The sequence below is a fragment of the Malaclemys terrapin genome, chromosome 6 (genome assembly GCF_027887155.1).
Source record: "Malaclemys terrapin pileata isolate rMalTer1 chromosome 6, rMalTer1.hap1, whole genome shotgun sequence".
Taxonomy (NCBI): Eukaryota; Metazoa; Chordata; order Testudines; family Emydidae; genus Malaclemys; species Malaclemys terrapin.
In genome coordinates, this window is record NC_071510.1 from 97,603,444 (window position 1) to 97,891,801 (window position 288,358).

Consider the following 288,358-nt stretch of genomic DNA (forward strand, 5'->3'; position numbering starts at 1 on the left):
CCACTCACCCACTTCTTTCCCCTGTGGTGTGGGAGCTACTAGCCTATTCCCTTCAGTCATCACTATTCTGTGCCTCCCCTTCAGTCTCCTCTGGCAAGTCTTCAGTTTCCCTCCTGTTCTTCATATTCCCCATTTTAACATAGTCTCCACCTGTACATTTCCCTGAACATCTTCAGTCTCTCCCCTGTACACCACATTCCCTGACCCCTCCTCCCCATTCCTCTGCTTCTCTGTCTCTGCTCTTCATTTCCCTGTACCCACTGTCTCCTCCATTCTCCCACCCTGTATCCTGTCGCTTTGTACTATCCTTCAGTTATCTTCTACCTTCCACATTGCCATACACCTTATCAGTCTCTCCTGTCCCTCAAAGTGCTCTGCCCCCACTTCCCCTTGTCGCTCCAGTCTTCTGCTGCAGCCCCCATTCCTACACATCCTAAATCGACTCCTTGAGTCCCACACTTCCCTGAGGAGCCCCTGTACCTGTTCAGCCTCTATTCTGTTCCTCACAATCCCCGGTCTATGCATAGTGTGCAGTCTAGCTCCCTGACCACAGAATGGCATCCATGCTCATGAGGGCAGCTTGTCTTATTGAAAACAGGCCAGGCCATTGCTGCCAGGCATCTTTTTGGAGGTAGCCTCATTTCCACATGCAGAGATGTGTATGGAAATGGTGGCCCCATTAAAAGTAATAGGAGATGGTGGCTATTTTATAAGGAGAAATTTCACAAGATAGAAGGTTTTTTTTACAGGAAGATCACGAGAGCAAAACCTAAAATACTGCAGACTGGTAAAATTGAGAGAGGTGGCAACATTGCTTTGGGTTTAAATCCTGAGGACCCCATTCCTGACTCCTAAGCATAAAAACGTGACCCAAATGCACCCCAAGGGCTCATACCAGAATACAGACAAAATGACCCTGAAATGTATTTATTTTTTAAATCTCATGGTTGATCTCAGCAATACTGTTACTTCTTGTCAGCCTTCAATACCAAACTTCACTTCTCATTCAGTACCTGCTCCAAAATGTGCAAAGCTATCAATGGGAGTTGTGATGGGTAAAAGTAGGATCATATACCAGGGGCTGAATGGTTTCAGCCAAGAGACTATGAGAGAAGCACACAAGGTATGAATACAAGACAGAGGTACAGGAACTCCTGCGTGGTAACACTGTTTTAATCACCCAGTCCCTCTGTGGCTTTCTGAAAGTTATTTACCCTCTCTGCCGCAGTTTTCCTCATCTGTGAATAACCAAACAGTAGGAGTTTGTACCTGCCATCACTAGATCATAAGAAGCTTTAAAAACAAAACAAAAACCCTACCATCAGATGTCTCAGATCAGTGTTGACAACTTTGACAGTGTCTTTTAAGACTTCTTTAATGAAGTCTACACCATCGCAGAGTAGTGCTTGTTTCCCTAAAAGCAGGATACACCAGCCCCCCAAACACTTTCTCCTTTATTTTCTTCTTGCCTCTGGCCTTTTTCTAATCCAGCTACACATAAACCAGCTACTGGGAAGAGGGAAAGCCCAAATCTAATCCTTAGAGGCAGAGGCTTGTATTGTTGCCAACACTTGCAACTTTATCTCGACTTGCACAGTTTAATATTTTCCCCTAAAGCTCCAGCTAGCACAAGCAAGAGATTGCATGGGTTTATTTTTTAATATAGATTTTTAGCCTTCAAGCTTGTGGAGAAAAGTTTCAGGAACCAGAAATAAAATTAATAGAACCCAAAATGTATTATTTAAAAAAAAGGTTATGGTTTTTAAAGCCAATCTCATGATTTTGATAGGCTGGACTCATGATTTTTGAATGCTTGGGCTTGGCAATACTGTGTTTTATTAGATGAATAATCCAACACATGAATGAATATTAGAGAGGAGTTTAATACTCCTAATGTTTTTGGGTCTATAGGACTACAACACATGGAAATAAAAATTTGTGCCAAACCTGTGCCTCTTAATACATTAAGTATTCTCAAACTAGGATGAGGACAACCTGTTAAGATTGGATTTGTCTACATACTTGTTGTGGTTTCACAATAGCCAAAAAAGTAATTCAAACAGTAGTGTGACCAGTTAGACCCCAAAGGTATGCCAGCAGCAGATCGTTTTTATTTTAAGGCAGTTGTTATGATAGTCGGGTGGTTTCCTCCCCCGCCCCCCCCAAAAAACCCCCACCAAAACCACCAAATGGGTCTTGGAGGTCTGATGCATGAGGTGAATGTTATCATCACAGTTGTCAGATACATTTTCTGGCAAGCCCATTCTTGCCAGATGCTGTTGCTGGGGCAAAGTCTCACCGTTGCATTGCACATTGCATGTCTGAATACAGCTATTGTTTGGCTTTCTTTTGATTATGCACATGGCAAAATAAATCTTTGAGTAAGACACAAATGTTTCTCAGGGACCTGGAACAGAAATGCTGAAACCTCTGGTGCAGGAAAGAAACATTGCAGACTTACTTCAGGTTTCTAGGGAAGCAGCATTTAGTGTGCTGGGCGCTGAGAGCCTGAGGGCAGGTCTACACTTAAAACGCTGCCGCACTTCAGTGAAGACACGACCTACACCCTCTGTCAATTTAGGACTGTCAACAGTAGGGAAATTAGGTTGGCTTAACTGCATTGCTCAGGGGAATGTGGATTTGTCACACCCCTGAGTGACATTGTTATACCAACCTCATTGTCTAGTGTAGACCTGGCCTAAGACATGGGGAAGATGTTACATCTATTCCAGAGAATGAGACAGAAATCACGTACAAAATGTGCAAAGTGTAAAAACTGTGTATGTTGAGAACATATCACCTATGTGTTCAAAGCAATAGGCCATTTGCTACCACTTTGCTTTGTTTGTGTCCTTTATATTGTTGCTGTTTATCTATTTTCAGTTTCTAAACATGGGATCAGTTAGACCAGGGGTTCTCAACCTTTTTCTTTGAGCCTTCCCGCCCCCCCAACATGCTATACAAGCTTCATGGCCCACCCATGCCTCAGCAATGCTTTTTCAGCATATCCAGTAGATTAAAAGCCAGGCCTGCATTAGGGGGTAGCAAGCAGGGCAATTGCCTGGGGCCCCACACCACAGGGCCCCCTCAAAGCTAAGTTGCTCAGGCTTCAGCTACAGCCCCGGGTGGTGGGTCTTGGCACCTCAGGCAAGTCTAATGCTGACACTGCTTGGTGGACCTGCTGAAACCTGCTCATGGCCCTCCCAAGGGGCCCTGGACCCTTGCTTGAGAACTTATATGTAGCTTTTTTTTTTTTTTTTTTAAATATTTGATCACGGTGTCAGTTAGACCCAGCACAAGTATTGTGTAGCGTGCATCTGAATCTAGGAAAGTTTTTTTTTTTTTTTAAGATTGTTCATAGTTTTATAGTTCACTGGTTACCCTAAAGTCAGTTTTAAATGCATTCTCCTCCTGCCCCCAATTTTGACATACCAGGGGTCTCCAAGACAAATACAGAAATAGTTGCTCGGGGGGTGCATATATACCTCCTGTTACTGGCAGATATAAGGGGCATGGCCAGGAGTACAGAGCCTTTTGCTATGGGCAGCAGCTCACTGTAAGTGCCGTTTATATGCTACCATGTTTAAAAAAGATGCATTTACAGCCCATATGCTTTAGGGGGCTATCTAATGCAATTTTAAATCACACTGGAGACAAACTTCTTTCTTTCCTCATGGCCTCAGGGGTAGTCAATTATTTTTTGTCAAGGTCCAGACTCCAGTGAAAACAATAAATATGTAAATAAAAAGATTTCAGGGTCCATTCAAAACCACCTGGTGGTCCGGCTTTGGCCTGCGGGCTGCCTATTGATTGCCCCGGCCTAGAGCAAAGGCATAGGTGCAGGAAGTAGGGGTGCTGCCACACCCCCTGGCTTGAAGTAGTAACAACCCAAATACATGGTTTCTGCCTCCAGCACCCCCCCTATAAAACCTGTTCTAGCACCACTGAGCACAGGGGAAAAATACAAGCTTTGCAATGAAAGGAGATTTTCTAGTACAGGGTATTTCATTTATAAAGGGAACTAAAAAGATTCTCCACATCAAATGAAAAATGTTGGTAGCTTAAAAGAAGCAACTGGCACTGTCAGCAAAGTGGCAATTGGGAGAAATTAAGTAGTCTGGAGATGTAAGATTACACGTCAGCCACAGCTGTTGACTTTCGCCTAAAGAAAGGGAGAAGCAATGGGGAAATGAGACATGGATTTTAGTTGACTTGTTTGTGTCTTAGAACAAGTGTAGAGAGCAGGACAGGACAACTTAGAAGGGCTTAGTGATGCGTATAGGTGTGGTATGGTGGTTACTAGACATGATCAATAGCCATTTCTGCAGCTTTATAGGAAGCAGGGACAGCGGATGCTTCCTAACAGTGCGGGGGGTGGGGGGGAGACAGGGGGCTCCCACTGGTGCCTGAACCATGGCCCCACACCCACACCACCTAAATAAATTAAAAAATTAAATAATTTCCGCTTCTTCCCCGCAAGCCTGGCCCTCACACCACCCCTTCCCCGGAGGTCCTGTTCCCACACAGTGTTCCCCCCAACCCCTCCCCCATCGCTCATCTGATAAGAAGTGGATGGGCATAGCCTTCCCTCTTTTAAAAGGGGGGGGCATGGCTCCCTGGCCTAGCACCCTGACAGGAAGCTTTGATTGAAGGCAAGCAGTCTTGCAGGTTCCATGTGTTCAGGTACCTGAGAGAGTGTAGCTAGTTGGAACTCAGGCGCAAGAGGCTGTAAATATGGGAATTGAAGACAGCCTTGTGGAGACACAGCAGCTGACTGAGTCAGAGCCAAGAGATGTATCTGCACTGAAGGCTGCTTCCCAATACTTGTACTCTTTGGATAGGAGTTAGCATTCCTGTCTCGCTAGAAATGGAGGAGACAGCTCCAAGCACAGAGTCTGTTCTTAGCTCACAGCCTGGAATTGCTACTGGAAAGATATTCTGGTTGGTTTGCTCAGTAGATTTTGAAGTGGCTGGAGGGGAACTCAGAGGCTGCTGTTCTCCTCAGAGAATCTCAGTGACACATGCATTTTGAGGCCATGCTATAGAAACCTAGAAGTCATTTCTTTGAGAAGATCCGAGGGGAATGTGTCTGTATGTGCAGTAACATAAAAGTGGATATACTCTTGTTGAAACCCTACACTGAAATATGTAACAGCAGCCAAGTGAGGCAGTCTGTATAGAGCAACAGAGAGTCCTGTGGCACCTTTAAGACTAACAGATGTATTGGAGCATAAGCTTTCGTGGGTGAATGCCCACTTCGTCGGATGCATGTAATGGAAATTTCTGGGGGGAGGTATAAATATGTTGGCAAGAATCAGTGTGGAGATAACGAGGTTAGTTCAATCAGGGAGGGTGAGGTCCTCTGCTAGCAGTTGAAGTGTGAACACCAAGGGAGGAGAAACTGCTTCTGTAGTTGGATAGCCATTCACAGTCTTTGTTTAATCCTGATCTGATGGTGTCAAATTTGCAAATGAACTGAAGCTCAGCAGTTTCTCTTTGGAGTCTGGTCCTGAAGTTTTTTTGCTGTAAGATGGCTACCTTTACATCTGCTATTGTGTGGCCAGGGAGGTTGAAGTGTTCTCCTACAGGTTTTTGTATATTGCCATTCCTGATATCTGACTTGTGTCCATTTATCCTCTTGCATAGTGACTGTCCAGTTTGGCCAATGTACATAGCAGAGGGGCATTGCTGGCACATATAACATTGGTGGACGTGCAGGTGAATGAACTGGTGATGTTGTAGCTGATCTGGTTAGGTCCTGTGATGGTGTTGTTGGTGTAGATATGTGGGCAGAGTTGGCATCGAGGTTTGTTGCATGGATTGGTTCCTGAGTTAGAGTTGTTATGGTGCGGTGTGTGGTTGCTGGTGAGAATATGCTTAAAGTTGGCAGGTTGTCTGTGGGCAAGGACTGGCCTGCCTCCCAAGGTCTGTGAAAGAGAGGGATCATTGTCCAGGATGGGTTGTAGATCACTGATGATGCATTGGAGAGGTTTAAGCTGAGGACTATAGGTGATGGCCAGTGGAGTTCTGTTGGTTTCTTTCTTGGGCTTGTCTTGTAGCAGGAGGCTTCTGGGTACACGTCTGGCTCTGTTGATTTGTTTCTTTATTTCCTTGTGCGGGTATCGTAGTTTTGAGAATGCTTGGTGAAGATCTTGTAGGTGTTGGTCTCTGTCTGAGGGGTTGGAGCAGATGCGGTTGTACCTCATGCTTGGCTGTAGACGATGGATCGTGTGGTGTGTCCAGGGTGGCATTCACCCACGAAAGCTTATGCTCCAATACATCTGTTAGTCTTAAAGGTGCCACAGGACTCTGTTGCTTTTTACAGATCCTGACTAACACAGCTACCCCTCTGATAGTCTGTATAGAGAATGCCAACATGTTTACTGCCTAATAACTTATTTTTAAAAATAACTTCTTAAAGTATTCCAAATACTGTTTGCTAATGTTTGTGCACAAAATGTTTGTTTACTAAAATTGTATGGCACTTTCTCCTTGAAGCTGACTGGCAGCTGTTAACATCTAGACAGGATTTTGCATACCAAAGCTCTAAGGTTTAATGATGTATAATCCTTTATTTTCCCCCCTGAAAAGTCAGAATACTGGCCTTTGCTTCAGCAGAGAGGTAAACTGAGGGGCAGTAAAGAAAGGAGTGTAATAGTTATGCTGAGGTAGCGTTATGTATGTCACTATTAGATGCACAAATGGAAGTTACCATTTCAGACTCCAGTCTGTCAACTGATAGCATACAAGTTGGCTGCTGTGGCCACATGCTGACAATTGCAGGATTGTGGCCATAGTTGTAACTTGCACCTTTAAGCTTAGGATTTGAAATGCAGTGATAAAATCCCCCCTGCAGCTAAGTAAGCAGAGAATATTTAGACAGCAAAATTTGGCCAGGCCACCCATCTACTGAAAAATCCCAGGGGACCTTCCCTGACTACAAACCATCAGGGGCTTTTGATTTACATCTCATCTGTTATACAGTGCCTTCAACACTGCAGTAGCCTCTGGGATAGGCTTTTCCAGGCTAGTCACCAGGGGTGAAAGTAACTTAAGGGACTTACCGGTACACAGGGCGGCCGGGGTCCTGAGCAAGGTGCGGGGAGCAGCTCAACCGGAAGGGGTGGGGCTGGGGCCAGACTCCCCCAGCCAGCCCTTCAGCACAGCCTGGCAGTGATTTAAAGGGACTGGGGCTCCCAGCTGCTGCTGCCAGTGCTACCCCAGGGCTCTGGCAGCGATTTAAAGGGCCAGAGCCCTTGGGCTCCCAGCTGCCACTGCTGCCCTGGGGCTCCAGCAGTGATTTAAAGGGCCCGGGGCTCCGGCAGCAGCGGCCAGGAGCCCCAGGCCCTTTAAATCACCGCTGGAGCCCCATGGTAGCAGCGGTGGCACCCAGGAGGCCAGGCCTGGGCTCTTTTAAATTGCCAGGCCCTGGGGAAGCTGCCCCCTGCCGGTACAGTCAGCTGTGTACCGCTCTTACTGGTAGACCGTACCGGCTTACTTTCACCTCTGCTGGTCACTCAGCAGCCAGCATCATATCTGCTTAGCCTGTGTGATGTGATAAAATTGCTAGCTGAGCTGTATGACTCCATATTTTTGATGTAGGATAAAAGGCAGATTGTGATAAGGAAGCCTTGCACAGAGATAGCTGCAGAGAGCTCAGGGGTATGAGCAAATTGTGAAGACATCACAGCTGGCATTTAGAAGCAGGCTCAATGGTAAACTTAGGACATAATCAGGAAATGGTAGCTGCCCACGAGGCCATAGTTTCTTTCGCTCATACTTGGAAACATCTTGGCTAAGTTTGATGTATCTACGGTTTTATAATCCCTCTTTCACTCATTAATTACTAAACACATGAAACAAACTAATTTGAAATGGGCTGTAATTACTGCCTCGACAGAAATTTTTGATGTTATTCCCCAATGGAAATAAGAGATGGCCTCAAGGAAAGTTCCATATGCCAGATGTTTTCGGAGTTAATCAGTCCTTTTCTGCTCCAAGTAAAACTTTTCTTTAGAAATAAGTGGAACATTACACACTGCTGCTTGCTCTTCTTTAAGGAAATGGTTTTCTATTGCAGCAGTACAACAATGAATAAATAAGAGTGTTCTGTAATACAGGGGATGCAGTAATACTATACATTTTTTTCTTGCTGAATATTAAAGGAAATAGTACAGGCAAAAATATGCTGCCAACCTGCTTCAGTCTTAGAATGTAACTTAATAAAAAAAGGTAGGGCAAGATTTTAAAAATGAGTGTCTAAATGTCCTTAATGCTTAAGTAGGGATTTAGGATTTTGAATGTAACTTGAGGCATTCATTTAAAATCTAGGCCCTAAATCCCATGCAGTACTGCCAAAGAATTAAATATTTAATTTAAAAAACTACTATTTTTAAACAAATACACATATACTGCTTGGGTCCTCAGCAAACCCAGTATGGGCCATTGAACATAATTGCTCTAGCCTGACTACGTGTCTACACAGGCACACTCATGCTACTGTGATCGCTTTGATCTTACGCAATGTGACTGTCACCTGTGAGGGATTGTTAGAGCTTGGAGGACATCATCCTTGCTTGCTATGCTGATGGGGTCCTCTCAAAGCTCCTTCTGTGTGTGTGTGCAAAGGGATGTCTCACCCCTGTGCAACCCCTTTTGGGCAGGTTTGCTACCTTTCTTTACTTTGCACCAACTGGGTGTGAAGAAGCATGCTTGTTTAGATCAGAGAAGCCAAACACACTAACATAAATCTCCCATTAATGAAGTCTATGAAAGGAACACTTGGACAACAATATAAAAGCCCTTACCTTGGAGACCAGGGTCAGCTTACCCAAAACTTAGTAACAAACAAAACAATCTCTAAGTCTCCCTTCAGGGAGCTGTCCAGAGCTTACCCTCCCTTGCCAGTTTCCACTACAAGCTCAGACCCACTCAGCTTCCTTTTCCTGTTTTAAATAGGGAAGTCCTCAGGTGAAGCAGGGAGCCGCTGTGATTTTAAATGCAGGTGGTTCTGATTGCAGCTCCTAGTTGGCCATTAAAGGGTAGTACACTCCTTCACAGTGTGGCACCACTCAGCAGGGTTCCTGTAATCAGGGGCGCACACTTCTGCAGAAGGGCTGGCCCCTGGAAGTCTCCCCCAGACAGGGGTGCTGGAACAATTTGTATAGTGGGGGTGCTGAGAGCAGTTGAACCAAACTGTAAACCCTGTATATGATGGAAACCATTTCAAAGGGGTGCGGCAGCACCCCCATCACTCTTAGTTCCAGCACCTGTGCCCTGGATGACTACTGCTACTGGGGAGTGGCCAGAGAGCTTCTAACAACCTCCCAACACCGCACTATAGAGATATTCATTTTCTACCATTGTGCCTTTTCATTGCCTCACAAATGTCCCTCCACTGCTCCCACTGTCCCCCAGTCAGTTTCCCTGATGCCTCACTTCTTCAGTGGGTGGGCAAGCAGATTAGGTCTAGTGCCATGGTAGTGCTGGTTCAGCACAGAGCAGTGGGAGCAAAGTGAAGTAGAAAGGAGCATGGTGAACCAGTAGAGATGGGGACAGGAGGTGGGTAGAGGATCAGTAGAGTAGTGGCAGGAGGGAGGAAGCTGGAGAAGCCAAATTCCAGTAGGAGGCAAAAGAACAGAGTTGGGTCACCAGAGGCAATACAATGGCAAAAGGAGGAACCATAGAGTGCCTCAGTGAGGCACAGAAACACGGCAGTGAAGGTGCAGGACGAGACCTCTCTCCAAAACCCACCCAAAATTTTGGGGTCCAGCAATGTGTGCAAATGCTTTGGAAGCCTCTCCCTGCATGATAAATTGAAGCACTACATGCTTCAGTGCTGAGTTTTGGGGAGCTGGGAATTTCTGTGGCAGGTTTATCAGAATATTCAGGATATATGATGGGTGGGCTAGAGAAATTGGAGGGGTGGATTGGGACTTAGTGCATAGGTGCTGGAACCAGGGGCGCTGCCACACCCTCTGACTTGAAGTGGTTTCCATCATATACAGGGTTTAGAGTTTGGTTCAATGGCTCCAACTATACAAATTGTTCCAACATCTCTGACTTAGTGTGTCCCAGTAAGGTAGGAACATGAGATTAGAAGAGTTGATTAAAACATGCTGGGAGGTGTGTGTTTGAAACCGGGAGTATCTTGGAGTATTGGAAGAAAACTGGGACAGGTAGTGGAATGGGAACTGTTGAGTGGCCACAAGAGAAGCCATGGATATGAGGAGTTGATGGGAGGAAATGAGTTCAGAAAGTTATATTGAGACCAGAACTTGTATGGGAGGAAGAAAGATCCAGGGGTAGGCCATAGAATGGTTCAGCCTAGAGCAAGGGGGTTCGTGGATTTGGGAAGAAACAATGAGTGGAAAGACATGGGTATATAAAATACCTTAACAAAAAAGAAGATGGATTGTACAGACTTAACTGTTCCTTTTATTAAGACACACATCCTACATTAAATAATAACAACAAAGGAGGTTTCTTGTTTCTGAAGAAATAGAAGCAGTTAGGCTGTGTCTAGTGCTATTCCGTTCAGGAGTGGAAAGCAAAGAGGGTGAAATTTACTCCTGTGCAGAGGTCCAGCACCAAGGCTGATGTGTCACTTAAGCTGTTCTGTGTCATGTGTAGGCCTTGTTCTGGCCCTCTGCTTTCGGGTGAATTCCACCTATAATGCACATGGGCTTCCCAAGCTGTGCATAAAGGCGAAGGTGCATTATACTGTGCCAATCCATGCTGGTGCCTACAAGTCAAAAGTACTGAGAGCAAGACAGTCTGCATCCACATCTTTAGAAATATTAGTGTCAGGCAACCTGTTAACCACCAGCTCCTTCCCCTACCCTCAAAAATAATTAAATTGCAAAATTAGAGAAGCAAATGTGAGATGAAACATTATTGCCATTTAAAGTTTCTAAGCTATCATTGACATTATTATTTTAAAAAATACTATTTTAAAGCTTATTTCTTATTCTGCACCCAGCACCATGGTATCTGAGTGTCTGATAGTTACCCTGCAAATTCCAGGATGATGAGCAATAAACAGGTAAGACACCTATTCCCTTTCCACAGAAAAGTTTAATAGATACAGGCCTTGTGGTTTGCTTTAAAGAGCTATTTTCTTTTGTCTGTGTCTTTGCCAACAACCTTGTCCTTCTTTGGCTTGAGTATTTCTCAAAGGCTTAATGCTAAGATAGCAACTAGGTCTCACCCAGGTTATTTATTGTGCCTGTTTTCTGTGCCTCCATTGGAGAAGTGGCCAAATCTTGCTCCTGTCAATAGCAAAAATTCTATTGAATTCAGTAGGAGCCATATTAGGCTCATAGTTTGTGAAGCTCAGACTTCAGAGTGAAGAATGTTACTGGCAGGATACTCAACTACTATGAGTGTCACATTACAACATACCGTTGGTCAAAACTGAAGTCAATTTTTAGACCACTTTAATAACTGCAAGGAATTAAACAAGCACCAGCGGGCAGGGGGAGGCACCTCACCACATCAGAAAATTTCATGAATATAGTCTCTTGAATATTTATTGTAATCTCAAAATTAATACCCCAAACAAAAATAAACAAAACAAAATCCACCTGTTATACACAAATCACATACAAACAGAATACCCAATGGAATACACACAGTCTTTACTTCCACATAGAATTAAAACTCTGCACATGGATAAAATTTGTACTTCACATCCAGACAAGAGCTCCTGTGGACATATGTTGAAGAGTCCCAACATTTGTCACCCAGCAGTATTTTAAACTCACATTTTTAGAACCACAGTCACTATATTGTAGTGGTAGTTAGAGGCGGAGGAAGAGTTGAATCCTAACCACCTCACAAATATATTCTAAGCAGGTACTCCAACATCTCTTTAAGAACAGTTCAGCAAGTAAAGTTAGTATGGGGAGCTAGAACAGCTACATGTTTACAAAGTAGGCATTTGGGTTTGCTTTTTATGTACTCATACATGTATGGGGACAGTAAAAATGCCAGGTAAAATTACCTGTCATGGTGACAAACCCTTGCAAACCCTTGGGCAGTCAGGTCACTTAACAGCAATAGTAAAATATAGGCAATGCAACTTCAGTCTGTATATTTCTGTTTCATTGGTATCTTAGCCTTACTGTGTCTGGTCCTTGGCTACAGGGATGTTTTTATTTTTTCTTTCATTCTGCAGTTCCCAAATTTCCCCTATCACACAATTTCATTTTCATGCAATTTTGCATAATTTGGCTGGTGATTTCGCAACAGAAGAAGGTATAAAACACAGGGAAGCATTTGGGACAGATGCTTAGCCTTTGATAGGATTGTCCTGTAATGTTTAATGTGATCTGACTGCTTTGCTTGTTCTCTAGCACTATTCGATGACATGGCAGAGGCAAAAGAAAGCAGAGCTATTGGTGTCCTGCATTATTTGGCTATTGCCTCTTTTTGATGAGAGCTAGCTATGACATATGCTAAAACAGCCTTGTAAAATTGTCATGACAATGTATCAGACCAAGGCACAAAATCTACTTGTGTGCCTTTTACCATGATGCTAATGGGAAAAAATGAATGTGATATTAGTAACCCATCAAAAAATGTTACTCACCTTGGCCCTGATTTAGTAGTTCATCCTTATTCAGTAACGGCCCACTGAAGTGAGGGCATGTTCCTCTAGACAACCAGCATATTGTACAAGAGGGATGCAGCAGAAGTTAATTAACAGCATTAACTTCTGCTCAGAGGTTTGCAGTCACAATAGGGAACCCACTGGCAGTACAGCAATCAAGTGCCTACAGTGAAGCATGTGTTTATATGCTTTACTGAATAAGGATGGACTTAAGCAGGTTTTTAAATGTGCTGCCTCATTTGAGGTCCTTGAGTGAATGGATGAGTACAACTGTGCAAGGCTAAAGTAAAAGGAAAAAATGATTTCATGTCTTCTCCTAATCTCTGGGCAAGAAACTGTGCCAAATTCTGCTCTCACTTACACTGCTGATGGGTGCCAATGGAATTACTCAAAATTTTCAGCAGTCTAAGAGAGCAGAATTTGGCCTAGAATGTACCTTCTGTCTTACTTCAGTATCTGATTTAAAGTTAAAAATAGAAGCAGCAGAATGGGGTCAGTAAGGGTTAACATTTTGCTTAACATTTTCCAATGTGGTCCAAACACATTGGACATGAGATGCAAGCTCCTTCAAAAAACGAACTGTGAACTCAAGACACCAAACAGAAGATGCTAAGTACATTTCAACATGGTTGGAGACTCCTATTTAATATTCTAGGCTAAGTGTAATCATGAATGAACCATGCAATTATATATTTTTTTTAAAAAGTGGCCACATGATATTATGCTGTACAGGCAGACAGAGCATGTAATTGACTCTTCAGATAAAAAAAATGAAGGCTTTTCCTTAAGAGCTGAGTTCCAAGATAATCTCTTTTTCTGTTTCCAGAGAACATGCTTCTAAAATATTATGTGGGGGTTTTCTTTAGAAATGGCTAAAGGTATCTTTTGACTGAAAAAAGGTCTTCCCACTACTAGTGATATAACACAATCATTTTTTTTAAAAGGACATTCACAATTCTAAAAGTAAAATTGACATGCACTTGCAGTAAAGATACGGACGTCTGTTACTGTTGATTCATATATGAAAAATAGTTTAAATGAATTAAGAATAGATTATTCTTACACTACACTGATAAAGTATTTACTGTATAAATTTCACTACTAGACTCTTACAGCTACTAGACATCCTTTAAATAAGCCACACAGCCATCATCAACACCATATCACACATACATGACACTTCTCCCTTTCATACGGATTTATATACACTGAGTAAGTCATTAAATATTGCACTTATTGGCCCATGTTCCCTCAGTTCAGAGGTGTTCAAAAATAGAAAACAAATCTATTTTTATAACATTTTTCATGCAACATTTAAGACATTTCAGTTCCACAAACACTAGTAAATAGTTTACACATTCTGACAGTCCAACTGAACCACAACACGGCTGACATTACCAACAATATATTAAACGGGATTACAGCACAAACAGTTTTCATTTAACACTAATTTGCAGGTACATGTCAGGATTACTCAAGTAAATTCATTACTGGAAGTGGTGAGCAATCCCTAACGTTTGTTTCCACATGTTATGCAAGAGCATGAAATTGTCAGAAGATTCAGACATGGTCTCTGCCTTCCCCCAAAACAGGTGTCTGTGTACAAGTGATGTGCCATCTGCTTCTGCCGTCACCATGACCAGTAATCCTATGGCCTGTGGATTTAACCCAAGCAGCTTCTAGTGACAATGAGAATTTCTGGGTAAGGTCCACTGCAATAATAACAATAAAAACACTGTGCTGAAAATGAACAAATGCCTGTGCAAACTGAACCGGTGTTTAGGATATATTTGTTTGTGTGTGAAAATTCTACACGTGCAGTAAAAATCTTTGCTCGGATGAACATTAAAGAAAAAATAAACAAAGTAAATAAATAAAAAAGCTTAACAGACACGGTGAAATGAATTTGCTTGACCCATTTAATGACGAAACCTATTACATACTCAGACTATTCAGATGAGTTGCCTTTTGAATGGAGCCTTTACAAGTAGTGAACCTTGAAGAAACGAAGTTCCAATCGGTATTAAAAAAACCCCACTCATGGATCAGATCCTCAGCTGGTGTACACACAGCATAGTTCCATTGGTTGAAGTGAAACTATGCTGATTTACACAAGCTGAGGATTGGGCCCTGTGGAGCCAAAGCATTAATGGTGCAACTCCACTCGAGTTACACCCAAGAGGCATTTGATCCATTTGCTGTATATCAAGTCTGTCTATGAAATGGGTCGAGGAATCTTTCATAACATTCAAGCAACAGAGCAGTCATTTAGTTGTTGCCATTGAAAAGTGACAATAACAAACCATGCTACTGAAAAATGAAACCTGTAATTTTTTTTAAATGGAAAGCATCACTGGTTTCTCTGCTATTGAAGAAACAATGGCAGCACTAGACATAACATTTAGAATGCCATGCATTTCTTAGCAAAAGACAATTAAAACTCAAGCAATTCTGAAAGTTAGGATCAAACTCCAGCAGTGTTTGCACCATAAAATAGCACTTCATTCTTAAAATAAAAAAGGTGCAGGCAGTACAGCTGGACATACAGAGCTGAGCAGACTGGGAAGAAAACCTAATCTTTCAGACTGATGCTCTGGAAAGGCCACATAGATCTAGTTGCTCAGGTAGTTTCTCTATGCATTACATTAAGTATAAGCACAAAGGAACAAACAGTTCCAGGTAACAGTCACGCACATTGCAATTCAGAAAGAGAATGAGTTGGGTTTATATATATATATATATGTGTGTGTGTGTGTGGAGAGAGAGACAGCGAGAGAGAGAGAGAAAAAAAGACAGGCCAGTTCATATGTATTTCAGACACCAAACAAATCGGTCTAAATAAACAAAATGAAATACAAACAGTTACAAGTTAATTGATCTGTAAGGACAGGCACATTTATCACATTTGAAAATGAACTTTTGTCAGAATTAAGACCGTGCAATTGCAGTTTCAACTCAAAAAGGCTTGCAAGCCATTTTGATCAATCCCATCGGTTCATGCATTTGAATACTGCAGGGCCCAGTCTCTTACATTTGTTCCACTTGTTTCCATTTGGAACGCTGAGTGACAGCTTGCCCATGCACTGAGAAAGACACTGTGACTCCATGACAAAGATGGCGTATTACCCATGCATGCAATTACTGTAGCACTAGTGTTATTCTTGGTTGGCACTTTGGAAGGGTTGTTTCGTGCAGTAGTTCAGCTGGCCCCATGGGGCTCAGACCCTAGGCAATGGGGGCTTTGTCCACTTCAAGGTCTATTCTCCCATTAAACTGTGATAGAGGAGAAGGGTTTTTTTCCCCTCCTGCTAACAGCCATTAAATCGAGGTAATAAATGACAGCAATAATAATATAGTATTTTACCCAGACAAATCCCCTCCAGAGCCCTCAATGAGAAATAAGACTCCAAAGCTCAAATTCCACACACCCCTCCATTGTACATGCAGACTGAGTAGTTACATAGTCTGTGCCACAGTGAACATAAAGCCATTAAATGGCAAGCTTCTCTTTAAAATTCAGTGCTGGTGATGGACTGAAAACCTTGGAGGCTGATGTGCAATCTGTATCCATAGAAGAGATAGTACTGGCAGAGGCAGAGAAAGCTTTCACTGCACTGCCCGGCCTCAGAAATGGGCCTAAGCCCTGACCTCTGGGTGTGAGAAGGTCAATGAGTTACCATGGGCCATTCAGTTCCCTACTTCTCTGCTGAGACTAGCAACAAAGGTACAAATTAGTGATGATTGGTCCTGTATTTTATGATGTGGCCACCAGGAACTGGACTGAGACTAGGCAGCTAGTTTTTCAAAATTTGGCCCCAAGTATCCAGATTAACAATGCTGCTGATTAAAAGTTTTTAAAATACTTTTTGTGACTATTAGTAGTCATGACCCTCGAATTGGCTTTGTGTGGCTGGACCTCTGCACCTATACAACCCTCTCCTGAAGTCCTGGAGCACCCCACAAAGTCATTGATCACACATGGATCTGACTGATCCCTGCTCCTATCTTCTCCACCTTCTCCAGTTTGGATGTTTTTTCTAGCAGCTATGCTCTAGGAATTACTTTGGGGAAGTTCTATAGCAGGTATTATAGAGGAAATCAAACTAAATGATCACAGTGGTTCTTTCTGACTTTGGAATCTATGCATTAATTTTTTGCTCTACAGCTTCTATTCTCTACCCTTCTACCAAGTCATCGTCATCAAGCATGCATAGTCTACTGAGGACCATGGTGCCAGCCAGAGTGACCACTGTTGATGGCATCGCACCAGGCATTATGTAGTGAAGTTCCCAGGGCTGGTTCAGTTGAGCAGTTGAATATTTCCCTTCAAGGCTCTTTTCTGTAAAAAAATAATAAAAAAAAGAGTGGCGGGGTGGGGGAAGAGAGGGCAGTTCTATAACATCAAAATTTTCTGGGAAAGCATCTGCTTTCCTTAAAATGTTTTTATTTTTTATTGGAAAACCAATAAAAATCTTTGGCCAAAATACTTCTATCCTCAGAGTACCTTGGAATGCATAGCCACAGCTGGAGGAGTACAGCTATCAAGCTGGGAGGGAGGGCCAGGAAGAGTAGTGACTGGCATGCCATGTGGATGCCAAGAGCTAGGCAAATTGGCTCTGCTTGATTACACTTTCTCTTCCCTACTAATCTGTGCACAACAGGGATAAATGTAGGGCAGTGAATAGCCAACATTTCCCTTTCCTCAGGTTTTTCCATGGTACCAAATGATGTGGCTCATTTTTCACTAAGAAAAACAGTGTAGGTGCTAGGTTTCAGAGTAGGTGCTAGCTAGCAGTGTTAACAGATATGTTTAAGATCCTAGTGTAGCCAAGCCAAGTTATAGTTTTAACACAAGTTTACACTCGGGTTTACCTCAACCAACTAATGTGTTAATCTTGTCTGCACTAGGATTTTAACATACAATAGTTACAATGTTAGATAAAATGTCTTAACTACACCTTTTTTCGTAGTGTAGACATGGCCTTAGTGTGTTTGATGAGATTATATAAATTACCTTAGGAAAAAGGTATAGGTATTGCCTTACTGTCAGGTAATGAATGCATTAGCAGTTGCTCTAACTCATTTTCTTGTTTTTCTTCCCTTTTTCTGTTATGTCTAGCTTGAGAAATGTCATCCTGGTACTAAAGCTGATCTAATAAGAACAATAAAAAGTTAATATTGCATCAGTGATGTCATTAATTGAGGAATATCACTGTGACCCAGATAAGCCAACGGTGCAAAGTGCTACCAATTAGTAGAGCGAGAGCTTATTAACATGGTGAGAAATGACTATTTTTTAAAATGCTTTAAAAAAAAATTGTGGACATTCTGCTATCTTCACTGCCTTTCGTGGATTTTCGAAGTGATTGACATGGTCTAGTGGAAGAACTCAGTGGAGGACTTTTTATTTCTCTGTGAATTTTCCAAAATTTTCCGGTTGCAAATTTCAGACTGTCCTGTCACAAGAAAACCCTCAGCAAGATATGTCTAGACCAAACTATTTTTCAAATTTAATGGCTCCATTTCTGTCCACACAAACAAGTCCTGCTGACTCCAATAGGAGTGGCACTTCTGAGGAGAGAAATGGGCCTTTGCAGTCAATACAGAGGAGATTCTCTCAGACTATAAAATTAATATATAGTCACCATTTTCAAAAATGAAACATGAAATTCCTAAAGGCCAAAATAATGCAACCTCCAGAACAATATAAGTAGGTTATTTTTGGTTATGAATAACTATACAGAACAGATTTGGCTCTGCTGGGGTAATATCAAGAACTGTAGCATATTCATTATCTAAAGCAGGTAACTTAAAGAAGAACGACATTTCACAACTCTCTTCTATATTAGTATTGTAGTGAATTAGCTTGTGGATGGAACTAGAACACAGCCAGCCCCTGTCCTGCCAGCAGCTAACAGAATTTCTCCTTATATTGAGGGGTAGGAGCCTGTGTTTTGGGTTAGGCCGCTGCTGCCATTCTGAATTTCGAAGTGGCCATGATGTGTGGTGTAGAGGTAACTGTGAATTTCGGTGGTGGACATGGATTTGCCACAGCATTACCTTCAGGGAAGTGTGCCTCAGACAAATTATCTGGACAAGGCAGGGAATAGTATATTCGGGTAATATTTTAAAATAGATTTTTCAGTCAAGGAAAATTTAAATGGCATCAGAAAGTTTATGCCTAAATACCTTGATCATTACACCAAGAAGTAAATGGTATAATTTGAAATTGATTAAGTTAAAGTCAGTTGCAGATAACCTGTGTTCTGAGGTCACAGAACCAGCTGAAGTAAGTGTAATGCACTCAGGATAAAAAGAAAAGACAGACAATTAGCCATCCACATGCAAAGGCCAGATGCTGAGAAATGGGCAGTCCTTACAAATTGCACACATTGTACCAGCCATTGACATAAAATAAACACATTGTCCCCAAATAAATTAAAAAGACAGTATAAATAAAGGCTTATAGACCATCTGTAAATACTCTGTTGGCAATAGAACACACTGGAGCCGCCTCTGTTGATAACTGTATTAACAGCCACAGTTGGGTTGCTGTGGAGGAGGGGTGTCCTTTAGCCTTGTGTTCTGTTTTCCAGCAGCGATGGCAGGATCTGTCTCCAGACTTTCTGACATTTTGTCGCAGATGATATCTACGAGCCGCTCGAATGTCTGCTTGACATTTATGTTGTCCTTGGCACTTGTTTCAAAAAATTCAAAACCTGGTAAAATAAAGAAAACACACGCTGGTCATTACACTTTCTTAGATCTTTCGGTAACTATTAACTTGTCCTGAGGAAGGGAAAAAGCAGAGAGAGAAAGGTGGGCAGGGCACAAGAAAAAGAAACAGCACATGCAAAATAGTGATATTATAAAGAGTATGAGCTAAATTTTGACCACTGTTGCATGGGTTTCAATCCAGAGTAACCACATAAAAGTCATTTGATTTACACCAAAGTAGTTGAAATCATCATTTGACCCAATCTGATCTCTTCTGTAAATCATATTCAAAGGTGATTTCATCATAGTTGATTTTGTGCTGTGCTAAAATTGAGAGCAGTATCATTTTAATAATGACACATATCATGGGACTACATCCGGCTCTTGTGAGGGGAATAACTCAGTTACTCTATTGGTCTTTTTCCAGCTCTAATTACTATGTTCCCATACGCATTGCACTGGTAATGGGCACTGCCGTTGGGCCACTACTGCTGATGCCAGAACAGATGACTGAAATTGGAAGGAACCAAGAAGAAAGAAAACAAATCAAGAAAGGCTTTTTTCCAGTTTGTTATGTAATCTGTGGATGGAAAACAAGTTTTGATGCAAAAATATTTCTAAGGTTAAGTTGTTTTCCTTCAAAAATTGTGGGTGGGTACTGTAACCCTCTCATCCCACTGTGCCACCACTAAAGTAACACTATCATCCATGCGGCAGAGTGCATACACTGAAATTCTTTAATAGAGCAAGCTGTCATGAGCATGTTCCTCTTTGTCATCTTTACCTTCAAGACCCTCTCCAGCGCTGGTTCCCAGTGTAGCTGGAAGTAACCTGCTGGTCTGCCTGCCACTTCACTGGGTCCACACTATCTGCTGGATGGTCCCATTCTCTCACCTGCCTGACCTCTCTCCTCCCTTCCCACTTTTCCCCTCTGCTCCAGCTTTCCCCCCACCCCAGTTACCACACTAGTCACCTGACTGTCCTTCATCAATTCACCAGCCTTTCTTTCCCTGATTTCCCCCTTTCCAATTCCTGAACTGGAATGAAGTGGTTCACAAAACAACTAAATTCTCTGGTAATATTATAAAAGTTAATTGGCATTCACAAAGCATTCTTCGTCTTTTTGATTCACCTTGGTTAATGACATACACCTATCTTTGTGTTTTGCTGTTAGAAACCCAATAACAAAATGTCTGTCATCTTACTCTTAATTAGTATCAAGATTAATAGCTACCGAAAGGAAAGTATTTGGAGTTCTGGAAGAAAATTTAAAACAACATTCAAGTTATGTTTTGAAATATTTATGTTCATGTTGCCCTTACACTGCTCTGGGGCAGTGTAAAGTAGATGGATTTTTTTCATACCGTGTATTTTCTAATCAGTGGGTTAGTCTTTTTTTTTTTTTAATAAAAGGTTACATTTAAAACAGCAACTCTAATAACTTAGTATTACTTGTTGAATACACCAACTAAACAGGATAATATGCACATTCAGGCCATTAGTAATTTACAGCTTAACTGTTCTTCTTTTTATAGGGCTAAGAGCCAGCGCAGACTTGCTGTGGGCAGTCAGCTTTAGCCTGGAGTGATGTCCCAGCATATGCTATACTGGCAATATCACTGCAACTTATTGTACAACAATGGAGGATCCAGGCTGTCTATAAGGGTAAGATGAGTCTATATTTTTCCACTGACTGATTGTACATTTGGTCTGGAATTGCTGGGACAAATTCTTCCCTCCTGTACAGCAGTGTAAATCTAGAGTAATTCTACTGCCATCACTGAACTTACTCCAGTTTTATGACAGTGCAAATAGAATCAGAATCTTGCCCAGGACTGGACTTTGTCCCAAGCGCTTTGGGACAAGGACGGCTATTTCATCTGTTTGGACAGTGCCTAGCACAATGGGGCCCTGACCTAGTTGAGGCTTCTAAGCATTACCATAATACACAACAATTAATTCATATAAAACACTTATGATTATTATAGTTGAACACTTGTATCATCTGCTTTCTTAGCCTATAAGATCCTCAGTGGAGAGACCAAGTTTTATATGACACTAAATACAATGTAAGTGCTCAGCAAATCATTCTTACTAATCATGTCAATGGCCAGTGTATTGTTTTCAATGCTTAGATTTGTAAATCATTTCTCCCCCCCCACATACACACATGCCTAACTAAGTCAAAGACAGAGGTGATGCTGCTGGAAGAATCTAAAGGGGCTGATATTTTCACCTTTCATAATTTAGGGTTGCTTCTGAATTCCCAGTTGGCACTTTGATTTTCAGGTTGCTTCAGTAGACAAAAGTCCCTTTTTCCCCCCATCTGGATCTGGTAAGATGATGGTGACCATTTCTTCTATGCAGACACAGCCACTGTTCTCCTTACTTTTGGTACCTCCAGCTTGGATTATGCAAGGTGCTCTATGTGGGGCTAGCTTCGAAGGTCAGTTGGTTGGTGATGTGAGCCACAGAGAACATGTTCATTTACTTTGGGATGCAATTATAGTGTTTGTCTTTGTACAACAAGCAATCTGGTTTGGATTCTGGCTACAGGAGAATCTGCCCCTCTCCATGGACAGCTAAGATCAGATGGCCCACATTTACAGATGGTACCTAGATTTGAGTACCTGAGGCTGGAGTTAGGATGTTTCCTGTGGTGGGCCCTTGGCTCTGTAGTTCACTTCGCCTGCTGGATTATCAGAGCCCAAGCCTGATGTTAACCTCTGGGTTACAAAGGGTGTCTACACTGCAATTAGACACCCAGGGCTGCCCCGTGCCAGCTGACTTGGGCTCACCGGGCTCAGGCTAAAGGGCTGTTTAACTGTGGTGTAGACGTTCAGGCTCAGGCTGGAGCCTGGGCTCTAGGACCCTGTGAGGTGTGATGGTCCCAGAGCTCAGGCTGCAGCCCAAGCCCATCTCTTTACTTAGGCTTTTGCCTGAGGCCAAAGGGGAGTTAAAGGTGATAAATAGTTTAAAGGAGGATGAGAATCTTAAAATAACGACATTGGACAACAAGTTGTTCCATGCCCTGAGACTGCCTTTGTAGTCAGTTAAAACAATGAATAAATAGGAAGAGGCGGATTTCAGACAGTGCTTCACTGATATTATTCTTGGTTTTTCTTTTTATAAAAGCACCTTGCCACCATCAGCGTTTTCCTCCCATTCATGGTGAACAGCTTCTTCATTTCCTGGATCTATATACAAATATTGGTCACCTCAACTTCGGCTTTCCTGCTCCTTTTTTCAATCTTGAGTGTGTTGATATTTACTCTGTCTTCCAAACTCAGTGCTATTCATTTTAGCCCCTTGTCTGCATGTTTGCCTGCTTTCCATGTTGCAGAATCTGCTGTTTTACTTCTTCTGGATTCTGGCAGCTGAAGCTGTTTCTCTTTTCAACCATGTTAGCAGATCCCTTTACAAGGCAATCCAAGCAGTTTGGGGAGGTCTATGTGCATCTGAAATTCTGTTTCACAGATGGCCACTTACTGCCAAGGCTGATTAATACAACAGAGATAGGAAACCTTAATGGTACTGGGATTTTGTTAGCAACTAATAGGCATGGCTGAGCTCAGGGTTCACTGGACAATTTTTCGAATATTTAACATAAGTAACAAACTCTCAACATAGACTTTTCCAGTTATACAAGCAACCAGCACAGGCCTTATTTGACAGAAAGTGAACATCTGCTGTCTCTTATGCTCTATTAGCCCCAAAAAGTAGCTGCAACTGTATATTTTAGGATACTGAGCACAGCTGAAGATATCATGATAATGGTAAAAAAAGCTTGTTTGCAGAATCAGCATTGGATGCTGTGGGTTATGTTCAAGGAAGTAAAGGGTTTGTAGTAAGTTGCTTAGCATCAGCACTATGATTGCATTAGTGCTCTGGCCCATTGATCGAAGACAGTGGTTTTCAACCTGTGGTCCACGGACCACTGGTGGTCCGCAGACTATGTCTACGGGTTCTGCAAAAGATGACTATGAAAATAAAAGTTTCAGATCCCAGAAAAAGCATTCTGTTTGATCAATCAAAAGTATGCAAATACCCCCAACTACAGGTCAAAACCTGGACGTGCTGTCATTACCATAGAAGACCTTTCCTCACACTGCATCAAATGCTGTGCTGAACACATGCAACATTTATAGCTGAATTCTGTTCAGTCAATTTTCAGTCTAAGATGTCTATGGTAGGGGTCCATGAACCACAGGTTGAATTTCCAAAGGGGTCTGCACCTCTATTTGAAATTTTTTAGGGGTCCGCACATTAAAAAAGGTTGAAAATCACTGATCTAAGACAGCTGACTCCCAGCAAGTCTATTAAACCAAGGCAACTTTAAAACAGTAAAAGAGAAAATAAGCAAGGAAAAGATTTTAATTAAATAACACTGTAGTGAAACAGCATAACTTAACATAAAATATCACCTCAAGGTGCCAAGCATGGTTGTTGATTCAGCTATCGCATTACATTAGGAAGTTTAGAATGTCTTTAATACATTCTGCTCTCTGCTACACTGGCTACATCTATTGGAACTAGCGTTTAACCAGGACTGGCTGACATAATGCCGGACACAATATGTCCTCGTCTACAGACTGCAAAGTCATAGTCTGTATCACATTTAGTTAACTGTACTACTCACATCTCTGTTCTAACACAGGAACATTTTGTAGTAACAAAAGGCCTCCATTTAATACTCATGCCACTGCAATCTGTTCTAACTTATATTTATGAATGGCACTGTGCTTTGCATGAGTTAGAGCATGTTATAATTAGTCTTGTCTCAAGGTGACAAAGGCATTTTATGGACAACTGAGTCAGGGTCCATTATCAAAAGAAAATGTCATGCTCTTCTAGCCAAATGCAGATAAAAAAAGCCTGTTTGAATATTATTTGTCACCTAAGGATCCAGAAATAGACCACGTACTAACATGATAGAATTCTGTAATGGAGACAAAACCTATCTGTGATACTGCCACTGTTGAGATCAGCAGAGTTGTTTGGGTTGACACGTCCTGGGTTAGATGAAAAGGAACTGATGACAGGCTGTCCACTGTGAAGACCCCTTAAATTTAGAATTCACTCTATCCCTGGTCTGCTTAGCCCACATTGGTTAACTTTTGGGTACACGGCCAAGCCCAAGATTGTCCCCAGGCATATGGAAAGGGGATGGGTGGATGAGCTGAAATATATTGGGAAATAATGTATTAAGGATTTCTTGGCAGGCATATGATCTATTAATGGCAGTTCAGTAATTACTGTAAGAACAATCTATGATGACTATTCTGAATATTTTAAATTTATATAAGGTGCCTAGTACTGAGAGAGATGTCTCTAAAGCCTCAATTATTTAAATCTCTAGGAGTGAGGTTAGATATGTGACCCAGTCTTGAGTTTATTAATAGTGTAGGTTATGTAAACTGAGGGGTACCGTGTAGTGCACTGGAATTTAGCCATACAACTTCCATAATATCAATGAGAGATGTGTAGCTAAACCTTTATGCATTGGTTTAAATATTTCCCCTTCTTTCTTGAAAGCATCAAGACCACAATAAAAGGCACTGTATAAATAAATCATGCCTTAGGAGCTTGTTTAATTTCTGATCTCCAAACAATTACTTAGCTTGTTTAGCTGGGTTACTTGTTTACTTACTTGTTTAGCTAGGGTAACACAACCATTTCCTTGTTCCAAAATAGAGTGGAAAGAAAGATAGAAAGGTGGCACTACTATTGTGTATATGTGACTCTAAGAGCATCTCTGTGTCAGAAGGCAAGGGGATCCCTGGTATGTAGCAGTGAGTTCCAGATGGCCTGACCAGCTCAGTGCACCCCAACTCATTATTGTTATAATCTGTATCTAAAAGGTGTCATGTAATTTGTCACTAGAAAACTAATAACTCACTGATTATTAATATTCTTGTGTGATTTATGTACAGTCAATCCACAAAGGATTATGCAGATGTGTTCGAATTATAACTTTTAAACCAGGCATGTCAGGGGGAGTTGATTTTTCTTTAGACAAAGGGAAGAGGCCAAAACCTCCAACTAGGTGTGGCCAAATTCAATGAGCTATTCATTTGTATGGGAGGTTGTTGGAAGACATCATTTGCATTGTACAAATCACCAGGCGGGGGAAGACAGCATGGCATCCACACCCAGCAGGAAAAAGGCACTTTCTATGGGAATACATTTCAAAGATTTACTGAACTATAAAGAGAGGGGGGAGTGAATCCCTATGTTATCCTGCACCTGAGAAGACCAGGAAAACCAGCACCTTGAACTCTGTGGGGATCCTGGCTAAAAGCTAGTCAGTCATTGCAGGAAAAAGAAGATTGGTTAGGAAGCTAGCTTGAACAAAGAATGTAGCTTGTTAAGTTAGGTCTTAGCCATTAGACAGTGTCTTTTTATTGTTTGTTTGTAATCCTTTCTGTCTTTATCCCTTAGGTTTGAAATGAGTTCAGGTATCTCTCTAGGGCCCTACCAAATTCACGGCTGTGAAAAACATGTCATGGACCGTGAAATCTGTAGTGGAGACCAGATTTCACAGAGCTGGGCAGCTGGAGAGCAGCAGCTGCAGGCCGGGAGCCCAGCTCTGAAAGTAGTGCCGCCACCAGTAGTAGCACAGAAGTGAGGGTGGCATGGTATGGGAGGAGGTCATCACTTTTGGGGGAGACAGGGCCAGCCTTACGGGTGGGCAAGTGGGCAACCACCCAGGGCCCTGTGGTCAGGGGGGTTCAGTGGTCGCCCCCGCACACACATGCAGCCCATCAAGGCCCCTTTAACTCCTGAGCGCTGGGCCTGGAGCTAGGGGGGAGCAGGGCTGGGGGCTCCCCAGCCAGGGTCTCTTACTGTGCACTGGGCTCTACCTGCTAGTCTGGATGGGCTGGGGAGGGAGGGACAGGATTTCCTCTTCCCCTGCAACAGGCCACTCCTGGGGCCAGGTCAGACCTACCTCTGGGAACCTCCCCCGGCTGCAGGAAGCTCCGTGGCTGCTGGCTGGGAGCCCAGCTCTAAAGGCAGCATCGTCACCAGCCACAGCATAGAAATGAGGGTCGCATGGTGTGGTATTGCCACCTTACTTCTGCATTGCTGCTGATGGTGGCACTGCCTTCAGAGCTGGGCGCCTGGCCAGTAGCTGCCCTCCGGCTGTCCAGCTCTGAAGGCAGCAGCACAGAAGTAAGGGTGGCAATACCGCAAACCCCACAATAGCCTTGCAAACCTGACCCACAACCCCATTTTAGGTCGAGACCCACCACACTTACAATACTGTGAAATTTCAGATTTAAATATCTGAAATCGTGAAATTTAAGATTTGTAAAATCCTATTACTGTGAAATTTACCAAAACGGACCGTGAATTTGGTAGATATCTCTTTTGATGAAATCAATTTGTTTTACTTTGTATCTGAACTAACCTAGTGCACTGATTAAAGGGAAGGATGCATTGAACCCAGATAACAGGCTTTGTTGTGTTGTCTCTTCAAAAGAGCAACATATTTAATAACCTCTGTAAATGTTCCAGGAGAGGGTTAAACACTCCAGGGCAAATGGTTTGGGGAAAATTCAGGACTTGGAGGGTGTTGGAGTCACCCTACAAAGAGTAGCTGGGCAGTGGAAGCCAGGATGTGACCTGCATATTTGTAGGCTGGCTGTAGGTGTCAGGGCTGTGATCCACAGCAGCATAGTATTGAAGACACCAGAGTTGCAGGTGGTCTGAGCTGAACCCCAAACATCACAGTATATTTCCTCACTTGCTGGAAGCTTTCAACGTTCTCTGGCAGTCTCGAGCAATGGATGACTGTTCAGCTCAGTTAGGAAGTGGGTGGAAAAGAAGATCGTCTACAGTTTCAGTACTATGTGCTGGAACTTAGCTGCAAGGTTTGCTGTACAACCCTGGGCACTCCTGAGCATTGGGCCATTGGTAACCCATTAAAATAATTAATCTTTACACAGTTACTACTGTCTGCCTTGCGGGAAGTTAAAGAAGGAAGCCATTCCAAATAGGCTGGTCTGTTTGGAGGCCAGATTCTGATCTCAGCTATACTGGTATAAAATCAGGAGCCACTCCAACGATTTCAGGGGAGTTACTCCATATTTACATTGGTGTAAATAAGACTACAGTGGTATAGAAAAGCAGCATACCACTACAAACCAGCTCTACCACCTCCCTTGATCCCTTGGGTAGTGTGGGAGCACTGCTTGTGTTACTCTCAATCCACCTTTCTTCTCCTTTTCCCATGAAGCAAACAGGCAAAGCTGAAAACTGAGTACCAGTTAGAGGGGTGCCTCATTCTCTGCTTAGCACGCCACAAAAGCATTCTTTTGTTAGCTGCTCCTTTCCCTATGTCCATGTACTTCAGGCAGAACAAGGAGGGCTGATGAAAGGGAGGGGAGTTGATGTGTGGTGAAGAAGCAAGAGGAGAAGGAGGAGAGGAAAAAGGACTGGAACATGAAGGGTTGAGAAAGGACACAATTTGGGAGAATGAAGCTGAAAGCACCTGGAAAGTTGGGGGTGGAGTGGGGTTCAGAGAAAAGAAGACAGTGATTGGGTGGGTCAGAGGTAGGACAGGAAAATTAGGGAGGAAAATATAGAGCAAGCAAAAAAGAAGGGTATAAGCTGTAGACTGTAAATGAGGCAATGATGTGGGTGGATAAAATACCTTGAATCAGAGGAGCAGCAATGGGAGGGAACAGAGTGATACAGAGCAAAGGGGAGACAAAAGGGGGCAGAATGCATCAGAGCTGGGGATGAGAGAACAGAGAAATTGGACCAAATTATATTCTGTTGCACTCAGCAATAACGCTATCAAAAACAAAATGGCTGCCTTGTTTCCACGGAAAATGTGAATTTTCACATAATTTTTAAGGCAGATGCCATCTTTATACAAAAAATTAGCCCACTTACATTCAGAAATTGGCCCATTTTTGCTAGAAAAGTGTGTGGGGAGGTCCCTGAACGAAAGGTTTCAAGAAGTGCAAACTCAGTCCCGTTTGTTTTTCATTTCACTATGAATATTTTGCAGACATCTGTACCCCAGACCTCTCCTCCCCTGCTGATTCATGCTTGAAATATTTCATTAGGTGGGCCCAGAGACACTGCACTTCCGAATGTCAGATCTATCTGCTTTGATCCCTTGTTCGGTGTCTTTCCATTGCTGCTTGTTAACACAGAGAAAAGATTTTTCTGTGTGAGCAGGTGTCTGCAGTGAGGCAGCTCCCTTGTGATCATAAAGACAGCAGAGGCTCATGGAACACCCTGTTCCCACCACCTGTGATGTTCTGCACAGCAGAAGTGGAAGAGACAATGCAGAGTGGAGCACGACATGACAAAGCCCAAGAGCAAGCAGGGTGGAGAAAGCTGAATGGAACAGAAGCTGATACAACTGAAGAAGCCTCTAATGTCAAAAGTGCTGCCTGGGTGAGAATGTTGTGTTTGGATGATACATCAGGATTAGGGTTACCATACGTCCGGATTTTCCCGGACATGTCCGGCTTTTGGGGGCTCAAATCCCCGTCCGGGGGAAAATCCCCAAAAGCCGGGCATGTCCGGGAAAATCGGGAGGGAGGGCTTGGCCGGGGCCTCTTTGGCCGGGGCCGGGGCCGGTGCGGGGCCGGGCCGGGGGCATGGTGCTGGGTCGGGAGCCGGGCCGGGGTCGCAGTGCCGGGCCGGGCTGGGTGCGGGGCTGGGCGGCCGGGGGGGTGCGCGGGGCCGCGGGGGTGCGCGGGGCCGTGGGGTGCGCTGGGCCGCGGCGTCGGGGGGGGGTGCGCTGGGCCGCGGCGTCGGGGGGGTGCGCTGGGCCGCGGGGCCGGGTCGCCGTGGGGGTGCGCTGGGCCGTGGGGGTGCGCTGGGCCGCGGCGTCGGGGGGGGGCGCTGGGCCGCGGCGTCGGGGGGGTGCGCTGGGCCGCGGGGCCGGGCCGCTGGGGGGGTGCGCTGGGCTGCGGGGCCGGGCCGCCGGGGGGGTGCGCTGGGCCGGGGGGCGCGCCGGGCCGCCAGGGGCCGGCAGTGCTGGCGGGCCGGGGGTGGTCGGCCGGGGCCGGCACCCCAGGGCCCGAGCCGACCCAGGCTGGAGCCGCTGGGGGGGCCAGCCTGGGCCGCACCTCCTCCCCCCACACCCCTCCTTACCTGCTTCAGGCTTCCCGCGAATTAAATGTTCGCGGGAAGCAGGGGAGGGGGCGGAGACTTTGGGGAGGGGGCGGAGTTGGGGCGGGGGCGGGGCTCGGGGCGGGGCCAGGGCCCCGTGGAGTGTCCTCCATTTGGAGGCACAAAATATGGTAACCCTAATCAGGATGCTCTTTCTCTTTCTGTCCCCCTCCTCCATTTCTCTCTGTCTCCTTTCCCTTTGCTGCCCCCTTACACCTCTTGGTGACTCTCCCTGTTCTCCTTCAAGGCTGCCAAACCTGTAGCTGCAACAAGGTGCCACACCCGTGTCAGCCCCATAAGGTGGGCATGCTAGTGTGATGTTTGTTACTCAGGCTCCAGGGCAGTGTGCTGTGTAATATGAGCTGCTTCCTACTGACAGAGCTCTGGCATGGTAACTACTAGAGGTGCTAGCAGAACTGAGCTCTCTTCTCACTTTATTATACCCTGGCTAGGGCAAGCTTCAGGTTCTCCCCTCTTCCTGTTTAAGAGGAAACCTCCATGCACTCTTTCCTTACCACTCTCCATAAATGCATCAACCAGCTCTGGACACAATCCTATAGGAGGAGGGTGGGAAAAGGAAATAATTCCCCACTTCTCAGCTGATATGACACAGCACTTTTGGAGGTGGGGCTGTCAGAAGGAAAAGTCACACGCTGGACCTTGGGCCTTGCAGCCTTGGGGACCCAAAGTCCAGATGTACTGGCCCTTTTCCCCTTTAGCTTCCCTGTAATTTTCAGAGGGTTAGGATGTGGTAAATATCTCTCTCTGCCCTGCTGGTTCCAATCAGCAACATGTTTATTTTTCATTATATTTAAAACTAGGTATGAGCAGCTGGAATCCTCATTAAAAAACGTGGGACTCAGGAGCTGTGAGTACATTGTGTGAGTACAGGCAAGCACAGATTTACCACGATTGTAAAGCCATGCAAATGCTGGCCCTGAGACATATAAACAACCTGAGCAGCTGCCTTCTCTCCCTTATCCCCCTTATGCCTTTACTGATTTTGCAGAGACTCGTTAGGATGCTCATTAACTTGTTTACCAAAAAGAAGGGAGGAGGAGAGAGGAGGAAATGGCAAGCAAAGAGTTTATAGAAAGGGGCAAAACAGTCTCTAGGGGTTTGTCTTTGTGAGAAAATAAGTAGACCCCTGTACGGATACAAAATTTGTATCTGCATTCGATCAGCGATCCACAAACATGGTCCACGCATATAAAGCAGATTTGCAGGGCTCTACCAATAAGATTGGGTTAGAACATGAGCTTAAGTAGTTATGCTAAGTATCATGATGTTGAACACAACTCTGCAGTCAGTGTAGATGGGAACAAGTGGTGTTTAATGCATCAGCTCATCAGGAACAACTCTATGGTTTCAGTAATGTTTGCCCACAACCAACTGATGTGATGTTAAACACAGCTCATCCCTGTCTACACTGGCTGCAATGTGGTGCTTTATTAAAATGACTTCTCATGGTTGTGTCCTATCCCAAGTTAACGTTCTAGTGAAGACAAGCCAGTGGTCTGTCACAGCTCTTTGTTGGGGGTCTGCAGAATAAAATATTTTGAGGAGTAGCGGGGGATTGGAGAGGTGGGTCTGTGAGAGGCTTGATCTCTTATGAAGCAGTGCACAACAGACAAAGCTTTAGAGCCAGTGGGACAGAATCATTTAAAAGTGGTGGAGTGATTATCATCACCCTTCAATGGGTCACCTATCCTGAAACAGGGTCAGGGAGCTGATTACAACGTGCTTTTGTTTTATAGTGCACATGGGGCCTACACTAGCTGAACCATGCTAAAGACTAGGACAGGTCCAAGGGTTTAGATAAATTTAGGGACAAGAGTTAAAATACCATTAGATCCCCTATACATTAGACTGCACTGACATTGAGTCAGGGAACAGCTGTGCTGTAAGCAGCATCCTTCACATGGCAGCCATTGTAATGTAGGTTAATGCTAATGCTAATCCCTCCCTTATGGTGGCCAATTTTAAAAAAATAAATAAAGGGGTTATACCTGGTTATACCAGCATGCACAGGTTTGGGGTGCAGCTATCTAGTGAACCCCTCCTTCTCTGCGCTCTCAGCACAGATGCTTTCCAGAGATATTCTGGTTGCACTGATTTTGGTTGTGGTTTTGGGTGATCTTTGGAAAGTTTAAATACATTTAAAGAACACCTCACGACTAGGCCTGAACAAAAATGTCCTCTGCTTATCAGAGACATTCAGCAACCAAAGTTCCAGGTTCTGCTTTTCATCAAATGACTTTCATATAACCAGGGGCGGCTCTATGTTTTTTGCCGCCCCAAGCATGGCAGTCAGGTGGCCTTCGGCGGCATGCCTGCGGGCAGTCCGCGGTCACGCAGATTCGGCGGCGTTTCTGTGGGTGATCTGCTGGTCCCGTGCCTTCGGCGTACCCACCACCAAATTACCACTGAAACTGCGGGACTGACAGACAACCCGCAGGCACGCCGCCGAAAGCCGCCTGACTGCTGCCCTCACAGCGACTGGTACGCCGCCCCCCACGGCTTGCCGCCCCAGACACGCGCTTGCTGCACTGGTGCCTGGAGCCGCCCCTGCATATAACACAGGTCTCTGAGTCCATAAAAGTAATGACAGTCTGACAAGTATCTCCTCCAGAAAATCATCATGTAGACAGGTGCTTTGAAGATTTTTAATCATGTTGGCAACGCCCAGTGTGTGTTGTGACTAAACGGTGTGACTAAAGAGTACTGCAGCGCTCTCCAGTGCTGGCAATCTGGCTCCTTGCACAGGCATGACATTAACACTTAAAAATCATTAAAAGAGGCATGCAACAGAGTTCATGCACAACCCAATTAATTTCTGTGACACCGCTACCTTGGGGGAGCGTCCTGTAACCCCCATATTCCTCATTTATATATAATTGTGATATTGCATATAAAGCATGCCATGTGAGGTATCAGGGGAAAGGTATGATCTGCTGAAAGTCACTGTTCTATCGAAATATGTATATAAGCTATGAGAACTGTATTGTATGCATGTCACTAAAATATGCTGTGGGTTTGGGAAGCTCCCAGAGACTAGCTCTCCGGAGACAATGCCAAGGAAAGTAACCAACACCTGGTGTCAAATAACCATTAACAGCCATTGTCCAGCAAGGGAACTACAATTCAATTACTCACCTGCATAAGGCCACAATGAGAGAATTGCTCAACCTTGCCTGGGGACTCAGCAATGCCCACCAGATATGCCTGAACTTGTGTTCTCCAAGCACATGGGTCTGTGGATATAAAACTGAACACAGGGGCCCCATGCTTGGCCTTTCTCCTTTCCCCACCTATGCTGCAAGCAACAAAGACACTCAGAAGACCAAAGACTCCAACAGAGGGGATTGGCCCAGGTTTCAAGAGTGAAACCTGCGTACTATGAACTGCAATATACCGTGGGGTAAGAAAAACTGATTAATCTAGATGTTTCCCAGTCTAATAGGGTTGAGAGTTTAGACTGCGTTCTTATATTTTATTTCTTTTGGTAACCAACTCTGACTTTTTGCCTATCATTTATAATCACTTAAATCTATCTTTTGTAGCCAATAAACTTCTTTTACTGTTTATCTTTACCAGTGAGTTTGTATGAAGTGTGTGGCAAAATTGCCCAGGTTTACAAAAGCTGGTGTATATCCACTTTCCATTGATGAAGTGGTGAATCAATTAATAAATTTGCACTGCTCGCTTTGAGCAGTGCAAAACAGTATATCCCTGAGGTACAAGGTTGGGAGCTGAGGGGATTTGGCTGGTGCCTTTCTCTGTGTGATTCATGAGTGACTCTGGGAGCATTCAAGCAATCTAGTTGGCTGTGGGGCTCCACATAATGTTAATGCTAATCCCTCCCTTATGGTGGCCAATTTTTCAAAAAAATAAAATAAAAGGGGAATTCCTGGTTATACCAGCATGCACAGGTTTGGGATGCAGCTATCTGAAAGAATCTAGTGAACCCCTCCTTCCCTGCCCTCTCAGCACAGATGCTTTTTGGTTGTGGCTTTGGGTGATCTTTGGAAAGTTTAAATCCAGTTAAAGAACACCTCACGACTAGGCCTGAACAAAAGTGTCCTCCGCTTATCAGAGACATTCAGCAAATAAAGTTCCAGGTTCTGCTTTTCATCAAATGACTTTCATATAACACAGGTCTCTGAGTCAATAAAAGTAATGACAGTCTGGCAAGTCTTTCCCCCAGAAAAGCGTCATGTAGACAGGTGCTTTGGAGCTTTTAATCATGTTGGCAACGCCCGGTGTGTGTTGTGACTAAACGGTGTGACTAAAGAACACTGCAGCGCTCTCCAGTGCTGGCAATCTGACAATAACGGCCATAAGTGTATTTAATTGGCCATTTGCATGTGCAATTACTTAGTTTATGTGCATAGTAATGGTCACAACTCTTAACCGGTTGGATACAGTATATCACAAAGCCCACAAATTAGGGAAACAGCAACTAAAACAAAAATTCATGCAGGAAACTTAAAATGCTGTGTGATTCTTTTGGTGTAAATAACTCTTAGCTCATGATTCTTGATTTCTGATGTAAATAATTTTAAACAATATAAATGAAGGGCCACCAATCCTGTGTAAAATGGGGGCTGTCCCTTGAAATGAGAGACGCATAACAAGTATGGTCACAGCAACTGTGTCAGCAATTTAGGTATTTGAATATGCACACATTCTTGCATGTGCAATGAAGCATGTGCAATTTTCAAAATTTTCCAAAATGTTTTACATGTCTCAGAATGTTTAATGCATGTGCAAAAGTGTTGTCAGGATTAGGGCTTAAATGAGATTTTTCATTCAGCAATGATATAGAACTTAGATTAATATGAATACGTTTTTAAAGCACTGATATTCCATATACAATATATTATGTTTAACAGCTCTTTTCTGCAAGTAACATTTCTTTTTGTTGAAAAAAGCTGACAATAAATTGATGTTTAGTATTTTTCCTGTAGGCAGAGTTTTATATGAACTAACTTGTTTGAATTCAATAGCTATTTTTACCACATCAATATTAACATGACATTAATTGGCTCCCTCTACTGGCCGATTTGCCACATTTATATATTTTCGTTGCCAGATTATGTTCTGCAGCGAGCAAGCTGTGGTTGCATAACCAGTTTCCTTTCATCGCAGCATGATAAAAAAATTAAGTTATGTATGATTAACATGTGTTAAACAAGCATGAAATAGCAGCTAAATAAGAAAAAGAAGAGACTGTATAAAGAAAATGGGGCAAATTCTGCCTCACGTACATCCCTGTTGACTGTTGCCCAAGGACAGAGATGGTTGGAAGACTTCTGATGGAATCATTTTCCATTTGAAAATTCAGTTCCATCAAAAATAAAACATGTTGCAAAATCATTTTGATTTTGCCAACATTTTGTTTCAAAGAAAAAAGGGTGGTAGTGGTAGTGCGGGGCGGGAGGGGGAAGAGGGGAGTTCCAACAATGTCCAAACCTCTTCTTCCATATTTTTGGAACAAAATGTTTTGACTTTTCCTTTCAAAACAAATTTTTTTGTCTTGAATTTTTTAAATTTAAATTAAAAAAATACCATTAAAAAGTGAAAATAGAAATGGAAAGTTAATTTTGTTGAAAGAAAATGTTTGGGGTAGATCAAATCTAATTTTTTTCTGGAATTTTCCTTTGCAGTAATTTTGGGGTTCCGTTGCTAATAGGAACAAATTTCAAAATTTGAAATCCTCCACAAAGTGGAACTTAGCTTTCCACATAGCTTTACTCCAGATGCATGCAGGAGCAGCACTTGGCCTCATATGAACAATAGGCAAGTTACAAATCTATGAATTTTTTTTTGCCAGACATAAAGCTGATGGGAGCTCTGAGTAGAACATAGGGCACATCTACACACCAACTGAGCGGTGTAATTCCCAGTTGGGATGGACGTGTACGTGCTAGCATCTAAAAAAAATCAGCACGATTGTAGTGGCTCAGGTTGGCCACTGAAGTATAATCCTGCGTGACCCCCTGAGTATGTAGTTGGGCTGCTAGCCTGGACCACTGTGGGCTCACTGCTATTTTGAAGCACTAGCTTGAGCAGAGCTAGCACGTATATATCTATCCTAGATAGGAATTACACCTCCTAGCTGCTGTGTAGACATACCCTCAGCAACAGAAGTGACTCTGGCCTGTGTGTGTGTGGACTGAATCATAAAAATATAGGAATTGCTGCACTGGATCAGACCCAAGGTCCATCTATACCAGTACAAGTGGCTAGCACCAGAGGCTTTAGAGAAAGATGCATGAAATCCCTTAGTAGGCAAATACAGGATAATCTGTCCCCCATGAAGGTCTAATCCTAATCCCCAATAGTTAAAGATTGGTGTAAAACCTGAAACATGAGGTTTTATCTCCCCTCCCCCCAAATACTCTTTTTGTTAGTATTAACTATTATAACTGGACATTCTTGATATCTGTATGACCAGGGCCGGCTCCAGGGTTTTGGCCGCCCCAAGTAGCCACAAAAAAAAAAAAAAGCCGCGATCGCGATCTTTGCGGCGGGATTTGGCGGAAGGTCCTTCACTCCTAGCGGGAGTGACAGACCGTCCGCCGAATTGCTGCCGAATAGCTGGGCCCGCTGCCCCTGTCCGGAGTGGCTGCCCCAAGCACCTGGAGCCGGCCCTGTGTATGACCTACTAATCCCTCTTCAAATCTTGCTAAACTCTTGGCCTCATTGACAAGCCTGTCAATCGTGAGACTTAAAAAAATAAAACTAGATCATAAATTGCACCTTTTTAAACATTGTTCATTCCGCTTTAAAATTTAGGAAAAATACATGTGTATTTGATACATCAGTTTGGGGCTCTCTGCTCCATTCAATACACTTTCCAAGCTCCCACTAATATGAATGGGGATTATGAGTGCGCACAGAGGGAATAATAGGTCATGTTGATGAGGGTGTGTTTCTGTAAGGAAAAGTAATGTGCCAAAGTAGTTGCTATGGCAACTACTTGTGTTACTGAAAACAGAGGAGTTAAAAAAAAATCAGTTCTAAGCACTTGGGGGCAATTGTTGGGACATATTCTGTTCTGCCAGATGGCAACAGCTCCTTTCTGCCAGCTTTTAAGGCCTGGTTTATGGTCCTTGTTTGCATGGCTGTTTTGGATACGTGTCTCTTCAGCTAGATGTGGCACAAGGAAGGTGGGTGCAATTGGATGGAATGTCTCAGCAGGGCGAACAGTATTGCAGCCAACACAATGCTTTTCAAAAGGGAAAGTGGTTATGACAAGAATCTAAAATAAGGTAATATAAGCAGAAAAGTGAACAGATTCCCCAGCTTGGGATTTGACCCAGACCTATGATCAAGGGTATGAAAGACTCTCTTCATCTCTGCTTCCCAACTAGCTGCTCTTAGCCTTTCCCCTAAGCACTTGTGCAAGGAAAGGAAGAAGGTGAGCTGAAGTTTATCACGTATTCACTAGGAACCAAAAAGTGTCCTGCCACAGTGAGTTTTAACGAATGGCAAAAATGTATCTCTTTATAGAAGTGACTGGTGAACCTCCAAAGGGTTAGGGGTTGGATTTTGGTAACCCCCTGAACATCTGGATGCTTATCCAAAACATTAGGATCTGTGGAGTCTGCTAAATTGGGTAGGAAATCTTAACAATATCAAGTTCTTGTGAGATTTTGTTATTTCCTGATTCTGGCTCAGTCAAAATACCAAAAAGATCGCTTTTCTTGTGGTATGAAAGTACTTCCACTGTTCGGCAGAACAAAGGACAGAGATGCACAAAGCTGCATAATAATTATCCCTGTGGTTAAGACTACCACCTAGAAATCAGTCTGGCTCACAGATCCTCCTGCCTCATTTACACCAGTGTACATGTAGAGTAACTCCACTGATTTCAATGGGATGTGTCTTGATGTGTCTCTCTATGTTGTAAATAATAATCCAAGCTTTCTGAATTTTGAAAAAAGTTTCAGTTGATGTTTTGGCTAAAGATTTGACTTGTTTTTTTTAACTGGTTAAACTATTCTCTTTTGTACATATAAGCAGTGAGTTTTTCACTTTTACTAAACAATGTATGTGGGATTTTAGAAAGTGGGTCATAGGACTGTATGAAACAAATAATATTAGCAGGGCTGTAATGGGAGGGACAAGAAAATTACCAACTCAGACATCCTGAACCCAGAGGAATTACCGGTAGCTGGCTTGCAAGCCCCTTATAGTGTTGTTTTGGGCAAGTATATGTAGGTGGTTGGTGGAATCACATCAATTTCAAAGGGATATGCATGTGAGTAGCATGGACTGTGATCTCCAATTGCTGTGCTGACAATTCAGCAAGGAACTAAAGGGCAGATCTCCAGCCTAGAGTAGGAGCTTCCGAAGCTTAGAACTCCTCATAGCTAATTGAGGCTGGAGAAGCTAATTTTACTGTGTTACTCTTACCACTCACCGTTTTCTCATAACTGATTCTGCTCTTAGTTTTCTATGTACTTTACTTTGTTTCCTAGTTTGTGTGTGTGTGTGTGTGTGTGTAATAATCTGTTATTGTTTTCTGTATTTAGTAACTCTTACCATACTTTCAATCTAAGGGATGGAATAAATTATGATGCAATACCAAACAAGTCTCTAGTCTAAACTAATGCGAGGGCTCCTTCAGGAAGCTGTATGGGTAGCAGTGTCATGTCACAGCTCTGAATAAACCCACCACTGGATGCAGCATTAGCTGTGTACCCCATTCTAATGACATTACAGTTCTAATGATTCCAACACAAATAGTTCACGTCAGACAGCAAAATTAGAAGGCAGGTGCTGCATATAATTTGCTATTGATATATTTCTTTATACTGGCAGATGGATGAACTTTTCGTTAAAATTGTTGCAGCAATTAGTGACAGTACTCAATGCAACGTTACAAGCAATCACAAAACTCGCTTATCATTTCGCTTCTTACCAAGTTGCTCTGCTAAATGTTTGCCTCTCTCAGTGGAGATTACCCGCTCGTCCTCCATGTCGCATTTATTACCGACCAAAATAACCTGGGCATTATCCCACGAATATGTTTTGATTTGAGTTGACCTTAAAAAGAGAGAGAGAGAAATAAAGAGTTAAAGCAAATAAAACTGCCCCAAAAATCAAATTCAAACAATCATAACAAGGCAAATGAGGACAAAACTGCCATCTGGTCTAAAATGGTTCTATGCAGTTCTGGCTTTCAAATAAGCATAGGGTTGTATAACGCAACATATAGGAGCAATATTAGTATAGTCTACAATCCCCCTGGTCAGAAGACAGAACCCTTTCAGGGTTTCTTCTGCCAGCAGCCTTTCTTCCTTTTATTACTGAAAAGTAGCTGCCCTGCTACCCCCCTCCCTTCCTCCCAGCATAAAAAGGATGTATTTTCACATTGGAACAAAAGCCCTTCCAACTGAACCAGAGTGTTTTTTAGCAAAAAAATGAACAGTTTATTCATATATTATCTTCCACCTTTCAAAATTAGGATCTAAAATTAACAGCAAAACTTCACAGGCATTCTGGCTTCCTCCTATTATTCCTTCCCAGCACATTGCTCTGGAGCCCTTTGTTCTAACAGGGTTCAAACCTCCCCTTTGTTTTTAGACATATGCCACCACGATATTGTCTTAGATAATTTTTGACACTATATCACAATCTTGCTTCCTGACTTTAGGCAGCAGCAAACCAGTCTTATCATGGTTCTGTTTCTTTTGTTAAACATTTATTTATGATAAATCCACAGAATTAAGTAGCTGCTGCTGATGATGATGCAGAATTTGGTTCCATTGTACAGAGAGGCCCTGGTTAGGCATAAGAGAAGGTTAAATGGCATCATAATGCTGTTGCTCAGTTACTTTTGAAACTGGAAAGTGCTGGTTGTACACCCAATAGTGACACTTTCCCATCACATAGCTACTCTATGCATATATTTGGAAGTCCATAGGTATGCACAAAACCTACCATGTTGTACTATGTGGGAAATCCTCCACTCTGGTTGTACTCAGTGCAAGACCAGAGGATGGACATGTGCAAAAATGACTCTAGGCCACCTTTGTAACACCCTAGATCCTGTGGCCAATCAACCTATGTCCAGATACCCCACACAAGTTAGAGCAGCCAACACACAGCCCTCAAACATTCATTCCAGAAGCCGGATATCACTGGCGCATGGAGGGGCTCAGCCACTCACTGCTCTCCCAATGACACATCACCTGCACTGAGGCCATAGGGTGAGAGGCATAGAATTTGCGACTGGAGCTCCACACCACCTAAGGATTTGCACTGCATGGAGATTTTCAAGGGGCTGATTAGGCTGGCTTTAGGGCGACTTTGCTCCACCACAGTAAGCAAAAGGCAGATGAAGTGGGGCTAAAGATCTAGACCTACATATTTGGCATTTAAGTATTTAATGACGATATGTGATCTGAAGTATTTGTTTACACACTGTTCTCATTGGTCTGCCATGCTTTTTCCTACTTTAAAATGGGAATTCTACTACACATTTTTGGAAGCAAGTTCTCAAATGGCTATTTCATGTAGTATCATCAGTAAGGCTAAGATTTTGTCATGGATATATTTTTAATAAAAGTCCTGGACAGGTCACAGGCAATGAACAAAAATTCACGGAAGCCTGTGATCTGTCCGTGACTTTTACTAAAAATATCTGTGAGAAAAAGGAGAGCTGCGGGGTCCCCGCACCTCATGTGGCAGCTGGGCAGCTGCGAGGCCCTGGCTCGGAGCTTGAGGACCCCACCGCCCGTGGGGCTTGGACCTCCAGGGTCCCCTGGTGCCTGCAGATTGGAGCTGTAGGGTCCTGCATTCAGGGCCGGCTCTGGCTTTTTTGCCGCCCCAAGCAAAAAAAAAAAAAAAATCGGGGCAGCCAGAACGGCAAAGCAAAACAAAAAAACCTGCGGCGCGGCCGGAGTGGCAAAGCAAAAAAACAAAAAACAACCTGCGGTGCGGTCCGAGTGGCAAAGCAGGAAAAAAAACAAAACCTGCAGGATGGCCGGAGTGGCAAAGCAGGAAAAAAAAAATCCTGCGGGGTGGCTGGAGCCAGGGTGCAGGTGCTAGCGGGGGGGAGGGGGAGGGAGAGAGAGAAAGGGGACAGCCAGGGCTTCAGCGGGACGCTCACCACGCGGCCCTGACTACCGTGCCGCCTGCTGGGAGGGCTCCGGGCTTGCTACAGACCTGGCACCAGCTGGGGCAGACGGAGCGCGCAGACCGCTCCTAGCAGGGCGCTCCCCTCCTTCGCGCCGCCGCCTCCTACAGGGCGGCCGGATCAGCAAACAAACAAACAAAAAAAGCGGCCATGCCGCCCTAGGATTGGGCAGAATGCCACCCCATTGAATCTGCCACCCCAAGCACGAGCTTGCTCAGCTGATGCCTGGAGCCGGCCCTGCCTGCAGTGGCTTGGAGCTCTGGGAACCCCTGCTGCCCACAGCACCCTGGAGCTCCAGGGTACCCCCGCTGCCCTGGAGGGGCCCCACCGCCCACAGCCTCTGGGAGCTGTGGGGTACCCCCACCGCCTGCAGTGGCTCGGAGCTCGGAAGGGGTGGCGGGGGGGACCCTGCAGCTCCCAGCCACTGAGGGCTGAAGTCATGGAAATCTCTGGAAGTCACGGACTCCATGACTACCGTGACCTCTGTGACAAAATCATAGTCTTAAGCATCAGGTCCTATAACTAAAACAGTCTATAGAGGTCAGAATTTTATTAATATTTATATTATACTTAAAGATACTATCGCTTAGAAAATAGGACACCATAAATTAGTTTTGGCAGAAATGTATTTTTGGAACCATGCTGAGTTCTTATGGAATTTGTGGTTAATCAGAATACAGTTAATAATTTTCACCAGAGCTACAGTGGTTGCCGAGGTAAACTTGCAGATGGCAGTAACTCAAATCTCAGACATTGTCAACCCATTAGTGACTCTTATTTGTGATCAGTCATGAGTTCAAGCCCATTGGCATTTTATATATCAGTGGAAAATGGAAGATATTTTAAAAAATAAAACATAGTGAGAGTAAGATAAATAGTTCTAGTCAACGAGTAAATTAGTCATGCATTTATATGCAAGGCTGAAATCCTAAATGAAAATGTTTTCACTGTAAAACCATTTGTTTGATTTACACGTGTATGCATCACACATACTGGTTTGGGTGTCTTTGAACATAAGAATTAGAAACACCCTTTATTAAAGAGAGTGTTATTGTGCCTTCTAATACATGAGAACCCATGCATACAAACACAGCTCTTCTCACTAAAAAAAGTCTAATAGTCTTTGATAATCTGACTGGTCTAGATCTCATTTTGAAGTTGTAGGGAGTTCTTATTTCAGCTAAAAGTTAAGAGATCTTGTCCTTACTAATGACAGTACAGGGTCAGAGAAAGAAAATTTGACCCCAAGTTCTCACTAGTCTTACATGGTCTGCTTCTGTTCACAGATGACTTTGTAGTGCAGAAGTGAAAATGACTATCTGTGGGAGTATTCAGTGCAAATTTCCCTCCCACCCCTGCACCATTACACTGTCACATCAATAGGAGAATGGATTCAAAAGAATTTAATAGGGCCACCACCATTATGTTTTCCTCTGACATACATTTCAACTAATGGCTTCTATAGATCTTTTCATCCACAAGTCACCACAAAAGCCAACACAAAGATCTATTAAAACACAAATTTCCCCCTTCCTTGCATAGATGACTTTTCAAATGGCAGAGCCTTCTGACAGACCCAAACTATGTAGTTTTGTCCTTGAAAAGAACTTTAGCCTCAGGAAAACTGAAGACATGAAAAGGCAAAGCTGATATTTGCAGCGAGCTGAATACAGCAATTGTTGTCCAGTCTGACTGACCTACTGTATGGCAATAGTAATTTACCCTGCAAATCTTTCATATGCTAGTTGCATTGTAGCACACAATCTACAACATGCTTTAATTTTTTTAATGTCTGGGCACCACAGACACACGTTAATGCAGCAGTTCAATGATCTATTCTTTCCAGTGATCAACTCAAGTCTTGTATTGCAATTCAGCTGCTGGCAAGACAAGAGTGTTGGTGAAATGCTGACTAAAGCAACACTATTTTCTCTTCTAAATATAGTACAGTATTCTGCAGTAACACCTCAAAGCACTACAATTCACACTAATGTTACTGTATTGTTTTGGACTATTACTTTAGAACACTATCAATACTATAGTCTTTTTTTTTCATTCGGTTTGGTGGTGTCAGCCATTTGTGTGGAAGCTATACTGTAGCAGGCAGCTGCCTCTTCAGAAAGACAGCAGTTAAATTCTATTTTGTGTACAATAAAACTATAAACAATTATTTAAAAACAATAGTCCAGAAAGGCTCACATGCATGCACGCACACACATATAGTTTTGCTCAAAGGCTCAAATCCTTCCTATTTCTGCTGTAAAATAATGAAATTTAACTCTTATCTCTCAAAATAACAAGCAGGCTCTTTAGATTAGTGGGGTGTGGTATGTTTTTATATGTTTCCTTACAGTACCACTTACAGAAGCAGGGAATAATATCACAGCATTGCCTAGACAGAGTCATTTTCTGTCACCTCATCTCTTACGAACACACAGCTTTCAAAGGGGGAATGAGCATGTCTTTTATGAACATACCATTACAGAGATTGAGTCAGAACACCTTGGGACACCAGCACCGTGCATTCTCAACTACCCCACATTTGAAACAGTTGCTAGAATGCCTGTATTTAGCATTCCCTCTGATGGGAAATTACCAGCTATGGGCCAATATCCCAAGATCTTTATTCGGGTAAAACTCTCCCTGAGTTCAATGGAAGATTTACCTGAGTAAGGATTTGGTCTTTAGAAAGCAGGACCAAATTTTCAAAAGGCAGGAGACCTGGTCCGTGTGCAAAAGTGGACCCCTCCACAGCTGCACATGCACTACTTCAAATGCTTGTGCATGCAAATGACTAATCATTTGCTCAGGTAACCATTTGCGTATGTATTTGTGTGTGCAATTATTGGGACGAAACAAGCATCTGGACAGGCATGCCTTGGGGATTCCATTTTTGAAAATGTACCCACATAAGGTTTATCCTTAGCAAATGGTACAAATCCCCAAATATGTCATTATTGCACCCATGAAAATTCTCTAGAATAGTCTTATCCACTCATGGTGATGTTTGCAAACAGAAACATTTGGAAACCTGTGCATTAATAAGCCCTAAGACCCATCAATGCCTTAGTGTATTTATCTCCTATGGTAGGTACATTCTCATTCAGGGGGGTACTGAAGAGACCTATGGTCTTCCCTCCACTCCCATCTTAAATAAGAAACTATTGAAATGTACTGCAGGTCTGAGCCCTGGCATATGGGTGCTATTCTTGGGGCAAGCATGGTACTGGCATGGTACAAGATGTTTCTTTCAGTGGGAAAATGCCAGCACTGAAGGAAAAAGGAGTGCCAAGCCTTTCCTCCAAAGCCTCCTAGAAGTTGGAGGGTTGGACACAGGGAGGGCAAAGGTTTTTAAAAAAAAGCTAGGAGCCCAAGGGAGGGGAAGGGAGGGCATTCTGGAAGAGGTCACATAAAAGTTCAGGTAGTCTGATAAGGTTCAGATATACCCCCCAAGTTTTGGGTGCTTATTCTGAATAGTATTTCTGAGTATTTTGAAGCACAGCTGTCACAGATCACGTTAGCTTACTGATAGGGAATTACCACCCTATATCATTGGTCAGTCATTAGTCAGTCATAAATTCAGAGTGTGACATGCCTTTCACTTCACTAAGAGACATATGCCACGAGAGAAATTAAGGCCGAGTGGTATGAACGGAGGACTGGGACCAGTGACTCCTGAGTGCTAATTCCAAGAGAAAAGAAGAAAGTTCTGAACTAGCCTTCATTTTTGAGCTGTGTGTCTCAGGGATGCAATAAACAGAAACTCCCCCTCCCCCTTTGGCAGCTTTGAAGCCTCTATCCGTTAAATGGGCAGATCCCCTGAGTGGGTACTGGTTTGGTTTAGTTTTAACTCCTAGCCTTATTTTCCTCCATGAAATGGATCACTCCTCTCTAGATGAGAACGTCCAAAAATAAAACAAAATAAATTAGTCACACCTCTTGCTAGCATCCCACCACAAAGTCTCTCACACTTTGCAGATTTCCACTTAATTGTGCTCTCATGATGCTCTAAAAGAAAAATGTATAAAACAAAGACTATTTCTACTAGTACTGTTCACTGTATCACATATGGATTACTTGATAAATGAAGACACTTGCTTCTATAAAAAAACGTTACCTACCTTTGCGTAACTGTTGTTCTTCGAGATGTGTTGCTCATGTCCATTCCATTCTCGGTGTGTGTGCACGCCCACATGCACAGTCAGAGATTTTTGCCTTAGCGGTATCCATAGGGTAGGCTGTATTGCCCCCTTGAGTGCCACGAACTGCAGGGTGTAACCTGAGTATATTACTTTGAGCACCCAATGGTCTGAGGTCTGCTGAGATCAGGCTGAACAGAAGGGGTGGAGGCGGTCGAGGAAAGAGTGGGAGGGTGAATCCTGGGAAGTGACTGGGGTGTTGTCCTCAATAACACCCTTAAAATGTACTGCTTCTGGCCTCCTTGGTTCCTGGAAGGTCCAGGCTGAACAGACGAACGGAAAGATGATAGATGTCACCGCTCAGACCCTTGTCTCGATCCTTTCTCCTGTAGGTGCCCAGCCGGGGAGTCCTCCAGGACCTAGACTGTGGAGGTGGAGGGCGGAACGGTTCCTGGCCTGCTAAGGAGTATGGAGGCCCAAGGAGCGGAAGGTGGCACAGGAGTCTTTAAGGCCATGGAGTCTCATGTCTGTGAGCTTGGAGAAGAGCCCCGTCCCCTCAAACGGGAGGTCCTGTATAATGGCCTTCATCTCCTGGGATAACCTGGAGGACTGCAACCAGGAGCTGCACCTCATGGCCACTGCGGAGGCAACTACCCTGCCACGGAGTCAGTAGCATCTCGGGTCATTTGAAGGGCCCCCTTTGCCACTGCTGTGCCTTCATCCACTAAAGTGGCGAACTCCTGGGCTCGGTCCTGCGGGAGGGCCTCCTTGAATTTGTTTAGGGAGTCCCACAGGTTAAAACTGTACCTGTCTAACAGGGCCTGGTGGTTAGACACCCAAACTTGCAGGCTTGCCATCAAATAAATCTTTCTGCCAAATAAGTCCAGTCTCTTGGTGTCTTTGTTTTTCGGAGTGCCACTGCTTGGCCCTGCCTGTCCCTTTCATTAACAGGGGACACGACCAGTGATGCTGCTGGAGAGTGTGTGTACAGATATTCGAACAGGTTTGCAGGGATGTAGTACTTCTTTTCCGCCTTCTTAGAAGTAGGAGGAATCTAAGAGGGGGTCTGCACAGCGATTTGCAAGATTAAGAACTCCTGGGTGGACAGGCAGCACGACCTGGGACGGGGTGGAGGAGGATATAATGTTGAAGAGGTCATCAGACTCCTCCGTGACCTCCTCAATTTTTAAGTTCAAGTTGGCAGCCACCCTTTTAAGGAGGGCCAGGTGCTCCTTGAAGTCATCATGGGGGCTGTCTGTTTGGGAAGTACCTGCTGCCGCTTCGTCCGGAAACAATGATGATGACTGCACTGCCGGTACTGTGTTCTGATTCTGGTGCCGGCGGTGCCGGGAGCAGTTAGTCTGAGGCAGCCAGGGAGCACTGGTGGGAATATGGGACTGGCATTATGGGCACGCCCCCTGGGGTCCAATACGGCCATTGAGTGGGCCCTGTCCCTGCTGCTATGCCGTCGCTACAGGTGCTGTGCCAGTTTCACGGGTCGGCGGCGAATCACTCCTCCTTAGCAAGGGACTGAACTCCTGGTCCGACTCCAACCATTGCCATTCCGGCAGCCAAGGTGGAGCCATTGAGTCTGCTGATCGACCGATTGACCCTGGTCTGCAACCAGCCAGGCAAGCACTGGTGCCTGCCCAATGAGCGGTACCGGGGGGATGAAGACCGGTGCCGCAACAGGGAACAATCCCGCCCTGGAGGGGTCCGATGTCTGGTAGTTCGTCTGGGAGATGGTGACCTGAGCCATGGCGATCTTTGGCGGGAAGCTCACCAGTACTGGTGGTACGGGGACCGGTGCCTCAACTCCAGTGTCCCACATCTTGTAGGGGGAGAGCACAGCGTTGGGGACTTGGGTCTTCTGACCGGAGACCGGAGATGTGCTGCTGGGGTGCTAGGCCACGGAGATGGGAATCTACGCCTGCAGTCCAGGGATCAAGGATGCTCCACTGCCCTATGGGGCAGTCCCATGACTGGATTGCCCTTAGGTGTTGGGGCCTTAAGCGGAGTCTGGCGCCTGGAGCAGTGTCTACGGTGCTGATTGGCCTGCTTGTTCTTTAGCCGCAGGAGCTGCTTCGGGCAACAAGGGCCCTAGGAGAAGCTGGGGTCCCCTGCTGCTCCTCCGAGTCAGATTCCTGGCCGGGCTGGGGGGTCCGACCTCAGTGGTACCCCTGTGAAGTCCCGGGGCAGGCACATGGCTGGGAGGGAGGTGGAAAGCGGAGCTGGAGCGTGCTCAGGGGAGAAGGCAGAGCGGAGGAGAGCTGGGGCAGGGCGGGGAGCTGCCAGTTGGTGCAGAGCACCCATCAATTTTTCCCTGTGGGTGCTCGAGCCCCGGAGCACCCATGGAGTCAGTGCCTATGGCATAGGGTTGGCAGCGCGGCACTCAAGAGGGTGCTACAGACGACTCTATGGATACCGCTAAGGCAAAAATCTCTGACGACTGTGCACATGGGCGCACACACACCCCTAGAATGGAATCGACATGAGCAAGCACCCGAAGAAGAATACATCTGTCAACAATGACAAACTCCTTCTATAGACATCTGTAATCCGTGCATTGTTTTTTGAATCCAAAGCTCCCCAATATTTGGTAGATCATATTCACTGTTGGCAGTCAGTCCCCACTGACTATACTCCAGAGGGGATCATGCACATTGTTTATTTCAGCAAGTTCAGGAACATACTGGGCTTCTGATGGGCTAGTTTCAGACAGAAGTATGCAATTAACTGGAGTGCAGTATCCTGCCAAATAAACATTTATGTGCTAAGGCTACTGCTGAGGCTGTGCTGAGTTCCTAACAATTCTTGCCTCCTACCCAGGAACAATTCTACAGAAAGCCAGGAGTTTGGATGGGCTGCCAGCTGCTGCAAAATTGTTATATGAATTATGGTATATCCCAGGTTGGCTTTACTATAACACTTTCAATTATTGAAGCCTCAGCATTATGCATCTGCAAGTTTGGATGTTTATCTGAACCTGTGGAGGCCCGGCCCAACTCCTGTTCCCAAATAAGCTCCCTCCCTTTATGTGCAGTAGCCTTTGTGAGGGAGAAAGCTGAGTAGCCCCATTCCCCCATGTCTTCAAGAAAGGACAGAAGACCTGATCTTCCGGCAGCACGTTCAGGAGGCATCACTCTCTGCTAGTGATTGGACAGACATAGGGCATCTCCCCTACTCTCTCTCCAGTGGGGAATGTTTCCTACTTTCTTTTCATGTGGGGGGAGGAAGGAGGCTCTAGCATTCTTCTCAGTTCTCTCTGTTGGACATGAGGCAGATTTGGAGGTTTTGCCACCCTACTGCATGTCCTCTATTCTCTAGTGAGTAATCCCAGGTACCCTGACTCCTCCTCTGTGTCCTCCTTTGTCTTTTAGACCTTTGTGATTCCCAGTGTCTCCCTGGGTCCTCCCACATCTCACTTTATGTCCTTCAATCCCATGCATTCACCAGGTCTTTCTATTTACCTTTTGGTCTTCTCTCTCCCACTCAGCCCCTGGGATGGGATGGGGGTGGGAGCACTACAGAACTATTCCCAGTCCCATCCCGTCAGTGCTCAGGCTGGGTGGTCATTTGGATGCTGCCTGCTCTCTGGCTGCTCTATGTTTAGCTCTCACATCCTGCAGGGGGCAGAGCAGCCAAGTAAGGAGACAGAAAGCCAAGGTAGCCTCAGTCCTCCCACCTGTTTCCCATGACAACTCATTATGGCAGGAGGCTATCCATCTTTTTAAAATCATCTGTTAGCTGAGCTGCCTGGGACAACAAAAACCTAGGATTGAGGTTAAAAACCTGGCCACTCTGGGCCAAAATGGGATTGTTGGCAAGCACTATCCTGGGCAGCAGGTTCAGGTAAACATCCAATATTTGGATGCTTATTTGAATCCCAAACTTCTTATGGCTCTGATCATTTCCATATTCCTACTGCATTAAAAATATCCATTCACCAGAATGCACCCAACTCAGTGGCAGTCAGGGACTCTACACAGCCCCAAGAAACACAACTAGTTTGGAGAATTATCCCTGGAAAAAATATTTTCCAACTACTAACTAAGAAAACGTAAAGTTTGCAACTTTTGAACACCAGTCAAAATATCCAGGCTCAAACATTCTGTTCCTCCTGCCATGAGCCGAGCTAACAGGAACCGATGTATAATTCAGAATAAAATTTGTATAAAAACTCTGTCTCCATCCAAAGGTTTAAATAGTCATCACGAAGAGAAGACGCAATGACTTTGAGTGTGCCCTGCTCATAAAAGATTCAAAGGGGAGTGGGCATGTTAGAATCTCTTAACATGTTCCCTATGCGTCACTTCACTGTTAATTTAATGACTGCTGATTTTAGTGCTGAGATGTCCACCTGTCCCACTCAACTAGGCTGAGTGAATCTTCTCTGTCAGTCCCAATTCTACTCTGTCTTGGAGGAGACAATACTAGTGTGTTACAGACAGCAGAGTAAGTCCCCCAGTGGGACAGTGGACCAGCATGGACAGGGGCAGAGGAGGCTGAGGAATGCCAAGAATCAAAACAATTTAAAAAAATGCTTTTTCTTCAGAACCACAGAGTGGGAAGGAAATGGGAGCCACTGAGAAGTGGAGGGAGAAATAGAAATGGGATATACCAAATATTCTGTTGTCGGTAAACTGATTTTTCCAGCAACAGGCCTCGATGCATAAATATTGACCAGGTTGGTCAAACAGCATTCCACAAACTCAATTCTGTCTGAATTAACGGGCAAATGTAGTTTAAAATGCACTTTAGTTGTGAAATAAACCCACACTGACAGAAGCTGAAGAATATCAATGACTCAATACCTCCTACTGTCAGACTTTATTTTCCTTGTGCAAGGTCCTGCTGTGTGCATCTTCCAACTACAGGCTACATTTTTTACCTTCCCTGGGAGGCACATAAATTGAACATGCAGAAGCTGTGTGACAGGTGTGACATTAATGAAGTTCTGGTTCATTTGCTGCTAGCAGACTAGTTAAGAGAAAATGAGCATTACACAGAAAATCACAGCTTTGCCCTACTACGGTAGAAACTGGGTCTACTGTAAGTCAAATTCTTTTATTTTTACCAGTGAACAAGACTGAAAGGAAACCTTATCAGGAAAATCTGCCATAAGCCTCTGTGGCAGCAAATTCATAAATGAACACCACAAGCCACATTCCAGTCCTGAGATAACAAGAATAAAAATATATTTATAATCCTTTCAGCTGGTAGCAGTAAGCTAACCTCCTGATCGAATGCATTTATTTTGTTTTGGTAACAACACGCTAGGAAATGTGACCCTAGCTTCTAACCTCTCAATTCAGAAACAGATTAGTGCCTTCAGAAAAAAAAAAGCTAAACATTAAAGTAAAAAGGTCACATCCTAAATGACATCTATTTTCACGCCAGTATATTAACGGCTCTCTGATTATCCCAATATGGTATGTGTATATGCTATATGCCAGCCCAATAATGTTAGCTATTGTGAATGATCTGGGTGTGCAATTAACACAACACAGGTAGAACAGACATTTCAATGGGTTGTAAGTATATAGTCCTGTGTGGCACTTTGGATATGGGGGATAGGCATCGTGAATTTTCTTCCCCCTCTAGCCAATTCTTCTCATCTATTAAACATGTAAATACCCTCTCCACCCAGTGTCCTCCAGTAAGCATATGGGGCATGGCATGGACATCCACTTGTGGTCATATTCAGGCTTCACAAAACCCAAAGAGCTCCCTGCCTAAGTTCCTGCAGGTCTCCCAGTGAGTCCTGCTACTGAGCACAGAGCTGCTTCTTGTGCTGCAGCCTCTTCAGTATGACCTCTTTGTGACCTCACACCCCATATTCTTCATAGAACTATTGTTATGATATGAATATGGCATAACTAAGATATGTTTTATACAAGATGGGTTATGTGAGGTATCATTGAAAAGGTTATGATTAGAGTTCCGGGTCTGTCATGGAGGTCATGGATTCCATGACTTTATACGACCTCCGTGACTTCTGCAGGGGCCAGTGTGGTTGACCCCAGGACTGCCCAAGGCAGCTGGCTCTGGAGTGGCCCCAGAACCAAGCAGTGGCTCCCGGCCAGCTGGAGTGTCCACAGCCCCAGGCTGGAGCATCTGTAGTCTGTGGCACCCAGGAGCTGGAGCCGCTGGCCCCAAGGCGCTCCCCTCTCCCAACACCCCCCCCCGATGCGCCCTCCACTAGCAGCCCCCCCAACACACACCCAGTGCCCCCCCCCCCCCCCACACACACCCCATTTAAACACAGGTATAAATCATGGACAGGTCACGGGCTGTGAATGTTTGTTTATTGCCTGTTATCTGTCCATGACTTTTACTAAAAATACCCGTGACTAAATCGTAGCCTTAGTTATGATTTACTGAATGTATTTATCCAATTAGTATGTATGTATCATTTCTGTATCTAAAGTTAGGAATATTGTCTATGTAACAATTACAACTGTGTGGGTATGTGCTTGGGAAACACCCACCAGAGAGTAAGCAATCAGCCTTAATGGGCCATTCCGAAAAGACAATGAGGCTTCGAAGATATGGATCCCCCATCTTCCCAGGAGGTCCTTCCTGTGGACCTTGCAAATAAACCTTGTCTCATGGTTGCCCTGACACTGCAAGGTCATGTGATAATGTCACCTGGTACAAAATACCACCTTGGACACTGCTGGTACTTTTCCACTGGAAACAAAGGCTTCCTGCCTTATGTAAATTCTATTTAAGGCTGGGAAGCAAGGCAATCTAGATTCTCCTCCATTGCCTGCCCAGGAAGGAAGATTGCTAAAAACACCTGAAGGGAAAGGCAGGGTTGAGTCCAGTCTAAGACAAGGATCTAGTCTGTAAAGAGAAATAACTGGACCTCTAAGCTACAGAAACCCTGCAACTTGCCTAAAACAACATTTAGGGTGAGAAATTACATTTTGTAACCTGTTTCTTGAGTGTATTAAGCTCAGTTTGTGTGTTTGTTTTATTTGCTCAGTAATCTCCTTTTTTATGTTTACTATTCCTTATAATCACTTAAAATTTACCCTTTGTAGTTAATAAACTTATTTCTTGTTCATTTCAAAACCCAGTTTGTGCTTTTCATTTCTCGGGGTGGGTAAAAAGCTGTGCATATCTCTCTCCACATTGAGGGAGAGGGCAAATTTTTATGAGCTTGCACTGTGCAGATCTTTCTATACAGCGCAAGACAATATTATTTTGGATTTACTCCCCAAAGGGGGAGTGCACATGAGTGCTGGGTGAACCCTCAAGCTAATTCCTCCCACACAGAGCTGATGTCAGTGTCTCTGTGTCCATTTGCAGCTGGGGGTGTCCCTACCTGTGTGCTGGAGAAGGCTTCAGGGCCTAGCACAGCTAGGACAGGATGAGGAAACCTAGGCTGGTGAAACAGGTGGAACCAGTGTGACCCCAGCACATCAGGTGTCATCATGAACGGTGGGTCCAACCCATCACATTCTCTTGACCTTCCCCTTTTCTCTGGCCTCCATATTTCTCTGTCTCTCAGCCTTTTCCTGGGCCTCTTTCTTCCCCTTCATCAGCCTCCCAATTTCTCTTTGCCTTCTCTGGGATCTCTTTTAACCCATTTCTCCTCCACCTTCTGGCCATCCCCTACACATCTTTAAAGCCCCTTCTCCATTCCTCTCAGCTTCTCTTTCCCTTCTTCTTTCCTGGATTTTCTCTCATGTTCTCAACTTTTGCCTATAGCCCACAATGGGATCCGAGAAGCAAAACTTTCATGTCCCAGATCTGGACTTAAGGATTCTGCAATAACGGCTTTCCACACTTGAACTTCACCAAAACTAAACCCATCTGTTTGAAATCTTCACATAGGATTGTATGAATCTTACTAGAAAGTCAAAGGCCATTCAGAGAAAGTGTTTTATGAGATAGATTATTTTATGTTTTTAGAAGCTTCCCAATATCTTGCATCACTTACACCACAAACTGCAAAATAAGGCTGAATAGAGCCCACTGAGGAGGTTTGGATTGTGTAGGTAGAGCATTTTTTTTTCTGAGTATTGTTGCGGGGGGGGGGGGGGGGGGGGGAAAGCAGATGTCACAGAAACTGAAAACAAACAGAACAGAGAGAGAGGCAGAGGCAAAAAGCAAAAAAGCCAAGCACATTGTGACCCTGGAAAGAGTGAGAGAGTGAGCTTTTGGGACTGTTGGCTAAAGAGGCTTGGGGCTGTAAGTTAAGAAATGTCTCCTTTTGTCCTTGATTCCTGCTGCATTCAGGAAAGCAGGACGTTATACATCACTTGTAAATAAACAAGATTGCATCAAGGAAAATACCAGACACCATCAATTTCTACTTTCAGCGAGAAGATCCTCAGGTCCCCAAACTCTGACTAGCCATGCGGGTCAAAAAGCAGAAACAGTTTCTATATTTCACAGCTGTGCAGGATGGAAAGGGGAATGGAAGTGTAGCCTCTAACTGTTCAGGTGATGTTAACAGTGCATTTCCTTGTATTCAAATGTTTGATTTTTTTTTAATTACAATCTTACCTGGGAATTTCAAGTCTTTCAATTTTAAAAACAACTATATTATGTTAAGGCATTTCTCCCCAAAGTTAGTGACACAGTATGTTTTTCAATTTTAACTCCCACACAAGCCATTGTTTTCCTCCAGGAAATTATATGTCACTGCTTTTATGGACTATTTCTTTCCCACAATGAATACTATTTTATATCAAATTTTATTCTAATCTAATACCATACAAGCAATTTTGTTAAGAATTTACAATTCAGCTTCATTTTGCACCGTGCCTGTATAATAGGTTTTTGAATAAATGTACTGAAAATCTGCAATATTCAGATGAGGAATCTTTTGTGATACTCAAGTGCTAACTCACAGGGTGGCTGATATATGCTACTGAAAATGTGAAATGTGGGCTAAAGACCATTATGCTGAAAAAGATAATTAATATGTATGTTTTATAGTTGGAATTAGGAGCAACTATTCAGCAGCCTGCTGCCACTCCTAATTTGCATAAAATGGATCATACTGCAGATGCTCTCATCTGCTGTATACTTGGAACACTCTTGTGGTTCCTGCCTTCTTCCCTGCTTTCACCTATACGTGAAACTCTTTCCCTATCCAATATAGCACTAGCATGAACCCTGTTGTGCACCACCAGTACTAACATTTATCACTCAAAATGCTGTCACCATGCCTTACAATAGAAAAATGCCTATGCTCTAAGATAGGCCTATATTCCATTCTCTATTCCCCACTACACATTTTGTGTCTGATTTGTGATGGCAGTTTGTTTAGACTGGAAGACCATCAGGATAGGGACACGGTAGTGTTCTTCATCTTGTGTGGTCAGCACTTTACAGCTGGCATTTAAACAAGACTAATACAAAGGCATGGGACTACTATTGATGTGATCTGAGCTTCCTTTCTCTGGACTCTGTAGGCTGCTCCTCTATAATATAGAGGAAGGTGCCTATGAACTATAATATAAAACTCTGTGATCCCCTCAGGGTTATGTGGGCCTTGACCGCAGGTGTGAATCAACTCAGATGTTAATATAATTAATAATAGTTAGTAAATTATCTGCCAAAGTCAACAGCATTTCATTCCTTTTCTGTTTTGCATTATTACCATCGTTTCTTTTCTTTTAGCCTTACTGGTTGGTGGACTTTAACTGTTTATATAGATATTTTGGGGGAAAACAATGAGTAATTTGCTCAATATCAATGGGTAAGAGATGTCCAATCTGCTTCATATATACATTTTATATAGTGATAAAAATGTACCAATTAAAATTATAAATATTTATCTGACTTGAAGAAACACAAAATTCTATCTTGGAACAAGGTAAAGCACTGGCCATAAACCGTAAGGATTACTTATGTGTAGTCCAACTAATTTAACACATTTTTCACAGTGGGGCATAGTAACAATACATGTTAATGGAGAGTTTTTATGTCAAGCACAAGGCTATGAGCTGTGTCATACCATGCAAAGTGATTTAGCAACTCACTAGAAGACCAAAAGGCAGTACATTTTAATCTTCGCCCTACTGAGAAACTTGCTGTTAAATTATGATCCTTCAAAGCTACTACTACACATGCACAGCATGCATAATCATCAAAGATTAGGGTTTGGAAGGAGAGGGAATAGAAGTGTTTATGATTAAAATAATATTCATGGAAAACATTGAGACTAAAATACAGTTTGTTCTTGCACATCTTTTGACTTTCCCTGTTGTTTAATTCTCCAGATGCCACAACATAAATGATCCTGTTAATCATCAGTTTACATTGATTGCAGAAACTGTCTTTGGAAGTCTGAACAATACAACCGAAAAACACAGTAGTAAAGTAATGTCAAAAGGAGCCTTGTTGTATTTACCTAAGCAGTTGTTGTATCTGTTTTCAGTGTACTCCTTTAAATTTATAAGGAATATACTACTGTCCATAGCAGATACAGAAGATACCCACAAACACATACACTCATCGTGGGCTCTCTCATGAAGACCTTACTTTTGTTCTTTCATGCTGTTATCCTCTCAATATAAAACAAAGGTTATTCTGAAAGTATATGGTCTCTCTCTACGTATGGAAAACACATACTCAAATCAAAGAGTTTTGAGCATGAAGAGGTTAAATATCACACAGATCTGAGATTCAAGACTTGCTAAACTAACTACCGGTAGTTAAAATAACACTGCTGCTCTGAGAGGCCAGCAATTATACGAAGATGAAGCATAAAGCATCAGTAGTGCATTGTGATTACAGCTCCTGGTTTGTAATAGTCATTTATATAAAAGCCATGATCTGGTTATGAAAAACATATAAAAGTTGTGCATGTATAGTTTAAAAACTGCCCAAAATCATGGGACACATTATTTTAATCAAATTGTCTGTTATTTTGAAATAAAAAACCTGTTTAAAACTATTCAATAACTGCACATTACTTTTACTTTGCTGAATGAAATTCACTCTGCCTTGCACAAAGCCCAAGGATGTGGGCTTTGTGCAGGGAGCTAAGAAGGGGACAGAGTTCCAGCTATGCATGTGCTTCTGGTCACACAAAATTGGATTCAGTGATTCCCTTTCTTTGTTCACTACCAATGGCCTCCCCTCCCTTAGCACTGGCCTTTTTCGTCCTAGTGCACAGTCCCGCCACTATGTGCAAGGGTGCACAGAGGCTCTACCTCCAGCCTCACACAGAAGTACCACAGAGATTTAAGGGGCTTTAATGGGCTCCCGGCAATGAAGTTATTTTCACCTATAACTGCCCCCACGCTGTAACTGTGATTTAGCCAAGTCATACAGAGTTAGTGTTTTACACCTTCTAAAATAAATTATGTCAGCCTATCCAAATGTTTTATTCTTATTTGTTTTTCGGCTCTGTACACTTTCCCCATTGCCAAGAACTTTCTGGCAACGGGATGTTCAGAACTCAATGTAATATTCTAGGGAGTATCTAATCAAAGGAATGTAGCTTCTCCAGGATTTAGGATTCACACTGACTTTTTGTTGCCATATCATATAAAATTCACCTCACATTTGCTGTCCCCTACTCTCATTAGGCTGTTTTGCCAGGAATGCTTTTCAAGTCTCTCCAACTTCTAGTATATTTGTGTTTTGGATTATATTTCCCCACATGTTTTAGCTTTCATTTTTCCAGGTTTAAGCTAATTTTGCCATCTCCTCTACTATTTCTGATCTTGCCAGTTCCTTCTGTATCATTTCCTTATCACTTCTCTTCATCACTCCTCCCTATTTAGGTTCATCTGCAAATTTAACATATTCTGTAACTCCTTTTCCAATTCATTAACAAAGATGTTATTAAAATTATATTTAACCTTAATCCCTGAAGAACCCCACTAGACATCTTAGTCCACCCTTGATATCGTACTATTTATTGTTACATTTTGTTCATGATCCAGCCAGTTTACAATCTGTGCGACAAAGCTCTTATCTAAGTTAATTTGAATTTTGTTGGGAAGATTTTAATGAGACAGACATGGTAACAAATGTTTTATTAAAATCAAGATAGATTACATTTGTTGCATTCCATTACATGCTAATTTTGAAATTTGAGTCAACATTTGTTCATCGTGATTTGTTCTCTTAAAATCACGGTTGCCTATTCTATTATCAGGCCAGACTCGGTACTATGTTTGAACACTCCAAAATGTAGTATGGAACATGCAGTTGTAACATTTCCTTGCACCAATACTTGTTTGGAAGTACAATTTCCCTGTTTGACTGTGCACTTTCTCCAGGCACAAATGAAGTTTGAAATTTTGACCCTAGATATTTGTGGATATTTCTTCTCTGCATATTCATGCAGGGCAGATCTTACCATGAGGCGAACTGAGGCAGCTGCCTCAGGTGCCAGACTGTGTGTGTGTGGGGAGGGGGGCGCCCACTAGTACCCAGAGTGTAGAAAATTGTGTCTGCTGCTGGTGCATATGCATTCTCTCTGCTCTAAATGCACAGAGATGGTGGAGTGTTGTGCTGGAGGAAGGAGGGCACAAGAGACATAACAGGCAGGCAGGAGAGAAGGTGAGAGGGAATAACAGAAAGCAGCAGGAGTTGCATGGAGAGAGAGGAGGAGGAGCCTCTTATGTATCTCTCTAGCACCCCCAGGAGCCTGGACTGATTAACACCAGCTTCTCAGGGAGCTTCCTGTTTCCTGCTGCTTCCCTGAACCCACTTGAGGAGAACAAGCAGTCAACTGAAGTAGTAGAAGCCAGTTAGGCCCTTAAGACGCTGATACCTTCCCTCACTCAGGCCCTGCTACCAGCCTGCTTATTTGTCCCCTTCAATTGAGTGTTGAGAGCCACTATAGCTGGCACAGAACAGCAGTCATGAGTGAAAGAAGAAAACACCCCTCTGGGGCAGCATTCAGAAAAAGAAAGAAAGCTTTTCTATTTAAACAGGAAGGAGCTCTCCTGAGATACATAGATACAAATATTCACTTTGAGCCTTCCAGCCCCAGTGAGGATGTGAGTGGTGAGGAGATGCCTGATATTCCAGTTAGTCAGAGTGCAGGTGACCTGGCAGCTACTGCAGCATCCATATCTCCATCTCAAATGGATGTAACCATGCACATTCCTGAAGAAAAGTGTAGATCAGAGAAGAGTGTGGTGGAGGCGCAAGAAACAATGGTTGCTGAGTTTAGTTCCTTAAGTCTAGATGATCCAGGACTGTGGTTCCACTTGAGCAGTAGCCTGAGGGACTTCCTTGTACTGCATGGGCCACAGCAAGTGAAAAACTTAATATTCCCCAAAGTCAATGAAAATAGAAGTTTCCATCCAACACATTACTGGCATGAAACCCCCAGTGGTGACAAAGTGGAGAGGCCATGGCTTATGTACTCAAAAACCCAGAATGCTGCATACAGTTTTTGTTGCAAACTCTTCCAGTCTAATGTTCCAGCCACATTGGGTTCTACAGGAACAAAGGACTGGAAAAATCTAGCTAGAAATCTGGCATGCCATGGGAAGGCAGCAAATCACCACCATAGGTGGAAAGAGCCTGAGATGAGACTAAGGTTAAAGGCCACCATAGATGATCAGCATCAAGAGAAGATTGCATCAGAGTCTCTTTACTGGCAAAATGTTCTGAAAAGGCTCATTGCCATTGTGAGAATGCTTGTTACCCAAAACCTAGCACTGCGTGGCACTTCAGATCAGCTGTATGTGCCAAACAATGGAAACTTCCTTAAAATTGTGGAGCTGATGGCTGAGTTTGATGCTGTACTCCAGGAGCATCTAAGAAGAGTCACCACCCAAGAAATATACACACACCACTACCTTGGAAAAACAATTCAAAATGAGATCATACAGTTACTAGCAACAGAAGTCAAGCAGAAGATTGTGGCAGATCTGAAATCAGCAAGATATTACGCTGTTATTCTGGACTGCACACCTGACATCAGCCACACAGCACAAATGACTTTAATGGTGCGTTTTGTAACAACAACAGAACCTAGTGAAAATGTCCCTGCAATGGTGACTGTCAGAGAGCATTTTCTAGAAGTTATTGACATTGATGATACTACAGGAGCTGGTATGACAAATGTGCTTCTTAAAAAGCTGGAAGATACGGGAATTGTGATAGCTGACATGAGAGGTCAGGGCTACGATAATGGTGCCAACATGAGAGGAAAGAACAGAGGAGTGCAGACAGGGATCCAAGAGTTAAATCCTCAAGCCTTTTTTGTCCCATGCAGTTCTCATTCATTGAACTTGGTGGTCAGTGATGCAGCATCAGCTTCTAGGGAGGCTGCTGAATTTTTTAATGTAATTCAAAGCATTATGTATTTTTCTCTGCATCAACTCATCGATAGCAAATTTTGAAGCAACATCTGGGAACATCCTCTCTGACAAAGAAACCACTGAGTGCCACATGATGGGAAAGTTGAGTTTGATAAAGCCTATCAAACACCAAATTGGGAAGATAAATGATGCCATAGTTGCCTTTACGGAGGATAATGCTATGACAGGAACTGTTCATGGGAGAACAGTGGCAGAGGGAAATGGAATCAGCAGAAACATACATAACTTCAAATTTCTGTGTGGCTTAGTGTTGTGGCATGACATACTGTTTGAAATAAATTTTGTAAGCAAGAGACTCCAAGGTGTTGACCTTGATATATCTGGAGCAATGGAACAACTGGACAAAGCAAAGTCATACCTACAGTCTTACTGGTCAGATGAGGAATTTCAAAACGTTCTGAAGAGTGCACAGAAGTTGGCAGAGGAACTTCACACTGAAGGTGTTTTCCCTCCCATTCAAGAATACAAGAGTCACTGAAGAAGAAGACATTTTGATTACAAGGCACGGGATAATCCCATAAGAGACCCCAAATAACAATTCAAAGTTGAATTCTTTAACCAGGTGCTAGATTGTGCAATACAGTCAGTTGAAGAACATTTCATGCAGCTCAAGGAACACAGCGGTATATTTGGGATGTTGTATGTTATTCCAAAACTCTTCACTATACCTGAAGAAGACCTACACCAGCAATGCAGGGCACTAGAGACAGTGTTGACACATGATGACATGAGCGATATTGATGCGAGTGATTTAGGTGATGAACTGAAAGCCCTTTCAAGATACATTTCAGTAGGATCAACTCCAAAGGAATATATGTGCACAAATAAGAAGACCACCCTCTTTCCAAATGCTTTTGTTGCTCTGCGCATACTTCTAACACTTCCTGTAACAGTTGCCAGTGGAGAACGCAGCTTCTTCAAGCTGAAGTTAACAAAAACACATCTACACTCCACAATGCCACAGGAGAGGCTGGTCGTCCTTGCAACCATCTCAGTAGAGCATGAGCTGGCCCAGACTGTGGAGCTTCAGGAAGCAGTTCAAATCTTTTCAACCAAGAAAGCACGGAAAGCACCACTTTGATTATTCAAACAGATAAAAATGCCAGTGTTTACTATGCAGACAAGAAAAGTTACATTTGCTGTTCAGGCATTTGAACGTTAAGTGTTACTTAAAATTTTTGAACAAGGCATTTTAAGTTGTTAGTTCTCCTTTATTGGGGTAGGTAGCAGAGCAGTACCACGAGAGGAGTAGAACAGGAAGAAGGCAGAATTGAGACCTTTCAAAGTTTTGGCCAAGCGAGGGGGCATGGGGGCGTCATTTGAGCTCCCCGCCTCAGGTGCCAAAATGTTGTGGGCTGGCCCTGCAGTCATGGCATTATTTTTAGAGATTTGAAATTAGATTTGTCAGATGGTGTTTGCCCTGATCACACTGTTAAGTGATATAGGCAATGGTGATATAGATTAGCATCAACCAGGGAAATAAGAGTTAAACAATTAAACTGTAATGTATTTTGTTTTGAGTCCCTCCAGACAACCTGTGAGCTACAACTGAAGCACTTTGCTGCGTGGGAAATTGTTGGAATTGACTCCCTTTGGGACAACAGCTGGCATCAGGAGCAGGAAACAGCGGAGTAACACCAGTCTTTTTAATCTCATATTACTGCCTGTCACAGGGTGGCAGCATTGTCCCGTTGCCTCAACCTGTCAGCAGAAGGTGGAATTCTGCAGGAAGTTGCAAGTTAATTTCTGCTGACTCACTGAGGCAAGTGTTGTTCATTAAACATCCTGAATGTAAGCAGTAATATCAACCCCAAGCATTCAAAAATCACATCAGACGTCCCCCCTGCCCCACGAATCATGAGATTTTTTTAAATAATACATTTTGGAGAGGTTACATGTTTTTTGAGGTTTTAAGATTCATGTTTTCAAGCTTTTTTTCTGAAATCATTAGGGCTAAAAACGTGTCTGTATGCCTGTAATTTAAGAAAACAATAAGGGAGAGGGAAGTGACATCACAGGAGCTGAATGGCTGTTTGGGCCTTTTGCTGTGGGTTAAAACTGGCACAATCCCCAAACATCGCTGTTCTCTGGGCCCCCCATGACTTCCCAAAAAGTCTCTCCGACTTCTTAGATAGTCACTTCACAGAGACCAATCTGAACAATTATTTCCAGAAAAGGAATTCACACAGCTGTGAGACCCCAGAACAAGGTGAGCTGGAAAAATCCAAGATGGCAGGTCCGTCAGGGGAAGAAGGGAGCAGGAGAGAGAGGGGTTTCTGTCACTAAAGAAGATTTTGGTGAGCTAATTTCCAATATTAGATCCCTAAAATCCTCCCAAGATGCCACAGTGGATGAAATTAAGGCTGATCTCATTGAAATGGGTGGGAGTGACTGGTCTGGAAACAGGCATGGGGGAGCGAGTGGAGGCAATGGCTCTGCTACAGAATGGAATTCAGATCCCAGAAAAAAGGAGAGCAAGATCTGGCAGAGAATGTGGAAGACATGGGGAAACGTGAGAGTAGAGGACCTAAGGATTAGGGGTCAATCTGAAGGAGTGAAGAAAGGGGATTCAGTGCAATTCCTAAACCAGGCAGTATGTCTCTTCTTATAGCCAGGAGAAGACAGAGAGATTGAGGCAGACAGAGCTCACAGAGCCCTGAGTGCTCCCCCATTACATTCCAACAGACCAAGAGACATGTTTTTGGTGACTTCATTATTTTGTGCAACAGGAACAAATTTTAAGGAGAGCCAGAGATCTTCCTGTAATAATGCTAGGGGGTCATAAAGTATTGATCTCCCAAGACTTGGCAACCACCACTCTAACAAAAATAAAAGAACTAGCTGAAGTCAAAGCAGCTTTAAGGGAAGTTCATAAGCTACAGATTGGGTTCACTTTTAAGCACCTCTTCACCCGAAGGGACAGACATATGATATAAGAGGGGGAAAAAGAGACAGGATTAGAACCTTTGGAAAGGTAAAACTAACAGAAGGCAGCCCAGACTCCCATGAAGACCCAGACATCAGCAAGCCAAAATGACGACTGGCAATTAGTAAAACATAGAAGAAAGAGATCACCAGAAAATAGGAACAGTAAAGTCAAGAAATGGATTAATCAGGAGATGGACATCCAAGATGAATCTGAAAAAAGAGAAAGGAAAGTAATGAGAGAGTGAGAAACCAAGTAGCGTATCCACTTGGCTTATGAAGAACTCTAAACTACCTGATCAGGATATTATTTAAATACCAGAATATAATGGGGAATGGAAACAAGAATTACAAATATGTGCTTGCTGTCTGATTTGGGGGAGGAAGGAAGCTGTGCAACTGCATGCTAAATATAGGACTTAAATGGAGAAGGGGGCTGATACATAGAACTTAGTTAGTGTCTCCCTCCCTGATATTGGTCCTTCTAGATAACAGTGCCCCAGCTCCAAGTGCGGTGGATGTCGAGGTCCCCCCAAAGGGAGTTCACTGTACCGGAGGACTGGGCAGGTTAGCTGGATCCAGCTAGGATTTTGGTGAATCTCCACATTGTAAAAGGGGAAGGGTTTGGGGGTTTCTCTTTTTTTCCTGGTTTTTGGAGGCTTGAGGGATTTTCTTTTTTGCGGCGGGGAGAAGAAGGGATTGGGAAAACTAAGAATAATGTTCTAATGTTTAACTTGATATTTATGCAGAGTGTGTTAATTTTACATTACTGTAGAATGGAGGGAGGAGTGGACAGGCTGGTTGGTACCTAGTCTCAAAGGAACAGGTGGAGGCGAGATAAAGTTAAAAAAGTTATCATGGGAGAGGAAAGTTGAGTAAGGGTGGTTACAATAAAAATCTTCAGATCCAAACAAAGTTTTAGATTAGCAAATGAAAATGGATATTTCATGCTGAATAATATTTTTGGCTTAAGTAAGTGGAGAGACCTACCGGTGTCACACATACACTTTCAGTTAAAAAATATTACTGTAAAATAATCAGACAGGGGTAAAAAAATCCAATAATTAGAATTAGAGCTTTAAAGGATATTTGGCTTTACTTTTTCTTTATACAATCTTATATACCAGCTAACAATTTACATCTCTTTTATGAAGGCTAATTCAATTACGTTCTATACCATAAATACCAGTGGTCTTAACAGTGGTTTAAAAGGAAAAAAAGCTTTTCAAATGATCAAAGCTGAAACCCCAGATGCATGCTTTCTACAAGAAATGCACATTAAGGAGGAACATAATAAATACAAAAGGGAGCTGCAAAAAGAAGAACAGGAGTACTTGTGGCACCTTAGAGACTAACAAATTTATTAGAGCATAAGTTTTCGTGGACTACAGCCCACTTCTTCGGATGCATATGCTCTAATAAATTTGTTAGTCTCTAAGGTGCCACAAGTACTCCTGTTCTTCTTTTTGCGGATACAGACTAACACGGCTGCTACTCTGAAAAGGGAGCTGGTTTCACACTCCTTATATTTCTTCGGTAACATCAAATAACAGAGAAGTAACATTTTTTTTCCAATTCAAGGATAAATATTTAGATAATGAAGGCATATGTCTACTAGTTAGAGGCACAATTGGTGATAAAATGCTAAGATTAGGAAGTATTTATACCCTTAATCAAGGTCAAATGCCTTTTTCTAGAAAAATTCTCTCAGATATTATAAGATTTTAGAGATGGAGATATTATTAAGATTGGAGGCAATTATAATTGTGTTCCAGGCCCAAGGTTAAGTAGATCAGTATAACAACTGATAGAAAATCGGGCACAGAATTAATCTCTCTAATGAATAATCAAGATTTATGTGATTCCTGGAAGTATCTTAATCCAAAGGAAAGAGACTACTCCTTCTTTTCAATCAGATACACAGAACAATTACATTATGAAAAAGGTAACAAAAAAGTGATAGATACTAGCTAAGAGATTGAAAAATTTAAAAGAAAATAAAACTATACTTCCAGTCTGGAAAGCACCAAATGAATTTGCAACTGGCCCAAAAGATAAATGTGACACACTTTTGCAAATGTCTATACTCCCTAGAGTCAGCTGACCATAAGTTAATAAAGGAATATTTAGCTAAAGCTGACAAACCAAAACTAGATCACCCAAACCCACAATTCCTTGAGGAAGATATTCAACCAAAGGAAGTCCTGGAGGTTAAGTCCCTTAAAAACTGTAAATGTCCTGGCCCTGTTGGATTTCCTCCAGACTTCTATACAGTTTTTAGGGTGCAATTAATACAACAATTGACAAATCTCATCAATAAAATATCAAAGGAATAAAAGATCTCAGATACTTGGGGAGAAGTACAAATCATTGTTATTCCAAAATCTGGTAAGGATTCATCCAATGGTGTGTTTTATGGGACCATGTCCTTATTAAATCAAGATGCAAAACTTTATGCTGTAGTCTTAGCAAATAGCTTGAAAAAAAAATATGCTATATATGCTGTACCCTAATGGGTGATTTGTATTTTCATATGTTACCACTTAGGCTCTGCCTAAGGTTCAACTTGACCAGCTAACACACGTTTTAACTCACCCTGTTTCTACTGGGATTTTAAAATATGTTAGTTAAAACATATTAGTGAACACATTTTAAAAATTACCCCTTCCATCCTACTCTAGACAAGCACTAAGTGCTTGATGACACCCTGTTTGAATGTCAGGGGGAGAAAACAGTTTTCAAACACTCCCCCACAAACACAAGGCCTGCGACTGCAAACCATCATGGCTGAATCCCATGCACTGCTACAGACTAGGGACCGAATGGCTAGGTAGCAGTTCTGCAGAAAAGGACCTAGGGGTCACAGTGGACGAGAAGCTGGATATGAGTCAACAGTGTGCTCTTGTTGCCAAGAAGGCTAATGGCATTTTGGGCTGTATAAGTAGGGGCATTGCCAGCAGATGGAGGAACGTGATCGTTCCCCTTTATTCGACATTGGTGAGGCCTCATCTGGAATACTGTGTCCAGTTTTGGGCCCCACACTACAAGAAGGTTGTGGAAAAATTGGAAAGAGTCCAACGGAGGGCAACAAAAATGATTAGGGGTCTGGAGCACATGACTTATGAGGAGAGGCTGAGGGAACTGGGATTGTTTAGTCTCCAGAAGAGAAGAATGCGGGGGGATTTGATAGCAGCCTTCAACTACCTGAAGGGGGGTTCCAAAGAGGATGGAGCTCAGCTGTTCTCAGTGGTGGCAGATGACAGAACAAGGAGCAATGGTCTCAAGTTGCAGTGGGGGAGGTCCAGGTTGGATATTAGGAAACACTATTTCACTAGGAGGGTGGTGAAGCACTGGAATGCGTTACCTAGGGAGGTGGTGGAGTCTCCGTCCTTGGAGGTTTTTAAGGCCCGGCTTGACAAAGCCCTGGCTGGGATGATTAAGTTGGGAATTGGTCCTGCTTTGAGCAGGGGGTTGGACTAGATGACCCTCTTGAGGTCCCTTCCAACCCTGATATTCTATGATTCTATGAATGGGTATATCTACACTGCAATTACACACCTGAGGCTGGCTTGGGTCAGGTGACTTGGGCTCGCAGGGCTTGGACTGTTTAATTGTGGTATAGATGTTCAGGCTTGGGCTGGAGAAGCCCAGAAGTCTACACTGCAATTAAACAGCCCCTTAGCACAAACTCTGTGAGCCTGAGTCAGCTAACCTGATCCAGCTGAGGGTTTTTAATTGCAGTGTAGATATACGCAATGAGTCTAACTCTAGTGATTCTCAAACTTTTTGTATTGGCCACCCCTTTCAGACAGTAAGCCTCTGAGTGTGACCCCCTTCTCCCCCTTATAAATTAAAAACACAATTTTATATTTCACACTATTTTAAATGTTAAATTTATAACCCTATTGTTTAAAATGAATTTACTTTTTCACACCACTTTTAAATTAAGACCAAAACACATTTTTATTGATTTATTGTTATAAGAAGAAAAATTATTTTTTTATATATGTAGGATGCCAGGGTGGCTGCCCTCCGAACCTGAGGATAAAGGGCCTGTCTCTCAGCCTGAGTGGGCGGGGCCAGCCCAAGCTCGCTCCACCCCCCGGAAGGGGAGGGGTGGAACAGGAAGTATAAAGGGCGGGGTCCTTAGCTTAGTTAGGGCAGCACCAGGGAGGGAAGCAGACGCAGACTGTGGGCTGCTCCCTTCAGAGCCTGCTGCCATGCCAGGGGAGGCCCTGGACCAGTGGAAACCTCACCTGGAGGACGGACTGGGGCTGCCAGGACTGCCCGCTGCCGAGTACCCAGAGGAACTGGAGGAGCCGGAGGGGGAGCTGGAGCTGCCAGCAGCCGAGGACTGGGAGGAGCTGGAGGAGCCTGAACCTGAGGGGGAGCTGGAGCTGCCAACAGCGGACTACCCCGATGCCTTGGCGGGACCAGAGGGGTTCGGACGAGCGATCGGGTAGGAAGTAGCCCAGGGACAGAGCTGCACCGTGGTGAGTCTGTATTGTGGAAGGGCCCCACTGATCCAGTGGCAGGACCCTCGTCTTGCTACTGTCAGGGCCCTGGGCTGGAATGCAGTGGTGTAGGGTGGGCTTGCGTTCCCCTACCCGGCCGAGCCACGCCGGGACCTTTGCCGGCGCTCCCCTGCCTGAGGGGCGCGCTACTAACTTCTGCCGGCGCTCCCCTGCCTGAGGGGCGCGCTACTGACCTGTGCCGGCGCTCCCCCCTGCCTGAGGGGCGCGCTACTGACTCTGGCTGGCGGCCGTCCTGCCGCTAATTCCCTGCTGACGGAGGCGTGACCCAGGCCGGCCAGTGACCTCGTAGCCCCCCCACCGCCCCCTAGCGGGTAGGTGGGCTGACACAGATCACAATATAGTTACTGTTTAAGAGTGGCGGGGTGGGGGGGCAAAGAAACTTTGTCAATATCACTTTTCATGGCAGACTTAGTGCCAAATTGCCATCCTTACTTCTTTGCTACTGCTGGCAGCAGGCTCTGCATTCAGAGCTGGGAGGCTGGAAAGCAGCAGCTGCTGGCCGGGCACCCAGCTCTGAAGGCAGCGCTGCCGCCAGCAGCAGCACAGAGCTGCAGAAGTAGGGGTGGCAATGCCATACCATGCCATCCTTACTACTGCGTAACGTTTGACCTTTTGCACTGGGAGGGGCAGCTATGGGGGGCCTAACACAAATTTTGGGGTGTCTACAGCCCCCACAAATCCCCCTCCCCCTCCAGTGCTGTGCCTGATTGTGTGTCTGACTGTTAAATTATAACTGTATATACTCGTCCATTAGCCCGTTTGTTTATAAGCTGACCCACCCCACCCAAGATGGTTAGGTAAAAATAGCAAAAACTGTATGACCCTTTCATAAGCCGACCCTATATTTCAGGGGTTGGCAAACTTTGGCTCCTAGCCAATTAGGGTAAGCCACAAGTGGGCCTGGACATTTTGTTTACCTGGAGCTTTCATGGGCACGGAGCCCTTCAGCTCCCAGTGGCCGTGGTTCGCTGTTCCCAGCAATGGGAGCTGCAGGAAGTGGTGCGCTTCATCCCTAGCCCCACCCCAGAGCCTGCATCCCCAGCCAGAGCCCTCACCCCCTCCTGCATCCCAACATCCTGAGTCAGCCTGGTGAAAATGAGCGAGTGAGTGAGGGTGGGAAGAGTAAGCGAGAGAGGGAGGGGGGATGGAGTGAGTGGGAGCGGGGCCTCAGAGAAGGGGTTGGTCAGGGCCTTGGACAAGGGGCAGGGCAAGGGTGTTTTGTGTGAGTAGAAAATTGGCAACACTAAATCACGGGTGTGGATTATTCACCCCCTGGGCGATGTAAATTATACCAAAGTATCCTGTAGTGTAGACATGGTCACAGTGTAAACATACGGAGGCAAAAGGAAGCCTTCACACCTACGCCCCATAACAAAGGCCCCTGAGCAAACAGTGAATAGACTGAAATTGACATAGGCTGTGGCTACACTCGAAACTTCAAAGCGCTGCCGCGGGAGCGCTCCCGTGGCAGCGCTTTGAAGTGCGAGTGTGGTCACGCGCCAGTGCTGGGAGAGAGCTCTCCCATCGCTGCAGGTACTTCACCTCCACGAGGGGATTAGCTTACAGTGGCTCCCAGCACTGGGGCACTGTTAACGCTGTAAAGCGCCAGTGTAGTAACTTGCTGCGCTCAGGGTTTTTTTTTTCACACCCCTGAGCGAGAAAGTTGCAGCGTTATAAAGCGCCAGTGTAGCCATAGCCATAGAGAGAGTGGGGCTTTGAAAAGAGAGAGATTCCCTGAGGGGGTGGGAACTCCCTGAGGGACACACTTTCTGGAAGGCAAACAGAGGCATACTTTACACTACATACTTACTTTGGTATAACTACACCTCACCTCGATATAACGCGACCCAATATAACACAAATTCTGATATAACATGGTAAAGCACTGCTCCGGGGGGGCGGGGCTGTGCATTCCAGCAGATGAAGCAAGTTCGATATAACACAGTTTCACCTATAACGCGGTAAAATTTTTTGGCTCCCGAGGACAGCATTATATCGAGGTACCTCGCTCAGGGGTGTGAAAAATCAACACCTGAATGATGTAGTTATACCAACTGCAACCCCCTCGTAGACAGCACTATGTCGCAGGAGAGCGTCTCCTGCTGACATAGCTACTGTCTCTCATGGATGTGGCATTATTAAGATGACAGGAGAGCTCTTTTCCATCGGCTTAGATCATCTGCAGCAGCGCATTATATTGGTATTGTAGACCTGTTCTCAGACCAGCCTGGGTCTCAAGGGCTCCAGGGCTTGCTAAAAGTATGTAAATTGGACCTGTCCTGTTTCTGTAACACAGCAGTGAAACCCATCCAACCTAGCTTGTAGTGAAGTGTAACAGATGAGTAAACACAGGTAGGCTGTTTGTTTTAAAATAATTTTCTCTAGTGCTTTGTTCCATTGCTAAGTAAGCCTATCTGCTTTAAGAAGGTTGTCCGTCAATGTATAGCACTAGTCACAGGCTCCTGAAGTGAAGAGAGACAGTATCTGCATGGTAATAAGTGGTTGGCAGAGATGAGGTATTGTACCCAGATCCCAATCTAAGCAGGAGAATTGCAAAATTCCACCCCAAGACAGATAAGGGCATGAGGCCAAACATCTGATGCAGTGCATTGAAAAAGACCAGAAAGGAGACAGAGGTGCAAGCAGCCCTGTAACTCTGACATTTACGCTGGAGTTTGTTGTTTCCCTGATGTTTCTCAGTTATAAAGCCTGAAGAAAGGGTTTACCTTTTAACTTATACAAAATCTGTGCAGCCTTTTGTTGAAGCAGAGTGGTAACTTCATCACTTCCCAGTGTTGTTATAATAACACCTAGCTCTTATATAGCCATAGATCTCAAATCACTTCACAAAGAAGGTTAGTATCATTATTCCCATTCTACAGATGGTGAAATTGAGGTACCGGGAGGGAAGTGATTTAACTGAGATCACCTAGTAAAGCACTGGCAGATCTGGAAATTGAACCCAGGTCTCCTGAGTTCCAGTCCAGGGCCTCATCCACCAGCAGCGAGTTTTCAAGTGCAATATCAACCCATGGAACTGCTTCCTGAGCCGCCAATACTGACAGCTTTAAAAGTAAAAATACGTATTTTCTACATGAGGGGGAGGGAGAAACATGTTCTTTTTTCTACATATCAGTGGTATGAGCAGCTCCTGCTTTTGTTATGTAAGGATGGACTGTACAGTACACGCAGCATAAAATGGATTATTTTTATTAAGCTGCACTGAAAACTAGCTCATAACTCTCCCCTGTAACTAAAACAAACTTGGGATTTGTCAGCAAGGTGGATTACTTGCTGAGCAACAAAACTCCTCTGTGGAGCTCCTAGATGCTACAGTAATTAGTACTTTATATGTCAATAAAGTAACTAGGTATTGGTATGGAGTGCAAGTCCAGAAAGGACCATTATGTAAGCACAGGCAAATGTAGGGTGCTTATACACTCAAAAAGAGGAGGAAAAGCATTATGCCTATGTTGTAAATCCAAGAGCTAGCCCCACTGCCATAGAACAGCCACAGGAAAAAGATGCATGTACATAAGTCCACTATTTAGGAATAGAGCCCTTACTGACTGTATTATTAAAAAAAGACTCCCATCTCTCCCCTACACTTCAAGTGTATGGCTGTATCCATAGAGCTGAAGGCTGAGGCTCATTATTCCCAAATTAGTGTTAGCTGTGCTGGGATGAAGTTTTTAGGGATACTACTGCATAAGGGAAGAGCATGTGCTAAGAATAATACATGGTTTTCTTTTTTTTGTTTTGTTTTATAACATTTGTTACATGATAATGGGTACATTAGAAATCGAGTACATGGATTAAATCTGCTAGAGGTCATGGCACTGGCCCTGCCTTCTGGCCCCATCAGGGCTCTCACTGAGACAGTCTGTACCAGGTCAGTAACCTGGCACTTTATCTTTGAGGCTGTCATTTTTGTTCTGCATAATCTCAGCTCTCTTATTTATTTTTTTAAAGGTAATTCTCTAGCCCACATGGCTGGGGAGTAAACCTTGAAAGTAAGGTTTCAAGAAGGTCACAAAGAAACCTGTGAAGTAAACTGTATGCAGGGTGCTGGCCTACATTTGCAAAGAGCCTGACACATTGGCTCACAGGAGTAGAACGCATGATTCATCTCAATCAGGGCCGGCTCCAGGCACCAGCTTGTCAAGCAGGTGCTTGGGGCGGCCGCTCCAGAGAGGGGCGGCACATCCAGGTATTCGGCGGCAATTTGGCGGATGGTCCCTCACTCTGCCTGGGAGTGAAGGACCTCCCGTCAAATTGCCGCCGCAGATCGCGATTGCGGCTTTTTGTTTGTTTGTTTGTTTTGGCCGCTTGGGGCGGCCAAAACCCTGGAGCCGGCCCTGATCTCAATGAGGTGTTAACTCAGATACCCCCTTCAAAACATGTCAGAAAAGGAGACAGGATCACAGAGCTGTCCAATCTACTGTTAATGGCATCTCATTTTGTTGCCATGAATGGATGGCATTTGTGAGACATCACCCTGTTTTTCCCCTCCAGTCTAACCAGTGAATCCAAAAGGCTAGAGAAGAGAAGCAGAGGCCTATGGTGCAGCTGAGTGCCACCAAGGGGGAACCAACCCCACAAAGCCCAGCAAAGTATCCATTTCCCTCTTTAGGGGAGCCAAGTCAGTCTGCAGTTTAGGAACATTCCTAGATTCCTTGCTGTCAACAAATTCTTACATTGCAAGTGACATGCTCTGACATCTACTGCTGACTAGAAGACTGTCCCATCCTGTGGAGGATGATCTGGTTTCACTTATATGTGCCTTTGTCTGCTCCCAGATGGATTACAGCAATGCAATCCACCTGGACGTGAAGCCATTGGCACTGAGAAAACTCCAACTAGTACAGATCACAGCAGAGTGTGTCCTCAGCAATATGGGCTAGCATGAGCACCTCACACCAGTCCTCCATGGTCTACACTACCCACCTCTCCCACAGAACAGAGAGTCAAATGAAGTGGAATGCATGGTACCCTACTGCCTATGGAAATGGAGTCCCTGGACAACTTGCAGGAAAATGCTGATTTGTTGAAACTGAAACTGTTCGTAAACCAGGGTTGGGTTCGTCGAATCACCCAACTTTAAAAAAATGTCAAGAAAAATGTTTTGACATTTTGAAACAAAAAATTCCAATTTTCCAGGTTGAAACAAATTTTCATTTAGAAATTTAAAGCTAGAATGTTAAATAAAAAAGAGAGAGAGGTCAGAATCAAAACAAAAGTTTTAAAATGATCAAACCAGAACATTTCAATTAACCTGACATGAAAAACATTTTTATGTTTCCATTAGCAATGTTTTTTGAGATTTTGACTTTTTGTCCCAATTGAAGGTGGGGAAAAAAATCAAACTCTCAAAAATATTCTCAGGACAGGACCATAGTTTCCTGCCCAACACTGCTTCCAGGATGCCAGGGAGAAGGGTGCTCGTGTTGTGGAACTGGCACTTCCCAATTCCATGGTACTTGAGCTCGGACCTGCAGATTCCGTCTCCCTTCCATGCACATAAAGCACAAAAGAGCTTTCGGCCCTTAAGGGTAAGAGTCACAGCATTCGTTCAATGCACTGATGAAAAAAAATCAGGAAAGAAACTATGTATGAAGTGTTGTTGCAACCGTGTCAGTCCCAGGATATTAGAGAGACAAGGGTGACATAATATCTTTCATTGGACCAACTTTCTCTCTCTTCAGCAGAAGCTGGTCCAATGAAAAATATTATGTCATCCACCTTGTCTCTCTAATATCCTGGGACTGCAAGGAAGCTGGCAGGGGAAAGATTCAGGGTGAGAATATGGGGGTGGGAGGGAATGTGGCTGGGGGAGACACCGGTAATGAGTTATCCTAGGCAAGTCCAGTAATGCATACCCTTGTGGAGCAGGTGATAGGGGATAATACTGTGCCTATTCCTAGCCTTTCTGGTGGATAATCTCTTAATGCTGAGGTGTTCCATGATCCTTAAACAGTTTAAAATGGTAAGATAAATCAGATAACACACACAGAACATCAGACTTGAACAGAAGGTGACACAGAAGGTGCCATTAATATATTGTATAGTATGCTGAATATTTATATACAGTATACGAGTGTGTGGGTAGAAAAAAAAATAAACATCTGTAACCTCAATAAAAACTACAACAAATGTGCAGTATTTTTGTTGAATTTATGATGATGCTAAATCACAAAAGCATTCTCCTCCTCATCAATTTGTATATTCTTTAGCCTATGAAAGATTTTACTAAAATGCCTGAGCAGCATTAAGAAGCCCTCAGTGGATTCTGAACAATGGATATCTAAACAGAGATCTGACCAACATTTTCACAAAAAGAGAAATCCAAAGGCAAAATGCATCTGTCACTAATATAAATTTCTAATATAACCAGAACTCAGTTTGCTGATTCACTTCCTATTCATTCATTCAATCATAGCAAAAAATACATATATATCTATATATAAAGAAAAACAAATTAAGAGCATCCTCCCAGTTTGTGTGAAAAGATGTTGAATATAGATAACTCACCTGGGCAGGAGAGATATGCAAGAAGGAAGTAGCTGCTATATTACAAACCGAAAAGGAGTTGGGCCTACAGCATATATATGCAATAAGCACAAAGCCATCTTTGGCTGTTTTCAGGAGAGAGGCAGGGGTGCTGCAGGAAGATGCCACAGAATCCTTATATGGAAAAAAGACAGTGTGGAGCAGCATGCAAAGCAGGATGAATTAAATGTGCAGATTAAATGAACAGCTTGCTTTTTGTACTTCAGTTAAGTTCAAAGCTTTCCGACCAACCACTTTGAACAGACTTGGCAATGAAATAAATGACAACCTAGCTCATAAAACCCTCATGCAGCGAAGCAGCATGCAAGGTAAAATTGATCTCTTTATATACCTCTCTCCTTCACTTTTGTTCAGGGCTTGAAAAAAATTACTGGACACTATTATCTTGAGACCAATGCTAAAGATGTGGGGACCCATAATGGTAATTTAGGGAAACTCAGGGCACCCCAGCCGGACTAGGAGAGACCACAAATGGGATTTTCTAACAGGTATACACCTGAGGTATGTGGAGGGGGGCTTGTTTTTTGTATATGTCTTAGACAGTGAATTGCGGTATGCTAGAAAGTGTTATCTTAGCGGTTAGAGTACAGGACTGGGAGGCAAGAAACATGGGTTCTAATTGTGACTCTGATGCTGACTTGCTGTTATCCCTATGCAAACCCTTTGAAGACACGGCTGTTGCACAAGTGTCACTGACAACATAATGCAAAGACAATGGTACTTATGGCATAATTGGGCCTTAAAAAATTAGTGAAAATACAGTAGAAGGAAAAAAAACAGAGCTTGACTTTCACATCCCAGACTGAGATTGCAACACAGGCAGACTTTTTTTTAATATTTACTTATATAACTTTATATTTACTTACACTTACTTTGAGGACATTTGATATGTATATCGCTGGGAGACAATAATGAAATCCCATGGGTTATTTTTGCAGAGTCACTATACCCAAAAGGTTGACCCTTTCAAAATGACACACACGTGGAAACCAAGATTTTCAGAGAAAGGGTGCCTGAAGCTGGGACCTAAATCTATACTTGGGCTCCTAAATAAGTGGTCTGATCTTCAAAGGTGCTGAGCACCCAGGCACTCCCACTGAAGTCACTGAGAACAGGTGGGTGTTTCAGGATTGCCAACCTAGCGCAGCAGCCTATTAAGAACTGCACAGGTGCTCAGGGCTGCAGCGGGGAGAGATGCATCTCCCCCAGCCCCAGACCTTCCATGAAGGGGAGAGGCGCTTCTCCTCACCGGCCCCAGCCCAGTCCTGGACCTGCTGCGGCCGGGGGAGAGATGCCCCTCCACCAGCCCCAACCCAGCCCTAGCCCAGATCTGCCATGGCTGGGAGAGAGGGACCCCTCCCCCAGGCCCAACGCAGCCCTGGACCTACCGTGGCTGAGGAAGAGGCACGTATCTTGCAGCCCCAGCCCCGGAGCTGCCACGGCGGGGAGAGGTGCCCCTTCCCCCTCAGCCCAGGTGCTGCTGCAGGGAGAGAGAGCTGGGAGGAGTCCTCTCTCCCCACCATAGCCCCGGGGCAGCTTGCACCCCAAGCCCCTCATCCCTGGCTCCATCCCAGAGCCCGCTCCCCCAGCTGGAGCCCTCACCCCCTCCTACACCCCAACCCTCTGCCCCAGACCTGAGCTCCCCTGCCCCGCACTCCCCCGAACCTCTCGGCCCCACCCTCACCACATGAATTTTGTTATGTGCACCAATATGGAGATGATGTGTCACACATCACCTCCACATTGGTGCACATAACAAAATTAATTCCGCACATGGGTGGGAAAAATTAGAGGGAACACGGCTGCAAACCCCAAAGGTTCAAAAATCATGAGTCAGACCCGTCAAAATCATAAAATTGGCCCCCAAATCATGAGATTTTAAAGTACAACTATTGTATTTTTGGTTTGATTTTTGGAACTCGCCCTGCTCATCCCCATGACAATTAGTGTTGCTCACTGTCCCGCATTTAGAGAGTATGGTGATGTTGGCCCCTGCTGCAGGAGCTGTCACCCTGATGGCTGCCTGTACCCTGCCCCGTCAGCCCCCAAATCAATCCTGTACTTCCAGCCCTATCCATTCTTCCCCCACATCTGCCCTGCCAGTCCCCCAGCTCACCTCTACTCCTTCTGAAGCTCCAGGGCCTTTTTACCCCCATCTCTGAAACCTGGGATGGGTGTAGCAGGGTCTCCTCTCCCCCTTCCCAGGCTGGGTGTTGCAGAAAGGCAGAGGAGAGCGGGGAGGGGGTGTTTGCTCTTCAGGGAGAGGGAAGAGCTCTGCTTGCTTCCTGCAGCAGCCCTGATTGGCTGCTCTTCCCCAGGCGGCAGGCAAGTGGGACAGGCAGCCAATCTCAGGGTGTTCACACCCTCCCCCCAGGCAGGGCTGAAATTTGTAAGGGGATTGGAGCTTCTCTGTCATTGCAGGACTGACTCTAGCCTTGGCTGAAATCCCATCGTTTGCAAAGAAATCATCAGAGTTGGTAACACTGGTTTTCTGTACCTTTGAAAACCAAGGAAATTATTTAAGTGCCTAAAGACTAGCTTCAGTCATCCAATTTTGAAAATCATGGAGCAGGCATACAAATGTAAACAAAGCTAAGGCCAGTCTCTGCTTGTCCCCTCTGGAAGTGAGCTAAAGGGGTCTGAGGAGGAGTGCACATTGAATGTTCCTCTGCTGTGCACCCTTTCAAAGCACTGAGAACAACTGCAGGCCCTGCGCTGTCCTAGCGTCTTTCACAGCTCTCCTGGGCGGTGTGACTCTGCAACTCTCCAACAACACAGGCATTTGAATCAACACGACAAATTTAAGAAGAGCTGCCCTTTCGGTTTGTATACTCTTGTACAAAACACCTAACGCTTCTCCGCTGCTGTTCTGCGATCAGCTCCCACCTCTGAACTGCCAATGATGCCAGCCTGGATTGCCCATTTGTCAAACTGTCCAGCAGCTTTCTCCCATGCTGCTCTTATGAATGGGAGGAATGTCTTGTAAAAATCAGCAAGGTAACTAGCTTCCTTTAAATCTCTCCTTAAAGAGCAGATGTGTAGTGATGCCTACACTTAACGATTAAATGACTGGGGTGGCATAACTACTGCTTATTACATTATTTGTAACTATCTCACAGTTACCTTGTTCTTGCTTTAGCTACCTGATGTCTTCACTCTTATACTTAGATTGTAAGTGCTTTGAGGCTGGTGCCTAGCACAGAGGAACCCTGAGCTTTGATTGTGGCCTCTAGGTTCTAGAGCCATTATGCAGTAAAGACAGCTGCAAATGAAGGAGGTTCCAACCCAAGGAGTAGGGCTCATAGTAGGTCAGAGCTAAGGGTGTGGACTGAGGGGTTTCCTGGTTGCAAACACAGGGGCTAGGATACTGGTTTGCAGTCTGTGCATGTTGGAGGCAGAAATGCCTGGAGGAAGAGATGTAGAGGAAATAGAGAGACAGAGCTTGTTGGGTACAGAGCTTGCAGGAGAGCACATGTGGGGGTTTCTGAGCAAGAAAACTGCCTACTGTTTGTTCCTATTGTGTTCAGGGAAACAGGACTTTATGTAAATTTGTTGTAACTAAACAAAATTACAGCAAGATCATACATGATTTGAGTAATCAATTTTTAATCCTAACAAATAGCAAAACTCTGCAAACACCAGCCCAGAGGGGCAAGAGTAATAATAATAATTCTGCTTTTGTATGTATCCTTTATATGTAAAATTGTTCTTGTTATTTTTAATTATATAGTACCATAAGAATGAAGGGCACTTTACCAACATAATAAAAACCCCAGAACCAAACCTTAAAGAACTGACAATAAAAAGCATTCTGATGTTATGGCAATAAAATAAAAACAGAATGCTACATGTCAGACCGAGACATTCCTGTTTACTATATTTTGGAGGTACTCTATGTATTCCTAATAGGTCAAAGAAAATAAAACTTTCTATTCACGTAATAAAAGGAACAAGGATACTCATTCCAAATTTTGAAATTAAAATGTCTGCTGAAGAAGGGTTTTCCGTAATGGCCAAGAACTGGTTTCTTTAACTGCAAATCAACCAGCTGATATAATTTATTTGGACTATCATAAAGCCTTTGACAAGTTCTTTGCAAAAGGCTATTAAGGAAACGAAGTAATTATATGGTGAGATTTTAAGTACTATCATGGATCAGAAACTGGCTTGGAGACACAAAGCAGAGAGTGGGAACAAATAGTCAAATATTTAACATAGCAAAAACTTAAGACACCCCAGAATTCCATACTAGGACAAATGTTCTTTAACACAGGCATTAGTAAGCTGAAAAGGGTGACTAGCGAGATGACAACATTTACAGATGACAAATTATTTAGGGTAGTCAAGACTAAAGACCACAGAGGAACTTAAGTGGGATCTAACATAGTTAAGGGAATGGGCAGATGAAATTCAGTGTTGACAAATGCCAGATATTGCAGATTTGAAAGAATAATCCGAACTATTCCTGCATCTCGATAGGCTCTAAATTAACTGTAACCACTCAGGAGTGTCACTGTGGCCAGCTTAATGAAAACCTCTGTTCAATGTGCAGTGGCTGTCAAATAAGTAAATAAAATGTTGGATATATAGAGAAGGGGATAGTAAATAATATTGAAAACACTGTTACCTCTTTTGGCCTAAGTGGTTAGGGAATATTCAGGGTTGTAGGATGTTTCTGATAGGAGGAGAAACTGATGTTAGTCAAGTATATCTTTGATGTAGTCCTGTTTATTTACAAAGAACATATACAATTCTGTTTCCCAGTAGGAATCAAACAGCAGTAGGCAGCTTCTTTGCTCACAGATCCAAGCTTTTTCCAGCCAACACTTTGCCCTAAAAGCTCTCTCTATTTGCTTTCTCTCAGGGCCACATTCCTAGTGCTTCTCTAGCTGTCTAGTTGGCTTTTTTGTTTGCTTTTGTCTGCTTGTTCTTTGTCTGCTTCTGCCCCCTGACACACACTCCTTCACCTAACGGTACCCAGTGAAATCCCTCTTCACAAATAGCTGTTTCCAGCCAGCTTTGCATGTGCCAGAGTTTTGGGTGGCCGCTCCTACTGTTTCAGCCTACCTTACTCCAAAACGGAGCTTACATGCGTCTTACATTTATTCTGCACGAAGGGTGGTTGTCACACTCACCAGATTGAATGAGGTTTCACCCAGCCTCCATCATGACAATTCTATACAGGTCTGTCTCATCTTATGCTGGGGTTACGTTCTGCAGTCAGCGCGTAAAGCGAAAACTGCGTATAGTCAAAATTACATTGAGTTCAATGGTGGGCGGAATCGCCCACACTACAGGTACAGTATTAAAATGGTTATTTTTCTCTTTTGTTTTTGTTTTTGCTGACTGCGTAAAGCTGAAATCGCGCATGTTAAATGTGCGTAAGATGCGACAGACCTGTAATGCTATTATATAAATCACTGGTACGTGCTCACTCGGTATACAGAGTTGAGTTCTGGTCACTCTGTCTCAAGGAAGATACAGCAGAAATAGAGGGATTCAGAGAAAGGTTACAAAAACTAATGAGAGGCATGGAGAGACTTCCGTATGGGGAGACATTGAAAAGACTGCAGCTTTTTATTTTAGGGGAGATGAATAAAGTAGGGCATGAGGGATGTATACAAACCAATACATGGCATAGAGAAGGCAAATTGGGTGCTCCTATTTACTATTTCTGAAAATGCATATGTGACGATGCGGTTCTGGCGGAACCCAACTGAGAGTGCCAACTCAGGACAAATTGCTCAAATAGGGCAGTTACAGCCCAAGGCTGGGGTTTTTTCCACCTCTAAGGCAAACCAAACCAGCCAGACTAAGAGGACTTCGGTCTCACCCCACTGGCTAACCGCAAGTCTCACAAGCAATCTCCTTAGACACTCCAGTTTCCGAGTATTACCACCAGTGCCACTCGTTATGGGGACAAATGGTTATGAAAACCAATACCCCAGTAAAAGAAAAAGGTTCTCCTGATCCCAAAGGACCAAGCCCCAGACCCAGGTCAATATACAAATCAGATCTTACCCACAAATCACGCTGTTGCCAATCCTTCAGAATCTAAAATCTAAAGGTTTATTCATAAAAGGAAAAAGATAGAGATGAGAGTTAGAATTGGTTAAATGGAATCAATTACATACAGTAATGGCAAAGTTCTTGGTTCAGGCTTGCAGCAGCGATGGAATAAACTGCAGGTTCAATCAAGTCTCTGGAATACATCCCCCGCTGGGATGGGTCCTCAGTCCTTTGTTCAAAGCTTCAGCTTGTAGCAAAGTTCCTCCAGAGGTCTGAAGCAGGATTGAAGACCAGATGGAGATGAGGCATAAGCCTTATATAGTCTTTTCCAGGTGTAAGAACACCTCTTTGTTCTTACTGTGGAAAATTACAGCAAAATGGAGTCTGGAGTCACATGGGCCAGTCCCTGCATACTTTGCTGAGTTACAAGGCGTATCTGCCTTCTCTCAATGGGTCCATTGTATAGCTGATGGTCCTTAATGGGCCATCAAGCAGGCTAGGCAGAGCTAACACCAGTTTGTCTGGGATGTCACCCAGCAGCATAGCATAAGTTTGAAATACAGACAGTATAGAGCCAATATTCATAACTTCAACTACAAAAGTGATACACACATATAGACAGCATAATCATAACCAGTAAACCATAACCTTGTCCTAGACACCCCATTTGACCCCCTTTATACAAGATTTGTGTGCCACTACAGGACCTTGGTTGCAACAATGATCTATATGGTCCCAGATTATATCAATAACGTCACAGCATATGCAAACTTTTCTATGGTGTGATGTTATGATTAACATGTCATATAATCATTGTGTGTTAAACAGAGTTAAATTGTAGGATTATAAAAGCATAAGATTGATCAGTATTTAGAAGCAATAATCATGTACCGGTATCAGAGGGGTAACCGTGTTAGTCTGAATCTGTAAAAAGCAACAGAGGGTCCTGTGGCACCTTTGAGACTAACAGAAGTACTGGGAGCATAAGCTTTCGTGGGTCAGAACCTCACTTCTTCAGATGCAAGTCATGTACCAGATATCTAAGGAAGGAAGGCTGAAACGCAAGGCCTGTAGGTTGAGGCCTGCAAGATTTTAGCTTAGCTATTTTAGGCCTTGGAGATGAGAAATGCTGACATAAGTAAGTGATCGAAGAAAAACCTGATGCCCTCAGATTATGGGAAAAGAGGTACCAAGTGGTACTTGGAAAAATTAGCTGGAAGATTAATTTTAAATCACAAAAATGTTGTAGAGGCACATCTGTCACCAACATGTGTCTTAACCACAGGATACAAATTGTGCATCAATGCTAATGAGAATAAAGATAAACTACACAAACTATAGAAATCGGGGTCCCTTAAATTTCTAGGGGACACCAGACCAATAAGAAAAAAGAGGGTTGACACTTGCATATACATGCGCAGAATGTAGGTATAGGGAGAATCACATAAAATGGGGGAAAAATGAGCTTCCTATGGGAGAACTCCAGCAGGAACCATCCCTTTACTAATGATCAATCCATGAGAGACCCATCAAATCCTAATACTATCTAGGGGGATGTGAGTATATCTGTAGTTATAATTTTTGCATTGACATATTTAGGATTTGTATACGCTGTGATAGTCATAATTGTGCTGGTAACTTTAATGAAATTGATAAAAGCTATTAGACCTTGTTCTTGTGATTATGTTATTTGCCTTGGCCTTCATGGGTTCCTAAGAGCTCTAGATCTAAAACAAACAGAGATAACTCTGTTGAACTTGAGACTGTAGCCGCCAGAGCCGAACCCTCAATGGTAATATAACACCACTAAAATTAACTTTAAATAAAAATAAAGGCTGCATCCCTAACACAAATATAAATACACGGCATCTATGCTTTTGTGAATTCAGTCCATCTTATGAAGTCTGCATAAGATGTATATGTTGCATGAATTCTCTATGTCTATATAGCTGTAGGGCTTTTTGTATCAGTTTGTCTTCTCTCGCTACAAGAAAATCAGATAATAAACTTCTGTTTCACAGTCTGAGCTCCATCTATGAGCCCAGATTCTCTGAGATGTGGTCTTTTTGCTTAGGGGGGACAGAATCTGTCCATAAATGGTCATCAGGCAATTCTGAGGTAGGGGAACTTCTTGATGGCATAAAACTGGGGGAGATGATACCTGACAGCTGCACCCCACCAAAGCATGGCATATCTGTGTGAAGAAGGGATGTGGTGGGGCAGAGCTCCACCACATCTCTTCTTCACTGCTGTATGGTCTATGTCAGTGGCATAAATTCCAGCAGCTCCAAGTTGCAAACAAAAATGAGAACATACATACCATGTGGTATGATAACTTGCATCTTCTCTATATGCATTGTGTGTTCGGTATAGCTAAGACAAGTGAGATCTTCAGTTACTTTCATTCATAGGCCAGCTTTTTCCTTTGCCCGGGAGGGGGGAGATTCAACCCCCACTTGGCCCAGGTGCCCCCCCCACTCCACCCTTCCCTCAAGCCCCCCGCCTCGCCTCTTTCTGCCCCTGCTCTGCCACCAGCCCTGTCCCCATCCTCACTCCACCCCTTTCTCCAAGCCCCCATCCCAGCCACGCCTCTTCTGCCCCCGCTCTGCCCCTTCCCCTGAGCACTTTCTGCCCCCTCCCCTGAACACTCCCCCTCCTCCTCCCAGCGCCTCCTGCACACCATGGAAGAGCTGATTGCAGGGGACTAGAGGCGCTGGGAGGGAGGGGGAGGAGTTGGGCCCCCAATGGATGGAGGTGCTGGGGGATAGAAGGGGAGCTTGGCTGCCGGTGGGTGCTAAGCACCTGCTAATTTTTTTCCATGGGTGCTCCAGCCCTGGAGCACTCATGGAGTCAGCGCCTATGCTTTCATTTTCAGTTCAAATAACGCAAATCAATGGCTTCAATTACAGAAATACATCCCACTCATACTGCAAAACTATTTATTTAATGGCATCTAAATATTTTGGTTATCATGAAGTGTTATGAAAAAGATTAAATTACTCTTTTGGTATTTAAAATATATTAGATTGAAACCAAACAATACTAGTAACTGTATCTGAGGAAAGAGTGTATAACTTACAACCTGTAGTACTAGAATGAGTATTTGAATATAAGGTTATTCCAGGCCTCAATCTTTTACATCAAAATTAATTCCATTCTTCATGCCCAACACTGGAATTTTTATTTAAAAGTCTGGAAATCTGGATGATTTCTAGGCACAAAAAGAAGATGTGTGTTTAGGCACAGCTCTGAGTAAAGCAAACAAGAAAGCAAGATAATAGGTCTGATTTTAACACTCCCATAACCAGGTGCAAACACAAATAATTGAGGAGCAAAAGTGCAAATAATTGCTGGGCAGGAGGGAAGGTCTTTTTTTTCCAAATCTTTCCTGAAGATCCTGGTGGGGACAGATCATATCTATTTGATCTGAGAAAGGAGGTGGAGGGTGAGTCACTGGCCTTTTCAGGTGACTTTGAAAAGTTGGTTTTACAAAAGGTAGGTCATGCCAGACCTAGCTGATCTCCTTCTTTGAGAGATAACTGATTTTTTAGACAAAGGAAATGCAGTAGATCTAATCTACCTGGATTTCAGTATGGCATTTGATACAGTTCCATGTGGGAAATTATTAGTTAAATTAGAAGATGGGGATTAATATGAGAATTGAAAGGTGGATAAGGAACTGGTTAAAGGGGAGACTACAACAGGTCATACTGAAAGGTGAACTGTGAGGCTGGAAGGAGGTTACTAGTGTAGTTCCTCAGGGATGGGTCTTGGGACAAATCTTATTTAACATTTTTATTACTGATCTTGGCACAAAAAGTGGGAATGTGCTAATAAAATTTGTCCGGATGACACAAAGTTGGGAGGTATTGCCAATACAATATAGAGGAGGACCAGAATATCATACAAGATCCCAATGACCTTGTAAACTGGAGTAAACAGAAATGGGATGAAATTAAATAGTGCAACATGCAAAGTCATACATTTAGGCACTAACAACAAGAATTAGCTGGGGATTATCAGATGGAAGTGTCAGAGGAGAAAGACCTGGGTGTATTGGTTGATCACAGGAGGACTATGAGCTGCCATTATGATGCAGCAGTGAAAAAGGCTAATGCAGTCCTAGGAGATGCATCAAGGCAGTAGGGTGACCAGCTGTCCCAATTTTATAGAGATAGTCCTGATATTTGGGCTTTTTCTTATATAGGCCCTTATTATCTCCCACCCTCTGTCCCGATTTTTCCCACTGTTATCTGGTCACCCTACGAGGAAGGTATTTGCAGTAGAGACAGGGAAGTGTTAGTACCATTATTCAAGGCACTTATGATACCTCATCTGGAGTACTGTGCAATCCTATGTTTAAGAATGACGAATTCAAACTGGAACACGGCTACTAGGATGATCCAAGGAATGGGAAACCTACCTTCCGAAAGGAGATTCAAAGAGTTCGGCTTGTTTAGCCTAACCAAAAGAAAGCTGAGGAGAGATATGATTACTTTCTATAAATACATGAGAGGGATAAATACCAGGGAGGGAGAAGAGTCACTTAAGTTAAGGGCCAGAGTGGACACAGGAACAAATGGATATACATTGGCCATCAACAAGTTTAGGCTTGAAATTAGGTGAAGGTTTCTAACCACCAGAGGAGTGAAGTTCGGGAATAGCCTGCCAATAGGAGCAGTGGGGGCAAAAAATCAAAATGGCTTTAAGACTGATCTGAATTAGTTTATGGAGGAGATGGTATGATGAGACTGCCCACAGTGGCATGTAGCCAATCTGCGAATGCTTTTAGCAAATATCTCCAATGGCCGGTGACGGGACACTTGATGGGGAAGGCTCTGGGTTACTACAGATTCTTTCCCAGGTATCTGCCCGTTGGGTTTTGCCCACATGCTCAGGGTCTGACTGATCGCCATATTTGGGGTCAAGAAGGAATATTCCCCAGGGTCAGACTGGCAAAGACCCTATGGGGTTTTCTTCTTCCTCTGCAGCATGGGTCATGGGTCATTTGCAGGTTTAAACTAGTGTTAATGGTGGATTCTCTGTAACTTTAAGTCTTTAAATCATGATTTGAGGACAGCAGTAACAGCTACAGTTTAGAGGCCTATTACCAGGCATGGGTGGGTGAGGTTCTGTAGCCTGCAATGTGCAAGAGGTAAGACTAGATGAGCATGATGGTCCCTTTTGACCTTTAAGTCTATGAATCTAAGTAGAATAGGTGCAGAAACTGAGGAGAAACACAAGCCTAACAGCAATTCACAGGTACTGGTTTGATGCCAATCCCTTTGAATGCTGGAGTGTCTGGTTCACATTGGCTACACAGATAGGACAATGCAGGATTCACCAAGGCCTGATTTTGCTACAATGGTATTGCCGTTTTTACACTGAAGAGCTTTTGCAAATTATTAAACAAGTTGAAGTATAGACAAATGAATAAATAAAATAAACCTCCCCTTCCAGGACTAAGATCACTTGAAATCAGGATTCTGATATAGCATATATGATCCTTTCTCAAATATATTTCTGAAACTGCTCTCCAAAATGACAGAAGAACCAAACCAAACCAAAGAAGACAGGCAGGCACATTCTACAGAAATTAAGGGCCAAATTCTCATTTACACTAGATTGCCTTTCATCATTCTGGTACTATAAAGAAACTGTGGTGTAAAGGGACTTTAGTGTGTGTGACAGGCTCTACAATGTACAGTACACAGAAAACAAAGTCAAAATCGATATATAGTTATATATAAATCAAACTTGGCCCTGTGAATTCAAGAAGCAACGTTCCTTCCATCTTCACTATCATAACAATGTCATTGTGATGGGTTCGGTCACAGAGACCCCCCTTGGGACTGTCACCTGATGTGCTGAGATTACCTCTGTGCCCGTTTTCCCTGCCAGCTTGGGAACCCAGAACCCTGCCTTGTTGAGCCAGACACGCTAGCTGCTGAAACACAGACCCAGGTCTGGTCCACACCTCCAAAGCTGCAGACTTTAACTAAAAACTGCTCAGCAGGTCACCTATCTCCTGCACCTAGATACCCAGTTCCCAATGGGATCCAAACCCCAAATAAATCTGTTTTACTCTGTATAAATCTTATACAGGGTGAAGTCATAAACTGTCCACCCTTTATAACACTGATAGAGAGATATGCACAGCTGTATGCTCCCCCAGGTATTAATCACTTACTCTGGGTTTATCAATAATGAAAAGTGATTTTATTAAGTATAAAAAGTAGGATTTAAGTGGTTCCAAGGAATAACAGACAGAACAAAGTAAGTTACCAAGCAAAATTAAACAAGACACGCAAGTCTAAGCCTAATACATTAAGAAACTGATTACAGACAAATCTCACCCTCAGAGATGTTCCAAGAAGCTTCTTTCACAGACTAAATTCCTTTCTAGTCTGGGCCCAATCCTTTCCCCGGTACAGTCCTTCTTAGTTCCAGCAGACATCTTAGGTGGAAACTAGGGGTTTTCTCATGACTGGAAGCTCCCTTTGTTCTGTTCCACCCCCTTTTAAATCTTTGTCTCTCTGGATTCCCACGTCTCCTTCTAAATGGAAAAGCACCAGGTTTAAGATGGATTCCAGTTCAGGTGATCTGATCACATGTCACTGTAAGACCTCATTCTCCATTCTTCCAGGGCTGGCCTGCACTTACCCAGGAAGTTTTGCAAGTAAACAGAGCCATTTACAGGTCATTGATTCTGAAACACCCTTAATGGCTTCCACTTAATATGTTTGCATCAGTAATACAAGTTTATATCTTATTCTCCTAACTCCAGACATAGAAATAATACATGCAAACACATGGGATGAACACACTCAGTAGATCATAAGCTTTGTAACAAGAGACCTTTTGCATCAAGCATATTCCAGTTACATCATATTCACACTTATAAACATATTTTTATAAAGCATACGGAGTGCAACGTCACAGTCATACCCGGCAAGATCCTCAGGTATCTATCCTGCCATTATCTTCCACCCAAAATCTCTCACATCTTTGTCAATAAGCAACCACTAAACCAAAATAAAGCATCTTTTTTGCTAGCTGGCTAAATATAAGATTTCATTTTGATCTTAAAAGTAAAAGTGAGTTTTATATGACTTCCTAATGTAACAGTGAAGGCTTATAGTTACAAAACAGTGTACAATAAGTGACTGAATGTATGGGTTAACTAATGTGTTTAATATAACAGAAGGACAAGATAAAGTAATGAGCACTGATTAATGCTCAACACATACAGAAAGTGAACAGACTTTGGAACTTTCTATCAAGGTTATGGATGATAGTCATCAAGAGAGGGGTAAAATTATTTTGTTGATTAGAAGTGAAAAGAGACAAAAGGGAATAAAAACAAGTCAGAGTGACAGAGCAATTATCAAGACAAATGCTTACTGGTGGGTTGTAAACAACCCCCCAAAGTGTGAATTTATTGCACATGAAAGCATATATTTTGCAACCTCTGTTTGACCTGGATTGTAAGCAATTTTTCAAAATAACCTGACTGAGGATTCCTGTTGGGAACATGTTGTCGACAACATTTATACAGATATCAGCCAGGATATTTGTATATCAGAACCTTTGGTAAGTGATGTGGCAAAATAAGCCCACAGGGATACATCATGTTTTCCCATTGGCTTATGCAAAAATGTCCCACAAAGTGTGCTTTTTACATTGATCATTCCAAGAAAGAGGCTCTCAAAAAAACACGCATCAGAACTTTCATAAAAGAAGAAACATGAGTGCATTGAATTGCTTCTTCCTGAACTCACCACCAGCTGGCTGGGATTCTGGAAAAGTTCCAGCATAATTGAAAGTCACCTCAAATACATTTCTGGGGGAAACATCAAGAAGATGAGTCATGTATGGGCATTTACTCATTGCAGTAGCTCTCTTTGTAGTAAGAGAACTCTGTGACATTAGAACAGTAATTACAGTGCCATCTTCAACTAAACAGAAGTTCCACCTGATCCTTGGATGGCAGTTCTAGCCATGAAATATAACTAGAGCTGAGTCATAGACATGTGAACACCACTCTGGTTTCACTGGTACATAACTGAACAGACTATTACAGGATGTTATCGATTGATCCCACTTATTCCTTTGAACTATTTAACCACTTTTTAGAAAGTGTGGTCCAGACTGTAGGGAAGTATATGAATTACTTAAGCATTGAAATTATGCAACTTTATAATTAATATTTGTGAGGATTATGATTAACAAGTTGTTAACTTTAGTGTGATCTTTCATGGGATTGTTATACTCATGATCACAGAGGTATGAATGCCATTGATAAGGTCCTCTATTAAAATGACCTATAGTTTCAATATATAACTGGACAATTGTCTTCTCAAAGGAGGCACTATTCAGTTCTGTTTTATCTTCTTCTTTTATATTCTGTAATTTTACTTTTACTGATAGTACCATATAGGAAATTGAAAAAGAGCCTGTAATATCAGTATTTTAGTAAAACAAACACAAATCAATAAACTTATAAAACAATTACTATGAAATATTGATAAAATATGAAATAGCTTTAATATAGTATCACTCCCATACTCTTCATTACCAGTTAAAGATGAAAGAATCTTTTATGGCTTTTCAGTGGTCACCACAGTAAGCCTTGTGTTCTACCTGTCCAGTGGAATACTGGCTGAATAGGAACAATCATAAAAGAAAAAAACAATGAGCATTTAAACCATTTCTAGGAAACAATGTACAGCTGTGTGCAAATGGTCAGCATATGCAGAGGAACGGCTCTGAAATAAAAATATGTCCTGCCTTTATGAGCAGGGCCGGCTCCAAGCACCAGCTTGCCAAGCAGGTGCTTGGGGTGGCCACTCCGGAGAGGGGCAGCAAGTCCAGCTATTTGGCAGCAATTCAGTGGACGGTCCCTCACTCCCGCTCGGAGCGAAGGACCTCCCGCCGAATTGCCGCCGCAGATCACAATCACGGCTTTTTTTTTTTTTGCGCTGCTTGGGGCGGCAAAAACCCTGGAGCCGGCCCTGTTTATGAGTAATTAGCAGAATGGCAGAGCAATCAACTAATAAAAACAGAAAAGATGGCAATCTACTCTAGAACATACAAACTAATCAGTGTTATTGAACACCATTCACCTGGTATTGACAGAGCCTTGTTACTCTTCCTAGAATCCAGTACCTCTTCTATCTACATAAAAACAGAGTACAAAAGAAACCATTGTGAACTGAAGAGCAGATACCCAGGAATCCATCCAAAATTAATCTACCTTTCCTATAAGAGCAATTTGTTCAAGTGCTGGTTGTCATCATTTACAATAACTCTAAACACATGCTACCAAGACAGCTGCATTAAGCAGTTTAAATATTAACCACCTCATATTTACTTTTATTGCCTCTTTGTCCTGGTACAGGCAAGCAGTATGTAAGTTCAGAGTTTATGGCAGAAAATGAAAAGAGGCACTCAGCTAAAGTGAAACAGGTGGAAGCATGGCAGAGATTTCTAAAGAATGGCATTGGTCACCTTGGAAACAGGTTTGAATTGTTTCATCAAACAACAAGATGCTGAATGTTGACCTATTTTCCACCACAGTGCATGGATTTAAGGTGGAACTTTGTGCAAAGTTTATGCAAAAGGTTTCATGTTTATTTTTATCTTTTGTATTGCTTAATTGCATTGCTTTATTGCTTGTGGTGCACTGGTGCTTTAAATGAGAAAAAAACTTCAAAACATCAAGATAAAAGTGCAGATATGAGATAACTGTGTTCCCTACAGGGATCTATATTCAATGTAGCATCGTAAATATCTTTGAACATTCATAGCCCTTTGGCCCACATTTTATTTTCTTAAAGAAAATATTGAATAAATGTAGTAAGCAACTGATCTATAGTAAGCAACTGATCTACATGTTTATATAAACAGAAGTGACCTTCCATCCATATCATAGACCTTGCAATCCTGAAATAAAGTCCTACCAGAGATCCAACCTAGATCTGCCCTCCCACAGCCTCATATGACAAACGTGTGGAAAAACAAATCACATCCTGGATGCTTCTTGCTCCTTTTTTTCCTCTCTCTCTTTTTCCTTTTGTGTGTGTGTGTGCGCGCATGAGTGTGTACTTGCAAGTGCATAATGCCTGATTACAGCCTTTCGGTGCTACTGCAATAAAAATATTTAATAAGAGAAAATAAAATGGTAACTGCACTTGAGTACATTATCCATTTTCTGTTTCTAAGCCCATTCCATTAGACATCAGGGCACATGGAAATAAAATATAGGAAGAGTCTCTCTCTCTCTCACACACACACACACACACACAGTTGGGGAAGATTTGGATAAACTGGTGAAATGGGCAAATGTCGGGGGGAAACCCCATTAAGTGGATTTCAACTGGACATGACCGAGGAAGAAAATGACTGAACAGTGATAGTGAGCACTATTGTGAAAGAAAGATTGCACTGCATGTCTATAGCAACATTGGTTGCACTACTGGTGAGCTCGATTAAAAAGTGGCATTTAGGTAGAACAAAGTAAAGAAAAATATCGGTTCACTTGTGCTATGGGAAGTTTCTCATAAGAGGCACCAAAAGATATTAATGTTTACAGTGTTTCGGTTCCCTGAGATTTTATGGTGAGTCTTATGGTATTTAGCATTTTTCTTAAAGCTCCAGCTCCTGAAATCATGTGATTACATCTGGCCTTTCATTTTAAAAAAACAGTATTTTTTAGCCCTCATGGATGTGGAAAAATATTGGAAAACACGAACTTTAAGGTTCAAAAACCAGAAGGCAAATAAGAAGAAAACAGTTTTTGTTTTTTAAAATTGTGTAATTTTTAAGCCAATCCCATGATTTTGCGGGGCCTGACTCATGACTTTTGAACAACTTGTGGTTGGCAATACTATGTTTAGCCTGAAGAAAAGATGACTTACAGTACCTGAATATTCCACCAGCTTGCACAGTGGTAATAGTATCACCAAAGAAACCTGAACACTGGAAATACATGAAATAAACCACCACCTTTCCTGTTCTGCAGGCCACTTTCTCTTCCCTATGTTTCCTCTGTATCTATTATATGCTAAACAGAGTCATCTACTTCTTTCTAACAGTTATTTTTCCATAGCCTTATTTTCCATCATGTGACCTAATCTTGCCTAAAGTCTTTCAGAATCAGCTGTCTTGTTTTAGGGTTCTTTACCAGTGTGATAACTTTACTTGAATCAATATTATACTCTTGTTAAAGGTATCCTGTAATCTTACTACAATGTGTTGTGGTCCTGTAAGTTCTTAGCAGCTAAGTAGAGTTGGCCTGGGGCAGTACTTGGGTGGGAATCCTCCAAACAGCATCTAGAACCTATAGGAAGTGGTATAGGTGATTTGGAAGCTGATTCCCTTCCTTTTAAGGTATGTCTACAATATGAAATTAGGTCGAATTTATAGAAGTCGGTTGCTTAGAAATCGTTTTTATAAGGTCGATTGTGTGTGTCCCCACACAAAATACTCTAAGTGCATTAAGTCGGCGGACTGTGTCCACGGTACTGAGGCTAGCGTTGACTTCTGGAGCGTTGCACTGTGGTAGCTATCCCACAGTTCCCGCAGTCTCTGCCGCCCATTGGAATTCTGGGTTGAGATCCCAATGCCTGATGGGGCAAAAACAGTATCGCGGGTGATTCTGGGTACATGTCGTCAGGCCCCACCCTCCTTCCCTCCCTGCCGTGAAAGCAATGGCAGACAATCGTTTCGCGCCTTTTTTCAGCCCAGACGCCATAGCACTGGGATCATGGAGCCCGCTCAGATCACTGCGGCAATTATGAGCACTTTAAACACCACGCGCATTATCCTGGAGTATATGCAGGACCAGAACCTGCCAAGGCAAAACCAGGCGAGGAGACGACGGCAGCACGGCGACGAGAGTGATGAGGAAATAGACATGGACATAGACCTCTCACATAGACCCCAGCAATGTGCAAATCATGGTGTTAATAGGGCAGGTTCATGCCATGGAACGCCGATTCTGGGCCAGGGAAACAAGCACAGACTGGTGGGACTGCATAGTGTTGCAGGTGTGAGACGATTCCCAGTGGCTGCGAAACTTTCGCATGCGTAAGGGCACTTTCATGGAACTTTGAGTTGCTTTCCCCTGCCCTGAAGCGCCAGAATACCAAGGTGGGAGCAGCCCTCACAACTGAGAAGCGAGTGGCGATAGCCTGTGGAAGCTTGCAACACCAGACAGCTACCGGTCAGTCGGGAATCAATTTGGAGTGGGTAAATCTACTGTGGGGGCTGCTGTGATCCAAGTAGCCAACGCAATCAAAGAGCTGCTGGTATCAAGGGTAGTGACTCTGGGAAACGTGCAAGTCATAGTGGATGGCTTTGCTGCAATGGGATTCCCTAACTGTGGTGGGGTGATAGATGGAACCCATATCCCTATCTTGGCACCGGAGCACCAAGCCAGCGAGTACATAAACCGTAAGGGGTACTTTTCAATGCTGCTGCAAGCACTGGTGGATCACAAGGGACGTTTCACTAACATCAATGTGGGATGGCTGGGAAAGGTACGTGATGCTTGCGTCTTCAGGAACTCTGGTCTGTTTCAAAAGCTGCAGGAAGGGACTTTCTTCCCAGACCAGAAAATAACCACTGGGGATGTTGAAATGCCTATAGTTATCCTTGGGGACCCAGCCTACCCCTTAATGCCATGGCTCATGAAGCCATACACAGGCAGCCTGGACAGTAGTCAGGACCTGTTCAACTATAGGCTGAGCAAGTGCAGAATGGTGGTAGAATGTGCATTCGGACGTTTAAAAGCGCGCTGGTGCAGTTTACTGACTCGGATAGACCTCAGCGAAACCAATATTCCCATTGTTATTACTGCTTGCTGTGTGCTCCACAATATCTGTGAGAGTAAGGGGGAGACCTTTATGGCGGGGTGGGAGGTTGAGGCAAATCGCCTGGCCGCTGATTACACGCAGCCAGACACCAGGGTGGTTAGAAGAGCACAGCAGGGTTTGTTTCTCCTTGATGACCCTGCCCCCCAGTTCACCCTTCTTCCCTGTAAGCTAACCACCCTCCCCTCCCCCCTTCGATCACCGCTTGCAGAGGCAATAAAGTCATTGTTACTTCACATTCATGCATTCTTTATTAATTCATCACACAAATAGGGGGATAACTGCCAAGGTAGCCCGGGAGGGGTGGAGGAGGAGGGAAGCGCCGGGTGGGGTGGGGGAGGAGATAAGGACAAGGACACACTGAACTTTAAAACTTATTGAAGGCCAGCCTTCTGTTGCTTGGGCAATCCCCTGGGGTGGAGTGGATGGGGGGCCGGAGGCCCCCCACCGCGTTCTTGGGCGTCTGGGTGAGGAGGCTATGGAACTTGGGGAGGAGGGCTGTTGGTTACACAGGGGCTATAGCGACGGTCTGTGCTCCTGCTGCCTTTCCTGCAGCTCAACCATATGCTGATGACTTCCCCTTTCCCTCCCCCTCCACCCCACATCCAATTCTCTGGGATGATCACTAACAGCGGGGAACATTTCTGTTCAGCAGAGCAGGAACGGGCACCTCTGAACGTCCCCTTAATAAAATCACCCTATTTCAACCAGATGACCGTGAATGATATCACTCTCCTGAGGATAACAAAGAGAGATAAGGAATGGATGTTGTCTGCATGCCAGCAAACACCGGGACCATACGCTGCCATGCTTTGTTTTGCAATGATTCCAGACTACGTGCTACTGGCCTGGAGTGGTAAAGTGTCCTACCATGGAGGACGGAATAAGGCAGCCCTCCCCAGAAACCTTTTGCATAGGCTTTAGGAGTACATCAAGGAGAGCTTTCTGGAGATGTCCCTGGAGGATTTCCTCTCCATCCCCATACACATTAACAGACTTTTCCAGTAGCGGTACTGGCTGCGAATGCCAGGGCAAATTAATCATTAAACACGCTTGCTTTTAAACCATGTGTAATATTTACAAAGGTACACTCACCACAGGTGCCTTGTGTGCCCTCAGGGTCTGGGAGCACGCCTTGGGTGGGTTCAGGAGTTACTGGTTCCAGGTCCAGGAAAAACATATCCTGGCTGTTGGGGAAACTGGTTTCTCTGCTTCCTTGCTGTGAGCTATCTTCAATGTCTTCATCATCATCTTCCTTGTCCCCAAAACCCGCTTCCATGTTTCGTGATTCTCCATTGATGGAGTCAAAGCACAGGGTTGGGGTAGTGGTGGCTGCACCCCCTAGCATGGCATGCAACTCAGCGTAGAAGCGGCATGTCTGAGGCTCTGCCCCGGACCTTTCCATTTGCCTCTCTAGTTTTGTGGTAGGCTTGCCTTAGCTCCTTAATTTTCACGTGGCACTGCTGTGCGTCCCTGTTATGGCCTCTGTCCTTCATGCCCTTTGAGACTTTTTCTAATGTTTTGGCATTTCGTTTACTGCTACGGAGTTCAGTTAGCACTGATTCATCTCCCCATATGGCAAGCAGATCCCGTACCTCCCGTTCAGTCCATGCTGGAGCTCTTTTGCGATCCTGGGACTCCATCATGGTTACCTGTACTGATGAGCTCTGCGTGTTCACCTGGGCTCTCCACCACGTTGGGCAAACAGGAAATTCAAAATTTCGCGGGCCTTTTGCTGTCTACCTGGCCAGTGCATCTGAGTTGAGAGTGCTGTCCAGAGCGGTCACAATGGAGCACTCTGGGATAGCTCCCGGAGGCCAATACCGTCGAATTGCGTCCCACTACCCCAAATCCGACCCGGAAAGGCCGGTTTCAGCGCTAATCCCCTCGTCGGAGGTGGATTAAAGAAACTGATTTAAAGAGCCCTTTAAGTAAAAAAAAAAAGGGCTTCATCGTGTGGACGGGTCAAGGCTTAAATCGAGGTAACGCTGCTAAATTCGACCTAAAATCGTAGTGTAGACCAGACCTTAGTAAGTAGTGACCCGGTACTCCAGTTTAGAGGTAGAAGGTACTGTGTGCTGCTGAAGGTGTCTTGTTTCAGAAGAGATCTGAAGCCAAAGTCTTGCCCACCTGCGGTCATAAAAAAATCCCCTTGACCTCTTCCCATCACTGTGCACCAATGTAAGTGCCAGGAACTGTCTGCTGCTTACACTGTAAGCTCTATGGGACAAGGACAGGCCATTTTTTATTGTTCTTAAAATGCCAGGCACATATCAGAAATAATAGAATTAAAATTAAGTTCTGGGACTTTCTTTTTCTTTTCTTTTTCTCTGTATATTGGCACCTATCAGACAATTACAGGGTATATCTACTCTGACAATAAAAGGTGTGTTCTTAACTCAGGTTAAAATTGCAGCGAAGACACGGCACCTCAGCTTTTAACTCAGGTTAGCAGTTCCAATTCAACCCCAAGCTCCCCTCTAGGCTTTAACTCAAGCTGCTAACCTGAGTCAAAAGCTCAGTTACTGTGTTTTCACTGCAATTTTAACCCAAATTAGCTAACTAGCAAACACACCTTTTATTTACAGTGTAGACATACTTACTATAACAGCTCAAAAACACATTGCATAAATCATTTATATAGACAAAATGTCAACAATGAGGCCATAATCTCTTTTGCAGTTCATAATACCCAAAAGTCCAATTTCCTTCTTTTCCTGTTATACCATCTATTGACATCTGAGCAGCAGGAATACATTTTACAGTCCTCATGTTCATGCCCTTCCATTACTCTAATTAGCTCTCTCTATCAAGCTAAAGATTGTTTTTAATATATCCTTGGACGGACAATTTGTTAACCATGCAAGATGCACAGGCTGCATTTTTCCCAGAGCAGAAATTTTTAACATTCACAGTAATGGCTCCTTTCCTCTTCGTAACAAATAGCTTTTGGTTATAGCTCAGTACAGAACAGCAGCATAAAAATCAGGTTCAGATACATATAGTAAGATTAATACTGGACAGGCTGCTGCAGAGGTAATTACTTTTTCAATAAAACAGCTGAACCTCGGTATTTCTTGATGACTTCAGTTTTCGAAAAATTGTATCATACTAGTAGCTTCACCATGCTTTCCTTTAAGAGTCAGATCCTTTTGAAAATATGGTAAATAATTCTGGATGTAGCATTTATGTGAGGTACAGACAGAATATTTATACATCAGCACCTTTGATTTATAAATAACATACTTTGAGTCATATTTTACTCCTCTAAGAAGAGCAATGTTCTGTTAGTCATCATCACAAGTGACACACAGGCTGAAGATGTTAGAAATTCTTTAGCACCAAACATCTCTTCCCTATTTAACGTGCTGCAGAACCTCTATATTCAGACAGTTCCTCTTTGATATAACAGTATTTTTGTGTGTCTGATCTGAACTGAATTAGCCATCTAGCTACCAAGTTAATTAAACACTATCAAATATTTTCATAGCATTACATTGAAATAAACAGATGCTATGAGTTAACTGCTGAAATGAACGTAGTCACCCAACAAACTAAGATCCACCTGAAGGAAGAAACAGGCTTTATTTTATCCACTTTTATTTTCATTTTTACCTGCCCAGCATTACTGTAGCAGTCCTAAGTTAATATGTATGTTAGCAAATTCAAATTCACATTAAAATACTATGTTTAAAAACTGGCTGGAAGACCAGGGTTAATTTCCTATGCTCTGTACCTTTAAGGAGTGGAGCTTTTCTGAAGAAGTCAAAGGGGACACCGGTCTAGGTGGGGTGTGGTCCACAGAGTTTGGTGGTGTGCTCCCATAAGACTCTCCAGCAGTGTGGGTTGTACCAAATTTGTGGTTTGGGGGGGGTTCTAAATATAATAAAATGCTCCTGTTCGGCCTGGCAGCATTACTCTACCATGGCTGGGGATTCTCTTTCCCATTACTGGTGTGCTTGCTTGGAGTGTGCATTCCCAACGATTGGGATAATGGAGTATGTGGGTATGCACAAAGCAAATGCTAGCAGTTCTGTTTCTTTCTTCCCCACTTCTCCTTTAACAAAATGAAATCCCAGTAGTTTACACTTACTCCTACCCTTAACAAGTGCACTTCATTAGCCAGATCTTCAACACCTTTCTTCTTTTCCCATTTGATTCTGGGTGTCTCAATTTGCAGTCCTATTCTGTTCTCCACCCTAATTAACATCTCAGACAAAAAAAATCTCATTTACAACTTTAAAAAACCCAAAGCAGGAAAATAATTAATTTATTTTTGACTACTTAGTAGGAAGATTCTGACAATTGTTTTCTCTAATAGTGATTGGTGCTTTGCTTCTTTTATCTCATTTGAAGGACTAAGGAAATGTGAACTGGACTCATTGCTGACTCATGGCTATGATTCAGACTGAGACGATGTGACATACTCCCCCGATAAAATATGTGAATCTCCTGTTACAGTTCAGGGCAACACCACATGTATTCCTCCTCTGTTGTCCACCAAGGGCACTCTCGCTCAGGCTTCCAGCTCCCCAGTCATTGCCTTTCTTGGGTGGAGACCCGCATCTCTCTTCCTTCTTGCCAGGGTATTTCCTGGCTGAACAGTTCCCTGCCTTCACTGTGGGATTCTTAGCAAGAGATTTTGTCTGAGTGAGCAAGCAAGCTTACTTTCTCTTCAGAGATAATAACAGAGTACATAAGAACGGCTGTAGTGGATCAGACCAATGATCCATCTAGCCTAGTACCCTGTCTTCTGACTGGCCAATGCCAGGAGCTTCAGAGGGAATGAACAGAACAGGAAATCATCAAGTGATCCATTTCCTGCCATCCCAGCTTCTGACATTGCCCACTGTTACAGGTACCATGCAGCACTTGCTAAGCAAGCCTATATTATTCTTAAGGTAAAAACACTACAGAGAAAACATCTAAAAACAATAAAAGAATGTACACACATAATAAGCTTACCAGAGATCAACCCAACCCTAACATGGGCTCTAGTAGGAACAGTCCTTCAAAACCACACCAAAGGGATCTCTTTTGTGGGCCCAAGTTCATCACAGCTTCAGCTCAGAACTAGCACCTTCATGACATGTTTAGTCCACCCTTTATACAGTTCCGAGTCTTTGAGCTGGAGTTTCCAGGAGCTCAGTTGATTTATCTCCTCAGGGCATAGCTTCAAAAGAATGGATTCAAAGTGGGTCATTTGCATTCCACTCATCCCCAAGAAATCCACTTCACATGGATTGTTCCAAAAAGTCCCTCATATCTTCCAGAGATCGCATTAATCCTGTCTTCCTGATAAAAGCAATTCCATATAATTCCACAGTAGTGCATACACATTTGCATTTTTAATACAATGGACGCAAAAGGTATTAAACCTAATTCAGTAAGGTTTAACTTCATTCAATAAGATTTGTCCAGCATATTGTCGGTCTGTCATTCCTCCTTCCAAAATCTTGCCTCTCCTTTCCCCTCAGTTTTCTACTTTTTGTTTATGCAGTGCAAATCAAAAACTGCTACAAAAATAATCAGGAAATGCTAATAAAAAGAATTGCCATAAAATGCTAGTTAATTGCAGAATGTTAAATAGGCTACATTCCAAGCATTCATATTTCTCACATGCTTAATTAGAGACCTGTGGTGAGTCGGTGTGGCTCCCCTCTTGCCCAGCAGAGGGAGCACCCTTGCAGGCACCTGAGTGGGCGGAGCCACCGCCGCCTGTTCCCACCCCCTGGAAGTCAAGGGGCGGGACAGGAAGTATAAAGACCGGCCGCCGGAGCTCAGTCGGGGCCCAGCTGCCGCACAGAGCGGATGTGCCGCCGAGAACTCGCGGCCGGGAGACCGCTGAGACCCGAGACCGTTGCCCTAACTGGCCAGAGCTCCCCCGAGCCCACTACGAGGAGGAGCCGCCAGAGCGCCCCCCGGTCAGGCTGCAGACGCATGTGAGCCGATGTCAGTGTGTTTCGGTCAGGACACCCCACTGACCAGCAGCGACACGAGCTGCTGCTAGTGCCCCGGGCTGGGACGCAGTGGAGTGGGTGGGCCTGCGTCCCCCCCCGCCACCCCATTCTCGGGTGACAAGTTTCCCCCTCACCCAACGCTCGTGTAGGAACCTGGGCCTACCTAACTGTTGTTTGCTCAGCCCCTGCACCCAAGGGCCTGAGCCCCCTAACTGCTGTACTGTTGCTCAGCCCCTGCACCTAAGGGCCTGAGCCCCCTAACTGGTTGCTTGCTCAGCCCCTGCCCCAAAGGGCCTGAGCTGTGACTGTTTGTGCCCCGCCCTGATCCAGGGCCTGGGCCTCCGAACTACTTGTTGCATTGTTGCTCAGCCCCTGGACTGACTGGTTGTTGTTCCACCGGTGGTGAGTCGGTGTGGCTCCCCTCCTGCCCAGGAGGGTCGAGCCCCGGCACGAACCTCTTACAAGACCACTTACTAAAGCCATCCTTGCTGAATTTGATGGACTTAACCATATTTGAAAAGAGGAAACAAAAGCCATTTAGGGCTTGATTTTCAGAGGGTCTAAGCATCTCATCTCCCATTGACTTTGATAGGCTCTTCACGTCAATAACTACAAAACGGGTAAAGTTCTGAAATACTGGGGGAAATCATTCCACCACTGTGATGAATCAATAGCTTTCAATTGAATATACCCATAAAGACAACAAAAATAACATCAGGGTTAAAAAGCCAGAATATAAACACGGTAAGGAAATCTATTGACGAAATTATTTTTACAAGTGAATCAAAACACTTTGTGTTTAAGAACATTCTCTTTCCAAGGTTTCATGTATAGAATATTGGTCTTACTATTGTATTCAAGACTCATCACTTGAGAAATGAACGCTGAATTTCCTGGGGTTTTTAATTAATGCTCTTATCAATGATCTCTAATAAAAACACCTTTTAACAAAATTATATTCAAATAGCTTACCAATTACTTTTTTACAATGTTTTCTTCCACCTGACTTTAGTTCTTCCACTATTAATTCATTCTTCATTGTAATCATGATTCCCAGTCAATCAAAATTCAAAGTCTTGGGGAGACAGACTAATATCTGCTCTGTTATATAGCAGAGTGAAATGTAGAAGTGAATTGACAGCATGATTTGCATCCTAATGCAGTAAATGATTCAGCTATACTACTAAATACAGGGCAACATCCCATAATTTCTCAGTAGGTTGTACAGGATGTAAAGCTTCATTACATCCATTTGCTTTAACATCTGAATTTGAAAAAATAGTCAAGAAATAGGTGTCAGTGTACTATATTTTGTCATGATGGTTGCATATCACATGTATTATTATTTGGAATATATAGCACTACAGAAGTACATGCCAGTGAATAAAAACAAAGACAGAGGCCCCAGAGGGGGTAATCTTGGCCCCACTGAAGCTAATTGGGGTTTTGTCACTGACTTCAAGGAATTTAAAGTCTCTGATTATATGAAAACATCAGGAGAGGTACAATAACATAGGGATACAATAAACCAGGAAGGGAACAGGCCCCCACATGATATCTGATGCTTAAGCAAGATCACTGTGCAAAAATGAGAAATAAAACATTGACAAGTATCACTACAGACTACAATACTCAAAATGATGTCACAGAACTATTAGGGAAAGGAAAACAGTGGTACTGTATCCATGCAGGAGGCCTTACAATGGAATGCTATAAAGTTTAAATGAACAAACACACTACTGAATTAATGGAACAATGATTGGCACTCAATATCATAGGATACTATACCAGTGAAAGAAGAGATGTTATAACAGTATTTTAATGTAACATGTCAATTTATGTAATAGCTGCATTATGGACCAATCCTGCAACACTTTGCTGTCCTGAGTAGTCCCACTCAAGTCAATGGACCTACTCCTGAGTGAAGTTTGACCCTTTTCAGAAGGCCAGCACAAGGCCTATGCACCACTTAAGCCTTCAAAATAAGGCTTCAGGCTTCAAACCAGAGGTTTAGGTGGTGTCGGCTCTCTCTCACAGGGGGAAATTTCACCCCACATAAATACAAGTTATCTCATTTTCCCCAGTAACTTAGAATAAACTTTTACCTTCAGCATCTCTCTCCAAGCCACAGCATGAACTCCACTGTATATTCTTCTGTCTTTAACATTTAGATTTGGGTGTGTACTGAGTGTGCAGGGAAGAGCTGTCTACATTACATTCCTGAGTGCTGCATGCCTTCCTACTACAGGAGAGCTAAGGGCGGGATTGTGCCTCCACAACCCATCCCAGTGCCCCCCTAAAGCAACAAGACTCAGTGTCATCTCTTACACAGGGTGTGCCTTAAAGGTGTAATCTAGTCTGTAGGGATCAGGAAATGATTCTCTGTGGACATGCTTGTCATTGTCAGCCTCAGCTGTGTGGTCTGAATATAGAAGGTCAATATTAAAACAGCCTTGTTTGGATTTTCCTTAATGTGTTCTCAAGATGACTCTTCCGGCAGCAAAGGTTATCTTCAGCAGTCTTTATATAAACTTCAATTGAAAGAGAAGGGATGTTTCAGTGACTTTCACTTTCTTAAATGGTTGTCAACTAATGGGCTGTGACAGCCCTTAAGTGAACATGAAACCTTTCCAGACCATGCTCAAATACACTTAAAACATGATCCCTACTTTGTCTAGTGTCCTCAGTCTGCTACCCTTCAGCAGCAGAGGTAAGGGGCTACTCTCCCCTCTCTCATACCTCTTATCCTGCTGCATTACCCCAGTGGCAACACCACTTCATGGGGTGGGAAGGACAAACTCATCTTTCAGAGAGAGGAGAAAGTGTGGAGGAGAGGATGGAATTTACTGATTCAAAGGAGAGAAGGTGAGATAGAAAGCACCACTGAAGACAAAGATGTTAAAAAGCTACAGGTCATGGAAGGTAGCTAAGGTGGGGCAGAGGGTAGTGGAAAGTGCTTGCTTTTGAAGGAGATGAGGCAGTGATTAGAGAGAGGGAATTCAACAACACACAGATCAATGACATAAGTTCTAGGTAAAGACAAGGTGAATAACCTTTCAGTTGGTCCTGGAGATGGTGCCTTTAATGGTGCCTTTTGAGGAAATCCAGAGACCATCTGGACTTCTTCCACTACAAGTTCATCCTCTTTCCATTCAACATAGCCATCATTCTTGCCAAACAACTTTGTTTCTCCTTGGCTAACTCTCACTCCTACAGCCTTCATCTATGGCTAGTTTTATGGGCAGGCAAGCATGGCAGTCACACTGGGTGCCTTCTTCCAAAGGGCATACTACTGCCATGCCACTCATATTATTTTTTCCTTCACTGATTGGCCAGCTTTTGGGGGGAGGGTTTCTCCTGGGATGCTGGAGGGAGGTAGTGGTGGCAGTGGTGTGTGCTTGTTTGTAAAGTGTTTTCCACCCTGGCTGGCAAAATGGCTTCACCGTTTCTTTATTTCAACTCTCTGCTTGAAACCCTTCCTTTTGTATACTCAGGATCTTGCCAATCTCTTTAAGAGCAAATGTGTCCCTCAAATATATCCTAGATTGTTCAGTATTTGCTAGGTGAGGCCATATTTTGTTTCTCCAGGTCAGTCCCACTACACATTCCCCACAAGCTCACTCAAGCACCTTGTTCTTCACCAGCCGGATGGAAGTCCAGCACTGTTTCTCCTCAGTGTGGCTCCAGTAGGCAAGGAAGGCTTTAGGCCAAGATTTTAAAAAGTGACGAGTAATTTTGGGTGCCCAACTTTCAATTCATACCATTTTAAAATAGGTTGCGATAATTTTTCCATGAACTGGAAAAAGGAGTCCTGATGATCTTTCCTGTGACTCTCTCCACCTGCTCCAGGAGTAGTGACTGATATTAAATACTGTATCAGAAGGTTTCTTCCCCAACCTTTTTATCTAGTTTATGTTTTATTCCTTCTTGTCCCTCCCTGTCTGACCCGAATACCTCTATCTAGGTTTTTATAATGGAGCCTCAACACTAATATCTGAGTGTCTCCTACTGACTTGCAACCAAAATTACAGGAGCCAGTGTTCTTTCCTTTATCATGTCTTGATGTAGACAGATTTACTCTTTTTCTCTTCCTCATCCCCTTGTTACTCCTAATACAAACAGACCAAAGTGTGCAAATATTTAATTAAAATAAATTTCCCATACAATTTTGTCCTGTAGGATGGAAGGGAAGAAAAAAAATTCTCATGTGACCGATTCCAGTCATGTTGCTTAATATACTTCTGGAAGGCATGGATTAAAAAGGGGGAGAGAAAATGAGTGAAGACTGTCAGCTAGATCCCAACCTCTTTCGAATATGGACCTGTCAGATTTGTGAAACTGGGCCTGAAATCGGTTTTGTCAGTCCTGTAGTACTCCATACCAATCTTCCTAATTGACATAACACCATCTCTTTTCCTTGCTGTGCACAAAGCACAGTAAACAGAGATTTATTGTACGTGTTGGAGGAGACATTTCAAGGTGTTATAATTTGATTTTTCACTCCCACTTTGAAAGTTTCTCTCTTATATAATGTTAACTATGGTCAAAGATGAGATGAGTGCAAGGGAGGGGGAGCCTTCTCTTCAGTGCACAGGGGCCAGCCATAGTTCCAGCCTTGCCCTCCAGGCCCTGAGTCAAACACCAGCTCTATTTTTGGAAAATCCAAATGACATAGCAAGAGATGAGGATGGAGTCTTCCCCCTCTTCCACACCAGTAGGAAGAGGTGGCATGTAGCAGAGTCTGCTTCTGTATGTGTTCCTGGACAATGTTTTCCGGAACTGCTGTCAAGCCTTTTAACTCCCCTCCCCATTCCTTACTCACCACACCACACACGCTAACTTAAAATTTATAACAGAATCTAATACATTTGCATTGCTGGCTTTGACTATTAGGGTGTCCAGACAGCAAGTGTGAAAAATCGGGACAGGGGGTGGGGGGTAATAGGAGCCTATATAAGAAAAAGACCCCAAAATCGGGACTGTCCCTATAAAATCGGGACATCTGGTCACCCTATTGACTATGCCAAAGTAAGATACCACCACTGTTAAATCCCTCATGCCCAGGAAATGACAAAGGAAATCACTGACAGGCTATGGTTCCAATATCACCCTGGCTTCCTTTTAGGAGACTTGTTCTTGGAGTGGGTGCAAGCAGCAGGGTCAGGGTAGGCCCAAGGCCCACAATCCTATTTTCAGTGTCAGTTCTGTAGGGCACAGGGGCTGGAACTAGGGGTATTGCCGCACCCCCTGGTTTGAAGTGGTTTCCATCATATACAGGGTTTACTGTTTGGTTCCATGGCTCTCTGCACCCCCACTATACAAACTGTTCCAGCACCCCTGCTGTAGTGATATGGAAAAAGGCCTGGAGGGATTAAGTTGCTAGGCAGCAGCTGCTGTTGAGGCACAGTTCACTAGAGAGCCCAGCTAACATGCATGCAAAACATAAAACCAAACTGGAAAGGGGTAGTTAATGGTTGTGGGGGAAAGCTCAGGCAAAAGCAGAGAAGAGGGTTGCCTTGCCATGTTTACACTCCAAAAAGAGGAGAGCTTTAACTTGGCTCTTTTTTATACCCCCAAGAAGGAAAGATCAGCTTTGGTTTCTGTTTCAGTTTTTTGCCCTGTGAGTTATTCTCTCTGTTGTGAGATAAAGCTCACTCCTAGGGCTTGTATACATGGGGCAATACCCCAGAATAGCTATTGCAGAATTATTCTGTATTAAGTGACTCTGTGCCATTTAGCTCAATCCACTCTTAGTGCAAAATGTGAGTGTCCACATGGAAAATTAGTGCAGAATAGGTACTGCACTTGAAATTCTCACCCTAACTTATTCTGCCCTAACTTTGCCATGTAGACAAGCCCTAGTAATTGTTACAGCCCCTACAACTTTTAGATGAATCTAGAAATGGAACATTTTTCTCGGTCTACTGTGGAGATTGGCTTTGAATCCTGATCCAAACTTCACAACCCAAGCCTAACTGCTCTAATGTCCTGAAGGAGTTTAGATCTGGGTTTCAGTCTAGGACTTTCTCTAATCCATACAGAGATGAATATACCCTAGCTTATAATATGGGGAGCCTATTTCACAAACTTCCCAAGTCACAGATATTTGTTTGCCTCTTGCATTCACATGAGAAAAATAGATTTCCTAATGGAAACTCTTTCTTTGAGACTAACTTTTTGTGACAATTAGAAAGAACAAATGCGGTGCTGCTTTGACAGGTCTGCTAGATTTGTACAAAACATAACCTGTCCAGAAAATATGCATGTCCTTCGATTCCCTGAGAAACTGAAGTATACAGTATTTTCCAGCATGTTGTAATCTGCTCTGTCTGCCAACAGGAATATGTCACCATATCAAGGCTACTGTCATTGTTCATGATTCCCTCAGGAGACAGAAATTCTGAAAGTCACATTTAGCTGTCAGTGCCAGCAAGTTCTTTGTGAGGATTTGACAGGGGGAAGAAAGAGGCATGAGACTGACAACATTATACTATATCTTGTGTTTGGCTGGAGCACCTGTATCTTTGATTTTTACATTTTAAGTGTCTAGTATATAGCATTCAATATGAATTTACCATTTTAATTACCAGAGTCTTGTGGTATAGCAATAAGAGGCACTCTACAGGCAGGGCTGGCTCCAGGGTTTTTGCCACCCCAAGCAGCCAAAAAAAAAAAAAAAAAAAAGCGCCGCGATCGCAATCTGTGGCACTTCGTTGGCAATTCGGCGGAAGGTCCTTCGCTCCGAGCGGGAGTGAGGGACCCTCCGCCGAATAGCTGGACGTGCCGCCCCCCCTCCGGAGTGGTCTCCCCAACCACCTGCTTGCTAAGCTGGTGCCTGGAGCCGGCCCTGTCTACACGTCACTTTACTAGCGTGTCCATCATAAGGTTAAGTCGGTCTTTGAAAACAAATGTGACTATACTGTATTAGGTCATATTGCTAAATTACCTTACAGTATGTGTCAATAAAAAGAAGAACAGGAGTACTTGTGGCACCTTAGAGACTAACAAATTTATTAGAGCATAAGCTTTCGTGGACTACAGCCCACTTCTTCGGATGCATATAGAATGGAACATATATTGAGGAGATATATATACACACATACAGAGAGCATAAACAGGTGGGAGTTGTCTTACTAACTCTGAGAGGCCAATTAATTAAGAGAAAAAAAAAAAAAAAAAAAAAAACTTTTGAAGTGATAATCAAGCTAGCCGAGTACAGACAGTGTGATAAGAAGTGTGGGAATACTTACAAGGGGAGATAGTCAACGTTTGTAATGGCTCAGCCATTCCCAGTCCTTATTCAAACCGGAGTTAATTGTGTCTAGTTTGCATATCAATTCTAGCTCTGCAGTCTCTCTTTGGAGTCTGTTTTTGAAGTTTTTCTGTTGTAATATATATATCTCCTCAATATATGTTCCATTCTATATGCATCCGAAGAAGTGGGCTGTAGTCCACGAAAGCTTATGCTCTAATAAATTTGTTAGTCTCTAAGGTGCCACAAGTACTCCTGTTCTTCTTTTTGCGGATACAGACTAACACGGCTGTTACTCTGAAATATGTGTCAATAAGACTCCAATGACCACTCTCTTGTTTCTGGATTAAAAGGCTATGAGTTCCAAACTAGGGGGTTGGTGCCATATTTAGTGCTGATGCTATACATCCCATTCTGTACAAGGCTGTTGCTGTTCTGAGACCTGTCTGTGAAATTTGCCAATCCTCAATACTTGGACTTAGTTCAGGCGGTGTAATTTTACTCTAAGCTTAAGAAGTTCCAAGATACAGTGTGGAAACAACTAAATCTTCTAAAGTTTTCATATTTCAGTTGGCAGAGTTTGTTTATTAATACAGATCAGTCAACAACAGTCGCATGCTATTTCTTGGCAGTCGAGATTTCATTTGGGAATGCTGAATGACAGACAATGTAACTTTGTCGACACACACACTCATGGACTGATAGAAAGAGTGCATTTGTTATTATTCAGCCAATAAAAGCTATCATCAATCTCACAAGACATTTGTTTAGGTATTTTACTAACAAGAATAAATATTGAGACTGGATGATAACATTTAGATTTTTTTGCCATTGGCTGTGATCCATAGTAGAATAAAATGGCAGACTAGATGGGCATATTGGAATCAATATTTCATATGCTTTGACTAACAGATGTTATTATGCTTAATGCCAACATATTATTACGATTAAGTTTATCTGTTCCAGTAAAAATCAGGCAGTCTACTATTAGTACCTAGGAGTCATTTTGCCACTTCATCTTGTAGAAAAATAAAGGCAGGTCATTTAGCCTAGAAAACAAGTAAGATATCCAGTCTCTCATATAAATCAGTTTAATTTGGTTAATGAAGATCAATTTAGCACAGCTGCATTTGGATGTTAATTCAAACTAGAGTCAGCTTTTGATCTCATTTACACCAGTGCAAAACAACATACATCTGAGGGAGATGAGAATCTGGTGCAGGATCTATAAATATCCCTGTTTAACAAGATGCATAGCTATATTGCCTCCGTAGTGTTGTAATGAAATTCCAATATTAAACTTCAAATTCAACTTTTGCAATATATTATTGATGCTCAGTTCACCTAAGAGCTAAGAGACAGTGCATTACAAAATTGGACTTGTCATGTTTCCTAACATGAGATCATGAAGGTCAACATGCAGAAACTTTCATGAACTGTAAGATAATTCTCCTGTATATACCCCCATGAGTTAATAGTGAAGCTAACTATAATTAGACAGACTCTCTCTAGATGAACCTGTAAATACTTTTTGCCAGGTGCAGATGGCAGTAAGAAGTTCAATGAGATTAAGGAATCCTTTCTAAAATAAAGGAAATGTATGGCTCGAGCTCTCTCCCAGAATCTGTATTCCACTCCAAGCTCTAGGAAACAAAACTGTAACCTCCTTGGCCACCTTCCCAGATGTTTCTTCTCCACTTGCAAGCACCTGAGTCCTTGGTACTATGAAATCGACAAGACCTTATTTTGAAATATTCACAAAACTCTAATAGGATATAAGAGGTGTGGCCAAACCCAGAGCTAATTAACTGCACTGCAGGTTTAGGGCCAAGAACTCAGTCTCCACCCACTTAAGCTTCACTCACAAGCCTGATTGGATTCAATGGTAGTCGAGTGAGTGCTAGGAGGCAGCCCTTCCTAGCTGTCTGCTTTAGTCCAGAAGCACCAGATCCTTCTGCACGGTCACCACTGGTCCAATTCAATATAGTTAGGTCAGCCCCACTGCGTCCAGTATGGTCCTGCAGTCGGGTCAGCCACAATGCGACCAGACTGGTCCTATAGAATTTACTTCTCAAAGGGTTCCATATCTTTAGACAGAAAACCCAGACTACAACAGAACCCCAAGACACACTCCTGGCTTTCTCCTCTGGGAGCCCCATAGACTTGTCCCTGCTATGCACTGGCCCATGGAAGAGAGGGTTGAAAACAGGGGAGAGAGATGATGTGAAAGTAGGAGCAAGAGAGTTCAGTAAACACAAGGGTAGATCAAGAAGACTGGTAGAGAGATTGAAGTAAAAAGTGAGAAGCCACAGGGGTTGTGTCAGGAATTAGGGCCTGCAGCTGCTCCTGCCCAGTCGTGAGGCAGCAAGTGAGCACACTTGGTCCACAGCAGAACCACCTGATTGAATAAGGCAGTCAGGTGGCTTGCCTTAAGCCCAGCAGCTGAAGAGGATCAGTGGCTGCTCAATACACACACACACACACACACACACACGGATTCTCTGCCTCCCCGTGCTCACCTCACTCCAAGCACTGCTACATCCTAGACCCTGTCCCAGGGCCGGCTCTAGGTTTTTTGCCGCCCCTAGCAAAAATTTTTTTGGCTGCCTCCCACCCCATCTTGAGCTCCCCCCCCCCCCCCCCGCCCACACCTCCTGCTGCCCCAGCACTGGGCTCCCCCCCCAAAACATGGGAGCCATTACCCGCACACGGTGGCCGAGCCCTGGCCCAGCCACGACTCTGTCCCCATGCGGGTGGAGCTGCTGGGCAGCGCGGAGCGGGAGTACTTTCAGGTGGCGGTGTGGCAGCGCGGAGAACATGGCATCCTCCCTGGGCTTTGCAGCACTGCTGGTGGCCGAGGTGGATCAGTTTGTGCTCACCGCCCTCACCCCCGACATGCTGGTGACCGAGGACCTGGAGAGCCCCCTGGACCTGCTGCTCTTCAGCCTCATCGCGCCCTGGCCCAGCCCAGGCGGGCGGGAAGGCGAGGATCTCCGGCTGTGGGGCTACCTGTTCAGCACCAACGAGCCCACCCGGCCGCTCACCTCCTCACACACTCCAGGGGCCCCTCTCGCCGCCGCAGCCTGGGCTCGGCTCCAGGGGACCTCACTTCCCTCCCTCCCTGGCTCCTCACACACTCTGGGAGCCCCTCTCGCCGCTGGAGCCTGGGCTCTGGAGCCGAGCCCGGGCTGCGGCGAGAGGGACTCCCGGAGTGGGTGAGGAGCCGGGGAGGGAGGGAAGCGGGGCCCGGGATGCAGGGAGGGAGGAGGGGTCCTGCTGCCGCTGCGAGTCTCCCCAGGGCGGCGTGGCGTTTCCCTGCCCGAGTGGGCTGCGCAGAGTGCCACCAGGCTGGGCAGGGAGTGCGGATCCTGGCTCGTGCACTGACAGGGCCAGTGGCTTTTTGCCACCCCAAGCAAAAATAAATAAATAAATTAAAAGGGAGGGGAAGGGGGTGGAGTGCTGCCCCAAGCACATGCTTGGAGGGCTTGTGCCTAGAGCCGGCCCTGCCCTGTCCTGCACCCAGCCTTGGTCCAGCCAAAACCCGGCCTTGCACATGGCCTTGTTCCAGTCCTGCTCCTGCCTTCCCTGATTCCAGTTAATCTGGTTCTGACCCTTGGCTCTGAGGGGCTCCGACTCTGTTTCAACCTTTGGCTCTGGCATTCAGACTCTGATCACTAGGCCTGACTCCTGCTCTGATTGCTAGGCCTGACTGCCTATGAGTTGGTCTCCTAACAGTTTGAGCAGCCCCAACTAAAAGGATGGAATAATTCAGGGAAATAGAGGTCCAGCTCCATGGACATGGATCCCAACAAGACCAGTGTCTCCCTGTTGATAGAATCTGCAGGCACAGAATCTGCAAGCACAGATTGCCGCCCAGCAGGTGCAAAAGCTGGTCCTGCAAGCCCTAGTCACACCAACTGCCACCCCGACCCTGACCTGTCATGAACCAAAGATTCTGCTGCCAGATAAATTCAGCAGCAACCATAGCAAATTCTGCAAGCTCCCAAGTCAGTGTCTGCTTCTGTTTCTACTATGACCACAAGCCTTCCCCACTGATGAAGCCCAAATAGAACTTATTAGCCTGCTGAGCATGGAGGCTTTGGCTTTGACTTCCCCACTCCTAGAGAAATCTAGCCTGCTCCTTGGCTAGCTGGAGAACTTTGTGTGCAAGCCATAGCAGTAATTTTTGATGACCTGAACTGCGCACACACAGCAGAGGCTGCCCTCTGAGAACTGTGGCAGAATTGTCAAACAGTTGTTGAGTATTCGGTGGCATTCCAGTGCCTAGTGACTGACACCAAGTGGCATAAGGCAGAGCAGCATTACCATTTATGAGGAGAGGCTGAGGGAACTGGGGTTTAGTCTGCAGAAGAGAAGAGTGAGGGGGGATAGCAGCCTTCAGCTATCTGAAGGAGGTTTCCAAAGAGGATGGAGCTTGGCTGTTCTCAGTGGTGGCAGATGACAGAACAAGGAGCAATGGTCTCAAGTTGCAGTGGCGGAGGTCTAGGTTGGATATTAGGAAACACTATTTCACTAGGACAGTGCTGAAGCCCTGGAATGGGTTACCTAGGGGAGGTGGTGGAATCTCCATCCTTAGAGGTTTTTAAGGCCCGGCTTGGCAAAGCCTTGACTTGGATGATTTAGTTGGTGTTGGTCCTGCTTTGAGCAGGGGATTCGACTAGATGACCTCCTGAGGTCTTTTCCAACCCTATGATTCTTTGATTTCCAGCTTGGTCTCGGTGAGGAGATTAAGGATGAGCTGGCACTGGACATTTTCATCAAACTATGCATCAAATCAAGTTGTACATAAAATTCTGAGACCTCTATGCCTGCATTAGAGGCTGCTCGGTCTTCTCCAGCCCCTGCCCTCTACACCTCAACTGTGGTCCACTGCGTCCATGGACTTTATTGTGGATCTGCCATGCACTCAAGAGCATGCAATGATTTTAGTGGTGGAACTGTTTACCAAATGGCATACTTTGTCCCGGACCTTGCCATCCCTACCATTCCAGAGACTCCCTGTCTTTTCCTGAGGAACAGTTTGGAAACACAGACTGCCAACTGACATGTCCAACCAAAACTTTCAGTTCATCTCCCATTTCTGACAGGACTTTCTAATACTTCTGAGCATAGAAAACTCCATCTCATCTGTATATCACCCACACACTAATGGGAAAAGAGAAAGGGTTAACCACGTCTCTGAGCAATATCTTTGCTGTTTCGTGAACAACCACCAAAACGACTGGGTTTCCTTGCTTCCCCATGTGGAATTTGCATATAATAATGGCTCCCATGCCGCCACCTCTCAAAGTCCTTTTTTCTCCAACTACAGGTTTCACCCAGACACCCACATGGGATCTCTGGTAGCCACTGTCAGACTTAATTGCTCACCACCCTCAAGTACATCTAGAACTAAAGAAACACCTAGTGTCCACCAAGGAAGCATCATGCTGATCAGAGCCACCAAGCCACCCTTATCTTGCCACTGGGAATGAGGTTTGGGAATCTTAAGTTGACTTGCCTGTTGACTAAGTTAGACCACAAGTATCTGGACTTGTTTAGATTCTGGAATGAATCAGGTTAGTGGCATTCAAGTTGAAGTTACCTTAATCCCTCAGGATCCACCTTATGTTCCATGTCTCCCTCCCAAAGCTGTTCATCGAGAACCCATTCCCATCCTGCTCCACTCCACTGCTCCTGCCTATCACCCCTCAGGGACAAGAAGAGAACTTGCCTCAACAGATCCTGGACTCAGAATGGGTTAGGGGGCAACTCCAGTACTTAGTAGACTGAGAAGGTTACAGCCCTGATGAAAAATCTTGAGAACCAGTGGAAAATATCCACTGGGAAACACCCCAGATCTGCTACAAAATTGTCACCAAACCTACCCTTAGAAACCAGTCCTGGAGATGCCATCGAAGAATGAGGGCCTGCAGCTCAGGCAGTCAGTGAACTCAGTGGGACCACCGCAGAAACACCTAATTGACTAAGGCAGTCAGGTGACTTGCCCTTAAGCCCTGCAGCTGCAGAGAATGACCAGCTTTTCAGTGCACACACCCACAGATTCTTTGCCTCCCTGTGCTTGCCTCACACCAAGTCCTGCCTCAGCCTTGATTTTGCCTGCTCTAGCCTATACCTTGCTTTGCTCCTGCCTTGGAACCAGCCCTGTTCCTGCCTTCCCTGACTCCAGGTCATCTGGTTCTGATCCTTGACCCTTGGCTGTGGCATTCAGATTCCAACAAGTAGGCCTGACTCCTGCTCCCACCAAAAGGCTTGTCTGCCTATTACCTGGTCTCCGGACAGGGTGGAGTAAAGAAGGAAAGGCATTGGGAGAGGAAGAAGGTGCAGAGAAGAAGCTTCATTCAAAAAAAAAAAATCATTGGGCTGTTTGGAGCTGGGGGAAGGATGAGGAAAAGAAAGGAGAAGACAGCTTGATGAGACAGTCAAAAGGATACAATCGGATGGTGAGGTTGTAGATGTAGAACAATGAGGCAGCAACTATGAGCAAAGAAGATGGCAGTACTGAAGAGGAAGAGGACACAAATATAGTTCAGGAAGTTCAGGTCTGACCTGGATTTTCTTCAGAAGTGTCCTGGTGCCAGGAGAACATAAGTGGAAGGAGTAAGCTAAAGCTGAGGAAAAGTGGGATTAGTCAAAGAGATGAACAAGAGAGTCAAGGTTGAAGGAGAGAGTGGAATGGAGAAGTTGGCGCCGAAATTAAAAAGGTGGGGGGCTCAGAGCTGCGGAGAAGTCAGAGATATCAGTAGACTACCAGTCATGAAAGGACTATTTTACATACCAAGTTTTGGATGGACTGGAGGGCGTGGGAGCCAGGGGGGAAGAGAGCAATGGTTACCAGAATAAGAACAAAGATTCTTCTCCCCCCATGATTCTGTGGTGTGAGAATTAAATGCCACAAGAATAAAGTAGCTCAAATTAAAATGTATTATACATAAGGTTCTCATTATTTGTATATCTATACAGATATAGATGTAGTGTCTCTGGGCTGAGACCAAGTATGGACAATTTCAGTCTTGCAAGTGATTTTTTCCTATAATTGATATGAGTAAAAAACATGAGATAACGAAAACTGTCTTGCAAACTTAACAATAGCAGTCACTACTAATAGACTGCTATAAAGCTTGAATAGCTATATTGAGTGTAAATTATTTGAAAACATTTTTCTATGCAGTTCAAAACTTTTAATCAAAGGTTTATTATTTCCAAGACAAAAACAGTCAAAGATTTGCATAAATTTCCATTTGTAATATGAATATTTAAATTCAGGATTAACAAAAAGAAAAAGATAAGGAAATATCTTCATCATAGCAGTTCTGTCCAAGCTACTGTGTTGCTTAAGACAAATATCAGATATAGCAACAGACAGACCCCCTAGAAAGCTAACAGGCAAACACTACTTTTCCATAACTCACTAAGAGTCATCTTCAAGGCAAGCCTATAGCCATCCATTTTAGCAAAGCTACAAATTTCAAAGATGTTTTTATTTCACCTGGATGATCTTCCTGGCATTTCCAAGATTTTAATTTATACTGACTTATTTTTTCTGTGGTTATTAGCAATTGTTCTGTGTTAAAAGTTATGGAAGCCATCAATTAAAAATGGAAATCAATTTTTCTTGGCAACATTTTCCTTTGTATGAACAGGATGTTCATGCTGAGAGGCAGTTACAGTGTGTGCTACCCCACACATCTCTTGTGATGTATCTCACCCTTGTCCTGTAACACCCTGGCTACATCAATCCTGGCCATTCCTTGAGAAAGATTTCCAGTTGTGCCAGATTCTGTGGTGGTGCTCTGAAACTGACAAGTGTGCCTGTATTGGGAACTGAAACCAGCCCATCACTTATAACCTAAACAAAGCCAGGCCTTTTGAGAGAAAGGCTAATATATTAGCCTTGCATTTATTAATAAGCAGTTTACAACTTCTAGCATTCAATCTAAAATAAGGTGAAAAGCTGCTAAGCGCACATTTAAATTATAAACCAGTCTGTTCTAACAGATTTGTTCCATCAAGTTATTAATTTATAAAAAGCTGTCTCAATATTTTGTTGAGTTTGGATGAAAGAAAATATACTTTTCAAAAGGTGTCACTCATTTGCCAGGGGACTTGCACTATGAAAAGCATTAAACTTCAGCAGAATGCTGCGCTCCAGTCTGGTTCCATTCATCTCACATCAAGTTAGTTGACACACAACTACACTTAAACATGCGCGTTGTAACAGGGAAGATTTCACCTCACCGGTATCATGGCTCCCTATGTTAAGCAACATCACTCATCCACACATCCATCATGAGGATGCTACAGCCAGAATGGTTGAGAAGATCAGGGCAAACCTGAGCCTACTGCTGTACACAAACTCTTTGAACATGCAAAAGCAGGCTTGTCATTGAGGCAGCTGTTGTGGGCTGACTTCTCTGACTTGTCAATGTGGCATGAAGAACGGTCTGCAGCGGATGTCAGAAACCAGTCTCTTGTAACTGACCTGACCAAGCTTGTACCCAAGTTTGATTTTCCACATTGGTGCTGGGCCCTTCTGAACTGATTTCAAATGGGCCAGGGTCAATGTGCAGTCAGCCTTCACACTTCGAGCCAATGAGAGGATCCCATAACCCGCTGTGGCCAAAAACAGATAGTGTCACACATCACTGATGACCACCCTCTGACCAGATGTGATGATGGACTGAGAACTTTGCACTTTGTTGATAAGGCTACTGCAAATTGGTTTGGCAAGCTCCGCATCTGATAAGAAGATAGTAAGAAGAGGCCAATGGAACAAATGTTTTTACAGGTTCGTGAAGCAGCAGCGGCATCTTTATAACGTTAAACAGCCTTTTATCTCGCAACTAGTTTTAAATGGTACAAATGCCTTTTTATATGCAGCGTCTATTATACAAATGACACAGCCTGAAAAAATAGACACTGAATTGAAATTCCTTTGAAAACTCAGCCTTTAATGCTTTTTTGCTTTTACAGTATATTAGCTGTCCAGTGATTCTCTGACATTTTATTTTTAAAATCATAGGATTGAAATAAAACCACCAACTTCAAATGTGCAGCTTATTGTAGCTGTTTGTCTGCCAAATGGAACCACGCAAAGAAGCTGAGATCTGTTTAAATCCACTCCTCTGTATCAAGCCCAGGTAAACAGGTATGGGGCAGGCATGCTCCAAAAGAAACAGAATCTTCTCCCTGACTGTTCCACAGCTTCTGTTGCTCCCTCAAGCTGCAGTAGCCTTTCTGACAACTCCCCGATGCCTCATGTCTGGGCTGGATTTGTGTACTCAAATTGGCCACAGCTCCACCACGATCAAGCTCATCTCCACAACTCCCAGAGCTGCCCTGGATACAGCCCCATGGAGCACAGCTCCATGTCACCCAGGAGGTATGGATAACCTGCACGAGGCTCTCTGGGCAGCACAACTGCCCCAGTTACACTGCCTATGAGGCCTTACATGCTTGAGGAGAGGGGGAGTTTGCCCACAAGGGCATCTCTCTTCAATGCACGACAAAATGATCGTATTTCTCTTAAATGATGGAACTGCTCTCTATCAAGAGGTAAAAGAAAAAACACCCTATTTGTAGATCAAACACCTGCTGCCTGTTAGCATTCAACAGCAAATTAAACTGATAGGCAGAAGCAAAGAGAATGGTAAAACTTATATCTGCAGCAGTGCATGTAGGAAGAGAGAAGCTCACCTAATGGCCTTAATCATTTTGTGGATTTTCTATTAATATACTAACCTCATTGCTAATTTTCTTTCATCTATTGATGACAATTCAGAAGTTACCACAGCACCCCTTCCTAAGGAAGGGAATGTGACAGCCAGTGTTGATGGGCGAAGAGCTAATTCCAGCACAGATATTATTGGTGTGGCCAGAGTAGCTAAAGTTTTGGCTCAACTGGATCTGTTCCCTGCATTCACAGCCAGTATGTCCAGCAAGAGCAACACACCCAGTATGTCCAGTTAGCAGATGCTGATTCTGAGACTAATCCAGCTCTCCCTGAAGTCAGTAGGAGTCTTTCCATTAACTGCACTCAGAGTTCAATCAGGTCCACAGCTAAATTAGATAAGTTCATTCTAGTGTCAGTTGACGGACAACAAGGAATGCTAGCAGTTCTGAAAAACGCTTCTAGTATGACATTTAGGATACATCTGCTCTGCAATTAAACACCCGTGGCTTGCCTGTATCAGCTGACATGGGGCTCGGGCTACAGGGCAGTTTAATGGTACTATAGATATTCGGGCCTGGGCTGGAGACAGAGCTCTGGGACCCCATGAGAGGGGAGGGTCTTTTTCAACTTTTTTTCTTTCAACTTTTGAAAACTTTACACAACGCACAGTCAACCTGTGGAACTCTTTTGGGATGTTGTAAAGGCCAAAACTATAAATAGGGTTCAAAAAAGAACTAGATAAGTTCCTGGAGGATAAGTCCATCAATGGCTATTAGCCAGGATGGGCAGGGATGCAACACCATGCTCAGAGAGTCCCTAGCCTTTGTTTGCCAGAAGCTCGTGTAACACCGACAGAAGCCAGTAATGGGGAGTGAACCTGGGACCCAGTGCTATGTGCTGCGCTGTGGCATGGCTGGCTCCGGCCGGGCGGCGCGGCTGTAGCACTGCCAGCCACCGGTGCTCCAGGCAGCGTGGTAAGGGGGCAGAGAGCAGAGGGGTTGGCTAGAGGGAGGGGCGTTCGGAGTGTGGATAGGGGTCAGGGCGGTCAGAGGGTGGGGAACAGGGGGGTTGAATGGGGGCAGGGGTCCCGGGGGGGCAGTCAGGAAGGACGGGAGGTTGGATGGGGCAGCAGTCAGGGGCAGGGGTTCCGGGGAGAGTGAGGGGACAGGGAGTGGATGGGGTAGGAGGGGCATCAGGGGGCGAGAATAGGGGGAAGGGGCTGAGCCTGGCTGTTTGCGGAGGCACAGCCTCTCCTAACTGGCCCTCCATACAATTTCCGAAACCTGATACACAAAAAGTTTGTCTGCCCCTGCTCTACTGCATGAGCTAAAAGCCATATGGCTCTTAGCTAAGGAGAGCAGACTCATTAATCTATATCTCTAAGTGGTCTCGGTGCCACTAGATGGGACAGAACACCACACCCAGAAGGTGTGCGGGTTACATTGGGAGTCGATGAAAGGGGATGGATCACTTGGACCCATTTCTTAGATTACAGCCCCCTCAGCCTCTTTAGCCAACACCAGACCTAGAGGGTCTCACTAGCTTTTTCCCGCGTCACACTGTGCTTACATGCTTCTGCTTACCTTTCTTCCCTCTCCCTCTCTTTCTGTTTTTGTTTATTCAAAATTTCTATGTAGTTGCTCTTCCCACCCTATACCCCACACCCACCTAAAACTGCATTCAGCCAAATTCTCCTGGGCAGATTCTCACACACCTTTTGTTTTAAGAGAGCTTATCCTTACAGTTGTATTAATTGATGGGCAAGTTCACACCTATCAATCTCAATGGGGGTTTTAACTCAATCCATAACAAAATTTCATCTAGCTGATAACAGTACTGTAGCATCACAGATATCCAACTGGGGTAGATGAGACCACATTGTTTTACAATCCAAAAATCCTTTAATCCAACCAGAATTCTCACACAGAAGTACTTGTTCCCCTCAAACTGGCTACAGGCAGAACCACATCAACAATGCTTAATTTCATTGTCCATTCCCACCAGCCTCTCTGAAACACACACAAGCAACCCAGCTAGTTGGGGAGGGGAACCAATTGCAGTAGATTACATCTACACTGAAAAAACAAACAAACAAACAAAAACTATGGCAGCGAGTCTCAGAGCCCAGGTCAACTGACTCGAGCTCACAGGGCTTGTGCTACAGGGCTGAAAATTGTATTGTAGACATTTCTGCTGGGGCTGTGAAACCTGGCGAGAGGGGTGGGCTCAGCTCCAGTCTGAGCAGGAACATCTACCCTGCTATTTTTAGCTCCGTAGCATGAGCCCCATGAGCCTGAGTCAGTTGACCCAGACTTTGAGACCCACAGCTGCAGGTCTTTTATTTATTTATTTATTTATTTCAGTGTAGACATTCCCTACGAGTCTAGATGCCTTTTTTTTTTTTAAATCCCTATGAGAGAAAAAAAGACACTCTCTCGGGAAGTACCTTTATATGGAACCCCCTCACAGTCAGTCCTACATATACTCAGAAAGTATCCATTTACAATGAAGTTTTTAGTGGTTTAACTTCTAATATTTTTGCATGCACAGCAGAGCTATATATTCAGTCTAGTCTCACATGAAGACTAGAGTCTTAGGGCTGGTCTACACTTAGTCCGGACTTCGGACTAAGGTACGCAAATTCAGCTACGTTAATAACGTAGCTGAATTCGAAGTACCTTACTCCGGACTTACCGCGGTCCAGACGCGGCCGGAAGTCTCCCCCCGTCGACGCCGCGTACTCCTCTCGGCGAGCTGGAGTACCGGCGTCGATTGTGAGCACTTCCGGGATCGATCCGGGATCGATTTATCGCGTCTTAACCAGACGCGATAAATCGATCCCAGAACATCGATGGCGTGCCTCCGGACCAGCCGGTAAGTGAAGACTAGGCCTTATTTCTATTGCCTCTGTCCAGCTCCTATTCTGAGTAACTATCTCCTGTGTCTCATGGACACGGATAAAAGGACACAGTGATTAGATGTAGGCTGCCTTGACCTTGATTTGGCCTTAACTGAGACCTCATCTAAGGATAAGGCACCTTTTACTGTGTAGCATATTAGACCTAAATTCTGCAGCAAGACTTATGGAAATATGCAATAAGAGTATAAGACCCAGAACAGACCAGCAGCCTGCTGTTGCAAGCTTCCCACCTCTTCATAAGCCAGCCTAGACTATCTCCTAAAGCCCCCACACTCTGCTTGTGGTTTCCTGCCCTTCCCAGGGACATGGGGTAGCAGGTGGGAAGGATTACTTGGGTGAGAGGTAGTCTCCTAAGAATCAGAACAGGATGTGGGAGGCTTCAGAAGGAGCTGCAGATTGAGAGCTGTTAAAATAGAGCAGGAAGAGGAGCTGGAGCAGGAGGTGCTGTCTTTGCAAGAACTTCTGAACTGTTGTCTTTGGGGCAGTGATTCCCAAACTTGTTCCGCTGCTTGTGTAGGGAAAGCCCCTGGCGAGCCGGGCCGGTTTGTTTACCTGCTGCATCCGCAGGTCCGGTCGATCGTGGCTTGCAGTGGCCGCGGTTCGCTGCTCCAGGCCAATGAGAGCTGCTGGAAGCGGCGGCCAGTACGTCCCTTGGCCCACGCGGAAGCGGCAGGTAAACAAACTGGCCCAGCCCGCCAGGGGCTTTCCTAAGGTTACCATACGTCCGGATTTTCCCGGACATGTCCGGCTTTTGGGGGCTCAAATCCCCGTCCGGGGGGAAATCCCCAAAAGCCGGGCATGTCCGGGAAAATCGGGAGGGCTCGGCCGGGGCCTCTTTGGCCGGGGCCGCGGGGCCGGGTGCATGGTGCCGAGCCGGGCCGGGCGCGCGGTGCCGGGCCGGGGTCGCAGTGCCGGGCCGGGGTGGACGCGGGGCCGGGCGGGGAGCCGGGGGCGCGGTCCGGGAGCTGGTCCAGGCCCGCGGGGCCGTGAGCCGGGGGGTCCGCGGGGCCGGGAGCCAGTCCGGGCCCGCGGGGTCCGCGGGGCCGGGGGGCCCGCTGGGCCATGGGGTCCGCTGGGCCGCCGGGGGCCGGCAGTGCTGGGCGGGCCGGGGGTGGTCGGCCGGGGGCCGGGGCCGGCACCCCAGGGCCCGAGCTGACCCAGGCTGGAGCCGCCGGGGGGCCAGCCTGGGCCACGCCTCCTCCCCCAACACCGCCCCTTACCTGCTACAGGCTTCCCGCGACTCAAATGTTTGCGGGAAGCAGGGGAGGGGGCGGAGACTTTGGGAGGGGGTGGAGTTGGGGCGGGGCTGGGGCCGGGGCCCCTGGGAGTGTCCTCCATTTGGAGGCACAAAATATGGTAACCCTAGCTTTCCCTACACAAGCGGCGGAACAAGTTTGGCAAACACTGCTTTAGGGCAATGCAGCAAGGGGGTGGCAGTGGCAGAAGTCTTCCATGCAAAGTCATTAAACACACAGACTAACATCCTATCTGGGTTGAAACCTTTATGGGAGATAGATGGGAAAACCACTTGATTCTATCGATGCCCATTAAAAATGTAGTGTTAACTAGAGCTGTTCAGAAAATAGAATTTCTATCCTGCGAAGATGTTTTGTCCCGATTCAGGTCAAAAATTTACAAATTTCAACATTTTTCATAAATTCTAAAAAATTCTATTTTGGAAGATCTGAAACAGAATTTTTCAAATTGCTGTCTGCCCGCAGGGAAGACTATTGTCAATTTCATTTCATAAAAGAACGAACAAGTGCAACCACTGTAATCTTATAACTAAGGCCACGTCTACAATAGCACTTACGTCGGCAAAACTTTTGTCGCTCAGGGGTGCAAAACAACCACCCCACTGAGTGACATACATTTTGCCAGCATAAGCACTAGTGTGCACAGCACTATGTCAGCATGAGATGCTCTCCCGCTGACACAGCCAATGCTGCTCATTGGGCTGGTTTTATTATGTCTGCGGGAGAGCTCTCTCCCATCGGCATAATGCAGCTACATGAGCGCTCTTACAGCGGCACAGCCGTGTCAGTACAACTGTGCCAACCTCCTTCCGACAACAAAACTTACTATATGACCCCAGGAGGGGAGACTGAAGCCTAAGCCCGCCCAAGCTCCACTGCCCTGGGTGGAGGGGCCAAAGCCCGAGTACTTCCTCACAGGCAGGGGGAACAAAGCAGAAGCCCAAGGGTTTCAGCCCCGGGTCCCAGCAATAGGGTTACCATTCGTCCGGATTCTGCCGGACATGTCCGGCTTTTTTGAGTTAAAAATAGCGTCCGGGGGAATTTGTAAATGTCCGGATTTCCCCCCCATGCAGAGCGTGCACGGCTTACAGGGCAGCCGGCTGGATCCTGCCACTCGCATGGGGCTCTGGCAGCCAGAGCCCTTCCTCCACTTCCCCCTCCTCTCCCCTGGAACTTGAGACCACTCCCCTCCTCTCTCTCCCTCCCTCCACCCCCTCCCTGCATTCGCAGATCGCCGGCCAGCCATTCGCCTCGGGCCTCCGGCAGTCTGGAGCTCCAACCCTGCTCCCCTCCCCCCTGCGGCCGAGCGCGCTGCTCTGCAGCACAGTAAGGGGGCCAGGGGGTCAGAGAAGTGGCAGGGAGGTTCTGGAGGGGGTAGTCAAGAGACAGGGAGCAGGGGGAGGGTTGGATGGGTCAGGAGTTCGGGGGGGGGCTGTCTGTGGGTTGGGGGTGTAAGGTTTTGGGTAGTCAGAGTACAGGTGTGGGGGGGGTCTCAAGAGGGGGCAGTTAGGGGACAAGGCACAGGGAGGCTTAGGTAGGGGGTGGGGTTCTGGAGGGCAGTTAGGAGCAGGGGTCCCAGGAGGGAGCAGTCAGGGGACAGGGAGCAGAGGAGTTTAGATGGGTCAGGAGTGGGGGTGTGGATAAGGGTTGGGGCAGTCAGGGGACAGGTAGGGGGTAGTGTCCTAGGGGGCCAGTTAGGATGGGGGGGGGGAAGGTCTCAGGAGGGGGCAGTCAGGGGACAAGGAGTGGGGGGGAGGGTTGGGAGTTCTGAGGGGGTGGGAAGTGGGAGGGAGTGGAAGGGGCAGGGGCGGGGCTAGGGCAGGACGGGGGCAGGGCTCTTTTTTGATTGTTGAAATATGGTAACCCTACCCAGCAAGCCTAAGCCAGTCCTGGCAACCCCATTAAAATGATGTCACAACCCACTTTGTGGTTGTGACCCGCAGTTTTAGAACCGCTGGCCTAAGCTATTCAGACAACATACACTCAGAGAGCAGGATACTGCTCTCCGCAGTTACTTATATCTCATTCAAATTTAGTAAAATTAATTAAAGAAAATCAAATTCCACTAAGCCAATTACATCGATCATGTGGACCTTATCAAAAGAGTTCAGCTAAATGGTTGTTTTTCAGTTTAGACTATAGGCCTGACAGACAAATTAAAATGACTTACAAGCTAGGGTTACCATACGTCCGGATTTTCCCGGACATGTCCAGCTTTTTGGGCTCCAAATCCCCGTCCGGGGGGAAATCCCAAAAAGCCGGATATGTCCGGGAAAATCGGGACATGCGGGGCCGGCGGTGCGGGTGCTCGGGGCCGGGCCGGCGGTGTGGTGCCGGGCCGGGGGCTCGGGGGCTGGGCCGGGGGGGCGCTGCTGGGCCGGGGGCTTGGGGGCTCCGGGGCCGGGCCGGGCCGGCAGGGCGGTGCCGGGCCGGGGGCTTGGGGGCTCCGGGGCCGGGCCGGTGGGGCGGTGCCGGGCGGGCTGGGGGTGCTTGGCCGGGGGCCCGGGGGCCGGCAGTGCTGGGCGGGCCGGGGGTGCTCGGCCGGGGGCCCGGGGGCCGGCACCCCAGGGCCCGAGCCGACCCAGGCTGGAGACGCCGGGGGGGGGCCAGACTGGGCCGCGCCTCCTCCCCCCACACTCCCCCTTACCTGCTTCAGACTTCCCACGAATCAAATGTTCGCGGGAAGCAGGGGAGGGGGAGGAGACTTTGGGGAAGGGGCGGAGTTGGGGCGGGGGGGCATGGGCGGGGCTGGGGGTGGGGCCGGGGCCCCGTGGAGTGTCCTCCTTTTGGAGGCACAAAATATGGTAACCCTATTACAAGCTGTTTTTCCATTCACAGGAAATAGATCCACCCCACCGACAAGGCCATACTAACCGCACACCCTTCACTTGCAAGGGCAGCTGTGCTTGAGGGGAGAAATCACCTGCAGGGGAGAACAGCTTGAAAATCCAGCCAGAGCTCCTGAGGAGATCCTCTGGCAGAGGCTTCCTAGGAGATCTGCTGAATCAAATTGTGTTTGCTTTGCAATTTCTACTCATGGGCAGATTTTCAGAAGTGCTCAGCGCCCAGCTGCAATCATTGAGAAAAATGAGTGTCTGGGTGCTAAGCACTTCACAGCAGGAAGACAGCATATCTAACAAAGCGCTCAGTACTTTCATAGTTGCTTTCCATAAAAGAAAAGTATTCCCAACTGACCTGGCCTCGCTCCCTTTCCAGCGGGCTGGCTACTTCAGGTTCCCCTGAGGAGAGGGAATTATACATCTACTTTCTGAAGCCAGGAGCAGAAGCCATCAGAATCAGGGCTGCCCAGAGGGGGGGCAAGTGGGGCAATTTGCCACAGGCCCCAGGCCCTGCAGGAGCCCCCCACGAGAATATAGTATTCTATATTATTGCAACCTTTTTTATGGAAGGGGCCCCCAAAATTGCTTTGCCCCAGACCCCCTGAATCCTCTGGGCAGCCCTGATCAGAATCCAACAACAGGATCTGGCCCCTTCTCTCTGACCTGAGCAAAATGAGTGGTCTTAAGTCTGTTTCAAATACTGTCATTCCTGACTGGGAAAGAAAAGTGGTAACCTCCATTTTGCTAAGGCCCATGATTAGGGTTACCATATTTAGTGCTTCCGAAAGGAGGACACTCCACGGGGCCCCAGCCCCGCCCACGGCCCCGCCCCAACTCCGCCCCCTCCCCAAAGTCTCCGCCCCCTCCCCTGCTTCCCGCGAACATTTGAGTCACGGGAAGCCTGAAGCAGGTAAGGGGGTGTGTGGGGGGAGGAAGCGCGGCCCACCCCCGGCACCGCACCGCCGGCCCCCGAGCCCCCGGCTCGGCCCCCGAGCCCCCGGCCCGGCCCCGCATGTCCCGATTTTCCCGGACATGTCCGGCTTTTTGGGATTTCCCACCGGACGGGGATTTGGAGCCCAAAAAGCCGGACATGTCCGGGAAAATCCGGATGTATGGTAACCCTACCCATGATAAGTTTGGAGCTTTACAGGTCATTCTGATTCCTTCCCTTTACGGAAAGTGTGAAAATACTGAATGTTTTTACCAAATTTATGCACAAACAGCTGCATCAGGCTCTATTAAGTAGAGCTCACAAAAAAAACCAAACATTGTTAGCTGCAATTCAGATTCTAGCAGTTCAAAATGTTTGAGAGTCAGAGCAATAAAAATCAATATTTTACTTCCTCTTTACTGCTTTAACTTTTAGAAGCAATACATCCAGTCCCTAAAAGGACTGAAAAAAAATTTAAAAAAGTCTACTAAGACTGGATATTGGAAGCATATGCAATGGAAATAGAAGAGGGCTGATTTCTTTGTGGGACAGTTAGTTAAGAGATTAAAAAATTATCCTTAAAACTAACATACACATATTAAACCAAATAAAAACTAGCTATTTTGATCGATCTCAAAAGGTAATTGGAAGAGGGGAATCAATCAATGACAGTGTTTGAGGACTCCTGCAGGGATCTATTCTTGGCCCAGTGCTATTCAATATCTTTATCAATGTTCTGGAAGAAATAAAATAACTCTTGCTAAAGTTTGCAGATGACAGAAAAACTGGTGGAGAGGTAAGTAATGATAAGGACAAGTCAGTTATATAGGCCATTCTGGAACACTTGATAAACTGGAGCAAAGTGTGTTTTAGTATAGCAGAAAGAATTACCATACATCTAGAAACAGAGACTGGAAAGTAACAACTCTGAAAAGGATTTAGGAGTTATTGTGAACAAACAACTGAACATGTACTCTCTCAGGGTGATGCTAAGAAAGGCTAAACTAAGAAAGCTAATGTGATCACTGCTCAGCTAAGGCAGAGAAGTAGGGAGGTGCGATTACCTCCGTATTCTGCGCTTTAGTGAGACCATAATTGTGTGTTCAGAAGAGCCTCAAAAAATGCTGACTAACTGGAAAGGGTTCAGACAAGAGCTACAATTATTCAAGATCTGGAAGGTCTAATACAGAGAGACTAAAGACACTCATTCTATTTAGTTTACCCAAGAGAAGATTAAGAGGTGACTTGAGCATAGTCTACAAGTACCTACATGGGGAGAAGATTTCTGACAATAGAGTTGTCTTTACTTAGCAGACAGAGATACAACAAGATCCAATGGCTGGAAGCTGAAGCTTGACAAATTGAGATTAGAAATTTTAGCAGTGAGGTAATTAGCCATTGGAACAACTGACATAGGGATGCGGTGGGTTTTCCATTATTTGAAATCCTTAAATCAAGATTGGATTTTTTTTTTTAAATATCTGTAGCAATTATTGCAGGAATTACTCGGTGAAATTCTAAGGCCTCTGTTAGGCAAGAGACTAGACTAGGTAATCATAAGAGTTCCTCCTGGACTTAAAAAATAAAAGCATGAATACCAAAAAAGTCAACACAAATACTTTTAATTTGGGTGATTTGTATTTGGTGGCTGTTATTTTTATGTAACAAATAATTTGACCATAGAGTCAGCCAGTAGCTAAAATGCTAAAAATGGGGGGCAAAAATGGAACTAAGGTACTCTGATACCACTGTAATGAACACAGTATTATTATTACTAGTAGTAGATATTGTTATTACTAGTAGTAGTACATATAGTTATAGTTTGGGATCCCATTGTGTTAGGTGCTGTACAAACATGGAACAAAAAAAATGGTCCCTATGACAAAAAGCTTACAAGAAATAAAAGTAGGTATAAATGCCTACATAGCTAAAAGAGTGGAGTACAATATGTTGGTTCCAATGTTTTTATGAATCTGGAAAGGATGTTCTGTTTGGCTTCTGACTAGATGAACTAAACAAAAATTTTTTGGCATACTGTACAGTGGTTGTATAGATTTTATAGACAGGATATTTTTTTAATGGCAACCAGTATAACATTTATCAACAGCTTCAGTACCACATGATATAGGAAATAAATGTAGTAATTCTGATACCATAGTTTTGCAGCTGTTGGCAAATGCTGAATATTTAATGCCATCCACTGTATTTGCATCTCCATGTCCTTTTACATATTTTAAAAAAGAAACATGGGTGGATAAGATATTAATTGAAAAAAACAAAGAGTTGTCAAAGCTTTTCTTGAGAATTAAACTAAATGTGAGGACTGCTCTGACAAAACAAGAATTGACCTAACCCTCCTCTCAAACCTCTACCAAACTTTCTGATTCTCCAAACAGATTCTAGTTAGGTTAAAAAAACAACACACCACTTTTGATATTCCCCTTAGTTTTCATGCACCTCTGTCTGATTTCAGTTTGGAAAAGGAGGGGAAATACATACATTCTTGGTGTGTGTGAGATCTAGCTGAAATTTGTATTTCTATGAGATTTCTAGCTAAACTTGCAGTCCAAAAATGTTTCATGTGTTGTATTAGATTACAAGACAGTTGTGAAGAGGATCCCATTTCTAAAAATAAAAATCTCTGTCCTAGGGATTGCATCTTTTGGGGTATGGCAGTTGATCTGTTGTTATAAACAAGAGGGTTCAAACAGATTTTCAGGTGAGAAAAAACAGCATTTTACCAGAGTACATCAGCCTCAGAACAGATTGCTCATACGAGAGCATCATCTAGGTCCAAATTTTACACTGAACTCCTTTATCAAATGCTCAGACTAGGGTGACCAGATGTCCCGATTTTATAGGGACAGTCCCGATTTTTGGATTTTACTTATATAGGCTCCTATTACCCCCCACCCCCGTCCCGATTTTTCACATTTGCTGTCTGGTCACCCTAGCTCAGACACATACATTGTCCTTAATATATTGACTTTTCCAATTAAAAGCATGAGGTCAATGGCATTTGTGCCTGAGCAAGGACTCTGAAAGGGCTGCAGAATCTGTATGAACTGGCAGTATTGCCTCTAAAGCTCATCCATCTCACTAGAAAGCATTTAGGAAGTTCAAAAAGCCTTTAAAGGTTTCTTTGTTTAGCTTTTTGCACTTTGTTACTGCAGCACTGATGCCCAAAGCCTTCTCTAACTTTCCTGACTGACAGGAGCAGGCTGCAGTTTTATGAGTACTACCAGTGTGGGAGCCTGGGCTAATCAACAATAATGATTGCTTCCATTTCACAGCTGATAAAGTTGAGATCAGGGGCAGCAGCCATACACAAGAGAAAAGAAGACAAACAAGCCCATGCCACCTCCTGACAAGGGAGATGCTTTGGCAGTCTGCCACAGCTATCACCACCCAGTCCATGGACCAGCCCTTCCAAGCTCCTTATCATGCTCACCCCACATGCCCACTGAGTGTCTGCACTTGCTGCCAACAGTCTCGAGAGAGATTGGCTAAGAAACAATTTAAAAACATATTCCACAAACACCTTAAACTCTGCAGCTTTTAACTTATTTTCTAGCTGTATTCTACAGTGATTTCTCTTTTCTTTCAGTGGCATGCTTGGGTATTGCTAACTTAGAAGTGGCAGAATGGCAAACAGCAGATGCAGAGCGTGGGAAAACATTCAGGCAGAGAAATATATAAATAAATAATTTATTCTGTGCACTTACTGTATAAATAGCTTTTTATTTGGGGAACTCAGGTAAGCGTTCTCCCTAACTGCTTTGAGTCAGAGAAGTTCCCCTTCTGTCTGGGGATCTCAAAGCACTTTACACATATTAATGATTTAAGCTTCATATCACCCCAAGAGATAGGCAAATATTGTATTTCCATGTAACACGTGGTAAAACCAAAGCACAGAAAAATACAGTGCATATAATCAGCTGGGCATCACCCTTCTGCAGGTACAAGTCTGTTTGTTAAAAACTTGAATAATCACATTTCTATCAGCAATTTCTCTGCAGGCAAAAAAACCCAACAAACAAACACACACCAGACACAAGTTTTATGTCTGCAAAATTACATCTTCAAAAGGGGAGTTGGACCTTAGCCTAGCTGCACATATACTACAAAGTGACTGGCTCAAGGTCAACAGGAAGCTGTTGCAGACTTAGGATCTCCTGACCTAAATCCCTTGGCTTTCTGTCTTGTGTCTTAACCGTAAGGCCATGCTTCCTCCCCTGAATGTGCAAGGCAGTATGGAAACAAAAGGAGGCAGAGCAAGGAGAAGCCAAGAGAGATGTGGCATAAAGGTAAAATAGGATGTGAGCATGTGTAGTGATTGACACTACTACATTCTGTTACCTGTACAGCACCATACTGGTGCATAGCACTTTACAGACAATTAAAAATGGTAGATCCCTCAAGAGTCTGTGGAACAGCATTTACAGCATGTCATGTAGGGCAAAGCGATTCACAGATTTCAGATAACACATAGCACTACATCATCTGACGAAATGGGTATTCACCCACAAAAGCTTATGCTCCAATATGTCTGTTAGCATACGAGGTGCCACAGGACTCTGCCACTTTTTACATAGCACTACTTATCCCTCACCAAATACAATTATACCACTACCACCAAGATTGCTCAATGCTTGGCTGAGATCAGCTCATGAATGAAGAATAGCTTGTTGAAGCTGAAGCGAAGCAAAAGAGAGGTTATGCTGGTGAGCAGAGGAAGGCTCTCTAAGGTAGGGTTACCATATTTCAGCAAGAAAAAAAGAGGACGGGAGGAGCCCCGCCCTAGCCCCTCCCACTTCCCACCCCCCCAGAACCCCCAACCCTCCCCCCGTTCCTTGTCCCCTGACTGCCCCCTCCTGGGACCCCTGCCCCTAACTGCCCCCCAGGACTCCACTCCCTATCTAAGCCTCCCTGCCTCTTGTCCCCTGACTGCCCCAACCCTTATCCACACCCCCACCCCCAGACAGACCCCTGGGACTCCCACGCCCCATCCAACCACTCCCCACCCCCTGACAGCCCCCCCCCAGAACTCCCAACCCATCTAAACCCCTCTGCTCCCTGTCCCCTGACTGCTCCGATCCATCTCCCCACCCCTGCCACCTGACAGCCCCCCCCAGAACTCCCAAACACTCCCCCCTGCTCCTTGTCCCCTGACTGCCCCCTCCTGGGACCCCTGCTCCTAACTGCCCTCCAGAACCCCACCCCTACCTAAGACTCCCTGTTCCTTGTCCCCTAACTGCCCCCTCCTAAGACCCCCCCCAACTGCCCCCCAGGACCCTACCCCCTACCTGTACCCTGACTGCCCAAAACTTTCTCCACTCCCCCCAAAAAGCCCCCCCCCCGTTTCTTGACTGCCACCTCCAGAACCTTCCTGCCCCCTGACCTCCTTACCCTGCTGCTCAGAACAGAGTGTTGGGCTCTGTGCAGCCGAGCCGGACACGTGGCTGAGCTCCCCAGCACAACAAAACCCGGTCTGGCCCTGCACAGTGCTGCCGGATTGGGCTGCAAGGGAGCTGCCAGCTCAGAATGCAGGGCGGATCCGGCTCCTCTACAGCTGCTCCTGAGTCCAGCCCGGGACTTCCCTGCAGCCCTCCCAGCCACTCGCTCTGCTCTGTGGGGGGGAAATCCCGGACATTGTGAGTGCTTTACAAATTCCCCCCGGACGCTATTTTTAGCACAAAAAGGAGGACATGTCCGGGTAAATCCGGACGAATGGTAACCCTATCTAAGGAGTTCAGTCCACAGTTTAAAAGTGCTCCTAGATTCCTTGCTGATGCTAATCTCTCGCCTACCAGCATCCATGTCTGCATATTTTCTACCATTTCTGGTTGGCTAGGAGACTCCATTCTATCCTAGTGGACAATGGCCTGGCCTCAGTTATACATTCCTTTCTCACCTCCCACCTGAACTACAGCAGTGCAATATATGTGGGTACAAAGCCCTCAGCCTTTAAGAACACTTAAGTACAGAACACTGTGGAGTTTCTGTTGTAAGGATGTTGATCTCAAAGGCCCAAAGAGTTAAAGGTGTTTAATGTTGGACAATGAAAGTTTATAAATAGTGAGAGCTAGATTCCAGGTTCTTTTGAACAGAGGCCTTGTTTTAACGGTTACTTGGGAAACACAAAAACATTCATTCAAATGAAAAGTTTGATTAAACAAAAGAAAGAACAAGAAATCAAAACAGGCATTTATATTGAAACTGAGGTTGAGTGATTATGCAAAACAAACTTAGACATAACCTTTAAAGTTTCTCTCCTTTGGGAGGCAAAATGTCACTCATTTTTCAGAACAACCTTTCTTTGATGAAAAGGAAAGGGTTAATTTTACTCTGCTGTTACAGAGGGTATTTACTTATCCCGTTCTTAACGGATGGACAGACAAACACAAGGTGGGGGAGAGACAGGTTGGAACAGATGGATGAAATGTGGCTTTTGTTGATGTTTTTAGAACACTGGACTGCTGATTAGTTATAAGTGGTTGCTTTTGGCTGGCAAGTCGACCATGACACCTACTACTTGGTGTGATGGGTTGGATCATAGAAACCCCCTTGGGAGCTGCCACCTGATGTGCAGACTACCTCCGCTCCTGTTTTCCCTGCCAGCTCAGGACTACAGCACCCTGTCTTGCTGAGCCAGACACTCCCGTCTGCTCCAACACAGACCCAGGATCTGAATCACTTGTCCCAGAGCTGCAAGTTCACCTGAAAACAGCTCACAGAAGTGTGCTTGTCTTTAGCACTCAGATGCCCAAATTCCCAATGGGGTCTAAACCCAGATAAATCCATTTTACCCTGCATAAAGCTTATGCAGAGTAAACTCATAAATTGTTCGCCTCTATAACACTGATAGAGAGATATGCACAGTTGTTTGCTCCCCCAGGTATTAATACACACTCTAAGTAAATTACTAAATAAAAAGTGATTCTATTAAATACAGAAAATAGGATAAGTGGTTCCAAGTGGTAATAGGCAGAACAAAGTAAGTCACCAAGCAAAATAAAATAAAATGCACAAATCTATGTCTAATCAAACTGAATACAGATAATCTCACCTTCAGAGATGTTTCAGTAAGTTTTTTTTCAGGCTGGACACCTTCCACGCCTCAGCACAATTCTTTCCCCGGTACAGCTCTTGTTCCAGCTCAGGTGATAGCTAGGGGATCTTCATGATGGCTCTTCTCGCCCTTTGTTCTCTTCCACCCCTTTTTATATCTTTTGCATAAGGCCAGAACCCTTTGTCCCTCTGGGTTTCCACCCCGCCCCCCCACTGGAAAAGCACCAGGTTAAATATGGATTCCAGTTCAGGTGACATGATCACATGTCACTGCAAGACTTCATTGCCCACTTGCCAGCACACACATATACAGGAAGACTAACAGGTAAACACAGCCATCTGCAGACAATGGCCCTGGTTAATGGGAGTCATCAAGATTCCAAACCATCATTAATGGCCCACACTTTACATAATTACAATAGGCCCTCAGAGTTATGTTTTATATTTCTAGTTTTAGATACAAGAGTGGTACATTTCTACAAATAGGATGATCACACTCAGTAGATTATGAGCTTTGTAATGATACCTTACAAGAGACCTTTTGCACGAAGCATATCCCAGTTGCATTATATTCACTTATTATCATGTTTTTATAAAACCATATAGACTGCACAACGTCACACTTGGATCCTGGTTTACATTCTGTTCAGGGATGTCATCTGATTGGATCTTTTCTTCTTAGCAGCGGTGACATAGCACATCTGGTGAAGACACATTACATCAATGGGAGAGCGCTCTCCTGTCAACGTAATTACTCTACCTCAACGAGAGGCAGAAGCTATGTTGGCGGGAGGGAGAGCGTCTCCTGTCATCATAGCATGGTGTAGATACTGCTTTAAGTCAATGTAGCTTACGTTGCTCAAGAGGGTGGCTTTTCCTACACCACTGAGCAATGTAACTTACATCGACTTAAGTGGTAGTGTGGACAAGCCCTTAGACAAGGCAGGATGACTACAGCAAGTTGACTTCAGTATTTGATCAAAAGCTAGGAGAGTGTGAGATAGAATAGAAGGAAAGAAAGTTGGGGGTGGAAGGGATATAACACAATAAGAGAAGGGAAGACAATAAGGCTCTTATGTGCCTTTTCAGTGCTGGCAGTTAGATAACCCTATCCATGGGCTGAGGATTGGATGTCATTATAATAGGATGACTTCAGCACTCTCAGGTAAAAACAAAGTTCTTTAAACAAGATTAAGGCACCTGGCATTCCTCTCAGGTAGAAAGTCCTTTAGATGTGTTGAGTTGCAGAGCTGGCAGTTTGGGGGATGCGTTGGGATGCAAGGTGGGATGGGCGATGAGAGAGAGAGAGCGCGCTGATCTGAATTAATCTGAACAGAATTCAGGATGTCCTTTTTCAAAGTCTCTTTTTAAGGAACCCCAAATGGGGAAAAGTGGGCATAATAGTTTCTCTCGCTCATTTTGTCCACCAATTAGGCCTAATATGCATCTGACCAGTTTTGTTCTATTAATTTCCGATTCCACATCTTCTGTTTTTACCAGCCATAATATTAACAGTCTTTGGATTATATCAACATGGCCTTTTTGGTTTAAACTAATCCAGCTTCTTTTGTCCGGTTTTTTTGTGCTTGTTACAACATTCAATGCTGTAAACAACATGACCTATTTTTCATGGTTATTGTAATATCTGATAAATTTTCATGTACTTTTTACATTTGAGCTTACAATGGAGATACACCTTGTAGGCCCAATTGTCACATCAATGTCTCCTCAACAAACACAGGCTATCATGAGCACATCACACCTGTCCTTCACACTATACTGGCTTCCTGTAGAATATCTAATCAAGTTAAAGGGCTCAGTTCTTATCTTCAATGTGCTCATTGGCCTGCACTGAGCACTTCTAAAAGATAGACTAAAGCTCTCAGATTTAGACTGTGGCAGACAACTCCACTACTCTGGCATTATGGAACTTTCTGACATAAAGGTAAAGTTTGTCTATGTGACAGATAAAGCTTTCTTAGGGTCTGGTGTCAGACTGTGGAACAAACTCCCCCAGAAACTAAGGACCATCACAAATCAGTCACTGCCTACCACAGCAAGTGCTAGAGGCTCTTCTTTGACCTTGCCTTCTCTAATATAAACACATAGCAAGCACGTACATAAAACAAAACAAAAACCTCACAACACTGCACTGCACACACAATTCTCTTCCCGGGGAGAGGATAAGAGGGAAAGAAGAAACCGCAGGTGACAGATACTAATCATGTCACTTACTGCAATACTGGAAGGTACTCGGATACTGCGTGATGAGGGTGGTATAAGAACCAAAATAGACTAGATAAGATGATACAAGGTTAACCTTAGTTCCCCTTTTGGATCAGATTTATCTAAGAAATTCTTTAATTTGGATTCTTGCCTGCTTTCTGGGCAACAGAGATCTCACACTGAGTCCTTGCAACCTCTAGCATGAAAAAGATCATGTTTACTATTTGTACCCACTTCCTACATTAAAGACAGAAAAGTGTTTGCTTAGTATTTGCACCCAGGAAACCAGAAAATTACTGCCTGTTGTTGGAGATCAAAGTACCAAACAGAGACCATCCTCCAGGGTGGAAAATAGTTCTAGTTTTACACATTTGGCAATGATGTACTATAGGATATAGGGTGAAACCTACTCCACAGGCACTAAGTTTTTGAGCCTTATGTTGATACAGTGAAGTGAAATTCACCTCCCAATTCACTGCACTGGGGTAGTGGCACCAGCCCTTGAAGCCAGCTGTTCAGGTTACTGAGGCCCTGTGTAAATGCAGAAGTGTGGCCCCTCCTGCCTTAGTGTGTCCCCAGCCTGCATGACCTTCTGAGCTAGCCTACACAAGGCTAGTGCTGAGAACTTCCTCAAGTAAAACTTGCAGTGCAGATGAAATAGAAGCTCTTTCCAACCCATTTGGATTTTCAAATGCTATGCAACTGAGAAAACACCACAGAAGATGAAATGACCATGACACTGATTGTAATTTGCTTTAGTTTTTTGGAACAGAGAGGATTTAAAGTAGATAACCAGGGGTAAAATTTTCATGAGGGAGTTGAAAGAGATTCTTTCCCCATAATGCCCCTAGAGGCACAGGCACTGACTTCCCCTCTTTCCCGTGGGTGCTCGACCCTCCCTCTGCCTGTCTCCACTCCACCCCTTCCATGAGGGGCCCCCACCCCGTCTCTTCCCACCCCTGCCCTGCCCCCATTCCAACTCCTTCCCCAAATCCCCGCCCCGGCCCTGCCTCCTCCCATCCTCCTCCCCTGAGCGTGCCACATTCCCACTCCTCTACCTCCCTCTCGGAGTACGCTAATGCTGCCAAACAGCTGTTTGGCGGCGGCCGAGTGGGAAACGCTGGGAGGTAGGCAGAGAAGCGGGGACCCAGCGCACTCAGGGGAGGAGGAGGAGCGGGAGGTTGGCTGCCAGTAGATGCAGAGCACCCACTAATTTTTCCCCGTGGGTGCTCCAGCCCCGGAGCACCCACAGAGTCGGCACCTATGCCTAGAGGTGATTCACACAAATTTCCCATTACAATCCAATAAGAAAAGGTATGAATGTTCAAGAAAGAGCCAGAGATATCCTGACACATTATAGATATGATTATTGATGGGGAACAGGATAGATTCTTGGTTCCAACTACAAAATGATTGAGACTCATAAGCAGAATTCTGCTTTGAATTACACCCCAATGAAATGCCACAGAAATTGCCTAACAATGACGGTACCATAACTAATAGAAAATTTTGCTTGTCCTATTCCATCTAGAGGCATAACACTAGGATAGCAGTGGCGAGTAAATGAGGTTAACAGAACATTGATAGAAAAATAAATCAGAAGACAAGCTCCATAACTGGTATCACTGTTTTCTTCAGAGCATTCACATTGTAGAACGTCCAAGTGCTGCCCTTACCAGCTAGCCTACATGCTAATACACTATTTCACTTAGTTCTATGAAATAAACTATGGAAAGCAAAAGTGCAAGTGTTAAATTATTAATCAACCCCCCAGAAAACGTTGTGATTGTGATAAATTATATGTAGGGCTCCATATCTGTCACCAAGTCATGGATTCTATGACTTTCTGTGGCCCCCTGGGCTAGCTGCACTGGCTGCAGCTCAGGCGGCCCCCGGGGCCAACCACACCAGCTGCTGCTTCGGTGGTCCCCAGGCAGCTAACCCTGGGGACTGCCTGAGCAGTGGCCAGTGCGGCTGGCCCTGGGGACCACCCAAGCAGCAGTCCTGGGGTGGTGGGAGCAGACGCAGATTGGCAGCCCCCCCAGTGGTGGTCGTGGGGATGGCTGGAGCACTGGTGGGTGGGCAGCCCCTGGCAGCTGGTGCCCCTGGCCTTGGCAGTATTAACAGAATATTGATAGAACAATAAATCAGAAGAAAAAGCTCCACAAAATTAAGGCTATGATTTTGTCAGAAGTATTTATAGTACAAGTCTCGGACAGGTCACAGGCCATGATTTTTTGTTCATGGCCCATGACCTGTCCGTGACTTTTACTAAAAATACCCATGACTAAGTCGTAGCCTTAATTTTATTCAACAGGTCCTAAAGCATTCATTGTGTTTTCTCAAAACAAAACTAAAAGCTATCTTTTGGGCAAAGGACAATGACAAGTCTGAAAAACAGAAGGCAATGCTTCACTTAAGTACAGGCGAGTCTCATCTTACATGGGGGTTCCATTCCGCGGGTAGCGCGTAAAGCGAAAACCGCGTATAGTCAAAATTACATTGAGTTGAATGGCGGGCGGAATTGCCCACACTACAAGTACAGTATTAAAATGGTTATTTTTCTTTTGTTTTTTGTTTTTGCCGACTGCGTAAAGCTGAAATCGCGCATGTTAAATGCACGTAAGATGCGACAGACCTGTAATAATTACATGCCTTCTCTTCTCCGATTCCGGAGTCATTCATGGGCCATTTTCTGCAATGTGACTCGAGAAACCTCAAAATCAAATGTACATTGACAAGATGTAAATTAGTATTTGAGCTGACCAGGGTTGGAGAATTGTTTCCTGAAATGGTTCACATCGTAACAGCAAGCAACAGCAGTAGTAAAGTGGTGATCAAATACTCTGTAGCTGACCTTAGTTCTAGTGCCAAGTTTTACTTACCAGTCTTGCACAGCATTGAAGGATTCTTCATTCGTGATGTCATACATTAAAATGAATCCCATTGCACCCCGGTAATAGGCTGTGGTAATTGTCCTATATCTCTCCTGACCTGCCGTGTCCTAAAACAACAAAAATTATCTTTTATATAAATGTTACCTTGTCAAGTGATTTGTATCTTTCTGAAAATCAGAAGTGAACTCTGAAAAACTTTCATCTTCACACCTTTGAAATTCCATTCAAATCACTGGGCAGCTTTTTGTTCTTTTTTTTAAAGAGATGAAGGATTGTCCTGTTGTTAAGGCACTAGCCTGGGACTTAGGAGATCTTGGTACTACTCCTAACTTTCCTACTCAATTCACCTGTGTCTCAGTCTCCCACCTGTAAAATGGGGATAATACTTCCATTCACACAGCCTTTGTCTACCATGTCCATTTACATTGCAAGCTCTTTGGGAAAGGGACTGTCACTTATTATGCTAATATAGAGTGCCCAATTTTGGTTAAGGTTTTAAGGTTCTACTTTAATAAAAATTTTAACAATAATAATTAAAATATATTACAGGAAATAATATAATCATTCTGTTTCAAAATAATACTTATTTGCATTTTTAAAGTCCCCAAATGTATTCTTAAATCTTGCAGAAATAGAACGTTTTAGTGAAATTCCATCAAACAATGTCCAGTATGAACTTTTACTACAGCTATTGTATCAATGACTGCAGAGGACTTACGTTAACTCTGGTTTGTTTTTTAAACAACCGCTGTAAGAGAATTATATCATTGCAAAATTTTAATAGTACAAAAATTTATTTTTGCTAGAACATGGAAAGGACTACTTCAGCTGTAGAAGAAAACTGACAAAAATGACAAATGTGTTAATTGGAATATTTTCTAAAATAGTTCATATGGTACAAATAGTACCACATCATTAGAGAAAATATATTTAAATGAGTGTTCTTTTCTGCATGTACATCAATCATCCTACAAAGAAAGAAGAAATTAAATTCCACCCACTGCATAAACCAATTATAAGATCATTAAAAAAAAAAAGAAAAAAGTAACAGAGCTGATTACCATTCACAAACAATTTCTTAGGCAGAACACTAGGAGGAAATTCAGGTCAGATTACAGTCACTATAACCTAGATTTAGTTTTAATGACCTTGCACTGAAAATAAGCATAGAAAGCTAGTGCCTGATACACCTCTTATTTACCTAGATTTACACTAGAGTAACCCCACAACTTCAGCAAAGTTACTCCTGATTTACACCAGCATGAGAGAAGAATCAGGCCTTTGATGTAGACATACAATTTCCCATGATACTTCATTGTTCTAGACATCCTGGCTTCATGCACTAGAACTTATCTATCATAGGCTAGCAGTGTCCATAGAGCACAGTCCTTACTAGCTCTCAGGGTGTAGATCGCAACAGGAAAAGTACGCCACTGAGAAGTACACCAGCATAAATCAGGAGTACTTCCAGTGAGGTCTAAAAAGTGTGTAAAATTGCAATTCCTCACGTTTTGGGTTTGTTCTCAAAGTTCAGAGATGAACTCATAGGATTGGGAAACTCATGAGAACTGAATTTAATAAAAGGTTTGCATGAACTGCAGCAAACAAAAACCATGGAGTTTCATGGAGCTCTGTTTTATAGCTCTACTGATATGTGTGTTCATTTGTCACAGTGTCAAACACAATGCTGTACCATTCCCACATTAGCCCAATGAAACTTTTAATGGTTCCTAATCAGTTGTAAGAGTCAACAGAAATGAGAATACTATTAAGAGGGCCACATGTAGGCATCTGAAAACTAGAAAATTCAGTTTTATTTATGGTCACCCATCTATACCATATGCTGAAAACTCATTTTAGAAACATTGCTTTCTGTACACATCAATGTAAAATTAGAGATGGGTCCATGCCAAAGACTCAGATCTGACAGCTCTCAAACATTGGGCCACTTCTGATCTTCATGAACTTTGCAACTGGTTCCTATATCCATAAATGACTACAAAAAAGTCCAGATCCAAAACAGCATACTCTACCTTAAATCTGGCAAAGCTTAAATCCAGATCTGCAGCTGAGGTCCATCTTTATGTAAAATTAATTATCCAAAAACTTTAGTCCATTTGTTTCTCTCTCTTTCTTTAAACATATTTCAGTTTTGACACAGCTGAGAAAGCCTAAACCAATGTACAGTAAGGGTACGGTATACTTACCGCCAGGTTCGGCGGTAAGCAATCGATCTTCTGGGATTGATTTATTGCGTCCTGTCTAGATGTGATAAATCGATCCCGGAAGTGCTCGCCGTCGACGCCGGTACTCCTGCTCTGCGAGAGGAGTACGCAGAGTCGACGGGGGGAGCCTGCCTGCCGCGTGTGGACCCGCAGTAAGTACCTTGTAGTTCGAACTAAGGTACTTCGACTTCAGCTACATTATTCATGTAGCTGAAGTTGCATATCTTAGTTCGAACTGGGGGGGTTAGTGTGGACCAGCCCTAAGGCTCTAAAATACTGGCTATGAAGGTATCAAAATCTTGGATACAGAGCTTACTGTCTTGGTGTCTTATAACTAGAATTTTTCACTATATGATCTGAAGACAGGTTTTAGTGTGAATCACCTGCAGCAAAATAATATTTTCTCCTGCTTGTCAGACTAATATATTTCCCCCTATACAAATCTCAGGTTGACAGACAGACAGATAGTCACTATCAAAAAGTGTCTGGATTCCATATCTATTCTGGACAGTAATTGCTGTAGGGCAGACTTTTACTCTAATAGTAAATAAAGGGAATTAAGCCAATAAAACTATGGGAAATTAAAACCTTTTCTATGAAAGAAATATAAGAAAACTGCTTAAACATGAAGGAAATAAGGTGATATTCCTTCCTCCAATAATGATGGATACCTTGACTTTCTTGCTTGGCTGAGGGATACAATTATGCCTTCATACTTCTTATTTAGCAGGCACATGTTGAAAAGACTAGCTGGCTTATGATACCTTTAGAAAGTACAAGAAGCCAACACAATCAAGTCCAAGTCCCAATTGGAGACTACCATAAAATATATATTTGCTGCTATTACTAATAAGTAGCAAATAGTAGTAGTAAATACTAGTAAATAAAGTAGACTCCCATAATTTCCTCAGTCTAAATTTTTGAAAGCAAAGAGGTCTTCCCCTCCTGTAGCCTCATGATGTGTAGGCAAATTTACTTTTAAGTATATATGCCATATAATGAAACCACAGTTGGCTTTGGAAATTGATATTGATACCTCCTTGATCACAAGAGGCATGGAATAAGATTTAGGGGAATACTTACACTGCAATTTGGTCATCTCTATTCTCCAATCTTCCTCCTTTACTATGGTGGAATGTACTCTGGATTCTACTTCAGATGCACAAAACTGCCCTACCAATGACTCTGATTATATTATGTGATAACTGGTCCTGTTATGCACATCATGTTACAGCATCCTTCCACCTAATTATTCTGCAACCAAGATAATTTAGTCTTTTAACAAAGAACTCATTTAACACTAGTTAGAAGAATGTCATTGCTCATTTCCAAATCAGCAATTTACAGTATTTGCACATACAGTATTTATACTGGAAATGTTTTTAATATGCTATTAACTTTAGCCATTATAAAAATCCTGCAACACTGGAAGTCTTATATACAACCGTTATATTCCTTTAGAACTACTGAAACGATTCACTTCATACTTGATTTGTTTCATATAGTTCATTGAAATTTAAAAATCAAGCCAATTATTACTGCCATTATTTTACTATATGTGAAGTTGCAAATTAAATTCCAGTTTACATAATGGTACATTATACACGGTGTTACATGCCAAATAATTTATAATCCTAGAAAGAGATCAAATTATAAGGCATACACATAAGGAGGCAGGTTGAGCCTTGAATCTTAATTCTGTATTGGCTTACTTTTAAGAGTTTCTTTTCTCAATCTTAACATTTAATTAAGAATTGGGTATACCTTATAGTCCATTAAAAAAAACAGTAGGCACAAAAATGCTGCAAGAAGACACATGCTCAATGCAGAGAGAATATTCAGAGAATAATGCTGCCAGCCTCTAACAAACCTCCAGTGAGCAGGTGCAAACTGCGATTTTTAGAGGGTCAAATTTGGGCAAGAAGAGACATCCCTGAGATCAATGTGACCCTCCCCCCACCCACCTATTCTACCTCCAAAATTTCAAGTTTCTGCTCCAGAGTACTGTGGCACTTCGATTTCACAATGAAATGGTTGTAAGATTTTTTTTTTTTTTTTAACTTTGACAAAATACTGTATTTTTCCCTAACCTCATTCTTGGAAATGGCTCAACTGCTTTTGGTAAAACTTTCAAAAAATATTCAGCTTAAGATAGATAATGGGCATGGAAAACTGAATTTTAGCAAAGTCTGGCAAAGTTATAAACAAGTGAAAATGGTATCTTATAATGAATGGAAAGTGGTAGGCAACCTTTACTATAGGCATCACTACCAGTATGAGCAGTAACACAAGCAAAATTCATATTAATATGAAATCCAATCAGAAACATGTTATATGTTACAAAAGACGTGGTCATGTGGAATTAATAGGATATTTAGAAAGATAGGGAGGTTACAAAGAATGTGTTATTTAAATAGAAGAGTTAAACATACCAGTGTTAACTGGGGTCCAACACATTCAGAAACCTCTCATTTTATTCTGCCTAAAATTTAGGAGCTTCTTGAGTATACAGAGAAAGTTAAAGTTGTGAGCTTGTTAAAATACTCAAAATAATCTGATTTTATCAAAGACAAATGGCATATTTGAAGTATCAAACATCGTAATGTGAAATGTTATATTTTAGTACAGTTTACTATGATTGAATTTACTTGGAACAGTTAATCCCTCAACACAATGAAACTTCCAGACCTTGTTTTTATTATGCTTTGTTTTTGAGAAAAGATTGAGCATATTTCATCACATCTGCATCTTAAAATCCGTCCCAATTGTATTGATGTACACCTGAACCAAAGAAAATCCTTGTATCAGTTCAAACATGGCTACTGACTGCTGTTACTTGGTCTTATTCCTTCATGCATGAGTATTGGATTGCTCAGATGATCATCTCTTGTTTTTTTTTTTTTTTTTAAACTGTGAAATGCTGAAGCCTGCATTTTATACTGGTGTCTTTCTAAGCAAAAATGTAATAAAATAAGCCTGAGGAAAAATGATAAAACTTGACCTATTATTCCATGGCCGTGTTACCATGGCAATTCATCTTCCTGGGAGAAACTAAATATATAGATCTTCTATGGTGCCATTTCAGTTCTCTTGTGATAGGCTATAAAAGTAATGTCTGTTGTATCCTATCAGATCTGACAATGATGTTCATTAAGGAACTAGAGTAGAGGGACAGCAGGGAATGAATGACAGTGAGTGAGTGCAAAGTCAAAAGTTCAATATAGTGAAGACTAATAAAAAGGGCTCTTTAAAAATATTTAACAAAAGATTTTAACTGCTAACTGACCAAAGATGTCCATGTAAAACTCACATTTCCAAATTCTACTCTGATACGCATGTTATCCCATGGGCTTTAGTCCGATTGGTGTTGGCCCAACCATGCTTAATCTGCAAACTCAGAGATCCAGTGAAGGCAAGGTTCAAGCAATCACCCACCTCCTGTGCATTGCACATTAACTGGCAGAACCTCTGCTGACAGCCCAAATCAAGATCAATGGGATTTCCAACACATAAAGGAGGGCAAATGATTAAAAAAAAAAAAAAAGTGAATCCCTTCTCCTATGTGTGGACTGAAGCATATGCAGTCATCCAAACAGGCTGGATGCTGTTCTATATGTTTGCATATTTTAGAGGTTCTTTTTGCCAGTTGGACAATGTAACCACCCTGCCCATTAAGAACTCCCAAGTTGTGTATGTACATATGTCGATGCATGTGGGCTGAGAAGAGGGACAGAGGAAACACATAATAAATATAAAAAGCCACTTGTTCTCGTGTCTAAGTGAAAGGAAGTATTTTAATTCCCATTTCTTAGCTAGTTGACCTTCCTCATCTACCCATCTACTCACGATTAGCAATTTTCCCTCAACCCACTCAAATCCTTGTCAGTTATCCTTTTATGAAAACCTGGCCAAACAGAGTAATCTTGTATTGAGCCCTGAGCTCAAACTCAGGCTCTTTTTGACCAAAGAGGCAAATTCCAGAGCTGAGAGTATGTCACTGAAAATACCGTGAAATAACCACTAACATTTCATCAAGTTACCTATCACCATAATCTCAGTTTTACCTGGGTTGAGTTCAAGCCATCTCAAAAGACAGAAAGACAAACCAGAGCATTAGAATACCTCTCTACTTAAGGAAAGAGTCCCAGGACATGGAAAGAGAAGGAAGGGGGACAGGGAGTGAAAAATACATGACCAAAGCTATGGAACTAGAAAATTTTACTTTTCTTGAGGTTCAGTTGGATTTTGCTAATCTGAAAGTCCAGGCAAACCTGATGGCAGTATGGAAAAACCTTCAAAATGAAGGGAACCTGCTAATTCACATTTATGGTGACCATGTGAGCCAGGTTTCATTTACACACCTCTTCTGTGGGACCATCATTTGAACAATGCTATGGGCAAAACGAAGGACATGGAGATTTGCCCATGATCATTTATCACGTGTTTGGAAGGAACCGCATATAGCTCCAAAGTCCCAGTTCTGTGCTTTAACGATATTTCTTCTCTACTATTTATAGTATACATTGCGATCTCAGAAATAAATTTTGTTCCCCCTTCAAAATACCAAAATTTCAGCATGCAACATATTTTTAGATAAGCTATAAACCTCTGAAAATTAAATTTTATAGTGAAAATCCTAATAGATGTTTAATGGCACACAATGCCATCAAGTACAATATTGCAATATTACTCCACGCTTTAAAAAAAAAAAACCCAAAGTCTAGCATAGGTCATTAAAACATTTTATAACTAAAAATGACATTTAAAAAAACCCCTTGTAACATAGTAGAAAATCTCTAATTTGAGATTGTTTTTATAGATTATGAACACCCACTCCCCCACCCCAAACAACTTGCTTTTAGATTCAGATCTGGTGCACAAGTAATAAAAGCTGAAACATCTCATTACACACCCCACATAAGGAAAAAAGGGGAGGACAGTGTGGATGGTTTAATGCAAAGAAAGAGAGGAGGCAGAAGAGGAAAAAAATACATATGTGCTCATGCATGGCATTTGGAAACCCACGAAGAACAAGCAGGGTCAAAAAATTCTATCATGTGTAGCATTGTCAGCCTCCAAGCCCAAGTAACTGAAGTGTGAAATAAGGCACTAGTCTTGTTTCTTAATAGCCAAAAGAAGGGGACTAAACAGAAATAGCCAATATTTATAACAGCATTTTCAAAGTACCTGCAAATACTGGGACTGAGCCCCAGCTGTGGATGACAAATGCTTAATGCTGCTCAACATAAATGGGTGGAGGCACAAAGTTGTCCTTTGCACTCCCCTGAACCTGGCCCATCCAGTCTCTGCTCCAGCCCCAGTGTAAAGTGGAGCAGCGGAGGCCATAATGGTACGCAGAGATACGCTGACCATGTCCTAGGTTCCTTCTGTCACACCCCCTCTAGTGGCCAATGAGAACTCATAGACTCATAGACTTTAAGGTCAGAAGGGACCATTATGATCATCTGGTCTGACCCCCTGCATGCTGCAGGCCACAAAACCGTCCCTACCCTTCCCTTGACTCTGCTGAGAACAGTGTAGTAGATGCTACAGTGGCCCTACATCACTCAAGGAGTCTCCAGTGGAAAACTAGTTAGCTTTACAGTGCTCTGCAGAAGTGATATAAATAGGGCCCTACCAAATTCATGGCCATGAAAAATGCGTCACGTACCATGAAATCTGGTCTCCCCCCCATGAAATATGGTCTTTTGTATGCTTTTACCCTATACTATACAGATTTCATGGGGGAGACTAGTGTTTCTCAAATTGGGGGTCCTGACCCAAAATGGAGTCATGGTATTGCCACTCTTACTTCTGCACTGCCTCCAGAGCTGGGTAGCCAGAGAGTGGTGGCTGTTGGCCTGGTGCCTAGATCGGAAGGTAGCACCCCACCAGAAGCATCATAGAATTAAGGGTGGCAATACCACACCACGCCATCCTTATGTCTGTGCTGCTGCTGATGGCGGCTCTGCCTTCAGAGCTGGGCTCCCAGACAGCAGCCACCGATCTCCATCTACCCAGCTCTGAAGGCAACGCTGCCACCACCAGCAGTGCAGAAGTAAGGATAGCAGTACCGCAACATTCCCTACAATAACCATGTGACCCCCCACAACTCCTTTTTGGGTCAGGAGCCCTATGAACAACACCATGAGATTTCAGATTTAAATAGCTGAAATCATTAAATTTACAATTTTTAAAATCCTATAATCATGAAGTTGACCAAAATGGACTGTGAATTTGGTACGACCCTCAATATAAAGCAATCCGGGCACAGCCAAAGATTACACCAAATTTTGTTCCTTAGCCAAATAAATATTACCAGAAGTTTTGCAGCTGTAGCTCATTAAGGACTAGAGTGAGTGACCTGATCAAATTTAGATCCAAACTTTATAACACAAATTTATTATTACTGATTTTTTTGTATTGTGGCAATACCTAGAGGCTCAAAAAAGGATCAGTTCCCCATTTTACTAGTCATTGGTTAAACACAGAGGAAGGGACAGTCCTGAAGGCCTTACAATTTACTGACAAAGGGTGAGAGAATCATCCCCATTTTATAATGGGAGAACTGAGGCACAGGGAGATTAAACAAATATTAAATTAGACATCATTGGAGTTAGACCTGAGCTAGTGCCTGGCTCCAGATCCAGATTTCCCCAAAGTTTGGATTCATGGTTTGAGCCCAATTCTAGTTTTCCAAATAGATAATTTACTTGTAAAGTAACATTGTCACTATTATTTGTTTTACATAGGAGTCAATGGTCCTTCTAAACCAACAGTAAGAGGTACTGATGGAGGCAAAACATTTCTGGAGAGATACTAACTAGAGGCAAAATACAAAATTCAGATCCAGATTTTGAACACCACACATTTCTGGGGCTTTTGGACTCAAGATTCTGGACATGGATTTTTAACAACTCCATTATTCAGGGGGATTTGGATTCAGAACTTGATTTGGACCCATTGCTAGTATAAACTTAATTTCTTTGAGAAATATTTGAACTACTGATAACTTAATTGGAAGCAGTCACACTTGTACAAAAGGACAAATTGTAGGAGACATAGTCGTATGTTAACTTCCATAAAATTGGTCCAGTAACCAAAGAACACTGTTGAGTTTTTGGATCATCTTGCTATTAAAAGTAGAAATTCCTAAACCCTCTTAACTTCAAACAATACATTGTTGCTCCTTTCATGGTGTAGCTGCTTGAAGGTTATTTATGTACCATATCAAAGAGACAGTATATTTCTTTAATTTCTCCTGTTGATGTATGAAAGGACTTGAGACAAAAAGTAAATGAAAAATCTATACTAGCTCTTTGCAGAGCAACAGTGAAGTCTTGACATGAACTACTTACTGGAGAAAGGAAGAGTGAAGATAAAAGTAGAACAAACAAGAAATGTTAACAAAATGTTAAGGTTGCTATTAAGGATGTGCACCAAAGAAATTTACACAAACATCATTAAGCATGTAAAAGTATGGAAATGAACAACAAAGATATGGGAAATAATTAAATACACTCACAGTTCAATACTCTCAAATAAATATGCACATATAACTTATCACAGTACATATTACAAAACCAGTCTTTGAATATGTATCTGCTGTGACAAAGTTCCTCCTCTATCTTGGTGGGTCCTGCGCTTATTGGCGGATTTTCTTGCCTCAGTGATTCACCATGTGGGTTGGGGAACAGCCCAGAGACCTTCCCCTCTGGGACAACCCACAGGCCAGGTCAATTGGGAGGTTTGGGGGGAACCCGGGCCCACCCGCTACTCCAGGTTCCAGCAGCTGGACTGCAGCTGTCTATAGTGCCTCCTGTAACAGCTACATGACAGCTACAACTCCCTGGGCTACTTCCCCAGGGCCTCCTCCAAACACCTTCCTTATTCTCACCACAGGACCTTCCTCCTGGTGTCTGATAACGCTTGTGCTCCTCGGTCCTCCAGCAACAGCACTCACTCACCTCCTTGCACCTCTTGCTCCCAGCTCCTCACACTCATACCACAAACTGAAGTGAGCTCCTTTTAAAACCCAGGTGCCCTGATTAGCCTGCCTTAATTGATTCTAGCAGCTTCTTCTTAATTGTCTCCAGGTGTTCTAATTAGCCTGCCTGCCTTAACTGGTTCTAGCAGGTTCCTGATTACTCTAGTGCAGCCCCTGCTCTGGTCACTCAGGGAACAGAAAACTTCTCATCCAGTGACCAGTATATTTGCCCTCTACCAGACTCCTGTACCCCACTGGTCTGGGTCTGTCACACTGCCTTCTATTAGCAGTTAATTTCCAGGCTTCTAAATGCATTAGTTTCACTATAATGTCCCTTGCTATACATATACAGCCAGATCCTTGACCCTGCTAATTCTTGCTGGAGAGGTGCAAATTGTCCTTAAAGCTGCCATAAATTGTGGAGAAACGCTTAAAAACATGACCCAAGTGCACTCTAAAGGCTCAGAAACCAAAAGACAGACAAGATGAGTTGATTTTTTTTTAAAGGAAGAAACCCTGATGATTTTTGAGGTCTGACTCATGATTTTTGAATGCACAGGATTGGCAATACTGGGAAAGTTTTAAGGGATAGCAACAATCTGGTTTTAAGTCAGAGTCACAAAGAAATGCTAAACACAACCTAATATTTCAAATAATAGTCATCTTAGGTGACTTAAAACTCAAAGAACATTTGGCCAAATGTCTTCAAACTCAGCAGAAAAATCCTCCTTAGCCTTCAGAAAAACTTGGTAACTTCCAGGCTAATCTAATTTTGCTAACCAAAGTTATGAAGATTCAGGGTTATGGCTTAAAATGGAACCTCATTTCAACTAATGGTGGTAAGACTGAGATTTGGAGGGGTAACTCTCATGATTGTAATATTGTAATAGAGATGTATACCTTGTACCAGAAAAGAGAGGCCATGAAAAAGGGAGTGGTGTTGAATTATAGATCAAGAATATATACACTTGTTCTGAGGTCTACAAGGAGGTGCAGTCTAGTACAAAGTTGTTGGGTAATGATAAAAGGGGTAAAAAAAAAATAGGGGTCATGTCATAGTAGGGGGTCTACTATAGGCTGCCAAATCAGGAAGAGGTGGTGGATGAGGCATTTCTAGAACAAACAAAAATATCCAAATCATAAGATTTGGTAGTAATGGAGGACTTTACTCAGACATCTGTTCCAAAAGTAATACAGCAAAATACAAAATTTCCAATAAGTTATTGGAATGTGTTGGGGACAATTTTTTGTTTCAGAAGGTGGAGGAAGTAAGCAAGAGGACAGCCATTTTAGACTTGATTCTGACAAAAAAGGAAGAATTGGTTTCCTTTCACTTCTGATTTGGGTTAAACTGATAAAGAAATGATAGATTTTGTGATCCATGAAGGAAACCAGCAGAATAAGGCCAATGGACTTCAAAAAGGCAGACTTTAACAAATTCAGAGAATTGATAGTTAAGGGCTCATGGGAAGAAAAATCTAAGGGATTAAGGAGTTCAGGATATCTGGCAGTTTCTCAGGGGGATAATATTAAACGCACAACTGCAAACTATCCCAATGCAAAAGAAAGGTAGGAAGAGTAATAAGAAGCCAATAGGGCTGTATCAGGAGTTCTTTACTGACCTGAAAATCAAAAAGCAATAGTACAAAAACTGTGGAGTAGTATAAAAGAATAGCAAGCATGTAGGGACAAAATCAGAAAGTTACACATAGTCAGGGGCACAAGAGGCAACAAGAATAGGTTCTTTACATACATTGGAAGTAAGAAAAAAAGGAAGGAAGGTGTAGATCCTCTACTTAGTGTGGAAGAAGAGCTAATAACTGATTACATCAAGAAGGCTGAGGTCTTTAATGCCTTATTTTGCTTCAGTCTTCATTAAAAAGGTTAATGGTGACCAGCTACTTTACCTAATTAATATTAACAACAAGGGGGAAGGAATGCAAGCCAAAATAGGGAAGGAACAGGTTAAGGAATATTCAGATAAGTTAGATGTATTCAAGTCAGCATGGCCAAATGAAATTCATCCTAGGGTACTTAAGGAACTAGCTGAAGCAATTTCAGAACCATTAGCAATTACCTTGGAGAATTTATGGAGGATGAGTGATGTCCAAGAGGACTGGAGAAGGGAAAACATAGTATCTGTCTTTAAAAATGGAAACAAAGAGTACCCAGGGAATTATATACCAGTCAGCCTAATTTTGATACCTGGAAAGATACTGGAGGAAATGATTAAACAATAAATTTATAAGCACCTAAAGAATAACAGAGTTAAGTAATAACCATCATGGATTTGCCAAGAACAATTCATACCAAACCAACCTAATTTCCCTCTTTGACTGGTTTACTGGATAGGGGGGAAGCAGTAGACGTGACATATGACATTCTCATAAGCAAACTATGGAAATGTGGTCTAGATGAAATTACTATAAAGTTGATGCACAACTGGTTGAAAGAACATATTTAAAAGAGTAGTTATCAATTGTTTGCTGTCAAACTGGGAGGGTGTATCTAGTAGGGTCCTGTTAGGGTCAGTCCTGCATCCAGTAGTATTCAATGATTTCATTAATGATTTTGATAATGGAGTGGAGAGAATGCTTCTAATATTTGCAAATTATACCAAGCTAGGAATGCTAGCTAGCACCTCGGAGGACAGGATTGGAATTCAAAACGAACTTGACAAATTAAGAGAATTGGTCTGAAATCAATGAGATGAAATTCAATAAAGTGTAAAGAACTTCTCTTACAAAGGAAAAAATCAAATGCACACTTACAAAATGAGAAATATCTGATTAGGTGATAGTACTGCTTAAAAGAATCAGGAGTTATAGTGGATCACAAATTGAATATGAGACAATAACATGAGGCAATTGCAAAAAAGGCTAATATCATTCTAGGGTATATCAACAGTACATAAGACATGAAAGGCAATTGTCCCATTCTACTCAGCATGGGTAAGGCCTCAGCTGGAGTACGGTGTCTATTTCTGGGTGACAGACTTTAGGAAAGATGTGGATAAATTGGAGAGAACCAGAGGAGAGCAACAAAAATGATAACTGGTTTAGGAAACCTGACTTATGAGGAAAGGTTAAAAAACTGGCCCTGTTTAGTCTGGAGAAAAGATGACTGAAGAGGGAACCTGATAACAGTCTTCAAGTATGTTACAGGCTGTTGTAAAGAGGACAGTGATCAATTTTTTCTGTATTCACAGATGGAAGGACAAGTAGTAATGAGTTTAATCTGCAGCAAGGGAGATTTAGTTAAGATATTTGGAAAAAAATTCTAACTACGGCTATGTCTACACTACCGCGTATGTTGGCAAAACTAATGTTGCTGAGGGGTGTGACTATTCCACCCTCCTGAGGGACATAAGTGCTCGTGTGCACAGTGCTATGTCAGCGGGAAAGTTTCTCCCATCGATATAGCTTATGCCGTTCGTGGGGGTGGGTTTTTTATGCTGACAGGAGAGCTCTCTCCTGTCAGCATAGAGCATCTTCACCAGATGTGCAGCAGCAGCGCAGCTGTATCAGTACAGCTGTGCTGCTGCAGTGCTATACGTGTAGACATGGCCTATAAGGGTAGCTAAGCTCAGGAATAGGCTTCCAAGGGAGGCTGTGGAACCCCCGTTATTGGAGGTTTTTAATAATAGGTTATGACAAACTCCTGTCAGGGATGGTCTAAGTTTTCTTGAGCCTGACTCAGCACAGGGGGCTGGACTTGATGACCTCTTAAAGTTCTTTCCAGACCTACATTTCTATGATCCTATTAGAAAAATAAGAGACAGTTAGAATGATTCCTTTTAGTCTCTAGTGGAACCAGACTCTAAACAATGCATCTCTCTTACACTTGGCTTTGGTGACCTCTAAGGGTATTTGCAATCTAATGGAGTTTCTAAAACTGGCTGTTCTGTCAACAGAGACATTTATAACCTAAAAATAGATGTGTTCTTGCTCTGTCAGACCTGCATTTGCTTTACAGTTGTGCTAAACCTTTCATTTCTTTGACTGACTTCTCACCTTCCTCTCAAAGGCTTTTGCCTTTCATTTGGCAGATTTAGCTGCTTTCTCCATGCAAATTATGAGCAAGAGGCTGGATGTCTGCTGACTGCCCAGATAATTAGATGAGAACTTGAAGGTGCTTCCTGTTTATGAGGTAACAGTAATACATTGAGTTAAAGTATCAACCCAGAGACTGAAAGTCAAGGTCATTATTACCAAATAAAAAGAGGGACCATCAAGATATTATAGAGGCTGAAATATTCCTGTCCTCTTATTCTTGCTCTATGATTAGCTACTATAAATCTTTGATTAACTACTTCTCTCCAGAACTCGTAATGCATATCCTTATAAAATAGGACAGTTTCTGAATCTCTCCTCACTTTGTCTCCCCAATTTACCTCATTCTTCTCAATACCTCCTCTTCTGCTTCTTGAAGCCAGATTCCCCCACTAATATTAAATTTCCTTTTTAATTAACATGTCATTTCTCAGAGTTAAGTGGGCTGATAATATGGTGAGAAATTAAGGCTGCCATGCTAATGGGGAGTTCTATGGTAGTAGCCCATCAGACTGCATGGCTTTGCATTATATTGTATGGGCTAATGAAAAATGACAGTACAAATTAGAACCCTGCAGCCAGTTATACAATCCCTTCATTTTGAATAAGAAATAAATGTACAGTTATGGATGACAGGTTTCAGAGTGGTAGCCGTGTTAGTCTGTATCAGCAAAAAGAACAGGAGTACTTGTGGCACCTTAGAGACTAACAAATTTATTTGAGCATAAGCTTTCGTGGCTAAAATCCACTTCATTGGATACAGTGGAAAATACAGTAGGAAGATATATATACACAGAGAACATGAAAAAATGGATGTTGCCATACCAACTGTAATGAGAGTAATCAATTAAGGTGGGCAATTATCAGCAGGAGGGGGGAAAAAAACTTTTTTAGTGATAATCAGGATGGCCCATTTCCAACAGTTGACAAGAAGGTATGAGTAACAGTAGGGGAAAAATTAGCATGAGGAAATAGGTTTTATTTTGTGTAATTACCCATCCACTCCCAGTCTTTATTCAAGCCTAATTTAATGGTGTCCAGTTTGCAAATTAATTCCAATTCTGCAGTTTCTCGTTGGAGTCTGTTTTTGAAGTTTTTTTGTTGGAGTATTGCGACTTTGAGGTCTGTAATTGAGTGACCAGAGAGGTTGAAGTGTTCTCCGACTGGTTTTTGAATGTTATAATTCTTGACGTCTGATTTGTGTCCATTTATTCTTTTGCATAGAGACTGTCCGGTTTGGCCAATGTACATGAAGTTGTCATCAATGTAGTGCAATTGATGACATCTTCATCATCTGGACTAATGGAAAAGAAGCTTTCATCCAGACCACACCACATGATCCATTGTCTACAGCCAAGCTCTAAGATACAATCACATTATTCTAAGTCAGCCATAAAAATGTTGGCATACTGTGGGGCCATGCGGGTACCCATAGCAGTGTCGCAATACTCCAACAAAAAATCTTCAAAACCAGATTCCAACGAGAAACTGCAAAATTGGAATTAATTTACTGTTACTCAAACCTTCTTGTCAACTGTTTGAAATGGGCCATCTTGATTATCACTAAAAAAGTTTTTTTTCCCTCCTGCTGATAATTGCTCACCTTAATTGATTACTCTCGTTACAGTTGGTATGGCAACACCCATTTTTTCAATGTAATCTGTGTATATATATCTTCCTACTGTATTTTCCACTGCATGCATCCGATGAAGTTATGGATGAGTAAGTTTATGGAATATCTGGGCAGAGTGGTTGAGACAATTCAATTTAAGTATAATTTTATTTGTAACACATCCTTCCTCCTCCCTTTAACAAGTGACGAGGGCAGAACACCTGGATTCTATTTCTGGCTCTGCCTTTGACCAGGTGTGTGATTTTGAGCAAATAATTTCACCTATGTGTCCCAATTTCATTGTCTGTAGAAGGGAGATAAATGATACCCACATACCTTTGTAAAGTACTTTGAGATGTACCAATGGAAAATCCTATATAAAAGTATTTTTAAAATCTTTAATGGGTTCCTCATACAAAGGAATTGGAGGAAGCTAATAGATAAGGGGTCAGCAATGGTCATAAAAATACTTTAATAAAGTTATTTCTAAAGGTAACAATTAACAATGAATAGGAAGGCCCCCTAACAAGAATATGGGGCTGTAAGCACCACACCCTGATACCACTACAGAAATAAGATCTACTGATGGTTTCAGGTGTGACCATGAGATCCCTTTAAAGTAGACCATGTCTGAAGAGCCTAATTCAGAATGTGATCCAATTGCCAATGAAGTCAGGGGAAGTACTCCCAATGTTTCCATTGACTTCAGTGGGATCAGGCTCTCAAAGAGTCTTGAATATAATCATACCTACACTGTAAAGTACAAGAGTTGCTTTAAAACACAACAGGGCCAATCTGCCATTTTACAGACAGACAGCTTAAAGAAGGCCAGAAGAGTATAATAGTTCAGCTGCTAAAAATCCGTGAGCAAACAGACTCCTGAATTATGAACCAGCTGCAAGCACCAGGCAAGTCCTGATGGAAGCCTTCAGTGAAAGGGAAGCCTTCAAGACAGATGCACTAATGATCAGTTACTAATGAGTCTGTTACAGTTTATATTAGGTGTGTTATTGCTAGCCTACTGTTATTTTTAATTAATGTCAAGGCATGGACACAAATTACATATTTTTATTACCCCTTATGCTTACGGATTTTATTAGCTCACATTCTCCTTTTAGTCCTTTAAACTTCATAAAAAATATAAATCCTTAGGAATCTCTTTGTCCTACTTTGTTTCAAAATTATGTGACCATTATTTTAGGTTTATACCAGGCTTTAGGAATGTTTTACATTGCTATATTCATACTGTATTTAATGTGTTGGTGGCTTATGAGAACCATGTACTATACATTTAATTGCATATTCAGATTTTATCTGTATTTATGCCAAACTGGTTTAAGCAAAACAAAGTCTTTTCTCAACAGCTAAGGTCTTATCAGCCACAGGTGCAAACTGTAAACATAACTAGTCTCAAGACACTAAAAAAAAAGTCAGATTTGGTTAAGTTAAAATTTGGGTTTCATGTACAAATTCTAAATACTTGTTTATACAAGTGTTTGAATATACAAAGTGTGGGTGCATGGTGTATGTGTGCAAATTTTTGTGCATGCACAAACTGGAGGTGATATACTGAAAGTTTATACTCCTGTGGGAATTCCATGCCAAAAATTAAAATTTATGTGAACAATATTTTAAAATTCTGCATATTTTATTTGTCAAAATAACAAAATAACATGACTATTTCAATTGTTTTGGTAATTTATTTCAAAATACAAAATGTCTGTAATAATATAGATAACAAAAAAGATTCAGCAAATGTGTTTTGACAAATAACTTCCTTACTAGGCATATTAATACAGAACTCTGAATAATAATTCATTTAAACTACAATACGGAAATGTGTTTACTGCATCCTCCAGAAACCGTGCAAAGGCTTGGGAGAGTCAGGGGTAACAAATTTCAGAGTAGCAGCCGTGTTAGTCTGTATCCGCAAAAAGAAGAACAGGAGTACTTGTGGCACCTTAGAGACTAACAAATTTATTAGAGCATAAGCTTTCGTGGACTACAGCCCACTTCTTCGGATGCATATAGAATGGAACATATATTGAGGAGATATATATACACACATACAGAGAGCATAAACAGGTGGGAGTTGTCTTACCAACTCTGAGAGGCCAATTAATTAAGAGAAAAAAAACTTTTGAAGTGATAATCAAGATAGCCCAGTACAGGAGCTGAGGGAGAGGGAAGCCATTGCTGGGAAAGAGCTTGGGTGTGAACTTGGAGGGCTGTTGGGTGCGGGTCGGAGAAGTATGGAACAGTTTTATTTTGGGGCAGGGAGGGATTGTAAGAAAGCCTCCCCCATGCAGACCCTGGCTAACACCTAGCCTCTCTCATTCAGTCAGGCACATCTGCCCTGTCCCCATATGTCCCTGCATCCCCACTCAGACCCCCTGTACCCCCAAATGTCCTTGCACTCCCTCCCCCCTGTCCCCTTGTGGCCCTGCATGCCCACTCAGCCATTTTCTCCTCCTGTTCCCATGTGTCCCTGCACCCTCACTCAGCCACTTCCTCCCCCTGTTCCCATGTGTCCCTGCACCCCCACTCAGGCCCCCCGTACCTGCATCCCCAAGTTTCCCTGCATTCCCTCCCCCCTGTCCCAATGTGGCCCTTCATGCCCATTCAGCCACTTCTTCCCCCTGTTCCCATGTGTCCCTGCACCCTAACTCAGTCACACACCGCCCCTCATGTTGGGTATACCTCCTACCCCCTGTCCCCATGTATCCCTGCATGCTCACTCAGTCACTCTCCTCTGCTATTTGGCCCTGCACCCCCTCCCCCATCCCCCTGTTCCCATGTGTCCCTGCCCCCCACTCCCATTCAGCCCCTGCCCCACTCTGTCCCTCCACTAACCCTTCTGAACCTCAGTCTGTGACCCCAGCAGCCTCATGTGTCCCATGCTGTCCATCCCCCATATCCAATTCCTCCAGACCTGGCCCCACAGGCAGGGAGCTGTGAGGAAGGCAACTTTTTTCTTTTCCCTGTCCATAGCTGGGGCTGCTCTGTTCTGGCATCACAGTGGCTCCTGGTATAAAAGGTATAACTGCAGCACCTTTTTGGCAAGATGTATTTTCTGTGGGGAAAAAAAATCTGTGCGGCACATGAATTCTGCGCGTACACAGCGGTGCAGAATTCCCCCAGGAGTAGTATCTTCATGACACTACCATACGTAAAACTGCAAAAACATCCATTGTGGAAGCATGTCACGAGGCATTGACAAAAATCAGTATATATGGGCACGATCATGCAAAGTGCTCAGCCTGTGCACTCAAACATGTTTAACTTAAAACACTGGCTTGTGCTGAAATTCTTTGCTGGATCAGGGTCAAAGTGCTCAGTGACTTGCAGGATCGAGCTCTAAATGAACAAACAAATAAAATTCTTCTCAGACCTGTAAGAAAAGTCTTCAGATAATGAAGATAACAGTTTAGATGACAAAGGACTTTGAGCTACAGGAGCACAGTGAGAATGTAAAACTGCTAATATCCTAAAATGTATAAATGCTGACATATTTTTAATTGTATGTTTCATGAATGACCAACAGTTTTCTGACTCTCATGAATATTATCCCAGGAATCATATCAAAATAAACTCATTGCTTTTATGCACTAACATATTTATGATTTTGTTTTTCCTTTTTACTATTGAATCAGTTTAGATGCAAGAAAACATGCACCAGTATGGATTAGAAAATTAGAAAACTACAGTGGAATTCGGTGGAGGGGATTATACATGCAATGCAAACCCACCACCACTCCAACGTGAAATTAGGTTTGAACGTTCTCAAGTTGGGAGGATGGCTGTACTTCCTGTCCTTTTGCTATCAATGCTGCTCTGTAGACTAATATGCAACAAGTAATAGTCATTTTCACCCAACCACTACTAGCTCCCTCACCTGAGGACATGCCCAAGGTGCAAATATTTTCCTTCCACAAATGTGTCTGTGCACTGGCGGGCCTGAAACCAAAAGATTCAATACCTCTTTTAATTTAGCTCTGCTGAACTATAGGGCACAGCACTACTTCCCTGCTGGCTCAACACTAAAAAGATGCGATTTTACTCAATTTTGAAGACTTTTTCCCCCTCATCTAACTACAAAAGGCCCTTTCAGAAAGTAAGCTGGAACATCTCTCAGTCCTAGTTTCCTCTTACCAAAGACCTTAATTTTACAATATTATTGTGTTTCTTATCAGACTAAATCAGCAGGTGGACCAGTAATTATGGGATACAAATCGCATGGAAACATCAAGCAGAAGACAATTAGAGAAAGAGGATTTCATGGCTCTGATAATTGTGTTATATCCAGGCCTGTTTTCCCATTATACCAAAACATATTTTAATAACTGAGTCCAAGAACCTATAATTAAGAAATAACCCAACCCTTTACAAGGATCCAAAAGCACAAATGTTAATCAAAATAATATTTAGAATTCTTACTGTCCTTAATCATGACATTCATAAAAAAATCACACTGACTGGGTAGCAAAGAAGTGCTATATGAAAAGATTTTTGATAAATTACGGTAAGTGGGAAGGCCTGACTTTAAGCACTTTTTGCTGCCAAGAACAATCTAACCTCACATATTTTATACATTAACCAAAGATTACCAGGTGTTTTTTTACAAGTTTTGAACAAATGAGGGAGTATTTCAATTATATTTCTTGGTTGCAGCTTGATTGTTTATAATTTTTGAAGCCAGGATTTAGATGTAAGACTGCATCTGCCACAATAATTACTGTTATCCATTAGCTGTGATTTTGAAACTACAGGTATTTTCAAGTAATCAGACTTTCCCATTACTTTATGATGTAGCAAACTATAATCTAATGGAAGTAGAAAAATGACCAACTGTGAGCTCCAACAGAAGCATGACTATAATCAGAGCTGGATAAAAGCATTAGGCACTATAGGGCCACACCAAGGGGCCCAGCTCCTGGATGAGATGTTAATCTCAGCTTCTGTTTTTTGTTTGTTTGTTTGTTTGTTTTTAAAATAGGTTTCTAGCCCTCATGTTTCAAAGAAAAGCTTAAAAACATTAATTGAGTGTAAATAATGCCTGTCTGAGGGCTTGTCTAGACAGAGTTGCACTGGTTTAACCAAAGGTGTTGCTTTAAACAGATTTAGTTGGTGTAAGAGGCTGTGCAGCTCTTTTTTACAGTTTAAACCATTATTTCAATTTATTTTAAATGAATTAGGAACAGATTTAAACTGAAGTGGAATAAGCTACTCTTAAATTGAAATAACAGTGTCTACACAGAGGTTTGTATGGTTTAAGTAAATCAGTTTAATTAATCCAATGCAAGTTTTTGTATAGACAAGGCTTTAGTTTGCAGGCACCATGAAACAGCTCTAAAAAAAGTATGAACTGCCCAGTAATCTGAACTTTGGAAGCTGAGGCCAACCCATTAAGGGTCAAGTCTATGGCAGGAGGTGGTTGTATAGAGGTGCTATGCCTAGGACATTATAGTACTTTAATTTGACCCTAATTGTAACAGGTGTTTTATGTTAATACTTCAGCTGATTTTTTTTATAACTATTTATGTAGAAGTTTTAACAGGTTTACAAATCATTGTCATATAAGTGTCCGAAACAAACTGATAACCAGAACAACAGTGAGCTCATTTTTTTGGTTTCGAGAAATATGCTTACTTTTATCTTGCTGTAAAGTTTCTTTTCTAAACCTGAAAATTTAGCTTCATTAAAGCTAAATATAGAGTCCTGCAAGCCTCCATGTTCCATTGCTAATACTGCCTCTGGGAACTCCTCTCCTTGTCCCCTGCTTTATAACTTCAATATATATTAGTTTTGAGTAACAGTTTAAAAAAAAAAACCTCTGATATATGATTTTATATAAAGACCACATCCCTCATATTACTACTGTTTTGTTTACAGTAATAGTTTGTGTTATGTTCCTTTTTTTCTTCTGTGAATGTTCATGTACCAATCTCATTAGGCCAAAGAAAAAGAGAAATACTCTATCATTTTGAAGATCCCTGCACATAATCTCAGAGTATTGGTTGATCTCTTCAGAGAACCTGAGGAACAAAATTCAGACATACTACTAGTTCATACATACTACCATTTTTATTTTATAGACATGCACACACAATTGCTGATGAAATATAAATGAGACAAAAAAACTCCATTAAAATGGAGTCTAGCCTGAGAGTATGTATCAGAAATGAAAGGGTAAAGTAAGTTATAGGGATGTCATAAATATCCCCAAACCAAGCATTATAAATCCAGGACATTCAGAGTTAAAAAGAAATCCAACCATGTTAAGGCATAGAAAACCTGCACCATTAGTGGTTCCAGATAAGATTCAACTAAAGTTTAAGGGCACATTAGTGAATAGGAAGGGGGGAAAATATGGGGGGAACTACAGAGTGGAATTAATGGGGGGAACTACAGAGTGGAATTTGCGCCCTAGCTGTGCGTTTCCATGCATTAACATGGTTCAGAAGTGCTATTATAGAGATGTGTGTGTTATTTCCCCTGCATGACTTTAGTTTCTAGGCACTGAATAGGATTCCCACTTGTTTTTTCATTGGACATAATAGAGACCAGCATATTAACTAGTAATTGCATTATGTGACACTCAGCCATGTGTTCTTTGAGCCTAGATAAAAATTCAGGACCATTTCTATCATGATTTGATTAAGGTGTGGGACATGTTCTTTTGTTCGGTAAACATAACTGAATCATCATCCCACAGCTCACAAAATGTGACTGCGTATGAAAGACTGACAGCCAAAGGGAAATCTTGAACAGAAGATCATAACAAGGATTTAGCCACAGAAAGGAGCCTTTATCTAACATGCTTTCCAGAGATACCACAAAAAAAGTGAAATTCTGATAGTGAATTTTAGTCACTACACATATAACCTCACTCACCCACTGACTGCTCTAGAGAGAAGAAAGGAGAATTTGCCAGAATTATTTATGGACATCTCCATATAGACTCCAGAGATGCTTGCTTAAAACAGCAGCATCAGTACAGACCACATATTTGTGAAATCCACCTGACTTTAATCAAACAATGCCTTTTTGCAGAAACCTGCCATCACCAGCCTGAAGGTAATGCTGGATCTGGGGATGCATATGTTTTGGAGGATGCCAAAATACTAGCAATTCAAAAGTTAAGCCTGGAGACTGTGTTCAGTCCCTTAAACACTAAAATGAATCCTAATTTTCAGACTTTTAATATTGATCTAAGAGGATAAATGAGCTTTAAATGTGGGATATTTGATTGTCATGTCAATTTCTTCCTTTGTCCTAAACCACTTTTATGGTGAAATTGTAGGCTAATAAAAAATATGGTTTGTAATGTAAATTCATATGCAACATTTACTGAAGTGATGTTACTGGGTTGCTTTGTTACACTAATATTTATTTGGTACTGAGCATCTGAAGCTTTCATTAACTTCAGGAGGTAATTACAGGTTCTCAAAGTTTGAGAGAAAAAAATCAATTATCTTCAATTTAGGTGAATATACACAAATTTAGAAGCCCAACCTTAGATACCCAGATTTGAAAATTTTGCAGGTAGATTGTAAGCTCTTCAGAACAGGGCCTGTCTTTACATTTGGGTATTGTATGGTGCTGAGTGTTGGTACTAAACAAATTATGACTAGTGCTACTTTATAAATAAAATGCATGGGGCCAAATTCTCCTCTAAATTACATCTGTAACACCACAAGTGTACCTAAAAGTGAACATTTTGTCCCATGAAATCTAGGCTTATGCAAACAATGACATCCAGACACTAAACTACCAAAAAAAAAAGCCCTCAACATTTTATTGTTGCTGGTATCCGCCCCACCGTAATGCCAGCATTCACAAGATGAGAACAGCTGTTTTGTTTGTCCTACAGATCACAACATATGCGTATTTCTGTTTTTCTCATCTTAGCTTTAGTATTCTTTCCAAAAGAGTTCATAGCAGGTTTTAAATGGGTGTTTGGCTTTTTCCAAATCAGCAATGCCTGAAGCCATGACAATTTAAGGATTTATGGAAAGATTACACAAGCAAAATTACTGTAACACACTGCATTAGAGGCTTAAGTGGCTTGAATTTGGGAGCCTCATAATGAAGGATCACAGAATTCAATAACATAAAAATACAGGTAAATACAAGAGTCAATCAATAATTAATTACAAATTTATTTCACAAATAATGCTATGTATACCATACTCAATTCAGTCTTTCCAAACATCCACGCACTAGCTCTCATCTCCTAGCAGAATTTAATTTAATTTCTAGCAAAATCACTAACCTCAGAATGACTGTGGAGTCTAATTTTTCTTTTATTAAAACTTTGCATATGCTTATCTAAAATAGAACAACTGGAACTTCATAGTTACCCATTATTTTTATAATATGCTGTAAATGAACAAGTCTTTTGCTGCGAAATGAGTTGTCCATTTGACTAATAAGCAAGATAATAATAATTCTTCTCAAGAATGATTGATTCTGCAGCTATACAGTCATCTCTCCCTATCTGTCTATCTATCTATATATATATTGAATAGGCTCAAACACAAAAACTGGCACCCTAGTTTTAATATCTGAACATTAAAGTGAAACCAAGAAGAAAAAAAAGGGGTGGCGGAATTTCTCAGGTCTGGTAGATAGAATAGAGTGTCCTGACTGATCATGGAAAATGGCTTTATAACTCTCAATAGTGGCCCATGAAAACCTCTCAATGTAGAATTCATAAGATTTGGAATTTTAAAATTCCAAATAAATATGTCACAAAGAAGGTAAAATGTAGAAGAATAATGCAGGGGGAAATCCAACTAGGCACAAAGGGTGATATCACTGCAATACAGAATATCACTTAAGTCCTTAAAAGGCACATGACTTCTTAGTTCAGTACTGTTGTTTTAGCATTAGGCTACATATACTACATTCCTTTTCCTCATTCTAACAAAGTGAACTGGAATTTTTGGGTGCATAGGAATGCAAGCCTTACTCTTTGACAAAAGGCACCTGTACTGAAGTCTCTCTCCCTTTCTATCTCAGTGTTGAATACTAAAATAATTAATAATGATACAATACTTTCCAGCATAGTCATGATACAAGGCCCAGGAAAGTCAATGGGAATCTCTCTCTTTCTCCTCCCTCTGAGAGACTCTTAAAGCACTTTGTCATCATTAATGAATAAGAAGACTTTGAGTCTTTCACTGAGGTCATGGAAGTCACAGATTCTGTGACTTTCTGGGAACTCTGTAACTTCCGCAGCTGCAGTGGCTGGTGCAGCTGACCCCAGGGCCGCCCAAGCAGCTGGGACAAGATGCACTGTTTGCTGCTTCTGCGGCCCCAGGCCGTCCCCGCCCGGAGGAGCAGCAGCAGCAGCAGCGGGGCTCCGAGCCACCTCTCCCCTGCCTTCAGAACCTAAGATTTAGTTAGGGGTATTTTTAGTAATAGTCAGGGGCAGGTCACTGTTCATGACTTTTTGTTTATTGCCCGTGATCTGCCCCTGGCTTTTACTAAAAATATCCGTGACTAAATCAGAGGCTTATTAATGAACCAAGCCTCGCAACAGGCCTGTTAAGTAGTCAAGTGTTGTTATTCCCATCTCACAGACAGGGCCGGCTCTAACTTTTTTGCTGCCCCAAGCAGCAAAAAAGAGCGCCGCCCTGCCGAGCCCCCTCCCCCCCCCCACGGAATGCTGCGCCGCGCTGCCCCCCGCCACCCCAAGATTGGCCGCCCCTTACCAGGTGCCGCCCCAAGCATGTGCTTGGTTGCCTGGTGCCTAGAGCTGGCCCTGCTCACAGATGCAATAACCAAGAGAGAGAAATTAAGTGATTTGCTCATATATAGTGGCACAGAAGGGAATAAAACTCAGATTTTCTGAATCAAAGGCCTGTATTTTAACAAGACCATCCTTCCCTTTTCTTTCAAACTCAATCATCATCTCAGTTACATTGATTGTTTACACAGAGGGTTGGAGTTATACATGAGGTTCATAAAATCAAACAGAATTCATAAATTGTCCCATAAAAAGATCTCCCAAATCATCACAGCATTTTTCCTGAGTGAGGACAGGAATCAGGCTTGTCATGTGTTTCAATTATCAGATGATGAAAATCCAAGAGACCATCTCTACTAAGGTGTTGAAAATTTGACAACCCATTTAGTAAAACTATCAGGTTTCAGATGGCATGCTTGTAACCCACTGTTGAGAATATGCTACAGGTCCCCTTCTGTGCACATCTGCAGAGGAGGTGAGTTTGCTAGAAACCTAGCTGGAGAGTTTTAGCTCAAGTTGTAACAGTTCATGCTTTTAGCTATGGAAGTCCTCAATTCAATCCCCAGTGCATCAGCCGAGATGGCTGCCACCCACACTCATGATGAACATACAAGTAAATTCTTAAGATAAACTGGCACTTTGCCAGTCAGAATTCTTAGGACACTATTAGCGCGACACTGTAGCTCTGCTGCAGCTGGGACTGCACTGGGAAGAGAGCTGCTTCCTTACACCAGGTGTCACTCTGACACAAGAGGCAGGCTGAGGTCACCCACCACCACAGTTCTGACCTGTCCCCACCACCAACCAGGGACACATCAGGGTGAGAATTTGCCTCCCAGCTCCTTTGCTCCACCAAAGCTAACTATCTCACTCACACAATCAGCTCCATGCCTTCTTCCATGCAGTCCTCTATGCGTGGTATGAGCGTGTGATGTTATGAGTATAATATAATATCTCATTGAAAGGTGACAGGGCCAGAAAGAGTTAATTAACTCAGACTGACCTGACCCATGGGTGAACCTTAAGGACTGGTTAGGAAGATATGTAAATGAATAGAGCTTTGAAATGCAAGTCTGCATTGTGTGACAGATCCAGACCAGTGGGGTACAGGAGTCTGGTCCTATTGGGATCCAGGATGTGGGCAGGCGAAGCCTACAGGAGTCTGGTCCTATTGGGATCCAGGATGTGGGCGGGCGAAGCCTACAGGAGTCTGGTCCTATTGGGATCCAGGATGTGGGCGGGCGAAGCCTACAGGAGTCTGGTAGAGGGCAAATATACACTTCAACCTCCCTGGCCACACAATAGCAGATGTAAAGGTAGCCATCTTACAGCAAAAAAAACTTCAGGACCAGACTCCAAAGAGAAACTGCTGAGCTCCAGTTCATTTGCAAATTTGACACCATCAGATCAGGATTAAACAAAGACTGTGAATGGCTATCCAACTACAGAAGCAGTTTCTCCTCCCTTGGTGTTCACACCTCAACTGCTAGCAGAGCACCTCACCCTCCCTGATTGAACTAACCTTGTTATCTCCATACTGATTTATACCTGCCTCTGGAGATTTCCATTACTTGCATCTGAAGAAGTAAGGTTCTTACCCACAAAAGCTTATGCTCCCAATACTTCTGTTAGTCTTATAGGTGCCACAGGACCCTTTTTTGTTGATGTGTATATACTTTGTATGTAGTGTTATTTCCATTCCCTCTCCTTTGACCATCTCCTGCACACTTCTGAGAGCAGGGATTGTTTAAATGTTTGGAAAGAACCTAGAACATAGTGGGCACTACTGCAAATAGATAATAAAACTGTTACTGTGATTCAGTCTTTTTACACAAATTATCATGAGCAATATAAAGTGGTGCTCTGGTAACGAATATAACTGCAGAATTTTACAACATTCCCAACCTCTGTAGAACTCCCAGAAGCCAATCTATAAATTACATTAACATAAGGAAGGTCATTTGAACTAGTGGCAGTTGTTTGACTGAACACAGGAAACAGGACCTCATATGATGCAGGGAACTCAGTTTAGATTCAATTTTCTGTTCTACATATTTAATATGACCAGACCACTTAGATCATAAATGTTTAGCTGACTTCATTTTCCTCTGATAAATAATAAAGCAATTACTTACTAACACTTAGCTCTAGTACAGGATTTGGTACAGTATCTTCAAAATACTGTATAAACACAACACTTATGTATAATAGAGATTTCTCTACTTCAAAAGAGGTGTCTGATAGCTAGTCTCCTGGGCAAAGTGTCAGTATTCACCTTAAGGACTCAATCCTACAAGGTACTAAACATTATTCCAATATAGCAAAATACTTAAGCATATGCTTAAAGTTAAGCACCTGAATAGTCCTAATAGAACTAAAGCTAAGTACATACTGAAGTGATTTGCTGGCTTGGACTGGATTGTTCCACGACTTGTAGAATTGGGCCCAAAATTCATTCTTTCCATCACAAGTCATGAATTTAGGGCGACAGAGGTGAAAGTCATTTCACCCACAAGGAATTGTGACTATTGGAGGCTATACACTTGTGTCGATGCTCAGGTATCATCTGACAACAATACAAAAAATGATAGAAGCTTCTGCTATCTACTGTGTTATACATATAATTAACAATGCAGGAATTGTTCAGAATTTATATTTTATATCCAATATAACACACTGCTCTTTTTCAAATGCCTTTGGCAAATTTGCATATCATGCTGCTATCCTGAGGTCAGGAATTCCTAACTCTCAGTCACTAGTTGCAAATCATTATAGTATTAGAGCTATATTATTGGACAATAACATAAATATAAGGATGGGGAAAGATTTCTTCCAAGCTAATGGACAGTCACAGACCATGTCTCTCTGTTATTAGTGGAGGAGTTGGCCCGGTACAATTTAGTGACTTCCTCTTTAATTCAATTTACTAACTTAGTACAAGCGTTTGATTATTTCAAACAACATTTCTGGAACTAAATCATTTATATGGATTTGCATTCAAGTATTTGCACCTAATTTAATTACCCACAATTGTTAAAATAAATAATTCAACTAGAACTGGAAACTTGTGTAACATTTATTAAGACCTATAAAGCAATTCTGTTAAATCCCCCCCAAAATCAATGTGAGTAATTGGATTTGACTATGATTCTGGTAAAATGAGACCAATATGATATTTTGTTAGCGAGAGTAGGTCAAATCAGGATTGTAAGATTTAAACAATTTAGTTCTATTTTATTTTTGGCTGTTTTTAGTCTTTCATGTATGAGTGACTGACTCTGTCAAAACACCTACAAGGCTCACTTTCCTAAAATCCCAAACCTTGTGGCTTGATGGGTTAAAAAAAGTTATTTAGGTCAACAACTTGTTTACTACATTCAGTACAGAACCTTCATGTTCATCTATTAACAAGACCATCATCAACCAACAACATAGTTTCCTTTTCTGTGTAGACAAAGGAAATTGTACTGGAGGACTACCAAGCTCATTCATCCAAAAGTTGTATTTGTGAAAAAAAGCCAGCTCCCTGATCTAAAAATCTATTAAACTAGAATTAGTATTTGTTTTTTCTTTGTGCCTGCTTAACTGCTGAGCATTGTTACGTGTCCTCTGGCCTGGGGTAAAGATTTGAAGACACTATTGCATCCTTGCAAAGAATAACAGAGCAACCAATAATAGCAGATCATTGGCTTCTGGTCACTTTTATCTTTTGCTGGGAAAAATACTGATTTTTTTTCAATAACCAACTTAATTTTTAGACTTCCTTGTAGGGAAGGTAGAATAGAGAATTATAGAACAATGCATTTGGGAAGAGAATGATATAAAAGAGAAAGTCAAAGGAAAGTGTAGGTCCATTACTTAGCAGGCAAGGAGAGAATGGATGACACCAAGAAGGTTGAGGTGTTTAATGTAGATGACACCAAGTTGGGAGGGGTTGCAAGCACTCCGGAGGACAAGATTAGAATTCAAAACGACTTTGACAAATTAGAGACCTGTTCTGATACCAAGAAAGTGAAATTCAATAAAGACAAGTGAAAAGTGTTACCCCTTAGGAAGGGGAAAAAATCAAATACGCAAATACAAAATGGGGAATAGCTGTTGAAATGGATCTGGAAGTTATAGTGAATCACAAATTGAATATGCAGCAACAGTGTGATGCAGCTGCAAAAAATGCTAATATCATTCTGGGGTGCATTAACAGGAGTGTCGTATATAAGACATGGGAAGTAATAGTTCTGCTCCACTTGGCACTAGGCAGGCCCCAGCTGGAGTACTGTGTCCAGTTTTGGGCACCACACTTTAGGAAAGATGTGGACAAACTGGACAGAGTCCAGAGGAAACAACAAATATGATAAAAGATTTAGAAATTATGACCGATGAGAGAAGATTAACAAAACTGGGCATGTTTAGTCTTGTGAAAAGACAACTGGGGGGGGATCTGAAAACAGTCTTCAAATATGTTAAGTGCTGTTATGAAGAATACAGTGATCAATTGTTCCCTACGTCCACTGAACATAGGACAAGAAGTAATAAACTTATTCTGCAGCAAAGGAGATTTCGGTTTCATATTAGGAAAAACTTTCTAACTATAAGGGTAGTTATGTACTGGAAAAGGTTACCAAGGGATGTTGTGGAATCCCCACTGTGACAGTGTACCCCATAAGGCTTTATGGGGGGGGTGCTTATACATGTATGTCTGACATAACTGGAATATGTTTTGTGCTGCCTGTGCCATGTAACATATCTTTGTAAAGGTTATGGTCTACTATATCTATTCATCCTATTTGTACACATGTATCATTTTCTACCTGAGGTTAAGAATATGGGCTGTATACTTGCTTGGTTTCTAAGTAAGCTTTGTGAGGCATTTGGTAGGGTTACCATATTCAAACATTTAAAAAAGAGGACACTCCACAGGGCTCCTTCCCTGCCCCCATTCCAACCCCTTCCCCAAAGTCCCTGCCCCAACTCTGCCCCCTCCTCTGAGCACCCCGCATTCCCCCTCCTCGCTGCCGCTCTGATCTTGGTTGGGGGTTGCTAAGTGCTTCCCTGCTCCCCACTTGCCCTGCAGCCCCTGCAGCCTCTGTGCCCCTGCTCCCCACTCGCCCTGCAGTCCCTGCGCCCCCGTCTGCCCTGCTCCTGCAAGCTCTATGCCCCCGCCTGCCCTGCTCCCCCGCTTACCCGGCAGCCTCTGCCTGGCGGGGGCTTCAGACGCTCAGCGGCGACCGGGGCAGCGCGAGTCCCTGCAGCCCCGGCACACGTCGCACTCCCCGCAGCCTCCTTCCTGCCGTGCGGGGTGACGGGGCCGCAGGAAGGGTCCCCCAGTGGCCGGGGAGTCCCCGCCCACAAGGGAAGCCCGAGCCGCTGGCTGGGCCCGGCCTCCCTGTGGTTCTGCGGGCTCGGCTGGGGCGCGCGGTCCGCCCGGCCTCCGGGGGCAGCAGCAGCCCCTTCGCTGCCTTCTGTGGCTGCGCCCCTCCTCCCACATCCCCCGCCCGAGCTCGCTACAATTAGGGTTACCATATTTCGAGCCTCCAAAAGGAGGACACTCCACCGGACCCCGGCCCCACCCCCAGCCCCGCCCACGCCCACGCCCCAACTCCGCCCCCTCCCCTGCTTCCCGCGAACATTTGATTCGCGGGAAGCCTGAAGCAGGTAACGGGGGGTGTGGGGGGAGGAGGAGCGGCCCAGGCTGCCCCCCCCCGGCGTTTCCAGCCTGGGCTGGCCCTGGCCGAGCACCCCCTTGCCCCGCCGGCCCCCGGACCCCCAGCCGAGCATCCCCCGGCCCACTCAGCACCCCCCAGCCCCGCTGCCCCCCGGCCCGCTCAGCACCCCCCAGCCTGGCCCCCGATCCCCGGCCGAGCACCCCCTGGCCCCGCCAGCCCCTGGACCCCCGGCCAAGCATCCCCCGGCCCGCTCAGCACCCCCCAGCCCCGCTGGCCCCCCGGCCCGCTCAGCACCCCCCGGCCTGGCCCCCGATCCCCGGCCGAGCACCCCCTGGCCCCGCCAGACCCCGGACCCCCGGCCAAGCATCCCCCGGCCCGCTCAGCACCCCCCAGCCCCGCGGGCCCACCGGCCCGCTCAGCACGGCCCGGCCCCCGATCCCCGGCCGAGCACCCCCTGGCCCCGCCAGCCCCCGGACCCCCGCCAAGCATCCCCCGGCCTGCTCAGCACCCCCCAGCCCCGCCGGCCCCCCAGCCCCGCCGGCCCCCCAGCCCGCTCAGCACCCCCCGGCCCTGCCTCCGGACCCCACTTCTCCTACCTGGGCTCCAGCTGAGCTGCTCCCCCCCTCTCAGAATGTAAGAGCCGAGCTGCTGGCTTCGGGCAGCCCTCCCCTACCTCAGGACCCAGAGCTGGCTGGGCACGTCCCTTCCCCGGCTCCAGCCGAGCTGCTTGGCTCCTCCCCCTCAGACTTACAGAGCAGAGCTGCAGAAGCCAGCGTTACCGGCTTCGGGCAGCCCCCCCCTGCCTCCGGACCTTGCACCGCGGGAGCAGCTCAGCTGGAGCCGGGTAGGAGAAGTGCCTGGCTGGGGGCTCGGGGTCCAGAGGCAAGGGGGGGGCTGCCCGAAGCCAGTAGCGCTGGCTCGGGCAGCTTGGCTCTGTAAATCTGAGAGAGGGGGAGTGGAGCAGAGCCGCAGGGGAGAGGAAGTGCCGGCCATTTTCCCGGACATGTGTGGCTTTTCGGCAATTCCCCCCGGACGGGGGTTTGATTGCTGAAAAGCCGGACATGTCCGGGAAAAACCGGACGTATGGTAACCCTAGCTACAATGTAGCTGGGCGGCTGGGCTGGGCTGCGGACCCTGCGGGTCGTGCTGGGGCTGAGCGGACCCTGGATTATGCTGCCTCCCTATTTCCCCGGACATGTTCGGCTTTTTGGCAATTCCCCCGGACATGTCTGGGGAAATCCGGACGTATGGTAACCCTACATTTGGTCAGATTGTTTAGGAAGGAATCCGCAAGGTTAAGTACCTGATCAGGAAGCACTCAGAACAATGCATCGTGGAATGCTCCAATCCACATAAGAAGTCTTCCTGGAGACATACAAGATACCATGTGGACAATGGCTTTGGCCTGTAAAGACTGAGTCATGCAGGGACATGTGACTCGCCCAGGTGACTCCAGAACTCCATCTTGGAGCTGGACTTGCATAGGAGAGAGGAGGGGGGGTCTCCACCCACAAGAGAGAGTCTATTTAAACCCGGGGGAGACCCCTCCATTTTGTCTTCAGCTGGCTAAAGAAAGAGCCTCTCCACCCCCCCAGGATACTTGAAGGAAACTGGAACAAAGGACAGTAACTACAGGGCGTGTGAGTGATTGCTGGACCCAGGCTAAAAGGAGATTAGCCTGTAAAAGGGAGCATTCTGGAACTGGTGAGGAACTTATCTGTATTTAGTTTGATTAGACATAGATTTGCACATTTTATTTTATTTTGCTTGGTGACTTACTTTGTTCTGTCTGTTACTACTTGGAACCACTTAAATCCTACTTTCTGTATTTAATAAAATCACTTTTTTCCTTAGTAATTTACTCAGAGTATGTATTAATACCTGGGGGAGCAAACAACTGTGCATATCTCTCTATCAGTGTTATAGAGGGCAAACAATTTGACTTTGCCCTGCATAAGCTTTATACAGGGTGAAACGGATTTATTTGGGTTTAGACCCCATTGGGAGTTGGGCGTCTGAGTGCTAAAGACAAGCACACTTCTGTGAGCTGTTTTCAGGTAAACTTGCAGCTTTGGGGCAAGTAATTCAGACCCTGGGTCTGTGGTGGAGCCAGGGCCGGCTCCAGGCACCAGCTTCTCAAGCAGGTGCTTGGGGCGGCTGCTCCGGAGAGGGGCGGCACGTCCAGGTATTCGGCGGCAATTCGGCGGATGGTCCCTCAGTCCGCCTGGGAATGAAGTACCTCCCGCCGAATTGCCGCCACAGATCGCGACTGCGGCTTTTTTTTGTTTGTTTGTTTGTTTTGGCTGCTTGGGGCAGCCAAAACCCTGAAGCCGGCTCTGGTTGGAGCAGACAGGAGTGTCTGGCTCAGCAAGACAGGGTGCTGGAGTCCTGAGCTGGCAGGGAAAACAGGAGCAAGGGTGGTCTTGGTACATCAGGTGGCAGCTCCCAAGGGGGCTTCTGTGATCCAACCTGTCACACCCACCATCCAATGTTTTTAAGAACAAATTAGACAAACACAACAGGGATGGTCTAGATGTACTTGGCCCTGCCTCAGCCTAGGGGGAGGGGCTAGATGACCTCCTGACATCCCTGCCAGCCCCACATTTCTATGATTCTATGAAAAAGAAACAGTTGATACTCTGTTTGATTTATAGTGTATTTGTTTCCTGTGGGGTTTTAAAGGAAAAATTATGCATCAGACTCACAAAATTAGTAAATACTGGGGAACTGAGCACAGAATCCACACTGGCCCATTTCTTTTGTTATTCATGACTCTCCAAGCTGTTTTTCTATAGTCTAAATGTGACAGGTTTCAAGATCCATCATTCACACATGAATGTATTTTATTCTTCATTGGCGTAGATATGAAAGAGGCAGGCCCATATACTTCTAATTTACACACTGAGTTCTCAAACGATAAGGCTGCAATTCAATTATGAGAAGAGATTCTGCTGACACTGTGAGCTCCTAAAGCACTGAGTTTAGCATACCATATAATCTTGCTTTTAAAAAATTACCTAGTATTCTGTCCAGCAAACGGTTCTCCTTTCCAGTGAAGTAGAAAAAAATATCACAAGAGCTAAACTATGCAGGACTGATGTGCTGATAGGTTCACATTTGATTTTAGACGTTCTGATAATATTTCTAGTAGAGTCAATCAGTAACAGCAATAAAAACCAGAGGGGTAGCCATGTTAGTCTGAATCTGTAAAAAGCAACAGAGGGTCCTGTGGCACCTTTAAGACTAACAGAAGACTTCTGTTAGTCTTAAAGGTGCCACAGGACCCTCTGTTGCTTTTTAGCGATAAAAATGTGTTAGTTCAGTCCTTTTTAAGTTTAGGGTTCTTTTCCCTTTTTTGTTGTAGGTCTTTGTTTTCCTAAATTACATTTTTAGCCCTTGCCTGATCTTGCAAAAACTCCACTGGATTAGCTAATCTTCCTCTGTAAATATCCTCTCCCAAGAGCCCCCATGTGTCCAATGTCTCAAAGCAGTGTCCCCAGACTTCAGCTATGTAATCAACCTTCCCCATGCTGCCAGTTGGCTTGTTAAATTGCATCATTTTGTAGGAGGACACTGAGAATCCTCCCATTAACTCCAGGGAGCCATCTAAGGGGTAGGGGGAAAGTTCAGATTGCAAATGTACTCATGGCTCTGCAGCTTGAGCTTGGACCTACTCAGTGTTAAATTTCATCATTATGTAGCAGTGAGCATGAAGTGAATACATGCTTTTGAGAGAGCAAAATTTACAAAGGTGTTTTTTTTTTTAAATATTTTGTTCAGATTCTCTCGTGAAGTGTGACTGCTTTGCACAGTATCGCCATTGCAATCTGGCCCTAGATAAACCTAGTGCAATAAACCCATGGTGAATCACCCCAGTGCAAGGGTGAGCCTCCTGCAGTGAAGAGGTTCTTAGGCCACCTCCAGTCTCTGCTGATGGTAGCCAGATTTTTGTGCACCCCAATTCTAACAGTGGGTTTTGGACTTTGGTATCATTTTTGACTAGCATAGATTAGAGCAGCCCTGGTACATGGAGTTCAACCCCAGCCCAGAGGCAGCACCAGATTTGGAGGAGTGCAAAAGTGAGCTTTGCACACACCCATTCCTAATCTGTGTTCTATGCAGATCAGCTACACCCCTGCATCTGGCCCGTATCATTTACCAGGTTTGAGAAGCAGAACCAGGGTCACCCTTAAAACCTGTTCAAGTGCCTTAGGTAAGTATGCAACATGAAATCAACATTTGCTGTATTCCAGAAAGAATGGTCTAGTGGGTACAGCACACACCTGTGCTGTGGGGGGCCTGGGTTTAACTCTTGCTCTGCTACAGAAGCTCCTGGGTGACCCTGGGCAAGTCACTTGCTCTCTCTATGCCTCAGTTCCCCATCTGTATAATGGAGATATTAGCACTTCCCTACCTCACAGGGATGCTGTGAGAACAAATACATTAAAGACTGCAAGGTGGCCATGTAAGTGCCTAAGATAGATATTCTCTAGAACAGATACAGGGACTACAGAAAATATTGAAGTAACTTTCCTTTTTAAGGTTAGGATCCAAGATGTCAGGTAGTGCTAAAGTTTAGTTAACATTCCTTCTTAAGGATTTTGGTTGTAGACTGGAGAGAATCTCTGCAAAAAGTTTTGGTTTTGGTTGGGTTTCTTTGTTTGAAGAAGAACAGTGAACTCAGTTCCTCTGAAGGATGAGTTAATTTCCGTTACCTTGCTCTTACCCTTCATTTGGTTACACAGAAAAATATGTCCACATCTTGATGGCTTTGTTAAAGAGTGAATGTAGAGGTTCATTTGTTATTGTTTTATTATATTCACTTTTGTAGGGGAGGGAGAAGAAGCGAGTTTTCAGGTAGTTATATCTATTTTTTTACTGAGATTTTGCAGCATTTTCTATTTATACTGACTTCAGTGGGACTACTTTTCAAACCTTATAATTAGAGACAGGTCTTCTTGTTAGGATGCAGGATCAAGCTCATAACGTCTTCAGAGAAATGCAGACTATGAAAGATTCCCAATGTTAACCACAATTCCTCTGTATTTCCTTATTTATTTTATTACTGTAAAATTTCCTACTGTATTTCCTGTTTATTTTATAAACAAGTCTTTTTTAAAAAATAAATCCCACACATGCAGCTTCTTTACTAGCACATCTGAATGCCGTTCTTTCCATTTGTTTATTTCCTTAATGGAATTTTTAAGAGAGCTACATAGCACCAATTGTTTTAACATGGTGCAAAGGATTTTCTCTTCATTTAGCCATAGTGTTCTTTTCTATTTCCCTTTGGATGGAATCACTATACAAATCATCTTGACACCAAATTGTCAGAAGCAGATTTTCAGATTCTCCAGGCATATCAGATTTCAGAGAAATCAGATGCATTTACACCTAACTCCCTAAACTATCAATTATGAAAGAAATGTACCCCATAAGCAGACACTCTCTGTTACTAACTCAATAAAGGTACAGGTCTCATTGTACAGCCTTCATGATATTAGGCTGTGCCGAGTCTGACAGTCTTTTGTAGGACAGAGCTATTCCTGGTTCTGTTCCAGAAATTCTTCAGGTAACCACAGTAAAGGATTGATTTCCTGACATTATGATATACCTAGCTACAGCTTCCTACTGCTGGGGGGAGAGGGAGAAGGAGGGAAGTGTCCTAGGCAGCCTCCACTGAACATTAACTGATTTCCAGTCTACGTATGACCCATGGCAGGGTAGACCAATAGTGGACACACAGTTTATTTTGGAAAGATGGCCCTGAAGATCACTTCGAATTTTATTTTGATGTTGGGAAAAAAGGGTCCGGCCTTTCTGCATCTGGCACAACCCAGGGACAGGAAAAGTGGCAAACAGATAGGAGTATTTTGCTCTTTCTTAATCCTAGGGCTTTCTGAGTGCTGGGGAAGTAGATCAGTATTTGAGGTAAAGGCTACTTCAGTTAGAAATACTTTAAGAAACAGTTTCAATATGACCGCCAACTTTTCTGGCAGGACCAAGTTGCCCATATAGCTACCTGCATGTTACAAATGACTGGGTAGATTTATAGTCAAAGTGGAATTTGATAATTTTGTCAACTTTAACTTGCAACACAACTGATTCAACTGAATTTCTCTTTGCAGTTAGGTGCTTGTTCAAAACGAAAACTCAAAGAAGAAACTCCGCAGGTAAGAACTCACCTGAAAGAAAACCTGAGACAAGGTTTGTGCAAATCCTGTTGAGTCCAGAACATGAGATTATAATGGAAAAACAGACAACTCTAGAAGGCTCACTACAATACACACAGAAAAGGCTTAAAGAGGGTATGTGAATAATTCATAACTGTATAAATTGAAATGGAGCTCCTCCAGCAGATTTGCTCTGCTTTCTTCTTGCTCTATTTTTACTTGTTTTAACTTCCTTTGATGTCTAACTCAATCACTTAGTGCCTGCTGGAGTTGGGAATGGAATTTCCTAATACTAACTAGCAACAAAAACGATATTAGCATTTGTAGATGGGAAATCCTGAACTGTAATGGCTAGGGGCATATTTTGCAGTCTGAAAAGTGTCAGGATTTTTTCTTGAGAGGTTCTTTTTTATTACAAGCACAAAATAAGGACACTTTGGAAGAGAACATCACTTCCCATTATCAACTGATAATTATGCAGTCACCATATAGGGACATTTGAAGTGCCACATATTCATGGCCTAAAAATATCTAAGACTATTACTCTTTTAATAAAAAAAAAAAATCAGACAGTAGCTCCTATGGCCTAGGTCCCAAGTTAAAAGGGAGGATGTTGCACCCTTTCCTTTAGCACTTATGCAGGGGACAGGGGGGAGTTAGAATTTTTACTGGAACAGAATTTTCACCCCAGAAAAATCAATAGCAAAATTCTCATTGAATTTAATAGGATCAGGATTTCCCCTCCTATTGTTTGTGTGCCCTGAGCAAAGGGAATGGAGAAGTTGTGCTAACATCAACAATGTTCCAAAGGGGATGGAAAGGACTCCTTTATATAGTATTGGCTTCCAGAGTTTGATCTAATGCCAGCTGTGGTCAATGGAACTCTACTGAAATCAGTATGCACTGGATCAGGCCCTACATGTTTAAGTAAGCTTGAATTAATTTTGTGTACAGAATCACAGAAAGGTAGGGCTAGAAGGGACCTCGAGAGGTCAACAAGTCTAGCCCCCAGCACTGAGACAGGATCAAGTAAATCTAGACCATCCCTGAAAGGGGTTTGTCCAACCTGTTCTTACAAACCTCCAATGATGGGGATTCCATAACCTCCTAAGGAAGCTCTGGAATAGGCATAACTACCCTTATAGTTAGAAAGCTTTTCCTAATGTCTAACCTAAGTCTCCCTTGCTGCAGATTAAGCCCATCATTTCTTATCCTACCTTCAGTGGACACGGAGAACAATTGATCACAGTCCTCTTTATAACAGCCCTTAACATATTTGAAGACTATTATCAGGTCCCCCCACCCTCAAGTTTTCTTTTCTCAAGACTAAACATGCTCTTTTTTGTTTTTTAAAACCTTTCCGCATAGTTCAGGTTTTCTAAACCATTTATCATTTTTTGCTGCTCTCCTCTGGACACGCTCCAGTTTATCCACATCTTTTTCTAAAGTGTAGTGCCCAGAACTGGACACAATACTCCAGCTGAGGCTTCATCAATAGGACAGGACAGTTATCTTCCATGTCTTACATACTACACTCCTATGAATGAGATTGACAATTAGTCCTGTTGCTATCCTCTGACAGTGCATTTCTGCATGTTGTTTCCTCTCCTTGTCGACTGCATCATATTGTTGATTCATATTCAATTTGTGATCCACTATAACCCCTAGATCCTTTTCAGCAGTACTACCACCATGAAGTGTCACAACAAGAAAACACAAAGATGGGGAGAGACAATGAGCGAAAACATGAGCATCCACGCAAGAATAAACGATTTCAGGATGATCAATCATAAAGAGAATTATTGCATTTTTGCTTATGAGTCCATTTTCCTTAAGCTAGCCACTTAATTACACAATCAATAAATTAGAGTGTAAATCAATTACATGTATAGAGGAAATCCGACAAAGTGGGCATTCACCCACGAAAGCTTATGCTCTAATACATCTGTTAGTCTTAAAGGTGCCCCAGGACTCTCTGTTGCTTTTTACAGATCCAGACTAACACGGCTACCCCTCTGATACATGTATAGAGGAAAAGCACTCTATAAAAAACAGATATTATTGTTATTGTCCTGGAAAACATGGTGATGCAACTACCATTCTAGTTTTGCAGCCACGTGATAAGAGTGATTTTCAGTAATTCTGGTCACAGTTAACTAGAATCCAAAAGGCTTGTAATTAATACACTTGAAATCCATTTAAAAATCATATTCTCTTAATCTGCTCACTTCTTAAGCTAAGGAAATAAGACAGTCGTTTAATGTATTCATATACAAAGTAATCCATGCATCACTACAAACATTTTTCTGCAATTGTTTAACTGTTTAAGATTTCTGATGTCCAGATCTCAGTCTAACAATGTCATAACACTTCACATAAGCCATGAAGATGGAAAATTAGATCAAGCAGATGTAAGATAATAGAAGATCCCTGAGAAAAGAGAGGACCAGCCACCATCTTCTGAAAGATGTCAGGGGAAGGGGAGGAAGACCACGAGGCTGTTTTCACCAGAAATCCACTCAGGGAATGTGTGGCTGTGAGCAGTGCCGGTGCTTCCACTAGGCGACCCTAGGCGGTCACCTAGGGTGGCAGGATTTGGGGGGGCGGCATTTTGCTGCCCTCGGCAGAAATTCGGCGGCGGGGGGTCCTTCTGCTCCAGATCGTCGGCAGAAATTCAGCGGCAGGTCCTTCACTCGCTCCGGGACCCGTCGCTGAAGTGCTCAGAAGACGCGGAGCAGAAGGACCCCTGCCGCCGAATGCTCAGACGAGGAGCGCTGCCGCCTAGGGCGGCAAAAACCCTGGCACCGCTCCTGGCTGTGAGGGGAACCTGTGGCTTGTTACATGCAGAAGAGCCTACAGGGTTTGTAACAGCAGAGTTAGGAGTTTTTTTCCCCCCTGCATCTCTGCCAAGAAAGGGTATTGGATTTGGAGGACTTATCTCCCTTATACCCGTTAAAGAACACGGCTTCTTTTCCAGAAGACTATTCTCCCTCATCTTCTAATTAAATCCACTGGGTGGGAGTGGGGATACTCTTTCCCCTCCCTCACATGACAAGGAGGGAAACAGGCAACAGGACTAATAGTCAAACACTCGTAATCTTGGATCATCCAAATGATAGGAACCCCAGAATAAGATAATCCTCTGAACCTCAGTCTGTTCACTTACTCCATTTTGATTAAATTTCTGCTGCTTTGTGATATAAGATCAAATGACTCACGTCTTCACCGTAACCTGTATTCTCAGGTACCAGAGGTAGGTTCAATAACTGCTGCTTCCCATTCACTGCACCAACACAGAATGTGGATTACTTTTAGCTTCCTCTCTGCCAGAACCAGGCCATTATTTTCTGCAAGATCACCATGCACAGAGAGATTTGTTCTGCTAAGATCACTAGTGTTTTCCCATTGAAAAACATAACATCAGTTCAGACTGGCTGTGACTGTATGAAATATAGGACCTTGGCTCTGGAGGTGAGAACACAGCATAAAAAATATATACTATATAAAGAAACAAACTTTCCTTAATTGTTAGTTGCTGGGAACAGCGAATCTGAGACAATAGTTTGAAAATTTACTCATGAATGAGTTCTTGAATTCTGAATTTCAGTTTAATTAGATTGCTTTTGTACCTCTTTCTCTCACTATTCCATGAATATCCATGAGTGTGTGGGCAAATTAGTGTAGTCAAGTATGACCAAGTATATTTATGCCAGAAATATTTGCTCAGCCTCACACACACTAACAGGTCTATCTGAGAAAAATGATCTGTTATCAACATGTGTCAATAAAAAGTGTAGCTGAGCCAATGCGGAACACAGTATAGCTGCAAATATAGAGAAAGGTAAACCATGTTGAACAATGTTTCAGAAACATAGGTTAAAAATCCCTTTCACTTAAGTACTATAAACAGGGAATGCATTTTAAAAGTAGAATCATAAAATTGTAGGACTGGATGGGACCTTGAGAGGTCTTCTAGCCTAATCCCCTGCACTCAAGGCAGGATTAAGTATTATCTAGCCCACCCCTGACTGGTGATTGTCTAACGTGCTCTTAAAAAAACCTCCAATCATGGAGACTCCACAACCTCCTTAGGCAATTTATTCCAGTGCTTAACTACCTTGATAGTTAGGAAGTTTTTCCTAATGTCCAACCTAAATCTCTCTTGCTGCAATTTAAATCTCCCATTGCTTCTTGTCCTAGCCTCAGAGTTTAAGAAGAACATTTTTTTCCTCCCTCCTCCTTATAACAACTTTTATGTACTTGAAAACTGTTATCATGCCCCTCTCCCCCAGGCTCCTCTCCTCTGTACTTTCTCCAATTTGTCCACATCTTTCCTGAAATGTGGCACCCAGAACTGGATACAATACTCAGTTGAGGCCTAAGCGGCATGGAGCAGAGCAGAAGAATTACTCCTTACAACACCCCTGCTAATACATCCCAGAATGAGGTTTGCTTTTTTTTTTTTTTTTTTTTTTTTTGCAACAATGGTACACTCTTGACTCATATTTAGCTTGTGATCCACTATGGCCCCCACAGATACCTTTCGGCAGTACTCCTTCCCTATGCAGTCATTTCCCATTTTGTATGTGTGCAATTGATTATTCCTTCCTAAGTGGAGTACTTTGCATTTGTCCTTATTGAATTTCATCCTATTTACTTCAGACCATTTCTCCAGTTTGTCCAGATTATTTTGAATTTGAATCTTATCCTCCGAAGCACTTGAAACCCCTCCCAGCTTGGTATCATCCACAAACTTTATACGTGTACTCTCTATGCCATTATCTAAATCATTCATGAAGATATTGAAGAGAATCAAACCCAGGACCGATCCCTGTGGGACCCCACTTGATATGCCCTTCCAGCTTGACTATGAATGACTGACAACTACTCCTTGGGAACGGTTTTCCAACCAGTTATGCACCCACCTTATAATAGCACCATCTAGGCTGTATTTCCCTAGTTTGTTTATGAGATGGTCATGTGAGATTAGTATCAAAAGCCTTACTAAAGTCAAGATACACCACATCTACCGCTTCCCCCCATCCACAAGGCTTTTCCATATTTTTTGCTATTGTTATTGTTTTCATTGTTATCTAGTCAAAGAAAGCTATTAGGTTGATTTGATATAATATGTTCTTGACAAATCCATGCTGACTGTTACTTATCACCTTATTATCTGCTAGGTGTTTGCAAATTGATTGCTTGATTATTTGTTCCATTATCTTTCCAGGTACTGAAGTTAAACTGACTGGTCTGTAATTCCCCAGGTTGTCTTTATTCCCCTTTTTATAGATTGGCACTATATTTGCTTTTTTCCAGTCCTCTGGAATTTCTCCTGTCTACCATGACTTTTTGGCTCAGATATCTCCTCAGTCAGTTCCTTTGAATATTCTAGGATAGATTTCATCAGGCCCTGGAGACTAGAAGACATCTAACTTGTCTAAGTAATTTTGAACTTGTTCTTTCCCTATATTAGCCTCAGATCCTACCTTATTTTCAATGATATTTGTAGTAGGAAGAGGGCCTGAAACATAAGCCCTTGTATTAGAGGCCTAAGGCCTAAACTAAAAGTAGTGGTCAAAGCTTTGCTGCTATAAAGCAAAGTTAAGTTGTGAGCAAAAGGCAGAGCCTGCTCACAGAATCTGGCAAGAACAGGGCTGATAATACAGAAACACATATTCCACAGCCTCTGGCTTCATCCTATGCATACATAATCATGTAAACAAACAATGAACACATTTAAAGGTTAGACTTCTGGTTGAGACTTCTAGTCCAATACAATCAAATTCATTGCTCTACAGCCAAAATGCTTCTGAAATAAATGTAGTCAAACTTTACTAATTCTGGGTCACTGAGAACGAAAATAATACTTAAAATTGTTGATTGGCTCTAGTTTTCAAGATATGCTATTGGGTCAGTATATACCACCCTTGACTTGGGAATGGCGGAGGATAAGTGAGTTATAAAGGGAAGGGATCTCAATTTAAACCAGAAATGACTAAAATACATCTTTGACTGGGTCTATGAATAAATCTATGACTGGGTTTGGACAGTACTTGCTTTTTAGGCAAAACAATGAATGATGCAATCTGAAGCTGGTATTGCATCATAGATGATATGAATTGCATTATGTTATTCCTAGAAGTCATGGATGATGCAATCATAATGAAGCTTACATCACTCTGCTGAACAAATTGCTCTATATCAGCTCTAGAAATCATACAGTGTCGTGCTCTCTTATTTGTCAGTGTTTGATTTTGCAAAGGGACACATTTCTGTTTAGCCAAAGTGAGCAGAGATGCCTTGTACTTGTGTGAACAGTGCAGATAACTTCTGCTATGTTTGTGGTGAAGTGACTTTTGCATCACAAAAGCGCAGTATAACCACTATGGTTAAGAAAGCCTATCACGTTTATTTTGGCTGCAAAATTGGAGATCAGGACAAGAGGTGGGACCCACAAATATGCTGCAACACTTGTGCAACTAATCTTCGCCAGTGGTTGAACAGGAAAAGGAAATCTATGCCTTTTGCAGTGCCAATGATTTTGGAGAGAGCTAAAAGATCATACCAGCAATTAGCAACAGAGGGTCCTGTGGCACCTTTGAGACGAACAGAAGTATTGGGAGCATAAGCTTTCGTGGGTAAGAACCTCACTTCTTCAGATGCAAGAGGTTCTGCATCTGAAGAAGTGAGGTTCTTACCCACGAAAGCTTATGCTCCCAATACTTCTGTTAGTCTCAAAGGTGCCACAGGACCCTCTGTTGCTTTTTACAGATTCAGACTAACACGGCTACCCCTCTGATACTTGATACCAGCAATTGTTACTTCTGCATGGTGCCTCCAGTTGGGAAAGGTGTGTCAAAGAAGAAAAAGTGCATTATCCAAACATTCCATCAGCTATACGCCCAGTACCCCACGGAGAAGGACTGCCGGTTCCTGATGCACCAGAATCATTCTCACTTGAGTCAGACGAGGAAGAGGATGAAACTTCTGGTCCTGAACCATCAATGTCACAGGACCCACATTTTCTCCCATCCTCCTGCTCTGAACCACACCTCGTAACACAAGGTGAACTGAATGACCTTGTCAGGGATTTGGAACTACCCAAGAGCAAGGCAGAGCTGTTGGGCTCCAGACTACAGCAGTGGACTCTCCTGGCAGGTGATGTTAGGGTTTCCATGTTCCGTGACTGTCCAAAGGATCTTGTCCCATTCTTCTTCATGGAAGGTGATCTTGTAGCCTGCAACAACATCGATGCTTCCACAGTGTGATGGCAGCCCTCAACATCGTTCACGATCCAGATGAGTGGAGACTGTTCCTTGATTCATCGAAGACGAGTCTTAAAGCTGTTTTACTGCCTAATGGCAATGTTTTGCCATCAATTCCAGTTGGTCATGCAGTCCATATGAAGGAAACCTATGACAACATGAAAACTTTTGAGGTGCATAAACTATGACCAACATCAGTGGCAGCTTTGTGGCGATTTGAAGGTTGTTGCTCTCTTGCTTGGTCTGCAGACTGGATACACAAAGTACTGCTGTTTTCTCTGCAAATGGGATAGTCGTGCAAGAGATTCCCACTACATCAAGAAAGATTGGCCACTCCGACAGTCATTGGAGCCTGGGAGGAAAAGTGTTCAGCATCCACCACTTGTTGAATCAAGGAAGATTTTGTTACCACCCTTACATATCAAGCTGGGACTGATGAAGAACTTTGTCAAGGCCATTGACAAAACACAAGCAGTTTTCAAGTACCTCCGTGGAAAATTTCCAAGGTTAAGTGAAGCTAAGATAAAGGAAGGTGTCTTTGTTGGTCCTCAGATTCATGAACTTCTTCGAGATGATGCATTTGACCATGCACTGCGTGGCAAGGAAAAGACGGCATGGAAAGCCTTCCAGTTAGTGGCAATAAACCACAGTGTTGTTTTCTCGGAAACAACAAGGCAGACAACTACAGGTTGTTGGTGGAAAACCTCCTCAAGGCATACAAAAGCCTTGGTTGCAACATGTCACTAAAGATATATTTTTTGCACTCTCATCTAGATTTTTTTCCACCGAAAAAGCGACGAGCACGGCGAGCGATTTCACCAGGACATTGCAACAATGGAGAAACGCTATCAGGGCAAATGGAGCCCATCAATGCTTGCAGACTATTGCTGGACAGTGACAAGAGATGCTCCATTTAATGAAGACAAGAGACAAGCCAAGAAGCGCCGAGTAGACCCTGAATAGGTCTAAACTATGTACATGATAGTTTTTTGCCTTTTGATTCATAATACATTTTATTTATATAACCCTTTTGCTGATTTTTAAAGTGTTATATAAACAGGATAGGTGAAATATTATCATGTAAAGCAACCATAAACACATGAAAAGACCTAGGTTTACAATTTGATTAAAACTCTACTATCTACACAATATACATAGACATAAAATGTAAAAACTTAAATATCTTAGAAACAGTAGCCAATCAGTTGTTTTAATTGTCATATTTGAATTCAGCACATCAAAATACACAATAAATAGCACATTTTATCTCTGAAGTAGACGACTTCTCAAAAATTGTAGACCAGTGTTACATTACTTTGTGCAAGAACAGCACATTTAGGATTCCACCCAACTAGAGATGTCAAGGAAAGTTTGCCAAGAAGATTTCATAAACAATCAGTTTCACCTCCCCTTTCCTTATGCCCCAGCTCCTTCTCCCAGATACTCAGCATCCCCCTGTATGGCTCCTGGATCTTCATCACTTACTGTAAGGCCAGCATATCTGCCAAACCTCAGGCTTTTGACCACAGACTCAGGCCTCCTTTGAGGATTTCTCAGCTAAGGACATCCTCAAAGAAGGCTTTGAATTGCTGCAGCTGTGAAAGTGACACTGAAACGAACAGAAGAACAGGTAGATGGGTCCTGTTTATGGAAGCTAAAAATAAGATTTCTCAAGCTTTTGTGACCAGCCATTGTTCAGAGTCACTTAAAGCAGAGGAATATATTATTTTCCTAATTAAAAAAAATTATTTTACATCAACTTATTTGGTTTTATGGCAAGTGGAATCCTTGGGAACAGTGGTTGAGAGAGAAACCAAGAAAACAAAGTGAACAGCAATTCAGGAAGGACTAGTGTCATCAAGCTATGAGTTGCCCTCAATTATATGGGTGCAACTTTTAAGGACGTCAATGGGAGCTTCAGCTACGTATCAATGGGCAAAAGTGGACTCTGAGTGTTTCCTTGCCTGGCTTATATTTCCCACAGAAAATTTCAACTCTGAATGAGTCACTAACCTACTGGAAAAAGACAGCTTCTAAAAGGAAAGGCAGCTGTGGTTCATTTGCGGCTTTCTAATGGGAGCAGATGTTAATGAGTCAGATTGCATAAATAGTGTCAGGACACAGGCAAGTCAATAACATTCAGTGCTTCCAATATTAGCCTGCTCCTGTGACAGCACTTGCTTTAGAGCAGCAAAACAACTGATTGTCCATGGCAGTACATGCCAGATCATCCAGTTAAAATGATTCTTCCTAAAGTGTCCCTTGGCATAGTGCTCTAGCATATTAAAGCATGCAGAATCAACCATGAAGAATGATGGTCACAAACAATATTGCTAATATAAACAATATATTATCATTTCATCTTAATATACCAGGCTGGCCTTTAACTTGAAACAGTTGTGCTTAAATTACATATATGCTCCTTTTTAGGAAATTTAGAAGGCTGCAGGCACATGAAATCCTGGCATTGTGAAGTTAGTCAACTGCACTTAACCTAATGAATGAAAGCATTAATAAATACTAAACTCCTGCAGCATGGACAATGTGAAATTATGTGCATGGCGTGATATTATTCAATAGGTCATAACGAGGTAGATTTATTACATTTTTGTAGTGTTGTGTTAGTTAATATAAGTTATCTGAAGTGGTGGGCAATTGTTTTCATCTGTTATCCATTTATTCCCTTTTCTCAGGTCAATTTATCTATGTCCTAAATTAAGTGAGCCCTTGGGAAATTCCATTTGACTCTGAAGCAGTTATTTGGCTAAATGATAAAATTATGCAATGGCTATTGTATCAAGTTTCTGGGGAAAACTGTTGTACCAGAATAAGATGCCAACCTTCACATTCATAGATTTTGAGATTCCCCTGGGCTTATCCAGAATGAGGAGAGATGTGTTCCAAACTTGTTACCTAATTTGCTAAACAGGTACAAGGCCAGATCCCCTACTGGTTTGAACCAGAATAACACCACTGCAGCCAATGGAGCAACACAGATTTATACCAGCTGAAGCCCTAGCCCACTGCTAAACAAGTGTGCTGGATTGACGCACCTGTGAATAACAAAGTATCACAGATCTGCTTTATAGAGTAGATGATTCTGCACTCTGCCATACAGAAGACTTGCTAACATAAAGAGAAAATTGACATAGATACGCAATGACAAAATGCCTCTGATAAAGAGATCTGGTGTGGCCTGGGAAGACTGTGCTTGGGAGCTTTTAGTGTAATTACTCCCAAACTGTTTACACCACAGTTTACAGCTCTGGACTGATACAGAATCCAAGCGTATACCTTGATCTATTTTGGCAGAAAAGCAACAATACCCTATTCCGGTGGAAAACTTGTAAATTTAAGCTTATTCTGTCAAAGGAAATTTACATCAGTGATTATATTGCACCAAGGGACCAACTAAAACTTAAGGGTCCTTGAAATGTTGCCAATTGATATTTTCATTATTCCTGCTCCAGCTCTAGAAGTTTATTTTTTGAGCTGATTTGGTGATGTAGTTGCATTTCTTTTCACGTGCCATTGGGCTCTATTTTGAGCCCTATGACTTTGTTAAACATCTCTGTACCACTGTTTGGTCAGGAGCTACATTAAGCATGGGATTTACATGTGCAGCTTGCTTCTAGTACTTTCCTTTCCTATGGTAATCCCCTCTAGAATTATTTCCTGTAGTCAGTTCAGCAAACCGATTCTTTTACTGATACCTTGAAATGTGGAGAGAACCTTTGATCTTCCCAGTTCAACCCCAGCTTTTAACACTTAGAGAGGCAGGTATCCTTGCCCAGGTGCCAGGGACTCAGGAAAACATCCCTGAGCAAGGCACTTAAGAATGTGTGTAAACCCTCTGCTGAATCAGAGCCCCTATGCTGGAAGTTCCTTCTGTTAATTTGATTTTCTGGCTGATATCATGCACCTTCCCAAACATGTTCCTTACTGAAACTCTTATTTTAAAAGCGGGGTTGTGGAAATGCTAAACATTTTCATAGTGATGACTGCCAGCATTCAGTTCTGTAAGCTTTTATATCCACTGATTTTTAAAAAGTGCTGCAGACTTGCACCAGGAAAGATTCCAATAGCGAGTGATTCAGCAGTACTTGGACAAAACAAAGGCACTGTTAATCTTGGTTAGTTCTTGCTTTCATTGTAAAAACCTTTCTGTCCAGTTTCCTATGTGATCAGACATCTTATTTCTCTGTTTTGCTGCTGATTTATTTAGACTGCCTTCAATCATTCAAATGAACTTATTTATTTCAATTCTGACCTGACTTTAAGGGCTAAATTCAGCCCTTGGGTAAGAGGGTAGCATTCCCCTTAAGCCAGAGGAGTTACACCTGATTACAACAGTGCTGAATCTACCCCTACATGTCAGTCCACATAATCTTCTCCCATGTTAATTACTCTGCTTGCTATCTCCATATTGCAGAGACTACAACATGAAATACATAGAATACCTTAGCGCAGGGATAGTCAATAGGCGGACCACGGGCCAAATCTGGACCACCCGATGCTTTTGAACGGACCGTGAAATCTTTTTATTTACTTATTATCGTTATTGTGGTTTGAAAAAAATGTTCCTCTGGAGTCTGGACCTTGACTATACCTTGAGTAAGAAATTTGGACCTAGACAAAAAATAAATTGACTACCCCTGCTTAGCACCATGGGTCACTGCTGTCATTGCTTTCTCTGCCTGAACTGCAAGGTACCAACCCTTTCATTTGGAAACAAGAATGTTGAGGGCTCAAAATAAAACCAGTGATATGTCTGTTCCATCAATATATGGCAATGGTCTTCAGTGATTCTGGACCTTTTTAAAGATTTGTAATTTTTTTTTTTAATTTTTAGGAGTTACCCTCATACTAAACTAGAAATACTTTATTCTAAGCTCTGCTAGAACAGAGGAATCAGTTAAACTGTTAGGCAGGATAGGAATAAACATCCTCCATTGTGAGAATATGTCGAAGTGGACAATTTGGTGAATTCTTTGCTAACATTTGGGATTTACACCACTCTTATGAATAAACAGATTTACTCACTTTGGGTAATATTCATCCCATTCAGAGGGCCAGCTCAATACTTATGCCCCAGTTAAGTCCCACTTAGTTCCTGTCACTATGAAGTTTACCCTTTAAGAATAAAACAAGAGTGATGAGAAACTCCCAGAATTGCCTCATAATTAAAAATGGAACTAAACAAAGACACTGTGCACTTACTACAGCATCTCTAAAGGGAGAAAGTAAAGTAACAGCGCAAAACAAACCATAGCCTCAAACATGCATTCCAATTTTCCAAAAACACAACCCGTTTTGAGGGTGAAGTATTTCCGCTTCATGTACTAGCGTCTTTCTAATGAAGTAAGATATTTGTAGGAATTTGTTATTTATTGTATCTTGGTGAAAACTACAGGAAAAACATTCAGTGGTTTTTGCTGTGCTACTTTAAACTCCTTGGAAGCTTAGCTACAGATAGAAGAAAATGAGCCACTTGACTAAATCTATACTGAGCTGCTTTGTTATAACCAAGATATAAATTCAGACCTATGTAGAGGACCAGCACAAAGCCTATGCACTAATTGAGGCCCATTTATGGCCTGCAGTGTTCCCAACTCTTGCAAATTTATCATGAGCCTTGCAATATTTAGGATTTTTCTTAAAGCCCCAGCTCCTGGAGCCAGGTGATTACATGAAAATCTCAATTTTCATTTTAAAACTATTTAAAAAAAATTAAGTTCCTAGCCCTCACGGTTAAGCTTTGAAAACGTGATTCAAGTACACCCTAAAGGCTTTAAATCCAATTGAAAAAAACAAAACAAACATGACTTTTAAGCCAGTCTCTTGATTTTTGAACTCCTGAGTTTAGCAATACTGGGCTTGAATTAGTGCATAGTCTTTGTTCTGGCCTTCTGCAGAGGGGCGAATTTCAGCCTGAGTGAAAGGCTATGTAGTTTTCTGCCCTAGCAAGGGAGTTACAGCACTCCCAGACAAGTGAAGGCTGGATGTACCTCTACAATCACCATTTTCAATTCAGGCTGGAAAGTTTTCACATTGCAAATGTTATTAGCTGCAGTATTTTATGAAGTGCTTGCAGCTAATTAAAAGCCCTGCCTAATGTAAATTGAAATCACACAGAATTGTAATTTTGTCTTCTAGTTTTTAATAAGCTCATTAGCAATCACACAGTAAAGCCATATGGTGATTACTTCACAGATTCATAGTGCTATATTGTCTCCTTTCATTGCCATTAATTCCACAGTGTGTGAAGGAAGAGGGTAGGCTGGAAAGTGACAGAGTTTCTCTATAATCCTAGGCAAACCATTCAGTCTTTCTGTGCCCCAGTCTGCTCATCAGTATAGTGAGGAAGATTCATCGAGTCCAAGGCCTCTGTGATCATTGGGTTTGACCTCCTGTCTAACCCAGGCTACAGAACAATTCCTTTTGAACTAGTGCATGTCTCAAAAACCATCCAACCTAGATTTAAAAACTGTCAGTGATGGAGAATCCACCACAACCTTTGTTAAGTTGTTAAAATGGTTAATTACCCTCACTGTTTAAAATACCTGTCTTGTTCCCAGTCTGAATTTGTCTAGTTTCAACTTCCAGCTATTGGATTGTGTTAGATCTGTGTCTGCTAGACTGAAAAGCCCATTATCAAACATATGTTCCCCAGGTTGGCACCTATACATTGTAATCAAGTCAGCCCTTAGCCTTTCCTTTGTTAAGTGTGATGTTTTGAGCCCAGAGCAGTAAGAGGTTCTGTCACTGCCTTCCCTGTAACCTTGAAAACATTAATGCTATGCTGCTACGGCTCAGAGCCCTGACGCCAGTAGCCAGCCCACAAGCACAAGGTCCCACTCTGGCTTCCACTAGCCTAGTTACTTCTTGCAGTGTGACCCCAACAACCCTTCTGGTCCTGAGTCTCCCCAAATCTGTCCACCCAGAGTTCTTAACTACCAGACACTTGGATTTCCCCCCTCTGGTTTGACACCTCTCAAGGTGTGAAACGAGCCCCCCAGACATCAGCTTGCTTTGGCGCACACACTCCTCACAATCTGCATGCCAGAGAACGGCTTGGGGTAAAAACAAACAAACAAGATTATCTGATGGAAAAACCATAGATTCAAAGATGAAATAGCAGGGGAAGCAAACATACATAAGTTACACAGAAAATACATATAACACTGCCACCTCAGGCTTCACACTTTCAAATTAGGTAAAAATCCCTTTTCTAATACAATTTACCCATTGCCTTTAAACCATTTCCCAGCATACCCCCTAACTGCATTTCACAGATAGCGTCTCACCTAGATGCTCTCCCTCAGTTTCCGGATATATTTATCTTCAAACTTGTTTCCCTCTTTAAAGTGTTTTTTCCATTTTGTTTTTTCCCCACTCTCTCAGAATATGTTGACAGATGGTGATTCAGGGCGCGTGAAATTCCCTCTCAACTTCATAGCCAGGATGTCTCAATGTATTCCCATTAACTGGAATGGTTTTCCCAACATTTGTCTTTTCCTGGGTTGTGCAATGCTAGGTGTTTGGAGCTAATCTCATCTGGGGGGAGGCAGCCCCTCCCTGCCTGACTGCCCACCACCCTTCTGTGATGTGAAGCTGAATATTGCAGCACAAATTATGAGCACAGTTTTTTTTTATATACACAAATACATAGCCACAATCTGTATACATATCTCATAATGACCATCAAGCTTTCATAAAAGATCTTACTTGATATAATTTTATAATATGACAACATTGTATACAATCATTTGATTTAGTTGCTTATTCTTTGGGGTTCATGCCTCCTATTTTCTCGTTGGGGTATCTGAAACCTGACTGTCACATTAAGCTAAATAGACTGAGCTCCTTGAGTCTATCACTATGAGGCATGTCTTCTAATTCTTTAATCATTCTCATAGCTCTTCTCTGAATGCTCTCCAATTTATCAACATCCTTCTTGAATTGCGAACACCAGAACGGGACACAGTATTCCAGCAGTGGTTGTACCAGTGCTAAATACAGAGGGGAAATAACCTCTGACTCCTACTTGAAAATCCCCTCTTTATGCATCCAAAGATCGCATTAACACTTTTGTTCATAGCATTACATTGGGAGCTCACGTTCAGCTGACTATTTGCCAGGACCCCAAAATCAATTTCAGTCATTGCTTCCCAAGATAGAGTCCCCCATACTGTAAGTATGGCTCACGTTCTTTGTTCCTAGATGTATACATTTAGTCATATTAAACAATATATTGTTTGCTTGCACCCAGCTTATCAAGTGATCCATATCACTCTGTATCAATGACCTGAACTTTTTATTATTTACCACTCTCCTATATATATATGCCCCCCAGCTGCTGCTGCTTCCTGTCTCAGTATCCCTCTTCCCATCTGAGACAGCCCTTCCTTGTACTCCCTCTCATCATCCCTCAACTGACAGCCTACCCTGTCACTCCTCTTCACCCCAGCCAACCTGTCATAACTCATGGAAGCATTAACCAATTTTATAAAATAACAACATGTCATTTTGGTTATAAGTGAGGGGGGGAAGATGAAAAATCATCATCTATAGAATTCCAAACAAAATGGGGCCCAAATGGGCTGGAATCAATTTTGTTTGTATAAGAGGAAGGATGGTCTTGTATTTGGAGTCAATGGGACAAATTCTTCACTGGCAGAAGTGGACTAGCTCTATTGATTTAATTTAATCCCATGAGTAGGAGTCAATAGTAGCACAAATTAAAAAAACAAAATTTCCACCCCATGTGAAATTCTAATATTTTGACATTTGTCTTGGTACCAAATCAGGATGCAAATTCAAAATATTGAAATATTTTGTGAAAAGAAAAGTTCAACATTTCTAAATCAAAAATTTTCTGAAGTGTTTACTTTTGTCATTCCCTAATCAAAACATTTCATTTCAGGTTGGGGCAATGGGTATCTAATGGGAGTTTTGAGTTCGACATGCCCCCATTCTCCTCAACTGGACTACATTTCCAATGATGCACAGCTGTGTCTCCTTTGGGCTTAGCTTAGTGTATTGGTCTGCATTTGAAAAATTAAAACAAGTTTAGAAAATTTCAAGAGTCTCTCCCCTCTCTCTCTTCCCAATTTTTCAAGCAGGTACTGTAGCTAGAAGGAAATATTTGATAATTAAACTAATGGAAACACAGATATTGAGATTTACCTCCTTTTTTTCAAACCAGCTATACTCACAGTCTCTGTGCACAGTTTCAAAACCCTTAGGCTTCTGTATATAGCCAGACATTCCCAGTTTATAGTGCTAATGGTTTCAAAAACAAAGGGAGATAATATAAAAAAGGGAGGGAAATACGAATGAAGAGGGAACTTCAAGAAACCACCATATTTCATGCAAAGGGTAAGAATGTCACAAAATACTTTAGAGAAGATGACCATAAGTAATGCATGTAAGCAAGTAAAACAGACATCTAGATTTGTTTCTGCAGAAACTTTGTAATTAATCATAGGTAGCGCTCTATGAAACTAGAGAAGGATTCTGTGCTATCCTCATTGGTAATAACAACATTGCCAAGTCCTGTGTCAATTAATTGCATGTGTCATAATCACACATGTACATAATGTTATTTGAGAAAGGCAGCTGCCGCAAGTAATTAATTGTTGAAGAGGTAGAAATGCATTTAGATCTGCCTCTAATGAGGCACTTCGATGGCAAAATCTGGATTTGTAATATTAATTTGAAGCTGACTGATTGCAGATGCTAAACTCATAGATTCAAAGCCAGCAAGGACCATGTGATCATCTGGTCTGACCTCCTGTATAACACAGGCCATAGAACTTCCCCACAATAATTCCAAAGAGGTGTATAGTGAGGCACCTATGCGCCAACCATTACTTATGTAACCCTCATTCACTGAAACAGTCCCAGTGTCTGCAATGAGATGATTCACATGACTGAGGATAACACATGCAAAGGTCACAGAATTGTGACCCAGGTATATAAATTAGGGCTTTCACTTGCAACAGATTTTACTGCTGGAAGCACTGAACACAAAAATAGAAGATTTAGCTGTAAATATTAGCATAACATGGAAAACCCAAAAACCATTTAATGCAGCTCCTAACATCTGTCCCCACTGATGTCAGGGTTATGCTTGTGAGTAAGAGCTTGTTGGGACTAGGGTTGCCAACTTTCTAATCACACAAAACTGAATACTGTTGCCCTACCCCTGGCCCCGCCCCTTCTTTGAAGCCCTGCCCCTGCCCCACCCCTTCTCTGAGCTCCCCCCGCCCTTCCGTCGCTCGCCTCCACCACTCTCACTCACTTTCACCGGGCAGAGTGTTGGGGTGTGGGCTCCAGGGTGGGGCCAAAAATGAGGGGTTCAGGATGCAGGAGTAGGCTCAGGTCTGGGGCAGGGGGTTGGGGTAGAGAAGGGGGTGCAGGCTCTGGGAGGGAGTTTAGGTGCGGGAGGAGGCTCGGGGATGGGTTTGGGGTGCGGGATCCGGGGGGGGTTCAGGACTGGGGCAGGGGGTTGGGGTGAGGGAGGGAGTGAAGGGTGCGGGCTATGGGAAGGAGTTAGGGTGTGGGAGGGGTGTTCCGACCTGGGGCAAGGGATTGAGGTGCGGGAGGGGGTTCGGGCTCCAGTCGGGTGGCACTTACCTCAGGTGGCTCCTGGTCAGTGGTGCAGCAGGGCTAAGGCAGGCTCCCTGCCTGCCCTGGTTCCGCGCAGCTCCCGGTAGTGGCTGGCATGTCTGGGTCCTAGGTGGAGGGGCCAGGGGGCTCTCTGTGCTGCCTGCACTCACAGGCGCTGGCCACGCAGCTCCCATTGGCTGCAGTTCCTGGCCAATGGGAACTGCAGAGCCAGCGCTCGGGCAGAGGCAGCATGTGGAGCCCCTGTGGCCGCCCTAGCACTAGGATCCGGCCATGCTGGCCACTTCTGGGAGCTGTGTGAAGCCAGGGCAGGCAGGGAGCCTGTCTTAGCATTGGTTTCAGAGTAGCAGCCGTGTTAGTCTGTATCCGCAAAAAGAACAGGAGTACTTGTGGCACCTTAGAGACTAACAAATTTATTAGAGCATAAGCTTTCGTGGGCTACTGCCCAGTTCTTCGGATGCATATAGAGTGGAACATATATTGAGGATATATATATATATATACACACATACAGAGAGCATGAACAGGTGGGAGTTGTCTTACCAACTCTGAGAGGCCAATTAAGTAAGAGAAAAATTTTTTTTGAAGTGATAATCAAGCTAGCCCAGTACAGACAGTTTGATAAGAAGTGTGAGAATACTTACAAGGGGAGATAGATTCAATGTTTGTAATGACTCAGCCATTCCCAGTCCTTATTCAATCCTGAGTTGATTGTGTCTAGTTTGCATATCAATTCCAGCTCAGCAGTCTCTCGTTGGAGTCTGTTTTTGAAGTTTTTCTGTTGTAAGATAGCCACCCGCAGGTCTGTCATTGGATGGCCAGACAGGTTAAAGTGTTCTCCCACTGGTTTTTGAGTATTATGATTCCTGATGTCAGATTTGTGTCCATTAATTCTTTTGCGTAGAGACTGTCCGGTTTGGCCAATGTACATGGCAGAGGGGCATTGCTGGCACATGATGGCATATATCACATTGGTAGATGTGCAGGTGAACGAGCCCCTGATGGTATGGCTGATGTGATTAGGTCCTATGATGATGTCACTTGAATAGATATGTGGACAGAGTTGGCATCGGGCTTTGTTACAAGGATAGGTTCCTGGGTCAGTGGTTTTGTTCAGTGATGTGTGGTTGCTGGTGAGTATTTGCTTTAGGTTGGGGGTTGTCTGTAAGTGAGGACAGGTCTGTCTCCCAAGATCTGTGAGAGTAAAGGATCATCTTTCAGGATAGGTTGTAGATCTCTGATGATGCGCTGGAGAGATTTTAGTTGGGGGCTGAAGGTGACAGCTAGTGGTGTTCTGTTATTTTCTTTGTTGGGCCTATCTTGTAGGAGTGACTTCTGGGTACTCTTCTGGCTCTGTCAATCTGTTTTTTCACTTCAGCAGGTGGGTATTGTAGTTTTAAGAATGCTTGATAGAGATCTTGTAGGTGCTTGTCTCTATCTGAGGGATTGGAGCAAATGCGGTTATATCTTAGAGCTTGGCTGTAGACAATGGATCGTGTGGTGTGTCCTGGATGGAAGCTGGAGGCATGTAGGTAAGTGTAGGGAATGGCTGAGCCATTACAAACATTGAATCTATCTCCCCTTGTAAGTATTCTCACACTTCTTATCAAACTGTCTGTACTGGGCTAGCTTGATTATCACTTCAAAAAAAAAAAATTCTCTTACTTAATTGGCCTCTCAGAGTTGGTAAGACAACTCCCACCTGTTCATGCTCTCTGTATGTGTGTATATATATCTCCTCAATATATGTTCCACTCTATATGCATCCGAAGAAGTGGGCAGTAGCCCATGAAAGCTTATACTCTAATAAATTTGTTAGTCTCTAAGGTGCCACAAGTACTCCTGTTCTTTTTGTCTTAGCACTGCTGCACTGCCAACTGGACTTTTGGTGGCCCGGTTAGCAGGGTCCCTTTTCAACCAGGCATTTCAGTCAAAAATCGGATGCCTGACAACCCTAGTTGGGACTCAGGAAAAAAGCTGTTTTTGTGAGGAATCTAAACTAAATCTGTAACCTTTCAAATTTCAAACAGCCTTTATAACCATTTAGGAAAGAGGCAGCAAAAAAGGTAGACTAACCAAGGTCTGTTAAACATATTGAAAAAGAGAAACTTTAAATAATTAGTATCACCTGCAGATCATTTACTGAAGTCTTAAATTATATGGGATATCAAGTTGTTGTACAATCCTGGCTAGCACTCAAGAAAAATGCATAGCTTTTAGGGGGAAAAAAAGTACTGTTTAAGATTTAACATATTTAAGATTTATGAATGTAATATATATATATATATATATATATATATTTTACATTCATAAATATATATATAAAACAGACAATTGAATTATGGGTCAGCTAATTAACAGAGAAAAGAACAGCTGCAGGCATTACACAGTGTTCTCTGACAAATATAAACAAATCAGACCGAAAGCAGATTGGTGAGTAGAATACACCACTGAGGGAGTTAATTACATATCTTCTTCCTAAGCCGTGGTTATAAAATAGATTCCTACTCACTTCCAAAGAAAACAAGGAAACTCTTGCCAGTTCATTTCATAGTTTCCTCTTTCAGTTATTGCCTGGAGATTCTTTAGGCAGAAGTGATAAAAGTGAGTCTCATACCTCATTTAAAAATCCCATTTGGTCCTTTAACAAGCACAAATCTAAACACATTTCCAAAAAGATGAGGAGGCAGGAGACATCCCGTCATCAAAATCTTTTAAATGTTTTAGACCATTTAAAAAGAAGCAAAACAAAACAAAACAAAAAGCTGTGAAAGAGCATATATTTAATCCAATTTGCAAGTGCCTTAACAGACACTAGGTTCCTGACTGTACCAAAAAGCAGATCCCGAGTCTGGTTCTGAAAAAAACCACCAAAATTTGATAATCTGGCAAGTCTACAGACAATGCAGAAAGGAGCCAATGCTCCCCATTGACATTTTTGACACACAGGTATTGGGAATAAACCGGTTGGATAACATCTTTGGGCACGATTAACAACCTATATGTTATCTTAAATGTATCCTGCAATAGGAAATAAATAGTAATGCCCTGACCATAGTGGAGAATGTACTCTTCACTCAAAACCAATCTTCACCACGCCCATTCAGATCTCTCTCCCAGAGTGTGTGTATATAACTTTCTGGGAAAGTGCCAATAATAATTAATTTATAGGGTTTACTAGACTAAAGTAATGAAGGCTCTCTTGAGTATTCTGTTCCACAAACCCTACCAAAAAAGACTAAACAGATTTTTAATTGAATGATAACAGTCCTGAATTTACAATCTGATTCCTGTGGGTTGACCCTTGTATCTGTGTAGGCCCAATGACTCCTGTGGGTCTCAATATGGGTGTACAACAGGGCGTTCTTTTTAAGCAAAGGGTGTCTGCCCACCTACAGGAAACTGCTCATACGCACGTCAGGTTCAGGGCCTATATTTGGATAAGGGTATATTAAGCCCCTCTTACTCCCTCCTTCCCCCAAAAGGAGCATCTTGAAGCAGGCTGTATTTATGATGTTGGTTTTGATGCTGTTGTAGTTAGCATGACCGTGATGCTTAGGAAGGGAGATGACCTGTCACTGAATTGCTTTGACAGACCTTTTCCTCAGGAGAGAATGGAAATCAGGGTTAGAACACAGGAGCCTTTCTCTAATTAAAAAATTGCCATAATGTTATTAGTTATTGGCGTCATCTCAACAGTGGCACCAAGCAGCAAGAGGCTTCTGAACAGATGATACTGTTCTATCATGGGGCATCTTCCATTTAATATCATTTGTGCTACCTCAGCCCTGCTCCAAGTGCTCTGATGGCCATTAATTCTAGAGTCTATAGCTTTTTAGACAAGTGATGAAATAAAATAGAAAACATATAGCCCATATTAAAAGCAACAGCTGTCTCTCGCCCTCTCACCCTTCTGTATCTGAGGGCAGGTCTTCACTACTGGGGGGGGGGGGTCGATTTAAGATACGCAAATTCAGCTACGCTATAAATTCAGCTACGCGAATAGTGTAGCTGAATTCGACCTATCGGAGCCGACTTACCCCGCTGTGAGGACGGCGGCAAAATCGACCTCTGCAGCTCCCTGTCGACGGCGCTTACTCCCACCTCCGCTGGTGGAGTAAGAGCGTCGATTCGGGGATCGATTGTCGCGTCCCGACGAGACGCGATTATTTGATCCCCGAGAGATCGATTTCTACCCGCCGATTCAGGCGGGTAGTGTAGACCTAGTCTCAGTCGTGTGCCCCTTTCAGGGGCATTATTTTCTCTGAGGCAGGAGGAGCAGTGCCCCCCCCCCCCCCAAGACCTTGGTTTTCCTCCCACCCCCAGATTTTTCATAGATCTATGTGCTCTATTATGTCTTCCACTCCTCCCCTTCTGCTGCTTCTCAGACTTTGGACATGGTCATTAGAAAAGTAAACTTTGCTCGCCCCACAGAATTTTTCTGAAATGGCACCCCTGGTCTCTTTGCTCCCAACTCACAAAATTTATGGTCCACTTCTCAATTACACTCTGCTCCCTGTTTCCCCATTGAGAGATCCATAGCTGATGTAAATCAGCATAGTCCCACTGGCAATGAATGACTTGGATTTATACCAGATGAGGCTCAGGTCCTGAATATTAGTTATTTACAATTTAACTGACACAGAAATCAGTACAGTTATTATTATGTACTTTTCTGATGCCCCTTTCATGGCATGATTAATGATGAGCAAACCATAGGTCTAGAAGTTCAGTTTGAATATGGGACCACAATGCCTTGAGTTTACACAAATCTGTTCAGGTTATGATCAGAGTACATCCCTTCATTTAATTAAATAGGAGAGAAGGAAATGTCTTCTGCTGTAGTACTCCAAGCTTGTCTTTCCTACTACAGTGTGACTGCTGACTGGTCATGATACCTGATAAATGGAAGGCTTTTCACTTTATGCAGTGTTGTCCAACTCACGTTGCACTCGGAGATAAATCTAATATCTCTCCCAAGTTGTTACACTTCTTGCTTATTTTAAGAATTTCTGGTGTTATTTCAGTGCAAGACCTATAGATGACAGAGTGATTGTTTGTTTGGATGCACAGGCAATTAAATCACATTGCCAATCAAATTCACCTTAAGTTAAGCCTTCAGGAGGTGAGTGATGTTTAAAGTAAAAAACAAACAACAAACTACATATGTACACTCAAAGCCACCCTTCCAGAAAAAAAGGGTCTCCAAAATGCCAAAAATCTGGCACCCCTGGAAATATTATATTATTTGGGTTCCCAGGAAGATGGGTCACAGTGAGAGAGAAGAAGTTCCTTTACTCTTTTAGGTTGTTTCTAAGGGAGCAGTGAGGGTTCAGTTACAAAGAAGAATTAAATCTGATTGAAAACAAGGAGTCAGTTGCCCACATTTAAAAACACTGTTGAGGCACCACTGATCAAAGCAATAATATGGGCATGAAGTATCAGACTGCCCATAAAAGCCCCGGATTGGCCAGGTTTTGTAGAATTGGAACAGTAGTTATCTTTAATGAGACAAAAGAAGCAGAAGATGTTGTTCCTGAAGTTGTTCCTTTTTAAATTACTATGTGTGACTTATTTTAATTGCTGTATGGAGCAAGACAAAAATAATGTCTAACGTTTTAAAAGGTAGGCAAAATATGTTCTTTGGGCCTTGTTCACCAATAAGCTAAACCAGATTTCCTTGTGGTGCTGGAGTATACTGGTGAATTTGGCCTATATAATATATTCCATACGAAGCAGCTCCATTAAAAGAACATTGCTAAGGCTGCAAAGTCAAGCTCTCAAAAAAGTAGAAAATGCCAGAATTATGGTTACCCATGCAATCTTAATTCAGTATCCTTGTGTGCATGCATGGACCCTGACTCCCTCTGGTGAGATCAGGAAGATTCAGCCAGGGAAATGTAAAACTGCTGTATAGCCACCCCAAGTTCTGCCACCCACATCTCCTTGCACAGTGGAACTGCACTATTTCACTGCTTGGAAGCTCTCTGTACAGAGCTACGGGCTGGTTTTGTCCAAAAGGAGTTAAAAGCAGACAGTTTGGCTGGAAATGTTTGAGCATTAAAAATGAATCAAAATATTTCTTTTTTACTCACCTCCCTTGACTCAGGCATACCTGCTGTGGTATGGCCTCACTGCAAGACACAAATAAATGAACTGAGAAAAAAAATAAAAAACCTGAAGCTTAAAAAACTGATCTCTGAGGCCTGGTCTACACTAGGAGGCTATGTTGAATTTAGCAGTGTTAACTCGAATTAACCCTGCACCCGTCCACACAATGAAGCTATTTATTTCGACATAGAGGTCTCTTTAAATCGATTTCTGTACTCCTCCCTGACGAGGGGAGTAGCGCTAAATTCGACATGGCCATGTTGAATTAGGGTAGGTGTTGATGGAATTCGAGGCCAATAGCTCCGGGAGCTATCCCACAGTGCACCACTCTGTTGACGCTCTGGACAGCAGTCCGAGCTCGCATGCTTTGACCAGCCACACAGGAAAAGCCCCGGGAAAATTTGAATTCCTTTTCCTGTCTGGCCAGTTTGAATTTCATTTCCTGTTTGGACATCATGGCGAGCTCAGCAGCACTGGCAACGATGCAGCACTCTCCAGCAGAGGTGACCATGCAATCGCAGAATAGAAAGAGGACCCCAGCATGGACTGATCGGGAAGTCTTGGATCTGATCACTGTGTGGGGCGATGCGTCCATGCTTTTGGAGCTGCGATCGAAAAAATGGAATGCGAAGATCTACGAGAAGCTCTCTGTCATGGCTTTTGAGATAGGATACAGCCGGGATGCAACGCAGTGCCGCATGAAAATCAAGGAGCTGAGACAAGGGTACCAGAAGACCAAAGAGTCAAAACAGACGCTCCGGATCCCAGCCCCAGACATGCCATTTCTACGAGGCACTGCATTCCATTCTAGGTGAGGCCGCCACCACTACCCCACCACTGTCTGTGGACTCTGACGATGAGGTATTGTCGACGGCAGCTTCCTCGGAGCTGTTCGCAGACGGGGAAGATTAGGAAGGAGATGAGGAGGACAAGGCAGTCGACAGCGCTTTCAACGCTGATTTCCCCGACAGCCAGGATCTCTTCATCACCCTCACGGAGATCCCCTACCAACTCTCCCAAGGCCCGGACCGTGAATCAGGGAAAGGATCAGTAGGTAACTGTTTTAAACATTTATTTTGAACAGCTGAAGAGTCCTAGCCTCTTTAATCTCTCCTCATATGGGACCCGTTCCGAACCCTTACTCATTTTAGTTGCCCTTTTCTGAACCTTTTCTAGTGCCAGTATATCTTTTTTGAGATGAGGAGACCACAACTGTACGCAGTATTCGAGATGTGGGCGTACCATCGATTTATATAAGGGCAATAATATATTCTCAGTCTTATTCTCTATCCCCTTTTTAATGATTCCTAACATCCTGTTTGCTTTTTTGACCGCCTCTGCACACTGCGTGGACATCTTCAGAGAACTATCCACGATGACTCCAAGATCTTTTTCCTGACTTGTTGTACCTAAATTAGCCCCCATCATATTGTATGTATAGTTGGGGTTATTTTTTCCAATGTGCATTACTTTACATTTATCCACATTAAATTTCATTTGCCATTTTGTTGCCCAATCACTTAGTTTTGTGAGATCTTTTTGAAGTTCTTCACAGTCTGCTTTGATCTTAACTATCTTGAGCAGTTTAGTATCATCTGCAAACTTTGCCACCTCACTGTTTACCCCGTCTCCAGATCATTTATGAATAAGTTGAATAGGATCGGTCCGAGGACTGACCCTTGGGGAACACCACTAGTTACCCCTCTCCATTCTCAGAATTTACCATTAATTCCTACCCTTTGTTCTCTGTCTTTTAACCAGTTGTCAATCCATGAAAGGACCTTCCCTTTTATCCCATGGCAGCTTAATTTACATAAGAGCCTTTGGTGAGGGACCTTGACAAAGGCTTTCTGGAAATCTAAGTACACTATGTCCACTGGATCCCCCTCGTCCACATGTTTGTTGACCCCTTCAAAGAACTCTAATAGATTAGTAAGACACGATTTCCCTTTACAGAAACCATGTTGACTATTTCTCAACAGTTTATGTTTTTCTATGTGTCGGACAATTTTATTCTTAACTATTGTTTCGACTAATTTGCCTGGTACAGACGTTAGACTTACCGGTCTGTAATTGCCGGGATCACCTCTAGAGCCCGTTTTAAATATTGGCGTTACATTAGCTAATTTCCTGTTATTGGGTATAGAAGCTGTATTAGAGGACAGGTTACAAACCTTAGTTAACAATTACGCAACTTCACATTTGAGTTCTTTCAGAACTCTTGGGTGAATGCCATCTGGTTCCGGTGACTTGTTAATTTTAAGTTTATCAATTAATTCCAAAACCTCCTCTCGTGACACTTCAATCCGTGACAGTTCCTCAGATTTGTCACCTACAAAAGCCAGCTCAGGTTTGGGAATCTCCCTAACATCCTCAGCCATGAAGACTGAAGCAAAGAATCCATTTAGTTTCTCCGCAATGACTTTATCGTCTTTAAGCGCTCCTTTTGTACCTTGATCATCAAGGGGCCCCACTAGTTGTTTAGCAGGCTTCCTGCTTCTGATGTACTTAAAAACATTTTGTTATTACTTTTGGAGTTTTTGGCTAGCTGTTCTTCAAACTCCTCTTTGGCTTTTCTTATTATATTCTTGCACTTAATTTGGCAGTGTTTATGCTCCTTTCTATTTGCCTCACTAGGATTTGACTTCCACGTTTTAAAGGAAGTCTTTTTATCTCCAACTGCTTCTTTTACATGGTTGTTAAGCCACGGTGGCTCTTTTTTAGTTCTTTTATTGTGTTTCTTAATTTGGGGTATACATTGAAGTTGGGCCTCTATTACGGTGTCTTTAAAAAGCGCCCATGCAGCTTGCAGGGATTTCGCTTTAGTCACTGTACCTTTTAACTTCTATTTAACTAACCCCCTCATTTTTGCCTAGTTCCCCCTTTTGAAATTAAATGCCACAGTGTTGGGCTGTTGAGATGTTCTTCCCACCACAGGGATTTTGAATGCTATTGTATTATGGTCACTATTTCCAAGCGGTCCTGTTATAGTTACCTCTTGGACCAGCTCCTGCGCTCCACTCAGGACTAAATCTAGAGTTGCCTCTCCCCTTGTGGGTTCCCGTACCAGCTGCTCCATGAAGCAGTCATTTAAAGTATCGAGAAATTTTATCTCTGCATTTTGTCCTGAAGTGAAATGTTCCCAGTCAATATGGGGATAATTGAAATCCCCCACTATTATTGAGTTCTTAATTTTGATAGCCTCTCTAATTTCCCTTAGCATTTCATCATCACTATCACTGTCCTGGTCAGGTGGTCGATAATAGATCCCTAATGTTATATTCTTATTAGAGCCATGAAATTTCTATCCATAGAGATTCTATGGAACATGTGGATTTGCTTAAGATTTTTACTTCATTTGATTATACATTTTCTTTCACATATAGTGCCATTCCCCCCGGCATGACCTGTTCTGCAGGAGAAACAAGGCTTAGAAAAATATATTGCTTCCTTCTGCTGTGCTTTAACTGCCGTGTCATGCTCCTGTGCCTTTGCCTTGAGTTTGTAACTACACCGATGGTGGTTCACTTTGTGCTACAGCCTCCACTTTGCACAGGAACAGTACTTCATTGACTGGGGTGAGGGCCAGAAATGTATTAGATAACCTTACAAAATCATAGTCACTAGAGAGAAAAGAGAGCAGTTGGGCTCAGATACTTCTAAATATCATCCTTAGCCATCTCCAACAGTTTCTCCAGCATCTTCTCAGTATGTCCAAAATATACACATTTCCTTATCCAAAACCAACCCAAACAGTTGTCCTCCAAGATCTTCTGCCATCCACTTATTTATCATGAAGTTGGCAGAATGATCACAGCCAGAAACGTTATTCCTCATTTTTAATTATTCATTAGTCTCTGATATTAAACGAGGTTGCTGTGTTAAGTTATTATTTAGTACTTAAGGAAAGCATGTGCAAAACACATCCATTTTGATTTGTAAATGGCTACACCAGGTGGTAGGCATATGGAGAATCAAACCCTGAGGGCTCTAGTCTCTTGACTGCTGCCATGCCATTTCAGAACACTATATTCAGAAAGATAGAAAAAACAAGGCAGGTTTTGTGGAGAATGGACATTACTGATGAGAGCAGCCATCAGATTGAGTCCACGTCTAGTCAGGATATAAGTAAGTCCTATCAACTTCATATGTTGTGGTGAGAGAACAGGGCCCTGTAGAGAGATCAGTGATATTTACACCAAATACTGTAATGAATGAGCCTATGATTTACAAGCCTGTTGTTTTAGAGGGATAGGAGACCATAAGGATACTTCACAGCTTATTACAAGCAAGAGCAGGAAAACATTCAGTCTGGAGCTGTGAGATATGCATATACCAGCTAAGTCATGTTGAAATTCTTTGAGAACTAGAGACAGCACCAAGACAGGCACCTTACGCTTGTCCCGGAATGGGTCTGATACCTTTCTCTGAGACACCATTTCCCTCAGTATGCATGAGAGTAGAAAAGTTCTATTCCAGACACACCTCACCTTCAAGCTCCTTCATGCCTGTTTGTGCCATCACCCGGAGATAGATCTCAAAAAGACACTGTTGTGAGGGGCCATGCAGTCAAAACGTTCTTATTTCCTGTGTTCCTGCTGTTTTCTAAGGATTATGGCTCATTCACTGGTGCCTATAGGCCTGACTTTGAAAGTTACGGTGATCTCATTTCCTCGGTCCTACTGTACACATTGAACAGAATGCACAGCTCCAACAAGGAGGAATGGAGCTTTTCCCAGAAGAAGGCAATGAGATATCCTATTTGACTGGTGAAAAGATAGTTCAGGTACTATTTGAAAGTCAATTAAAAGATAGTGTTTACAGAAATCAAGTATCAAAATTGTTTCCAACAGTGTCTTTTTTCTGCATTTTCACACTAGGTCAGCACTTGGTTTGACCATACTCTGGGGCATCATGCTTTGCCATTACCTCAGCCCAATACCAAAGCACTTTCTAAACCTTCTACAATTTCTTCCCATGGCACACAAAAAAAGTAAACCTCCAAACGTCTAATTCAAGGGCACCTAAGACAAGCAATGGGCTATGGGAGAGATTGCCCTCAGCTGCTGCACATTAGCACTGACTGCAACAGACCTATCTAGATCTCTCTCTTTATTATTTTCCTCCTCTCAATTCTCCCAGCATGAGAGATGCTTCTCTACCATAAAAAAAAAAAAAAAAAAAAAATCTAAATTCACAATTAGGTCATGGAACCAATACTGTCCCTATATTCTCCTATGCCTATTAAACAAAAGCAACTCAATTTAACAACCATATGAAGATTTCAGCAATAAGTCATGGCAGGGGGTGAGTTGTACTGTATTAATTCATGCTCAGTGTATTGCTAACCAATAAAATACAGCAGTGTAGCCTTTTTCTCTAATCTTTATTAGAATCTCTGCACTGCTACATATTCCTGCTTATTTAATTTTCAAATAAAAGTCTGGCTGAGACTTTCCTTCCCCACCCATAACAGAGGTCTCATGATCTTCCCTTACCTGATGACATCTGACTGACCTATATCCCACCTAACCTGTATCCCACTTGCTGCATGGTTAGGAAGTGAGTGGGTGGATCCTGCCCCCAGCCTCTCTCTTCATGAGGCTAACAAGTTGACCCAATCTACCTCTCATCCTTCAGAAATATCTCCAAGGTGGTGACAGGCTGCCCACCCCATATTCAACAGTAGCAGGACTATGATACACTTCTTTGCTTCTGCTGTTGGCTGTTGTTTGAAGCCTTTACTTCATTCAGGATTTAATGAGCTCCTAATGCATGGCCGTAACATGAAACATAACATAGGTCAACTTAAGTTTATAGTGTAGACATTCCCTGAGAAACAAATAAAATTATAACAAGTTCAGTCTAGCCAGAAACTATGGAGAAAAAAATCAAAAAGGTGCTAACAAGCAGCAAATATAATAACTATTGTATTGGGTTAAAAAGCAAGTCATCCCTGCCTTTCTATTTACTTGCCTTTATTGCTGGATTGGTAAAATGGCACAATATTATTCAGAGCAGTCAAGACAATGCAAATTATCCTTCTCTTGCAGCAGAAACAGGCAATAAACAATTCTTTATTAGGAACAGGTGCAGTGCTCACAAACCTTATATTTTCACTGATATTTCTTACGTAACCACTAATCAATCAGGAGATGTACTGGTCTAGATACAGAGCTAAATCTAGAGTATGGCTGCTTTGCAACAGTCCTTCATTGTACTTGGGTTCATAAAAGCTAAATGCCTGGCCCGTGGAGGATCAGCTAGTGTAAGGATTATCCTGAAGTGGCACAGAGCTCTTATAGGGGCTCATAGACCATGCACATTGGCCTGTAAGAATACTAGAGAAAAGGGGGCATGGTTAGATAAAAGGGGGTGCTCTTATGCCAAACTAATCCTGGCTTGTGGTTATGTTCACTTATGCCCCCCTTTCAACCCAGTTTCGTTTAAAGCTGACCTCAAAATGCTCTGACACAGCACAGGGAGGATGGTTTCACACAGCTGCACCAGAAAGCAAAGGACAGCTCTAAACAACCCTTGCACACCACCCTGACTCGTGCTCTGTGAATATTCACCCCACGCAAAGTTCTGGACCTTAATTTTTAAACTGAGAACCGAAGAAGCCTCTATGCCAAACAATACCCAGAGGAAATGATCCTTCAAATAGTTCTCCGAGAGAGAAATGCTCTGTTCTAGTATGCACCACAAATCTTACTAGCAGATAGCTATGGGTTTTCCTTCCCTTTGCAGATGATCCATTCATTGCAGCAGTACAGGTATCTTACATATACTTCAATTACCTTGCTGAAATATTACAAACTAATTACAATATTTCTATTCATATTAAGCTCTGGATACACTTTCTTGCTGCCACATTTTTTCAAAGAGCTCGTGCAGTGTTCTCCCGATTCTTGTGTACATGAATAGGGTCAGCTAGAAAGTTGCTGGGGCAGAGTTCGTGGTACATGATGGTTCTTCCATTGACTTCCCCAAAGGGGTGTAGATCGAGGGTGGGGTCATGGCAAAGCTGGGGCAGGTTGAACAGGAGTCATACACAGCTAGACTCTCTTAGGATATGTCTACACTGCAATTATACACCTGGAGCTGACCTGTCCCTGCTGCATTGGGCTTGTGGTGCTCAGGCCAAGGCTCTGTTTAATTGTGCTGTAGAACAGGGGTTGGCAACCTTTCAGAAGTGGTGAGCCGAGTCTTCATTTATTCACTCTAATTTAAAGTTTTGCATGCCAGTAATACATTTTAACGTTTTTAGAAGGTCTCTTTCTATAAGTCTATAATATATAACTAAACTATTATTATATGTAAAGTAAATAAGGTTTATAAAATGTTTAAGAAGCTTCATTTAAAATTAAATTAAAATGCAGAGCCTCCCCGTATCGGTGGCCAGGACCCGGGCAGTGTGAGTGCCACTGAAAATCTGCTCGCGTGCCACCTTCGGCATGCATGGCATAGGTTGCCTACCCCTGCTGTAGATGTTCAGGCTCCAGCCTGAACCCTGGGACCCTCCCACCTCGCAGGGTCCTAGAGCCCAGGCTCCAGCCCAAGCCCGAACAGCTACACCGCAATTAAACAGCCCCTGAGCCTAAGCCAATTGGCACTGGCCAGCTGCAGGTTTTTAATTACAGTGTAGACATCCCCTAAAAGTCTGGCAGAGCTATCCCTGATTCCCAGAAATCCAGTGAGGAAATCTGGCTGAGTCATACTGCAGCAAGGACCCTTTTAGCTCTACATTCAGAAGCGCCGACTTTCCACTTTCCTGGGGGGTGCTCAACCCCCACTCTGCCCCAGGCCTCTCCCCCACTCCACCTCTTCCCCCAAGGCCCCACCCCACCCATCTCTTCCCGATCCTGCCCCACCCCTTCACGCCCCCTCCCCCAAGCACGTCTCACCCTTGCTCCACCTGCTCCCACCCAGCGCCTCTTGTTTGCCACTGAACAGCTGATCATGGTGGGCAGGAGGCACTGGGAGAGAGGGGGAGGTGCTGTTCGGCAAGGCCCGCTGGTGGACAGGAAGCACTGAGTGGGAGAGGGAGGAACTGATCAGACATTGAGGCTGCCGGTGGGTGCTAAGTACCCACTATTTTTTCCCCCGTGGGTGCTCGAGCCCCAGAGCACCCACAGAATCGGCATCTATACCTACATTTATGACCAGCTTATGCCTTAAATTAGTAAAGTTTCTATTGAAGAACCCACATGGACACTTTCACTTAAACAGCAAGTTTAAGATGACATATGTCTCTGCTCCTTAATGAGATGTTTAGTTATGCTAAGCACTGCCTTCTATTTCACATTAGTCCTTGCCTCTGAATACAGACTTGTCCCTTGGTTGATGATGAAGGGCTCTATCATGGAGTATAAGAAGTACAGCTATGATACATAGCATGATGTGATCACAGGAGAGCTGGAACACATGTGATGCATCTAGGACTACGCCGCAGATAAGGAAAATTTTTTCCACACAAAAATCTCAAAATCCATTAAAACACTAATGAATATGGACAAGAAGTGGGACTTAGTACTTGTGAAAGCTGCTGGCTTGATGTTTATCTACAGAATAGTAGCAGCAGAAGCTTCCTCACACTCTCCAAAGTGTCTTTGGCCACAATCCTGCAAACGCTTATGCATATACTTAACTTTAAGCACGTGGCTAATACTAACAAAAATCAGTGGCCTGCTTACATAATTAAAGTTAAGCATGTGCATAAATGTTTGCAAGATTAGGGCTTCAGTACCAGTTGTGGAAGCTGGTGTTTGCAGTGTGGACACACGTTGACTAGATTGAGACCACCAAACTAGCCATCAGGTGGATACAACTATTGATTACTGCTAGCCTGAGCTGATTTAAACCAGCACCCTAAAGCTGAGAGGGTCTGTACCTACTACCAATCCCTGAAGCCACACAACTGCCTAACACCACAACTTCAGCTGGAGTAATGGATGGTCCAGCTGGAAGACAATCAGAAGTTTCAGTATGTATCTACCCAAATAAGAATATTCTGACGGTAAAGCAGGAGGAATGGAAAGTTCTGAAAAGAAAGAAACAAAAATAACCATGCTCTTTATAACTACATAAAGCAGAAATATTAACATTCTGAAGCTTGTCTTCCAATAGACTTTAGACAACCAAGTAGCTTTACATGTCTTGCCATTTTGCACATCAGGAGAGTCAATGCGTCTCTCAATCTCAGGAAAAGTTGATAGTGAGAGAGAAGAAATGTCAGGAAAATGTAAACAGTATTAACATTACACTACCAAAGGCAGTTTCAGCAACAAAAGCTATAACTATTCTAATGCTGAAACCATTTCTTCTAGTGCTAGCCTTAGCAAAGATGTACGGAATGTTAAGGACATAGGTATTTTATTCTAATAAAGAGATTTTAAAGCAACACAAATATTGGAATAGCCAGAATCATTCTTAAATGCAGACAGATAATTTGTGTATCCTGTGTAGGTGCAGACTTTGAAAGATGCTACGGTTCTCCTGCCAGGTGCCAAGTACACTCTCTTCCCACTAAACTCCTCACAAGCTGAGAGTGTTCTGCATCTCACCAAGGATCGCTCATCACCTGGCAGGATCAGGCCCTGGATTTACACACATAAAACACTAGCCTTGTGTTCTTGGAAACATGTCGCCTGTGGATAGTGGATTTGTGTATCCTTTACCCCCAAAACAGGGCCCAATCTGGCATTTCTTGCACAGGCAAACTGTACAGACTTCTGTTTTGTCTCTACCAGGATTACAGGGACACACCCATAATCCCTTCTTCAGTGTGATTTGCACAGAGCCAGATTTGCACAGATTACTTGTTGTCAAAAGGAAAATTTAGCATATGTATACTCCCACATTTGCTTAACTAATGGTATCAGCTCTGATCACCTGCTCGTCCTCTTCTCCCTCAAACCTCTCTGTTCTTTCTCTCTTGCCGCCCCCATGCATAGGTAAAACCCCCCATCCCCCACCATATCCTCTTTTAAATGCATACTTACACCTACTTCTGCCAGGATGCCTGTTAATCAGTACCATGTGGTGTTGAATGGCAAGCTGAAGCTTCTATTTTACTGACAAACTGTTCATTTGTTACCTCATCTTCTCTACAACCCCCCATCCAACCGTCTCTCTTTCCCACCTATTGCCTCCTCTCTGACATGTCAATGGTGAGTACCCTCAGGGAAGGACTAACTTCTCTGTTATTTGTCTGTACAGGCCCTAGCACAGTGGGACCCTGAGTTTGATTAGTGTTCCAGGTGCTACTGTAGTAGAAATAAAATAAAAGAAGAGGGGTAAGGGGCAGAGTCTGGAACAGGCCAGTGGAAGATAAAGGAAAATGAGGATGTCTATTTTAATTAAATGAAAGAAACGATTTTTGGAAGTTACTGAAGTCCCCCATGCTACATTTGGATGAAATATTCCCTCGAGATTATAATGACAGTTCTCTGTGTAACATAAAAGCATAATATTTATCTGTTTAGGGATATCTTATTAGCATGCAATGTGCAAGCTAATGGGCTTTCCTTCCCTGTGTGAATTCTTAGCATCTGTTGTTGAAAACCCCAAACATCTCAAACACGCTCTACAAAAACAGCTTGGAAAAATAATGATTCATGAACACAAATATCACTGAGAAATACAGTATGCCAAAATGAAAGACCCTTATGTGACTTGCACTTAGATGGAGGAGATCAGGACAATGCCTAGGAATAGCATGACAGTATGTCCAAAAGGCCCAATCCTACAAGCCTTATTCAAGCTAGTAGTCCCACTGATTTAGATTCACTGCAGTAGCAGGGGCAGCTGGGCCCCAGAGGAGATTCACCCACAGCAAAGGCAAGTTGCGATGGCACTGCTGCCCTCCCACAATGATTCCACCAAAACAGAGGGCTGCTTTAAGTTATGACTAGGGTCTCATAGTAGCAGCACATGATACAGCTGCCCAGGTGAGGCACTGGATGAATATATCTTCTGGCCATCATGTTCATGTTCTTCATCAACCAGCACTGCCCACTGATGGGGTTACATTGGCTCCTTTTGGGATTTGTGGCTGAGCAGGAATTGTAAGCACCGTAAACCTGCTGCCTTGCTCCCAGCACAGACCAGCCATACACAGGGCAGAATCTAGCCAGAGGACAATTTGTTTTTACCAAATGTGAGGTGGCTTGCATCAGATGTTTGTAAGAAAGGGGACTTATTTTTTTCCTAAGTGTTATTCATGCTTTGATAAGAAAGGGCTTTTTTTCTAAGTGTCAATCATACCCTTAAAAAAATTTCTTCTGCTTTTTTGCCATGTCTTAGCATAAGAAATAAATTTGTCCCAGAAGCTTCAAATGAGTTTCTCAATTATTAATAGTTTTTTTGTTAATTTGTTTATGTGTTTTGTTTATTGACTACAGCATTATTATATGGATTTTACCACCGAGTTACTGATATGCACTTGACATTTTAACTCTAGTTTAATGTAAGTTGGTGTTTTCTGTGGGTTTTTTTTTATAGCTGGAAATGTACAGTCTATTTCATTTAGAACATTGAGGACTAGGTTCATTAAAAAGGATTCTGAGCACTGAGAGGTTGGGTAAAAGAGAGGCATACAAACCTACTGGCACCAGACAGGGCCGGCTCCAGGGTTTTGGCTGCCCCAAGCAGCCAAAACCAAAATTAAAACAAACAAACAAACAAAAAAAGCCGCGATCGCGATCTGCGGCGGCAATTCGATTGGGAGGTTCTTCACTCCCAGGCGGAGTGAGGGACCGTCCGCTGAATTACCGCCGAATACCTGGACCTGCTGCCCCTCTCCGGAGCAGCCGCCCCAAGCACCTGCTTGAGAAGCTGGTGCCTGGAGCCAGCCCTGGCACCAGAAAACATTGATGGAATATAGGAAAGACAATTAGGCTCCGATAAGGCCACTGTTCAGCAAAGTAGTCACACATGTGAATAGTCCCACTGACATCAAGTCAATGTTCTAGTTCCATTGACTGCAATGGGACTTCTAACATGCTTAAAGTTAGGCACATGTGTAAGTAGCTTAAGGAACTAAGGCCTAAACATGTCAAAATGAATGGTTAAAGCATAGTAAATGAGACAATATGGGACAAATGACATAATAGAATATTAGGGTTGGAAGGGATCTCAGGAGGTCGTCTAGTGCAACCCACTGCTCAAAGCAGGACCAATCCCCAACTAAATCATCCCAACCAGGGCTTTGTCAAGCCTGACCTTAAAAACCTCTAAGGAAGAAGATTCCACCATCTCCCTAGGTAACCCATTCCAGTGCTTCACCACCCTCCCAGTAAAAAAGTTTTTCCTAATGTCCAACCTAAATCTCCCCCAGTGCAACTGGAGACCATTACTCCTTGTTCTGTCATCTGCTACCACTGAGAACAGTCTAGAGCCATCCTCTTTGGGACCCCCTTTCAGGTAGTTGAAGGGGACTCCAAGAAGGGACTTTGGTGGCTCTAATGACCTGTATAACATTTTAGTTCCCCGCAAGAACAGCATAGTGGGACTCCATATGCTACTCATTGCAAAGCATTTTAGTCTCCATCTCATTGTTCAGAACTGATACTTAAAAATTGTTTTTAGTTTCCAATTTGGTTTGGTTAGTCAAAATAAGTGAGATTTGCCAGCACACTTTGATTTCATATATGTTAAAGTCACAGTGTTTTGCCACTGATGTTCAAGGGAGCATTGCAGGCCAATGCATATATCTCCCTAGAAATAACATCTGATAATTTTTGCTCTGATTCACCCAACTCCGTGCTTCATGTAGTCAACACAACGTTACTAAAATGCCGTTTGAAACTGAACGATGCAGGAATACCATTCATTTCAAAAAGACATTCTGTAGTCAAATAAAAGTAACAAAGTACAATACAGTATGATGCTACATATCTAGATACTGCATACCAAGAATAGCATGGCTGTCAATACAGTTTATGAGAGGAGGTAAAAATCCATTTGTTTAAAATCTTGTTCCCTGGAATAGTTTCCTGGGAGATATCATATATGAGGGCTTCAGGGGTTCAACAGCCATACAGTTTTACTCTAGCATACCTAAGGGCAACACAAATGATATACTGCAAAACACTAAATCTAAAATAGCAGACACTATATTGGTTCAATGTGCAGTAAGATACAGCAGTAAAAGTTTCATACAACCAAATGATGAGAGGCAGCAAGGTCTAGTGAAGAGAGCCCTAGAGTAGGCATCAGAAGATCTAAGTTCTATGGCTCTGCCACTATGTGACCTTGGACATGTTATTTCCCCTCTGTTTCCTCTCCCACTCTTTGTGTGGCTTGTCCATTAGATTACAAGCTTTTGGAGGAGGGGCTGTCTCATAGGGTGTATTCACTGAGTGCTTAGCACAATGGTGGCCCCTATCTCAGTACAGTGGCCTTCAGCGGATACTGTAATGCAAACCACCACAACAATGGAGGTGCCTGTTTCGATAGAACAGGGGGATTATTATAGGTGGCTAGAGTGCATTTCCAAAAGCCAGCTTCTGTATGTCACTTTGTAGCTCATTTAGATAAATAAACTCCTTTAAACCAAGTATATATTCATAGTCTACACTGAAGAAGTATGATGAGAAATATGTTGGTGTCAAACTATACACATTACTATAATGTTGTAAACGAATGTTGCTGCTTTTGCTAGGAGAGACATGACCAATTAAATCTATTGTAGAGGCCACTTTGTGATTTAAAAAAAAAAAAATGAAGGAGAACTGTATAAAGACTATAATAGAAATGCAATTTTATTGCTCCATTATCTGCTGATAATGAAGTGGTGTCAACATGAATTACCATGTAATCACCATAGTTTCCGAGGGTGCTGCTGTGAGCTTGCCATGTCATTACTGTGAAAGAGCATGCCCTGCAAGCAATTAACTAATGTCAGCATTGTATGTTATAATCATGTTAAGGATATGACCTAAATTGATAAAACCAAGGAAATTAAGAGACAAAGATGATGCGGTCCTGTCTCAGGGGGACCACAGAACAATGGGTGGCTTTATATATCATATCTACCCAGGGATATTCATCATGTTAGAAAACCTATTAATACACTTTATCTACAATGATGTCAAAAATGTGTTAGCTGGTCAGGTCATAGTTAATCCTGGGGCACTGCAGGGTTAGCGATGATCATCTAAAATGATTTTAAACATGACTTATCCTTGTCCATCCTAAAGGTGAAATCAAGTTTAATATCATGTTAGTAAATGTGTTCTAACATGAGGCATTTTTCTTGTATAGACAAGGCCTCAATGTTCTTCTCAGTAGGGCTTGACTTACTAGAGAGGGTTTCTGGAGGAGACCTGGGGCAAGGTTTTAAACTCCTCAAATCACTGGGAACTACATGGAAAGGAAGCATTAATGCTAATGGGACGTCCAGCCCTTTTCTCCCAGCCTTGGCAATATGGATTCCTTAGGAACTTTGCTAACATTGTTTCCTCTGTTTGGGCTATGCCAATCTCTGCAAAGGGGTTGAAGCAGGACTTAATGTTACTATGAGCATCAGCAACTTCCACATAAATATCCACTGGAATATCCTTGGGGGTCAGAGAGAATCTTGCCACAGAGAACACCTGTCCCCTGGCATCAGACTTCCCTGTTTCTGACATGCTTCCTCCCATTCCTGAACTGCACAGCCCCATCTACACAGAAGGGTTTCTGCAAGCTCCCACTGTTTTCCCACATGCTTGCTCCTTTCCAGCCATGTAAGTGGAAGGAAAAGTCTTTCCATAGACCCTCTACTGTAGCTCCTGGATTCAGAATTTCCTTTGTTTTGTGGGAAGGAGACAGATCTTTATTGGTATTTCAGGACAGTCCTCAGTATTTACTGTACATCCAAGGTACACATGTGAATATGCCATGAATGTCTCCTGTTGTATTTCTCAGGGGATCTACTACAGAATGTGAATTCTGCTGCATTTGAGCAAAAAAATAACCACACGTTTTAATATATTAGACAATTGGATAATGCAGAAAAGAGCTCTAGGGCCAGATTTGTAAAGGTATTTAGGTTCAGATTACAGTGGGAGTTAGCCCTTTTAAATCTGGCTGAGTGCTTTTCAGTACTGTGCCATACATATTAATACAGAGTACTAGAAATAATCTACATCAGAGACAGGGCCAGGTCCAGTGTTTTTGCCGCCCTAAGCGGCCGGGGGGGGGGGGAGAAAGCCGCGATTGGCGGCACTTTGGCGGCAATTCGGTGGCGGGTCCTTCCCTCCGAGAGGGACCCAGGGACCTGCCACCAAATTGCCGCCCCTTTCCGTTGGCTGCCCCAGGCACCTGCTTGCTGCGCTGGTGCCTGGAGCCGGCCCTGATCAGATAACATGGAAAAAAGCATACCCTGAAGTAGAACAATAGCTGTATATTGTGTCACGACCACACACAACATTCAGAGGACATGTGTTTTTCAGCTTACCCAAATCTGTAGTTTAATCCTCTTTTCATTTTTGAAAACCGTTTTGACTTTGAAATCGATCCCGACTGTGCTTACGAATGCAGATGTAAAGGAATCGTCAGCATAACGGAACAAAAAGGAGGTTTTCCCGACACTGCTATTACCAATGATGAGCAATTTGAACATGTAATCAAAGTTCTGGTCAGACGTGTCTTTCTGGCCATATCTGGAATCTTGAGCAGATGCCATCTGTAAATCAAAATAAAAAGGATTTTTTTATAGTCTTTTGTACTTTATAAATCCAAGGCATTTATATTTTATTGGACTCCTCGGCAATAGATATCAATTAATTCAAGGACAAGTTCACAGAGGCCTTAAGTCTTTCTTACGATGCTGGTATCCATGGTAATTCCCTCTACAAAAGATAATGGCAAAAAACTTACAGTATCAAGGAGATGGTACATCAGGTATGGTATATCACTGTGATCAGTATCAACAAAAAACAAACCAAAATAATAAAAAAATAAAATAAAAAGAAACCCCATCAAAAGGACCAGGTCAATTTCTGAATATAGTACCAAAAAAAAAAAAAAAAAATCTATATTCACAGAATGTTAAGAATGTGATAGCATACTACCATAAAAATACAAAAATTAATCAGGAGAAAAGTGCTATATGTTTCTATATATGAGAGGGGAAGATAAGAAAGCAATTTAAGTGGGTTTTTTGGTGTGTAACTATGCAGAATAGAAACACAGGAGTATATTCACTCCTTAATTTTGCAATCCTTGCTTTTGTCATCTTGTGCCATAATCTTAATCTATTTTAGATCCGAAGAAACCCATTGGATGTGGAAAGGTCCCTTGTAATAGCTAGATTCTTACCCAAAGCATTTTGCCACTACCCCTTTCATTATCACAATGTCTCTCACCCACTTGGTAAATACTTTTGACAAAGTGTCTCTTCCTTTTGTTCCCTTTCAGTCTCTTTCTATATGCAGTAATAGAATTTTGGACACAATGTTAATGCAGCACAGTGTTCATACAATACAATACTACAGGTGACGGGGGTCTATGTTTTCAAAGAGGGGTCCCTAAAATTAGGCTCATAAATCCACATTTAGACACCTGAATAAATGGGAGCTACAGAAAATCAGCACCTCTGAAAATCAGGGCACTTTTATTTATGAGCCTAATTATAGATTTAGGAACCTATCTTTTAGGCACCCAGGTTTGAAAATTTTGGCTTACATGACCATTCAGACAGACTCAAAATCTTAAATCTTTAGTTAAGAATGTAAATGATTTACTTACACATTCAGAAGCAACTACATAGTCCATTGTATTATCATCAGAAAGTCTAAACTCAATTGTTTATTTGCAGCACCTGTATAAAAATATTATAGAATTTTACAGTAATAGTTCAGTACTCTACAGTTTACAATAGTGCCACTGTAGTGTTCTGGAAATTTTCTGTAAAATAAATTCAGCAAATAGTAATTTTTTCAACAGAGGAATCAGAAGATGTTTCAGATATTACTGTCCTGACCTTGAAAGGGACACTGTCAGGCTTCTTGACTTCCAAACATACTTGTTTGAAAAGTTGTTTTTAACATACTGGTTTGAATATGACAGGATTGCTAATTGCTGCAGAACAGACTTTCAGTAATCACTACTGTGATGCTTCGCATCAGTCTCCCAGTGACACTCTCTGCCCACATTCTAGAACACAAGTGATGTACATATTCACAGGTTTGCTCGTGGGTCATGTAAGACATCATAATTATCTTTACTCCTGTTCTTAACTTCCCACTGAAGTGACTGACTGGAAAAAGGAAAAATCCTCCTCGTGCTTTAATAATGTAACAGCCTGAATGTGTGTTTGCACCAGTGCCCTCTACTGGACAGAATCAGAGCTACTCAAAAGTTTGTAATTGTCTCCCCCTGTTTTGGATGGCCCAAAGAGAGGATATAGAAAACCTAACACAGCTCATGGTGATTCTCTTTTCTCTCAAGTTCAAGAGGAGTTTTTGGAGCAGAAGTCTTGAGCTGTACTTCCTCTGCTATCTATGTACAAAGTGCCCACAGTGTTGTCAACTCTAATGATTTTCTCAAAAGTCTTGAGTCTTTTTTAAGGCTCAAAGTCCTGGAGTTAGGTGATTACATGAGAATCAAGCTTTCATTTATAAAAAGGCACACTTCTTGAAAAAGATGATCAGAGTGTGCCCTAAAGGCCAGAAAGCAAAGAAAAACACTGTTATACATTTATTACTATTTACAGGGCTTAAATTCAACTGGGAGCTGTCTGGAGGGGAGCTCTGGTAAATATTTTCAACCCCCCTGGAGTTTTCATAGCATATTGGGGGAGGGGAGGCTTAGGGAAATACTCTATGAGAATTTAAGCCCTGATTATTTAGAATCTGATGAGTTTTAAGCCAATCACATTATTTTAGGGGCCTGATATGATTTTTGATAGGGTTACCATATCTCATAAATAAAAAAAGAGGACCCTCCATGGGCCATGGCCCCGCCCATTTCCCCACCCCTAGCCCCGCCCCAACTCCGCCCCTTCCCCCACCCTAACTCCGCCCCCTCCTCCCTCCCACTCCCAGCCAGGGGGAAAAGGCTGCCCCAGTGCTACCAGCATCACGGTTTCCCGGGCAGCCCCCAGACCCTGCGCCCCCAGCCGGCGCTTCCCCAGCGCAGCTGGTGCCCGGGAGGGGAAGCGCCCAGCCGGGGGCGCAGGGTCTGGAGGCTGCCCAGCAAACCGTGAAGCCGGTAGCGCTCACGCTTTGGGCAGCCCCTATGCCTCCGGACCCTGCGCCCCCAGCCGGGCACTTCCCCTCCGGGGATCCGGCGGCTCTGCGTAACTTACACTGTATAAGTTACACAGAGCCGAAGAGGAGCAGAGCCCCCGCAGTTGGAGGCTCTGCTCCTCTTAGGCTCTGTTTAAGAGCCGGGCTGCCCCAGCGCTACCGGCTTTGGGCAGCCCCCATGCCTCCGGGCCCTGCGCCGCCGGAGCCCGGGAGGGGAAGTGCCCGGCTGGGGGCACAGGGTCCGGAGGCAAGGGGGCTGCCCGAAGCCGGTAGCTCTCGGGCAGCCCGGTTCTTAAACAGAGCCTCCAGCGGCTGGGGCTCTGTGTAACTGACACTGTGTCAGTTACACAGAGCCCCGGGGGCTGGAGGCTTTTCTCCTCTTTGGCTCTGTGTAACTGACACTGGGTCAGTTACACAGAGCCCCGGGGGCTGGAGGCTCCAGCCGCCCCCACTCTGTTTAAGAGCCGGGCTGCCCAAGTGCTACCGGCTTCGGGCAGCCCCCGTGCCTCCAGACCCTGCGCCCCCAGCCGGGCACTTCCCCTCCCGGGCTCCGGCGGCGCAGGGTCTCCAGGCACGGGGCTGCCCGAAGCCGGTAGCGCTCGGGCAGCCCGGCTCTTAAACAGAGCCTCCAGCGGCTGGGGCTCTGTGTAACTGACACTGTGTCAGTTACACACAGCCCCGGCGGCTGGAGGCTCCAGTCCCCGCGGCTCTATTTAAGAGCTGGGCTGCCGGAGCGCTACCGGCTTCGGGCAGCCCCGTGCCTCCAGACCCTGCGCCCCCAGCCGGGCACTTCCCCTCCCGGGCTCCAGCGGCGCAGGGTCTCCAGGCACGGGGCTGCCCGAAGCCGGTAGCGTTCAGGCAGCCGGGCTCTTAAACAGAGCCGCCATTTTCCCGGACATGTTCCGCTTTTTGGCAATTCCCCCCGGACAGGGGTTTGACTGCCGAAAAGCCGGACATGTCCGGGAAAAAGAGGACGTATGGTAACCCTAATTTTTGAATGCTTGGATTTGGCAATACAAATTACAGTATACATACATTGTGGTTTCAGACAGGAAGGAAAATCAGCAAACCCTGATGTTGACTGTTTATGGCAAATTTAAAGAAGCTTAATCAAAACTCGCAAACCCGTGTGCCTATAGTTAGGCACCTGAATCCACATGTAGACACTTCTGTAGGATGGCTGGCTCCATGACCTTGTCTAAAGATGCAGGGCTCTCTGTTGAGCCACCCTGTTAGCAGGATTCAGAGGCCTGCACAAAGCTTCTGAGAAAATTCTGCTGACTCACTTTGAAACGTATGCCTTGTCAACTTCACCAGGGTATTAAAGAGGCAAGTGGGGCTAGGGTTTCCTGTAGGATCTCCTACTAACCAGGCTTTGAGAAAGCAGAACATGAATTTCAACCTAAGTTATCACTAAAAAAAAAAAAAAAACCTCCAGCAAAGGGACCCTATACAGCATGTGTAGATCTGGAGCATGGTGGGAATGTAACTGGCTTACAGGTACCTAACTGCCTGATTTTCAGAGCAGCTGAGCACCCACAGCTCCCAGTAACCAAGGTTCTTGACTAAATGTGAATGTCAGCACCTAACTGTAGGCATGTTAGTTTGAAAATACTGGCTTTAATACTTATAAACCTTTTGTAAGTGTGTAAGTTTGTAAGTGTGTCATGATGAGACTGAATTAGAGAATGTTTAATGATGTTAATATGAAAAGCAATAATTATGACTAACAGCACACATCAATAATCTTTCATCTTTCTGATTTCTTTAATAAATACAAACAAAACCTTTACACTTTCATGGCTCCACCTTATCTTAAACGACTAGATTTCTTAGTAAACAAATGCAAAAAAGGAAAATCAAATGTTGTTTATCTATTTAATTATAGCTTTATGCTCATTTACAGCTTTTAACTGCATGTAGTTTACAAAAACATCAAGCCATCACCATTGAAAACACCATCTGACAAAGCATAAGATATGGCCTGTATGATGTCAATTCACCATGAGTACTCAGTTCCACACAAAATCTAATAAAAGCATCACATCTGGCTCCATCTATCACGGGAATACCAACTGGAATAAATCTGAACCCAATGGTCACTAATTCTAAATCCACAGAAGAGGCATTTTCTTTCTTGACTTTATCACCTGAGAGTTGTCGTCCTCACCCCCACTTAAAAGTATACAGATGTGTTGAGCTGCTCAGTATTGGGGCGGAAGGTCAGAGGTCAACCAGAGGCCAGGGAAAAACTGCAGAGTCCATTACCAAATTGAGAGCATGAGGTGAGAACTGGGGTCAAGCCAGGCCAGGGTCTTTCAGTGGGGTTAGCAATGGTTTTAAGCCGGAGACAGTAAACCAGGATCAGGAGTCAAGCCTAGGTTGAGAGTCAGGGATCAAGGCAAGTTGCAGCAAGGAACAGCAAGAAGGGTGTAAGACAGAAGCACACCGGAGGTCTGCATTGCTGAGACAACTCCCAGAAATGGTTTCCTGGTTTATATACAGTGTGCCAGGCAATCAGGGAATCACGGAGGGCTGTTGCTCATGCCCCTTCCATGGGACTTCCTGAAGAGCTTAGTCACTCAATTCTTCTTAGTGGCAATCAGACCTGGGCCCCTGGAAGGAAGCAGAGCTGCCATCAAACCCAGTTCTCAGTCCATGGGTCCTTACAGTGTCTGAGTCATAGAAGTTCTGGAAGAGTGACATTCCACTAGAGAATCAGAAGCCTGGGCAGCGGGTGGAGCCCCACTCTGGGGAGCCTAGCCCCCAGCTCCTCCCCTTTCGCCCATGCCCTCCCCACAGCCAGAGCCACAAGCCCTCTACCCCCCCCCCCCCCCCCGCACCCAGAGGAGCCCCAGCTGGACTGGCTGAAGCTGGTCGAAGCCCTGAGCCAAGCCTCCCCCTGCCTGGAGAAGCCCGGGGCTGGCCGCAGCTGTGCCTACCCTCCCCGGACCCAACCCGCCCACCACCCAGGGGAAAAGCGTATGTAGAAGATGCTTTTTGATATGCCCCTTGCAGGTTCCGGGATGGCTGAGGAGGTAGTATGTGCCTCCTCAGCCTCCCCAGAACCTGCTTGGGGTAAAATAAAGCAAAAACTTCACTGCCAAACGCTGCAACCAGGGGTCCAGCGGCTGCAGCAGCACCAGGGGAGGCAGAACCTCCCCTGGCCTATTATACCCGACGCTCATGGCCTGGAGCATAGGTACTATACATCAAACAGAGTACTGGGGAAACTGGACATATCCATACTAGAATGACACCCCTCTTTTTATATCTGGAGATTAAGAGTATTATTCTAGCTAAGAGTGTGGAAGGCAAAAGATGTAAATGACTAATTTCCTACTTCTGAGCTTGGCAAATTTGTGGGAAGCATGGGAAGATTACAGAGAATGATAGACAGCGCTCCGATTAATTGCATACTGCTGGGAATTTATGCTTCCAAAAAGCTCTCAAATACAAAATATCCCATTTCTCAAAGTACGACTACACCCCATGAAATACATTTAATCGTTCCTAACAGTGCTTCCCTTGCTGTTACGTTTGAGACACATTAGCAGAGGAGTGTGAAGGCACTGCTACTGCTTGTGTTGCTCATGGGGCTCTGTTCTGTGGATAATCAAAGGACTTCCATTTCCAAGGATGTTTATTCAGTGCCAAATACACCAATAGGAAGAAAAAAAGACAAAGAAGATAGTGGCTGTAGCAAATTTGTCTGTTTTCAAAAACTCAACATGCCAAACAGCCTACTGCAGTGGTGGGCAACCTGTGGCCGCAGGCTGCATGCGGCCCATCAGGGTAATCTGATTGCGGGCTGCAAGACATTTTGCTGACATTGACCATCTGCAGGCGTGGCTCCTCACAGCTCCCAGTGGCCGCAGTTCGCCGTTCCTGGCCAATGGGAGCTGCAGGAAGTGGTGGGCCGCAGGGACGTGGAACCTTTGGGTACATCTTTTTCTAGAGTATGGGCTTAAGCCATTCAAAGGATGTCAGACATCAGATAAATTTTACTTTTAGAAAAACACAAAGAGCTTCTCATGATCACAAGTTGACACTTGGTTATTCACAACAACTATGTACAAAATAGGTTATTTCCTATAGGGTTCTGTGATGGGGCGACTGCCCTGCACTGGTAGGTAAGGGGTTAAAGCCATCTTGGGGAGGCTGCATGGGATGCAGCCAATGAGGAAAAGGCTTATAGTGCCAGCCAGTCAGGAGAAGCTTTATTGGAATAGCCAATCAGGGCCAGGCTGGCCCATATAAGAAGGGGATGCTAAGCAGAGGAGGGGGCAGTTGCTCCCTGAAGGGTGAGAGAGGATGACTGGCTGCTTAGAAGGCTTGAGTACCATGGACAGAGCAGTTCTGGGCATGGTCAACAGAGTAGGAGAAAGCTGCAGGCTGACAGTTCCCAGAGTGAGACCCTGGTACAAAGGCGGAGAAGGTGCTAGGACTGTGAGAAAGTGGCCCAGGGAAGGAGATGGCAGAGTTGGAGGAGGCACAGTATGTGGCTGCCAGCTATAGGATCCCTGGGTCGGGACCCAGAGTAACAGGCAGGCCCGGGTTCCCCCTCTCCCCATGCCACTGAGGGAAGTGGCTGGTGAATGGACTGCAGATTGCCACTGAAATGAGCATCTAGAATCAGGACTGCCGTTTGCCACTGAGGCAAGTGATTGGACTAAGAACTGTCGGTCCCTCGGAAGGGTGGAAAGGACCTACTGGGACACCGCCAAAGACCTGTGTACAGAAGACGATGGGTCCTAGAGGTGGAGGTGAGAGTGACGATGGGCAAGACACAACTAGACAAGGGTGCTCTGGCAAAATGAGAGCTAATTCCCAGGATGGCCAGCAGGAGGTGCCGTGGTGGTGAGTTCTTCCCTGTCACAGGTTCCATTAACATCAGGAAAAGCTTACAAACTTGTTCTTTCACTGAACAACTTAATATTCAGCAGATACTTTTAGAGCCACCAGAGTAAGAAGCACATGAATAAAAAAGGTGCCTTCATAGGTTTGCCTTTCTATAAGATGGAGTGAAAACTGCTACTTTCTCCTTTGCACTTAAATGGCACCTTCCATCTGAGCGTCAATTTTTAAAAATATATAAATACTAATGGCATAACAGTGCTTGAGCACTAGGTGCTATTTTATAGTTCTTTCAAAAGTATTCACTAGTTTTTGGTGTCCAACTCACTCAGCACCTCCCAAAATCAGGCTCTGGGTGCCTAGGCATGCCAAAATTACAGCCAAATCAGTGGACACCTGAAAATTTTAGCCTCAGTGACTTGCCTGAGGCCATATGGAAGGTGTTTGACAAAACCAGAACAGAACCTAGATCTCCCTACTTCCATTCAGTGCCTTAACCACAAAGATCCTGCTCCTGCAATATCAGGAGACTCTGTAATCTGAATTTAAAATATTTTAAATATTCCTAGTCCCACCTAATAAGAACTAGACCATTCAGTACTGTTCTCAGCAGTCTCAGCTGTAGACCAGTAACTACATCTCTTGACTAATCAAGAGTGCTGTTTGGCATGCCATCCCCCTCTGGGTCAGAAGGAGGCCCCAGTTTGTGGGTTTTCTCCAGGTGCTGTACGCTAAGGCGGAGTGTCTGGTCAGGCTCAACTGGACCCTGACCGAGCCGGTCAGCTTCGGGTGAGGAGTACGGCAGGGGTGCCCCCTCTTGGGCCAGCTGTACGCTCTGGCTATCGAGCCCTTCCTCAGTCTCCTCCATCGGAGGATGGCGGGGTTGGTGCTTCGGGAGCCGGAGCTGCGGCTGGTCCTGTTGGCGTACGCTGACGACATGCTCCTCGTGGTCCAAGACCCGGGTGACCTGGTGCAGGTGGAGGCCTGCCAGGCCGTTTACTCGACGGCCTCCTCCGCCCGGGTCAACTGGGTCAAGAGCTCTGGCCTGGTGGTCGGGGATGGGTGGCAGGCACACTCCCTCCCACCCGCGCTCCATGCCATCTGGTGGAGTGCGGGTCCGCTGCTCTATCTCGGCATTTACCTTCCCGCCACGCATCCTTCTCCGCCAGAGAACTGGCAGGATTTGGAGGTCAAGGTGGGTGAGTGGCTGCGGAGATGGACAGGAGTGCTCCGGTGTCGCTCTCTGCGAGGGAGGGCGCTGGTGCTGAACCAGCTCGTCCTGTCCATGCTCTGGCACCGGCTCAACGCCCTGAGCCGGCCCCAGGGATCCTGGCCAGGCTCCAGAGGATAGCCCTGGAGTTTTTCTGGCCAGGACTGCACTGGGTCTCTGCAGGGGTTCTGAGTCTTCCCCTGGAGGAGGGAGGACAGGGCCTGGTCTGTCTTCGTAGCCAGGTCCATGTCTTCCGCCTCCAGGCCCTGCAGAGACTCCTTTACAGTGCAGGTAGTCCGGCATGGAGCACGTTGGCGCACCCCTTCCTCTGCCGCTTCCGAGGGCTCCGATATGACCGGCAGCTGTTTTTCCTTCATCCGAGAGGTCTTCCACAAGACCTCTCTGAGATGCCGGTCTTCTACCGGGACCTCCTCCGGACCTGGAAGCTTTTTTTGGCAACCATGTCTATTGTGGCCACCGAGGGCGCGGACCTCCTCACGGAGCCCCTGCTACACAACCCCGATCTACATGTGCAGGTGGCGGAGTCTCCCTCAGTGTGCCGGAGGTTGGTCCTGGCAGAAACCACCAGGGTCAGAGACCTCCTGGACTACAACAGGAGGACTGGGTGGATCCCCGTGTGCTCGTCTGGCGCATGGGGCTCTCCACCCTTCCGACCTCCCTGCATGTACTCCAGGAGGTGGGCGCTGCCTTGTCGCCCCCTTCTCTCATCTTCCTGCGTGGTGGGCCTTGCGAAAGGGTGCTCCCCATCCACCCCTCACCCCAGGCCCTCTGGACCTTTCTATCGAGCCCCTGTTCTGCGAGCCCCTCCACTACCGTACTCCGAGCCGGCTGCACACCCTGCAACCAGTCCAGTTCCAAACCACGCCCAAAGACCAGCTGTACATGCTCGTGCTCCACACACTGCATTTCCTCACCCTTGCGTCCTGCCCTGACATCAAATGGCGGGACTATTTACCACCTGTGGAGGGTGAGGAGCCCCTGTGGGCCAGCCTTTTCCACCTTGGTCACACGGCCCGCCGGGGACATCAGTTGGCGGCTCATTCACGGAGCCATGAGCACGGGCATGTACCTGGCGCGGTTCACCCCTACTCCCGAGGCCTGCCCCTTCTGCGGCGTGAGGGAGAACCTGGCGCATGCCTACCTCGAGTGTGCCAAGTTGCAGCCCCTGTTCCGGCTCCTCCAGAACCTCTTGTTGAGGTTCTGGGTGCACTTTTCCCCCACACCTGTTCATTTTTGCACACCCTATCCGTGGCTCCACGAAGTCGTGAGACCTCCTCGTCAACCTCCTCCTGGCTCTAGCCAAAGTTACCATCTACAATACCAGGAGGAGGATGTTGGACGAGGGGGTGCTCTGCGACTGTGGGGCCTATTTCTAGGGTTACCATATTTAAAAAATAAAAAAGAGGACACTCCACGGGCCCTGGCCCCGCCCCTTTCCCACCCCAGCCTCACCCCGCCCCAACTCCACCCATTCCCCACCCCTTCCCCAAACTCCCCCTCCTCCCTCACAGCCACGCGAAAAGGGCTGCCCGAGCACTACCGAGTGCAGCTGGAGCCCGGGAGGGGAAGCCCCCAGCCGGGGGCGCAGGGTCTGGAGGCTGCCCGGCAAACCGTGAAGCCGGTAGCGCTCGGGCTTCGGGCAGCCCCCATGCCTCCAGACCCTGCGCCCCCGGCCGGGCACTTCCCCTCCCAGGCTCCGGCTGCTGTGCTCCTCCCCTGACTCTTCGGCTCTGTTTAAGAGCCAAGCTGCCCGAGCGCTCCGGCTTTGGGCAGCCCCCTTGCCTCCGGATGCTGCGCCGCCGGAGCAGAGCAGCTGGAGCCCAGGAGGGGAGGTGCCCGGCCGGCGGCTCGGGGTCCAGAGGCAAGGGGGCTGCCCGAAGCCGGAGCGCGGGCAGCTCGGCTCTTAAACAGAGCCAAAGAGTCAGGGGAGAAGCAGAGCAGCTGGAGCCCGGGAGGGGAAGTGCCCGGCTGGTATTTTTCCCCGGACATGTTCGACTTTTTGGCCGTTCCCCCCGGACGGGGGTTTGATTACCAAAAAGCCGGACATGTCCGGGAAAAACTGGACGTATGGTAACCCTACTATTTCCGTTCCTCCCTGGTCTCATGCCTCCAGGCAGAGTTCCACTGGGCAGCATCCACTAACTCCCTTGACACCTTTGAGGAGCAGTGGGCACTGTCTGGGGTTCTCTGCTTGGTGTCCCCATCTGGCACCCTTATTTTGAACCTTTGACCATCACTCCATTCCCTGTTTTTTCATTAGTTGTCCCAAGCGATTAGTTGGTTCCTGGGTCCAGTGGTCCCTCCCACTAGGCTGGGGGAGGGGCCTTTAGAAGTGGGCGGGCGCAAGCCGGGGACCACCAGGCTTTTTCCAATAAGGCCTCTCTACACTGCTGGGATCGCCGCCTAGTATCTGAGGGAACTTGCAAATACGCATTAGCATCCCGGCTGGTCCAACGGGGCTAAACCCCCCAATAATAAGCAAGCATAAACGGTAGGCATAATCCTCTGCATTGCATAGAAGTCAGTCAAGTCATATGGACATCTGTTTTCTTATTCCCACAAATACAAAGTAAAAAAGTATGATGGCATGGGCTGAGAACAGAGCCATAGATTCCAAGGCTGTGATCCTCTAGTCTGACCTCCTATAAAAGCGTATAACACAGGCCATAGAACTTCCACAAATGATTCCTTTTGAACTACAGCCTCTCTCTTAAAAAAAAAAAATCCAACCTTCATTTAAAAATGCACAGTGATGGACTATCCACCATGAATTTGGTAAATTGTTTATTTTTTAATTACCCTCACTGTAAAAAAAAAAATTACCTTATTTCCAGTCTGAATTTGTCTAGTTCAACTGCTAGACCTTGGATTTTATTACTCTGTACCTTTCTCTGCCAAACTGAAAAGCCCATCATCAACTATTTGTTCCCATTTGGTACTTACAGACTGCGATCCAGTCACTCCTTAGTCTACTCTTTCTTAAGCTAAACAGATTGAGCTCCTTGACTCCATTACTATAAGGCATGTTTCTTTAATTCTTTAATCATTCTTGTGACTCTTTTCTGAACCCTCTCCAATTTATCAACATCCTTCTTGAATTGTGGACAACAGAATTAGACACAGATTCCAGCAGACAATCACACCAGTGACAAATAATTCCCCTGTTTATGCATCCAAAGATTGCATTAGCCCTTTGGGCCACATCTTCGCACTCAGAGTTCACATTCACCTGATTATCCTCCATGACGCCCAAACTTTTCAGTCACTGCCTCCCAGAATAGAGACCCCTATTCTGAAAGTATAGCTTACATTGTTTGTTCCTAGATACACATTCACATTTTGGCTTTATTAAAATGCATATTGTTTGCTTGTGCCCACCACACCAAGCAGTCCAGATCACGCTGTACAAATAACCTGTCCTCTTCATTATTTACCACTTCCCAAATATTTGTCCTCTGCCAACTTGATCAGTGACGATTTTATGTTCTCTTTCAGGTCATTGATAAAAATGTTAAATAATGTAGGGTCAAGAACTGATCCCTGAATGAGGGTGTGTGACAGGGTTGGGACTCACCACCGCAGCGCCTCCTGCTGGTTGCCTCCGGGAATTAGCTCAGTCCAGTGGAGCGCCCTCTCCTGGTGGTGTCCTGCCCATTTTCTCGCCCTTGGTTGGCGTCTGAGCTCATGTCGCTCACCAGCTCACGGCGTCCTCTTCAGGACCACTGCCCTCCGGCAGTGCCCCTTAGTCCATCCACACCCCCTTCCCAGGGAGGTTGATCAGCAGTCTCTCTGTGCCCCAGCTACCATGTCCAACCACACACCCCAAAGTCTAATCCCTCTTGTCAGGGATCTGGCGTAGTCTGTGATGGCCGCTCCCCACAGCCAATGACTGGGTGTACTTCAACGGGGAAGTGAGGACCCAGGCCTGCCCTCTACTCTGGGTCCCAGCCCAGGGACCCTCTGGCAGCAGCCTCACTGTCCTCCTTCTCTCCCCTCGTCTGTCCTCTTCCCTGGGCCGCTTCACTTATGGCCCCTTGCACCCGCTAGGCCCTTCCATTTCAGGACCTGCAGCCTGGCAGGCTACAAACTAGAGATCCCTTCTGCTCCCTGAGCCGAGCCAGGACAGCACTGCGCTGTCTGTGGTGCTAGTCTCCCCGCTCTGGAGATAGACCTTCCCCCATGAAGGTCTGGGACAGACTGCCTGCTGCTCTTCTGGGCAGCCTTTGTATAGGGCCTAGCCTAGCCCTGATTGGCTGGCTCTAATGTCGGCCCTGACTGGCTTTCAGTAAGCCCCTTCCTGATTGGCTGCCAGCCTGCGCAGCCACTCTGGCCTACTCTAGCCCCCTCTCACATGGGGGGTGGGGCACTCGCCCCGCCACAGGGTGTTTGAAGAGATATGGCTTTACATGTGACACTCACCATGCTAACGAGGCACTTAGTCATGTTCCTTTGTTTGGCCTTACAGGACCCTACTCCTAGACAGAATTGATGGCAGTGCAACAATGTTCTCATTAAGGCAGGACTGAGTTCGCCTGAACTCTTTGTGATGCTTATCCCTTCATCTTGCCTTTATATGCCTGGAACACACTGCACTTCTGCCATACAGAATGAAAGCCCCCATGCAAAATAGGATGAAAAGGGCAACATTCCTGATTGGCTAGGACATGCCTGGGCTCATTCCTTTATATATTTTACAAATATATAAAAAATAATATTTTCTTAAGAGAAAAGCAAAGCCTACTATTGTGTGTGGGAAGAATCCCATTTCTCCCCCTCGCAAGGACAGACATTGGTTGGTTTCTTCAGTTATAATGATTTATAGAATGTTTCAAAGAACAGCATTGCCTTTCTATATATAATGACGCCCTCTGATTCAAGAATTACTACTACTATTTACTACAAAGAAACAGCCTCCCACTCACCCCATTGATATGATAATTCCTCACACCTGAAGGCATGCTGTGGTTCCTTTACTTTTTCTATTAATAGGCAGGCATATTCGTAGTTAGAGCAATGGTAAAAACAGTTTCAGCAATGAGAAGTAATATGCCAAGTTCAGACAAGACTTACAGTCTGAGTGGTCCCAGTCTAACAGGACTATATGGAATGTAAATCACTGCTCAATTTGGCCTTGATGTGCAAGCTCCATCTCTTTTCTAAAATGGCTAAAATGTGACCAGGAGCCTCATACACAACATCCCTTCATGCCCTCTATGGCGGGTTGGCATAATCATGATGAGAAGGATGGTCTTGTGTTTAAAGCATAGACCTGGAAATCTGGGTTCTATTCCTCACTTTTCTACAGACTGCCTATGTGACCTTAACCTCTTTGTGGCTTGGCTTCCCCAGGGGTCAAATGGTGATAACAATACTTAGCAACATCAGAGGATGCTTACCTGCCTTTGAGGCGTTTTGAGGTTTCATTCATTAATGTAGGTACGGCACAGTGACAGTTACAGATAGGAGGTGCTATTAGAACTGTAAAGTACTATTAGACGGATGATCTTAATATATGTTTTCTCCAGCAAAGCAGCCAAGTTTGCAAGTACCTGCCTCTGTTTGCGCCTCCTGTCAACAAATCATGGGGGGTGGGGGGCAGCTTCACAATGTTTGTAAGAGGCTCCACCAATGTTGTTTAAGACAGACACATTCTGAGGAGCAGTCTAGTCCATAGCACAGAAATACATGCCTGCATCCTCAGCAAGAAACCCACCCTTGCAACTAAACATTCTGTGTACAATATGTGAACATACCCCTAGCCAGTCAGGCAATCAAGATCCCACAATGTCATTTAAAATGTGTGGAAAATGTTACATGCATCTTTCCAGGAACAACATTTCCTGTGTTGTTAACAGAATGTTAAACAAATTGGGAAGGATCAGATAGTTTTGCTGAATGCTTAGAGACATGTGGCCATGTTAACTGCTGTACTTGTATAGCTTTTATTTGGCTTTATTCCTCACAGTTTTGTAGTAGCCTCAAAAGAGCTGTTGTCCTTCTCCATTTTGTTTTGATGTATTTCTAATGCAGTAGAAGCCAGCATAGCCTTGTTTTGTTTACTTTTGTATGAGCACAACCATCATGGGTGGCAGTAGCATGTGAAAAGCTCTGAGGAAAATATGCTTATTTTCTTCCTTGGTAGAGATAAATTCACACATTGCTTTTACTGACTCCCTCTTAACCCCACTTCCCTCCCCAGCTCAACCAGCTTCAATAGGTCCGTTGTTCTGATCTGATGACCTGCCAAGTCCCTGGTAGGGACTCAGCAGATCTGGCATTCCCTGGTAAGCCAATTGCCATCTTCTAATCTCACATGCTTTGAGGCCTCCTGAGGTCAGGTGTGCCCCAGAATGCATTACATGCCTCTAATTCCAGCAGGGTGCAGGATCATACGAACTCTGAATGCAGCAGCCAGCCCAGGGGAAAAAATGCCTGAACTATTGAGACCTTCCAGTTGAATTTGCAGAATATCAGGAAAGCTAGAGAGAATTGTTGGGAGATACAAGGAAAATACTTCTACCAATTCAAAACAGTCCTTACAAAAAGGTTCCAGGTGAGTCTATTATGATAGACTTTAGTAAGGCTTTTGATACTGTCTCACATGACCGTCTCATAAACAAACTAGGGAAATATTATCTAGATGGAGCTACTATAAGGTGGGTGCATAACGTGTTGGAAAATCATTCCCAGAGAGTAGTTATCAGGGGTTCAGAGTCATGCTGGAAGGGCACAATGAGTGGGGTCCTGCAGGGATCGGTTCTGGGTCCAGTTCTGTTCAATATCTTCATGAATGATTATAAAGTTTGCGGACGAACTGGACAAACTGGAGAAATGGTCTGAAGTAAATAGGATGAAATTCAATAAGGACAAATGCAAAGTACTTTACTTCAGAAGAAACAATGAGTTGCACACATACAAAATGGGAAATGATTGCCTAGGAAGGAGTACTGAGGAAAGTGATCTGGGGGTCATAGTGGATCACAGGCTAAATATGAGTCAACAGTGTTACGCTGTTGAAAAAAAAGCAAACATAATTCTGGGATATATTACCAGGAGTATTGTGAGCAAGGCACGAGAAGTAATTCTTCCGCTCTACTCTGCGCTGATTAGTCCTCAACTGGAGTATTGTGTCCAGTTCTGGGCACCACATTTCAGGAAAGATATGGACAAATTGGACAAAGTCCAGAGAAGAGCAACAAAAATGACTAAAGGTTTAGAAAACATGACCTATGAGGGAAGATTGAAAAAAATGGGTTTGTTTAGTCTGGAGAAGAGAAGACTGAGAGGGGACATGATAACAGTTTTCAAATACATAAAAGGTTGTTACAAGGAGGAGAAGAAAAATTGTTCTTCTTAACCTCTGAAGATAGGACAAGACGCAATGGGCTTAAATTGCAGCAAGGGCAGTTTAGGTTAGACATTAGGAAAAACTTCCTGTCACAGTGGGTAAGCACTGGAATAAATTGCCTAGGGAGGTAGTGGAATCTCCATCATTGGGGATTTTTAAGAGCAGGTTGGACAAACACCTGTCAGGGATGGTCTAGATAATACTTAGTCCTGCCTTGAGTGCAAGGGACTGGACTGGATGACCTCTCGAGGTCCCTTCCAATTCTATGATATTTGAAACAGGTTAGCGCTTCTATTTCTTCCAAATCCATTTACTCATCACTAATACAACAGTCTACCCCTTCCATCAAAGTCCCAAATCTCAGCCAATATGATTCTAACCAGGCAAAATTCCTTTTCAAACCTGTATTGCCATTCCTTAATCAGCTATGTAAGTCAGGATTGAACAATGTATGCTTAGTCACCTCCTACAATCCATGCCTGCATACATACAGCCACCTCACATGCCAGCCACACTGCTTTTATGTGGCACAGTGAACATAATTCAGCACTATTGCTTCCAAAACCACAATCCTCCACCTAACTGTTAGTAATATTAAGACATCTATTTTCTTTTTAAATTTGTGACTAAAATGGTAATAAAAAATCATCACAAACTCTGATTCCATCCGGCAGAGGGCAGTGATGTATGTGCACATGGGTATATTGAATATAGTTTTATACAGAAACATTGAGAGTCCTTCCTTCCCAGGCATCTTAGACCTCGTTGGCCCAAAGACAAATAGACTGTGTTTGGGATTTAAACAAGGATCTTGTGTATGCACAAAAGATCAGTACCACTGAGATGCCCATTATCTCATCTTTTATTATATTTTCAGATTATGTTTTTAATTATTAGTTGATTTGTAAAGGAAGAACTAGTTCTTATGCTGCCTGGTGACTTGGTTTTCTTCTTGATCCATAGACACAATTCATCATTCTTCCTGTCTCTTTGCAATTGAGAGATTTTAGCAACAGAGAATTACATTTACTCTAGAACAGACTGTTTTATAAAGCTGTGGAGCTTAAAGAAAGAGATATATCATATGCTTCAGACAGGAAACCAGGTAACTAAAAGTTTTTCTTTACAGATAAAATAAGTAAAGCGGGCAATTAGTTCAGTCAATCCAAAATCTCATTTGGACAAGGACTGTGAACTGTACTAAATTAGAGTTAGAAAAAGAAATGTCTCTTTAGAAGAAGACCCCACAGCAGAACTGTATTTTGCTTGAAGATTTAATAAGAATAGTTTTTAGACATGCTGGGGATGGTGGAAAGAAGCATTTGAATTGCAGCCTCTAAATGGAAATGACAACTAATCTGAATTAATCTGCCTGATTGCATTTTCATATCTTGGAGAAACCCAGATGCTGTGCAATTATAGTTTTGGATGAGACATGCTGAAACATACATTATTTGTCCTTTCACCAACCTTTAAGAAAAAACATTACACTTGTTTATAGCTCCTTTTTGTCATTATTATACTAAGCCACTGTTTTCCACTGTTTTTTATAACAATGGACAATTGTATTTGCAGTAACAATCTCGTATTTGCCTGCTCATATAAAAATCAATGTGATTTTAACATAATATGACAAATATATTTTTACAGATCTTGGATTTTTCTTTCTTTGCGATTGTCTTTAGTTAGTTTAGTTTTGTACAATCATTTTGTTTCTATAGCTATTTAACAAGCTTTTCCACAATAAATCCAACATCTGTGATACATAACTAATCCAATAGGAACCTAACATTCACTTTCTTCCACTGACAAGCAAAATCTTCTGTTTTCATTGTAATATACAAACCTATTTTTCTGCAAAAGGATCTCCAAAACCATTTAATTCAAAATATTATTTTAATATGTAAATATATTTAAGTGTAAAGAACACAGTGAAAATACTCATGTACTAACCAAACAGAACTTTATATTTTAAACAGCATCTTAACCAACTCTGCTCTCTAGCCAGAAAACTGATAGAAATGCTTATGGTAGATTGGCTTATTTCTAATGTGCCTCTTTGGCTGAAAGATTTCAGCATGTGATATATAAGCAATTGATCTAAAAAAGGTTTATGGGTTTATTATTCACCTTTCGAAGTCAAATAAATCCAGCTTCAATTGTGGGATTCACAGCAGTGTTATCCAATATTTTAGCTGCCTTTTTGTACATTTATATTAAACGGGATGCATATTTCACCCCCTTCATGTTGAAGTTCTACTACTGTTACAGTAGCAACGCAAGATAATAGTAGCAATACCATAAATACTGAAAGAGAAAACATACGCTGCCATGGTTGCACTTCAAAACTTAACTTACAGCACAACTGTAAAGAGGTTAGTTAAATTATATAACATCAATATGACTGATTGCTACTAATGTAAACATGATTGATTTTTCCATTAAAAATCATATGTTCAGATGTACAGCATGGAGTTCTGGTCCATGACTTGAGCTCCTATGTGCTAGGACAATATAAATAAATAATACAAAAAAAAAACTAAAATAAATTAAGTAATTTCATATAAATGGATTTAAAACACCAACTAACCTGAGGCTATCAAAACAGTGCATGACAATGTCAATTAATAATATCTGAATATCCGTCTCTTTCTCCAGTGCAAAGAGAGAGATTTTTCCCTACACAAAAACAATTAAGAAAGGGCTATCCTATTCTTATCTCAAATTCTATCAACAAGACATCATCCTTTGATGCAGATGGATAACTGCCCGTTTAATAAACAGATAGCCATTTCCAGTTAACTTGCTTTGCATGCAGCGAAGAACTCACTGCATATCACCCCCCCCACAAAACCTTATAATTAATTGACTTACAGAGGAGTTTAGATTCATTCACAAAGGAGCTTAATATCTGAAGAGATTGGTGCGCTTCCTAATGCAGCACACATATCTGATCATAAATCTTAAAAAGTAACACTACCACGGTGGCTGGCTAGAAAACGAAGCACTGGGGGGGTCACTGAATATCGAGGGCTTTCCCGTGCCCCTACCCCAGCGTGCGAGTGGCACAAAAGGACATCAGGGCCAGCGGGCGTACAGCTACCCCTCATGCCTTTCCAGCAGCGAGCGCCGGCTGGGTGGGGAAATGGCACTGGGAGCAAGCAGGCGTGTGTTTGACTTGAGTGCCTCCAGGAATGGGAATTATTTGCAGTCCGTGTCCCCCCACCCCCGCACAGCTGTGCAAAGCCTCGCTGGGCGCGGATCGCCCTGAAGCGAGCGGGCCACTGACCCAGGCAACTGCCAAGCACCGGGCAGGCAGGGAGAGCCGTCCGGAGAGGCGAGGTGGGGTGCGCCTCCCTCCCTTCCACCGCAGAGGGGCTCAGAAGCGACACTCGCTAGCTCCCAGCTCCGGCGGAGCCCAAGCCCCCGCGGCGGTTACAAGACAAGGGCTCGGTCCCCGCTCTGCGCAGCAGCGCAAGGTAAGCAACCGCTAACGCGATTACTCGGCTGCGGCTCCCCCCGCCCGCCACCCCGTGTGTGTCCGTAGCGCCAGGAAGGCAGCGTGCAGCTGCTCGCTCTCCACTCGCTCCCCTTCAGCGAGGTACCTGCATGGGAGCTTCGTGCCTCATCCTCGGCCCGCGTCCTTTGGCTGCCTCCCGTGCCGGGTGGGTCCAGCCGAGCAGCGAGCGCGGCCACAGCCCGCCCCGCGCGCTCCCCCGGCGTTTGTTCACAAACCGGCGGCGGGATCAGCACCGGAGCTGTCCCTCCGGCCGCTCCCACGGCTGGCCGGGCGCCCCCTGCCCACCCATGGGAGCTGTAGTCCGCGCTGCTCCCTTCAGCGGCAGCGAGCGAAGGCAACCTGGGAAGGGCAAGAACTACAACTCCCAGAACGCTCAGCGCGGTCCCCTCCTCCCTCCCCGTGCCCCCGGCTCCGCCTCCTCTCTCCTCCTCCTCCAGCCCCGCGTGCAGAGGCGCTGGGGAAGCTAGAGCGGGTGTCGCCCAGTCCAGCGCCTGGACAGAGAGGCGCTGGGGCTGCGCGCTCAGCCAAGGGGAGCGCTGCAAACTCCTCTCCCAGCTGGGCGCTGGAAGTGGCCGAGTGGGATGAGTAGCCCCGCTGCAGCAGTCCCACAGAGCAGCCAAGGGGGGGTCCAGCAGTGCCGGGGACCTAGCGCTACACGCGATACCTTGGTCTCCCCCCCTCCCCCCAGCCTCCCCACCATCTCCCTACAAGGCACCGGGTTACCAGTTCAGCCCGAATTCGGAGTGTTTATACATTGTTTCCCAAGGTGATCGCAGTTCAGCTGGCCAAGGGGATTCGGATCTAACCCCCCTCCCCCTCGCTCCGGCTTCTAGCTTTTTACACAAAGCCGTTATTTGGGTGGATACTTTGTTTGGCAAGACAACAGAGGGTCAGATTGGCTAAGGAGAGAGACGCTGAATCGGTTGGGAGGGGCTGCCCATCTGCCTTACCTTTCCGTACAGCTCCATCGGCAACGCCAGAGAAGGTGGTTCCCAAGTGTAGCCCGCAAGGGATGCAAGGCAGAGGGAGTGGGACAGGCGTGACTCGGCGGAGAAAGTGCTGGCTGGGGCTTAGGGGCTGAGGTCAGGGTGTAGATGGATGACTTTTCACTCAGGCAGGCAGCAGCGATGGAAGGAAGTGGCGGCAGCAGCAAGCGTCTCCTAGGAAGCTCAGCAGCAAAATTCGCATTAGCCCAACCCCCCAGGTCCACCCTCCAGGCACCTTTTCCATTTATTAACTCAGAGCCACCAACCAGCACGGGAAGGGAAAGGCCACAGGGTTATTTACACAACGCGAGTTACATAAAATGCAGGCATTAATCACCATAACAAAATACAGCCAAAGGATCAGAGAAATAATTACATCCTATTCTCGCTCTCTGGCTCTGCAATACAGGTCCCCACATTATTCTCCGGTGCTTCTACTACCACCCTAGTATCAATGCCTCAAGTGTTGGGAGTGGTGGGCTGTATTTGAAAAAGGAGAACACTATTTCCTTGTTGTTCTTCCTAGTAGCTTGATACAAAATGTAACCAATTTCTTTAATTAATAAGGTACTGATTTTATATATAAAGTTCACAATACCAAGATACTGGATTGGCAATTAATGTTGCACTTAAAACTCCACTACTTTTTGTAATTTCTAACTGTTGGGTTCATGACTTCTCAATTTTACCATTGCACTTGCACTAGCATTAGTTTTTGCATTTGATATGTTTTTCTATACGCAAGTGCATTTATGTTTTGTAAGTCAGCAGCAAAATAGCTGAACAACAATTCAGTACAGGTTTTCTTCCCTGTTCTGCCTTGTTTTCAAGTGCTTTATATATTGAGCTCTGCAGTATTTCTCTACTGTTATTCTCTTGTGGAAGGTAAGTGGTTGTTCTCAACAAACTCTTGAACAATGAGATGACGCTTGGGGCTTCTGAGAAGCATTTTTTTGTTTGTAAATACTAGTTTCGCAGTCCTGGTCAGGCCTTGAGTTAATAAGGTACTTAAGCACACAACTTCAGGCATGCACAAAAATGCAATGACTTCAGTGGGAATGGATTACTCCCTTTCTGAATCATGACCTTAATCTGGCAAATTGATATAAATACTTTAAATGGTCTGGAATCACCATCTGAATATTCTAGCCTAGCACAAGAAAATTTCTAAAATCCTATAGGACCCTGAGTGAAATTTAACATTAAAGGTCTGATATACATCTCAGGAGACAGCATGTCCAGTGAATAAGGTTCTATTCCTGCCTCTGACACAGACCTGCTGGGGCAACTCCGTTCACCTCCATCCCCCAATCCTTTTTCTCTCTTTTCTGTTTTAAGCTATTTGGGATAAGGCCTGTCTCTTACCATGTGTTTGTACAATGGATCTGACCCCAGATGGGGGCTTGTGGCACTACTGTAGACAAATAATAAAATTGCAATCTTCCCCAGATTTTCCACCATTTGTCTTTCTTTGATCTTCTCCTTTTACTGAGAGTCCATTCCTTTAACGTCTTTACCCACTTTCCCTTCCCATTGTAATATTGGCATGCACATGCATACACACACACACACACACACACACAGCGTGAACGAGAGAGATTGTGACAGTGGATTATAAAGGTCTTTACAGCATGTGTTTGGAATTACTCATGAGTGGTGAAACTCAAAGTCACAAATGATTTACGTAGGTTATCCCACATGAAGGCTAATAAAACCTGTATGTTACACAAACCATCATGTGTTTTGCATATGCCACATATGTTACAGAAAAAATATTTTTCTTATTTTAGAGATCATTTAAAACATTTTTATGGACATTGTTTTTCAGAGCCCTCAGCCTCTAAAGCCCTAACCCTTAATTATTTTGGGTCCAAATGGTCAGTTCTCTGCTGGAGAGGAAAATATATCTAATTTTAGAAACTTCTGAAAGTCATCTAATTAGCTTCGCTATACATACTAATGTCACGATTTTAAGAGTTGGTATATATTGAAGATGAGAAACAAAAGAGCTATACCACTGGAAAAGGCAACAGTGTGAAAGTGCTAAAAAGTTTGGAAAGCTAGAAGTTGTCCCATGGAGATGGAGAAGGTGTATGAATACAGCAATTTATCACAAAGATATCACCATCTACAAATATGGTATATTATATACTGCAGATGTAGTCCATATCTGTAGGCAAATGGTTTAAATACAAAACAAGTCCATAGTGACAAAAATATCTGAGCCTGCAAGATTTAATTTCAACACTGTGCAGCTCCTTTAAAATTCTTCCCTGACTGCCCAAAGCAGCTTCACTATGTTGGGATGTAAATAGGAGTGAAGTGTTTTTATCAAGGGCATGATAGAGCCGTGTATTTATGCATTTGATTATTTCTTTCTGCATGAACCAATTCACATTTGTCTTTCAGTCACTTGAGACATGAGAAGAATAAATACAATCTGTAATATGTGCAATATTGGCCCCATTCAATACTTAAATTTAAAAGTGTGCATGTGTTTTAAAAAAAAATCCAACTCTGTAATATTTGTGATTGAAATTCTGTATTGATTCAAGGTAAATGCCTAACAAGAAAGAAGATAGATCGAGCCAGTTCTCTGTCAAAACAAGGTATATTATATTTGTGCTCAACTGCAACTGGAGACAACAGAGATTTTAAACACTGGTGGCTTCTTTAAGATTCTTTTAAAGGTTTGTTTGGGAAAAAACAAAAGAATGGACATACTGGGTCAGACCAAAGGTCCATCTAGCCCAGTATCCTGTCTACCAACAGTGACTAATGCCAGGTTCCCCAGAGGAAATGAACAGAACAGATAATCATCAAGTGATTCTTTCCCTGTCGCTCATTCCCAGCTTCTGACAAACAGAGTCAAGGGACACCATCCCTGCCCATCCTGACTAATAGCCGTTGATGGACCTATCCTCCATGAATCTATCTAGTTCTTTTTTGAACCCTTTTATAGTCTTAGCCCTCAAAACATCCTCTGGCAAAGAGTTTCACACGTTGACTGAAGACGATATCACAAGGATCTTAAACTGATTGCACTTTTTTGTTGTAAAATACTGCTCATTTGGGCATGGTTATACTTTAAAGTCTTAAACATATTTGAAACAGACTGACATGTTCAGAGATTTGATTCTAGAATTTCTTATGAAATAGATACTCTGAATTCACCATAGACACTACACTGGAGAATTAAAGGGTTAAAGTTTTGATAGATTCCTGGATTTAGCCTAACAGAGACTTTCTTAATATGTTAATACTTACTTCAGAGTTTACAGACTCACAATAATCTGTTAGCTGAGAGTGTTCTATAAAGGGGTTATATCAATAGAATATGAAGTAGGATGTTTTGGTCTTTATATTTTGTATGTGTGATCTTCTTTCATTAAAATTTTAGGTTTTCCAATAAACAATGACAGAAGGATCCTCGCTGCACCCCGAACAACCAAAATAGTATCTCAGCATAAACAACTTTTTTCATGTATTCTTTCTTTCTTTCTTTCTTTCTTTCTTTCTTTCTTTCAGAGGCATACAAATTTTCAGGAACAATAATGAGGTGTTACTCTTTGTACTGCTGGGACAAAGAAATGTGCATAGTGCAAATTGGTGGGATTTGCCACTTAGTGTTTTTTATTATATGTCTTCCAACAGGCACCTTCATGTTCTGCTTTATGTTGCTCACTTTTTGTTCATGCACTTGTGTGGATGGAATGAGAGAGTCTGCAGGCATGGGATGACTTAAATAACCCAACGATAGTCATAACCAACAGCTAAACACTTGAACTGTAGGCCAGCCAGCTGAACTGGTGGTAAGCTATTGACAGCACTCCAATCTTGAAAACAAAGCATTGCCCCAGAAGGTGATCTGACACCACAGCATTTAACCAATCACTGGTTTACAATGCTGTAATGTTTCTGGAATGTTTTGTCTCTAAAGCTCCCTTTAGTGTAGAAGGTTGTTATGAACTGGCTGGCTTCGTACTGTGTGCCATCATCTGAGGGAATCAGATTGCACTGTATAAGCCCTTTAAGCAGGTGCTACAGCTGGGCAAATGCTACAAAACTGTCATGAATATGCACTCACATTCTCAGTGACTGGTTGCTTTATGACCACACCCCTTTTGATTTGCTATTTGCAAGCATTCATATGAATGACTTATTTGTTCATACCAATATTTGGGAAATGGCTGTTCTCTGTGCAAATAGGAACATTCACATACAAGCAAGGGTCTCTGCTATGTATTATTTACTATTCATTCTTCTCCTGTTTAAAAAGTTCAGTAATGCAATTAGGGAGCAGAAGCAATACCACATGATTTAGGTATGGGTAACCAATGGCGCACCACCCATAATGAATAGCAAATAGTTAGAGGGATCCATTAATAGATTTCCCAAAGCCCGAAGTTTGTTTATAAATTTGATACACATGTTTACAGAAAGTGAGCAAGTTCTTAGAAATTCAAACGTGTTTGTGAACAGATAAAAATAGACTAAATTTGGCAAATGAAATAATGACAAATAGCACAAGTCTTTTCATCTGGAAATGTGTATCTAGTTTCAATGATGATGGCTGCAGCCTGCATTGCTGCGGAACAGCTGTTTGAAGGCAGTCAGGTAGCAGAAATTGTCAGCCACAGGATTAGTTACTGATCTCCCTGATAGCTGCTGTTATAACAGGAAGCAGTAAGAAGAGCTCAGCTTCCAGAGTCTCCCAAAATCCAGAGAAGGAAGTTATCTGTGGGTCGGGGAGAAAGGTGAAGATATTTATAACAATTGGCAAGGATAGATAGGTCAGCTAAAGGGGGGTTGGAAGTGGAGAGCATATTACAAATATATTTGGGGCTAGACTGTACAACCCTTGCTTGCCTGATTAAGCACTTTTTTACACAAAGAAACACATTATTGGCTGTGTGGCTACTCCTGTGTGCAACCGTTATTCAGTCTAGCTCTTGATGAATATATCACCACAAAAGCTAATCTAATATTTGCACTTTATCCTTCAGATAGAATTGTAAATTCTGATTATCTGAATGTAGATCAGTTAGAGCTTAGGAAAACACATTTTCACCCTCTATAATGCAGTTTATTTGCCTACAAGAATTGTTCAAGGTGACACAGGAAATCAGTGGCAAAGCTGGGAATAGAACCCCAGCTTCTTGACTGTTCCCTGTCATATTTTGCAAGACTACTTTTGAAACAAATAATGAAATTAGAGAAAGCCTCTCTCCTGATTTATCGGTTGCTGCTGGTGATCATAATAAATACTAAAGACATACAAATCTGATGTGATTTTACTCCACAGGCTAAATAGAAGCACTCAAGACACAATAACATCAAATGTAAGTTTCAAATGTATTTTAAAACATTAAAATTAAAGATTACCCTCTAAAAGCAACAAATAAGGGAAGACCACAGAAAGGAGAAAAGTAAAAGGCAGAGGGAAGATAAATACATTTAGATAAAGATCACTATTCCTCTCTCTCTCTCAGAATACAGTTTGATCAACATATGCATCCTTTCAAGTTTGTAGTTTTAGGAAAAAGTAAATTAACTCTCCTTTTGTGTATACAATAACAGCAGCTATTTTGAAACACCCATATATTCTGACAATGTTTTCTCCAGTGCAGTCTTCCTTAATGTTATTTTTTTTCTGTGACCTTTTAGAACACAGTATTCTGTTTTATCTCTCACTTTTGTTTGCCATTTGACTCATTCTGGAATTGGGCTTTGGAGAGAAAATAATCATAAGAGATAAAGGTCTTTCACCTGGATACAGTCTTTATCTTTGTAACTGTCTTTTACCCGCATAGCTCTATTTAGTTAAATATATTTATTTATTACATCCTGCTTCATTTGGCTTTATTTTTAAAAGTTATTTTTATTTAATTATAGTATGTAACAAAAACACTTAGGATACAGAGTTCCCAACAAGTTGTGATGTTATTGCTGGTCTAACAAAATAGCAGATAAAGATATCAAGGATGGTTTCTTTTTAGTGGACAGTCTCTTGTCATATAATCACTAGACCCATCAAGAACAATCTCAAATTGCCAGACCCAGCTCTGAAATATAGCCACTGCCTCTTCTGACAGTGGATCTGGAATTGAAACTTGACAAAGCTTAGGTTTTGTCAAGCATGAATCCCAGCATGCCAGATATACATCCACTGAGAAAGACCCCGAGACTATACCCAGAACTACCCAAACTAGAACCCAGATGCCAACAGAGGCAAACTGAACAAAATCCTGGCGCTGATATTAGCCAATTGATGCATTTTTGTCAATGGTCTATCTCTGCAGCATTTAGGTCATCTTGTGGGAGTTGCAAAGAAACTTGACCACAGTCAGGGCCCGTTGAGCTCAATGATTAACCAACCAGCATCTGATTTCTCTGAGAGGAATGCTATTCTCAAGCAAGAGGAGGAAATCTTCCAGCAAAATGTGGGAAAGCTAGTGAACCTGTGGAGTGTGTTAAAGAACAGGCTTAGCCCTGCTGTTTTATAACAACAAGGCAAGAGAGAGAGAGTACTAGCAGGTAGAAGATGGAAGTCTGCTTTGTTATGTATAACATGTTAAAATGCTTCACAGACTGCCTGGAGAATGGATTCAGTGACATTACAATGGAGGCGTACTAAAGGATCCATGCCAATGTAAACATCTTTCTTGAATAAAAGATATACTGGGCCTTATTTTTTGTGCCTGTTTAGCTATGGAGCCAATAAAGCAGTAATGTAGCACAATGCTCTGGATTCCATGGTCAGGAAGGGACAGTGTAAATTATTGGAGTCCTGCTTCTGACTGAGTAATCTATCAGAACACTGTAGTTGCCATGGCTACTGGGTCATAGCACTTAGAGATGCAGCTACATTTCCTGGCTGCTCCCATAGAACATGTGATGGTTTACCCAGTGTGTAAGGGAAAAGGAACACCTGGACATTGGTTTTCACTCTCTGGATATGTGAACCTGAGCCCAGGAGTAATTTGTAGAGTAGGGGTGCTAAGAATAATTTGTATAGTGGGGGTGCTGAGAGCCATTAAACCAAACTGTAAACCTTGTATAGGATGGAAACCACTTCAAGCCAGGAGATGCGGCAGCACACTTAGTTCCAGCACCTATGTCTGAGCCATTCAGCACTGGCTGCACCTTGTGTAGTGGAGCTTGATGGAGTGGTTCACAGGTGTATTCACCATCATGCACTGGGATTGCTGAGCCTTTAACTAGTGAGTCCCACCCACAGCAACTCTTGAATACACCCACCTGTACAATCTCTGTGTCCTGTTATATATCTGAAAGAGGATATGGAGAATGGAGCGCACTTTGGCTCCTGCTTAGTGGCAAGGGTGTTTTGCCTTCCTCTGCAGCATGGGGCACAGGTCATGTGGAGGTTTAAACTAGTGTAAATCATGGATTCTGTGTAACTTCAAGTCTTTAAATCATGATTTGAGGACTTCAGCCAGAGGTTACGGGTCTATTACAGGTGTGGGCAGGCGAGGTTCTGTGACCTGCAATGTGCAGGAGGTTAGACTAGATGATCATGATGGTCCCTTCTGACCTTAAAGTCTGAGTCTATTCTGAGGAAGGGTAAGACCCCAATTCAACAAGGTACTTACACTCAGAACCAATAGGACTGCTCCCATGCTTAATATTAGACAAGTACTTAATCATGCAAGTAGCTTAAATGGTACTAGTGACATTGTTAGAGTTACATCAAGTACCTTGGTAAACAGGCAACTTGGTGATTAAATTTGCATACCGTTTGGGACTAGGGTCTAAGCAGGGTATCCTCCCCATGAAGCATAGGCCATTAGCACTATGGGAGTTATGGAACAAAAATCCCACATTTTGAATTGTGCATGTAGCTTTAAGGATGTATGGCAGGAGTAAGGACAGCCACAAATTAAAAAGGGTACTTAAAATAAAGCTTACATTTATTGCTTATGTAAGCCTCTTAACAAGCCCTCTGCTTATGCCAATCTCAGAATACATTCTGGTGGCCAACTGTGGCCTGTCAGGCCAGAGCCATGACTAGACAACCTCTCCCCAGAAGTCTCAGCAATTACTCCACTAACACCTTTTTCCACATATAAATCTGCCACAGGGTTGCTTTCTTAATATTCCAGATAACACTGCACACAGTCCTAAAGCAAGCCTTAATGACCCAACTTAAAATCCTCAGCCAAGCTCTCCTTCTCCACCCCAGGTTCTTCAGGTACTCCATCCCCATTTCCTCAGGCCCTCAGTGTTCCTTCAGAAATGAAATAGTTGGCCAGAATGATAGCCTGGGATGGAAGGATATCACAGTCTTTTTATATTCCTCACCTGCCTATCCTGGGCCTGCCTACCTTCTTCCCCAACATTACAAGCAACTTTCCAGTTACTCTTTCTGGCAACCAAGCCAGGGAACGCTCTACAGGAACTAGCTCTCCTTAGGGCCTGCTCTGTCTAGGGCTATACTTCTACAACTTCCTCCATCCCAGCTGGCACTGTGCGGCTCTCTTCTTATCCTCTAACTCAGGTGTCACCCAGACTCTCATTAGGCCAAACCTGGGTGCACCTGCCTAGTCATCAGCCCAGCTGGACCTGCTTGACTTAAAGGATCCAGCCACTCTGTAATACAGAGTGCTGGTCCGCTAAGCCTAAACCATCTGTTTAAAAAAAAAGGAATGGGTACTTCTGCTGTCCATGCTTTCCCACACCACTCAGCCTAAAATCAGTCCTAATCTAGTGGGACCACTTCTAAGTATGAAAAAGTAGATTGTTCTTCATGTTCACTCATATCTTTCTCATTCAAGTGTGATGGTTTTTGTGATGTGGGTTGGTATGATGTACAGAAGAATGAGCCTTTGCCAAATCATTTGACATAGTCTTGGACAGCCATCATATGACAACAGTAAGTCACTACTGATCTGAACCATATTCAATCAGATTACCTAGAGATGGAAGGCTCCATTGCCCACTAGTCCTTACAACCACCCAATTCCCCATATCAAATCCTTTGTGCATCAACATCATTATCAGTATAGGGCCACAGCAGAAATCCACTGAGTTAACTGTGTTAACTTCTGCAGCAGAGCCAAGAGAGGGAGAACTAAACACTGGATTTTAGGGTCTCCTACCAACAGTGACTATTATTTACTTTTTCCTTAATGGTAGATTGGTCAGTAAAAAAGAACCCTAGAGAGTTTGTCAAATATCCATGCAATAAATGGGAGTTGCCTGGGTGCATTCAAAGGCAGATTTTGTCCCTCAGGGTTCTATTCTGCAGCTCCCAATAATGAATAAAAGTTACTTTGCACACAGAATAAATCCCCTTTAGATCAAATACTGCTACAGAAAATCACTAGTTTTCCTGCTAGAGATTCAATGTTCCAACTCCAGGAGCTACGCTGAGGTAAAGAAGGAAAAAGAGTTAAGAAAATAAAATAAAATTGTGGCTTTAAACAAAAATGCATTTGACCAGACAGCAGATTTTAGTTAAAAAGTGAATGACAAGGAAAGATATTCACATTCAAAGCTAATTGAATTGAATTCTGCTTGCTGTTTCTCATTTAATACACACATACAGACTGAAATACTGTTACTGCTAGTGGAGTGATTTTACCAAGCACTTCCAAATGAATGCTGTGCAGCTGTGTTAGAAGAGGCTGTTGTGGCAGGAAGCAACCTAATAACTATTTTAGGGACCCTCAGCTATGGATGACTCAGGAAAAAAAAAAAAGCAAGCATCACTACTTGGTTTTCTATTCTATCTAGATATTTACAAACAAATCACCATGGCTACTCAGATGTTAGTCCTGTTTCATTACAGACATCAAGAGTACACATATTTGGTACTCAAATTTAAGGGTCCCATTCTGTGAGATGCTGTGCCCCCTTAAATCTCATTAACTTTAACCTGGAATTACAGGTGCTCAGAATCTTAGGCTGAAATTCAGACTCAAGCAGAGGGCCCAAACCTGGCCTTATGCAGCACGTAAGACCAATGGTAATAACACGTCTTTAAAAATCCCCAATTTGATTAATTATCTGTTGTCTACTTTAAGTTTGCTCCATAGTTTCAACAGGAACAGACACACACGCTGTAGTGGGGAGCTGATAGTGGCCACTATAGTTAGGCTGTCTACATTTTTTCCATTATAAAAAGAGAGTCTTGTGACCTCTTTACAGAATCTATAACTCCTCCACTGCAACAGGCTTTTGAAATTTGGCATGGCCGAGGACAGAAAGGTGCCTTTTTTATTTTGTCCCAAGAAATTCCATTCAGATTTGACTCAGATAGAAATCAGAAAGTCTCCTTTTCCCCCTCTGTTGCTTTTGGTCACAGCAAAATTCTGGCAAAGTGCCAAAATAACTGAACATGGACATTTTCATCTAAGGATGAAGCAGCATTAGCAACAGCGCACTTTGTACAGGAACCCTAGGAGCAGGCAGCCTGCTTTAGAATACAGGATGGACAGTACTCAGGGAATGAAACAGGGCTGTGTAGTGAATGATGCTGTTTGCAGGTGCCTGCCTTGTGCTCTAGATGTTGGAAGGCGTGCAGAGATCAGGGCAAATGAAAGCAAGAAAAGAAGGATAGGCTGCAGCTAAGGGCTAGTCTACACTACCTGCCTGGCTCAGCAGGAAATAGATCTCTCGGGGATCAATTTATCGCATCTCATCTAGACTGATAAATCGATCCCCGAATCGACGCGCTTACTCCCACCTCGCCAGGAGGAGTAAGCACCATCGACTGGGGAGCCACGGCGGTCGATTTGCCGCCATCCTCACAGTGGGGTAAGTCGAATAGGATACGCTGAATTCAGCTACGCTATTCGCGCAGCTGAATTTGCGTATCTTCAATCGACCCCCCCCCCCCCCCCTTTAGTGTAGACCTAGCCTAAGGGATATGAATGCCACACAGGAAACCCTAGTTCTATCCCTGCCTCTGCCACAGTCCTCTGAGGAGATGCTAAGCAAGTTATTTAAACCAAAAATGTGGCAGGTGGCCACTAGTTCTATGGTACACATTTTCTGGGTGCCCAGCTTAAAACATCAGGGCCTGGTTTGCAGAAAGGCTGAACACTTACAATAGCAACTGAAGTGTCAGGCACTGCAGTGTGCTTTGGAAGAATGAGCACAGGGTTTGGAAGTTGGGTTGAATAACTCCCTGGCTTTGCTACTAATGGCCTCCAGGAAGTCTTTGTCTCAACTTCCCCTTTTGTAAATGAGGGATAATAATGCTCTTATCTCACAGGAGAGAACTGATGAATGTTTTTGAGGCACTCCTATCACAGTGAGGAGCTTTCTAGAAAAAGACCACAAGGAAATTAATAATTCTATATTCATTGAAGAGGCGATGGATAGTGTGCACTAAATGAGATTGAGGGGAACTGATCAAGTAATGAGGATAAAAATATTGAATAGTTGCCTCCTTCTTTGAGCACTATACATCCTGTGCACTGAATGAGGCAAAAATAATGGAAAACATAGTATGTGATCATGTAATAAAGACTATATGATAATGCATAGGGATAAGAGGACAGAATTAAGATTGCATGGAAAACCTAAATTCTTCTGTTTCCTAGCTTTCTAGTACATGACTTTGCAAACTAATTAATATTCTTCTAACTTATTTTTGTAGGTGACACACAAAGCATGGTGTTATTAATTTAAATTAATTACTTCAAGGCATAATATTTGCTCACGGAAATTCAAGATGCTAGAAAACAATATTTTATATTACATTATGTTCCTAAAGACATATTAAGGCATTGCCATTAATCTTTCATAACAAAGGCAAAGCAAAGCCATCCATGACACACTCGGATATGATATTGACTAGAATATTCTGTTCTTTAACTTGAATCAGCACTGTGTTGGTTTATATTTAAAACTTCTTCCAGTTTATGAATTATTCTTTATGTACACACGAGACAGGATTTGCTTTAAGCAATATCAGTTTCCTCAGATTTTAGTATATTATTATTCATAGCTGGTTGTAAATGCAAAGCAAGGTGATATGGATCCAGTTTCAAAAATATGAAGTATAGATTTGTGGTAGTTAATTTCATTTGTCACTAAAATTTCCTTCACAATTATTCATTAGTCAGACATGAACATTTAAACATATGTTTTGAACTCTAATTCAGGGAGTCACCCAAACTGTACCTCGCTTGGTAAGTGGGGGTAGTAATGTCAACTCTATGTGAAGGACAGAGTGGGTGGGAATAGGTGTTCCTACCTCGTGGTGTGGACTCTGTTTAGAGACACTAGATTCCATTTGATCCTCTTCATCTAGTGCTTAGAAACAGAGGTGATTAGACTCAATTTCTTCAGACTTATTTCCTCTTAGTGATCACTAGAGCTGAAATCACTGATAAGTTAATCTAAGTAAGGAGTTGAGCCCCCAAGACTTGACATGAGGACAGTGTTGTGGTGAAAGGCAATGCAGAAGATGCAGCAGCGAGGTTCCTGGTGACCAGTGAAGTCACTAAGAACTGGATCAAGTGGTGGAACCTCAGAACACAGCAATGCTGCTAGAGGCAGCAGCAAGCAGAGATGGCAGCGACAGTGGTGAGCAACGGTGGAGGCATTGCTCAGCCCCAGTTCTCCAATGCACCCCTGGATTCTGGGACTTTCCTGGCCTCAAGCAACCAACAGTGAGTGGGGTATAGTAGAGGGAAAAGGTTAGTTGTTTGTTAAAGAGACACTCATCCATCAGACTTTCACACAGCAAGGGGAGAAAGTGAGGCAAAGAACTGCTGCCCAAGATAGTGTGGGGTGGGTGTTTACTTTTGAATCATTGTTGCAGTGTTTCCCCCCACTTAATACTGTGTTCCCTCCTCTTTTAATCAGTATATCCTGTTATGGGTCTATTACAGGAGTGTGTGGGCAAGGTTCTGTGGCCTGCAATGTGCAAGAGGTCAGACTAGATTATCACGATGGTCCCTTCTTGCCTAAAAGTCTATGCGTTTAGGGGTAGGTCTTCAGCACCGTGAGTGGCCTGTGCCAGCCGACTCAGGAACACAGGCTGCAGGGCTGTTTCATTGCTATGTAGATTTCCAGGCTTGGGCTGGAGCCCAAAATGTGGGACCCTCCCACCTCGTAGGATCCTAGACCCCCCTCCAGCCCAAGCCTGGAAGTCTACACAGCAATGAAACAGCCCTGCAGCCTGAGTTGGCTGGCATAGGCTAGCTATGGGTTTTTCTTTCCTGTTTAGACATATCCTAGGGGACTCAGTGCTTTTGAATGAGCAAGTATTGCTTCTCAGAGGCACCCAGATATGGTGTGTAGTTTTCTGAGGTTCCTGGTTGGGGGCTTGAACTGGTTCTAGTCTGTATATTAAGAGGAAATTGTAGATATTGAACCCAGCCCTTGTTGCTACCAACACCACCTGGCAGAAGGGTTGCATTTTGGATACTCTAGAATGTAACCCTTATTCTCATTATTCCCTCCCAGTCAGCCCTTTCCTGGAATCCTGGTAAGGGCTGATGTTACATTGGGGCTGACTAATATAGTGATGCATCTCTTTAATGTCACCATAATGTAATTTGAGATACTCTCCCCCCAGCATTGCTTTCAGAAAACCATGCAAACAGATGAGTTAAAGTTGAGTTCACTTACTTTACAGTGGGTGCTGGAAAAACCAGAAAGCATTTTCTTCAATGCTTTTCCTGGAAAAGAAGTGAAGTGGCAATACAGAGCTAAGAAAGATTCGTCAGCTGTACAGCCTCTTCCTAAAAGGCTTTCTTCTCAGCAGGAAATGAGAAGCAACAGCTTATTATTGTGACTCATGAGCACTGTGAGATTTGTATGAATTTGCATTGCACTAAACTTCACCAAGCTCAAGAGTGAGGACATTATTATTTCTCTGCCAACAACTCAGCATGTTGTATTCTGAATACACTTCTCGTGGGTAACTTTTTCCAGGATATGTTTTGAAATAGAGCACTTTGCAGGGACCATGTCCTCAGTTCAGCCTCATGATCTGAACCTCTTTTAGGTGACCCCGTGGTGGTAGTTTGAGGATAATTAATTGGATCACGCAACAGGAAAATAAGAGAAGCTGGGCTCAATTCTTGGCGGACGCAAATTGAATCAGCTCCACTGAAGTCAGCAGAGAATTTGGCCTGCTATATATTCCTTCTTGAATTTGCTCTTTTAAATGTAAGAAAGTTTCAGCTTAGCACTCTAGTCAATGGTTCTCCCTTTCTGTCTCTTCTTTTGCTAAGATGCTGAGTTTCCTCTTGGGCTGCTGTACAGTGTTTACTTCCAGTGCTGACTTCGGCACTTTATTCCAGATACCTTCTGAGTAATGGAAATCTGCCTGGAATGCTTTAAAACTAACCTGTTCTTCATTTTCAGCCTATGTTCTTTTTTCAAACTAGTATGTTGCACTAGTTGTGGTCAGCAATCTGTACCTTTTTCTTTTAAGACCTTGTATCCTATCCTGTACTTTCAGGAGATCAATATCTTTGCCTTGTACGGCATAAGCTAAATGGACCAAGTCTTTTTTTTTTTTTTTTTTTTTTTTTTTTTTTTAAATAAAAGAAATTGCACTTCCCAAACTCACACTAAGCTGGTTGCCCTTTGACCAGTGATGGCTCCTCTGGGCAAGCAGGGTAGAAATTGTTCTGAATCAGATGGTATGATCTTTAACTTAGCTGAAAATTGGCTCTGAGAATGTCTGTCCTTTTTCACCGTGATAATGCGCTTTCAGATATTATGAGTTTCAGCTGCCTTTGACATACTTTTTCTGGTGCATAAGGGTCATTCCCATAATATGGTGAATTCAACTGTACAAGAAATTCTGAAAATCTTTTTATTATAATGCTTGAAACCGTGAGAAAGCTACCTCTGTCAGGGAATATGCAATGAAAACTCTATAGCAGCGGTTCTCAAACTGTGGGTCGGGACACCAAAGTAGATCATAACCCCATTTTAATGGGGTCACCAGTGCTGGCGTTAGGCTTGCTAGGACCTGGGCCTGAAGCCGAAGCCACAGCCACACTGCCCTCAGGTTACAGGCCCTCCGCCTGGGGCTGAAGCCCGTGGGCTTCAGCTTTGCCCCCTCCCCACCTGGGGCAGTGGGGCTCAGGCTTTGACTTTGGTTCCCCTGCCGAGGGCAGTGGGGCTCGGGCAGGCTCAGGCATCGTTCCCCCCTCCTATGGTCTGTAGTAATTTTTGTGGTCAGAAGGGGGTTGCGGTGCAGTGAAGTTTGAGAACTCCTGCTCCATAGTCTTAGAGTGAAATCCTGGGCTCCACTGAAGTCAATAGGAGCTTTACCACTGACTTCAGCTGAGCCAGGATTTCACCCCTACTTAGGGTTGCCAACTTTCTGATTGCAGAAAACTGAAGACCCTTGACCTGCCCCTTCCCCGAGGCTTCCCCACCACACCTTTTCTCCAAGGCCCCCCCATGCCATCCACCCTCTCTCCGTCACTCGCTTGCTCATTTTCACTGGGCTGGGGAAGGGGACTGGGTGCAGGAGTGGGTGAGGGCTCCGGCTGAGGGTGCGGGCTTTGGAGTGGGGCCAAGGATGATGGGTTTGGGGTGCAGGAGGGGGCTCCAGGCTGGGGAGTGGGGCTGAGGGATTCAGAGTGTAGGAGGGGGTTCAGGGCCAGGGCAGGGGGTTGCGGGGTGGGAGGGGATGTGGGGTATGGGGCTGGGAGGGAGTTTGGGTATGGGAGGGGGCTCAGGGCTGGGGCAGGGGGTTGGGGTGTGGGAGGGGTTTCAGGGTGCAGGCTCTGGGCGGCATTTACCTCAGGTGCTCCCAGAAGCAGTGGCACATCCTTCCGGATTCTAGGCGTAGGCGCAGCCAGGGGGCTCTGCATGCTGCCCCATCCACAGGCACTTCCCCTGCAGCTCCCATTGGCTGCGGTTCCCAGCCAATGGGAGCTGTGGAGCTGGCACTTGGGGTAGGGGCAATGCGCGGAGCCCCTGTACCTAGGAGCTGGAGGGACATGTCACCACTTCTGGGAGCCACATGGAACCAGGTAGGGAGCCTGCCAGCCCCACGCCAACCAGACTTTTAGTGGCCCAGTCAGCTGTGCTGTCCAGAGCCACCAGGGTCCCTTTTTGACCAGGCGTTCTGGTTGAAAACTGGATGCCTGGCAACCCTACCCCTATTGTAGAGAGCCTCATTACACACACCTGTGATTTGTTTTCTCTCTCACTTTTGAGCAACACTGACAAGGATTTTAGAGTTAGCCTTTCTTTGCCATTACACTGTTTGTCCTTTGAAGCTATAAGGGACCTTTTTACAAGGGATTCATTCTACATATCTAACTTACAGTGGTTTATTAGGAGTTAACTAGTGCATATAAATCCCTGTATACATAGAAAGGAGAATAAGCATTCCCCATAGTCTGACTATATTTGGCTCATAGTCTCATTACCTAACTTGTTTACATTGCACTGAATTAATCACTTATTAAACCAAAAGCCTAATGTCGCCAAAACAATTTTAATGTATTTGCTCTGTTTCACTGTATATCCCTAGCTAATTTAGCAAATGCATTTTCTTTTGACAGTGTAGCCTCTTCAAAGTCATTGAGTTCCAATGTAAGTTAAACAGATCATGTGTTTGCTGCATGTTTACACCCAGAAATGTGCTCTTGTTTGACGGACATAATTTTAATGCTAATTCTGAATCATTTGTAATGATCTCCTGCAGACTATTTCAGGACAGCGTCAGTGTTTGTGTTGTACATCAAAAAGTTTGAACTCTGAATACACTGGGCCAGAGCTTCAACTAGTGGAAACTGACATAGCTGCATTGCGGGGTTACTTGTTCTGCGAGAGTGTTTTCAGGATTAGGCCAGATCATTTACTCAGATAACTCAGGAAGTTTTGTTAGATATTTTCTTCCATGTCTAGAATCCTGGCAGACTGACCCTTACCTATCTTTCCTTGTAGTTAAACATTTCAGACTGAAGCTATGGTCCATTCCTCATTCAAAGATATTTCCTATTTCCTCTTACTCTATACAGTACAATAAATCTCTTAATTGTATAATATTTTGTTGTTAATCAGCATGCTTTACCTTTGCATTGTAGCCTAGTGGGCTAGCTTGCCTTTATTATATTCACTGCCTTGCATTATATTCTGCTTTTATTATATTCAGCAGTAATGCAAGGAACCTACAGGCCTGTATCCTGTAAGACATTAGCTTCACCTAGTTAGCATAAGGTTTGAGGTCTATGAACTTTGAACAGATAAATGGCCCAATGGAAAATCCCAAGTACTGGGGAGCTGAAAATAGAGTGTTTAAGGGGAATTTCTGACTACAGAAACATGACCCAACCACAAGAGTGGCATGACAACAAATTGACGTACATAACAGGTACATGAGCTACATCCACAAATTCCTAACCACAAGAGGGCCATGCTCATGAATTGACGTATATAATAATACGTTGAAATCATTGATATACTAACCTATAGAAGAAAGACACTCCCAACAGTAGTAAGGCGAGGGAATACAAATAAGGAAAAGGGGAAATACCCCTACTGAATATACATCAAACATAGTGGCGTCAGCGTATCATATTATAAAAGCTGCATCCCAGCTTAGGGGCAGTAGGAGGAGGAGATGTGGTCCTTAGGAGGTGCCAGAATGATGCCCATTGGTGATGATGGGGAAGGTGATGGTGATGAGGAAGATGATGGCTAACATTTCAGGTTGTTCTGCAAGGGATGATGTGAATATATGGATGTACAGATGTACATTCTGTGGTATCTCTATTTACCTTACTGAGTTGGGTGTTCGTGACTGTGCTAAATGTATTAATAAACTATTTGTAAATATAGAAGAGTTCCTACAGTGTGAGTTGTTGCAACTGTGCACATTGGGGCTCCCAACCAGGGGTGCCAGAACAAGGGGAGCCAGGGGACCACAGCCCCCCACTTTTTACCAGCCATAACAGTGAGTGACGGGGGGAAGGGGCAGAGAGGAGTGAGTCGGTGGCAGGGTCTTTGAGGGAAGAGGCGGCGTGGGAACGAGGCCTTGGGCGAAGAGGTGGTGCAGCGTGGTTAGGCGGGCCAGGGTTTGGGCGTCTGGGATCCCCCCCCACTTTTAGGGCACTTCTGCTGCTCCTGTTCCCAATTATATCATAATTTGAATAATACTGGGCCTTATCTTGGGACAAGAACCTGTCAACCCTCAAAGTGAAAACTGGGGATTCTTAAATAATCAATATAATTAATACATAATCTATAAATTAGGCTACAGCATATACAGTCATTGTCTTCCATTTCCCTTGGTTCCTCATGCTGTTTTATCTTACTCAGGTTATAGTGTGTTTATTTTATTTTATTTATTTATTTTTTTTGCTTTTCTCTTTTAACTTCCATTTTCATTTTAATCCTAATTATAAAAAGATGGTGATTACAAATTCCCTGAATCTTCTACCTTTGCAAGGTATATTCAGTCATATCTTTTTGTGTGACTATGTCTAGCTTTTTTGGCTCCCTTAACAGTTGGTGCACATATCCAATTTAAAAGCAGCCCTGTACCTGATTGACAAGCATAGTTCTAACGTATTTTGTTTGCACAGTCATTTCACAGTCCAGTTCTTTCTGGTCAAATGGCCAAAATAGTTTGGACTGTGAAATTTCACTGTAAAATATTCTTAGCTCATATTGACCCTTGTCCAGACTTTATACATTTCTACTAAATCACTTCTTCCATAGTGTAAAGAACCCAATTTCACTAATAGGACTGTTCTTATTTAAAAGAAGACATTGCTGCTTACAGGGTCAAATCAGACTAAGAGGTTTCAAATAATTTCAGGTTACGTTGAAAGTTCTTCTCTTTATGGGGGCTTTTGGGAGAGAGATGGCGTAGAGGAGCACTACTTAGGGAAGGTGGGTGAGGCATTTAAACTCACTTCTTATGGTCTGTAAGGTTCCATTAGTTACTCCCATTTGTCTTTGTTTTATTTTGTTTTTAAATAACCACAAAGGGAGTCTAGAGCTTATGAGAGGCACTTTATTTATCCATCTGTTTGTAGAAATCCAAATAACTAATGATCATTTCCAGCTAACTTTTAATTGTCATTAATCATGCTTTTCTTTACTTTTATTGATCCTGTTTAAACAAAAGTTTGCCGCTTTTTTGTATTTATCTAATACATTTTCATAACCATGTCTCCCACTCCCCCCAAGCAATCATAGAAATTAGAGACAGGCATATTAGATTACATTACCATCCTTCTTCCCGTGGAAGGCTTCTCCCTATGTTGTATTCGGTAACAACAATTCTTCCACTACCTCCCTTGACACTAATAGATCTCTTACTGTTTTAGAGAAGCCCTCACTCTTAGGAAATATTTCTTAACAGGCTAAGGGTGACATTTTCAAAAAGTGCCTAAAGTGAGGTTGAAGCCAATAGGACTTGGGCACCTTAGTCACACAGGAAATGAGGCCTAGTCTTCTAACTCATGTAAGTGCATTTGCAAATCCTACCCTGTATCTTCCCTTTCTTCAATCTATTTTGATTACTTTGTTTTTATGACCTTATAGCAGCTGAAAAAAATCCCCCACTCTGTTGTTTTCATACTTTTGGAGCCTGAGTCTCACTTACACTTGAGACTTTACCCCACTCTGACAGAGTAAAGTGGCCTTGAAGTGAGTGTGGATAACCTTAAATAGGAATAAATTGTATCATTTACATTGACAGACAGGTATAAAGAACCAGGCCCTTGGTGTTTATTCACCCTTTAAATATTGGATAAGCATATGTGTAGTTTAGTCAAGTGTAACAGGCTGTACAGGTCCACTGCAGTGCCCTCTTGGCTATTACATTCCCTGCCTCAGCTTTCAATAGTGGCAGCAGAGGGCCAATTTCAGGCCAACAGAGAATCATTGTGGTACCAGCTCCTGCTCCCAGGGAAGCTGTGCAATTGTGTTAAATACTGTGTGGTTTTCTGGAGAAGTTCCTTCCAGCAGGAAAGCCATCGAGAGCACCATCCAGGCACTTCCATTTCCTGGATATTTTTGCAGTCCCCTCCCTGTCATCCCTAATGCCCTATTTTACAAGAGTCAGTTAATTAAGATCCACCTTTTTCCTGAAGTGCAGGGAGTGGGCTAATCAGGCAGCCAGGCCAGCTCCAGGCCTCTGCCCCCAGAGTGTTATCCCTCACTTCTCAATAGGCAGATAGTTTGGGAATGCAGCCATCTATTGGCCTTTGTTTCTGCCATCACATTAGGTGGCAAGCTGATTATCTAGCTTGCTTTCCATATCACTCCTTTTGTAAGAGGTTTGTGTCATAGCCGCTGCTTTCCAAGTATCATTGTGCTATTGAATATTGATGTGATTATTTTTCACAGATGTATTAGCACATCTTTTCCACATTTATTATGCTCCTACTTCCTTCTTCCATTTAACATTTACTGTTCCTCTTCCATTATTTCTGTCCTCCCAACACCGTGCAGGTCAGTGTCTTCTGCAAGTTTATGCCACCTTCCAGCTCAGTAATAAAGATGCTAAATTAAATTGGGTTTAATTCTGATCCTTGCAGGAGTCCAGTAAATCCATCCCCACACCACTTCCACATATTACTTTACACCATTGCCATTTGGTTAGAGTCCTGCTGGCAGTTTCTTTTCATTTACCAGTGCCCTTAGCTAAGGCAATTTTAATTAATTTTTCCAGTAAGATTTTGTAAGGCACTGAACAAACACTATTCAAGTCCAGACAGTACTGACTGCAGTCCCTTCATCCACTACTTCTGGAGTCTGATCAAATTGGTCTGGCACAATTTCTTTGAAAGAGCCGCCTTCTCTGTGCCTGGAAGCTGGAGAAGTGGGGAATGGAGGCAGGGGGGCAAGAGAGGAACAGAGTATCCAAACTTTTAGGCCTTTACTACTGCAACTTCCTTATTGTTTTCCCTCCTTCCCATCTCACCCCCTACTAGCTTATTCAGAACACAGTGGCTAAAGTCAGCTTCTTGCCCTAATGCTTAGTCTAGGTTATCTTCCTCCACTTTGAAGCCCTCTGGCTTTCCAATTCATGATCAGGATTCTTGTCCTCACCCACAAATGTGGCCCTAGCCACATCTCAGATCTTACTTATTATTACTCTCCCAACAGCCACCTTTTCTGTGCCAATGAACCCCACCTCTGTTCTTCCTTCATCATTTTGACATTGCACACCATAATGTTTTATGGAAATATGCTTATGAGTGTGAATATGATGTAACTGGAATATGCTTTATCCAAAAGGTCTCTTGTAAGGTATCATTACAAAGCTTATAATCTACTGAGTGTATTCATCCTATTTGTATGCATGTGTCATTCTTGTATCTGAAGATAGAAATATAAAGTATAATGCTGAGGTCCTACTGTAACTATGCAAAGTGTGGGCCAGTAATGGTGGTTTAGAATCTTGATGGCTCCCATTGACTAGGGCAATTGTTTGTAAATGGCTCCGTTTACTTGCAAACCTTCCTGGGTACATGTAGGCCAGCCCTGGAAGAATGGGGGCTGGGGTCTCACTGTAATCCATCTTAAACCTGGTGCTTTTCCAGTTAGAAGGAGGAGTAGGGACCCACAGAGATAAGATTCCCGCCTTGTGCCAAAGCTATAAAAGGGGTGGAATAGAACAAAGGTGGCTGCCAGTCATGAGAAAACCCTTAGTTTCCACCTAAGATGTCTACTGAAACTAACAAGGACTGTACCAGGGGAAAGGATAGGGCCCAGACTGGGAAGGAGTCTAGTTTTTGAAATAAGCTTATTGGAACATCTCTCAGCGTGAGATTTTACCTGTAATCAGTTTCTTAATGTATTAGGTTTAGACTTCCATGTTTTTGCTTAGTGACTTACTTTGCTCTGTCTGTTATTACTTGAAACCACTTAAACCCTACTTTTTATTCTTAATAAAATCACTTGTTTATTACTGAAGCCAGAGTAAGTGATTAATATCTGGAGGAACAAACAGCTGTGCATAGCTCTCCATCAGCAATCTAGAGGGTGAACAATTTGAGTTTATAAGCTTTATACAGAGTAAAATGGATTTATTTGGGGTTTGGATCCTATTGGGAGCTGAGTGTCTGGGTGCTGGAGATAGATGATCTGCTGAGCAGTTTTTGGTTAAAGTCTGCAGCTTTGGGGGCATGGCCCGGACCCTGGGTCTGTGTTGCAGCAGGCTAGCGTGTCTGGCTCAACAAGGCAGGTTCTGGAGTCCTAAGCTGACAGGGAAAATGGGCTCAGAGGTAATTCAGCATATCAGGTAACAGTCCCAAGGGAATCTCTGTGACTGAACCCATCACACTCACCTTCTCCTAAGCCAAATTGAAGAAATATTAAGCCTGGGGAATGAGAGAAGTTATGGTGTTATTTTACCCCTGCTTCCTGGCCTTTTGGTGTTTGCTTGAGTAACTCAACCACCACCAAAGATGCTTCCCCCCAGCCTTCATCATCCATAGAAGATGTGGATCCAACATTGTGAATTTCTTGCTGCATTCCGTAAAGCATTTGTAATCAATGAATGAATTTGAGACTTTCACAATCTGGTTTAGGGAATATTTGCGGTCAGAAAAAAGGCAAAAAAAAAAACGAATTATTCATCCAGCTCTAGTATCCATACGTAGCCAAGAATATCCTATAGGCCCCAGTCCTGCAATAAGAAGCCTTCCTGTTAGCTGGCCCTGGTACTTAAGGAATACACCATTCCTCTTGTTTTCCTGCCATCTATTCAGTTTGCAGAGAGTCTAAATAAAGTTTCTAATACTCTAGAAAATACTTTTTTTTACTCACTTGTTCAAGTGCTGTATTTAAATTTCTAATGTGTGTTGCTCCATGTGCAGCAAAAAGTACAATGCACAGTTATGTGTAAAATGCCACAAGTCCTGTTCCTGAGCCTTAATCTCTCAATATTTTAAGTTAAACCAGCAACCACTCCAGTCTACACCTCACAGTGAGCAAGAAAGCTGTTCCTGACCTTCTCTGGTGGACACATCCAGTTCTGCTGTATTTAAAATAAGTGTTTCTAGCCCTTATGGCCACACAAAAGCTACAAAATAACCCCCTCCCCCCAACCACAATCCCTCCCCTGAAACCTGTGCAATATGAGCTAATGCACAACTGTCTGAGTTTGCATTAGACTGATGCAACGGTTCTGATTCTCCATTGCCTTATACAGGCATTTACACCAGTGCAAAGTGGGCATAAAATGCTACCAAATCAAGGGTTGTGGGGTTTATACAAGCATACTCCACTTGAGCCACCAAGATCTCAGGGAGATGTGAGCTGCCTCTAGGCACCTCACTTATGAAACTTAATCATGGAAAGCTTCTTTTTGTTTTTAATGTGGATCATTTTCTTGCACACTCAGCTGAAGTGCTTTGACAATGTCGTTTGCAGTGGTGGTGTAGGCTTGTCCGTCCCAGTATATTAGAGAGACAAGATGGGGGAGGTAATATCTTTTATTGGACCAACTTCTGTTGGTGAGAGACAAGCTTTTGAGCTTACACAGAGCTTAGTTGAAAGTACTCTCACAGCTAAATATAATGTGGAACAGTTTACTTAGCATAAGTAGTTAACACATTTCAGTGTACCAACCAAGGTGAAGTGGTCTGTTAACACCCCTCCAGGCACAAGGGGGAAAGGAAAGGGGCTGGGAAGCCATCAGGGTGGGTTGTTAGTGGGTTATATAAACAAGGCTCCTACGTAAATTCAGTTGCTATGGGATAAGAGGGAAGATCCTTTCATGGATTGAGAACTGGTTAAAAGAGAGGGAGCAAAGGGTAGAAATAAATGGTACATTTTCAGAAAGGAGAGGGGTAACTAGTGGTGTTCCCCAAGGGTCAGTCCTAGGACCAATCCTATTCAACTTATTCATAAATGATCTGGAGAAAGGAGTAAACAGTGAGGTGGCAAAGTTTGCCGACAACTATCTTGAGCAGTTTAGTGTTAAGACCAAAGCAGACTGAAGAACTTCAAAAAGATCTCACAAAATTAAGTGATTGGGCAACAAAATGGCAAATGAAATTTAATGTGGATAAATGTAAAGTAATGCACATTGGAAAAAATAAACCCAACTATACATACAATATGATGGGGGCTAATTTAGCTACAACTAATCAGGAAAGAGATCTTTGAGTCATCGTGGATAGTTCTCTGAAGATGTCCATGCAGTGTGCTTTTTTGACTGCTATTGCAAACAGGCTGTTAGGAATCATTAAAAAAGGGATGGAGAATAAGACCGAGACTATCTTATTGCCCTTATATAAATCCATGGTATGCTCCCCATCTTGAACACTGCATACAGATGTCGTCGCCTCATCTCAAAAAAGATATACTGGCATTAGAAAAAGTTCAGAAAAGGGCAACTAAAATGATTAGGGATTTGGAACAGTTCCCATATGAGGAGATATTAAAGAGGCTAGGACTTTTCAACTTGGAAAAGAGGAGACTAAGGGGGGGGAATATGATAGGGGTATATAAAATCATGAGTGGTGTGGAGAAAGTGAATAAGGAAAAGTTATTTACTTGTTCCCATAATATAAGAACTAGGGGCCACCAAATGAAATTAATGGGCAGCAGGTTTAAAACAAATAAAAGGAAGTTCTTCCTACAGCGCACAGTCAACCTGTAGAACTCCTTGCCTAAGGGGGTTGTGAAGGCTAGGACTATAACAGGGTTTAAAAGAGAACTAGATAAATTCATGGAGGTTAAGTCCATTAATGGCTATTAGCCAGGATGGGTAAGAAATGGTGTCCCTAGCCTCTGGTTGTCAGAGGGTGGAGATGGATGACAGGAGAGAGAGATCACTTGATTATTACCTTTTAGGTTCACTCCTTCTGGGTCATCTGGCATTGGCCACTGTCAGTAGACAGGATACTGGGCTGGATGGACCTTTGGTCTGACTCAGTATGGCTGTTCTCATATATGTTCTATATATTGTTATAAACCATAAATCCAGTGTCTCTATTCAGTCCCAGATTTTTAGTGTCTAGCAGAGTCATGAATTTAAACTCCAGGGTCATGTTTTGAAAGTGTTCTGAAGGTTTCCTTTGAGGATGAGGACTGAAGTCACAGAGTGATCACTTTGAGAGAAAAGTGTTCACTTGTATATCAGGTTTTAGATTCCAAAAGCTTATTAGGTCATGTAGTCAACCCCTTCCACTCCAGGCTTTGATTTGTCAAACTTGATATCCAGTTTTGAGTGACTGAGGAGAAGCCTTCTACCTTCCCCCCTTGGGAAACAACTCCAGAGTCTAAGAGCTCACTGGGCGGATGGTGCCCTAAAGTTTTGTTGGCAACTGATAAGCATCTGGACCAAAGTCTCCATGGATAATCAGTTCTCTTCCCTGTGCCTGTAACATACTACTTTACTCTCACCAGCCAAAAATATTCCTTCATTTTAGGCAACTGAATTTGCTCAGAGTGGAGAAAAAAATAGTAGTACATAGACTAGGTCCTAATACCCAATTCTAGCACCTCAGACTCAGAAGATTCAGATATTCCATCCAAGCAAGAAGTTAAACATTTTTAAAAAGTTGTATGAAAGGGGTTTTTATTAATAATCAGTAGCAGTTTCCCCCCTTTTCTCCAGTCTATTTCCTGGCAACAGCAAACACCACTTTCATTTACTTAACAGGTACTGTTGATCATTAGGGACTTTGTCCTAACGTGCTCTTTCACTGTTCATTAAATATAATTCTTAAAGGTCCATTAAATTCAAATGGGTATAGTATTATTGACAAAGATTAATCAGAGCATTATTATGTCTGAGTGCAAGAATAGGGTATTTGTCAAAGCTCTGTTCTAATTAGAATAGCTTAATACAGAGGAGGAAGATAAAAAGCCACAAACAAGTGATAAAAAGATGCTTTAAAAACAAAGTAGAGATGAGCTACCCTCTCTGAAAGATCAGACAACCTAACTTGAGGAGGTTAATATAAAACTAGTCAAGTCCTGTATTAGCAAGTTTTGAGAGGTCAAGATTGGAAACTTGACATAAAACCTTTCCCTTCATGAATAGCCAAGAATTTATCAAATGGCATCACATTTGAAATGTCAAGCAATTATACAGAAAGCATCTTGCAGCTCATGATAAAAGCAAAAATCAACCTTTTAAGATCAGACTCTGGAAATTTCAATATTTTGATATTAAAAAAAGAAATGGCTAACAATCCCACACTCACTTTCTTGGAATGTTCTGATAACCTATTAAAGTTGTACTAGAAAGTGTTGTACAACACCCTTTTTTAAAAGTAGCTTAGAACTTGGCTAAATTTTAACCATTTGAGCTGAAGTTTTCCATGTCAGGCATCTGCTTCAGGTTGAAATTGGTTTTGAATCCAAAACTGTTCAGCTGTTTGAGAGCAAGGTTAGAGTAAAATATAATTTTGTCCTTAGTTAAAAATTCTGGTGACCTTTACTTTTGAGATGCTCTAGCACCCCATGCTTTGGGGACAGCAACTGAAATTTGATAGAAGGGAAGCCTTTATTTCAGGAATGTGCCTTTTGCCTTCCCTGTGAAATTTGGCCAAATTATTAAAATAATCCCAGTTTGCACATGCTCAGTAGAAGCTTGCTAGAGCATCACAGCTAAATTTCTCAGAGCTTCTGTCTCCACTGAGCATGCTCCAGCACAAAGCTGATCAGGATTTTCCCTGCAATTGTAGTAATACACTGGGGTCTGCTACAGTTCCATGTATTAGAACTGAAAGCAAGGACCCTGTTGCTATGCTCCCGCTGCTGTTGCCAAGGCTGCACAGAGGAGGAAGGTACCCGATTCAAATGCAGAGGGGATGGGAGTCGAGGCCACTGGTGGGGAAGAGGGAAATGGGGACTGATATCTGGGATGGGCAAAGAGATTGGAACTGGGAGTTGTGGGAGGGAGACTGACTGGTTGGACAAAAAGAATGGGACTGGAAGCCAGGTGAGGGGAGACTAGGACACAGTAAGTGCAGAAGGGGTCAAGTTTGGGGGAAATGGGCAAAAGGTTGATGGCAATTAGAGTACACTGCCCTCCAGAGACTGGAATGGAACTGAAGAATCCTGAGTCTCTCGATTCCCCTGCTGTCAGCAAATACCTATAAAACTGGCCAAGGGTCCCAGTTCCAGCTCCCGATAGTTTTAATCCACATTGAAGACAACCTGCAACTATCAGTTACTCTGTTAGCTCAAGGGGGAGAGGTCTGTGTAGTGAATTTAAAAGCTTTCAACTCTGCTGATGACCCATGTGAATGTCATTATGATTCTACATGGTGGAATTTGTTTTCAGTTTTCCTTGCTTTTTTATTTAAAAATAAAAAGCAATTACGTACAATGTTAAAAGAAAATTAAGGCTGCAAAGTCAAGCACTCAAAAGTTGGGGAATACTAAAATTAAGGTTGCCTGTAAAGACTTTACTTTTCCTCTCTTGTGTATTTGATACAGTCATGTAATTAAAGACTATCATAATGCATACACAATGGGACCAAATTAAGATTGCATAGGCAAGCTTAATTATGGCATTTCCTAATTTGACTGCTTGACTTTAACCTTAATAGCATTCTTTTAACACAGCTGTGTGCTTAGTTTACATATGATTATAGATTCTAGAATAATCCAAAATACTGCAACAGCATTATTGTAATCCATAAAATCATTAGAGTGGCATAATGCAATGTTTGTATTATAAGGGTTAATAATGCACATCCTTAAACACAAAAGCAGCAGTAAATTCATACACAACATATACATGCAGCTGAATTATTGGCTGAGATTCTCTGCTGTTCTGAGCTTCTGCTCATCATAGCATGGGATAGAAGTTCTGGGAAATGGACTATGCCTTCCCAATTCTCAGGTTGTATCTCCACCATCTTGGGCCCCAGTATAAATTAGAGAAGCCTGGTCTGATGGTTCCTAAGTGACTACATGCCAGCTGAGCAGAGTCAGCATGTAGCCTCCACTGTCTCCATGCACCGTACTTTGCCATGGCTGAGAGAGGAACTTAAGGGGTAGCTATGCCAGCTCTGAGCAGCTGCAGATTCCCCCACCCCCACAGAGAGATCTGGCTGTTTTCCATCCTTTTTGCTCTCTCTAAGCAACAAAGGGGTTGGACACAGCTGAGCATCAGGTCTATTGTTCATATTTGATACACTGATGGAGTGGAATTGTCCACAGTTGCATTTTTTCCTGAACCAATGCAATTGTAGTTAATGGTCACTATTAAAAGGAAAAAAGTTTTCCTAGTTACCACACAGATATATCACTGTTATTATCTAACAAGAGGAGGAAAAACATAGCATGCCAGATACAGTTGAGTTTGAACAATTGGCAGATGGTTACTTTTTAAATGGCAGCCACTATGTCTATTTTTATTTCTAATGAGTTAATTATAGAAGTTTCTCTGGAATCTCTCTCAAATAAGGACTGGTTTTTAAGTCATATTGAGTTTTGTCATAGTAAATATTTGCAGTATATAGATTTGTTTTTGTTACAAAATTGTCTTGGAAAGTTACAAAGTATATGAAAATGTTGGAGCTGCAAAACTGTATTGGTCAACAGAAGAGAGTACTTGTGTGCTAGGCACTATTGCAGTCTCCATAGGGAAAGTATTCTTGACCAAGTATTATTTAAGGTGTGGATCTCCTCAAGGGCAGGCTGTGTAATTTTTCCTTGACTTTTCACAACCATTATCAAAGGGAGGAACAAGCAGCTGGTGAGTGCACCTGAGGACGCGTCTGAGTCTGCCATAGAAGAAATATGAATAGAAATCATTAGACTAAGATGGAAAGGCAGTAGTCTATGCTCCTGTATACAGCAACACCGGTGTTTAGAGGGAAAAAAGTGGAACTCCCCATAAATGATCTTGAGACAATCATTCATGTATCTTCTTGAATTTGGCAAACTCCTTCTGGGAAACTCCATAAAGATGGTTGGGAAAAATGCTACAGGTCAGTGAAATAATCTCAGCTAAATCCTCTCCCACAAGAGAGGTGGTTTTTTGTTTTTAGAGTAAGATAGCTAATGCACATTAGCTAGGTCATTGTAAAATGCTAGTAGAGACAAGGCACTTTTTTAAACCACAAAGTAGGTAAGCAAGATCAATGCTGTACACCTAAATTATGTTTGAGCATGCTGTGACGCACTGTAGACTCAGATATGGAACTCTTTTGGAGGAAGCTAAAGACAGACCTGTGCCATTCCACACGATGACATTTTTAGTGCCCATACTTCACTGTATAACATCAGCTAACCATGCTGTACCACTACTAAAGTGTGAGGACTCATGGTGACAGCATGGACCTATGTCCACCAGTTTGGTCTCCTCTGTGTGCAGAAGCCACAATCACGGTCTGCTTTTTTAGGTCAGAGGTGCTTTTGGGCAAGTCATAGCCTTACCAGCTTTCTTTTCCTCCTCCCAGGGTAAAGACTATTTTATCTTCCACGCCATTCTGCCAGCACACTTACATCACGTTAATAGCCAAATTCAGTTCCCATTAAAACAAACACATATAAAAGAAAAAATTTGTAACTTTACGTCTCCTTCACAGGAGACACAAAGCTGAACTAGTATGAGCTATGAGACAGAGGTTACAGGCTATCATGTTCAAACAGCCCTCCATATTAATAACACTGTTGTGCTTTCTCAGTTCACACTCATCATTTCTTCAGCGGCATTAATAACTTGGCACAACTTCCTAGGGTGCTAATGAACAATGTGTTTCTTGGTCTCCCAAAGGTTAGCATCTTGACTTGAGACAAGCACTGCTTTCCTTTGTTCTAAGCCAAGGAAGAGGTCAACATTTTTCATTAGCATGTTGAGAGACTACTTCATCCTTGAGGTAGTTCTACTAACACAGAACCATTCTATTTCTTTCTATTTAGTTTGGCTATGCCAAGGCTTCTTCTCCCAGTTTTATAAACATTTCAAAAAGAGTTCTTCTGAGTCATTTCAAAGGGTTAAGTGTGAGCCATGTGAAAGAATAAGTCTCTCCCACAATGCCTGGGAAAGATCAATTTGGTTCCAGTTTGGAACCAACCTCAAGCTCCCTACACGTTTTATAACAATGCTGGCTCATATAGTAGAGACAATTGTCACTCTTTACCTGGAAAGACATAACTAACTCTCTCATCCCCCAAAATTAATTCACGTTCTTGGGAAAGCATAGAAAAGGACAAGCTGTCTAAGAAACACACAAGGTTTTTGGGGTCCCATTGTATACCCTCTCCTCAAAAGAGTGGCTATGTAGAAAATCAGCAGCTGTGGGGTCATGGACAGCCCTTTTCAATCCCTAACCAAATTTGCAGTTTCTTTACATGGCTAGGGATCACTTTTCTTCTGGTAGCACAGCTAGATCATTGGCTTCCCCCTTACAGCTTTGCACTTCAACCTCCACCTTATGGTGTTAATGCTATAGTGAGGGACCTAGTGCTGGTCAACCAGCACCAAGCTGTGACTATATATAGTGATTGTACTGGGTGCTGTACAAAGAGGCTCCAATTCTGATTGGAGCCTCTGGGCAATACTAATATGGATGAACAATAATAATTTGATATAGCATTTCAGCACCTTTCCCATGGGGACATTTTTTTTTATAGTGGTTGCTTCCTGACTCCATCCCACTGTGGCTAATCAATGGGATTACTCTAATGCTTAAAGTTAGGGACTGGCAGTAAGTGTTTGCAGGATCAGGGCTCCAGTTTCTACCAGACTCCCTACCCCCATTCCCCAAATTTGCTTTGTATGTTTATACAATGAAGCTGCTGCCAGCTTGGAAGTATGGAGGAATGCTGCTCTCCTCCAGTCTTTCGAAGCATAGAATGGATCAAGAGAAGCATAAAGACTTAAGTGACTATGCACCCAGTTCACTGATGCATAAAGAGCCCAAGGAGCACAAGCAGTGCAATTAGCTAGTAGCTTCTATATTTTAATGCTCCAGCATGAAAGGGTGAATCAAAATTGGGGGAAGGAAGAAATAAGATAAATGCAGCAGATAGGAGGTTTTGGTTAGGAGGTTGTTTTGAATAAAAAACAGTAATTTTTAAAAAAGCAAATCCTGTATGCAGCCCATCAGAAGTGTTGACATGTGCATTTTGAATATTGCTTCGGTGTCTTAAAAATCATCTAATTGAAATTATTTATCTTAATGTTTCCCCCTGGGGTGCACTGAGGGACATTCTATGACCTGGCACGTATATTCAGTCTCCTAGCCTTTAAGGGCCTCTAGTGGCTGGTATTTTTTTCCCCCCTTAAAAATGAGACTAGCTACCATGTCACAGGAGTTTCACATTCAGAATAGGTGGCATTCAGAATTGTCATCTTTCCTACAGTCTTAGAAAATCAAGAAGAAATTAGCATGGGGTGTTAGGAGGATGCACAGTGTTGATAGTATACTGTGCATTTGATTCTATGATATGATGCTTTGCTGGAAGAAGGTACTGATCTGCATAATGGCATTCCTTTACCACCACTGAGTTCCAAGCATGCAGTCTCCTTGAGTCATCATCACCGAAGACCTGTGCTGAATTAAGGCTCTAACATTCTGCTGTTTTCTAAATCTTTTTAATAGCCTAAAGGATCTCATTCTTTCTTAGCTTATCAAAGAGAAGGTTAAAAGTGACTTAATCAGAGTCCAAGTATATGCTCAGGACAAGAGTGTCTGATGCAAAAGAGCTCTGTAGTCTAGCACAGTGGTTCTCAAACTAGGGCCGCCCCTTGTTCAGGAAAAGCCCCTGGCAGGCCTGGCTTGTTTGTTTACCTGCCGCATCCGCAGGTTTGGCCGATCGTGGCTTTCACTGGCAGCTGTTCGCTGCTCCAGGCCAATAGGGGCTGCAGGAAGGGCAGCCAGCACATCCCTCTGCTCGCGCTGCTTCCTGCAGCCCCCATTGGCCTGCAGCGGTGAACCGCGGCCAGTGGGAGCCATGATCGGCCAAACCTGCAGATGCGGCAGGTAAACAAACCGGCCCAGCCCGCCATGGGCTTTCCCTGAACAAGCAGCGGCCCTAGTTTGAGAACCACTAGTCTAGCAGATGAAGGCCTAACAGGATCTAATAGCTCAAATTTGAAGTCAGCAAAGTCAAAACTGAAAATAAGATGGAGATTTTAACAGTGAAGAGAAATAAGCACTGAAAGAGATTAAAGGGGGCTGGTGGGTTGTCCATTATTTGTAGGAGTCTTTAGATCATCATTGGAGGTCTTTCTAAAAAGACTATTATACTCTAGTGCAGCCACGAGATGTTGGGTTAAATGAAGGAATCACTAAGTAAAATTCTGTGGCTGTGTTATGCAGGTGGTGAGACTAGAGCATAATGGTCCTTGTCTGTCCTAAAAAAACCCCTATGAATATTTTATCTTATATCCCACATGATAAAGATCAAGAATATTGGGGGAAGAAGGAGGAATGGACTTCTGTAAAACACATAAAGGGCAAGCAAAATACACCAGCCAAATAGATAGGGTAAGGCAGTACCATACCAAAGAAGGTGCCAGCAGTATGGAGTGATAAGTATAGGGTCACCACCAGAGTGCAAAGTGCATATCGTATCAAATGGAGGGGCACCAGAGGTCACTCTGGGGGAGAAGGGGGAAGAGCTACACATCAAATTGAAAATAAACCCCCTCAGCACATTTTGTTGGTTTAAATGCCCAAATTCCAAAGCTTTTTCAGGTTAAACAGTAAAATTGAGATAACAATGGTAATCAGTTGTTAAAGGTTAAGATAAATTCATAACTATGGCTCAATTTAAAATAGAAAAATACATATCTCTTAGATAGCACTCCAGTATCTGGTAGCAAATATGACTTTTAAATGGCAAGCAACCAACCTGAAGGAACAAGAGTTTATCAAAACCACACAGAAAAAAGAAACTAATAATCTGTCAGCCACCAGGCTCCTTCACACTCTTTCCTTTTATTGGTATTAATAAATTTAATTGGTATGAAACTCAGACTCTACCATAATAGAGGTGGAGCTATAAAAGTGGTCATGGAAACATATCAAGGAGTAAGTAGGAAAGCTATGTTTCACTGATGCTGGAAAGAAAGTTCCTAAACATTGCTCCTGTAGTTGCTATAGTTATTATAGGTATACCTATAGGCATAGGATTCCTGCTGGAATATTTGTGAGGTTTCCAGAGTTGCCTGTGTGTTTGAATTCCTCCGTAAGTCACACTACACCTAGGAAACAGAGTTTTGAACATTACATATCCCTAAGGAGGAATGTCAGCACAGCCACATGCAGAAAGTTGTCTTTCTGCACTTTTGGGATTTAGGTTAAGTCGTCCCGGTCTGATGTTAGTAATTTCTTTTGCTGTTTACACAGACATTTGAGGGAACCACACAGGTACAGTGAGGTCCAAACAACAAATAACGTTTACTGAAACAGGGCCTTTTACATACTTTTGCTTGGCTTGAGTTCTGGCAGCTTCTAAAACAAAAAACACAGCAAGCACCACAAAATATTTAAAGGGATGCTACCCTATTCCTATACATTAGGCATAGGAATCTTAGATTCCATTGGCAAAACATATGCGTTCTTCCATTCTGTCTTGTTGATGAGATTTCCTTGATATTTTTCTGTTGGATTAGATAATACTCAGGACTGCTTGAAATAACTGTTTCTTCCAGATTTGCCCCTTAGCAAGGAGAAGAGTCAGTTTTCTCCTTAAGGGGCAAATCTGGAAGCCCTTCCTTCAGTGACCAAAATATTAAGTGTACTAGTGGCCAAGTCACACTGTGGAGGAGTAGTACAATTTTAGGATTCACAGTAAAGTCTTCTCTTAAAAAAAAAAAAAAAAAAAAGATTATTTTGAGTTATTGCCAGTTACCATTACTCACAGTATTGGTCTGGTTTTGGCCAGCAGCATGAAGGGGCTAGAATTCCAGTGGGAATAGCTCCAAGGGACAATCCCTAGTGCAATGCAAGAGCTGGCAGTATGTCCCCCTGTCATAACTCCCTTGTGATCTCTGGTGTAAAGAGTGTACTGGATGCACGATAGGTGTGGGAGATGTAAGACAACAGCTTCTCAACAGAGGGTATGGTAGTAAGCCTATGTATAGGGTAGTGGCTAGGAAATTAGAAACCTCTACTTTCAGGTAGTGCTTGATGAGAGAGGAGAATACCTGTGGAAGAAGGAATGAAGCCTGAACGGTGCACTGCCTCAGCTCATTCTCTAATGCTTGAACAGGAGAGTGTGTGGCTGAAGATCACTGCACGATGGTAACCCTCGGCCAGCATAACAGGCACTAGGGGCCATTGCAGCTGAGCATAAATTAGAGTATCTGTAGGATTGTTCTTTCTTACTTGGGGGCTGAGAGGGCCCTGGCTGGGCACAGAATGTGGGAGTGAAACTCAGCTAGAATGGTTCAATATGGCCACCACTTCCCCACCACTGTGAGCAGAGGGGCTCATTGTTAGGGGTGAGAAGGACGTTGCTGCTAGGATAGCCAATTGTACCAGTTTTCATGATGTGGAGGTCTCTATGCTGGGAGCTAGCAGGAGGCTGGTGTGTGGGTTTGACTGGTGTTCTACTGCTAGGTGAAAATCAAGGGGGGGGGAAACAAGTTCCCCCCCTATAGTTGTTTTTAGTATCTTATAATATAACACCCTCCTTATGTCAGACCAAACTTTATTCTGCCAAGTCAGCTCACTCCCTGGGGTAACCCTCATCTGTACTTCTCAAGGAATCCAGAGAAATGATCTTCAGTTGGGGCAGTTTCTTCAACTGAATCATTTTAGACTCATAGACTTTAAGGTCAGAAGGGACCATTATGATCATCTAGTCTGACCTCCTGCATGATGCAGGCCTCAAAGCCATCCCAACCCCTTTCCCTTGACTCTGCTGTTGAAGTCCCCAAATCCTGTGGTTTAGAGACTTCAAGTAGCAGAGAATCCTCCAGCAAATACAGTCCCACCCCTCAAACTCCTACTTCACAGTCTGTGCAAGCATAACAGTCCTTTCCCCAAATCAGCCTCTCAAGCCAGTACTTCCCATAGCAAGATTTCCTAGCTCTTACCACAGAGACTCAGCCTTCCATGGCCCCCCAAATAGTCTCCCCTCTTGTCCATTTGGTTTTTCTGGAGCAGTAACTCCAGAGGCAGTCTATTAGGCGCACCACCCAAGCACTTCCACTTCCTGAAGACTATCACAGTCCCCTCTCATCCATTACTGCTGCTGTCTTTTATAAGAGCAAGCTAATTAAGGGCCACCTCTTTCCTCAGGTGCAGGGGTGGACTAATCAGGCAGCCAGGCCAGCTCCAGGCCTCTGACCCCAGAGGTGTGTTATCCCTTATTTCTTCACAGTACTGTCAGCTGATCGTCTACATTCTCCCGTCTTTGCTTTAATCTTCAGCACACAGCACTATAATCTCTAGCTGAAATAAGAGGTTTCCCTCACTGCTGATTGCTCAAGATTCTGGAGCCAAGCAGTTTGGATGGCTCTGCTTATTAACATGAGTTTTTATCACTGTCAGAGTCTCTAGAGCTTGATGAAACTCAATTCATTTTACCCTCACAAAAAAGTAACAGACTGTGGGGTTTTAGACAGAAAGAGCAATACAAACTGAAACAAGTGCTCCAAGGTGAGCACAAACACATAATATCAGAAAGACAGTTCATCACAGTTACAATTTGGAGAGCCAGTAGGTTAACTACCACCAGCCCAGCCAAAGTAGAAGTGTATTCGTTACAATGTAAACACCTACAGTCAAAGTATGCAAATAAGCCCTCTGTTCAGTCTTCATTTGTACATTTCTATAAAAGATAAAAACTCATTTATGACCTTCAGCTGAATACCAAAAAAGAAAAAAAAAAGTACCATCTGTATAGGCAAATATACAGAAGCTTGGGGAATGTGTAAACTTCAATATGGGTGAATTATCTGGGAGTTCTTTATAATATTACTGTCTCCTGTCTATACACTGAATAATATTGAACAACTTAAATGGCATTGATCTTGCCTAGTGCTAGTAAACTTCTTCCATAAGGTATCAAAAAACTTACTTAACCATCTGTGGTCAGAGGCAAAGGGCATGTGGCTTACCCCAGGCAGCAGCAATTGTTATTCAAGCTCCAGGGTAAGACAAGCAAAATAAATCTGATGAGGAATCTGGGTCTTTACTGGGCTTAGTATGAAATCCCAAAGGAAATATCAAAAGCGACTGTTTAATATTCTCCTCTAATTGTGTTTAATCATAATCACTGATCACTTCAAAGCAATTGGAATTTGCCCCTGAATAAACAGCTAAGCCACCACAAGCCACATAGCTCTGTTACCAAGAGTCCATCTTGTAGCATTATAGCCATTGATTCCTGTCAGTGCTGCATTCCACTGCAAATGGTTTTGTCCTTGTAACCAGGACTTAGACATTTTTTACATTAATTGGTGGTTTTCTTTAAAAAAGCCTTTTTTGTACAAGAATAGAGCTTTCTTGTAAGCCAATGCATGATGGTGATTTAAAAAAAATCAAAACAGTTTTGGGGGAAAACTTCCAGTGCCCCAAGAATAGTGATGACACATATTGTCTACAAAGACTAATTGATACAGCAAAATTTGCATGCAGATAGATAAACTGTTAGTGGTTTGCACAAGATTTTTATTGGGTTATCCAGTAACCACATTCAAATCAAATAAAAGATTCCACTAATAAAAATAAGATTGCACAGGAAGAAAACTAAGCAGTCTCCATTCATGTCGAAATATTTTTCAACAGCTTCTTGAATACCTGTCTCACTGCATTCTCATTACCTGGATAGCTTTCCTGTGATGGTGTTAAAAAAGAAAGACCTTTGTTTGCAGGAGTAGTGTTATCTAAGAAAATCAGAACGGCCATATTGGGTCAGACCAATAGTCCATCTAGCACAGTATTCTGTCTTGTGAAGCATTTGGCACCAGCCACTGTCAGAAGGACTGAACAGAGTGCAATTTATTGAGTGATCCATCCCCTGTTGTCTAGTCCCGCTACTAGCAGTCAAAGAATTCTACAGTCTTCCATTTTCAGAACACAATGACTTTAGATCAGTGGTGGGCAACCTGTGGCCCATGGGCCACACGCAGCCTGTCAGGGTAATCCACTGGCAGTTCGCCAGACCGTTTGTTTACATTTGCATGGCCGCCTGCAACTTCAACTCCCAGTGGCCGCGGTTCGCCTTTCCCGGCCAATGGGAGCTGCAGGAAGCGGCGCAGCGATGTGCTGGCTGCCGCTTCCCGCAGCTCCCATTGGCCGGGAATGGTGAACTGTGGCCACTGGGAGCTGCAGGCAGCCGTGCACATGTAAACAAACTGTCTGGCAGCCTGCCAGCGGATTACCCTGATGGGCCACATGCAGGACGCAGATTGCCCACCACTGTTTTAAATCCATTATCAGCATGTGAATCTTAACTTTAGCATGATTTTACTTCTGAGTATATAACTGCAACCGTAACATACCTTAAACACAGTTTATGGAGTTTCTTAGATTTTTTTAAAGAATAAAGAGAAAGGTTGGACCCACTGGAATGCCTTTCCTCAGATAACGCATGAAGTCCCTAGAGGGAGACCCTCTGGGTACGAATTCCTACAGAGATGCACAGTTTTCCCTATAAGATTATCGCTCAGTCCCCAGTTCAGCAAAACACTGAAGCGTCATTCCTAAAGGTAAGCACATGCTTCAGTGCTTTGCTGAATAGGGATGGACTTAAGCATAGGTTTAAATGCTCTTTCTAAACTGGCACCGTAAGGCCTGATTCAACTCTCACTATAGTCAATGATAGTCTTTTCATTGACTTCAGTGGGCATTGGACCAAACCCTCAGGGTTTAAATGTGACTTGAGTGGTGTGTAGATCTTGTGGCTGACCCTTTGCAACCTCGTCTCATTGATTTTGCACTGGCTAAGGTGTGCCATGAGTGAAAGAACCTGTCCAATGAATGAAGCAGGGATCCTTACAGAAGCAGAGTTTTTTTCAACTGAAAAAAATTAGAGATAACAACAAAGCCAGTGAAGAGAGTCTGTGCTTGTTAAAGATTCTAGAGAGTCCAATATCTGTCTATTAGAAAATCCATTGGAAACGTGGACACTTGTGAAATTTGACAAAGTATAAACAAAGCCTAGGCCAACTGTCCAATGTGCCCAATGTCCATAAATGTGAATCTCTGTCTGATGCAGTGTTGTTGTAGCTATGTTGGTATTACCTCATCCACCTTGTCTCTCTAATCTCTGTCTCAGTGATTCTGCAGAGCAGTCTGGATAAATCAAAGGCTTTTTGCAATGTAATGTTTTTTAAGCAAAACATCTGATGCTTCTATCAAAAAATGGAGCATAAAAATGCTACTATTTTTATCATTAAAAAGTTAAGCTGAGTTTTTATGGCTTTCAGTCCAAATATATTTATTCTCCCTATTGCAGTATGTCTTGTTCTTGCCACAAGCCACAAAGGTTAAAACTGTTAGGCTGAATTTTTACCATATGCCAAAACACAGAGATAAAACAAAGTCTTATGTATTGGGCTTACTAGAATCATAGAATATCAGGGTTGGAAGGGACCTCAAGAGGTCATCTAGTCCAACCCCCTGCTCAAAGCAGGACCAATTCCCAACTAAATCATCCCAGCCAGGGCTTTGTCAAGCCGGGCCTTAAAAACCTCCAAGGAAGGAGACTCCACCACTTCCCTAGGTAACACATTCCAGTGTTTCACCACCCTCCTAGTGAAATAGTGTTCCCTAATATCCAACCTGGACCTCCCGCACTGCAACTTAAGACCATTGCTCCTTGTTCTGTCATCTGCCACCACTAAGAACACCTGAGCTCCATCCTCTTTGGAACCCCCCTTCAGATAGTTGAAGGCTGCTATCAAATCCCCCCTCATTCTTCTCTTCTGGAGACTAAACAATCCCAGTTCCCTCAGCCTCTCCTCATAAGTCATGTGCTCCAGACCCCTAATCATTTTTGTTGCCCTCCGTTGGACTCTTTCCAATTTTTCCACATCCTTCTTGTAGTGTGGGGCCCAAAACTGGACACAGTATTCCAGATGAGGCCTCACCAATGTCGAATAAAGGGGAACTATCACGTTCCTCGATCTGCTGGCAATGCCCCTACTTATACAGCCCAAAATGCCGTTAGCCTTCTTGGCAACAAGAGCACACTGTTGACTCATATCCAGCTTCTCATCCACTGTGACCCCTAGGTCCTTTTCTGCAGAACTGCTACCTAGCCATTCGGTCCCTAGCTACCTAGCCATTCAGTCCCTAGAAAATGCTTTTAGAAATATATCACCTAACGTATACAGTGTAGTGATTATACAGAGTTGCAAAGACTAATGTAGTTGGTCCCCCAAACACCTCTGTAAGATAGGGAAGTATTATCGCGTACAGGTGGGGAACTGAGGCCCATATTTTAAAAAGTGACTACTAATTTTGGGTGCTTCTATTTTTGAAAGCCTAGCCTGAGACACCTAAGACCTCATTTTCAAAGATGCTGAACACCCACAACTCATTGGAGCCTGGAGCAGAACCCAGCTCACCTGAGTCATAGTACATTTATTCATGTCTGTAAAGCACTTCCAGACTTTCAAATGGACACTGTTATAGAAATGCAAAATAATAGTATGAAATTACAGGGCCAGCCCCTCAGCTGGTGTGAATCAGTATAGCTCTATTGAGATTTTTGCTCAGAATCAGATTCTTGCCATGCTAGTGACTTCCATGAAGCTATGCCAATTGATATTAGCTGAGAATCTGACTCATAATATTTACCACTGTAATACTGTAGGTTTGGATGAAACATATTCACAAACTCAGACTGCTCAATTGCAAGCATGATACTATACCCATCTATTCAGGTGGTACCTGCTAACTTGGATTTTCATTTTAACTTTGTAGCTTTCCCTCTTCCTGAGATCTAGCTCAAAGTGCCTAGCTGTATAGAAAGCACCGTGAAAGTTACCTGAAATTTTAATATATAGATTTTTCTTTGGGTGGGAGGGGGGCCAGAGAGGGTGCAGGCTGCTTGAAAATGAGTTCCCCATTTGCTCCTCTCAGACTTCCCCCCGACCCTCACCCCTATTGTTGATGCTACCCTCTTTTTGTCTGAGAAGCTCTGGCCAAGGCTCATCAGCACTAGCCCTTGACTGGTTGGAGGGAATCGCTGGCCAGACACTTAAGGCCCAGTCCAATTGTCAATGGAAGCCTTTCTACTAACTTTAATGGGAGTTGGATCAGGCCCTTAGAACTGTATTCTGCAGTGACTCTGTACACTGAACTCCCATTCTTGGTATGAAATGGCTTCCAAATCAGGTCCTAGCAGGTTACCATTCACAGTGCTCCCATTCCCTGCCACAGAGAATGAAAAGGAGTTGGGAAACTGAACTCAGGTCTTTTCCCTAACAGAGAAGAGCACTTAGCACTAAGGTCCTGTTTGAAACAAGACTGCATCAACACAAACTAGGTACCTTTTAGTTTGTGCCAGCAGTTAGAGAGCAATATATTAGAGTGCTCTGCAATTCACTCCCCTCTAGGTCACAGTGCAGCACCATGTAGACAATCACTAAGTTGCCAGGGTAGCCTTTGAAATAGATTTTTATATTACAGCACTTATTACTAATATTTGTTCCCTGCTGATTTTGCTTTTTTCTCTGGTGGGTTGCTAATAGTGTAATTAAGCTTTAAGTAAGTAGATTATGTTTCATTTGGTAGAAATAATATAATGAGAAGAAAATATTTTGTACACTGTTAGTATTATCTGAAAATGTAAGACAGAGAGAAAATTATTTCATTACCTAACTCTGTCTAGACAAACAACTACTTACTTCAATGGTTCCATACCAGATGTCTGTCTCATCTGGGCTCTAGCCAGGGCTCCCTCCCAGTTAGCAATATTGAGAAGACACCTGTTGGGTTGTGACTTGTGCCCTCCATGCTGAGAATTTCTGACCTAGTTAAATACATGTTGTAAAAGTCTGACTAAGCGTCCGACTCACTTCAACAAAATAAAGATATCAAATGAAAACTGGGTTTCCAATTTTGTTTTTCATTCCTGTTCCATCTCCTAATGGTCTGTATTGAATAAACTGTGTGCTTGGCTCTGTATAAATATATGAGACAAGGTCCCTTCCCCATTGATCTTACAATCAGCTTCAGAGACAAACATAAATTTTATGCTGGCTATAATTAAAAAGATTCAGCCATAAAGGCTCAATTCTATGAAGTGCTGAGCAGTCTACCTTTGATCCAGTAAAGCATTTATACACTTGCTTAACTACAAGCCCCTGGATAGTTCCATTATTAATTATTTTTATGGAAGCAGGTACACCAAGCAATGATGGAGGCCCTACTGTGCTATGTACTACACAGACAAGTAACAAAGAAGACAGTCTGTGCACCAAAGAGCTAAATCAACACATCAAATAGAACAAAGCAGGTGGATGAAAGAGACAGAGCAGGGTTGGTGGAAAGTTGAGTTAACAATGCAATGAACAGAGTTTAGCAGAAAACCAGACATCAGCCTCCACTTTCACAAGACTCAGCTTCCCTGACAAAGGGTTTGATCAGGGAGGGTAAGAGACATGGACCTGTATCTGGCAAGAATTCAAATCAACATAAGCTTACTTCCTTCGTAGAAGAGCTAGAAACAGTGCAATTCACATAGGCCCAGTCCTGCACAACCTGTGCACATATAAACTCCCTTTACAGTCATAGGACCTTTTGTGCCCAAGGACTGTGCAATCAAGCTCATCATAGTCCCCAAAAGAAAAGCATACAATTGGCTTAAAATAATTTCTGTTTGTTTTTAGATATTTTAATCTTCTTTAGTTACATATACTTTAATTTGCATAAGACTTCCCAGTATCCTTTTTGTGCACTCATTGGCAACCCTTACTGCTGCCTCAGTATCTGCTCCCCTCAATGTGCTGAATTGCAAAGTGTAACAACTCCCCCTGGTCTCTACCCATGACATCGGGGGATGTCAGCAGCATGCGCACTAACATCAACCTGCTCCTGGCACACTTCTCCGAAGATTTCCCATCAGAGCCTCAGTAGGTTGGGCCTAACTCCGTGTGGCCTGACTCCCCTGCGGAGTGCAAAATGAGTGTGAAGTGCTACCAGATCAGAAGGGCAGATTTTACACACCCACTTTGTACTCACTTTGCCCATTGTCCCCTGAAAGGATTTAGAGGGTCCATGAGCTGGGAGGCCTGAGGACATGTGGCACTGCATGGGATGAGAATGTGTGCCCCTTTGTGTGACTCTGCTTTCTCCCTCCCTCTGGCAGCATGGCTCCTGCAGAGCCTGTGCTATCCTGGGCAGGTACCCATCTGACTAGCAGCTGTGAAGGGGACCCGAGGAATTAATATAGCTCCATACTGATAAAATTCTGTGTGGAAACCCAGAGGGTCAGCAGAGGACAGTACTGTGGGGAACAGCTGGTTTCATGCACCTTCGAAATGTGGGTCAGGATCTCAGTTTTGTGGCTATGGCCCAGGTCTAACTTCTAACAGAGCAATAGGTAGTTCAAATTATCCTATTTCTTCTGTACCCTTTTCTTGCCATCTATACAACAAACCCTAATGAAAGAATGGTTTGATTAGTCACAAATGAGTCACAACTCTGACTTCCTAAAGCAATATGTGCTTGGATATTCTGTGTCTTTGATCTTCTTCAAGGACGATCCCTAACCTGGGAGGCCTAAAATGTAGAGCTTTCACCTGAGTACCTTCAGTTGATTCCACAGAATCAAAGCTAAAGCCACAGTTGTAGTCTCTCTTTGTCCATACCTTGTGGTATTAAAAGAAAGATCTTAATTCCATAGTCCTTCCGGAGAGCAGAAGTCTTTATAGCTAACACTTTGATCTATGTCCCTTGGACCAGTCTGAATAAAACATGTGAGGGGTGACTCACCACAGTTGAGAATAGTCTTATGATTTTTTCCTTTATATTTGGCTATGTGATGAGCTCTCATTTGCACCTGGGGCCAGATATGAATTGGGTATGAACATGAAACAAAGCCCTACATTCAAAGTTCATAAAGAAAGCTGGTTTCTTATACCAGTAGGAGATATGATCAGGCTGTATCTTATCTTTTAATCTTTGGAAACGTCCTGGCACCTCTATTGCAGCAGCAAATTCTTTTGGAACAATCATTACTGTAACAAAAATACATATTTCTCAGTATGTTTTACCCAATGTGTTAGCAAATATGAAAGAAATAAAAGGCTTACCTTCCCTTGTTTATTTTGCTTCAGTGTCTCTCAAATGTGCACAGAACAATAACATTGTGAATATGAACATCCTCTCCATCTAAGGGCTGTGAGTCATCTTAGTTTTGAAAGACACAAAACTAAGGGCTATCAATCATATCTGTTGTGAGAAACACAGCACTGCACAGCAAGTAGTAGGGCAGAATTTGGATAATGACATTCTACCTAACTAAGATTCTTTCTGTAGTTTCATGCAGCTCAGGGGATTGATACTGGTAACTGGAAGATAGGATGCTGTTCACCTAAAAGTTGCTACTCCAAATCAGGCCAAGTCATTTGTGTCTGAAAATTGCTACCATCTGATGGTTATTTGTTGACCTATTTGAGACATGTTTGATCTCAGATGAGTTTTCTAATGAACATCAGAGTCACTGCTAAAGTTAACAACCTTTGCAGTAGTCTCAGCAGATATTTCTGTTCAACCTTTCACTTCTAACATCTGTAGCCACATTTGGTCCATCCAAGTGCTATTTGGAAATACAACCCTGCAAAAACTTAGGTGGGTAGAGATTGTGGTACCTAGAAGGTCATATACTGTGATAATGCATGAGTTAGCTTAGATCCAGGTTTTTGCTGAGGCATGCTGGTGAGGAAACCTGTATTGCTTCTACCCATTTTATATCTGTTCTAGGTTAGATAGAGATCATCAGTCTCCAAGGCTGAAGTTTTTATTAGCAATAAATACTTAAAGGAAAAGATCCAAAGTTAAACCTGCAAAATATGAACATGCACCTACCAATGGGAAACCAGCAGAAAACAAAGACACTTGAGTATAACAGTATGCTATAAGTAGAACCCATAGAGAGCACGTCTGCAGCAGTGCTATGAAGTCAAAATGTCACAGAAATTGAATAGGCACACTGATTCTATTACTTTAGTGCTTATATAAAACAAACCCTCTTACTGTAAAGAAATTGATTTATCGTTCGGCATTTAAAAGAGTAGAAGATTGATTGCTTTTATGCAGAGAGCAAATAGGTTCTGTTATAGGCATTGTAGTTCTGCAGTGCTGTTATAATTGGTTTTCCCTGAACATGCTGTAAATTACAGAAAGTGTATGGAAAAATCTTTTCCTGGTTTTGTTAATATATAATCTTTATAGATAAGGCATTGCTTTTGGTTTATCCAGTTCTGTTCCTAATTTACTAAGAACAACGTACAGGGCTTGGTACTACACACAGCTTGCGCAACTCCAAGGGACTGCCATTAACAGGAAGATGGCCTGCTGCTGTAAAGTGCTGCTTGGACAATTGAGTTTGATCATTTCAAATTGTGGTTAATCACAGATAAAGCTGGAGAGGAAAGAGCTGAGTAAACAGCCTGGAGAATGTTATTTTAAAAATGCAGATATTGAACAATGTAAGGTACAAAATGAAAACCAATCTGACTGCCGCACATATTGGTGCATATCTTGCAACAACAAATTCTTATCTCTGTGTTACTGCTCAAGCAATGGACTATTTTTAACACACATGTGCTAGACATTCAGGGCCTGGTTTATCTCTTCCACCTCAGTCCTTTTATACTATACAAGCAGAGGAAACTGCCGCCCCTCCTCCCTCCAGCATATGAAACTGAGGTTTAGAAGCACAGGTGCTTGAGCTCCCCAAACCCTAAATTGCACAAAATTGGATGTGATGCATGAGGCCTAATTCTGTACTGGTTTCTACCCCAGGAAATCAGTGCGGTTGCACATGTAGCTCAAAGTGCACTCACAAACTGTTAGTGCATGTGAGCAGGATTACATTGACAGTTAGAAGAACAGGAGTACTTGTGGCACCTTAGAGACTAACAAATTTATTAGAGCATAAGCTTTCGTGGACTACAGCCCACTTCTTCGGCTGTAGTCCACGAAAGCTTATGCTCTAATAAATTTGTTAGTCTCTAAGGTGCCACAAGTACTCCTGTTCTTTTTGCGGATACAGACTAACACGGCTGCTACTCTGAAAATTGACAGTTAGATTACATCTATACTTGGAGCTGGGCATGTGATTCCTTGCTTGAGTACACATACTTGCACTAGCTCTCATCGAGCTTCCCCTAATGCACTGAGCTCTCCCTTTTAACTCCTCCCTGAGCCTGACACACCCTCCAGGTGTAACAAGGTGGGGCTAACAGAGCTCTCAGGCTCCAGTTAACCCCTGCTCATCTGCTCATTATTTATACACCCCCTCGCATTTGAAAGGTACCACAGCATTTAAAAGCACAGTGCTATTAGTCTTTTCCATCTCAAACGTCTGTGATACTACATGCATGATCAAAGAGTGCAGATATTTAAAGGAACATATATATGTTCCTTTGCATAAGCTACCTCCTTGAAAGTATTACAGTGCCAGGCATTTACATGAATGTCATCCACCAATTGTGTAACATGTTTAGTGACATTCCAAACCAGCCACAATATAAGCATTTACTTAGGAGTCATTATTAAGAAAAATAAGCTTGCATTGTGAGACACGCAAAATAGTACATTTTATTTCTTATTTAACTGGAAATACATGAAAAGCAAATGACTAGACAGTGATACTCTAGAATAGTGTACTGTTTTCCCTTTCCTATTGGCTGCCATCACATTCGGAAGGGGTTGGTTGAGATGAGATAAAATATGAATTTAAATTATTTTCTTTTGTTGAAAAATGTTAATGTTCTTCAATAACTATCTGGTGTACATTTCATCTATATTTTTTCTTGTTTAATTTCTTGAAATCTATTCAGCACTTACTTAACGAAGTAATAGGTAAGTACCTATTATATAGACAGAATACCTAAAATAGACAGAATATCTATCTGCTTGCAGAGGACAAGAATGTGAAAAGAATATTCTGATTCAAAAACAAAAAGGAATGGGAAAAGATAAAGGCTTCAACAATCATCTTTTGCAGTATCTTATTTCTTTGTTTGTTTGTTTTTCCTCCAAATGTGAGAAAAGAAGTCACTTTACCAACAATTGTTGAAGTTTTACATGCTGACAATGGTAGGGTTACCATTCGTCCGGATTTACCCGGACATGTCCTCCTTTTTGTGTTTAAAAATAGCGTCCGGGGGGAATTTGTAAATCACTCAAAATGTCCGGGATTCCCCCCTATGCAGAGCGAGGCGCGGCTGGGAGGGCTGCAGGAAAGTCAGCCTCTCACCTGGGGCTCTGGCAGCCAGAGCCCTTCCCCCTGCAGCTTGCAGGGCTAGATTCCGGAGCAACTGTAGAGCTCCTCCTCCTTGCCCCCCCCCCCCCGCATTCTGAGCCGGCCGGCCGGGCCATTTGCATCGGCCTCGGCAGCTCCTCCTCCCTGGCAGCCCAGCGCCCCGCTCCCGCAGCACTGTGCAGGGCCAAGGACCGGGTTGTGTGTTGCGCTGGGGAGCGCAGCCACATGTCCGGCTCCGCACAGAGCCCAACACCCTGTTCTGAGCGGCGGGATGAGGGGGCCAGGGGGCAGGAGAAGGGGCAGGGAGATTTTGGAGGGGGCAGTCAAGAGACGGGGGGGGGGTCAGGAGTTCGGGGGGGGCTTTTTGGGGGTGGGTGGAGAAGGTTTTGGGCAGTCAGGGTACAGGTAGGGGGTAGGGTCCTGGGGGGCAGTTGGGGGGGGGTCTTAGGAGGGGCAGTTGGGGGACAAGGAACAGGGAGGCTTAGGTAGGGGGTGGGGTTCTGGAGGGCAGTTAGGAGCAGGGGTCCCAGGAGGGGACAGTCAGGGGACAAGGAGCGGGGGGGTTGGGAGTTCTGGGGGGGAGCTGTCAGGGAACAGGGGTGGGGAGAGGGATCGGAGCAGTCAGGGGACAGGGAGCAGAGGGGTTTAGATGGGTTGGGAGTTCGGGGGGGGGAGCTGTCAGGGGGTGGAGAGTGGTTGGATGGGGCATGGGAGTCCCAGGGGTCTGTGGGGGGGTGGGGGGGTGGATAAGGGTTGGGGCAGTCAGGGGACAAGAGGCAGGGAGGCTTAGGTAGGGGGTGGAGTCCTGGGGGGTAGTTAGGGGCAGGGGTCCCAGGAGGGGGCAGTCAGGGGACAAGGAACGGGGGGAGGGTTGGGGGTTCTGAGGGGGGCGGGAAGTGGGAGGGGCAGGGGCGGGGCTAGGGCAGGGCTAGGGCGGGGCTCCTCCCGTCCTCTTTTTTGCTTGCTGAAATATGGTAACCCTAGACAATGGTTATTGGAAAACTATGTCTTGAATTCTCAGGGAGATGAACTTAATTTTGTACATCATTTCCATCTTCACCTACTATGATCCTATATCTACATTACAAAAGTGTAATAACATTTGATCATTTCTGAAATTTATCTCCTCCAGAGTGCAGCCCATTTGAACTAGAGAGTAAGGTACATCGATTCATCTTCAGGGGAATGGGAATTAACAGGAACCCTTAAATTGTAATAGTTGGATGATTCATTGCCGTAAAAATGATCCTTAAACTTGGACTGGGTTTCAATTTCTTATATCGATTCTTCTATGTCTGTTTCATCGTTAGAGTCCAAGAGAACAATGGTCACATTTTCATAGTGTCTGTCACAGAAGTTATTTGCTTGCTGAGCACCCTTTTCAATAAAAGTCATGCTGCATACTTATGTTTCATCTGCAATGTCTTGCCTGAGATGATACATGTAAGATTTGTATGTGTTGACGCAGGTGGTTCATTGAAATCATGGATATATTTTTTTCATATAAAATACACTCAGTGAACTCGAGTTGACTGTGGAGAAACATCTCCACCCCATCAGCAGTCCCATTTCACCAAGCAATAAGATTAACAGGATGCTAACACCCATGAAGACTCCTGTAAAGCTTGTTTCACAGGCTTCATATTGTGTTGCAATACTTGTATTCCCACATTTAGGTACCGCGAACCAGTGGCTTTGCTTTAGATCTCTATTTAACAGTTCACATCTGCAATCTAGTGTTACATTTTCTAAAGCTTTGTTCAGGAGTGATAGTAGGAGCTTTGCAAGGCTATTATTTTCAAGGTAAAGGCTTTTAAGAACCTTGACATTATGAAGGAAATTATCTGTTAACACTTGTAACTTATTGTGGGAGAGATCTAAGACTTGAAGGTTAGGTGTTTGAGTACCTGCATAGTTTATTGCCTCAATGTTACAACTGTTAAGATACAAACCTGTTACATGGGAAGTAAAATTCTTCCAAATGACTGTGTTTTCACATTCAATACATATGACACATGCTGCTTTTTATTTTTTGTTTGCAGTTCTTTCTTAGAAACAGAAAGGAGCAGATAGTGTAGCAGGAAACACAAAAGCAAGGAAGCTGAATGACCTGCCATCCTGTACATGTGGAAAACAGCAGAATGACATTATATATGCCTTTCCAAATTTCTCTTTATACTTTCCCTCTTTTAAATATTCTCTGTCACAGGAATGCTCATCAACTTAATACTTTGAAATGTTTTGTGCACCACATGGACCTCGATTCCATACCTCTCTCTGAGTGTGGTCACAATTCTGCCTTGGGGTTTGCATGTTACTCTCATGCAGATTACCATTTATTTTCCAATTCCCATTATGAAGTGAAATTCTGCCTTGTGCATAGGGCTAACACAGCACCTATGCAGCAGTCAAGTCTCACTTATGCCCCATTTAGACCATGCTAGCCCTCTAAGCAAGGGTATATTTTATTTTTCAAGTGGAATGGTCCTCTATTAGAAAAAAAATAGATAAAACACTTCATGTAGCTGGATTCTTGTTTTTCTACTTGACTTCAGTAGGTCTGAAGTACTGGTTTCCCTCTGAAAACAAAGGGAACCAGTAAGGAAAGTAGGCCCAGATCCTCAAAAGGTATCTAATTCCCATTCATTTCAGTGGGAGTTAAGTGCCTAAATACCTTTGAGGATCTGAGCCATATTCTTTAAGCCAAACAGGGATCCTCCAGAATATGGAAAATAATGTAGTTTTAAAGTATTGTGAAATATGTTTAACACATTATTCATCAACAGTGACTCATCGAACTGTTCTCATAACAGGGGAAACTCCCATTGGCTTGCCTATTAGTTGTTTTGACTGATAGGTTTTGGTTCTTCAAAAGCAGTTTTGCTGGGTGACAGGATCAGGGTGCAATTCACATTTACTAAAACCCTCCAGTAATTCAGTACTATCAGTAGTTGTAGCTATGTTTTTAAAAAGCCACATTAGAAAAGTATTAGCCATTTAAATGGCTAGGTTAAACAGGACACCATTCAGACTAATATGGCCCTCCCCCTAGGCTAAAACTCACATAGGAGCTGTGAACTAAGGGAAGGGACCCATGTAAAACCAATTCTATTAAATGCAGAATAATTCTGAATGAAGATGCTAATAATGAGCCAAATTCTTCCTCTTCCCCTCTGTTGGCATAGAGGGCCCTGGATGTGATCAATTGATGCAGCAGTACTGCGTAAGGTGGTGGGGAGGGAATGGCAGCAGTCTCGGAGCCTGCACAGGGTGCCTGCCTGCACCACAGATCGCTGCTCATGTGGACAATGGGAACCTCACTGTGCAGTGGTTTTGGGGGCAGGGTATGCTGATGTAGGAACACGGGTGTGGACAGTGCATCCACCAGCCTTTCCTACCTGAGGAGAGGGAACTCAGCAGTCTCACGGTCTATTGCAGACCAGAGCATGCAGTAGGTGCTATGGGGGCAACATTGCTGCTGCTCTGAGGGCCCAGGGGATTACTCCTTCACTCCTGACTTGGTGTGGGGCTGCCTTGCACACGGGGCTGTGTGCTGGAGACAGGATATGATCCAAAAGGCTGAATTTATACTGGTGCATTTGACTCAGATTTAAAACTAAATGCATTCTTAATAAAAAATGCAACTCCACTGTAACCCACTGCTGTTGAAATATTAAGCAGACATGTTGGCCACCTTTGCAATCCACATGCTTCCAAGTTGTTTAGGGGCATGCCGACCCCCCAGCATAAGTTAGAACAACCTAAAGGTCAACATATATTCAACTGCAATGGCCGCCTCCCAGCTGAGAAGCACTGGAGCACAACACATTTCAGCCAAGCCTCCTCCCTCCTCTAACATGCCTTCCTTTTCCATTGCCCTAAGGCCTCTTACTCTTCTGTGCTGGCTGGAGAAAGCCCTTATACCAGAGGAGTTTCAAAGGGGCCATTTCCGTCCAGTTTATGGCCCCTATATATCACTGGATTGGCATAAAGAGGCTGTAGGGCAACCAAGAATCAGACCCTTTTTCCTCTAGGCTAAAAAAACTTTGCTTAACAACCATGAGAATATAAAGGTGATCTGTGGTATTGGAGGGAGACCTTCTGGAGTTAAAACAAAGTCTGTAACCTTTCCCATTCCTTGGTTCACACCAAAATGCATATGCATGCAAATCACATTGTAATTATTGCATATTTTACTCCTTTGCTCTTTGTCACAAAAGCTTTTTATGATCTTACATAGTCTCAAATTAGTTCATGAAACTATTACAGAAGCAAGTTTCTGTTGCTGCTTGTGGAATTTTTAATGCCTTTTTAAAAGGTGAAATAAAATTAAAACCTAAACTGACCATCACGAAGTGTACTGATACTTATTTAGAGAACTGACTATATTTGATGTGTAAGATGAAGGAAGTCTTACCTTATATCTAAATTGAAAAAGTTTGTTATCTGAAATTCAGTCAAATATCTAAAGCTGTCCAAGTATTCAGCTCAGCAGATTATGGACAGGAACTAATTAGTTTTAGTTGCTAATACATGGTGCTTTTCTATTTTTATGATGACTAAACATCCTTTAAATATCAAGCAAAGAAATAATCTGGTTGGACCATATGTTTTACACCACTACCTTTTCTGCAGTTAAGGTTAGCAGATGCAAAAGCATCTGTGCTTCTTAGATACATTCTCAGATAAGGAGGTCCCTATGTGACTAAAAGTTAAAATATATTCACAGGTTTAGACCTATTGATTGGATTAAAATGCTTTACTGAACACAGTTTTTAATTAAAAATTCCTATTACTCAAATGAAAGTATTTTAAAAGTAAAAATTCCCCTATTAACAGTCATACAAAACTATCCATAATAATAGCACTAAATACATACATACAAGGTGGGCGAGGTAATATCTTTTATTGGACCAACTTCTCTTGTCTCTTCACCCACAGAAATTGATCCAATAAAAAGATATGACCTCACCCACCTTGTCTCTCTAGTGTCCTGGGACCGACACAGCTACAACAGCACTGCAAATAACACTAAACAGTGTCAAACTGTAAAAAAGTAAGGAAATGGCACAACCAAAGTCTGCTACACAGCCTCACCCCACAGTGCCTCCCTAGCAACCTCACTTGTACATTTGTGCTTACCTTTAGATAATAGAATTTGCCCCGTATCACATGAAATTCTTCAGTGTTGTCATTACTCTTCTAAATAAACTGTTCACATGAAGCAGTTTCTGCCATGTTAACATACTCTACCAGTTTTAAAATTGGCCTTGAGAGCTTTTCCATCAAACAATAAAATAACAACAACAATACAGGTAAATAGTGCTAAGGGGAATTCCTGCTCCATAAAATGGGCAATGACATGGAGAGGTTTGGTTTCTTCGCTTTGGAGGGTTTATGTAATATTGAACATATGATTCACAAAGCTGTTTATTTACATGAGGAGAGCAGAGTAAGTTCAGTCCTGCAATTTTTAGTTGGTCAGAATTACTATTGATTGTACTGGGAGCTTTACATGAGTAAGGACTGCAGGATCAAGACAAAGAGTCTCACAGATAAATTATTTTAAGGACTATTTAAGAAATGACCTGGATAGGTTGTGCATCCCTTGAATTGAGCACTTATATGTGCAAAGCCTTTTTCAGGTCTGTAGCTAATGCCACAATCTAGCCATAACCGAATAATCCTCAAAGTAGTATAATCACTTGTAAAACATTCTTTAAAATAAAAGAACCTGTTCTGGAGTTCTGCGAGTGCATCTTGTTCAGGGAGCTCTGTTATTCTGCAATTCCCTAATGTGGTGACATCAGTTACTGGAGGCATTATGTGTCCGCTAAAAGTGCATCTCAGTATAAATGAACTCTCTTACAAGGATGTAGAAGTGGTGGCTTGCTCTATGGCTTAAAGGTGAACTGCAAATTGCTTTTCCATCATCTGTAGCAAAATATGCAAACTGTTCTCAATAGTCAGGCTAAGAAGAACATTTATCCCATTATTCATTTCTTCTGTATGAGCCCTACATCATGCAGCTCTACCCATTAGGACAAGCATTTTACCTATCAGAAAAGTGATCCTCCAGTGTTTTCTTTTTCTACCTTCCACAGTTGTTATTGAGTAGGTGTCACTGCTTTGTTTCTTGCCCTCTGTCTTCCCTCTCTTCTTCCTCTTTTTGTGCTCAATGCACCACCATATGTGCCTTCTCCTAGGGTACTTCCCTATGCAAAGATTGTATTAAGCCTTGCACACTTTTCCTGGTGTTAGCAGAAGCTTCTTATCAGATATTTAGATAATAAATGTACAGTCATGGTGCCAGATAAATATTCAGAATCACATATAGAGCAGCCTGGACAAGACTGATCTGAGCTAGCTGAGAAAAGGGGAAGAAGAAGTAGTTGAGGCAGAGTTGCTTTCTTCCTAACAAAATTATGGGAAGGGAAAGGGGCTTTGTGAACTGGTAGGGGCCAAGGAGTATAAAGGAGTGTCCTTGGCCTTGAGGCAATCTAGGAGCTAGTTTAGCATGTGACAGAGCAACTAAGTTAGTCATCATTGACCAAACTAGTTTAGATTCACTTCAAGACATGGAGCAAAAGCGTGAGTTAGGCCTTGTTTTAGCTAAATTGGTTCACCCATCCATACTTATTTCTGTGTACAATATGTACTCACAGGTCATCAGCATCTGTAATTATTGGTTCACATGATGGTAGTCTGTCACAGAAAAGGTACTCATCATTAAGTAGATCCTCAGAGTATTCTCCCCATCGGTTACCTACCGTGTCTCCTGTCACAAGCGCTTTATCCCCTGCATCCTTTCCAAATGGTGTGTTCACTCTGTCTTCCTTTCTTTTGTTCCTTTTCTCCACAATTGAATATATTTTGTTTTTGGCAAGTTGAGAGCAATTGTTCACTCATTATACAGCTCATCTAAAACTACGTTTCTCGCCTTTCTAACTGCTTGCAATGCTGCTAACAAGGAGGCTCTATAGGCGGCAACTGCTTCTTCTAAAAGATTATTTTCCATTACCTTTCTGGCTTCTCTTATTTCTTACTGCTTTCTGCAGCTCCTTGTTCTACTACCATTCTTCACGGGATCATGGTCTACCCAACTGGAATCCTCACAGCTGGCCTACAACTACTGCAGAATTACCCATAGACAGGGGAACAAATTAATTCAATGACAGCACAGCATGCTGTCCCCTTTGTGAAGCTGACTCTTCCTCCTGTTGCCACTTCCTGGGGGAAGAGAGAGAAAGAGGGCTGCCTGACCTCCTTACCAAGAGGCAAATCTGGTGGGAATGGAGGAGGACCTGGCTGTTATTTTGTATCCTGAAAGAGGGAAGGAGCCTGTTGACTGTTTGGTAAATGGAGAGGAGGTAGGAGTGCTGGGAAGCTCTTGGGAATGGATTTCTGGGATGACAGACTCAAAGAACTTCCTGAGGGCTGTGGAGTGGCAAGATGGCTGTCAAGGAAATTACTTGAAGAGCCGGTTCACTGATCACTTGGAAAATAAAATTCTATACTCTTGATACTTAGCAGTATGGGAACATTGAGAGACACACTTTCAAACACAACCATGATGACTGCACCCACCTAAATGTGCATGCAATTTTGTGCTCACAAACTCCTGCATTTATACTTGAACAGCAGAACTTCCTGCACTCCCCGCTACATGTTCATCCAAACACAGGTCTCTTTATGTGGATGTGTGAGGGATTTGGAGCTGCGTGTACTAATTTATGAAGGCTGTATCCTAACCAGGTTATTGTGGTGCTTGCTGAATGCATATATTGAGTTAATTCAACAGCAACAGTGGCAAGGGGAGTTGAATCCTGATGTGCCCCTCTCTGTGAACACTTGAAGGACAATGCAAACCAATTAACTCTGAACCCCTAGCTTTCCCTCACCCCCCATTGGAGGGACTCGGCTCCTGTAAAGAGAGGGAAGAATCAAAAAGATTCAGAAGGATTTTAAGGTTGGGAGGAGGTCAGATGGTTATGAGGGAGACTCAGGCAGAGACTGGTAGGGAGCAGTCTTATACTCATAACCCAAGGTCAAGGGCAAACTAAGCCTTCAGGCAAAATGGGTATGTGTATAGGCTGTTTATTGATTTTAAAATCCGTTCTCTTATGCTATGCTGTGTTGTGACTGTTAAGATTAAACAATACTTTGTTTTAAGAAGGCTGCTTGGGGTCACTGTATTCATCCCAGCTCCTCAAGGGAAGAACCACAGGTACTGAACCCAGTCAGACCTGCTGAGCAAACATCATTGGAAAACAGGGTACTGTAGCCCAGGGCCCAGTCCAAGAGTAAGAGAATCATGGGATTTCACCTTAGAAAGGCAAGAACTTGAGGCCTAAGACCTGAGGAAGTGTACTCAGAACCCAGAAGAGGGGACAGATGCAGCTAGCCCTGAACTGTGCCACACTGCTATGAGTATGCATGCATTTTTGTGGGTTGCCCTTAATCTATAAAGTAGCCAACCGTAATCACAATAGTTGTTTGAGTAACAGCAGCAGATGGGCCCAGCTGGGACCACTTGGATCCAGATCTGGCTTTTAAAGACCTTAAAGGTTTGCATCCAAATTTTGGTTGAGCCCAGTATAAAGAAAATTATCGTCATGAAATGAGGGTTCAGGTTCAAACTGGCTGTTCAGATCAGAAGGCTGGATTTGGACCCATCTCTTGGTGTGTCTGAAAAGAACTCCACTGGATTGTGCATACACTAGGCTTACCCAACAACTTTCTTTTGCTTCCCAGCTCCAACATGGTCTCTTAAGGCAGTGCTATCTAGGACAAAATGTAACTATGGATGACCTGCTTCTTACAGCTTTGAGTCTCCTTAGCACTGATCTCTCTTTCCCCTCCCCACTTCTCCTCTGTAGTCAGTGATAGAGACTTTACTCATCATTTTTTGTAACGCTAAAAAAAGATACTTTTTTTTTTTTAGCGTACATGTTAGCAAGACAAATCTGTTGAGATCATGCTGTCATTGATAGGTATTTTCATCACTTTTTGTTTTATTCAGAAAGTCTCTCCATGTCCCTTCATAGGTACTCTTTGTACCCTTGCTGAAATGATGAATGCTCCCTGAGGCACAGAAGGATGCACACATAATAAACTTCTGTATAATTAATACTCTCTGTACAAGTTGCTGTTTGTGTGTCAGCCCTTGAGTACATTGTGTCTCTTATGCTGCGCCCTCTGTGACCGATGTGTTTTTCCTAAATCCCCTCCACTTCAGTAACTGCTACTTGATGCACTTCCGCAGAAGGACTGTACAGAAGTGTTGCTGCTTTGTTTTCATACATCTGCGAGGGAGAATACACATAGATATTGAGATCTCATCAGTCAGGGTCACCCATCCCCATGA

The 288,358-nt window shown here is 43.3% G+C and overlaps 1 protein-coding gene across 2 annotated transcripts; it reads right to left on the minus strand.

The window, feature by feature from the left end:
* Positions 1 to 11,421: 11,421 nt before the first annotated feature.
* RAB3C (RAB3C, member RAS oncogene family) lies at positions 11,422 to 232,740 on the minus strand. 2 transcript variants are annotated; one of them, XM_054032604.1, is made up of 5 exons: positions 232,660 to 232,740; positions 211,960 to 212,187; positions 135,026 to 135,144; positions 38,400 to 38,524; positions 11,422 to 19,332 (listed from the first exon to the last, which is right to left on the minus strand). In XM_054032604.1, the coding sequence occupies exons 1-5, from the start codon at positions 232,675 to 232,677 to the stop codon at positions 19,145 to 19,147; spliced, it is 678 nt and encodes a 225-aa protein (XP_053888579.1). In that variant the 5' UTR covers positions 232,678 to 232,740; the 3' UTR covers positions 11,422 to 19,144. The 2 variants fall into 2 exon arrangements, with proteins under 2 accessions (XP_053888579.1, XP_053888578.1); XM_054032603.1 differs by lacking the exon at positions 232,660 to 232,740 and adding an exon at positions 231,795 to 231,965.
* Positions 232,741 to 288,358: the final 55,618 nt, after the last annotated feature.

Excerpts from the sequence above, each read along its gene's own strand:
- RAB3C (XM_054032603.1), bottom strand. The coding sequence starts at position 231,818 with ATGAGGCACGAAGCTCCCATGCAG. Across the intron at positions 38,525-135,025 it reads TTCAATGCTGTGCAAGACTG|GTCAACTCAAATCAAAACAT; the intron begins GTAAGTAAAACT and ends TCTCTTTTTAAG. Across the intron at positions 19,333-38,399 it reads ACATTTAGCAGAGCAACTTG|GTTTTGAATTTTTTGAAACA; the intron begins GTAAGAAGCGAA and ends TTATTTTACCAG.